This window comes from Grus americana, chromosome 10, assembly GCF_028858705.1.
Source record: "Grus americana isolate bGruAme1 chromosome 10, bGruAme1.mat, whole genome shotgun sequence".
NCBI lineage: Eukaryota > Metazoa > Chordata > Aves > Gruiformes > Gruidae > Grus > Grus americana.
The window spans coordinates 24,125,409-24,382,851 of record NC_072861.1 but is presented as its reverse complement, the minus strand read 5'-3'; the positions used below and the strand labels follow the sequence as shown (position 1 = coordinate 24,382,851).

At 65.9% G+C, this 257,443-nt stretch overlaps 32 protein-coding genes across 60 annotated transcripts in view; 17 read left to right on the top strand and 15 right to left on the bottom strand.

Moving 5' to 3' along the window:
- The window catches only part of PPIP5K1 (diphosphoinositol pentakisphosphate kinase 1), a 54,079-nt gene extending 52,737 nt beyond the window's left edge, over positions 1-1,342 (bottom strand). For 2 of the 5 annotated variants that reach the window (XM_054836808.1, XM_054836809.1), the window contains exon 1: positions 1,298-1,342. The gene's annotated coding sequence lies outside the window, so the exon portion shown is untranslated. Of the gene's footprint in view, positions 966-1,297 lie in introns of those variants that run through there. The other 3 variants (XM_054836811.1, XM_054836812.1, XM_054836807.1) reach the window with 2 other exon arrangements.
- An 891-nt stretch (positions 1,343-2,233) lies between these two features.
- On the top strand, positions 2,234-12,369 carry CKMT1A (creatine kinase, mitochondrial 1A). The gene is made up of 9 exons (XM_054836806.1): positions 2,234-2,552; positions 8,250-8,448; positions 8,881-8,976; positions 9,095-9,316; positions 9,828-9,913; positions 10,960-11,083; positions 11,263-11,397; positions 11,765-11,890; positions 12,120-12,369. The coding sequence occupies exons 1-9, from the start codon at positions 2,404-2,406 to the stop codon at positions 12,234-12,236; spliced, it is 1,254 nt and encodes a 417-aa protein (XP_054692781.1). The 5' UTR covers positions 2,234-2,403; the 3' UTR covers positions 12,237-12,369.
- Positions 12,370-12,708: 339 nt separating this feature from the next.
- STRC (stereocilin) lies at positions 12,709-14,819 on the bottom strand. Its single transcript, XM_054837171.1, has 6 exons — positions 14,725-14,819; positions 14,279-14,573; positions 14,072-14,214; positions 13,830-13,978; positions 13,275-13,422; positions 12,709-12,817 (listed from the first exon to the last, which is right to left on the bottom strand). Exons 1-6 carry the CDS (start codon positions 14,817-14,819, stop codon positions 12,790-12,792), a joined length of 858 nt encoding a protein of 285 aa, XP_054693146.1. The 3' UTR covers positions 12,709-12,789.
- Positions 14,820-14,927: 108 nt separating this feature from the next.
- Positions 14,928-18,400, bottom strand: LOC129210896 (stereocilin-like). Its single transcript, XM_054837247.1, has 4 exons — positions 18,275-18,400; positions 16,154-16,289; positions 15,877-16,076; positions 14,928-15,317 (listed from the first exon to the last, which is right to left on the bottom strand). The coding sequence occupies exons 2-4, from the start codon at positions 16,280-16,282 to the stop codon at positions 15,308-15,310; spliced, it is 339 nt and encodes a 112-aa protein (XP_054693222.1). The 5' UTR covers positions 16,283-16,289; positions 18,275-18,400; the 3' UTR covers positions 14,928-15,307.
- A 4,769-nt stretch (positions 18,401-23,169) lies between these two features.
- Positions 23,170-31,517, top strand: PDIA3 (protein disulfide isomerase family A member 3). Its single transcript, XM_054837013.1, has 13 exons — positions 23,170-23,431; positions 23,561-23,639; positions 24,509-24,626; positions 25,066-25,173; positions 26,094-26,223; positions 26,685-26,801; positions 26,945-27,070; positions 27,624-27,806; positions 28,346-28,454; positions 29,331-29,459; positions 30,172-30,251; positions 30,764-30,821; positions 31,109-31,517. The coding sequence occupies exons 1-13, from the start codon at positions 23,268-23,270 to the stop codon at positions 31,226-31,228; spliced, it is 1,521 nt and encodes a 506-aa protein (XP_054692988.1). The 5' UTR covers positions 23,170-23,267; the 3' UTR covers positions 31,229-31,517.
- Positions 31,518-33,538: 2,021 nt separating this feature from the next.
- Positions 33,539-37,634, bottom strand: ELL3 (elongation factor for RNA polymerase II 3). The gene is made up of 12 exons (XM_054837169.1): positions 37,500-37,634; positions 37,372-37,413; positions 36,938-37,056; positions 36,651-36,811; positions 36,019-36,245; positions 35,824-35,942; positions 35,501-35,603; positions 34,824-35,094; positions 34,305-34,359; positions 33,843-34,014; positions 33,720-33,764; positions 33,539-33,646 (listed from the first exon to the last, which is right to left on the bottom strand). The coding sequence occupies exons 1-12, from the start codon at positions 37,632-37,634 to the stop codon at positions 33,539-33,541; spliced, it is 1,557 nt and encodes a 518-aa protein (XP_054693144.1).
- Positions 37,635-37,727: 93 nt separating this feature from the next.
- On the top strand, positions 37,728-40,245 carry LOC129210721 (peptidyl-prolyl cis-trans isomerase FKBP8-like). Of its 2 annotated transcripts, XM_054836842.1 has the most exons (8): positions 37,728-38,208; positions 38,327-38,493; positions 38,577-38,665; positions 38,780-38,997; positions 39,082-39,254; positions 39,337-39,414; positions 39,534-39,637; positions 39,757-39,923. In XM_054836842.1, exons 1-8 carry the CDS (start codon positions 37,974-37,976, stop codon positions 39,791-39,793), a joined length of 1,101 nt encoding a protein of 366 aa, XP_054692817.1. In that variant the 5' UTR covers positions 37,728-37,973; the 3' UTR covers positions 39,794-39,923. The 2 variants fall into 2 exon arrangements, with proteins under 2 accessions (XP_054692817.1, XP_054692816.1); XM_054836841.1 differs by lacking the exon at positions 38,577-38,665 and having other exon boundaries at positions 39,757-40,245.
- On the top strand, positions 40,139-40,909 carry SERF2 (small EDRK-rich factor 2). Its single transcript, XM_054836843.1, has 3 exons — positions 40,139-40,270; positions 40,475-40,583; positions 40,691-40,909. The coding sequence occupies exons 1-3, from the start codon at positions 40,264-40,266 to the stop codon at positions 40,752-40,754; spliced, it is 180 nt and encodes a 59-aa protein (XP_054692818.1). The 5' UTR covers positions 40,139-40,263; the 3' UTR covers positions 40,755-40,909.
- Positions 40,910-46,265: 5,356 nt separating this feature from the next.
- SERINC4 (serine incorporator 4) lies at positions 46,266-50,702 on the bottom strand. The gene is made up of 13 exons (XM_054836982.1): positions 50,578-50,702; positions 50,365-50,448; positions 50,102-50,248; positions 49,505-49,683; positions 49,352-49,431; positions 49,162-49,255; positions 48,887-49,098; positions 48,507-48,602; positions 48,307-48,433; positions 47,942-48,014; positions 47,580-47,631; positions 47,324-47,480; positions 46,266-46,829 (listed from the first exon to the last, which is right to left on the bottom strand). Exons 2-13 carry the CDS (start codon positions 50,413-50,415, stop codon positions 46,613-46,615), a joined length of 1,485 nt encoding a protein of 494 aa, XP_054692957.1. The 5' UTR covers positions 50,416-50,448; positions 50,578-50,702; the 3' UTR covers positions 46,266-46,612.
- Positions 50,703-52,972: 2,270 nt separating this feature from the next.
- On the top strand, positions 52,973-54,179 carry HYPK (huntingtin interacting protein K). Its single transcript, XM_054836888.1, has 4 exons — positions 52,973-53,219; positions 53,385-53,440; positions 53,715-53,766; positions 53,991-54,179. Exons 1-4 carry the CDS (start codon positions 53,034-53,036, stop codon positions 54,084-54,086), a joined length of 390 nt encoding a protein of 129 aa, XP_054692863.1. The 5' UTR covers positions 52,973-53,033; the 3' UTR covers positions 54,087-54,179.
- Positions 54,180-54,906: 727 nt separating this feature from the next.
- Positions 54,907-59,306, bottom strand: MFAP1 (microfibril associated protein 1). Its single transcript, XM_054837456.1, has 9 exons — positions 59,135-59,306; positions 58,823-59,042; positions 58,361-58,490; positions 57,865-58,052; positions 57,086-57,194; positions 56,852-57,012; positions 56,460-56,619; positions 55,747-55,836; positions 54,907-55,621 (listed from the first exon to the last, which is right to left on the bottom strand). The coding sequence occupies exons 1-9, from the start codon at positions 59,211-59,213 to the stop codon at positions 55,439-55,441; spliced, it is 1,320 nt and encodes a 439-aa protein (XP_054693431.1). The 5' UTR covers positions 59,214-59,306; the 3' UTR covers positions 54,907-55,438.
- Positions 59,307-65,737: 6,431 nt separating this feature from the next.
- Positions 65,738-82,342, top strand: FURIN (furin, paired basic amino acid cleaving enzyme). Its single transcript, XM_054837011.1, has 16 exons — positions 65,738-66,037; positions 68,407-68,791; positions 73,516-73,614; positions 74,373-74,468; positions 75,050-75,178; positions 75,436-75,512; positions 75,882-75,970; positions 76,213-76,385; positions 77,397-77,609; positions 77,913-78,013; positions 78,148-78,251; positions 78,424-78,541; positions 79,452-79,631; positions 79,726-79,850; positions 80,263-80,379; positions 80,459-82,342. The coding sequence occupies exons 2-16, from the start codon at positions 68,612-68,614 to the stop codon at positions 81,025-81,027; spliced, it is 2,370 nt and encodes a 789-aa protein (XP_054692986.1). The 5' UTR covers positions 65,738-66,037; positions 68,407-68,611; the 3' UTR covers positions 81,028-82,342.
- A 1,270-nt stretch (positions 82,343-83,612) lies between these two features.
- On the top strand, positions 83,613-92,058 carry FES (FES proto-oncogene, tyrosine kinase). 2 transcript variants are annotated; one of them, XM_054837477.1, is made up of 20 exons: positions 83,613-83,728; positions 85,401-85,494; positions 86,231-86,482; positions 86,579-86,752; positions 86,826-86,922; positions 87,337-87,406; positions 87,837-87,974; positions 88,086-88,205; positions 88,288-88,410; positions 88,480-88,666; positions 88,765-88,842; positions 89,085-89,294; positions 89,644-89,766; positions 90,011-90,064; positions 90,234-90,352; positions 90,556-90,650; positions 90,766-90,889; positions 91,024-91,181; positions 91,395-91,517; positions 91,667-92,049. In XM_054837477.1, the coding sequence occupies exons 1-20, from the start codon at positions 83,673-83,675 to the stop codon at positions 91,807-91,809; spliced, it is 2,538 nt and encodes an 845-aa protein (XP_054693452.1). In that variant the 5' UTR covers positions 83,613-83,672; the 3' UTR covers positions 91,810-92,049. The 2 variants fall into 2 exon arrangements, with proteins under 2 accessions (XP_054693452.1, XP_054693451.1); XM_054837476.1 differs by having other exon boundaries at positions 83,614-83,728; positions 87,337-87,520; positions 91,667-92,058.
- A 342-nt stretch (positions 92,059-92,400) lies between these two features.
- On the top strand, positions 92,401-102,194 carry MAN2A2 (mannosidase alpha class 2A member 2). Of its 5 annotated transcripts, XM_054836570.1 has the most exons (24): positions 92,401-92,536; positions 93,130-93,284; positions 93,462-93,551; positions 93,669-93,716; positions 93,852-93,996; positions 94,114-94,285; positions 95,070-95,197; positions 95,347-95,520; positions 95,872-96,058; positions 96,151-96,328; positions 96,511-96,713; positions 97,078-97,260; positions 97,442-97,556; positions 97,788-97,855; positions 98,035-98,200; positions 98,504-98,740; positions 98,847-98,969; positions 99,069-99,183; positions 99,279-99,412; positions 99,537-99,678; positions 99,915-100,048; positions 100,685-100,879; positions 100,970-101,083; positions 101,531-102,194. In XM_054836570.1, exons 2-24 carry the CDS (start codon positions 93,153-93,155, stop codon positions 101,681-101,683), a joined length of 3,336 nt encoding a protein of 1,111 aa, XP_054692545.1. In that variant the 5' UTR covers positions 92,401-92,536; positions 93,130-93,152; the 3' UTR covers positions 101,684-102,194. The 5 variants fall into 5 exon arrangements, with proteins under 5 accessions (XP_054692545.1, XP_054692544.1, XP_054692543.1 ...); XM_054836569.1 differs by having other exon boundaries at positions 93,462-93,716; positions 100,973-101,083; XM_054836568.1 differs by having other exon boundaries at positions 93,462-93,716.
- Positions 102,195-103,785: 1,591 nt separating this feature from the next.
- LOC129210864 (protein shisa-like-1) lies at positions 103,786-105,286 on the top strand. The gene is made up of 3 exons (XM_054837168.1): positions 103,786-103,852; positions 104,599-104,812; positions 105,031-105,286. The coding sequence occupies exons 1-3, from the start codon at positions 103,786-103,788 to the stop codon at positions 105,284-105,286; spliced, it is 537 nt and encodes a 178-aa protein (XP_054693143.1).
- Positions 105,287-105,468: 182 nt separating this feature from the next.
- On the top strand, positions 105,469-112,468 carry UNC45A (unc-45 myosin chaperone A). Its single transcript, XM_054836571.1, has 20 exons — positions 105,469-105,559; positions 105,714-105,872; positions 106,530-106,566; positions 106,672-106,847; positions 106,954-107,046; positions 107,291-107,458; positions 107,736-107,904; positions 108,165-108,335; positions 108,467-108,638; positions 108,869-109,169; positions 109,334-109,428; positions 109,504-109,645; positions 109,821-109,961; positions 110,165-110,292; positions 110,506-110,572; positions 110,751-110,864; positions 111,058-111,173; positions 111,295-111,412; positions 111,504-111,659; positions 111,885-112,468. The coding sequence occupies exons 1-20, from the start codon at positions 105,548-105,550 to the stop codon at positions 112,143-112,145; spliced, it is 2,796 nt and encodes a 931-aa protein (XP_054692546.1). The 5' UTR covers positions 105,469-105,547; the 3' UTR covers positions 112,146-112,468.
- A 65-nt stretch (positions 112,469-112,533) lies between these two features.
- RCCD1 (RCC1 domain containing 1) lies at positions 112,534-120,153 on the top strand. Of its 2 annotated transcripts, none has more exons than XM_054836576.1 (7): positions 112,534-112,730; positions 113,521-113,875; positions 118,440-118,561; positions 118,767-118,865; positions 119,030-119,145; positions 119,357-119,386; positions 119,649-120,027. In XM_054836576.1, exons 1-7 carry the CDS (start codon positions 112,574-112,576, stop codon positions 119,895-119,897), a joined length of 1,128 nt encoding a protein of 375 aa, XP_054692551.1. In that variant the 5' UTR covers positions 112,534-112,573; the 3' UTR covers positions 119,898-120,027. The 2 variants fall into 2 exon arrangements, with proteins under 2 accessions (XP_054692551.1, XP_054692550.1); XM_054836575.1 differs by having other exon boundaries at positions 112,535-112,730; positions 119,030-119,182; positions 119,649-120,153.
- A 15-nt stretch (positions 120,154-120,168) lies between these two features.
- PRC1 (protein regulator of cytokinesis 1) lies at positions 120,169-127,820 on the bottom strand. Of its 3 annotated transcripts, none has more exons than XM_054836572.1 (14): positions 127,490-127,820; positions 127,218-127,350; positions 126,758-126,880; positions 126,162-126,395; positions 125,897-126,067; positions 125,486-125,635; positions 125,055-125,202; positions 124,787-124,923; positions 124,416-124,511; positions 124,107-124,253; positions 123,683-123,793; positions 123,287-123,397; positions 122,654-122,839; positions 120,169-121,370 (listed from the first exon to the last, which is right to left on the bottom strand). In XM_054836572.1, exons 1-14 carry the CDS (start codon positions 127,498-127,500, stop codon positions 121,296-121,298), a joined length of 1,833 nt encoding a protein of 610 aa, XP_054692547.1. In that variant the 5' UTR covers positions 127,501-127,820; the 3' UTR covers positions 120,169-121,295. The 3 variants fall into 3 exon arrangements, with proteins under 3 accessions (XP_054692547.1, XP_054692549.1, XP_054692548.1); XM_054836574.1 differs by having other exon boundaries at positions 122,731-122,839; XM_054836573.1 differs by having other exon boundaries at positions 123,692-123,793.
- Positions 127,821-127,951: 131 nt separating this feature from the next.
- VPS33B (VPS33B late endosome and lysosome associated) lies at positions 127,952-135,073 on the bottom strand. Its single transcript, XM_054836580.1, has 23 exons — positions 134,896-135,073; positions 134,657-134,737; positions 134,505-134,566; positions 134,250-134,299; positions 133,847-133,914; positions 133,595-133,640; positions 133,151-133,245; positions 132,619-132,723; positions 132,285-132,381; positions 131,994-132,071; positions 131,670-131,743; positions 131,207-131,293; positions 131,031-131,121; positions 130,719-130,793; positions 130,341-130,405; positions 130,194-130,248; positions 130,062-130,108; positions 129,690-129,822; positions 129,328-129,401; positions 128,660-128,761; positions 128,435-128,510; positions 128,247-128,363; positions 127,952-128,086 (listed from the first exon to the last, which is right to left on the bottom strand). Exons 1-23 carry the CDS (start codon positions 134,989-134,991, stop codon positions 128,007-128,009), a joined length of 1,854 nt encoding a protein of 617 aa, XP_054692555.1. The 5' UTR covers positions 134,992-135,073; the 3' UTR covers positions 127,952-128,006.
- Positions 135,074-135,173: 100 nt separating this feature from the next.
- On the bottom strand, positions 135,174-147,550 carry TTLL13 (tubulin tyrosine ligase like 13). Of its 2 annotated transcripts, none has more exons than XM_054836577.1 (16): positions 147,432-147,550; positions 146,756-146,886; positions 144,981-145,137; positions 144,547-144,697; positions 142,998-143,449; positions 142,292-142,476; positions 141,053-141,343; positions 140,503-140,686; positions 139,988-140,185; positions 138,207-138,576; positions 137,327-138,090; positions 137,147-137,257; positions 136,651-137,068; positions 136,022-136,077; positions 135,706-135,946; positions 135,174-135,325 (listed from the first exon to the last, which is right to left on the bottom strand). In XM_054836577.1, exons 1-16 carry the CDS (start codon positions 147,450-147,452, stop codon positions 135,195-135,197), a joined length of 3,861 nt encoding a protein of 1,286 aa, XP_054692552.1. In that variant the 5' UTR covers positions 147,453-147,550; the 3' UTR covers positions 135,174-135,194. The 2 variants fall into 2 exon arrangements, with proteins under 2 accessions (XP_054692552.1, XP_054692553.1); XM_054836578.1 differs by having other exon boundaries at positions 135,706-136,077; positions 141,155-141,343; positions 142,998-143,223; positions 143,362-143,447; positions 144,554-144,697.
- A 1,907-nt stretch (positions 147,551-149,457) lies between these two features.
- GDPGP1 (GDP-D-glucose phosphorylase 1) lies at positions 149,458-150,780 on the bottom strand. Its single transcript, XM_054836582.1, has one exon. The coding sequence runs from the start codon at positions 150,729-150,731 to the stop codon at positions 149,634-149,636; it is 1,098 nt and encodes a 365-aa protein (XP_054692557.1). The 5' UTR covers positions 150,732-150,780; the 3' UTR covers positions 149,458-149,633.
- Positions 150,714-154,354, top strand: CIB1 (calcium and integrin binding 1). Its single transcript, XM_054836581.1, has 7 exons — positions 150,714-150,956; positions 151,303-151,337; positions 151,880-151,982; positions 152,321-152,474; positions 152,751-152,869; positions 152,950-153,038; positions 153,323-154,354. Exons 1-7 carry the CDS (start codon positions 150,906-150,908, stop codon positions 153,342-153,344), a joined length of 573 nt encoding a protein of 190 aa, XP_054692556.1. The 5' UTR covers positions 150,714-150,905; the 3' UTR covers positions 153,345-154,354.
- A 1,562-nt stretch (positions 154,355-155,916) lies between these two features.
- Positions 155,917-168,988, bottom strand: SEMA4B (semaphorin 4B). 2 transcript variants are annotated; one of them, XM_054837480.1, is made up of 15 exons: positions 168,844-168,988; positions 163,915-164,108; positions 160,972-161,132; positions 160,586-160,648; positions 160,377-160,475; positions 160,119-160,230; positions 159,848-159,964; positions 159,575-159,732; positions 158,908-159,089; positions 158,583-158,733; positions 158,231-158,441; positions 158,029-158,144; positions 157,702-157,865; positions 157,535-157,626; positions 155,917-157,366 (listed from the first exon to the last, which is right to left on the bottom strand). In XM_054837480.1, the coding sequence occupies exons 2-15, from the start codon at positions 164,015-164,017 to the stop codon at positions 156,591-156,593; spliced, it is 2,505 nt and encodes an 834-aa protein (XP_054693455.1). In that variant the 5' UTR covers positions 164,018-164,108; positions 168,844-168,988; the 3' UTR covers positions 155,917-156,590. The 2 variants fall into 2 exon arrangements, with proteins under 2 accessions (XP_054693455.1, XP_054693454.1); XM_054837479.1 differs by lacking the exon at positions 168,844-168,988 and adding an exon at positions 164,257-164,276 and having other exon boundaries at positions 155,923-157,366.
- A 3,162-nt stretch (positions 168,989-172,150) lies between these two features.
- Positions 172,151-176,804, top strand: IDH2 (isocitrate dehydrogenase (NADP(+)) 2). The gene is made up of 11 exons (XM_054836409.1): positions 172,151-172,336; positions 173,457-173,548; positions 173,936-174,101; positions 174,512-174,672; positions 174,759-174,902; positions 175,004-175,140; positions 175,286-175,437; positions 175,611-175,723; positions 175,815-175,912; positions 176,062-176,154; positions 176,457-176,804. Exons 1-11 carry the CDS (start codon positions 172,246-172,248, stop codon positions 176,542-176,544), a joined length of 1,335 nt encoding a protein of 444 aa, XP_054692384.1. The 5' UTR covers positions 172,151-172,245; the 3' UTR covers positions 176,545-176,804.
- A 1,135-nt stretch (positions 176,805-177,939) lies between these two features.
- Positions 177,940-210,925, bottom strand: ZNF710 (zinc finger protein 710). Of its 6 annotated transcripts, XM_054836404.1 has the most exons (6): positions 210,781-210,910; positions 193,694-193,761; positions 181,820-183,272; positions 180,576-180,767; positions 179,883-180,057; positions 177,940-179,123 (listed from the first exon to the last, which is right to left on the bottom strand). In XM_054836404.1, the coding sequence occupies exons 3-6, from the start codon at positions 183,242-183,244 to the stop codon at positions 178,951-178,953; spliced, it is 1,965 nt and encodes a 654-aa protein (XP_054692379.1). In that variant the 5' UTR covers positions 183,245-183,272; positions 193,694-193,761; positions 210,781-210,910; the 3' UTR covers positions 177,940-178,950. The 6 variants fall into 6 exon arrangements, with proteins under 6 accessions (XP_054692379.1, XP_054692378.1, XP_054692381.1 ...); XM_054836403.1 differs by lacking the exon at positions 193,694-193,761 and having other exon boundaries at positions 210,781-210,925; XM_054836406.1 differs by lacking the exons at positions 193,694-193,761; positions 210,781-210,910 and adding an exon at positions 210,654-210,774.
- ANPEP (alanyl aminopeptidase, membrane) lies at positions 185,524-233,685 on the top strand. 2 transcript variants are annotated; one of them, XM_054836401.1, is made up of 22 exons: positions 185,524-185,529; positions 225,069-225,182; positions 227,380-228,036; positions 228,291-228,436; positions 228,520-228,656; positions 228,739-228,865; positions 228,976-229,130; positions 229,204-229,317; positions 229,805-229,948; positions 230,067-230,132; positions 230,276-230,341; positions 230,535-230,707; positions 230,797-230,873; positions 231,007-231,140; positions 231,250-231,305; positions 231,422-231,569; positions 231,733-231,824; positions 232,004-232,114; positions 232,198-232,365; positions 232,439-232,579; positions 232,763-232,844; positions 233,120-233,685. In XM_054836401.1, exons 3-22 carry the CDS (start codon positions 227,450-227,452, stop codon positions 233,276-233,278), a joined length of 2,883 nt encoding a protein of 960 aa, XP_054692376.1. In that variant the 5' UTR covers positions 185,524-185,529; positions 225,069-225,182; positions 227,380-227,449; the 3' UTR covers positions 233,279-233,685. The 2 variants fall into 2 exon arrangements, with proteins under 2 accessions (XP_054692376.1, XP_054692375.1); XM_054836400.1 differs by lacking the exons at positions 185,524-185,529; positions 225,069-225,182 and adding an exon at positions 224,290-224,390.
- AP3S2 (adaptor related protein complex 3 subunit sigma 2) lies at positions 213,650-222,166 on the top strand. 2 transcript variants are annotated; one of them, XM_054836410.1, is made up of 6 exons: positions 213,650-214,301; positions 214,624-214,715; positions 214,806-214,917; positions 216,587-216,658; positions 220,695-220,802; positions 221,358-222,166. In XM_054836410.1, exons 1-6 carry the CDS (start codon positions 214,233-214,235, stop codon positions 221,487-221,489), a joined length of 585 nt encoding a protein of 194 aa, XP_054692385.1. In that variant the 5' UTR covers positions 213,650-214,232; the 3' UTR covers positions 221,490-222,166. The 2 variants fall into 2 exon arrangements, with proteins under 2 accessions (XP_054692385.1, XP_054692386.1); XM_054836411.1 differs by having other exon boundaries at positions 213,659-214,301; positions 221,361-222,166.
- A 1,516-nt stretch (positions 233,686-235,201) lies between the features above and the next one.
- Positions 235,202-235,789, bottom strand: LOC129210863 (mesoderm posterior protein 1-like; the record flags this gene model as incomplete). Its single annotated transcript, XM_054837167.1, has 1 exon — positions 235,202-235,789. A coding segment is annotated over exon 1 (588 nt), but the record flags the coding sequence as incomplete, so codon positions are not given.
- A 3,862-nt stretch (positions 235,790-239,651) lies between these two features.
- On the top strand, positions 239,652-241,466 carry LOC129210742 (mesoderm posterior protein 1-like). Its single transcript, XM_054836893.1, has 2 exons — positions 239,652-240,852; positions 241,219-241,466. The coding sequence occupies exons 1-2, from the start codon at positions 239,953-239,955 to the stop codon at positions 241,279-241,281; spliced, it is 963 nt and encodes a 320-aa protein (XP_054692868.1). The 5' UTR covers positions 239,652-239,952; the 3' UTR covers positions 241,282-241,466.
- Positions 241,467-242,833: 1,367 nt separating this feature from the next.
- LOC129210944 (gonadotropin-releasing hormone II receptor-like) lies at positions 242,834-245,136 on the top strand. The gene is made up of 4 exons (XM_054837353.1): positions 242,834-242,876; positions 243,325-243,869; positions 244,286-244,490; positions 244,682-245,136. Exons 1-4 carry the CDS (start codon positions 242,834-242,836, stop codon positions 245,134-245,136), a joined length of 1,248 nt encoding a protein of 415 aa, XP_054693328.1.
- A 1,128-nt stretch (positions 245,137-246,264) lies between these two features.
- On the bottom strand, positions 246,265-249,298 carry TMED3 (transmembrane p24 trafficking protein 3). Its single transcript, XM_054837354.1, has 3 exons — positions 249,005-249,298; positions 248,208-248,456; positions 246,265-247,630 (listed from the first exon to the last, which is right to left on the bottom strand). Exons 1-3 carry the CDS (start codon positions 249,179-249,181, stop codon positions 247,394-247,396), a joined length of 663 nt encoding a protein of 220 aa, XP_054693329.1. The 5' UTR covers positions 249,182-249,298; the 3' UTR covers positions 246,265-247,393.
- A 1,858-nt stretch (positions 249,299-251,156) lies between these two features.
- ANKRD34C (ankyrin repeat domain 34C) lies at positions 251,157-255,169 on the bottom strand. Of its 7 annotated transcripts, none has more exons than XM_054837346.1 (4): positions 254,928-255,169; positions 254,674-254,794; positions 253,467-254,172; positions 251,157-252,811 (listed from the first exon to the last, which is right to left on the bottom strand). In XM_054837346.1, exon 4 carries the CDS (start codon positions 252,761-252,763, stop codon positions 251,168-251,170), a length of 1,596 nt encoding a protein of 531 aa, XP_054693321.1. In that variant the 5' UTR covers positions 252,764-252,811; positions 253,467-254,172; positions 254,674-254,794; positions 254,928-255,169; the 3' UTR covers positions 251,157-251,167. The 7 variants fall into 7 exon arrangements, with proteins under 7 accessions (XP_054693321.1, XP_054693322.1, XP_054693324.1 ...); XM_054837347.1 differs by having other exon boundaries at positions 255,015-255,169; XM_054837349.1 differs by having other exon boundaries at positions 253,467-253,844; positions 255,015-255,169.
- Positions 255,170-257,443: the final 2,274 nt, after the last annotated feature.

Sequence of the window (257,443 nt, the reverse complement as noted above, 5' to 3'; positions counted from 1 at the left end):
GCTGAAGTCAAGCTTCTAAACGTACAGTTCTGCCTGTTCGAGCAGCACTTTTGGTAACTCCAAATCTATCAACATCTTCAAACCCAGACAGAGCACAGCAACGGTGGAAACATTTCACGTTTCCTGACCAGGAGCTCCTTCTGCTAGATAACGCCGTTTGCAAATTTAGTAAAAAAACTCCTGGCTTATCACTTCCACCTCTGAGCAAGTGTTATGTTGCTCCCATAGCAACTGCAGCAGTAAGATCAATTCTCGTCTGAGAAGATTTTTTTAATGAGATCTTGTTAGGAGATTGTTCAGTGCGAAACTTCACAGCACCAGAATTTCTCTGAGACTGTAACTGTTAATAAAGGTTTATTAACAAACAGAAGTATAAAACAATACTTTCTAACGTTTTTAAAATGACACTACAAACGAGTTCAAATACGCCTTCAATTTTAAAAGGCAAATTCACGACGTTCGTTCGTTTTGGTCTGTCAGCAGGCAGGCTGCAGCCTGCGGGCCCGTTAGCACCGGCGTTTGCCCCGCGCAGGCTGCGGCGCCGGCAGCTCCCGGGCAGCGCGGCTCCACCCCGCCCTCACACCCCGGGGGCGACGCAGACGCAAACCCCAGCCCGTCGGGCTCCGGAAGGCTTCCAGCCGGGAGCGCCGGCTCCTCCTCCGGGGCAGCTACCGGGGCCCGGCCCGGGCAGAGCGGCGCGGCCGCAAGCACCCGCGCACCCGGCGAGCCGCACCGGCGCCGCTAGGCCGGGCAGCACCGACACGGACACGAGCAGCCCAACCCGCGGCAGCCCGGCCGCCGCCCGCTCCCCGCGAGACCCCGCGGCGGGCGGGAGGGGCTGCGGGGCCCGCTCCACCGTGGCAGGGTCGGGCCACGGCCCCGCCCGCCGCCCCGCCGGCCCTCCCGGGCAGAGCCCGGCGCAGCGCCGCGCACAGCGCCCGGCCCAGGTGGCGGGGAGCAGGCGGGCCGGCCCGGCCGCGGTAGTCCCGCGGGGGGGGGGGGGGAGGCAGGGCGGCAGGCCCTCGCCTCGCCAGGGGGCCGCCGCTGCCACCTACCCGGCGCTCCCCAGCACCCGCCGACGCGCCGGGCCCAGCAGCGGCACGGCCGGCCGCCCCCCCCCCCCCCCTTCCAGTCGCGTCGCTTCGCTTCCCTTCCCTGGCCCGGCGCCGCCTGCCCCCTGCCCCCCCGCCCCGGCCCCGGCCCCAGGCTCGGGCCTCGGCGCACGGAGGGCGCCCCGGCAACCCGCCGGCGGCAGCAGGGGGCGCCACGCCGGACGCCGCCATTTCCCTCCTCTCACCTGCGGCCTCCGAGCGCACCCTGCGCTGCCGGCGCTGCCGGTGGCCAATCACGGCCTGCTGACGGCCGCAGCCAGCCACTCGCCAGCCAATCGCCGGAGAGGGAGGCGGGCCGGCGGGGCGGGGCGGCCCCTGGCGGCGGCGGCAGGGAGCGCTGCGCGCACGTGGGGCGCGGGCCCAGCGCCGGGCACCGGCAGCGCCGCCAGGTCCCGCGTTACCGCGGCAACCGCGCCACGCGGGCCGCCGGGGCGCGGCCGGTTCCCGGGATGCCAGGCCGCAGCCGGCGACCTTGGGGCCGCGCTCTCGGGCGCCGATGCGTCCCCCGCCGTTACGGTGCGGTCAAGCCGGGGCGGGCAGCTCCCGCCCCGAGGGACCCAGCGCAGGAGGCGCGACTGTGCCGGGCGACCGCTCCCGACGCGCCGGAAGAGCCGGGCAGCGCGCCCCGGGCAGCGCCCACCGCCGCTCCTGTCCCGCGGGGTCTGCGGCGGCAGAACACGGAGCGGCTCGCGGCGCGCTCCCCGCCCCGCCGGTGCCGCGGGCACGGCGCGCGCTGGCCAACCGCCCTGTCCCGGCGTTCGGGGGCTGCGGAGGGGACGCCCGGCGCCGGGCACGGGCGCGGAGCGCGGCGGAAGGGCCTGTGACAGCCGCCCTCGCCAGGCCGGGACGCCGAGAACCGCCCGCCCGCCCCGCGACCCATCCCGGGCCGCATCCCGTGCGCGGCTCCGGGCCGTCGGGGAGCCGCGTCCGCCGCTCCCGGCTCCAGGTGCGCGGACTTTGCCCCGGCCGCACCCTCGCCGCCGCGGGCTGCGCCGTGCCGTGCCGTGCCCGCCCGCAGCCGGGGCGGGGGTTCGGGGGTTCGGGGCGGGGGCCCGGCCCGGGCGCGGCCGCCCCTCCGGCGCTGTCCGGAGCGCGGTGCTGAAGGCGGGCGGGGCGGGGCGGGGCGGCCGAGCAGGTGGCGGTGCCGTTGCGGCCCCCCCGTGCCCGGCCGGCTCCCCGCCCCCCGCGCACCCTCCCGCCGCCGCCGTTCCCATTCCCATTCCCGTTCCCATTCCCATCACGTCCGCCTCCCGGCCCCGCCGCGCTCGCTCCGCCGCGCCGCCGCTCCGCGATGGCCAGCACCTTCGCCCGCGCCCTCTCCGCCCGCCGCTCCGCCGGCCTCCTGGCCATGGTGGGCGCCGGCTCCCTCGCCGCCGGTTTCCTGCTCGCCCGGGACACGGTCAGCGCGGGGGACCGGCAGCGGCGGCGCTACCCGCCCAGGTACCGGGCGCGGGCGGCGGGGGCGCACGTGCGGGGGGGCGGCGGGCGAGGGCCGGTCCCCCCGGCACCGGGGAGGGCGCGGGGCTGCCCCCCGAGCTCGAGCCGGGGCCCCGGAGCGGCTCACGGGGGCGGCGGGGCGGACGCTGTTCGTCCGCGGGCGGGGGGGGGGGTGACCGGGACGCCCGGGAACCGAGATCGCGCCGGCCCCGGGGCGGCGGCGGGGAGCGGGCGGTGCGGCGGCGCGAGCTCGGCCGTGTTGGACGCAACCGCCCCGCCTCGGGCCGCCGGCCCCCGCCGCCGCGGGCTGCACCGTCCGCGCACCCAAGGGCACCGGCGCCGCTGCGGCGGGGCCTCCGCGCCCTGCCCGGCCTCCGGCACCGACCGCCTCGCCTCGCCGGGGCGCTGGGCTGTGCCCTCCCGGGCCGGCCGGGCTGCCACGGGGCCCCGCCACGGGACCCACGCTGAGCCGGGGCCCTGCGGTCTGCAGGGGTCCCCGGGGGCATCCCCGTGCCCGGGGGCTGGCTCCAAGTGGCAGCGCGGGCTGGGACCCCCGGGACTGCCGGCGGACCCTAAGCAGTTGCGGAGCACCGGGACAAGACGCTGCGCCGCCAGCCCGGGGCAGGCAGGAGCGGGAGGGGGACAAGCGCTTGCCAGCAGGGCTGGGGGCTGGGGGGACTTTCCGGGGCTGCGGGGGAGATGGGTCAGCATGGTGGGGCAGCGCTGGCGGGACAGCGAGCGCGGGCGAGGACGTACCCCCGGCTCGGCCCCGTGGCCGCAGGAGTCAGGGGAGACTTGCCAGCGTCCTGGTGGGAACAGGATGGAGCAAAAGGGTTCATTTTCTCTTCTCCTGGTGAAACACCCAGGAGCTCCATTTGCAAGAGCTGGTGTCAAAGCAGAGACAGAGGCTGCACCGCAGCCCCCGGGGCTGGCGGCAGCTCCTGGCCCAACCCCATCTGGCCGTACCAGCCTTCCCACGCGCCTGCCTTTGGGACAGGCACTTCTCTATTTAAAAGAAAAGGTTTCTTGGCAGGGCCTCGCTCTTCCATCTCAGGGGCAGTTTTTAAAGAGAGAACTGGAGGGGCTCGCAGGTGCTCAGCAGGCAGCCCCCAGCCTGCAGGCAAATTTTGCATGAAGACGAGCCCTGAGATGTGCAATCAGGACTCCTGGGAGGCGGGCATGGGGCCAAGCCAGGCCAGCCAGGCGCGTGCACGGCTGTGGTCTGGCTTAGGGGTGCTTTGGGGGTAATGCTGGCTATGCAAGAGCCAGTGGCCCTATTTGCACAACCCGTGCCTGATCCCTTAAGCCAGATAAGTGTCACAACTGCAGAGCAGTGCTAAGGTTCAAGCTCAAGCACAGAAGGTCTCGTGTCACTCCCCCTTTGAACTGCTCTCTGCCAGGGGGAGCCCTGGGGAGCCCAGCCGGGCCCCAGGAGGGCCAGGCACTTCACTGCCGCAGGTAGAGGTGTCACAGCTGCTCTGCTCACCGCTGCCTGCTGCAGCAATAAAGAAGCAGGAGCCCTGAAGCCAGGAGAGGTGGGGGCAGGTCCTGCCTGGTGCCCACGCTGCCTGGCCCCAAGGAGCGTGGAGGGCTAAGGCACAAGATGGGGGCTGGAGGCAGGAGCTGCCTGTGCCCCACAAGGACCGCACAGGGTAGGGACAGGGCCAGAAGGGGAGAGGGACATGGCGGCCACCGTACGGTCCTTCCGCCTTGCACTGGCACCGGCTGCTCGGCCTGGCACAGCTCAGAGGCAGGTCAGGAAAGCCAGGAGCAGGTTTTCCTCCCCACTGCGCACCACGAAGGAGCAGAGCAGGGAAGGAGGCAGCACGTTACTGCTCCAAACACACGCGGCTGCTGTGATCCCTGCACCACAGTGCAGTTAGAAAGCGGCGCTGCGCTGCATTGCAGGCTGAGAGCCCTGCTCGTGCAGAAAGCTGTGTGCCGAGAGCCAGCGCTGGGGCTTAGACATGCTGGGTCGGGCCACAGAAACAAGGGGACAGAAACGGAGTGAGTTCAAAGAATGATGAAGGCTGGATGTTACTGTTTATTCACCTCCCAAGAGGGCTGTATTTTCAAGCTTTCTGAGCTACTGCAGGGCCACAGACATCAGGTCTTCACTGAGCAAGGATGGTGAGGGAAAAACATCGGGACCTGTGAGACCCGCTGGCTGGCTTGAGAAAGGCAGGCACTCCGCCTGTGTCCTGCTCCTGTGGGCAAGGGTACCAGGGCCTGTCCCCACTAAACCTGGACACGCAAGTGTGCCCTTGAGCACACAGAACACCAGTGGTATCTTTGTTGTGGCTGGGGGCAGGGGCCGAGCTGGCCGTGCTTGTGGCAAGATCAGTGGGCTGGGGAAAACCAGCAGGTCAGAGCGTTGATGCTGAAAACAAGGACAGGGCTGCAGGAACAGAGAGGCACCATCTGAGAGGGAAGAAGGGGGCTGAGCTGGAGGAGGGGATGAAATCAAGGTAGGGGATGTGGTTGGAAAGCTCTAAAATAAGCTTCCTGGGAGGGTCTGTTTGTCCTGGAACGGTTTTGTGTCGGTGCTGACGCTTGAAAAGAGCCTGGACAGAGCCCCAGGGATGAGTCGCAGCATCCCACTCTGCAGGGCCGAGTCAACCCACCTGAGCATTTTGCTCCTCTAGTCTTTAAGTTAAATAATGAGACATGTTGGCAACAGCCTTCAGGGACCGAGCGGCACCCCACGGCTGCTCGTCAGAGGTGCCGCAGTGCAAATGGCCATGCTGGGGGGGGCACGGGCACCCCCCCCCCCCCCAGAGGAGACACGGGCACAGATGTGCCTGCTGCCGGGCAGGGTCCTGCACAAGGCACAGCATCACATTTGGACGGTCACACTGGGGCTCCCCGCCAAAGCGTCTCCACACAAAGCCCGAGCCCCCTCCTCCCTGCGTAAACAAGCCGCATGCTCCGCTGCCTGCAGCAACCCGCCAGCACTCGGCTCCTCCCGTCCGCCGCCACCACACAGAGTCCGCGCCGCTCGCCCCACGCACCCCCACACCTCTCCAGAGGCCACGTGTGGCAGGGGCTGCCATCAGCATGGGCACCCACAGAGCCAGTGATGCTAGGAAGGGCGCTGGAGGCCACTGGATTAGCGGTGAAGAGCCGCGGGGAGATGCAGGGGGCTGCTGCTTCCGGAGAGGCTGCCCAGTCAGGAGACGGACTAATAATACCTGCTGAGCACTTAGCAGGGCTCCTCTCCGGTGAAGCACCTCCTCACACAAGGGCAGAGAGGGCAGTTGCTGCAGGCAGCTGCACCATGAGGCTGCAGGTGTGGGTGGTAGCAAAGCACCTGCCCCCAGTCATGCTCCTGGCAGATGTCCGCCTTCTGCTGAAGACGCTTCCAGCCTTCGTGGTTGGGAGCTGCGGGGGGAGCCCACCCTATTGCTCGGCTGCATGGCACTGGGAGAAAAGGATGGTGCTGAAAGGGTCATAATTCAAAAACCAGTTTTGGGGACAAAACCCAAGGGGCCAAGGCAGCCCCAGTAAGGCCAAGTGCAGTGTTGCCTTCATGCTTGTGGTGGAGGATGCTTGGACACCCAGGAGAGCATGGTGGGAGCATGGCGCCCGCTCCCCGAGCCCTCCCACACCAGCCCCGGGACGCAGCCCAGGCTGCAGGGATGGGCAGTCTCCCCTGCGGCTCTGTGGGGCACCGCTTGCGAGCACAGCACGGGGCGTTCGGCTCCTTCATCCCTGCATTGCCCAGCTGATCCTGGCACCGTCCAGCTTAGTTCGGGTGCTCTGGAAAGGCTGAAGAGAGATCCCCCAGATTTGCTGGCTGTGATTCAGGGCTGTTCTGGGGGAGGGTGTGTTCGGGCCAGGAGCTCAATCGGCACTGCAGCAGGCACAGACCCTGCAGGCAGGGGCTGGAGTCCCTCAAGGTTTTGGACTCTCTGAACACTTCAGTGAAGGTATAGACTGACCATAGCAGGCAGCATGCTTAAACCTATAGCAATCTTCTGCTTACTGGAAGTGAGCTTGCTTCCCTTAGCAACCTTTGCTGGCTCTCTGGATGCAGTCCGCTGTTGCCAGGGTGGAAAGCACAGCAGGCAGGCTGTGGTCCTGGCATGCCAGGTGGCACTGGCCATGCTGGGGGCCAGGGAGGAACTCGTTGAAGTGTCCCATTCTGATCAACAAATGTTTTTTAGCAGAGTGTCTCTTCCTGAGGAGACATGGGTCAGTACCCCACTGCTGGCAGGGGCAGGAACAGTGGGGGAGGCTGGGGCAGGCTGCATCCCATATACAACGAATCAGCCTCTGAACTGGAGCATCTCAGCACAACGCAGATATGTGTGTGGGCTGGGGTGCAGCCCTCAGCCTGCACGGCCTGGGACAAGTTCCCGCCTGGAGCAAACGCCTCCTTGCACTGGTCTAGGCTGAAGCCTAGCGCTTCCCTACGCAGAGCAGATAATGGAAGCCCTACCTCCTTTTCTTTCTGCAAAGTGCAGGAAGCCACAAGCAGTAGCCAAGCTGCAGGCGAAGGGCCAACGCACATTCCTTGGCCTGCAGACACAGGAGGAGGCGGTGGCAGTGGCAGCACTCTGCATTGCAGCAAGGGGGCCGGGCGCTGGCAGCCAGACCCAGCGTCCTGTGCGGACATTCAGCCCAGGAACAGGACCTGGGTGCTGGGAAGGTGCCAGGACTTGCTGCTGGTGATGGTGGCCGGCTGTTGCTCCCACTGACCTGGACCTGCACTAGCTGCAGCTACACACAAAGCAGTCCTCCTCCTGGGAGATGAGAAAGGTGTAGCCAGGGCTGCAGGACCCCTCCAGCCACCAGCCAGGTCCCCTGGGCTGACAAGGGCCAGTCCTGTCCCACTGAGGCAAACGGAGGCAGGAGGGATTTGGCCACGTAGAGCACTGTCGGGGTCCTGCCCTGCCAATCCCCCCATGAGCACAGAACAAGCACAAAGCCAGGCTAAAGTGGGAATGAGGTCAGGGGACGGCCTCCCGCTAAGCTGATTAGAGGAAAGCATCCCCCTAATACAATAAACTGCACCAGAGCAGTGCGGTTCCCACCAGCTGCAGATCGGGGTCAACCAATCTCCCGCCCCACGGCATCTGGGGGGCACAGGGACAGGGGGTCGTGGCGCCCAGCTGGGGCCCAGGGGCCAGACACGCCAGGGCCTCGGCAGGCTGCGTGCCCTGCCTCCCTCCCTCGCTGCGCAGGCAGCCCCTGGTGCTGGGCAGAAGGGGCAACGGGAGCAGCCACCCTCTGTTTGGGCTGGCAGCAGGGCAGCCCCAGGAACGAGAAGGGGAGTGAGGCCCCCGCTCTGCAGACCGGCTGCGCTGGCAGCTCAGCACACAGGCTCCCGCCAGCTGCCCATGCCCCAGCACGGAGCTGCAGCTGACGTGGCCGCTGCTGCTCACCCAGCAAGCTCTCCCGACCCCGGGGCCCTGGTACGCAGCTGATAAGGAGCCGCACCCTAACAACCGGTCCAGATTTGCTCGTGGACTGTTGTCCTTGTGGCAATGTCAGCGCTCAGCACTGCCCTTGCTGTGCGATGCCAGTGCCTGCCTTCCCACTCCCGGCTGGCCTTTGCTGGTGTGGACAAGCAGAGCAGCTCGACCTCCCTTCCCACAGCTCCCCTGCCCACACCTGCCCTGCGGGTCTCTGTGGGGCAAGGGCATGGGCGCTGGGGTCCCCTGGCTCCAAAGGACTCATTGGTCTCTCCTCCCACAGCGCTGAGTACCCTGACCTGCGGAAGCACAACAACTGCATGGCCAGCAACCTGACGCCAGCCATCTACGCCAGGCTCTGTGACAAAGCAACCCCAAATGGCTGGACCTTGGACCAGTGCATCCAGACAGGTGTCGACAATCCTGGCCACCCCTTCATCAAGACTGTGGGCATGGTAGCTGGCGATGAAGAAACCTACGAGGTGAGTGGTGGACGGAGCCCTGCCATGCTCCAGACTGCCCTGGGTGCCTGCAGTAGCCAGCAGAGTCCCAGTATCTGTGGTACCTCCAGCAGCCTGGGATGTTACTGCCCACCTCCTCCTACTCAGCTTGGGCAGCTGGAAAGGCCCCTTCGCCAGCCCCAGCGTGTCGCTGTGGGACACAGGGCTCCCTCAGATCAGCTGTTCCTAGAACCCTGCAACCTCTTCCTCCTTGCCCCTGAGCCCCCCTTGCCCGGGCAGCATTGCCCCATGAATTGCCTTTGCATTGCAGGACCCACCGTGGCCCCAGCCAGCCTTTGCAGCCTCCCAGCTGCCATGTCCCCCCCACTGGCAGCAGGACTGTGCTGAGCTTGTGGCAGGGGCTTCATGGGGTGCTGGGTCTGCAGTGCTATACATCATCCTGCTTGCTTCCAGGTGTTTGCTGACCTGTTTGACCCCGTGATTCAGGAGCGGCACAACGGATACAACCCCCGCACCATGAAGCACGTCACAGACCTGGATGCTACCAAGGTGCACGAGCCGGGCAGCGGTGCTGTGCATGGGAGCTCTTCCCCGGGCCATGGGGGACAGAGGCCCTGCCAGCACCAGTGCTGCCCCTTAAGCGGCCCATGGCTTATGTCTGTTCCAGATAAAATTTGGCCACTTTGATGAACGCTATGTGCTCTCGTCCCGGGTCCGGACTGGGCGCAGCATCCGCGGGCTGAGCCTGCCACCAGCCTGCACCCGTGCTGAGCGGCGAGAGGTGGAGAAGGTGGCCGTGGAGGCACTGAATGGCCTCACCGGAGACCTGGCAGGCCGCTACTACCGCCTCGGCGAGATGACGGAGAAGGAGCAACAGCAGCTCATCGATGTGAGTTGATGCAGCTCCCTACCAGCATCCCTGGGTGCCCGCGGAGCAGGACCTCTTCTCTGGCATTGCCTCTCCAGGAGGCCGTATCCTCCTTTCCCAGCCCTGCTGCCCTGTGGGATCAGGACACCCTTCCCCGGTGAGACCATCCCGCAGCGCAGAGGGTGCTCGTGGGGCTGCTCAGCCCTCCCAAGCCAGGGGAGGATGGAGCTCGCTGAACACAGCCTCAGCAGCTCATGGCCCCCTCCGGCTCTCACCCCCTGTCCCTGCCCATACCCAGGGGCAGGCAGGCTCATGGCACACAGCTGGTGCGCTGCCAGCCCCTGGTACAGGGTGGGCTCTACACCAGCAGCCTTCTGCCTCCCTGGCCCACAGGCGTGGACTGCAGGCGAGCTTGCCCCGCCTGGGACAGCCATGGAGCGCTGCCTGCATGGCAGGCTAGAACCAGTGCGACAGGGTGCCCTGGCACCAGCTGTGCAGCCCCAGCAAGCCCTTGCATTCTGCCTCCCTCCAGGACCACTTCCTCTTCGACAAACCAGTGTCCCCGCTCCTGACGGCAGCAGGAATGGCCCGGGACTGGCCCGACGCACGAGGGATCTGGTGAGGATCTGCCGCAGCACCAGACAGTCAGCAGGGCAGAAAGGCGGGGGACACTGCTGCTCTGTCCAGCTGCCCCAGCTCCGCCACCTGCGTTCCTCATGCCCGCCAAACTGCAGACCCAGCACATGCGGCACCAGCACCCCTGGGCCACGCTCGCCCTACACTCCGTGGCCACACAGAGCTGGGCTCTCTCTGCTCATGCATGACCTGGGAGCACCTTGTGCACTGCAGCCAGCCGCTCCATACACAAGCCACAGTGTCCTCCTACAAAGTGGGACTTTGGAGCCAGCCCCTGCTGTCAGTCCTGTCCGCTCTCACCATCCTCCAGCACCGTGCACTCCAGGCTGCCAAAAATCTGTAATTGCCTTCTGCTCCCTGGGCAATCCCCAGCGCTCCTCCTGGCTCTCTGCACGCTCTACCTGCCCTCAAACTTACCCTGCCACAACTGCATCTTTCTGCTCCCTCCCAGCATTTCTGCACAGCCATGCAACATCCCACACAGCATCCCACACGCATGCAGAGTGACAGCCAGCACACGCACTCACCCACACCACCCTCACTGGCACAGCACCTTTACAGCAGCCTCATGGAAACCAGCTCCACAGCTTCAGCCGCCCCCTAACCCAGCATCCCAATGTGCACCCCACACCTCACAGCCCCCTCCCACTGCCTGCATGGTGCAGGAGCCAGGGTCCTGTCCCCAGTCCAGGCAGGGTCGCCATCACGCTTGCACCACACTGCTCCTCCCCAGAAGTGCTTGCCTGCACCCACGGCACCAGAGCCAGTACCCATCACCTGCAGTGGTGCGTGTGGGTGAACGCTGGCCGGTCTCCAGGAGCACCTCCTGGCTGTCTGCCTTGCTGCCAGGCTGTGCTCCGGCAACGCGCTCCCAGCCACGGGCGCAGGCAGAGCACCAGGACCCTGGGGCAGCACTGGCACCATTCTCACAGAGGCAGAAGGGGCATGGCCAGGGCTAGCAGAGGTGGTTGGGTGGGCACAGGGGCTCTGCTGGCTGCCAGCACAGCCAAACACAGCCCTGTCCCTAGGCACAACAATGAGAAGACCTTCCTGATCTGGATCAACGAGGAGGACCACACGCGTATCATCTCCATGGAGAAGGGTGGCAACATGAAGCGCGTCTTCGAGCGGTTCTGTCGGGGCCTGAAGGAGGTGAGCGCCCGCCAGCCCCTGCTGCGCCAGCCCTGTGGACAGGCAGATTGGCGGGTGGGCAAGCAGGGCTGCTGTGGGGCTGGCCCCCTGCACTCGGCCGAGGCGGGGTGGTGCTGCCATGCTGAGGCCTGGGCACCCCGCGGCCGGGGACTGAACGGCTGCTTGTGCCTCTAACCCAGGTGGAGCGGCTAATCCAGGAGCGAGGCTGGGAGTTCATGTGGAATGAGCGGCTGGGTTACATCCTGACCTGCCCCTCCAACCTGGGCACTGGGCTGCGAGCAGGCGTCCACATCAAGCTGCCACTGCTCAGCAAGGTATGACTGGGGCCAGATTAGTGGGGAGCCAGGCCAGGGCTGCAGGGAGCCCCAGCTGCTGGGGCACAGGGAGCCCAGCCACACGGGAGGTGCAGGACTGCATGGGACCTGACCCTGGACATCACTCGGGTTCCCCCAGGAAGCGGAGCGTATGGTTCAGCCCACGCCTGCATCCGTGGCTGAAGGGGCCAGGGACCCAGGTGTCAACCTGGGTCTGCTTGGGGCAGGGCTCCCCGTGGGGATTATGTGCCTACTGACGGGGGGTCCTGTGAGCAGCGGGAGGGCTGCCCCAGGGAGCAGTCGGCTGCAGAGCCCTGACTCCCTTGCTGATGGTCCCACTGAACACTGACATCTTCTCTGGGCACAGGATAGCCGCTTCCCTAAGATCCTGGAGAACCTCCGGCTACAGAAGCGTGGGACAGGTGGTGTGGACACTGCAGCTACTGGCAGCATCTTCGACATCTCCAACCTGGACCGGCTGGGGAAGTCAGAGGTGAGTGCTGGGCAGAGCTGCTTTCGGGGAGGGAGGTTCTCAAGTGTGTGTGCATGACAGGCCCGCGGCGCCCAAGCAGCTCCAGGGCCGTGTGCTGGGGCCAGCACATGGGGACCGGGGGTGGCGGGGTGGCAGCTCCTGCCCTTCACACGGTGGGGCCAGCTGGGTGCCTTGCTGGCGTGGCTCCCAGGACAGCCCCTGAGTCAGGACGTCTGTGCTCCTGGTGCAGGTGGAGCTGGTGCAGCTGGTGATAGACGGTGTGAACTACCTGATTGACTGTGAGCGGCGGCTGGAGAAGGGGCAGGACATCCGCATCCCCTCCCCGGTGCCACAGTTCCGGCACTGAGCTGGACCAAGGCAGCACCAGCCCTGTGGGGCCCAGCTCCCCCCCGTAGCTTACGCGATCTCTGTGCCCAGCATGTCGCTGCGTCCTGTTACCCGCAACGCGCCAGGCCAGACCCCATAAATGTGCGCTGCTGTAGCCATGGCTTGGTCTCCTCCTTACCGCAGCACACGCCTGCCCCAGCACCCTGTGCCCCTGCAGAGAGGCACCCACCCAGGTCTGGGTTTCCTGCACCCCCCCTGAGCAGCCCTCCCCAGGATTTCCCCGAGCCACTGCTGCCCTGGAGAACAGGCCGGGGGGGGCACTGGGGCTGCCCTACTCTGGCAGGCCACAAGGGACTGTGTGTGGGTAGGGAGCCAGGGCTGGGGGGCAGCTTGCTGCAGGGTGCCAGGAGCTGCAGGGACGGTCAGGGCTGGGCAGGAAAAGGTGATCTGGGGCCACATGTTGCTGCAGACAGGCAGGGAGCAGAGCTCATTGCTTGTGCCCATCACAAGTTTATTACTGGGATACTCGCAGAAGGCAGGAGGGCAGGCAGAGGAGGAGAGCCAAGGTGAAGTCAGACTGGGGCCCGGCTCCGCTCCTGCCTGCAAGAGAGAAAGCACCATCAGAGCTGAGCATGCCAGACCCAGCACGCTGTGGAGGGGCTCATGTCCCTGCCGCGAGCCCTCAGTGCTCGCACACATGCACACACGCGCGTGCACACACACAGAGCTCTGGGCAGGGACAGCGCAGTCTACTGCTGCCCCCAGAGCAGCTGTTCAGGACCTGGGTTTAGGGCAGGGGGCAGCAACAGGGAGGTCTCGTCTGGGCAGAGGTGGGATGGGACAGAGTCCAACAGGGAGCCTGAGCTGGGCAGGCAGCGGGGCCAGCCTCCCCGTGGGGCAGCACTGTGGGCACGGCCTGAGCCCTCCCGGCATCCTGGGGTGCCCGTGCTGAGCCTGGAGGTGCAGAGCAGGGATGAGGGGTGAGCGGGCAGGGGAGCTGCCCACCACAGGCAAGCTGGGGGCTGCGTGGGGACAGAAGCCGCCTGGCCGCTCTCACCTTGGCTGTCGTGTGCAGCTTCTCCCTCGTGCTGGGCGCTGGCCAGGGCCTTGCACAGGGCACTGCCGAGCCACCGGCGCTGCCTCAGGGTGACAGCCATGGCCTGGGCACTGGAGAGGGTGCGCAGCTGAGCTGGGCCAAACACCACCTGCGGGGAGAGGGCAGCCAGCCATGGCGAGGCCCTGCGCCTGCTCCACAGTGCAGCCAGGACATGTCCCACCCTCCATCTCTCAACATCCAACACGGGAGGCTGTCACCACGCTGGCCGAGCCGGGGATCCCCCCTCCCCTGTGTGCAGGGGTATAGTGCCACGCACACCCTGGACGAGTGTGCCAGTGGAGGACGCTGGGAACTCACTGCGAACTTGGGTGCCGGGACAGCAGCGATGGCCCGGGGAGTGAGCGCCCAGATCTGCTCGGGGACCAGTGCAGAGAGGACGATGTCGGGGAGCCCAGCTGGGGCACAGAGCACAGGATCAAGATGCCTTTCCCAGGCACGGAGGCCAGCAGGGCAGGCAGCAGTGACCACGGGGCATGGCACCATCGCAGCCCTCACCTGCCAATGTCCCAGCCTCTGTGAAGATTTCAGGTCCCCAGGCAGCAGCCGGGCCAAAAGCAGCACTGGAGGTGAGGTGTGCAGCCAGCACCTCTGCCTGCTGCTCTGTGCAGCGCAGGCTCAGAGAGCCCAGGAAAGGGGCAGCTTTGCTGCGGGGAGCAGGCAGTGTCAGGCAGCCACGTGCCGGGGACCAGCACCCCTGCCCTGCGCTCGGCCCGCGGTCCCCGTGGGCGCACACCTACCTGAGCTCCCAGCTGTCCAGGCCCCGCAGCTCGGCCACCGGCAGCCCACAGAGCAAGTGCCCCAGCGCCACCAGCTCGGGCAGCCCCAGGTCCCGGGCACTTGCCCCGTGCTGCCGCAGGAAGGCGGACACCACAGCCTGCATCTGGGGGAAAGCCCGTCACAGGGTCCAGTCACCCCCCCCGCCCCCCCAGTCCCCAGGGCCTCACCTGCTCTGGCAACCAGCCGTCCAGCTCCCCCAGGGTGGAGAGGGCCCCCCAGTCGGGGAGCTGCAGCTCCCGCAGCTCCAGCTCGCCCAGCTGGGTGGCCAGCCGGCCCAGGCATAGGGTCTGGGCTGGCTCCAGCACCCGGGTGCTGCCCCACAGCTGCAGCACCAGCAGCACCACGAGCTGCCGGCAGCCCCTGGCCCAGCACCACCGAGCAGCACCAGCACAGCCCCACACAGGCAGCCCCCCAAGGCCAGCACACACCCCCAAGGACAACCCCACCAAGGCCAGCACAGCCCTCCCACAGGCAGCCCCCCAAGGCCACCCCCCCCCAGTGAGCACAGCTCCCCACATTCAGCACCTCTCTGCCAGGGCCAGCACAGCCCACCCAGCCCAGCAAAGTGCCACCACCCCCACCAGCATGGGCCCCCGTGTCCTCCCTCACCCACCTGGCCTGGCTCAGAGCAGCCTGGAGCTGGTCGGGGCGCAGTGCTGGGTCCCGGCTGAGCAGCCCCAGGCAAGTCTCCAGCTGCTGGGGGCCCATGGCGGCCAGCTGGGCCACGCTCCATGCCGCAGGGAAGGTGGCACGCATGTCAGCACAGCTGGGCACGGGGGCTGCAGAGCCCGAGTGGACTGGCCCCAGCCCCAGGTCTGCAGGGTGCACAAGGGGGACACACCAGCCAGGGAAGAGATGGCGTGGGTGACACCGGGTGCTGGGGACACAGTGCCAGCCCAGAGAGGGGACAGCACGGGGGACACTGGACAGCAAGGGTACAAAGTGGGTGGGCAGGGCACGGGAGGGCGCCAGGGACAGGAGGTGCATGAGCTGGGACAGGGGCCATGCAGGACTCAGAGGGGGGAGTGCATGGTCTCACCTCAGTCCCCTGGCCCAGCAGCTGCCACCAGTGGGGCCACCAGTACTTCTTGTGGGCTGGGACCCTCACCCGGGGTGCTGGGGGGTTGGCAGAGGCGTCCCAGCTCACTGCTCCCAGTCCTGCTGGCTCTGCAGCAGCTGCTCCACCATGTCTCTGCTCAGCAAGTCCTGAGGCAGCACCAGGCAGACATGGAGAGAGGGGCTAGGGCAGACCCCACCGGCAGAGAGACCCAGGGGAGCAGCAAGGACAGCATGGCCACAGGGGCAAGAGTGCTGATGAGGTGGCACAGCCACGAGGATGGGGCACTGGCCAGGACAGCACAGCCACAAGGATGGGGCACTGGCAGGGACAGCACAGCCATGAGGACAGGACAACACTGGGGATGCCGTGGCCATGAGGATGGGGCACCAGTGGGGATGGCATGGCCACGAGGATGGGGCAGTGGTGGGGATGGCACAGCCATGGGGACGGGGCACTGGGAGGGTTGGCACAGCTGCAGCACCAGGTGCAGGGGCCAGGGCATGGCCAGCCATGGGGCAGCATGGCGGCAGTGGGACAGGACGTGGTGCTCGCCCGTGGGATGGCGCGCAGGCTCTCGAGGGGCAGCAGGAAGACCAGGCGCCCCAGCTGCTGCAGGGTGGGCAGGCGCCAGCCTGGGGGGGGCCTGCAGGAGTGGGCGTCAAGGTAGCGCTGGTGGGGCCCCGTGCCCCCCTGCCCGCCACCTACCCCAGCGCTTGCTCCGACAGCAGCAGCCGCCCCAGCTCAGTGGCTGCCTCCGCAGCCAGGCAGGTGTCTTGCAGGTCCCCCAGCCGTGGCAGCAGGCTCTCAGGCCGGACACAGGCCACACTCTCCTGGCCCAGGAACCCCACCAGTGGGCCCAGCCGGTCCAGGTCCTCCCCAGCCAGCTCCGTCCCTGCCGGTAGCCGCTGCAGCGGGGAGAGCAGAGGAGTGAGGATGGGCGACTGCATCTCCCCGCACCCTGTGTGGGGCTCCCTCCCCTTACCAGGGAGCGCAGGGCCCCGCGGGCCAGGGCTGCCCGGCGGGCGGCCGGCAGGGCCAGCAGGCTGCGGGGCTGGTGGGTCGCGTGGTCCAGCAGCAGTTGCATCACGGCGTCAGGCAGCATCTCCACCATCTTCACCCTGCGGGAGCCAGAGCACAGCTGGGCACTGCAGGGCAAGGGGCTGCTCTGCCTAGGGATGAATGGGGCACTGAGCCCCATCCTACAGACCCCTTCTCACAGCAGGGGTGCCCAGGCACTGGGCAGGGGCTGGTGCCAGGTCTGCCCTCAGGGATGGCCAGGAATGGGGGCTGGAGATGCCAGGTGGGCAGTGGTGCCTGCTGAGGGCTCCTGCCTCCAGTCCCCACTCCACATATGTGGGCAGCAGAGCAGGGGCTCACCAGCCCCTTGGAGACACAAGGAGGGTGATGAGCCCAAGGAGGGGGCTGTAGACCAGCAGGAAGTGCTTTTCCCCCCAGGGAAAGGGGGCAGTGGGAGCAGAAGGGGTGGCACACGTCCATGCATCCCAGGGCCAGCTGCTCCTGACACCTACGGTAACTCCATGAGAAACCGAGGTCCCAGCCATGCCAGCTCCTCCTCAGAGAGCACAGGACGCCTGAGCACCTCCTCCTGCACGCAGTGTCTCTGGGGACACCATGCTTTAAGTGTAGGACAGGGACAGGATGCCCACAAGCCACGGGGGTCGTGGAGCCTCCTCCTTACCAGGCTGGCAGGCAGGGAGTGGGGCTGCGTGTAGAGGGTCCGGAGAGCCGTGAGGAAATCCTCCCGACCTAGCTCCTGCAGCGCAATGCACACAACGTGCACACATGTGCGGACCCTGGTCTTTGGGACCTCCCCAGCTCCCTGCACAGCTCCGCAGCATGTCACCACCCAAGGCTACTACCCACATTTCCAGAGCTGGCGGGACGCAACCCCTCCATAGTTGGACCTTTGCCGGGGACCTGCCTGGCCCTCAACGCCCAGGTGTGCAGGGCAGCCCACACCCTGCCTCCGGAGCCATGTCCCGCTCCCGCACAGGGGGCAGGGGCTGAGAGAGCGGGACAGACCCTCGGGCATGGCTCCATCGTAGCAGGGTCTGCAGTCCCAGGGGGCCATGCTCACTCACCAGAGCTGGGGTCCTGCAGCAACGGAAGGAGCAGCATCCCAAAGCTGGGAAGGGAAGCAGCCATTCCTGCGTCCTGCGGCCAGCAGGAGTGAGAGATGGACGAGGCCCCGCACGGCCTGCACCGGCAGCTGCCGCGGGACTGCCCACGTAGCCTGGCTCCAGCCCCTGCCACTCTCGCACCCTCTGCGGCTCCCAACCCTCCTCCGACAGAAGCAGCCCTAAAGACCCACTGTCCCGCGGACCCCCGAGATGGAGCTGTACCGCAGCCCCCGCTGCCTGCCCAGCCCCTGCCCGCTCACGCCGCGCCTGCCGCCGGGGCTGGAAGCGCCTAGCGCGGCAGGGCTGTAACCCGAGGCTCTTGCATTATTGATGCCAGGAACCCCGCGGGGCACTGCCCGGCCCCAGGGCAGCCTGGCTGGCTGGGCCGGCTGCGGGAGCAGCTCCCGCGCTGGGTCTCCCCGGCACAAAGGCGGCGGGCCCTGCGGGGCTGACCGGAGCGGGACGGCACCCCCTGCCGGCCCCGGGGCGCGGAGTAACGGCGCAAGCGGCGAGCAGGCTCTGGGCTGGCGGTGCCCGTCTAACTGGAGGCGGCGGGCGGGGGGGGCTCTTCCCAGGCCGTGGCCCCGGTGCCGATCCCGAGCCGGTCCTGCAGCCGCGCCAGCGCCGGGCGTTGCGGGGAGCGGCGGGGCTGTCAGGGCCGGGCGGGGCGAGGCCCGCTCGGCGCCCGCCCGCGGGGCCGCCCCGCACTCCCCGGCCCGGGCCCGCAGCCCGCGGCGCTCCGCCAGGTTCTGCTGCAGCCGCTCCGGGTAGCGGGAGAGGGAGTCCCGGGGCCAGGCCGCCCGCGCCGCCGGCGGAGCAGCACTGCGTGTGCAGCGGGCTCATCGCTGACCGGAGCCGCCGGAGCCCGGCCGTGGGACTCGCAGGGCGGGGAGGGACCCCCACGCTGGTGCCAGCTCCGTCCCCTCGCGGCGCTGCCCTGGAGCTCGTCCAGGGCCCCTTACCACAAAGGTGACGATGCAAGCTGAAGACATTCCACGCGCTTTTCCAGCAGCCCCTGAAGCTGACCAGCCAGTTCAGTGCAATATCGATGACAAAAATGCCAGAAACGGCCCAGACGGCTGCCTCCGTGATTGTGGTGAACGCCTGGTGAATGTTGGTCCTGTTCTTCAGCTCTGGGGAGCACGGGGGACCAGCTGCTGAACCTCAGCGGTCAGCAAAAAGGACCAGGTTACAGGGTGAAGGCAGGTGCATGCCACCTAAAGGAGAAACGAATGGTGAGATGGAAACACTGGTACTGAATACTGTCCCCCAAAGTCCAGCTGAGCTGCCAGACTGGCTGTGATGGGAGGCAGCTCTCAGAGGCTGAGATTTAAGGGCAAAGGCTAGTTGGGGGCACAAGGTCCTGGGGAGGATGGGATGGGACACAGCAGGAGACAAGGCTGTTGCTCTGTGCTGGCTGTGGCCAGGAAAGGTGGCTATCTGAAATTAACCCTTGGCTTGAATTTGATCACTAGTCCTGGCTCTTGTGGGCACATCCTGCAAAACAACTGCACAGAGCGTCTCTTGTCAGCAGCCCTAAGCCTGCTGCCGTGATGTGTCGCCGGGCGCAGCAAGCCCTCCTGCACCGTCAGCGCCCAGCCCCGGGCAGATCCAGGCCTGGAGCGACAGTGGGGTCAGGCTGCCTCTGTGCAGCGGGGAGGGGAGACTGTTCATGCTTATCACTGTTGATCATCAAGATAAGGGCGTCCAGGATTACCAGGAAGAAGATGCTTTTTATGTACAGATTGGCTGAGTTTTGTCATTGAGAAAAACACAGGACACTGACTTATTGCCTGCCAAACGCCACGGGCAGATGCACTCACAAAGGGGACTCAGAACTGCACTGTGCCCTGTGCACACGCAGCTCTGTGGACCTCAGGTTTCAAGACAAGCTTGGTCCTTGTCTCAGTACACTGGCAACAGAGTTCTGCCTTTGGTGAGTGGCACCTAAAGCACTGGAAAAGTTGCGAAGTGGCCACCATGACAAGCTGTTGGGCAATAGCTACCCACCTGAGAAAGAAGTCCCAGGAGGGCTTGGGCCCTGGTGCTTCAGCCATTCTGCATTGATTTGTTCTTACAGTCCCTGCTCATCCCACCCTGGACAAAGACTATCCAGGCTGCCAGTACATGGAGCCTGTGTCCTGGCTGAAAGCCAGCCTGGACCACCCCATTCCCAGAGCTCAGCCTGTGGGAGCCTGTGTCCCACAGCCGGTGCTGCTGCTGCTGCGTGGCAGGTGCTCCCGCAAGCCTGCTGTCATCAGGCTGCCCGTGGAGGATACAGTGCAGGAACCAGGATATCGATGGGAGGAGGATAGGCCAGCAGCCCTTGCAGACCTCGATGCGGCCGTACAGGCATTTCTCTGAGGTGATGGAGGTCTTGCTGCAACTGATGTTGAAACAGGCCAAGTGATGATAAGTGAGCGTCACCTTCCTCTGCTTCCAGGGATCTGTGTAGAGATCAAGCAACTCCTGGGAGACTCTGCCTTCTCTGCCCGGCAGGGGTAGGAAGCCGTGCAGCTGGAGGACATTGAACAAGACCTGGCCAGGCAGCACCCTCCAAACAGAAGCAGATGGGGCGCTGCAGCATGAAGAGGGAAAAAGCCAACTTTGCTGGAGAGTTTAGGAGCTGTGCTCCAATTCCCTTAGCAGGGTATTGATGCTGAGCTAGCACAAGCAATGACACTCAGCTAGGATCAGGCTGGGCAAGCACAGACTGGGAGAGTATTTTGGAAGTGGACACTACTGCATCCTGCATACACTCCAGCTCCTCTGCCAAATTACTGGATGCAGGAGAATAGCCATGTCACCTCCTCCTGCTCTAGATGGGACCTGAGCAGAGAATGGGCACAGCTGCAAAAAACCTTCAGGCTGGGCTAACTTACCATCCTGCAGCAATCCAAGCAGAGCTGTGGGAGAGGATGGATTTTATTCTGTCCCTTTCACTCCCACCACAGAGAAGATGTAAAGCTGCTGCTGCGGGAGCTGAACATACCTGAAGGCCCCAAATGTCTAGATTATTGCCCAAAGCCCTGCTTCTTGAGGAGGAAATGGTGCTTGGGGTGAGGAGGGTCATCTCCGCACTCCTGGCAGCTGTTTGCTGACCACCTGCCCTACTCCTGTGCGGCCAAGCTCTCACACAACCTCTCCCCATGTTCTTGGGGAGTGATGTAGAGGCAGGCAGTGGGGTGGAAAGTGCTGCCCACTCACTGCCAGCCTGGCAGACAGGCAGCTGGTTACCCAGGAAATCTGTAATGCTGTCTTGAGGCATTGCTTGTCTCAGGTCCCAGAGGTGATCCCTCTGGCAGAAGGTCCAAACCCACTTGGAGCAAATGGCCTCAGCAAGGGGAAGAGCTTCCCGGGGGAGCATCCTCTGTCTCTGCCAGTGCTCTAAACCAGAGAGGAAAGGTGGCTGGGTGCAGCATGCCTCTGCCAGATGCACCCTGCAGAGCCTTACCCAAGGATTCATGGCCGGGGGTGCTTCTCCCTGCCGCTGCTGTGCACAGAGGTTCCTGGCTCAGTGACCAGATCAGGGTGACTTCATAGTCTGAAACAGAGGGAGCTGGGGGAGCCCCACTCCTCCCACCTGATCCGGGTCAGCGCAGAGGAACCCAGGCAGGCAGCGCTGCTGTGGGTGCGGTGCCAGCAATGCTGGTGCTCCCTGCTCCCCCGGCATGCTCGGGCCTGGCCCACGCACCGGAGAGCAGCAGGGCTGGGCAGGGGCTCAGCTGCACCCAGGGACTTGCTCTGCAGCAGCATTCATCCGTGCAGCTGCTTCACCTGAATTGGCCAATGATGGCCACATCCCAGTGGGCAGCTTCATTTCCCCATGCTTTCATGTCATACACCACCTCCCCAAAGCTCCCACGCTGTGTCCCCACGCCCCAGTGCCTGGGTCGGGGTGCTGTGGGTCTGTCAGTGCAGGTATTCTTGACCTTACGTTACTGAATTCAAACTCGGGAATTCCTGATTCCTCTGGCAGGAACTAGGTCATTCTCAAACCACTAACAGACAAAATCATGTGCGCAGGCTCTGTGCTGTGGTACTGATGGTGCTGTGAGTCCTGGCCTGTGCAGATCTGATGGGCCACCACTGGGCAGCTGTTCCCTTCCACGCCAGCAGCTCAGCTCCCCTGGCTCCTGCTTTGCCAGGAGGTGGCAGGGTGGGCATCTCCAATGAGATGGTGTCCCGGGGGTCCAGGTGTGGGAGTGCAACAATGCTCTTGTGAGGGGGAAGAAGGCAGCAAGAGCAGTTATGAAGGAGCAGTCTTCCCTCCATGGGCTGTGCTGGTTCGTCACCTGTGGGAGCTGCTCTTCCATCTCTTTCCTTTTCTGTAACTGGCTGGGTCATGCTGCAGGTCCTTTCCCACCCACTGCCAGCACCCCATCAGCTCCAGCGTCACTGCTGCGCATCCCTGCAGTGCTGTGTACGTGGCACCACTGTCCCTTTGTTTCCTGTCCTTCATTCCTAGATCACCCTCTGTGTTTCTCAGGCCACCACAAGCTCATCAAATACTTCCTACTGGATTCGTCTTTTCTTCACCTTCCTAAACTTTTGCTAGCATGGTCTGATTTTGGATCCTTTAGTAGCAATTTCTGTCAGGAAAAAAAAAAAAAACAAAACCAAAACAGGTGGTTATTTTGTTTCTGTAACAGGGAGGATCAGGTTTTTTCAGCCCCGCAGTTTGAAGTACCATCTCTAGAGTCTTCTCCCGTTCCTGGGGATGTTTGGGCAGCTGTAATTCCTCCTGTGCTTTTGGAGAAAGCATGTGTTAGCACGGATTTGGAACTGCTGTATGGTGAGCATCCCCACAAATGAGATTGTTAGCAGCTGGCAGATTTACGTGGCTCTTAAGTTGTATTCCTCGTAGAGGAACAGCACAGGATTGTGGTGCTATCAAGGCATGGTGGCAGTGCAGAGAAGCAGGATGTGCCGGCTCAGAGCTGGCCGGTGACGCCGAGCACTTCAGCGGGTATTCTGAACAGCGAAGAGAGTATTTCTGACCGTGCAGCCAAGCAGCAAAAGTCGCAAATGCAAACTGATGTGATTAAGTGGGAAAGATCTGATCTGGGGCTTAGCTAGGAGCACAGAAGTGCTGGAAGCCAGGGGAATGCCGGTCTCCTCCATAACGCAGGAGCAGTGCTCCTGCGGGAGCCTGTGGATCGGCATGCGTGGGTGAGCGTGCGAGCCGAGCTGCGGCACGTCCTACGGCCCTCGCCGGCGGACACGCTGGGTGCTGCTCTGCTGGACACCAGCCCACGCGGCGCTCCGGGCTGAAACAACGCCCTCACGGGCTTGCGTTACGTACAGACTAAGGGCGTGCTTTGCACGCACGACGGCCACGGCAGGGTTTTTAACAGACACGGTGACCAAATGAATGAAATCCCTTGGAAACTGACGTTACAGCAGCACGGAGCTCCCGGGGAGGCTGCGCCTCCACCACGGCACCCGGCAGGGGCAGGCCCCGCACTCGGCGGGACAGAGCCAGCCGCTGCGGCGGGACTCGGGGCTGGAGGCTGGGGCAGGGCCAGGCGGCGGGAGGGAGCCCAGGGCTACGCCGTGGCTCGGGGATGGGGCCGAGCCGAGCCGAGCCGAGCCGAGCCGAGCCGCCTCGGGAGCGGTCGGCGCCCGGCGCAGGGCCCAGCCACGGCGCGGCGGAGCCCGGGGAAGCCGCTCCCGCTGGCACCGAGCACCCCCACACCCCGCCGCGGCCCGAGCGGCGCCGAGACCCAGCGGCCGGGGAAGGGATAGGCGGGGGTCGCCGCAGCCGGCCCCGCCCACCGTCGTCGTCAGCCCATTGGCTGGAGCTGGCGTGACGCGCGGCACGGCGCCCAACGGAGAGCTGCCACACGGCAGATCCGGCTGGGGAGGCGGGACTTCCGGCCTGCGGCCCCCGGCGCCTGTTCAGCCGCCGCCGCCGCCGAGGAGGGAGCCCCGCGCCGCGCCGCCCCGCCCGCCATGTCCGCGCCCCGGCCGCGGCCGCTGCCCGCCGCGCTGCTGCTGCTCCCGCTCCTCGCCCTCGCCGCCCGCGCCTCCGACGTGGTGGAGCTCAGCGATGCCGACTTCGAGAGCGGCCTGGCCGAGCGCCCGGGGCTGGTGCTTGTGGAGTTCTTCGCGCCCTGGTGAGGGGCCGCCTGGGGCGGGCGAGAGCGGTGGAGCGGGGCTCGGTGGGGCGCCGGGCGGGAGGGCAGGGCCGGGGCGGGGGCGGGCCGGGGCGCTCCTCGCCGGACTAACTCCTCCGGTCCTCCCAGGTGCGGGCACTGCAAGCGGCTGGCGCCGGAGTACGAGTCGGCAGCGACCAGGCTGAAGGGGATCGTGCCACTCGTGAAGGTGAGGCCTTGCTGCATCGGCGCTTCCCGGGGGCGGCTTACAGAGAGACTTTGGTCAAATAAAAGCTTTCCTGTTGCAGTCCGCTAACGAGGCCTGCTAGTGTGCGCATCGGGCCTTTTCGAGGCTCCTCGGAGCTCTGGTGGGCTTCGTCTCTTTGAAGATTTAGGCGCCAGGAAACGATCTGGAAGCTGAACCCTGTGAGGGCTGCTGCCGCTCGGTTGGTGTGCGAAGCATAAAATGGGTGTGTACAAGTGCGTAAAAGAGGGCTCGCCCGAACTGGGAGGAAGAAGCCTTCTTTGAACTGTGTAATCTAGTCTGAGAGCTAGCGTAGTACTGTACTTCGTGGTGGTGTCACTTGACTTATAAAGTAAGGGTTGGTGTCCAAGGGCTTTCTTTTCCGCAGAAAACTTGTATGGTTTTCTCAAATCAGGGTCTTCCTCTTCCTTTGTGGGAAGTGGCATGGACTCTTGACACCATGGCCTCCTTGTCACTTGAGGTCAGCCTGTTTTCTTCAGGTGTTGTAGGAACTTCAGGACTGATGAGGTGCTGAGAGCAGTCCATTGCTCTTAAGCCTGTCATTGTTTACAAGAATCTACCCTTTCTATTATTTTGTGTGTGTGTGTAGTCTGGCCAAACTCGCCACTATTTCATTTTTCCAGTATTTCATGAAATATTTTTTTGGACATGTCATGACACCCATGCTACCTCCTTCCCCAGTGTTGACTTTCCAGCTTTTAGTCTTGTAGGTGCTTTGCAGATCCTTACACTTTATGTGAAAGGAATCCAGTCTTGGTTAAAGACACGCGAGAGCTTTCTTCTGGGTGTACGGGTGGCTAGGTCGCTGAGTAGCAATGTTTCTCTGCCTTTAGGTTGACTGTACAGCAAACTCAAACACCTGTAATAAGTATGGAGTCAGCGGATATCCCACCTTAAAGATTTTTCGAGATGGAGAAGAGGCAGGAACCTATGATGGGCCTAGGACAGCAGGTAAGAGCTCATTGGTAAGCATCTGGCTTGTCGACATGGTACTGGAAGGCAGGCCGGCCCACGTATAATAGACTTGTATCAGGGACGTTACGTGTGTGGAGGGATACAAAGAAGGTTCTCACCTACACACATCCCCCCCCTTGTCAGAACTCTTTGTTGCTGGCAGAGCCCTGGATGTTTAGTATCCCTTAAATCTCTCTTTTAAAGGTGAGGGTTTCCGCATTATCTTTAACTGCTAGTACCCTTGATGGGCAGTATCTGGAAAATGCTAGGAAGTTCCTATGTGAAGTTAGTGATCGCACTCCTTTAATTCACATCGTATTTAGTGTATGGGAGAGGTGTATGGATTCTGCAGAAACAACTTTTGCTTTGGGAAGCTTGAAGAATCTCTTGTATAACTTTCTATTGATCCCTTTAATTGCTTAACTTTTCTTTTAAGATGGGATTGTCAGTCATCTCAAGAAACAGGCAGGACCTGCTTCGGTGGCTCTCAGTTCCGTGGCCGATTTTGAGAAATTCATCGGCGATAAAGATGCTTCTGTAGTGGGTGAGTAGATTCAGTGCAGCGCTGAAATGGGTGGACACTCGGCTCTGGGACATGTCTTGGGGAATATACTGTGAAAGGATAAGAAGCAGTGTCACAAGCTCTAGCAAGAGAAAGTCCAGCTGGACATGAGCAAAAAAGTTTTTTCACAATGAGAATGATAAAGCACCGGAATGTGTGCCAAGAGGGATTTCGAAACATTCAGGTTTTCAAAACTCAGTTGGACAACACTTTGAGCAACCTGATCTGACTTTGAAGCTGGTCCTGCTTTGAGCCGGAGGTTGAACTTGATGACCTCTGGGGATTCCTTCCAACTTGTTTTTTTTTTTTTTTTCTTTTTTCCTGTGATTCTTTGACTGTCAGACCTCCTGGCACTGTAGTGTATCTTTTTTAAAGCTTGTTGCTCTTTTGGCTGGCTGACAACGCTGGCTTTGGATTGCTAGAAAGTACATTCAGGTGCTATCTTGTGACACCAGTAGGCTGTCACTGTCGCGTGACTTGATCACGGTTTACAAGTGACAATAGGAGCTTTCCTTTGTGCGGATCAGGTGCCATCTTACAAGTGTAACTGGATGAGTATTGGATCAGCATTCCCAAACTTATTAAGTATCGTTGGCAGTTGTTATCACTAGCAGTGTCACATGGTTACAAATGGATATCTTAGTGCTCGAAGGATGACTGTCTTTTGGCTGAATGACTAAACTGGGCAGACTCTTGAGTAACTTTCTGTTGGTGGAAGGGAGGAAATATGGAAAGGTCCCAATAAAAACGGGAGAGAAGCTGTCAAAGATGAAGGCCTGAACATGCATTGGATGACTTAATTCAGAAGTGATCTTTCAGAGCATTGTAGAGATAAATGATGAGGGCTGCACAGTGACTGCTGCTGAGTGGGTTTGGGGTCACCATCTGTCTTTCTGCCACAGGCTTCTTTGGAGATGCATCTGGTGATGCTTATTCAGAATTCATGAAAGCCGCCAACAACCTAAGAGATAACTACCGTTTTGCACACACCAGCGAGGACCAATTGGTGCAGAAGTATGAGGAAGATGGAGAGTAAGTTAACACAAGGATTTCTTGTTATTGAGACATCTGGAACAAATTCATGGATTCCAGTTGTTAACTGAATTCACTTTCTGAACATAGCTTAAGGTCTTGTTTCTTCCCCAACTGCCAGTGGCGTATCTCTTTTATCTATTTTGAATTGAGATAGAAAGGTACAAATGGCTACGTGCTCTGGAGGGTTAATGTCTGCCTCTGGGTGGGAAGTATCTCAGCAGAGGTGTTTTGCTTGTTACGGTGGGGTTTTTTTGTTTCTCATTGTGGCCTGTCTGAATAATGGAGAAGGCTCTGACAAGTAGATCTAATGCAGTAGTGCCACCAAGAAGCTGGGCAGTCTTGTGGAATCTATGAACAGTGAATGGAGATAGTCACTGGAGACTGGGTTCTTACCTCATCTAGCTGCCATCCTTGGAAACCAGGGGATACTTTAATTCATGATACCTGCTTCCCCTCAGGGGTATAATCTTATTCCGTCCTCCACGCCTGATGAACAAGTTTGAAGACGGCTCCATCAAGTACACAGAAGACAAAATCACTAGTGGAAAGATCAAGAAATTTATCCAGGAGAACATGTGAGTTCCTTAGATCTTACTGATCACTGGCATTTTAACATTCTTGGGTGGGAAACAAGAGTGTGCTGCATCAAGCACGTTCCTGGGAGATGATGGCTTCTGGGCAGTGAAATTGGAGCTGCTAACGTCTGTCTCGCTGATAGCTTTGGCATCTGCCCACACATGACTGAAGACAACAAAGACTTGATCCAGGGGAAGGACTTGTTGGTGGCATACTACGATGTGGACTATGAGAAGAATGCAAAGGGTTCCAACTACTGGCGCAACAGGTAGGCAGCAGTGGGGGTTAATTGGCCTCTCTTGTTCCCTGCAATGCTGGTCTTCTGTGGCTCGGTTTACAAAGTTTCTCCTGCTGTTCATATGTGAATTCTTCTCCCAGAAAGATTCCAGCTGAGTTTCTAATTGGAACTATTGGGGTGGCTGCTGCCTGCAGAGCCCAAAGCATGCAATATGTGTGTCCTCTGAAACCCCACCTGCTTGCTTTTGGATCCCTAGTCCCTAGACCTTAAATGTGAACTTTCTTACTGCTGTCGTGTGGGATTCTATCCTTTGTATTCCCCGCTGCCTGACCCTGGTGGTCATGCTGACAGGGGTGGTGGGTGAAAGCACACAACGTGCACAGGCCTCATTCATGTTCGACACAAGCTTACTCTCCGGCTTCTCAACACCATTTCTATAAGACTTGCCTATACACAACACGTCATGCCATTGAATTCCTTGTCCACTGAGAACTTCAACTTGAAGGGTGTTACATCATGTGGAAGGTAATATTCCAAGGAATCATGCTTTGTGTTTTGTGTTTTTTCGTTGTTTTCCCCTCAGAGTTATGATGATTGCAAAAAAGTTCTTGGATGCTGGCCACAAACTGTCTTTTGCCGTTGCTAGTCGGAAAACCTTTGGTCATGAACTTTCAGAGTTTGGTCTAGACAGCAGCGTGGGTGAGGCTCCGGTTGTTGCCATCAGAACTGCTAAAGGAGATAAATACGTCATGCAGGAAGAATTCTCGTAAGTTTTTGAACTTAGCAGTGTTGCCTCTTGCTTGATGGACTTTAGTCTGGTGGTCTGTAACCAGATCATGCTTCCTTAGCTTGAAGGAAACAGGAAAGCTGGATGTTCCAGCTGGAAGAAATGATTGCTGGGTCAAAATGCCTCCTACTTGTGTGTTTTCCTGCTCTCTAGAGATCTTGCAGCCCCTCCTGTTGTACAAAGGTAGAGAGTTTAATTCAAGATATTTAAGTGTCTGGTTAGGAACCAAGATGCATTAAAGGGCAGAGGAAATAGTTGTATCTTTCTTCTTGGGAAAAGAAACTTAAGGATGTTGGAAGGACTAAAACTTAGAATGGGGTGTGCATCCAGCCTCTTGTCAAAACTCTTAAGGGCATCTTTGTGCTTGTTCTGGGGTCTTCTAAGCCAGCCCCAGTCTGGTGCTCTGGGAGATGCAGGTGGCATCTGTTCTGTGGGTGGAAGGAGCTTAAATCAGCCTTGAAAGCTTTCCTCTCTCATCCTGTATGTGTGATGGCTGTAAAACGTCACTTCACTTTCAGCCGTGATGGAAAGGCTCTGGAGAGATTCCTGCAAGATTACTTTGATGGGAACTTGAAAAAGTACCTGAAATCGGAGCCTGTCCCCGAAAGCAATGATGGCCCTGTGAAGGTGAGTGCTGGTTCAAGCGTAGCAGCAGCTCCTACCAGTGGACGAAAAGATGCTGTTCAGCAGCAGCTTCTAGTCATACGTCAATATCCCGTGCTGCAAGCGCTGCATTGTGGCATCATGAGAAGCCTCTGCTGTGATCAGTGAAAGAAGAATTCATTCCCTTGTTGTATTGCAGTTTTCTGAGCCAAGGGAGAAATGCAGCTTGCAGTTTTGATTCCATTTGGTTCTCTCAGCATAGTAACTGCTGCTTGAGCACACTAGTGATGCGCTCTACAGGTGCGGGATCACCCAGACTTACAGGGATTATGCAGAGGCCTGCTGTCTTGGCTTCTACCTTGTGGCGTGGCTTTCAAGTTGGTCACGACTGCACTATTTCTAAGGAGCTATGTGTTCATCTCATCACTGGGGAGGTGGTCTAACTCCTACCTTTCATCCCTCCAAGTAAATTCTGCCCAGAATGAAAGCGTTCCATGGCTTGGCTGTATGATGAGGGCCTTGTAAGGGAGTGGAAGTCACTGCTTATTTATGTTTGGATGGCTTCAGCCAGTCTTGCTAAACTGATTCCTCAGCCTGGAACTTGCTGAGATTAAAAAGAAATTACTTTGTCCTCCTCCTGTGAGGATGCCAGGTGCAAACCTCACTTGCGGGTAGCGCTGGTACCTTATGACAGGCTTTCACCTGCAAGTCGAGGATGTTATAGCTTGGTGAGGAGTTGTGCGTTTGGTCGTTTTGCTGCTTGCTGTGTAGGTGCAGCATGAGTCCTACTGCTTACTGTGGGAGGGCCAGGCTTTCTTGGGCGGAGCGCATGGGGCATGTCATGTTACAGCCTCACTCTTCACTGAGGAGAAACTAACCTGTGTGATCAAATGTTATCAGGTGGTGGTTGCTGAGAACTTTGATGAAATTGTTAATGCAGAAGACAAAGATGTCCTGATAGAGTTTTATGCACCCTGGTGTGGCCATTGCAAGAATCTGGAGCCCAAATACAAAGAATTGGGGGAGAAGGTAGGTCTGGGACTCTGTTGCAAACACAAACTAGAATTTTGCAGCACTAAACAATCCTGCAGGTTCTGTCCAGCCTGTATGATAACGGGACATAATTGTGCCTTCCTGAGTACTATGAGTTTTGGCATCTCCTGTGAATGCAGAAGTACCTTAGCAGGATCTGGAGCATGGTAGCAACCACACTAGTAGGTTTAGCCTGCTCCCTTTGCTGTGGCACATAAACATTCCCTGATTCAGTGACTGGCCTCAACTGGCAGAGTTCCTTTTTGCATCTTTTCCCTCTGCACGATTATAGTCTCCCATCTGGTGAAGGATAACACTGCCCAACACACTTTCGCGACCGGAGTTCTGACCAGCCTTTTGCTATTTGGCCATCAGGCACCCCTCCTTCCTCAGCACTGCATATCCCACAGCTCACTTTCTAGGGTTGAAGGAAAGTAGTTGCTCTGGGGTAAACATTCTCCAGAAGTTACAGCAGACCGATTCAGCAGGTACTGCTGGGAGATGTGTGCTGCATACAGCTGCCTGAGAAGGGACTTTGTTCCCTGTGCCCCTGTTGAGGTGGAAGAAAACTGCTCAGAAGAAATTTGCTCACCTCTTAGCGTACTGTGTGTACTGTCCTCTGACGTCACTATCTTAGATGATGTTGGTCAGTGAGTTCCTGGTGTTAACTACTATGGATTGGTTACTAATAGGCTCTTTCTACCAACAGCTCAGTAAAGACCCCAATATCATCATTGCCAAAATGGATGCTACAGCCAATGACGTGCCTTCTCCATATGAAGTCAGAGGGTAGGTCTTACTATTGTTACACTGCTGTGTCAGTGGGTGAGTTAAGGCTTCTGTCTGACCAGCAACCACAACAGAAGAGCTGGGAGGATGGGGGGGGCGCGATTGGCATGCAATTGCTAGGCGTTTGCTCAGAGTGAACAAATCAAGAGTGAAAACAAAGGACATTCATCTGCCTTGTTTCTTGGGGATTCTGGTGTCCTGGCTGTGCCTGGAGGCCCATCTTGCTGCTTTTGGATCTGCTGTGATTCTATTCTTGGCAGTGTAAAAACAATGCTGGGCTTGCTTTTCTGAAAACAGTTTAGCCAGCAAGCTTGGGCGTAGTTGAGCTCAGCCAACTCTGCAGACATGGCTGGGCTTTTGAGGCCACACCTGCTGGCTTGAGAGCTGCTGAAGTTGCTGCCACCTTAAACCAGAGGAATGCAGGGTGCGAGTCCCTTCAGTGAGCGCTGGCCTGCTGGTCTGAAAGAAAACAGAGCACGTTAGCAGCTCAGATGTCTCTTCTCTCTCCCCAGCTTCCCCACCATCTATTTTGCTCCAGCTGGCAAGAAGCAGAGTCCAAAGAAGTATGAGGTGAGTCTTTTGCTGTTCTTGCTGCTTTGTAAAGAAGTGCAGCAGTATCCAGGTGTCCAAATAATGCCGAGCCTCTCTGGAGTTGTGGGTGGCACTCTGTCCTGTTAGTTACCCTGGGAACGCACCCGGTGGCACCTGCTGGGAATGTTCTGCTGTGTGCTGCGGGCCCACGGGGGAGAGCTCTGCTTGCACTCTGGTCTCCTGCCTGGTACCTGAACTCCCCCGCTAAGGAAGGGGACGCCCGCAGGGAGTACAGGCGCTGCCTCACTGTCTTGTGCTTTCTGCAGGGTGGCAGAGAAGTGAGTGACTTCATTAGCTACTTGAAGCGGGAGGCAACCAACACTCCTGTGCTGCAGGAGGAAGATAAAACCAAGAAATCCAAGAAGAAGGTGAAGGAGGATTTGTAAAGTACCTGCTCACCATCTGGTCAGGATGAGCTCTGTGTGAATTGGGGAAGCACTGGGCAGACTGGGGCCAGTTCTGGGTTGTGGAGAGCCAGTGACCATGTGGGCTGAGGGGACCCAGCTGCTGTATCTAGTTCTGTTTAATTTCCTGCCGTCTCTTAGCTGCACTGTTGTGGGGCTCCCCAGACTGGCTTGTTTTGTGGTTTGGGAGGGGGCGGGGGGTAGGGTTATTTTCTAATTTTTTTTGTACATTTGGAGAAGTGAAACAATAAAATGACCCCCTTAAGACCAAGTGTCCCTGTCCTGTGGAGACCTGTCAAGCCCAACACCGGGATCCTGCTCTTTGTGGACAGCAACTTCCTACCCTGAGCCTAGTTTCCCTCAGTGAGCCTTTACAAGTCTGTTTCTAGATCTTAAGCTCAGCCTTTAACCTTTTCTACATCAGCTAATGAGAGTCCTTCCAGACAGTAGTAGCAGCAACTGTTCTAATGTGCTGTGCTTCAGGTGCTACATTTATGTAGGTTTGGGGCTCAGGGACTCTGTTCACAAATGGTTGTGCTGTCTGCGTGCTGCCTGGTCGGGTAGTAGCACCGTTTCAGCGAGTTTAGGGGTACGTAGTACGTAATGGGACTGCTTGATCTAGACAAGTGCAGGCACACGGAGCAGTCTGGCAGAGGGCTTGCTCAGCAGCATACAAGCAGCAGCAATAAATTAGCTTTTAAGCTTGTGCAGAAGTAGGCTAGTACAGGGAAGGAGCACTACTAACTACCCAGACACGGGTAGGGCCAGAGCTGAGGGCGTTTCCCACATCCAGTGGGCTTGTCTGTGGCTTGCGTGTGGTATGGGGAGTTAAGACCAGTTAATTGCAAGATCATTACTTCTCTTGGTAGAAAGCAGGCTGGCAGCTGTGGCTTTCCCTTCAGGAGGGAGAGGAGTAGGATCCTGTGCTGCAGGTGGATGGTGTCGCCTGTGACCGACTGTCTCAGGGTACAGGCAGTCCTACCTTCCTGTGGCCCAGAATGTTTCGACTGGGAAGGTCAGGAGTGAGGTGGCGGGTGAACAGAGACAGGCTGTTGCCCTGAGTTTGTCGGGCTGCCTCTGAGCTGAAGCGAGGATCAGCAGACTCGTGAGGCACTGCTGCGTTGCAGCAGTTACCATGGTAAGAGCCAGTGTTTGCTTTCTCTGTGGATTCCTCCCCCGCAACTCCAAAGGCTGTGTACCAGTTATTTATTGCTGCTGGAATTCTCCAGGTACAGTAGATCATACAATGCCTAGCACGTGGTTCTCTGTCTGCAGCAGGTATCAGTTCTGAAATACAAGAATTTCTTCCCCAGCTACGTAGGTAGCTTAACCGCATCTACTGTGGGCTAGCAGGTGCTCCATCTCCCCAAAGAGACATCAAGGCACCTTGGCAGGGGGAGAATGTGTGTGACAGCGAGTGGTCCTTGCACCTCATGCTAGCAGGACCCCAGCCGCTACTTGTGACTGCTGATAACCACCTTCTGTAAGACCCAACTGGAGCACTGCTTCCCTGATGGACAGGCAAGGAAGAGCCAGGAGAAGCTTTTCTGATCCTCGCTTTGCTCCCTAGTCTGTGACTTCAGACCTGGTGGCACAAGTTAAGTTCTTCAGTGGGTTTGGCCCCAGAGCCCCTCTCCTAGCGAGCATCGGTGCCAGTGCCTGGAGCAGCACGGGTGAAGCAAGCAGAAGTTTGGTCAAAGCAGTGAAGCTTTCTGGCAAGAGGGACAAAGGACGTGAGAAAGGGTGTTGTGCTGGTGGCTGCCCAGCTACCCCTTACTGTGTGCTGCAATTAAACTGAAGCTAACGAGGCTTCAGTTGAAGAAAAACAGACATCTGAGGAAGGATTTGTAGGTTAACTCAGCAAACATGATTGACACAGGCCTTGCTTTCAGCAAGAGACCTGCATGGAAAGCTGGCCCAACGCTGTGAGAGGCCAGCCACTACCCAAAGGTTTAAGTAACATGTCCACCAGCGCTGGCTCAGGCCCCAGCAAGGGTCTCTGAGTGCCTGGCCCTGCCTCCTCTCTGCAGCCAAAGCCTGCTGCCCTCCTGCAGGGAGCAGAAAACCAGCTGGCCCCAGGAGATGCAGGGCAGCAGGCAGCTGGAGCAGCCCAGCAGCTCTCTTGTGCAGCAGCCGCACCTGGGCCGTGGGGCACTGGGGGAAGCACTGATGGCAGCAAGGCACTCCTGAACCTCATCCTTAATCTAATGCACCCTCAGGGATCTGCTTCCTCCACCACTTCAGGGACAGGTCTTGATAAGCAAGGGAAAAAAAATTGCAGCAGCAGTTTGCCTAGGAGCTCCCGCTTCCTTCATACTGTAGAATCAGAATTTTGATGTGAGACAGCTTCTGGTGGAGGTATTCACAGCGATTCTTCTCCTGCTGGTAGCTAGGATAAGTCTGGAGGAGGAAAAAAAAAAATATGGATCAGCTCCGGGAGGGAACCTGGTCCCTGACCTGTACCCAGCCTCACCTTCTTGAAGTGGCTGTACTCGTGCACAATTCTAGCTTCAAGTGCCTGAAACCCAAAAGCAGTGGGTGAGTGGAATTGGAGCGTGGCCATATCGTGCCATCATGCCCCAGGTTTCCCACTTGCCTTGCGTTCCTCTGTTCCTTCTTTCAACATCTTCATTTTGGCTCCCAGCTGAATGAATTTCCGTCTCACGTTACCAATGCGAGCATGCAGATCGCGGTACTCCGTGTAGTCTGCACTAAACGCTGCCTCATAAGCTCTGCGCTGCTCCACTGAGCAGATGGTGTGGTATTTCCTGCCATGACCACGAGAAGCTTATTCTCCCTGGGCCTGCAAGACCTCTGCAGCAGAGCAGAGCCCTTGCTCTTGGCGGGGCGGGGGGCTGCCGGCGTTATATCGCCTTGCTGGGGCCCTCGGCGTGAGGGGCAGTAAAGCAGGCAGGGCTGTGACCTGGCTGTGCCCAGGCCTGGTTTTGCAGCCCTTTTGCTGCTGCTGTTGGAGGCGAGGCAGGTAGCTCGTCTCACCCCGGGCAAATTACACTAAGCAATAGGGAGCCCCGTGGCAGTGAGTGCAAAGCTCTCTTACCGCAAGTAATCCGGGATGTCTGCTAAGGAGGAGCTGCCAGCCTGGGACCTGACATCTGGCAAGGAGCAGAAGATCACAAGGGTTAAAGCTCGCTGGAGCACCTCTCCTCCACCTCGGCCAGGACCTGTCCCGTGCCTGGGCTCGCTGGAAGGCCCCTTCTCCAAAGCCAAGCTTGCAGTCACATGGCTCTGGTAGGTACAGAGCCCCTGGCCCACCGGGGAGATCCCAGGGGCCTTTCAGGGAGCCCCAGGGGACAGTGGCACGCAGGGTGCAGGGGCTGCCCTGCTCAGCCATGCAGCTGCAGCCGAGATGGCCTCAGGCCACGAGGCTGGGTGGTTCACCCAGGCTTGCACTGTCCCTGTGTTTGCCCTGGCCTCCTGGCCAAAGCCTCTCTGCTTGCCAGGAGTCCTGTTTTGGGGCACCCACCTCCTCGCAGGCCACCCTGGGGTCTGGTCCAGCTTCTGCTGCATGAGCTGGCAGGGCCGTGTCCCTGGCTGCCTGCCCCAGGCAGCCCCTCGCCTCTAGGGGCAGGAAGATGCTGCTCCGGGCATGGGGCACTCTCCTCCCAGTCATCGCCTGCCTCCTCCTTGCTCTCTGGGCTCTCCAGCTCCCCAGCATGGCTGCTGGGGGGCAGAGACCCAGCTTGCTGCTGGCCCCGTGCTCCTGGGTGCCGCATGCTGAGTGTCTGTGGGCAGCTCCGGTGCCACTTTTGTGAGCCAGGGCTGGACACCGGGGCCTGGGGCCTCTTGCTGGCTCTGGGATCTGAGAAATCCAGCAGCGCCAGGCGCTTCTGAAAGACAAACTTGCTCTGCCACAGGTCTGTCCTGGACCCCCGTGCCAGGACCTGGTGCTGCAGGGTCCCCCACCAGCTCCAGCCCACACAGCCCAGAGCTGCTCCATCCCTTGCTTCATGTCAGTGCTCAGGTGTGCCCTGTCCTTTGGGCTGTACTGGGGGGGGGGTGTCACAGCAGGGCCAGCCCCCCTACTGTTGCACTGTGCCCAGATGTGGATGGGACACAAGGCAGGGGCAGAGTCCAGAGCCCCGGAGCATTTGGGCTGGGGGGTGAGGGGGGCTTTGCTAGGAAGGAGGTGCAGAGAGGAAGAAGCCTAATGCCTTCAGGAAGCAGCTACACCAAACTGGGCTCTCCGCACACACCCCCAAGGGCCTTCTGCTGCCAGAGCCCCCCAGGACTTACCACCCCCAGAAGGTTTCTGCCAGTGGCCTGAGGGGAGCCATGCTCCAGAGGCTGCTGCAGAGGCACCAAGAAGGTCGGGGCTGAGGGTCTGCGGTCCTGGTTCCTGGAGCATGAGAGACAGTGGGGACCAGAGACCAAGGCTGGGTAAAGCGTCTCCAAGTGCCAAGTGCCCAGGCAGCAGAGGGGTGGGTCCAGTCTTAGCCGAAGGATGCTGAGTACCCAGGAGTGAATGCAGTCTGCCCGTGGCCAGACCCCAGCAGTGATCAAGCACCCCCAGACCCCGCTCCTCTCACTGCTGGTTGCCTCAGGGCCCCCCCCTCTACCTGCACTGCAGCAGGGCAGCCTGCTGCCACTCCTGGGCTGTGTACCCTGTGCAGTCCTCCTGTGACCGGCCCACCAGGGTCCCCCTCACGTGGTAGCTGCAGGCAGCAGGATCCATGACCTGGGGGAAGCGCAGCAGGGTGGGCGTGCTGCAGCACTCCCGTGCCCGAGAAGGCGCCACAGCTCGCACCCCTCACCTCCTCCGGCGCCGCCAGCAGCTGTGTCCCGCTGGGCCTGCCTGCCGGCATCCCCCCCAGCCGCTGCAGGAGCTCGTGCTTGCAATGGGGCTGAACCAGGCTTTGAACAGAAGCCCTGGGGCTGGCTGCTGCAGGCCTGTGGTTCCTGCTCTCAGGGACATGGCAGGCAGAACCCTTCCCCAGCAGGCCGGTCATGCTGGCCTTCTCGGGAGCCGTGATGCCTTTGCCTGCAGGCACATCAGGACAGAATAGCGTCAGCCCCTGGGGAGAATCACATCGGGTTCTTCTTTCCTCCCCGTCAGTCCCGGCACACAGCCCCCTGAGCCCCTGTGCCCCCAGCCCGCCACGGTCGCCCCCCCCCACAGCTGACAGGACAGGGACATTGCACAGCTCTCCCAGTGCCGCGGGTGCCTCCTGCTCACTGGTGCAGCCCGAGACCCCCAGACATGCAGAGCTGGCCATGGCGAGATGAAGCTGCTGCATCCCAGGGCCAGCTGGTCCCGGAGGAGGCACCACTGTCATCCCAGGGGGACATCAGGGCCCCCACAGCCATCAAACCCCAGCCTGGCAGGGAGCAGAGGCTCAACGCCCACTGTCACTCGGGCCAGTGACACGCGTAGCACCCCACTAACCATAGCCAAGCACAGCCAGATCAGGCTCAACAACTGCTCTGCTGTGGGGCTCCTTCGCCGGGGACACACGCTCCCATAGCGGTGGGCAGCTGCTCTCCCAGGCACAGACTGTGATTTTCTGCTGGATGCTGCCCAGACTGTCCAGCCGGCCCTGACCTAACCTGGGAGAAGACAAGACCTCCCGCCAGCCGAGCCCAGCCTGCTCCCCCTGGCCCCATGCAATGCCCAGAGAAGGCCCTGCAAGGCGAGCACCCCGAGCAAGCAAGGGAGCAGGGAGCCTGTCTCACCGGGGCACCGCCAGCCGCACGCACTCGAAGCTGCTGTGCGGCTCGTCCTGGCTGCAGCGGGAGAGGGAGAAGGCGAAGAGCTGCGGGGGGGTCCCGGGGCCTCCCGGCACCGTCAGGCACTGCCGGCGGGAGGGGCCGTCAGGGCCGTGGCCCGCCCCGAGCCTCCCCGTCCCCCGGGACACGGCGGATCCACCCCGCGGCACCGCCCGCCGCCCCCTGCTCCCACCGGCAGGAGCACCGGAGCCACCGGCCCCGGCCCGCGGGGACCCGTCCGGTCCCTCCGATCTCTCCGGTCCCCTGATCCACTCACCCCGCCGCCCTGGGTTACCCGGCCCCCCCCCCCCGCCGTGACCACCCTGGGCTCCCCGGTACCTCCCGGTCCCCCCACTCCCCGGCCGCTCTGGGTTCTCCGGTCCGCCGTCCCCCCCACTCACCCCCTGGCTGCCCTGGAAGGCGATCACGGGCCCCGGCGCTCCCTGCAACAACAGCGGGCGCCGATGAGTCCCGCCTGCGCCCGGCTCCCCCGGCTCCCCCAGCCCAGCCCGGCCCGGTCCGGTCCCACCTGCCGCCGCCCGCAGCCGCGCAGCGCCCGCGCCGCCGCCGCCGAGAGCCGCACGTGCAGGAGGCTGAGGCGGGGACTCGGCCCGCAGCCCCGGTACCGGAGCCGTCCGCGCAGCTCCGCCCGCGGCCGCGGCATGGCCCGAAGTGCGGGACCACGGCGGGCGGGGCGGGCGGGCGGGGCCGGGCCGGTCCCGGGGGGCAGCGGCGGGGCGTGGCGGCGGGGCTCGGCCTGAGCCGGCTATTTTTGCCTCCCCTGAGGCTAATCCCCTGAGCCGCTTCCCGGCGTTAGGTAACGGCGCGGCGGGATGCACTCGGCGGCGGCCCCGGTCCGGGCGGCCCCGGGCAGTCGCGGCACGGCGGGACCGGCGGCGACGCGCCCGGTGCGGGCTGGGTGCCGCGGGCGCTCGTCGCCGAGCCCCGGGGTGGCCCGGACCGAGGCCGGCCGGTAGCGGCGGGCGGCGAAGCGGGACCGGGCATGCCGGGACCCTCGCCCGGCGGCTCCCCGGAGAGGGAGGCGGGGACCGGAGGGCGGCCGCGGGGGACCGGCCGGGGCAGGCGGGTGCGGTTCCGCCTGCCCCACACCGCCATCTCGCTGCCGTCGGTGCGCGAGGAGGAGCGGCTCTTCTACCGACGGCTGGAGGCACTGGCGGCCCCGGGCCCCGGCGGCTTCGGGCCGCTCTTCGCGGCCGACGGCTGGAGCGACCTGACGGGTGAGCGCCCGCGGGCGGCCCTGGGGAGAGCCGCGCCGGGTGTGCCGGGGACAATCGGGCCGGGGGTGCCGGGCCCCGGAGGTCCCGGGGCGACTCTCAGGGCCGTCCCCGCCCGCAGAGGACCGGCTGCTGCGGAAGCGCGTGGTGCGGGACGGGCAGGGCGGGCCGCGGCCGCGGCCGGGCCAGGAGGTGTCGGTGAAGGTGCTGGGCGCCCTGGAGGACGGCGGGCTGGTGGAGCGGGACCCGCGTCTCACCTTCGTGCCGGGCCACGGCGACGTCGTGCAGGTCAGCGCCGGCCGGGGCGCGGTGCGGGCTGAGCGCCGCCGGGTACCGCGCCCGGCCAGCCCCGCCATGCCCCGCGTTCGCAGGCCCTGGAGCTGGGCGTCCCCACCATGCAGCCCGGGGAGGTCTCCTTCTTCCTCGCCGCCTTCCCCTACGGCTACGGCCGCCCGGGCAGGTAGGGCAGGCGGGCAGCGGGACCCGGGCGGGCAGGGGGCCGGGGCGGGCAGGTGCCGGGGGACCCGGGCAGGCAGGGACCAGGCAGGGGGGGCATCCGGCGCTGTGCCCGCAGGGAGCCCGACGTGCCGCCCGAGGCGCCGCTGCTGTTCGAGGTGACGCTGCTGGAGGTGCGGGACGGCCCCGACCCGCAGCGGCTGCCGCCCGCCGCCCGCCTGCGCCTGGGCGCGCAGCGCAGGGAGCGGGGCAACTTCCACTTCGCGCGGGGCGACTTCGCGGCGGCGCTGCGCTCCTACCGCCTGGCCCTGCGCGCCCTCGACGGCCCCGCTGCCGGTGAGACCGGGGGACCGGGGGGGGGGGGCGGGAAGGGCCGGGGCTGCGGGGGGCCGGGGCGCTGAGGCCGCGCTCGCCCCGCAGCCCCGCCCGGGCCGCAGGAGGACGAGGAGCTGCGGGAGCAGCGCGTCAAGTGCCTCAACAACTGCGCGGCCGCCGAGCTGAAGCTGCAGCGGGCGGGAGAGGCGCTGGCGGCCTGCGAGGCAGCGCTACGCATCAGCCCGGACAACGGCCGGGCGCTGCTCCGGCGGGGGCAGGTGGGCTCCGCGCCGCTCCGTGCCCCCCCCCCCGGCCCGGCCCCGCCCGGCCACCCGCTACCGCCCGCTCCTCTCCCCGCAGCTGCTGGCGCAGCAGGGCCGGGACGCGGAGGCCGCGCTCGTCCTGAGGAGAGCCCTGGAGCTGGACCCGGCCAGCAAGGTCCGCCCGGACGGGGCGCGGCGGGGGGGGGTCCCGCAGGAGCCGGGCACCGGGAGTGCTGGGGGCAGGCGGGGCTCCCGCCGGAGCCCGTCCCGCCGCAGCCGTCCCGCCGCCCGCAGGTGATCCACGCCGAGCTCTCGCGGCTGGTGAAGCGCCGGAGCCCCCCGGCCCGCGCCGCCCCCCAGGAGCCCCTCCACGGCCCGATGCTGCCGCCGAGCCCCGGGTGTGTAGGCGCGCCGACGGACCGGGCTGCCCGGAGACGGGCCGTCGGGGCGGATGCCCGTCCGGGATGCGCTTGGCCCCGGCGGCGCGGGTGGCGCTCACGGCACTCCCTCCCCACAGAGCCCCGGCACCGCCCGCGCCGGAAGGAGCGGCCTGAGCGGCCCCGCGGTGCCCCGCAGCCCCCCCCGGAGGAGTCGACCCGCCGGAGGTGGAGGAGCGGCTGCGGAGTGCCCCGGCCCAGCCCGGGCGTCGCACCGAGGAGACGGAAAGCTCCCCCGCCCCTCCCCTCCCCCGCCCCCGCACGCCTCTCACGGCCACGCCCCCGGCGCGTCACGACGGGGCGTGGCCCCCGCCCTGCTCCGCCCCCTACGCGTGGGCGCGGCTCCGCGGCTCTGGCGCCTGCGCCGCAGCTTCCGGCTTTTTCGCCCCCGCCGGCAGAATGGCAACTGTAGCCCGCGGCCAATCAGGCGGGGCCTAGCCGGAGCGGCGCGCCAATAGGAGGGCGGCGGGGGCGGGCTCGGTACGGCGATTGGCCGTGCCGCGCCCTAAAAGAGCGGAGCGGGGCGGGGCGTGGGGGGGGCAGTGCGGGACGTGGCGGCGGAGCGGAGGGCGGGAGGGAGCGGCGCCATGACCCGTGAGTGCGGGCCGCGGCCGGGCCGGGGGGAGCGGTGCCGTGACCCGCCCTGCGGATTTGGGCTGGCCTGGGGGGCGGGGGGTGGTGGTGGTGCAGTGACCCGTGAGCGCGGGGCCGGGGCGCGGGCTGGGCCGCGGGGCCGGGGCTGGGTCTGGGCCCTGGAGCCGGGCCTCGGGCCGTTCTGAGGCGGCCGCGCCGTCACAGGCGGGAACCAGCGCGAACTGGCGCGGCAGAAGAACCTGAAGAAACAGAGCGACTCGGGCAAGGGCAAGCGGCGGGACGACGGGCTCTCGGCCGCCGCCCGCAAGCAGAGGTGAGCGCCGGGCCGGCTCCGCCGAGGCCCCCCCCACCCCGATCCCGGGTTCGGTCCCGGTGGTGGTGCCGGTACCGCTGCCAGCCCGGCGACGCGCTCTCCCGCAGGGACTCGGAGATCATGCAGCAGAAGCAGAAGAAGGCCGACGAGAAGAAGGAGGGCGCCAAGTAGCCCGCGGCTGGGCCGCCGCCGCCCCGGGGCCGGGCCGCCCGCCGGCAGGATGCCCATCGCAGCCCTGGGGCCGGACCGCCTCGCCGGGCACCCCGGCAGCGCCCAGCGCCCGCCTCGGGTCCGTCTCCTATTAAAGTAGCTTGTGGAGCCCTGCAGGCCCTGTCTCCTCACTCTGTGCGCCAGGGCAGGTGGGGGGCCGGGGCTGACTGGGGGGGGGGGGCCGCTGCGGCCACTGTGCCCCCCGGCCAGGAGGGAGCATTTGTGGCCGTGTTCTGTGCTGGTGAACAGGAGAGATGGACCGAGCACAGCTGTTGTGGTGTGGAGGAGCTGCATCTTCACGGTGAGGAACAAAGTGGGGCCTGGCCTGGGAGGTGTGCCCCGGCATCATCTGGGGGGGTCAGAGCAGTCAGTGGGACCCCGAGCGCAGCTGCAGGCGTGTGGGGAGCCTCGGAGGCAAGGTGTGGGCAGAGGGAGGTCGGGGAGTCCTGACCTGGGGGAGTCCTTCCCCTGAGGAGGACAGGACTGCTGGAAGCCCAGAGGAGTGAAACCAGGAAAGGGTTGTGCCGGAGAGGGGTGGGTTGTGGTGCGGATCGGAAGGAGGGCTGGGGGCTGCTCACAGGGAGGCGATGCCGGTCTGGGGCTGGGGAGGTGGTGGCTGGGCCTGCACACGGACTGAGCTGCTCCTGCAGCCGATGGGACAAGCAGGCGCAGGAGCTGAAGCCAGGGGAGCTGCCTGCTCCACAGCACCTCTGTGAGCACAGTCGGAGCAGGGCATTGTCCATAGAGAGGATTTGAAGCTGCAGCTGTCCCGCATCCTGCGCTAGGTCCAGCAGCAGTGTGGAGCTGCCCTTGGAGGGATGCTGAGGTCCAGCCCGGTGCTGTGGTCTTTGCTCTGGCCCACCGTCCTCTTCACTTCCCTGCAGGGCCGGGAGAAGCAACGTCAGCCAGTCCCACCGCCTCAGCAGGACAGAGCCAGGTGGCTGCTGTGGGCCCCGTGCAGCCCAGGGCTGGGTCCTGCAGCAGGCAGGGCTCCTCACCGGGCGAGGTGCAGCACAGCCTCCACCACGTTGGTGCCGTCCTTGGCGCTGGTCTCGCAGAACAGGGAGCTGTGGGCCTGGGGGAGCAACGGGTGTCAGTGGGGTCCCTGCTGCCCCAGGGCCCCCGAGGCGCTGTGGCTCACCATGGCCAGCTGCTGCCCGTGGGCTGTGCGGACCCCCGCTGCCTCTGGCAGGCCAGGCCGCAGGTCCATCTTGTTCCCCACCAGCATGAGTGGCAACGGCCTCTCGGTGGCCTGCGGGAGGGAAGGGCGGCTCAGGGCTTCGTGGGGCTGCAGCCTCCGGCTGCTGCTGTGGTCTCTGCCTGCTCTGGGAGCTGCAGAGCTCTGCTGCATGCACCAGCTGTTTCCTGCCGTGCCTGGGAGCAGAGCATGGTTCCAGACCTGACACAAACACCATGAAAAGGGAAAAGTGGGAGGAAGCATTCCCAGGGGCTTAGCAAGCAGCCCAGCTAGCTCCTGTCTCGTTCCTGCTCCCCCAGGACTGTGGGGCACGGCGCAGACCTGCCCTCCCTGGAGAAGCCCTGAGGTTCCTGCCCCTCTCCGTGGGGGCTGGGTGCTGTCAGACCCTTCCCGCTACCTTGATGTCCTCAATCCACTGGCGGACGCTGAGGAAGCTGCTTGGGGAGCTGATGTCGTAGAGGAGCAGCACGCCGTGGGCTTTGCGGAAGTAGGACTGGGCAATGCTCCGGTACCTGGGGCCAGGGGTGTCACTGCTGTGGGGCTGGGCCAGGCCCGCTGCTGGTGCGGTGATGGCCAGCCCGTGGGGCTGCTGCCAGAGCAGGACCTGGCCCAGCATGGCAGCAGGAGCCCCAGCCCCTGTGCTCTCACCGCTCCTGCCCGGCTGTGTCCCAGATCTGTAATGTGGTTTGCTCTCCATCCACCAGCAGCTGCTTTATCTGGAAGTCCACCCCTGCCGGGAGGGACACTCGGAGGCTGCTCCTGTGCCTCGGCCCCAGCGCAGGGGGGCACCGGGGGGAGGATACCGAGGGTGCTGGGGGAGAATACCGAGGGTGCTGGAGATGTCTCCTCTGAACTCGTTTGTGCAGAGGCGCAGCAGGAAGCTGGACTTCCCTGTGCCGCCGTCCCCTGCCAGCACCAGCCGGTACATGGGGCAGGGGGGCGCGGGCTCCTCTCTCCTCTCATGCTGCTGCGGTAGAAGTGACGGTGAGGGACGGGCACAGGGTACATGTGTGCCCGGGCTCCCCCCCAGCCTGGCCCTTTGCACCGGATGGGGAGTTGCTGGTTACCTCCGGTGTGAAGGCAGACAGCTTCCTCTTGCCAGAGTGCCCGGCAGAGCAGCAGGGTCCCTCTGCCTCGCCTGTTGGGGGGCTGGGGGCCTGCTGGGTGACAGATGCCATGGTGAGGGGCCCAGGAGCTGTGGGTGAGCAGCCCTGTGTCCCCTTCCCCAGCCCAGGGCGTGGGGGCCAGGGATGGGGGCCGGGGACAGGTCCCTCACCTCGGTGCCCGGGCTGGGGGGGGGCCCGTCCTCTGCGCTGTGGCTGCCCGTGTTGCTGAGCAAGGAGGCTGCGTCCATGCTGGGGGCCGAGCTCTGCTGCTGCCTGCGGCCGGCACCACTGTGGCCTGGGTCTCTGCCTGCCCAGGAGGCTGCGGTGGGGAGTGGGCGGTGTGGGGAGTCATCCCCCCAGCTGCTGTGCCAGAGGGCAGTGCTCAGGGAGGGGGTCTGCAGCCAGCGCTGCCCCTCCTCCCTCCATCACTCACCTGCTGCGGGTTCCCTCCGGGCGGGCGAGGGGGCTGCGGGGCCGGGGGGTGGGGGGCTGTGGGGGAGAAGGCATTTAGCATGGCAGCACCTGGGGGGGGAGTGCCTGTGGCCTCCAGCTCCAGCAGCTCATGCAGGCCCCGAAGTGCTGGCAGCAGCCCGTGTGCTGCGTCCCCCTGAGCCGGGGTGCCAGCAGGGCGAGCCAGGGCAGCCGAGCCAGCCTGCCCCTGCACCCTGTGGGGGTGGCCAGCACCCAGCATCCCTGCTGTGCCCCGCTGCCCGGGTGGGTGCCAGCCCTGGCCCTCCCCTCCCCTCCTGCGTGGGTGCCAGCCCCGCGCTCTGCAGCAGCTGCCAGGGCTCACCGCTCCGGGGTCTGCGTGCAAGCGGAGCAGCAGGGCTGAGCGCAGGCTGCTGTTGCTCTCACAGAGGCTCCTGTTCATTGTCCTGGCGGGAGGGAGCAGACTGAGGCCCGCAGGCAGCAGAGGCTGACCCAGGGGAGGGCTGTACCCACAGAAACAGCACCCCCCAGGCGGGAGCACATCCCCAGCCGCCCCTGTGGCTGCTCCCCACTGCTGCCCAGCCAGGCTTGGACGTACTGCAGCATCCTGACGTAGCCTGTGAACATCAGGTTCTCCTCCGCCATCTCCCGCAGGGCCAGCTGCTCCCTGCAGGGACACAGCATCCTCATGGCAGGCCTCCCCTGGGCACCTGCCCCCTCGGCTGGCACAGAGGCTCCACGGGGCCTTCCAGCCCCAACCCAGCAGGCACCTCGTGTCCAGGGAGGCAGAGGTGCCCGTGGAGGGGCTGGGACAGCCAGGGAGCCCCAAGGACACCCAGCGTCACAGGGCCTGCCAACAAGAGGCCTGGAGGGACGTGCCAGCAGCTCTGGGCAGGCTTCCCAGCTGCCTGTGCTCACAGCCGGGCCGAGCAGGGCGGCGTTTCCCCAACAGGCGCCTGGCCCTCCCCATGGCAGCAGGGCAGGCAGCCACGCACGGGGTCTGGCAGAGCCCTCCCGCCTGCAGCCAGGCTCAGCGGGGCACCCCATGGCAGTGCCGCCTGCTCGGCTGCTGGAGCAGCGCACGGGGCTGGCTCTGGGCCACATGCAAGCAGGGGTCTCCTGCAGAGCTGGGGCAGCCCCGCCATCCCCTTCCCCCCCCAAAGGCCACCTCTTGTGCTGCTGGGCCTGCTCAGAGAAGTCCTCCCGCAGCTGCTCCAGCTCCACCTGCAGCTGGGAGATGCCGCGCTCGGCCTCATGCAGGGTGCGACGCAGCCAATCGTTCTCCTGAGCAGGGCAAGACGGGTCCCTGCTGGGGCACAGCCTGGTGCACCAGGGAGCCCTTGGGTGCCCGGGGCTTCAGGGACCCCTGCCCAGCCCCCTCCTGGCCCTACCTCAGCGATGTCCCCAAGCTGGCGCTGCAGCCGCCCGATGCCTGTCCCTGAGCCCTGTGTGGGTCCCTCCATCGCCTGGGGAGGGAGAGGTGCGAGCCGCAGCCCCCAGGGCAGCCCTGAACCTGGCATCGGGCACCGCAGACCCCCCACCCCTGCTGCTCCCAGTGCAGCTGCCACCACTCCGGGCAGAGACCCCACAGTGGCTGCACTGCCGCAGCAGGACCAGGACCGGGCCAGACCCCAGTGCCACCCGCCCCACAGTGCCGCCCTCACCTCCTGCAGGGCCGTATCCTGCTGGCTGCAGCGGGCCAGTGGGCGCAGGGTCCCAGCCACAGGTGCCTGTCTAGCATGAGCTGCCACCGCCGCTGCGTGGGGCCCGTTGGGCGCAGTCGGTGCAGCAGCCCCGTGGTGCTGTTGGGCCCCGTGGAGCCGCCCCACTGTGTTTGCTCTGCGGGTGGGGCGGGGGCCTGGGGCCAGCCTGTGATCCTGCAGCAGCACCGGTGCAGCGCCCTCCTGGGCAGCTGGGCTGGGCCTCCTCCAAAACCCCGGCTCACTCCGGTACCTGCACTGGTACCCGCACCCAGTGCCTCCAGCTCCCCCCAGTCTCCCCTCCCACCAAGCCCGCTGAGGCGCTGAGTGCTGGGGGGTGCCGGGGGCTCCATCCATCTGTCCATCCATCCTCCCTGGGGCTTTTCTCAGCCACAGAGAGCAGAGAGGATGGGGGGAGGTTTGGGGGTGCTGTGACCACAGTCCCCAGGGAGAAGGGCAGCTGCTGTGGAGGGACAGGATGGGACGGGAGCAGCTGGATGGGGCTGGGCATGGTGCCCACAGGACCCCACAGCCTGACGTTGTCCCTGGCGTCCTGGGGCAGGCCCTTGGCCAAGCAGCTCAGGACAGTCCCTGCTGCCTGGGCAGGTGCTCATCTGGGGCTCAGTGCCCCGACTGCTCATGGGCACCTTTTGGGCTGCTACACCCAGCACCACGTTGTGCTGGAGCCATCCCTCTGTCCTGTGGGGGCTGGCTCCTCCAGAGGCTCAGCTGGGAGCGTGCTGGGGGGCACCGGCCATGGGCTGAACACCCTCCTGGAGCCCCAGATGCCAGGCCAGCGCTCCCTGCTCTGCTACCCCCCACACTTGTTCCCCCTCTCCAGCAGAGCTGCCCCAAAGGCCCTCGGCCACAACTGCTGCATGGACAGGCCGGTGCTGCAGGCACCTCTGTGCCCGGTTCCACAGCTGCTGCCTGTGCAGGGACAGATGGCACAGGCTCAGCTCAAAGTTTTATGTAAAAATGTATTCAAGGAGCTATTTACAATGAGCACACCGCTGGTGGGTGAGCTGAGACGCAGAGGTGGCCGGGGCAGAGCCCCACTCCCTCGGCAGGCCCCAGGCCAGGGCAACCCGTACCTGGCAGGAGCCGCCTCCCTGCTCGGGGGGAGCCCGGCAGCAGCCGGGGCCGATCGCCCGCCACCCGAGCTTGCTCCGGATGGCCCCTTGGGTGACCCCAGCTCAACGCAGGGCCGGTGTCCCCGGTAGCACCCACCTCCTCGGTCCCCCCCCAGTCTCTTGGATGCCGCCATCTCCGGGGGCAGGGGGCCAGGGGAGTCCAGTGGGAGGAGGGCACAGGCACAGGGCACGGCAGGGACCAGCCCCGGCTGCTGCCGCACACGTGGCCGGGCTCAGTCCATCCCAGCAGGGACTACGTGGAGACGCTGATGCGCTGTGGGGCGCGTCGTCGCCGCAGGACACGCAGGACTGGGCTGCTGCGCCGGTGCTGGGGGGAGCCGCGGAGGCAGAGGGGGCTCAGCAGCAGCCACAGGTAGAGCAGGATGCAGGCCCAGCACGAGGACACCTTCACCCAGAAGGTCGACCAGCTGCCGTGTGTGAAGGTGGTCTCCAGCACCGCATTCTCGTAGCTGATGGGAGAGGGCAGGCGTTGGGTGCCCGAGGGATGCCAACATGGGGGGGGGTCACAGCACCAGCTGCAGCCTCCAGGTCACCCCATATCCCAGCAGCCACGTGTCCCTGGGCACGTCCCAGCTGCCATGGAGCCCCCCAGCCCTGCTGACTCCAGCCCATCTCACTGCAGCGCCAGGCTGCAGTTGGCAGGGGTTTTTGGTTGAAGTGGTGCAGTCTGCAGGTGCAGAGCCGTGTGCTTCCCCAGCAGGCGCCAGCTCGGTGACGCCGGCACAGCTGGGAGCAGAGGGCGGTGCGAAGTGCAATGCTGCAGCCCGAGCCTGTGCGGGGAGCGAGCTGGAGCTGGCAGGGTGATGAATGATGCTGGGGGGGTGACGACACGGGGGGGGGGGTGACGATGCTGGCAGGGCTGCAGTCCCAGCTGGGCAGCTGCACTAGGAACAGGGAAAGGGAGCGAGAGCGAGGAGGGCTGAGCAGCAGCACGGGGCCCTACCTGAACCAGTTGGTGAGGGTCATCATGACGTAGAGTGAGGCGAGGAAGAAGACGAAGTGGAAGGCTGAGTAGCTGTAGACCACCCGGTCTCGCTCATCCTGAATGACGCACCGTCCCCCGGCGGTCTCCTCTGCTTGTTCACACGTCTGCTCGGCGCCTGGGAGAGCACAGGGGCACAGCAGCTCCTGCACCCCCTCCTTGCTGGCACCCCCAGGCTGGGACACAGGTTCCCAAGGGTGTGTGTTACTGCACCCACCTCTCAGCTCCTCCTCCATCTTCTCGGGGCAGCAGAAGCAACAGGAGGGTTTCTGCAGAGAGAGCAGCGCACTGGTAACTGCTGCTGGGGCAGGGCAGCCCAGCCCCACGGCCACCACTGCTGGGCTGAGCCCTGCTGCAGGATCCGGCCCTGCCTGGCACGGGGGCTGCCTGGCTCTGAGGAGCTGGTGCAGGCAGGGGTGCGCCATGGGAAGCCATGTGCTGTGCTTGGCTGGCCCAACCTGCCTTTGCCCCAGGCACAGGGCTGGGATGAGGGCTCAGGAGGGCTTGGGGCAGCGGGTCTGGGGTGCCCGTGGCAGGAGGACACAGGGCGCAGTTGTTGGGGACAGCATCTGTACTCACTTTAAACTCGAAGCTGTAGACTTTGACCATCCAGAGGGGCCCAAAGACCTCGGCGAGGTAGGAAGCTTCATTACTGTTCCCAGGAGAGAGGCAGAAAGCATAACACAGGCAACCACCACCCTGTGCCAGGCCCCCAGCCCGCCTCATGGATCTGACACGGCCGCAGGAGACCTGCCGTGCTGTGCCTGGGGTGACTGCGCTGCCCCTGCCCATCCGCAGATGGCATCCCCTGCCATCCCTCGGGACCCGCTGGCCGTGCCACAGGCTGGGTTTGTGGTCCCCGTGCGGTGCCTGTTGGACTGGCCGTGCCCGGAAGGGATGGCGCTGTGGGCACCCTGCCCGCCCCGCGCCGCAGGCACACGCACCATGCGAAGAGCACGCAGGCGTACATGATGGCAGCCCCCAGGACGGCAACAGTGGTGTCCTCAGTCTGCAGCTCGTCCTGCCGGACACCCGGGAAGCAGACGGTGAGGTTCTGCCCCTTGTAGAGCACTGCGGGGAGGCAGAGGTGAGACAGGCATGCACCCCGGCAGACGGGCTGCTGGCGGCAGGCAGGAGCACCCACCTCTCTCCGGGGGACGGCTGGACAGTGCGGAGAAGGTGAGGTACATCACGTAGCAGCTGATGATTGAGGACTGCAGCAGCCCTGACCGCGGCTGCTCTGCAAGGGTGGGGTCAGAGGCATCACCGGAGCCCCCAGAGTGCCACGAGCTGGCGGATGGGCTCCACGTGGGCCGCGGGCAGCCCCCTCCTGCCGCTCCCTGCCCAACACCCTGCGCCGAGGCACAGGACGGGGCCAGCAGGAGCCCTGGACAGCTGGGTCCTCCCCAGGTGCCCAAGTGCTTGCCCTGAGCTGGGAGCCCACAGCTGCCTCACCCCAGCCCCAGGACGCAGGCAGCCCTGACACGTGGTGGCCCGTGCCATGCTGTGCCGTGTGGTACTCACTGAGCCGCACACAGGGCGTGATGGAGAGGAAGGACATGATGCCGCAGAGGCTGCCATTGATGGTGAGCAGCGCCTTGTTGAGGTGGCAGGCGGCCGGGTGGGTGTAGAACTTGTACAGGAAGGAGAAGGCAGCGGAGGCAAGGGTGTAGAAGGCGGCCGTGGCCAGCAGCACGGCCAGGTACCAGCGCTTGTCCTGCGCTGCGCCCGTCAGCCTGCCGGGAGAGAGGGTGAGAGCCGGCAGCACACAGGTGCCCGCCCAGCGCCCCAGCACTCACCAGTTCTTGTTCCAGGTGTGCGCAAAGGCGGTGATCAGCACCAGCTGGATGAGGATGAAGGCGAAGCCCCCGCAGACACCCGTGTAGTGCCAGGCTGGGGGGAGAGGGCAGCGTGAGGCTGGCACAGGGGGCACGTGGGGGCCATGGGCCAGGCCCGGGGGTGCCAGCCCGGGTGGATTGAGGGATGCACCTTGGATGAAGCGGTCCTCAGGGATGAAGAAACTGGCGGCACAGAGTGCCACCAGCACCAGCAGCTTCAGGAGCCAGAACCTACGGGAGAGCGAGCGTCTGGAAGACAGGGCCCCCCGGCAGTCCGACCCAGCCCCACACCCCATCCCCATACCCGTTGTGGAGCTGAGCACGACAGTCGGTGCTGGAGCGCACGTTGAGGAGAAGAGCAGCCTGCACCAGGTGGAAGCAGGCAGTGCCGAAGCAGACCCGGTACACGGCCGAGGAGCCCACCAGCCGCTCGCAGTCCGTGCCCCCGGGCAGGTGTTCGCACAGCACCGCCGAGAAGGGCACCTGCAGGCACAGCGAGCGATGGGATGGGGCTGCTGGTGTGCCTAGCACCCCTTGGCACCCACAGCACCCAGCACCGCGGACTCCTGGCACCGCTAGCATTCCCAATACCTTCTCCATCCCCAGTACGCCTGGAAGCCCCAGCACCTCTGGCTGGGCAAGCCCTGGCTCTTCAGTACCCCTGGCACCCTTGGTGTCTCCAGCAACCTTGGCACTCCCAGCAGCCCCATTACTCCCAGTATCCCCAGCATCCCAGTACTCCTGGGTCCCCTGGCAATTCTGGCACCCCCAGTGCTCCCGGGGCCCTTAAGTGCCCCTGAGATGTCTGGCACCCCCGGGACCTCCAGTGCCCCTGCGACCTCCAGCACCCCCAGCACCCCTGGGACCCCAGCACCCCGGGCATCCCAGCTCCTGCTGTCACCTTCTCCCTGACGGCCTGGGCCACAGTGCGGGACAGCATGAGGCAGCACACGGCAGAGGCCAGGACATGCAGGAGCGTATAGAGGATCCGGGTGCATGTGGACACGCGGAGCCCACGGCAAGAAGTGCAGCCACAACCGCAGCAGAGCTGGGGGGAGCATGGTCAGCGGGGACCCCACCGGGCCAGAGCTGCTCCTGAGCCTGGCCTGACACCCCCACCCCAGTCCAGCCCCCCCCCAGCCTCGACAGGCCCCTCAGTCCCACCTGGCAGAGCAGCGAGTGCAGGAGGCGGCTGTGCGCCCGTGTGCCCGCCATGGCCCGGCTCAGCTCCGCTTGGCCCCTGCTGCCCTGATGGGATTAGGGGGATTGTCGGCTCGGCCCGCCCCACCATCTGCTTGCTGCCACCGCCGGGCAGCCACCATCGGGGTGCTCCATGGGGAGCCTGGCCAGGGTGACCCATGCCATGGTGACCCCTACCTGGGACCCTGGCCCCTCACCGGGCAGGATGAGGCCCTGGCAGCTGGCTTGGGCATCATGGACTGATGTGGGGGGGCACGTGGGGTCCGTGGGGTGCTGTCACCTGTGTGGTGACGGCTGGTCCCAGCATGGTGCCGTGGTGTGGCTGGGTGGTGTGAGGGTCCCACAGGGCTGGAGGGATGCAAAGGCACCTGCAGGCACAGAGGTACCGAGGGTGGTGTGTGGGCACAACAGCAGCAGCACATCTGGCTGGGGAGCGGGATCTCCCCAGTGCAGGCAGGAGCTGGGGACAAGCTGGAAGGATGGCAGGGGGGCGGGGGGGACGACTGCTGCCCCAGAGCCCTTGTGCTGGGGCTGGTGTCACCCTCCTTCAGCTCCTCGGGAGCTGTTCTGGCTTTGTGCTGGTGGTGGGGCTGCCGCTGCGCCCGGCTCACCCGGCATCAAGGCTCTCCCTTCCTCCCACTCTCCCCCACCGCGAGGAGGCCGGGGTGGGCAGGGGCCCGGGAGGGGACAGAGCTGGGACAGCCGACCCCAGCAGCCAAAGGGATGGTCCCTGACACAGCGTCATCCTGGCAGTGAGACTGGAAGTGGAGGAAGAGGAAGGGTTTTGGCTCCCAGCGTGGCTGCTGCTTGGAGACTGGCTGGGCATCCGACTGCTGGTGGCAACTGCCTTTACAGCACTGGGGTTTGGTTTATTTTTCCTCTTTCCTTCACAGGTTAAAGTGTCTTCACCTCAACTCACGAGTTTTTCTGCTTTTGCTCTTCCTATTCTTTCCCTGTCCTGCTGCGGGGGGGGGGGGGGGTAGCGAATGGCTGTGTGGGTGCTCAGCTGCTGGCTGGGGTCAGCCCACCACAGCCCCTGGGATCCTGCCGGACATCTCGGGCTGGTTTGTCCCCACCCACACGTCCCTGCGCTAGGAGCGGCAGGAGGCCAGGAGGGAAAGGGTCCAAAAGGCTGCCACAGAGGTGGGTGCAGCATGTGGTACAGCGGGTGCAGGAGACAGAGGAGCTGGCACAGGACCGACAGACACAGGTCCAAGTCCGGTAACAGGAGGCTGCTCTCGGGGCAGGTTTGTTTGACTCCCTGGTAGGTTTGCCAGGCCAGCGTGACATGGCCAGATGCAGCCCCAGGCGCCGTGGGGACAGGGTGGGAGCTGCCATGGGGCCGGTGCCACAGGCAGAGCCCAGCGCTGTCCTCCAGGTTCATCAGAGAGGGGCTGGAGCAGAGCGTCACGCCATCCTGGTCAGCAGCACCAGGCTGTTGTAAAGATCCCCTGGGCTCAGCACACTGCGAGGGCAAAGCAATGCGGGGGCTGAGGCCAGAGCCAGGGCGGCTGCTCTGCCCAAGGGGGAGAAGGGGTGGCTGCAGCCCCACGGGGACACTGTGGATCAGGGCAGGGGCTGGGGAGCGCTGTGCCTGCAGCACTTCCCCGGGGTCTGCAGGCCCCACATCTCCCCACTGCTCCGGCCTGGGCACCCAGCCCTGCCGAGCGGCCATGGAGCCGCTGCCACGGTTTGTCCCCCCAGCACCACAGGCCCACGGCAGCGTCCGGATGGCACCGGGCTGGCTGGCTGCAGGGAGGAGCGCTCCTGGCACCGGCAGCCCTGCGTGGCCGTGCACAGCAGGGACCCCGGGGCCCATCTGAGCGCCCACCTGAGCAAACCACCCCTGGCAGGAACACATCCTGGGCCTGCCTGCGCTTGCACCTTCAGGTGCCAACGCCTTTGCTGCCCCGGGAGCCGAGACAGCCGCTCAGAGCGGCGCGGGGGCCTGGTGGGAAGGGCTCCCTGCCCCGCACGGTGCGGAGTGTCCCCGTCAGGCCGTGGTGGGAGACGCCGGGTGCGGGGGGGGCGGGTAAGCGGCGGTGGCGGACCCCGCTCTCCCCGGCCTGAGCCCCGCTGCAGCCAGACGCCGTCCCCGCTGCACGTACGGCCTCCGCCGGCCCGGCGCCAGGGCACAGCGAGGGCACGGCCCCAGCCCGGCCGTCTCCGGCTCCCAGGCAGCGCTGCGGCGGCGCGGGGCCAGTCCCGTCCTTCCATCGCGTGTGATGGCGGCGGGAGCCAAATCGGGACCCCTAACCCTCTTACCCGGCTTAGCGCCCGCTCGGCCGGCGGGCAGCCCGGGGGCGGGCACCGCCGCGGGACCGCGCCTCGGCAGCCGCAGCGCCCGGGAGCCGCCGGTACCGAGCCCTCCCCCCGCTCCCAGGGGGGGCAGCGCCCGCGGAGGACCCTCCCCACCCGCTCGGCCTGCCCGGCTCCGCAGCGCCCGCCGGCGGCGGGACGGGGCCGCTGCCTGGAAAGCGGGCGCGGAGGAGCCGCCGGGCGCGGAGGAGCCGCCGGGCTCAAGCTCCCCGCAGGGGCCGGGCCGGGCCGTGGCCGCCGCTCTGGCCCGCCGGCGCGCGCCCCTCGTTGGTTCCGGCGGCGGCACGTGACCGGAAGTGGCGCGCGGCGGCGGGATGGCGGCGGAGGGAGACGTGGAGCTGGAGCTGGAGACGGAGCCCAACGGCTCCGGCGGCGGCGGCGATGGGGCGAGCGGACGCGCGGCCGAGAAGCCGCGGAAACACGACAGCGGCGCGGCGGACCTGGAGCGTGTCACGGACTACGCGGAGGAGAAGGAGATTCAGAGCTCCAACCTGGAGACGGTGCGGCGGGCGGGCCGGGGCCGGGGCCGGGCGGGGGGGGGCTGAGCCGGGCCCCGAGCACCGCGCCTGCACGGCCAGCACGGTGCCCGTCCCGGTGCCCGTCCCGGTGCCCGTCCCGCCGGGGCGCGGCGCTGACCCACCCGGTGACCGCGCTCGTCCTGGCAGGCCATGTCGGTGATCGGAGACCGGAGGTCCCGGGAGCAGAAAGCGAAGCAGGAGAGGTAACGGCCCGCGCTCGCTCGGGGCCCTGGGGAGCGGCCGGGCCCGGTCCGGGCCCGTCCCGCACCGTCCCGCCCCCTCGAAACACGGCCCGGGCCCACGGCCCACGGCTTCCCTGCCTGATTCCCAGCCCTTCCCCGGGAGCCGGGGCGGGCGCCCGGCCTCCTCCCGCAGCACACCCCGCGCTGCTGCGAGGGGTCGCTGCCGCCCCGCGGTACAGCCCAACGAGCCGGGGGGGCCGTCGGTCACCGGAGGTTTGTCTGTTTCTTGCCGTAGGGAGAAGGAACTGGCAAAAGTGACCATCAGGAAGGAGGACCTGGAGCTGATTGTGAGTAGGGGCGCGATGCCGGGCGGGCCATGGCGTGTCCCAAAGCTTGGTGCAGCCAGCGCCTGGCTGCTGAAACTGTGCCAAAAGCTGAGGCCGGTGCACGCCTGCCCACAGTGCTGGAGCCGGGCAGGTGCGCAGCTGGGTGGCCCCCGCTGCCGACCCCTCAGCCCGCCCGTGACCCCGTTCTGCGGCCACTGTATGGGGCTGCGGCTGTTTCCCTGCAGATGACCGAGATGGAGATCTCGCGGGCAGCCGCGGAGCGCAGCCTGCGGGAGCACATGGGGAACGTGGTGGAGGCGCTCATCACCCTCACCAACTGAGCGCCGGGCCTGCCGGACGAGTGCTCCCTCGCTGGACGCAGGGTTGGTTGGAGATGGGGTGTGTTACCGTACCCAATAAAGGCACTGGTGGGAGTGGGCTGTCGCTGTGGTCTGCACGGCGCCGGGCACCTGCCCCTTCCCAGCGTTGCTGACAACCAGGGCCTGGCCTCCGGGAAGATGTGCGGCATCATGCTGGCAGCGCCGGGCACGCCCGCAGCCAGAGCGGGACGAGGTGACCTGCCTGAGCACCAAGCTTTTAAACACACACACACACCCCCCCCACCGTTCTGGAGTGGCTCTCCCTGGGGTGGCAGCTCCTGTCCCACCGTTGTCCCTGCTCACGTACTGGCAGGGCCCAGTACAGACCCGATGTCTGAGGGGGCAGCCGCGCTGGCCCTTCCCACCTTGGTGAGTTCAGCTGCCTGGGCAAGGCGGCCCCAGCGCAAGGTGACCAGCCCGAACCTGCGGCTGCCCGCACCCCCCCACCCCGAGTAGCGTGAGCAGTGGGTTCCTGGCAACGCCAGGAGTTTCGCTAATGGCACCCATGGGACGGCACTGCCTCCCAGGAGCCACAGCAGGAACCTCCCATCCTAGCGCAGCTTGTGCGGGGGGAGGGGGGGAGCTGCAGCCGCAGGCATGAGGGAGCGGTGGTGAGCCAGGCGCAGCGACAAGCCAGACGTGGTGGTGAGCCGTGCGTGCTGACAGCCACCCTCACGCACCCTGCCTGGGCTGGCACCTCCTGGGCTGCACCAGCCAGTCCTGGCTCCCAGGAGGGTGCAGAACAGGACGGCCACGTTCCACAGAGAGCACAGCCAGAATGTGTAAGAAAACAACCACTTTAATCAAAATGATCCCCCCTGCCACACGGGTAGAAAAGCCAAGCCCTGCAGAAACAGGGTGAGGAGACAGCGTCCCCAACCTGACAATAGGGAAAGTACAAGCGACAGGGAGATGCCGTGGACCAGACGGGTATAAAAGTCCATTAACTCCTCCAAAAGTGGGTGTGCTGGAGCCGGGGGCATTGCTGCGCTCCCGCACGGCCCTGCCGCGTGCTGCCGAGGCTCCAGGGGCAGCTGCTGGTGGGACAGCGGTGTGGCCGCAGGCCTGGCCAGCATGGACAGGCAGTCGTCCTCCACGGCACCCGGGCAGGGAGCCCACTGGGTCTCTGCAGCGCAGGGAGCAGACACTGCATCAGCAGGGCATGGTGCAGGGGCACAGAGGAAGGGCTTGTCACCACATGAGTCCCGGCACAGCGCTGTGTCCGTTCTGTCCCTGCCCGGGCTCCTGGCAGCGGGCAGAGAAGGGCCCTCCCGCCCAGCCGTCAGCCATGCCTCACCCTCCTGCCCGCTCCCTTAAGTGGTTTTTCGCTTCTTGGCTGAGGGTCTCTCAAAGACGTCCCGTACGCCCGCTGCTTTCTGCTTAAAGAACTTGGTGTTCTGCGCGCTCTCCTGGCCCCAGGCAGAGTCAAAGGAGGTGGTGTCCTGGTCAACCAAGTGCGTGTACTTCGTCCGCCCTGAGCGCCCGAAGTTCTTGACCTGGGGAGCAGAAGAGCTCGTGAGCAGTGTCCAGGGAAGATGCGGGGACCCGCTGCTCCCCCCACCCAGCGCGCGAGCTCCTGCCCCTGCTGAGGAACCGCGACCCCTCCGTCTGGCACACCCACCTGCATGACTTTGGGCAGGATGGTCTTGTTGAAGTGGTCCTCGAGGGTCGGGGCGCTGAAGTCCCTCTTGTACACCTCCTCGTCCTCATCCTGCAGAAGGACACGTCTGCTCAGCCCCCAAGTTTCCAGCAAGCACCAGCAGCAGGTGGAAGTGGGGGAGAGCTGCCAGAAGCTCGTATCGCTGCTCTGCCAGGGGCTGCCACAGTATTCGCAGTCCTGTTAACCTACTGCCGAAGGTGGGGGACACGAGCGTTGTCCCCCAGGCCTGGCCCTGGCAGCCACCCTTGCGTCCCCTCAGGCCACTTCTCCAGAGCCCAGGCCGCAGCCCATGGCTCGGTTCTGACAGGGTCCATCAGCCCAAACAGCAGCACGGGGACGGCTCTGCTGCTTCGGCCTGGTATCAACCAGGAACCCTCAACCATACGTGCTCTGGTAAGGCAGCACAGGCCAGCTCCAGGCAGAACTGCGCCCGTCCCGCCATGGCGTCACCGCTCACCCACTCCTGACTGCGTTGGTGTTGCAGCTCACCCTCTGCCAGAAGAGCTGGCAGAGTTCGGATCACCTCGGTCACTGCAGCCCCATGCTGCCTCCAAGGGCCAGCTCTCATCCCAGGGCACCCCCAGCTCCCCGCAGGGAGAAGTCAGCCCGTGGCCTCGCACAGCCCTGCCAGTGTGCAGGCCCAGCTGCGCCCAGGCCCTCACAGCACCACTCACCATGAAGAAGGCGCCGCGGTGGTAGTACTTCTGCAGGAACTTGTATTTGCCCTTCACCGCCTTGTTGGTGATGACCTTGCCATTGGCCCGAAGCTCAGCGCGGCGCTCCTCCTCTGTCAGGTTCCGCATGCGCTCGATCTCCGCCTTCTCCTTCTCCATGCTGGGCAGGAGAGAAACCCCTGAGACCTCTCAGCACCGTCGCAGGACAGCTGCTGTCACCAGCCGCTCTCCAAGGGATTACATTTACTGACTGGGGGGGGGCAAAGGCGCCCTGAGGGCGGGCAGGGGAGGCTTTGGGCGCTTGCTGCCAAAGGGAAGCCTGAGGAAGAGATGCCTCAACTGCCCGGGGGCCTGTGGGCTCTCAGCCTCGCATCTACGCAGATGATACTTACGCTTCTCGTTCTTCGCGGTCCCGTTTGATACGCTTCAGCTCACGTACTTTCCAGGCCTCGTACTCCTCCTCGTCGTTCTCATCGTCTGTATCGAGCGCATCCAGCGCTGCCAGCGAGCGCTTGTTCTCCTCCAGCTCCTTCTTTGCTTCCTCTTCTACGATCTGCAGCAAGGAGCAAGCTAAGCGTGCTGCGGTGACTGCCCCCCCGCGCAACCCCCCGCCTGACCCTTGGCACCTTGAGCGTGTACTTGCGCCTCTCTTCTGCCAGCCTCTTTGCCTCCTGCTCCAGCTCCTTCTGCTTCAAGGCTTCTGCTTCTCGCTCCTGAACTGTGATCCGGTCCTTCCTGCAGGCAGGGACCACAACAGCCATCAGTCCTTCCGTGAGCCAGCGCAGCCACTCATCTCCTCGCAGACCTCTCCCCCTCCTGCACCACAGCTGCTTTCAGCCTTCGGCCTCTACAAGAATGGGCCGTGTCCCAGGGACCTCCCCCTTCCGGCGTTGCCCTCAACCATACGTGCTCTGGTGAGGCAGCACGGGCCAGCTCCAGGCAGAACTGCACCCATCCCACCATGGCGTCGCCGCTTACCCGCTCCTGACTGCGTTGGTGTCACCACTCACCCTCTGCCAGAAGAGGCCAGGGCTACCGCGCCATTCCCCTACAGCTGCAGGCGCGCACACAAGCAACAGGAGGCCGAGCCACTGGCTGTTGGGCAGGGCCCGCTGACGGATCGCCTTTGCCACCGTACGGCACTTGCCCGAGGGCTCCGGTTGGACCCTGCTGCCACTTTGACCCACAGTGACCCGAAGCAGCTGACAAGGGGCTGTCGGTGCAGGGGTCACCCCTCAGTCCCCAGCAATGCCCTGCCAGGCTGTGACCGTCGCTGCCCCCCAGGGAGGCAAACCACCGCCCCATGGCGAGGAAGAGGAGACCACAGCAGCGGCATCTGCTCGGCCCCCAGCTCCTGACTCCCGTGTCCTCAGCCAGGGCTGACCCGCGCAACTACATCACCCACTTGCGGATGAAGACAGGTTTGAGACGCGGCTCCATTTCATCCTCGCTGTCCGTGTACTCCTCGTACTCGGACTCTGACTCGGACTCTTCTCCGGATCGACCCTCGTCTTCCAACTCCATCACCTCCATCTCCTCAGTTTTCCTCTCCTGTGCTCGCTGACGCATCATCCCACGCCGACGCTCGATCTCCTAACGGAGACAAACACAGAGTCATCAGACGACCAGCCCCGCTACTGCTTCCCTCTCATTCTTCTGTCCAAAACGTGCGATGTCTGGAGTGTCGGTTGCGAGACGATACGTCCGTCCCTCTGGTCGCAGGGTGGCCTCTCCTGGTGGCCCATCCCGCACAAGAGAACAGTAACCCACGAGTTAAGTCACGGCCACCTGTGACACTTGTCCAGATCCGCCAGACAGCCCACATGTCCATGCAAAAGGCAGTTTCACCCTGTGCCGTTCAGGGGCTTCCCTAGGCCCGTTATTTGGCTCTGCAAGCACACCTCATCATCGATCTCTTCCTCCTCCTCTTCGCTGGTGTCCTCCCGCTCCAGGCGCCAAGCTTCCCCCTCCACCTCTGAATCGCTTTCTCCCACCACTTCAGGCTCCACGATTTTACGGTGTCTTGCCAGCCTGCAATAGACTCCAATTAAACGACAGCACTTTGAACATAAAGAGGCTGCAAGAAGTTGACTATTCATGAATTGTTCCTAACGAGGCCATGGTAAACGCTGGAACTGCCGAGCGTGGCAGGGCTGCTTGCGGCAGGGCCGGAGCCCGAGGCACGGTGCAGCACAGATGTGAGAAGAGCCAGACGCTCTCCTGCGCTGCCCGGTGTTCCTGCAATTCCTCACTACAGCGCGGCAGAGCGGGGTCTGGACTCCCCAGCCCCTTACAAGGGAAACCTGCAGGGAAGCGCGGCGGGGCGGGTGGAGGCGCAGCTCCACGCTGACCCCAGCACTCACCGCTCCTCCACATCTTCAGCGATGCGGTTCTGGAGGCGCCGGAGCCGGGGGTCGTTGGCGAGCTCCTCCTCCTGCTCCTCGGGCTCCACCTCCTGCTCCTTCGCCTTCTTGATGAACTGGAACTCCTCGTCCTCCTCCTCCGAGGACTCCATGGGCGCGTAGTCGGGCCGCTTCCCCGACACGTACCGCTTCACCTTCACCTTCTCCATGGAGAGCTCGCCTGCGGGCGCCCGGGCCGTCACCAGGGGCCCCGGGCCCGCATCCCCCTGCCGCCACGGCTGGGCCGGCCCCGGCCGCGGTCCCCCCACTCACCCTTCTCGTTGCGGACGGGCACGGCGCCCGCCGTGGACTGGATCGGCGGCTGCTTCATGAGGGCGCTGGGGACCGACATGGTGGCGGCGGGGCCGGGGCCGGGACAGGCCGGGCCGGGGTCGAGCAGCGACGGCTGAGAACGGCTCCTCGCAGAGGCTCACCCGGAACTGGAACTGCGCCCCCCACTTCCGCCGGAAGCGGAACCTACCAGCGGCCTGCGGCGAGCGACCGGAAGTGGCCCTCGACGTCAGGGTCGCGGGGCTGCGAGGGGCGGTCTGCGCGGTGCTCCGGGCGGGGGCGGGGTCTGGTGCGGGCCGGGCCGAGCCGAGCCGAGCCGTGCCGTGCCGTGCCGTGCCGTGCCGAGCCGTACCGTACCGTACCGTGCCGTGCCGAGCCGTGCCGTGCCGTGCCGAGCGGTGCCGTGCCGTGCCGAGCGGTGCCGAGCCGGCGCTCTGCCCGCATCCCCCGCGGTTGGGCGGCTGGCTCGGGACCCGCCGGCGGGGCAGGGCCGGGCAGCACCGCGGCAGGGGTCCCGCTGACCGGCCGGAGGAGCCTGGCCGCAGCCCCGGCCGCCCTGTGGGGTGCCACTCGCTGGGGTCCTCCGGCCGCGTCCGACCGGTGCCCTGGCGGCCGGGACACCGGGTTTAGGGCCCCCGCCACCGCCGGTTGCTGCGCCCTCGGGTGTGGAAGCGTCTACCCCGGGCGCCGGGGGGGGAGCGAGCCCCCGAGGGTCGCGGTGCCCCCCGGCTGACCCGCGGGCAGGGAGGGGACGGTCCCCCGCCGCCACCCCTGCGCCTTGCCCCTTCGCACGGGGCCGGGGTGGGGGTGACAAACGACGGGGGCTGAGCCGGTCAGCGCTGGTACGGCCGCCTGGCACCGAGTGCTGTAATTCTGTAATTCCCGCGGAGCCTTGCCGGGCCGCGGGCCGTGTCCTGCGCTTGGCGGGGCTGCCGAATTCCTCCTGGCACCACCTGGCAAAACCTCTGCTCCCTCGGTGCCCGGTGGGGCCCGGTGGCAGAGCCGCCGGGGGGTTTGCGCTGTGCCGGCTGCCGGCGTAGCTGCTCAGGCAGAGAAGGAGCTGGGCAGACGTGGCCGCTGCCTGTGCCAGCCAGAGCCGAGCCCCGGCTCTCCTGTTCGGTCTGCTGACAGCCGGCCCCGCCAAGCCCCAGCGCTGCCGCCTGGGTCCCCATCTCTGTCACCGCAGAACCTCGGCACGGCTGGCAGTGGGAGGCAGGGCTGCTTCTGGTGCAGCAGAACCCTTGTGCCGTGCTGCAGTGCAGGGCTGGGGGAGCCCCTGGGCTTTCCCGGGGGCACCGGTGGCGGCATCTGTGTTGGGAAGGGCCGGGGCTGCTTTGTGGCAGGCATGAGGGGTTTCCCGTAATCGGCCGGTTGCTGCCTGTGTCAGCACACGTCACAGCCTCTGAGGGGGTACGAAGTTTCGCAGAGGCAAGTCGAGGGCAGAGCTGGGAGCGATCGGCTTGCATGAGTTGCCCCTGCGCAGCATCCAGCCGCAGAAGATAAGACTTCTTTTGAAGTTGGGCAAAACGCTACCAAAAACCACAAACCACCGCAGCCACCTCTGCCATCCTGTGCCGCCTTCTCGAAAGAAAGGAAGAGGTTTTGTGTTCCGGGAACTACCTGCTGCACCCTGCAGCAGGGGGATTTGGGAAGCAGAGGGGGCAGAGCCGTGCTTCAACCACACGCTGCTGGGTGCCTGCCCTGTGCTCACCGGAGCGGGTGCCCTCGGGGCCGTGCAGTGGAGGCTGCGTGGGGCAAGGCCAGCGCCAGAGGTGGCAACCAGGAAACCCAAAAGCAAGCGTGCTTTTCCAGTTGGTGGGTCAGCGCTGGAGCACGATCCCGAAGGAAGTGCGGGGAATTCTCTTCCTTTCGGCACCCTTGGTTCCAGGCTGGGAGATGTCCTCCTGGCAGGATCTCATTCAGCCGGTCTCGGGAAGAGCAGACCCGATTCTTGGCAGTGGCACTGGTCCCGGTCTGGACCCAGCTCTGCGGGGGTGGAGGGTCCCCGTGGTGGCTGCAGAGGTCCTGAGGCTGGCACAAAGGTGGGCTCTCTCCTGGGGGACTCTGCTCTCACCCCAGCACCTCTCTGCTGGGGCCGGGCAGATCCAGTTGGGTAACCGGCTGCCCTGGGCTCAGTTCTTGCTGCGGCGCTGGGTGAAGGCTCTCCCTGCGGCACCCTCCGGGAGCTGTCTCGGACAACCCTGTTTCTGCTGCTGAGCCCCAGGCAGAGCTGTGGGCTCTGCAGGCCCCCACTGCTTCAGCACGTCCTCGCAGCGGCTGGAGGAGCTGGGACAGCCCTGCTAGAGCTGGCAGGGAGCTGGCAGGGGTGGGGTGCACGGCAGGACCCCGGTGCCGCAGGCCTGCCTTCGTGCCCTGTAGCTTCTGGTTTGCCTTTGCAGCCCGGGCATTAGTAGCTTTATAGTCCTACAGCAACTGATGATCCTCCCCAGCCTTGCCCAGGTGTAAGCAAGAGCTCGTTCGGGTGTTTCTGGTCTTTACACCTAGGTGACAATTAGAGCTCCCGCTCTGTGTTTGATCATCTGATGAGATATTAATCTTGAGGGTTATCACAGTGTGTTCCCACCTAACGAGTCCTGTGCCACCATGGCAAGGAGTGAGCTTCAACATATGACTCAGTGAAACAATTAGACACCAGTTTAAGGGAAGCTTGGGAGTTGCACACAAAGCACATAATGTCCCGTTCAGGTGAAGCAAAACTAAAGACCTTGGCAAACAGGGAAATACTTTCACAGCCTGGCTCAGTTCTGTGACTCCAGGCGTTGGAGGCCGTGGCGAGACGTGGCCCTCAGCCTGCGACATGTCTTCACTGCCCCGCGTCCCCTCGAGAGGCACAGCCAAACTGGAGACACCAAATGCCGGCATTGCCCGAGCTGGTGCGGCAGGAGCCGTGGGGGGACCCAGCCCCGAGGCCTCCCCAGGCAGGGCCCTGCGGCGCCCGTTGTGGTGCGGGGCGCACGGGGGTGTCGTGGCTCTGCACCTGCCCTTACCGGCTCTTCTGGGGACGTGGCACAGGGGCTGCCAAGAGCTGGTGCGGCTGAGGGCAGCCCCAGCCCCCTCTCCTCGGCACAGCGGCTGCTGGCGTGTCGGCCCTGCAGCGCCTTGGCAGCTGGCAGCTGGGCTGCGGCAGGGATGGGGGGTGCTTCGTGGGGCTAAGGCCCCCGTTCCTGGGGTGGTGCGAGGCCACGAGGCTGGCAGCCGCTGGTGGGGGTGAGCCCAGAGCACGGCCAGTGCCCGGCACGGGCCCGTCTGCTCCTCGGTGCTTTGCCAGCTTGCCGGAAAAAACCTGCGCCTGCCAGGCTCTGGGCTGGATTCATGTGCCCGTACCTGTAAGCATCCCCTTCCCCAGCCCACGGGCAAACAGGGCTCCTGCTGAAGGGCCACGGGTGGGCTCTCTGCCCTGGTGTTTTCTGCACGTGTGTGTTTGTGTTCCTGTGCGTGTCATTTGTGTGGAGCCCCACGAGTGCCGCAGGCACCTAAAGGTGCTCGGGCCGGGCAAGGATGTCCCTGCAGCTGCAGTTTGTAGCGGGAGAGGCAATGGTGGGGTGCGATGCACCGCAGCCCAGGCAGTGCTATGGCAGGCTGTGGGTCGATACCTTGGCAGCAATAGAGCTGCTGACAACAAAGTCGGAGGCAGATAAAGTTACAGAACCACCCTGAGCCGCTGTTTGTGTCTGCAGCTGCACCGCAGGGCAAGGTCAGGGTGTTCGGGCCGGGCCTCAAGTCTTCCGCGTGTGACCACAGCGAGATGTTGTGTCTGGGAGCGTGGCTATGAATAGAGCCTCTCGAGCCGGCGGGACCCTGCGGAGCGCAGCTCCCAGCTGGGCCACGGCAGTCCCAGCTCCGGGGGTACCGGGGCCTTCCTGGGAGCCTGCCGGTAGCATCCAGCAGTGAGGGGAGGAGAAGGGAGGGGAGGGGACAAGAGGGGCCGGGGAGACTCCAGGGAAAGGGGACTGCAGCCTGAGCTCCGGGAGAGTGTGCAGGAGGGGGGGCTGGGGAAATGCGATGGCAGCACAGCAGCGGGGCTGCAGGCTCGCCCCTGCACCAGCACAGGCATGGGGGCAGAGCGGGTTGCTGTGCTCCAGGTAAACATTTAGTTATTGATTTGGTCCCTCTGGACGTCCTCTGCCCGCCGTTGCTGCCCGTTACTTGGTTTTCTCCGCTGTTTGTGAGTGCCCTCTGCCCTTCGCCCCTGGTTCCCCACTCACCAGTGTGTCCTCGAGCTCCCCCCAGGATGGGGGTGCCTGTGGGTAGGGGTGCAGCCCTGTCGCTGCTCTGCCTCCCAGAAAGCTCAGCAGATGAGCAGTTGCATCACTGTTGGAGCTTGTGCAATCTCTGCAACCCAAAAGCCAAAACTTGACCTGATTTTTGCATGAAAGGAGGTTTCTATTGATTGTTGTGGGCTACCGGGCTACGACACGTAGCGTGCTTGGTGCGGAGCAGCACGGGGGGGTGTCTCCCCCCGGCCCCAGTGAGCAGTTTGGCCCCTGTGCCTACAGTGTGGGCTCCAGGGGATGCCGCGGGCCATCGCCTGGCAGGGCAGACCTCGCAGGGAGCTGCTGGCTGGCTCGCGGTAGCGCGCTGCCGGCGTGACGGTGTGCCGGGAGTCACCGTGCGGAGCAGCCTGCTCCTGGCCACCTCCTGGAGCGCACCAATGGCTCCAAGCAATGGCCCCCAAGACAGTTAAATGTCCAAGAGGAGGGTTCGTGGTCCTGGCAGACGTGGCTGCGGTAGCTGCCTCACCCCTGCTGCCGAGCAAAGGGATGCCGAGCAGCCATTCAGATCCAGCCTGGCGACCCTGCTCTCTGCTCCATCCGCAGCCGTCCCCAGCCCCGAGGGGTGCTGGGGAAGCAGATCCCGCTCACGTTCGTGGCTTCACCCCGCAGCCAGCTGCTCCCAGTTGCAGGCATTGTCTTTGGCAGGAGTGCGGGGTCAGCGTGCGGGTCCAAAGCCAGTATTTTACGTAAGAGAGAGGTGCTTCCTGCCTGCCTGCCCTGTGGCGCACAGATAAGCCCTGTGGTGACAAGGGCCCTTTGTCAGCTCCTCTCCCCAGCGTGACGTGTCACAGGGGCCAGGTGCAACAGCTCGTCCCCTGCCCGGGCACGGCCGCCAGCGCCTAAACGAGGCATCTGAAGACAAAACGGGGGGTGGGGGGAGGCAGCCCGCCTACTGCCCTCCCTCCCACCCCTGGGCCAGGGTCGGGCTCAGGACCTGCCCCCAGCACACGTATCCCCCATATATCTCCACGGGGCACTCCCGGCTCGGCTGCGCATCCAGGGGCTGGGCGGTTGGCCTGGACTCACCGGCCGCCAGGGACAACTCCCGACGAGGCTGCGGTGGCACAGGGTGAGTGCCGCGTGTCCGTGGGGTGCCGGGGACCCCCAGGCTGCGCGGTGAGACCGTGGCCCCAGAGGGTGGACCTGCGGTACCTCAGCCCCCGTGGCCAGTGGTCGCTGGCAGCAGCTCCTGGGGCTGGACGCCAGCGTCGGCACAGCCAGAGTCGCTGCCCCTGGGGCGACGCTGCAGCCAGGTGCCTGCCCTGCAAAACTGACCCAGTTTAGCAGAGAAACCTGCCCTGTGCCAGATTTTCTGGGCTGTTCTCAGCATCTCAGTTACCAAGGTGACTGTTTCCTGTGCGATTGCTAATGCTTCGTGATCTCGATCATGATATCTGAGTGACTTCCTTTTCTCTGTAAGGAGCTGTAGGACCCGCTCCTACCCAGACCCCTTCTGAGGTGAGGAGGATTCAGGTCAGTTTGGGTTCTGCTGCTTTTGCTTTTTGCTCTTGACCCAGCTTTTGCGTTGCTCTTCACACGGTCCCGTGTGCGCGAGGGACAAGAGTGTATTGGTTTTTACGAACGACCGAAGCCGAGATGAGCCGCAATTCACTTCTCACCTTTTCTCCTTGGTGGAAGTCTCTCTCCTGAAACCTGAAACTGGGCTGATGGATTTTCCGTGTGTTGCTGCCTTCCAGACAGCTTCTCCGTCAGGCTGCTGCATGCTGGCTGGGGCTGCAGCCTCCCCCATACCGACTTCGCTGGAAGTCTGGTGCCGCTCCTGTCGGCCCTGGTTGAGGAACCCCCCGCTCCCAGACGGGCTGGTCTGGGTAGGCTTGTGTCCTGCCACCCCTGCCGCAGAGTGACCCGCCATCTGCCGCGCCGGGCGCGGGGGGACGCGAGACGAGGCGTCCCCTGGGTGCCCTTCTCTGCGGGCGCCCTCACACCCCCGGTCGTGCCCGGGGCCCGTGGGGGGGGGGTCAGGGCTCTCACGGGGCAGATCCGCGTCTCCCGCTCGGGCGGGCACGAGCAGCCCCGGTGGCCACGTGCCGGGACGGGGCAGAGGCCGTGCCCGGTGTCGGCGGAGGGAGGGTGTCCCCAGGCCGGGGCGAGGGGCAGCGGCCCCGGTTCTTGCGGTGCCCCCGGGGGGAAGGGGGACGCCTGGGGGGGGGGTGTGGATGTCCGGGGGGAGCCGGGCGCTGCGGCGGGGCGCGGAGCGCTCGGCGGCGCCGGTGCGGCGGCGGCGGCGGCGGGGCGGGCGGGGCGGGCGGCGGTGACGGCATCCGGCGGCGCCCGGCGGAGCGGCGGCCGTGCCGCGCCGTGCCGGGCCGGGCCGCGCCGGGCCGAGCGGAGCCGGGCAGGGCCGAGCGGGGCCGGTCGGTCGGTGCGTGGCCGGTCGGCGCGGGGCGGGGCGGCGGGCGGCGCTGACAGCTGCTCGGCGTAAACAAGCGGCCCCGTCGGCCGCCCCGGCCGCCCCTGCCTGGGCCGGGCCCGGCTCCGGGGCGGGCGCTCCGGGCGCCCCGCGGCGTGACGCGGCGCCGCCGACAGACGGGCCCGACCGCCGGCGGGACGGGAGCGGGCAGGCCGCGAGGTAAGGGCGCGGGGACGCGGCCGGGGACGGTGCTCGACCCGCCGGCGCCGGCGGTTTGACAGCTGGGGCGGCCCCGGCCGGGCGGGACCCCGGGCGGCGGGGCCGGGCCGGGCGGGGGCGGCCGGTGGCGCCGCGGCCGTTGGGCAGCTGCTGGCGGGGACGTGCGCGGCCCGGCGACCCCTGGGCGGGCGTTCCCCGGCGCCGCGGGCTGGGCCGGCCCTGCGCGGCGAAGTCTGCGTGCCCGGGGGCGCGGGGCTGCGGCGGGGAGCGGGCTGGGGGCTGCGGGCTGGGGGCCGGCCCGGCCCGGCCGTGCTCAGGGGCTGGCGGTGGGGACGGCCAGAGCAGCCGCTGCGGGAAGCCGAGGGCGAGGAGGGAGCCAGGCCTCGTCCCGTCGCGCCCACGGGGCCGGCCCCGGCCCGGCCGCCCTCGCAGCCACCCGTGGCTGGGCCGCAGGAGTGGGGACGCAGCGCTGCGGGTGCCGGACGGCCGGTGGCTCCGGCCGTTGCTGCGGGGCCGGTGCTACGGCCTCGGGAGTGCCGTGTCGGTGCCGTGTGGCGGCGGGGCTCAGCCCGTGGGGAAGTGCTGGTATCCATCAGTATTGGGACGGATCCCAGCCGGTTGCTGCCCTGTGCGTGCCGGGTGCGATGGGCAGCGTGCCGCTCGTGGGGCTGCAGGTGTGGAGCAGAGAGCGGCCCGTCAGCTGGCCGGGACTCGTGTCCCCGCTGGCCTGCAGCAGCCCGGGGCTGTCCCTCTGCCTCTCCTTCCTGCTCCCAGCGCACGAGGCCAGAAGTTTGCAGGCAGGGCCGGGGCGTGCGGCGGACCCGCTGGGGTCTAGCGGGGAGGGAGCCAGCCCGGGCTGCGCTGGGGCAGCAGGCGTGGAGTGCCGGGGCTGAGGAGGGCTGGGCTCTGCTCCCTGTGGCGGAGGCCCACTGCAGCGTTGTCCCCACGTCGAGCAGTCATCGCTGGGGAGCGGGGTGGCTGCTGGCTCTGGGACCAGCAAAGCGGAGGAGACTGCCCAGCTCAGGGCCCTGTGGAGGGGGCGAGGTGTTGGCACAGAGACTGCCCGTGGCCAACAGTGTCCCCTTGTGCTGTGCTTGCTGCTCTCTCCACTTGCGCGGTAGCTTTTTTCCTTCCCTGGGGGTCCGGGAGCCTTTCCCCACTGGAAACTGTGATTTGGGCCCTGGCATGATCTGGGACCCAGGGCTCTGGTCCAGCCTCCGGTGGGTGCTTGCGGCTCCGGGTGCCTCGGCAGGGTGTCTGAGCCAGCAGCCAGCCAAGGTCTGGTCGCTGAGGGGGAGCCGCAGCGTGCCTGAATCGCGGCACTGTCTGTGCTGCAGCCTGTGGCGGGGTCTCAGGCGGCTGCCAGGAGCTGCTCTCCTCCCCTGGCAGCGCTGCAGGCTCCCTGCTCGCTGGGGCTGCTGCTTGCCAGGGGGGGATGGGGCTCCTCTGGGCACTGCTGGTTCTCACCTTTATCGCTGTCTCTGAAACACAACCAGATATTTCAGGGGCCCTGTGGACCTCCGTGAGTGGAGCTCGCACCAGCGCTGTCGTGTTGCGGGCTCCTTTGCGTTGGGTGGTTCAGTCCCTGCTCTGCTCCCCACCTGCTTTCTGACACGGTGTGACCTGTTCCCAGGCATTCCTGCGTGCAGGTCCCTGGGTGCACACTGGAGGTGACGGCGTTCCCCTTTTCCTGGTCCCTGTGCCGGTTTCCTGTCTGTTCTGGAGATGAGTCACACCGGTGTCACCATGTTGTGCTCCAGAGGAAGGGCAGAGCTGAGCTGCTGATGGTGACAGGCAGCACAGCGCTCAGCACTGCTACCAGGCACTGCCTGGTCGGTCGCTGATTGTGGAGGTGCTGGGGCCTGGGGCTCTGCTCTCCCTGGCTTTCATCCTTCCAGCAGTCTCTCGTTCAGCTAGGGTCTCCCCCTTAGTCTGGGGGCATCTCCTCCTGTCTCCCCTTAGGACTGGAAAGGCAGGCTTCACATCCTGGTTGCTCCCAGCTCCGTGCCCAGATAGGCCCATTTTGGGGAAGGGAGCTCCTGTCCTGTGGCGGTGGGAGGCACAGCTTCCCTTGCCTTGCCTTTCCCCTCCTTCGGTGCCCTTCTCCCCTCCCGGTTCATCTCCTGTGTTTGTAAGCACAGAGCGTAAGTACACATTGGGCAATAGGCAAGGTAAACAGCAGTTCTGCCGTGGCTCCTCGGGGCCCCAGGTCCTGTGCGGCTGTCCGTGAGCTGTGGTGGACAGTGGGTGCTGTGTGCCAAGGCTCCCTTGCCCGGTGCTGGAGCTGCGGTTTGGTCTGGCGGAGCCTGCCCTCCCTGGGTTTGAGGAGAGGCACCGCGGGGCCTGACCACTCTTCCATCTCTCTGCAGATCGTGCTGCTGTCCTGGACAGTCTGCTCCTGCTGCCGCCCTTCAGCCCGGCTGTCACGGGCTCGTCCCCATGCTCTCTTGGGCTGAGCGGGGATCAGCGGGGCAAAGAGGCCAGTGTGCCTCGGGGCGCTGACGCAGGGAGGCTGCTGGACCTGCCGCTCCCGGGACCCTCCTGCTCCCCAGCTAGAGGAACCCCGATACTCTGATGGATCTGAGGCCCTGCTCGCTGCTCCTGCTCTGGACTCTGGTGGTTGCCCTCGCTCTCCTGGCCCAGGAGGTGCTGGCCCAGCGTATTTACACCAACACCTGGGCTGTGCTCGTCCCCGCAGGGCCCCAGGAGGCTGACAGGCTGGCCAGGAAGCATGGATTCCTCAACCTGGGCCCGGTAAGTCCCCTGCTGTCCTCTCCCTGTGGAAGCGGTGTCCTCCGCTGGCTCTGTCACAGTCTGTGCAGGCGCCGGGCTTGGCCCTGGAGCTGGCTTGGGGGCTGCTCTTTCTGGCAGCAGGGCCGCTGCATTTGTGCCTGTTCCCTGCAGCCTTTCAGCATCTGCTGCGTTGACTCAAGGGTGGTAATTAGCTGTATGGAGCCGGGGCCTCCCCCCGCCAGCGGAGCGGTCTGGTGGCACGGCTCGGTGTGGCACACTCTGCCTGCTGGAGGGGGCTGCTCATCCCAGCATGAGAAAACTGGGAGTGTTGTGTGTTGGTGGAGGAAGGGAGGGTTCCCGGTTTCTGGTGGTGCTCCCCGCAGTGAGCTGCCCCAGTGCCGCACGGCCTCAGCTCAGCTGGGGCAGCAGCAGCACCTCCTGGGTGTCCCCGGAGCAGGCAGTCTGACAGCAGCCACGTGTCCTTGGCCCGAAACTGCCCTTCGCAGGAGGTGTGTCAGCAGGTCCTCGCTGCTCCCTCAGCCCATGGAGGGACCAGGCAGCTCACGTGGCTGTGCTGAGCCAGTGCTGCCATCACCCCCCTGGCAGCAGAGTGACAGCGAAGGAACCGGGGCCCTTTGTGTCCCCTGCGGTCCCAGCTGCTCCTGGCCTTGTCCCCAGCGTGAGGAGCTCTGCGGCGCTCTCCTCCCAGCAGCCTTGGCAGGGCCCAGCTCCCCTGGGGTGAAATCCCAGAGGAAATTGCACAACTCGTGGCTGCGGTGTCAGGACCTCGCTGGGAGCAGCTGCTGCGGCGGGTGGGAAAGGTGGCTGGGGAAGGTGGCTGCTGCTGGAGCCAGTGGGTGCCTGGTCCTGCCACCCGAAAGGAGCCCTGCGTGGGGCGGTGGGTACGCAGGGCTCTGAGGACAGGGACCTCCCAGTCCTCTGGGGCTCGTGCTGGAGGAGGGAGCTTTGTGGGGGCCAGGGCCAGGCTCCACCAAGGGCATCTGTGCTGTGGGGACAATGGGGCAGCTTCACGCAGGTGCCGTCTGCGTGGAAGTGTCTTAGAGCCAACATCAAGGCAAAGGACGTGTCAGGCCAGGGCTGCTGCTGTGCAGAGGACCAGGAGAGCGGCCTAGGGCATGTCCCACTGGGCCAGGTCTCTGCTGAGACCCCTGGGAGTGGGGGATGGCATCAGCCTGCTGCCGGCAGTGTTTCCCATCACACTGCGGTGCCAGGTCCCAGGGGCACCGGGGCTCTGTGGCCATGTCTCCACTGGCCCAGGGTTGCCTGTCAGGCCCTGGGCTGCAGTGCAGAGCCGTGCAGGGCCCCATGGCTTGGCAGGGAGCCCAGGCCTTTTTGGGGTCCCTCCCCGTGAGCCATGGGGGTTCCATGCCAGCTCTGCCTGGCAGCGCCCAACTTCTCCCTGCACCATTCGCTCTGCGGCCAGAGGCTGGCACCTCCCAGCTCTCCCGGCCCGTGGAGCAGCAGCAAGGCAGCACCTGCAGGCAAAGCCCTGTGGGCTGTGGCAGCTCAGGCTGCGGCAGGAGCTGCTGGTCAGAGCTGCTGGTTTTGCCCGTCCTGGTGTCTGTGCTGCGGGACGAAGCTTGGCTGGCCTGGGCAACCCACTCTGGCAGAGAGGCCGTGGTGGCCGGGTGGGAAAAGCGGGGCTGGAAAGAGCTAGGCTTTCCCTCCCAGGAGGTTTCTGGGCTGCTGTTCCTGGGGGGGGTGTGCCGCTGGGACAGGATGTGGCAGCCAGGCTGGAAGGGGGGGGACCGGGTGCTTCTGGCAGTGCCCCAGTAAGAGGCCCCCAGGGTCCTTATCTGAGAGGATCCTGGCCTCAGCGTGGGGTCTGGACACTGTCCTCAGAGGCATGCTGTCCTGGCGTACTCCCTGCTCCACTGCTGCCTGCAGGGCTGGGGCAGGCGGGCAGCCCCCTGCCCAGCGGTGCCTCCATCAGAGAGGTGCCAGGACCAGTGTCTGGTGCCAGTGGCCTTGAAGGGGATCCAAGGGACAGTGTGTGTGTGTGGGGATCAGAGGAGAGGGATGGATGAGGCAGTGAGGTGGGAGCATGGTGGTTTGTGCCACTGGGGCTGGCGCAGAGGAGGGGGTGCAGGTGCTGCCAGCCCCGGCTGGGGTTGGGGAGCACCGGGGAAGGGCCCAGCTGCTGGTGCTGGCCTTGGCTGCACTGGCAGGACACTGGGACCGAGCGGCCCCAGCAGCACCAGCCCAGGGAGGAGTGCTCTTACCTCACATACTGCTGGGCCGCAGGTCCCCACTGCCGCCCAGCACATCGCTCTGCTCCCAGGGACGCAGGCGGGAGGGCAGCAGCCCCCTGGCCCCAGGACTAACTGAGGTGGTGTGAGCCATGGTGGAGGTTGGGCAGGAGCGGTGAGCTGGCACCGCTCTCTCTGGGATCAGCACTGCCCGCCCCATGGACGCATAGGGCTGGGGGGGTGGCTCTGCCCTTGCTGAGGACAGGGACTGTGGGATTAGGGTGGAAGTGTGTGGGCTGGCCGGCTCCCGGCTGCCACCGCAGTGTCTGTGCAGACCTAATCCAGCCGGATGACCAGGCAGAGCTGCGATCTCCTTGCAGGAACAATCAGGGCTCTGTCCTTACCCCCAGAGGGGGTGAGGGGTTGCTGGGGGAGGGCAGCTCGCCTGCAGCTCGCTTTCCCCTCTGCCAGCCCGGTGCAGAGGCTTTTCTACCTCGGCACCTCCCCAAATGCTCTGAGCTGCCAGGTGTCCCAGGCTGTACTGGGGGGACACGGTGTGCCGTGGGGAACAAGCCTGGGTCTGTCCCCAGTGACTGGCGGTGCCAGAGGTGCGATGCTGCCCCTGCCCGTGCCCCACTGGGAAGGGGTGTGGAGCTGCAGGCTGAGTCCTGGCCTTTCCTCTGCCAGCCCAGGGCAGGAGCAGCGCCCAGCTGTGAGCAGCGCCCAGCTGTCACCAGCACAGGGGAGCACAGCCCCACGTCATGAGCACCACATCTCAGGGAGACGGCATGGTTTGCGGCTTCCTTGGATAACACCAGCTGGCGTGGTGTGGGTTGATTTGCACGCTGCATTGTGCCCTGCTGTTAGCTTGCTCCTCACCACGGCCCCAGCTGTGGGACACACATATACAGAGGGGAGCGGGGTCCTGAGCTGGCAGCCGGGGGTTTTGCCTGCCCCTTGCCTGGGGACTGATGTGTGCCGGCATGCTGCGAGCACCAGGCTCCCCTGGTGATGGAGTTGTGGACGCAAGTCCTGACCTCTGTGTTTGGCTCCTGCCGTTCTGTGCTGCTGGTGCTGGGCTGCCACAAATCGAGTCCGTTCCCTTTCCTGCCCACGGAGCAGCTGGTGCCCGGGGGGCTGTGCCATTGGGGAAGCCCTGCGGAGCGGAGCAATTCCCCTTTGGCAAGTGGGGGCTTGGCCTGCTGGCATGTGGTTTCCCCTAAGCAGGGGTGGTGCAGCCTGGCTCCAGGCGCCTGGATGTGTTTCCCTCGCCCTGTGGAGCATGGAGGGGCTTCGGATTGAAGAGCAGGACTTCGAGAGCCACAGCCCAGATCTGCTGCCCCGAGGCTGAGGGTGCTGCTCGCCTGGGTGCACCTTTCCTCCCCTGCTCAGCGCCGGCTGGCTGTGTGACTGGCCAGCGTGGCAGCACATCTGCAGAGCTCTGATAAGCTTGGGGGGGGGGGGGGTGTTGTTAACTGCAACCAAACTGGTTTGTCACAGTTTGAGGTGGCGGAGGGCGAGACGTCCTCTCCCTTGTGTTCCCACAGCCCAGCCCCGCAGGCAATGGCACAGCTTGGGCAGCCAGATCCAACATGCGGCCACTGCCCAGGCTTCCTGGCTTCCAGCGGGGCAGGGTGGGCGCTCGGCTCCCTTCTCCCCAGTCCAGGCAGGCTGCTGGGCGGCAGGGGTGGGGCCGCCGCAGCCAGGCCGGCCTCCGGGATGTGCAGGAGGGGATAAGGAAATGACAGCACTGGAAAGGGTTTGGGGTTTAAAAATAACTGGCTGAGTGGCTGCATGGCCTCCTGGCCCAGCTGGGCTGTGCTGGAGTCCCGGCCGTGGCCCAGCCCCGGCTGGGCCGTCCCCATGTGCGTGGGAGCTGAGCTGGGATTAGCGCAGCACGGCTCCCCGGCTGGGGCTGGACGCCTGCGTGCCCCCCTCGCTTTGCTCCACTGTGGCTGGCTGTGCCCCGAGGTGGAGACCGGCACTGGATGCTCCAGTGGGGCGCTGGCCTGGGGCGTATGGGGAGATGGGCTTGGCGAGCAGCCTGCCCCAAGGAGCAGAGGCTGGCTCAGACCCTCCCTGCCCTGGCTGGGGCCACTGGGCAGAGGGGTCTGGAGCCCTTCCGGAACCCCCTTACCACTAGCAGGGGGTGCTGGTTGGCTCTGGCAGAGGAGCGTTGGTTTTGTCTCCTGAGGTACCTCTTCCAGGCTAGCTCTGAAAGGCCTGTCCCTCTCTGGTGCTGCTTGCCTGGATCCTCCCTGCCAGGGCAGCAGCTTTGTTTGACAATTAGGGATTTACTGCCGTGCGGGGATGCGCAGGAGGGTGAGGTGGGCAGAGGCCGTGTCACCCCCCAGCTGCCTTGTCACCAGCTGCCGCAGCCTCTCACGGGAGGTCCTGCACCGTGTGCCACCAGCCGCTCTGGAGTGGGTGGCCCAGCCTGCCCGTGGCAGCCCCAGGGCGTGGGATTGCAGGTGGGGGACAGGGAATTGGGGAAACTGGGCTGTCGTGTCAATCCTGCTCCTTTCTCTATTGCAGATCTTTGGTGACTATTACCACTTCCGGCACAGCGGCGTGGTGAAGCGTTCCCTCTCACCCCACCAGCCCTGGCACAGCCGTTTGGCCAGGGAACCGCAGGTACACGCGGCGGGGGGACCCTGCCTGTCATCTGCGACGGCCTGGCTTTGGTCCTGGGCACTTCGCACTGGCATGTGAGCCAGCACTGGGCACAGGATGGGGCTGAGCTGCCTTGAACCGTCCCCTGGCGTTGAGGCCCATGGCAGAGCTGGGTGCGAGCCCAGCACGTGGCTGGCAAGTGCAGGGGGTCGGCAGAACCAGCATCGCTGGCCTGTGGGCTGCGGTGGTCCCAGGGCACGGGGCAGCCTCGGCTCCCTGGAGGGCTCTCCGTCGTCGTACGCGGGGCAAGGTGTGCAGGGCAGTGCCGGCAGTGCCAGATCCCAGCACGGCAGCGTGGCGGGGCTGCCATGATCCCCGTCCCCTGGCTCTGGTCCAGGGGCCTGGCACTCTGGCAGCGCAGCGGGGCGTGCAGCGCGTCACGGCGGCTGGCAGGCTCTCGGCAGCCCGCTGCTCGGCAGAGCTCTGCGCTCTGACCTGCCCGCTCCGCTGGAGCGGAGCCTGTTGCAGGACGCCCGGCACTGCCGCCTCGGCACAGCCGGTCAGGGGAGGCCAGGAGGGGCAGTCTGGGAGCTGCAGTAGCTCTGGTGGGGTCAGATGCTCTGCCAGCCCAGGGCTGACTGCGAGCTCCCCCGGGGAGAGCCCCTCTGGGAGGCTGCTGGCTGGGGGGCAGGGGGTCCAGGGAGCTGCCGACACAGGCGCGAGCTGCCGAGGGGGCAGGCAGGGGCAGCAGGGGAGCCCCATGCCCTCTCTGCCCCCAGGTGCAGTGGCTGGAGCAGCAGGTGGCAAAGCGCAGGACCAAGCGAGACATTTTCATGGAGCCCACGGACCCCAAGTTCCCGCAGCAGTGGTACCTGGTGAGTGCCGGGCAGGGGCTGCACGGTGCCGGGCAAGGAGGGGAGCTGCCCAGCCGTGGTGCAGCTGGTGCGAGTTCTGGGGACGCAGACGTGGCACCCAAGGGATGGTTGTCCAGCGGCTGCTGCTGCCAGGCTGGTGTGGAGGAGGAAGGCCCGAGGCAGCTGCCTGGTGCCGTGTGTCCGGGGACGCCCCAGGAAAGAGGCTGTGCTCACGGAGCTGCGGCTGCCTGCCAGGGCGCTGGCAGGGCTGGGAAGAGCCCGCGGAGCAGCCCTTTGCCTGGCCCAGGAATGGGCCCGTGCCCGTGCCTGTCTGCATCATCAAACTCGGGCACAAGCCTGATCTCTGCGAAGGGAGCCATGTTGATGGGGCTCAGTCTCCTTTCAGAGTGGCCTTCCTCGTGCAGCTGTGCCCAGCCCTCTGTGCCCGGGTCCCCCGGGGTTTCCTCATCCCCACGCCACAGCAGAGCAGGGTGAAAGCCGCCTCTTGCCTCTAACAGCCGGGCCTGGGAGGGGTCCGGGCACACCCTGCTGCGGTACCAGCGACTGGGCGCAGCTCCTATTGCCAGGGCTTCTCTCGGCAGTACAACACAAACCAGCGGGACCTGAATGTGCGTCAGGCCTGGGAGCAGGGCTACACAGGCAAGGGCATCGTGGTTTCCATCCTGGATGATGGCATTGAGAAGAACCACCCTGACCTGGAGGGCAACTACGTAAGTGTGGGGCGATGCCGCAGGGCAGTGTGCCACAGGAGCCTGTCCGGGTGGCTGCGTCCACTCGCTGCAGCCCTGGAGCTGCTTGGCACAGGGCTTGTGCCTGCCGTGGTGGGACATGGAGGAAAGCGATGGAGCTGGGACTGGAGCCTGCCCCCCCTGCTCAGCCCAGCCTCAGGGATGTGGAACAAGGTCCCAGGGCAGTGGGGCTCGGTGGCCGAGATAGACTGTCTCTAACTGCCAGATCTGTCTTCCAGGATCCAGGGGCGAGCTTTGATGTCAATGACCAGGACCCAGACCCGCAGCCCCGTTACACACAGATGAACGACAACAGGTGAGGCAGGAGGCAGAGGTGAGGGCAGCAGAGCCCAGCCACGGCGGGGACTCAGTGGCAGCACCAGTCGTCACAGACTGCAGGAGGGTGCAGGGGTGGCAGCACGCTTCTGCCCCACAGAGAAACCTCCTGCTTCCCTTTCTGATGTGAGCAGCATCCTTTGGGGCTGCCCAGCGCCAGTGCAGGCCGTTCAGACCCCCTGCTCTAGAGCAGGAGGGTAACAGAGGAGCGCTCTGGGGCCTTTGTCGGCCTCCCTGTCTGGGAGGGACGGGAGGCAGCCTGGGTGCTGGTCCCTCTGGCTGTGGCTGGTGCTCAGCCCTGTGCTCCCCATGCCCCATCTGAGCACTCTTGGTCTTGTTTCAACTGCAGACATGGCACACGCTGCGCCGGGGAAGTTGCTGCCGTAGCAAACAACGGGATCTGTGGTGTCGGCGTGGCTTACAACGCCAGGATCGGAGGTGGGTGCCATCCTGCCCTGCGCCGAGAGCAAAGCCCGCACTGTGCTCCGCAGGTGCCTCACGACCAGAGGAGCGGGCTGTGCCGGGGATCTTGGCACTGCTGTCCAGGGCAGCCCTGTGACAGCCCATGGCACGGGGTGGCAGCAGTGGACAGAGGGCTCTCACCAGCGGCACCACTGCTGTGCGGCACGCGGCCGCCCTGCCCTGCCCGGTCGCCTGTGACGTCTGCTCTCTGGCCCTAGGCGTGCGCATGCTGGATGGGGAGGTGACTGATGCTGTGGAGGCCCATTCCCTGGGCCTCAATCCCAACCACATCCACATCTACAGTGCCAGCTGGGGCCCCGAGGATGATGGCAAGACTGTGGACGGCCCGGCCCGGCTGGCGGAGGAGGCTTTCTTCCGAGGGGTCAGCCAGGTGAGCAGGAGAGTTTGCCGGGGCAGCGCCGGCTGAGCTCCTGCCTCTTCCCCCAGGTCTCCCTTGCTCTGCCTGCCCCAGTCGTTGTCCTGGCCCTTCTGGGATGAGCTGTCTTCAGCCCATCTCCAGGATCAGGCTCTGTTGGTTTTTCCTGTTCTTCCTGTGTGATGGCTCAGAGTCAGGGCTCCTCCCATGCAGGGTGCTCATCTCCCCTTTCTGAGCAGCCCTGTCCTGCCCGCTCCGAGGGCTCCCACGCAGCCCAACACTGAGACCGTCTCTCCCCACTCTCCGAAGCTCTGTGCTGGTACCTGCATGGTTTCATGCCAGCCACTCGCCCTCGTTTCCTCTGCCTGTCCTCCCCTCGTGATCCCCGTGCGCTGTCAGTGCAGCCTGTGCCTTGGCATGACCGTGGTGCAGCCTGCGTGGTTCAGCTGTGCCCCATGTCCTCCTGGGATTCCCGGCACAGAAAGACACGTGTGCTGTGCAAGGCGTGCTGCAAACCCACCCTGCTGTGCCACGCCAGCAGCGTCACACATGCTGTGTGCTGTGAGTGGAACTCTGGCTTTTGGGTGCTGAGCTGCTGGTTGGGACTGCTCTGCCGAGCTCCCGCAGTGCTGCCAGGCAGCTGCAAATCCCACACAGGCAGAGTCAGCCTGGGTGATCTCCAAGCAGAAAAAGACATCAGTTCTTGGAAGCCCCTCTTTGGCAGGACCTCCTGCCACCCAGCGCCTTACCTCTTGGGGCAGCCCCTGCAGAGCTGCCTCAGCACCCTCCGTAGGCATGGCAGTGGTGAGGGATGGCGGTGCCAGGCGTCCAGGCCGGCAGCCTGTGACTGATGGCGTCCCGCTGTCCCCTGGTGTCCCAGCTGCGTCTGCTCGGTCTTTCCTGCTCAGGCTGCAGGCTCCCTGGGGCTGGCACCGTCCCCTTGTCCCCAGCTCCGGCCTGGGGCTTCCTGCCCTGCGGCAGCGCGAGTGATGCCAGTGCTGGCCCTCACCCTGCCTCTGTTGCTAGGGCCGAGGGGGGCTGGGCTCCATCTTCGTCTGGGCGTCCGGGAACGGGGGCCGCGAGCACGACAGCTGCAACTGTGACGGTTACACCAACAGCATCTACACACTGTCCATCAGCAGCACCACGCAGTACGGTAACGTGCCCTGGTACAGCGAGGCCTGCTCCTCCACCCTTGCCACCACCTACAGCAGCGGCAACCAGAACGAGAAGCAGATCGTGAGTTGGGGCTGTCGGTGTCTGCGGGCTGTGGGCTGATGGGGGTGGGATGCGCTGTAGGCATCCTTCGGGGAGCCAGGTGGGCCATGGTGCTGGGAGCAGGGCTGGCCCCGCTCTGCCACGCTGCCGCCCGATATGTTGCTCCCGGGGCTTGACCTCGTGAGTTAAGGACTTCTGGGGGGAAGCTTGTGAGCCGCCCCAGGAGCGGTGGCTTTGCCTCGCCTCTTGCAGCCCTTGTGGGGACCCGGGACCCAAGCCAGCTCCTGCCCGCAGCACCTCCTACCCCAGCACTCTTCCTTGCAGGTGACGACTGACCTCAGACAGAAATGCACCGAATCGCACACAGGGACATCGGCCTCGGCACCCCTGGCCGCCGGCATCATCGCCCTCACCCTGGAAGCCAAGTAAGGGCAGGCACAGAGTGGGGCTGGGCTGGGGTGGCCGTGCAAGCCCCGCGAGGCAGCGGCACCCAGACACGGACCTGCTGGGGGCCAGGAGGAACTGGGTGCTGGTGCCTGAGCCCCGTGTCTCCCTGCAGCAAGAATCTGACCTGGCGGGACATGCAGCACCTGGTGGTGCAGACGTCGAAGCCGGCCCACCTCAACGCCAACGACTGGGTCACCAACGGCGTTGGCCGCAAAGGTACTGAGGTGTCGGGGGTGGACCAGGGGCTCCCGTTCCTGCAAGCATCACTAGCCCAGGGATGCTGGGGCAGGGCAGCCCAGCAGCCCTGAGGGGTGAAGGAGGCAGCAGGCCCCGGTGAGCCACACAGCGCCGGCCCCAGGAGCAGTGCTGAGCCCCTCTCTGTCCACAGTCAGCCACTCCTACGGCTATGGCCTGCTGGATGCCGGGGCCATGGTGAGCCTGGCCAAGAACTGGACCACAGTGGGACCTCAGAGGAAGTGCGTCATCGATGTCCTCACGGAGCCGAAGTAAGGACTGGTGAGCCCAGGAGGGCATCGCCCAGCGTCTGCCCCGTGCACGGCCCTGCGCCTCCAGCGCCGATGTTGACCGCTGAACCTGGCCGCTCCTGCTGGGGCCGGGCTGGGCGCGGCGGGGGTGCGGGCAGGCTGGGGCACTGCGGTTTGGGAGCAGCCAGGGCGAGTCATCCCCAGACAGAGGGGCTTTTCAGGGGTCGGACAGAAGCTCCTTTTACTCCTGCTTGGCCGCCGCTGCCACAGCGCAGCATGTGCTGAGTCTCGTGTGCAGCTGGGACGCTCCCTGGGGGCTCTCGGGTCGGGGGGAGGAATGCATCCCTGGGCACGGAGGGAGCCAGAGGTGGGCCCTGCCTCTGCCTGCTGCCCTGCCCGGGTCCCCTGGGACCCAGCCCTGCCTGTCCAGAGCGGGGACTCCTTGTGACCAGCATCCTGCACTGGCACCAGGGCCGGCACCGCAGGCAGCTGCAGAGGGGACAGCCACACACGAGCAGTGGCATGGGGCCGGCGGTGCCCGTCCCATCCCTGGCTGTGCCGTGCAGGGTGGAGCCGGCACCGCGGCAGGCAAAGAAAGGGCCCATTCAGGGCTGGCACGGAGTGGCGGCTGGGGAGGCGGCACCGGGCAGTGTGTGCTCGGCAGAGCAAACCCTGCCACGCCTGGGAGCTGGAACAGGCCCGTCGGCTGCCTGCGCCCTGGAACAGGCCCGTCGGCTGCCTGCGCCCTGTCTGGGGATGGAGAGGAGGCACTGCCAGTCGCTGCAGGATTGCCTCCTGCTCCAGCCATCCCCTGGGCACAGCACCTGGTTCTCGGGGCAGCCGCGAAGCCCCGCAGCAGGAGTGGGGGCCAGAGCGTCCCGTTACCTGTCTCTGGGCTGGGACTGGGCTCACTCTTGCCTGTCCTCGGCAGGGACATCGGGAAGCGCCTTGAGGTGCGGCGGAAGGTGGACGCCTGCCTGGGGAAAGCTAACTACATCAGCCGGCTGGAGCACGCGCAGGCCAGGCTGACGCTGTCCTACAACCGGCGGGGGGACCTGGCCATCCACCTTGTCAGTCCCATGGGCACCCGCTCCACCCTCCTGGCCTCCAGGTAAGTGCCAGGGTGCCCTGGGGCGGCCCCGGGCCGGGGCTGGCATGAGTGGGTTTGCAGGACGCTGGCACCAACCTCTCTGCCCCTCACCCAGGCCCCATGACTTCTCGGCTGACGGCTTCAACGACTGGGCCTTCATGACAACGCACTCGTGGGACGAGGACCCCTCCGGGGAATGGGTGCTGGAGATCGAGAACACCAGCGATGCCAACAACTACGGTAGGGCTGGGCCAGCCTCCCCCCACCGCCGCTGCCCTCCGAGCCCAGGGTGGAACTAGAGCAGCACAGGCGCCCGGCGCCCCCGCAGCGCCCCTGAGCAGAGGGGCCAGCGTCGCCTCGGATGCTTTGCAGTGACCTGGCTGGGGAGAGGCTGGAGCTGGGCACATGGGGAGGGGATATGGCTGCTCCAGGATGGCAAGGGTCTGGGGCAGCAGCTGGCCTGGCCCCCGCCCTGCGGCAGCCCTGTGCAGGGCCGTGGTCCCACGCTGGGCACCCTTCCAGGTGGCGGGCACAGCCCTGCCGTCCACCCACAGCCCACGGTGGGGACCAGTGGACACCCCCTCCTGCTGCCTGTCCCAAGTGCGGATGATCCCATGGGCGCGTTGGTGGTCCTCACCCCGTGTCATTGCAGGCACGCTGACCAAGTTCACGCTCGTGCTGTACGGGACAGCCACTGATTCCCCCAGCCTCTCCAACCAGCTGGAGAGCAGCGGCTGCAAGACCCTGACCCCCAGCCAGACCTGCGTGGGTGAGTGTGGGGCCAGCGGGGGTGGGGATGTGGGGTGCAGGCAGCCCCCCCTCGTGCGCTGACCCTGCCTTTCCTGCAGTCTGCGAGGAGGGGTACTACCTGCACCAGAAGAGCTGCCTGAAGCGCTGCCCTCCTGGCTTCGCACCCGGCATCCAGAACACGCACTACAACCTGGAGAACAGCGTGGAGCCCATCGCGCCCCACCTCTGCCTGCCCTGCCACCCCTCCTGCGCCACCTGCATGGGGCCCGGCCCCAACCAGTGCCTGACCTGCCCCGCGCACTCCCACTTCAGCAGCCTGGACCTCTCCTGCTCCCACCAGACGCAGAGCAGCCGTGCGTCCCCTGCCCTGGCAGATAGTGAGGGGCTGGCCGAGGCCGCCCCTCCAGCCAACCTGCCCGTCCTCATTGCCAGCCTCAGCTGCGTCCTCATCGTTGTCATATTCGTCACCATCTTCCTGGTGCTGCAGGCGCGCTCAGGCTTCAGTCTGCGGGGCGTGAAGGTATACGCCCTGGACAGCAGGATCATCTCCTACAAGGGGCTCCCCTCCGACATCTGGCAGGAGGAGGGCCCCTCCGAGTCGGACGGTGAGGAGTACGAGGCCCACAGCGAGAGGACTGCCTTCATCAGAGACCAAAGTGCCCTTTGATGAGCCCTCCTGCCCCTCCCTCCTCCCTGCCCAGCACTGTGGGGCCGGGGCAGGTGAGGCCGAGGGGCCCCGGACTCTGCCCTCGTCCCCCTCCCGCACCACAGCAGCCCGGGGCTCCCCACCTGCCAGCACCATCCCTCGGCCCCAGCCTGGGTTGCCAGGCTCGGCCTCGCCGGCACCATCCCCAGCTTGGCACCGTCCCAGTCTTGCACCATTTCTCTTGACCCCACGTCCATATGTCCATCCTGTACCCCACGCCGGGGTGTTTGATGGCGGTGGGGCCCCTGGTGCTCACTGGCCCTGCGCTGGCAGCCGTGTCCCCCGCTCCAGGCGGGCGGCTGCTGCTGGGGGTCACGTGCGTCCCCCAGGGTGGACAGCCTGTGGGGTCCCTGGGTTGTTGTTGCTCGGGCTGAGCTGCCCGAGACGTGCTCTGCCCCACCAGGCTAAGCCCAGCCCGTGGCATGGTGTCCCTTCGCCCCTACCACCCTTGGCACCGGCCGGGCCTCAGCCTGTGTCCCTGGCTCAGCACGCTGCGTCCCGGCTCCCTGCTGCCTCCCGACGGCCTGTCTGCCTCCACCCGTGCCCTTCAACAGCAATAATGGCCAGGCCTCAGCCTCTGCTGCCTGCTTGCCCGCTGCCTGCCCATCCCATCACAGCTGCGGCTGTCTGCAGTGTGGACAGGAGCCCCCCCGCACCAGACAGCGTGGAGCAGGGCAGCGCCTTTCCTTGTGCCCGAGGCTCAGCCCCCCAGCGCGGGCAGGGACCCCCTCGCACAGACCCTGCTCTGTGGGGCTGCCCCAGGCCCCCTCCTGTTTTGCCCCTGGGCAGGGCTGCGCGCGCTGCTGGCTGGGGCAGTCGGGCAGCGCCGGTGCCTGCGCTGCCCCGGCTCTGCCTGCACCCTGCCTGTGCTGGGCAGAGCCCGGCGTCCCCACGGCCCCAGCACGCCCCTGCCCCCTGACGTGCCTTGCCCCCACTTGGTGACAATCCGTTCCCTCCCGGCGCCGCCTGCCCTTGCTGCCCCTTCCCCACGGGCTGGGGGCCGGTGCCGTGAGCCCCTTCGCCGTCCGCTGCTGCACACCGGGGCTGCGACACAGGCTCCCACCTGCCCCGCGCCAGCGCCAGCCCCAGCCTGCCGTGGATGGAGCCGCTGGCTGGGGGCCACAGGACTATTTTTCTATAATAACTTTTTGGTGCACAGTAATTTTTTCTTGTAATTTAATCAGCCGGGAGCTGCCTCCTGAGCCTGTTTTTAATTTAATGGATGTGGATATAACGCTAGAGAGACTGAGTTATTAAATGTTCAGAACTATGCAAACCAGCTCCGCTGCCTGTGCTCTGTGTGCTGCAGCTGCGGGTGGCCCTGGCTGGGACGCCTGTCCCCGGAGGCAGGAGGGCGCAGGGCCGGGGGCTGTCATCCTGCACCAGCTGCAGGAGGGGGCCTGGGGCCCTGCCTGCGGCCCTGCCTGTAGCTGGGGTGGGTGCACCTTGCTGGGTGTGCACCTTGCTGGGTGTGCACCTTGCTGGGTGTGCTCCTGCTGTGCCCCAGCTGCTGCGCTGCCTGTCCTAGTGTAGCTGCAGGACCTGCAGCGCCGGGTCCCCCGCAGCCCCGGGCCAGGACAGAGGAGCCCCCCAGGAGGTAAAGAGCCCCCCCAGAGCCAAGGGCTGCCCTGCCTGGGCTGCAGGCAGGAGCCAGTGCGGGGCAGGGGCTGCTGTTTGGGGACATGGTGGGGACTCGGCACCCAGGCAGGGTCTGGCCCCCTCACCTGAGCAATGAGAAGCAGCAGCTGCTTATAGAGAACCTGCAGAGAGGGGAGCTAATTCAGGAACCGGCTGCGGTCGGGGGGGGGGGGGGTCAAAAGCCTGGAGGAACTTGCGCTCCTTTCCCACAGCGTGTGGGCTGAGCCCCTCCACTGCAGCCTGGGGACTAGCTGAGCTCGCGTGCTACACCCCCCGTGTCCAGCACAACCCGCAGCCAGAGCACGATGCCCACAGGGCAGCCCTGAGGTAGGGATGGCCAGGCCAGACCCGGGACCCGCTCATGCCATGGGCAGGCCCCAGGCAGAGCCTGCCTCAGCCCCACTGAGCCCATCGGCAGGGTCCCAGCCCTCCAGGAGGGTCTGTCGGAGCTGCGCTCACTCGCAGAGGCAGCTCCTCTCTGCAGAGCCTTTCAGCCTTGCTACACTCATGGCCATGGTGGCTTCCTGTGGTTGGGAGCAAGTTCCCTGTGGTGTGCAGGCGACTGCAGGAGCTCCTCAGCCGACTCTTCCCTTTCTCACGCGGCTGGGCCAGGGACAGGGCCCTGTCATCCCTCGGCTGAGGGCTGCGTGGGCCCGAGCCGGCAGCTTGCAAGCCGGGGGCGGCTGGGTACCCGGCAGGCTGTGGCCATCGGGTGCTGCAGCAACGGTTCCTGCCAGGGGAGCAGGCAGAGGCTGCAGCCCCACCGGGCTCTGCAGGCTGCGGGAGGGCAGATGGAGGATGTGAAACTGGGTGAGCTGTGGTTTGGCCCACAGCAACCTTCCTGCTGCACACAGCAGTTGGGACTTCCAGGGAAGGAGAGCTGCACTTGCCGGCACACCCGGAGCCTCGCAGCACAGTCCCGACCGGCCTCACGCTGCCAGGGGGTGGCCCCCACCCCTCAGGCTCAGATGCCTCCCACCAGAGGTGCTTGGTGTCTGTCCCTGGTGCAGCCCAATGCAGGCAGGTAGGGCTCCTGCACTGTCTGGGAGATGCCAGGGGATGCTGCAGGGATGCTGGGGGTGGAGAGAAGCAGCCTCTCAGCCTGGCTTGCAAAACACTTGCTAAGCTTGTGACAACGCTGCGAGTGTCTCTGGAGCCATTGGGGGGTGTGGACACTGCCGGAGGGACCCACAGCTCAGGCAGAAAATAAAACTACTCCTGGGCAGGCTCTGGGGCCGGGGCAGAGAGGGTCGGAAGCAGGTTGGTGTGTGCCATAGGACAGGGCAGATGCAGCGCTGGTGCTAGTGGAGCTGCTCTGACCCCCAAATGTGCTGTGAAAATCACTGTTTCCAGGGATCCTGGCACTGGTGGTGCCAGGGAGTGTCAGCAGCACTGAGTGCTCTGGGTGGCTGAATGGGGCACAGGGAAAGTGGAGTCCCCCAGCAGGCAGGATTCTGTGGGGACGGGCAGGCAGGGCATCTCGGCAGGCAGCACCTCTTGGGGACCAGGGCCAGTTACAGGGTCACTGGTGGGCAACTGGAGACCCTGGCAGCACGTGGCAGCTCTTGAACTGCTCAACTGGGCAGGCAGCAAATGGGTTCCTCTTGCCCCAGGGAAGGTGCAGTGACTCTGGGTGGGGATTTCTGTTGCTCAGCACAGAAACCTCCTGCGCTCGCTGGAGTGCTGCTTGGGGTCTGCGCCCGGGGCACTGTGGCAGCCCCTGGCTGTGTTGTGCCGGGCTGTGCCATGCTGTGCCGTGCTACGCCATTGTGCTGCTCCTTGGCGTGACCATCTGGGCATCGCTCAACTGTGGGAAAGCGAGTCAGCAAAACTCCCATCTGACACATTTTTTTCCCCCAACTTCCTCTAAAAGTGGACTCAGCTTGGCTGTGTCCTGCAGGTGACCATGACGTCCCTCTGGGGCCACAGTCTCCCTGCCAGGCACAGGACGGGGGGGGCTCAGCACAAACCACCCGGGAAACGGTTGGGCTGAGCTGAGCAGAGCCGAGCTGGGCTGCGCCACGACGGGGATGCGTACAGTGGTGCTTGCCGAAGGCGGTGGCAGCTCCCCCTGCGATGCGGCTGCCAGGACTGAGCGGTCCCACCATGGCACCAGTGAAGCACTCTGACGGGGGAAGCACCTGGCGCTGCCGCAGGGAGTGGGGTGCTGGGTGCTGGCTGTGCAGGCGCAGCCTGGTGCCGAGGGCTGGGGCGCGACTCCATGGGTGCCTGCGTGGTGGATGCTCTGTCCCTTGATGGTCATGAGGCCCAGGCTCGGGGGTGGTGACGGGATGGCCCCCTTTCAGCAGGGCTGCACAGAGCCCCAGAGACCCCCCTGGGTACCCCCCAGTCCCTGCGGCCTCTCGGGGAAGCAGGGGCATGAAGAGGGGCTGGTCGACAGACAGGACCGGGCACGGCTGAAGGGGCTTTGCTGGGTGAAACCCCTGGGGGGGGCCGGGGCTGCGGACCACAGCTGGGGCGAGGAAGAGCCCTGGGCTCCTGCGGGGCCAGATCCTGCCAATGCCGGCCTTGGTGCAAGGCAGCCAGGAGGGGCGGTGGGGCTGGGGGCTGCCCAACTACGGTGGAGCCGTGTGCCCGTGTCAGCCCTGGGCACGGGAACTGGCAGGGAGGGGACAAAGCACAGGAAATCTCGCAATGGCTGTATGGTCAGCACCGGGTTTCCTGTTCCTCCCCAGGAGCCAGAGCTGCACCAGCCCCAGACTGCGCTGGCCCCGGCCCCGGGAGGACACCAGCACCAGCCCCACGGCGAGGACCTCGTGGCGCAGGCAGGTCAGAGGGGCTGTGCCCCAGCGGGGCGCAGGCAGGGGCAGGGGACCCCTTCGTGGGGCTGGGGGGGCTGTCTCAGCCCTGGCCCTCTGCAGGGTCATGGGCTGTGCCGGGGACATCCTGCCCTGCGCAGAGGCGTGCTCCGGCACCCTCCTGCCCCTGCTGCACCCTTGCTGTGGGGCAGAGCACCCTGGGACTGCAGCTGGGACCAGTTCAGCTCCCAGTGGCTGTGCCAGAGTCCTGGGGGCTGGGACACGTCCGGGCTCGGCACCTTCCTCTGGGGCTCGGCGTGCCATCCCCCTCCTGCCGGCTTCCCACCCGTGCCCTGGAAGCTACTCTGTCCCGGCATGCCCAGCTGCCCCCACCGTGGGCGCAGGGGTGACCGTGCCGAGAGGCAGGACGGGGCTGGAGCTGCTGCACTGTGTGGGGCCGGTGCTGCGGCCAGGGCATGCCCTTGGGGAGCAGCCCTGCGCGCACGACAGGGTTTTGACCCCACACTTCCTCCTCCTCGGCACCGTCCCCACAGGCCCCAGCTGCCGCGGGGCTTGGGGCGTGCTCAGCCCTCCCGCCTGCTTTGAATGCACTTTGCAAGGCAGATTGCCACCTGGCCCGGGTACCACGTCCTGCTGAGGGGCGATGGGGCAGGAGGGTATGAGATGCAAAGCGCCCCGGCCACCGGCAAACGCGGTGCAGGGTGCGGGGTGGCAGCTGTGGCTCAGGCTCTCCCACCACTCCACAGCCTCCTCCCGCCCAGGACAGCGGTGCCATGGGCTTCGGGCCAGAGCTGTGGTGCCCGCAGGGGCACAGCGCACTGCTGCGGCTGCAGGACAGTGAGCTGCGCCTCCTGGAGCTGATGAAGAAGTGGATGTTGCAGCGCGCCAAGAGCGACCGGGAGTACGCGGGGATGCTGCACCACATGTTCTCCCAGCTGGAGAAACAGGAGGGCCCTGGGCAGCTCCGCACCGGTGACCATGGCAGCCAGATTGGGGAGGTAGGAACACCCCGGTGCAGGAGCGCACCCCACAGAGCCCAGCACAGTGTGATGCAGTGCCAGAGGGCGGCCGTCCCTGACGCCCCATCCCTGCAGTCGTGGTGGGTGGTGGCGAGCCGGACAGAGGCGCTGAGCCAGATCCTGCGGCGGCACGCGGAGGAGCTGACGACGGGGCCGCTGGCCAAGCTGAGCCTGCTCATCCGCGACAAGCAGCAGCTCCGCAAGGCCTTCAGCGAGCAGTGGCAGCAGCTCAACCAGGAGTACACCCGGGTACGTGGGTCCCAGCAGGGGGGGAGCGGGGTCCTGGCCCTGCCCTGCTCCCCTGACGGCGTCTCCCCTCCAGACCACGCAGCAGGAGATGGAGAAGCTGAAGGCGCAGTATCGCAGCCTGGTGCGCGACAGCGCCCAGGCCAAGCGCAAGTACCAGGAGGCCAGCAAAGGTGCCTGCCAGCCCGGCCCCTGCCCCAGCCCCAGCCCCATCCTGCCGTGTCCCCTCCCGGCTCCCCTCGGCCCCCAGCAGGTCAGGGATGGCCTCAGCCTGGACCGGGTGAGGGCTCTGGGGCTGGGCAGCACGGGGAGAGCCCAGCCTGGCCCCTAGGGAGCCGGGCAAAATGCCCAGTGGCCTTGGGACACCGTGCTGTGTGTCGGGAGCATCCCTGTGCATGGGGAGGTTGTGGTGTGGCCACCCCAGCCCTGGCCTCCCTGCCTGCCCTGGGACCCCCTCCCTGCCCCGTCACCCCCCCGGCCCCTGCCTCACCCCGCGCCCCTCGCTGGCTGCTCAGGGGGGGATGTGCCGCAGCGCTGGGGCCGGCGGCGCGGTGGCAGCGGGTGTTTTCCACGGCCTCTCCCCCCAGAGAAGGAGCGGGACAAGGCGAAGGAGAAGTACGTGCGCAGCCTCTGGAAGCTCTACGCCCTGCACAACCAGTACGTGCTGGCCGTGCAGGCGGCCGCGCTCCACCACCACCACCACTACCAGCGGGCTCTGCCCAGCCTCCACCAGTCCCTCTACAGCCTGCAGCAGGAGATGGTCCTTGTCCTGTAAGAGCCCTACCTGCCCCATGTCCCGCTGCCTGCCCCGCGCTCCGCTGCCCGTCCCTGGGCACCCCCACGGCCCCTAGAACCGGCAGTGCTCCCTCCTCCTGCCAGAGCCCCGCCGGCCACGTGTACTTTCCCATCACAGCGATGCCCCGCAGCACCGCGCGAGATGCGGGGGCTGAGGGTGCGAGCCAGCGGGATGCAGGAACCGGCCAGCCCGGGCGGCAGTGCCGGGGCAGGGGTGGTGGCGCCTGGCTGGAGGGGCCCTGGGCTGGGGGGCACAGGAGCCCGGCAGCCCCCAGCACCCACGTCCCCACAGGAAGGAGATCCTCAGGGAGTACTACAGCATCAGCAGCCTGGTGCAGGAGGACGTGCTGGCCGTGCACAAGGAAATCGCCGGAGCTATCCATGCCATCGAGCCGGCCACCGAGTACAGCGGCTTCATCCAGAGCCACGGGTACGGCCCCGCGTGGCTGCAGCCCCTCTGCCGGACACAGCCCTGCCAGCTGTGGGTGCCAGTGTCTGGCACGGGGCAGGTGGGAGGCAGAGCCACGCTGGGTGCCCGCAGGTACAGCTCCGAGGTGCCGCCAGCCGTGTCCTTCGACGAGAGCTTGCTGGAGGAGACGGAGAGCCTGGCCCCGGGGGAGCTGCAGCTGAACGAACTGACCGTCGAGAGCGTCCAGCACACGTGAGCGGGGCCGGGCCACGGGCGGGGGCTGCCGCCGCCAGCAGCATGGCTCGGCACCGTCTGGCACCTGTGTCTCTTGCAGCCTGACATCAGTTGAGGAGGAGCTGGTGGCCTCCACAGAGGCCGTGAGCAGCAAGGAGCAGCGGGTGCGGGAGCTGCAGGCGGAGATCCGGAGCGAGGAGCAGGGCCGAAGCCCCGGGGAGCGGTGAGGTGTGGTGGGCGGGGGGCGAGGGGCTGGGGGCAGCGGTGGCTGACCGCCCTGTCCCGTCCCCAGGGTGCACTTGCTGGGCAAGCGGCAGGGGCTGCAGGAGGCGCAGCAGCAGCTCGAGGGCTGCCTCTGTGCCCAGGCCAAGCTGCAGGCGCAGCGGGACCTGCTGGCCGGGAAGCTGGCGGAGCTGGCTGCTGGGGAGCCCCTGCCCGCCCTGCCTCTGCAGGAGGACCGGCAGTCGGTGTCCTCCGTGGTGAGTCCTGCCCCGCCGCGCCCCGGGAGCCACAGGGCTGGGGCATGCTGGGTTCGGGTCGCCCCCCGCCCAGCTCACCGCTCATGTGTCCCCCCCAGGAGCAGGAGCGGAGCGGACCCACTGCGCTGGAGACCCTCAAGAACCACATCTCGGGCATCTTCAGCCCCAAGTACTCGGTGAGTCCCTGGGCACCTCCAGCCACCCCCCTCCCACCCAGCTGCCTTGCCGAGCCTCCCGGCCCCCTGGCACCCCCTTTCCTCTCCTGTCTGGCCCCACAGCCCCCTCATCTCTGTGCTCCAGCCCCTGCTCCCCCTGCCTGCTGCACCCTGTCCGGGGCACGGCTTCCAAGCACTGCTGCTGCCCCCACCTCGGGCATGACCCGGGGACACGGCTGGGCTCACCCCCCGTCTCCATCCAGTTGCCGCCCCCCGTGCCCCTGATCCCGGAGGTGCAGAAGCCGCTGTGCCAGCAGGTCTGGTACCATGGGGCCATCCCGCGCTCCGAGGTCCAGGAGCTGCTGAACTGCAGCGGGGACTTCCTGGTGCGGGAGAGCCAGGGCAAGCAGGAGTACGTGCTCAGCGTGCTGTGGGACGGGCAGCCCCGGCACTTCATCATCCAGGCTGCCGACGTGAGTGACCACAGGCGGGGAGAGACGGCCGGGGGTGGCCCTGCACAGGCAGGCGGGGGTTCCTGCCTGGGCACAGCCAGTGGTGTGAGTGCACAGGGCACGTGCGTACAGTGCGAGCTGTGTGCACCCAACCTCGCACGGGCCAAGTGTGGAGCGCAGGGTGTGAGCCCTGTGTCATGCATGTGAACGCCCAGTTGCGCATGTTTGCCCTGCCTGGTGTGCATGCATGTCCTGCGCTGTGTGTGTGCGTGTGCACACTAACCTGTGAGTGCACACCCGTGCACCTCAGCCCTCATGAGCACACCCATGCATACGTGCAGGAAAACCCCTCAGCCTCCCCTCCCCACAGAACATGTACCGGCTGGAGGGGGAAGGCTTCCCCACCATCCCGCTGCTCATCGAGCACCTCCTGCAGAGCCAGCAGCCCATCACCCGGAAGAGTGGGATCATCCTGGCCAGGGCTGTGCCCAAGGTGACAGCAGGCAGTGGGGAGGGGGACGAGTCCCCTGTGCATGGGGCAGCCCTGCCTGGCCCCTTCTGCTGCCCACGGCTGGGCTGGGAGCCCCAAGCACGCTACTCCAGCCCTGGGGTGGGGGGGCTGGGAGCTGGGGACCTCCCTCCGGGGCCATGTGAGAGGGGGCTGCAGGGGCGGGGGGGATGTGGGCATGGGGCAGGCCGAAGGACGGCTCACTACCTTTGGTGTCTGCTCAATGCAGGACAAATGGGTGCTCAACCACGAGGACGTGCTGCTGGGGGAGCGCATCGGCCGGGTGAGTCAGGGTGCTCTGGTCCATGCCTGCGCGGGGTCTGTGGGAGGACAGGGCTGTCCCTGGGGGTCTGTGGGAGGACAGGGCTGTGCCCAGGGGTCTGCTGGAGGACAGGGGTTGCCTCAGGCTACGCCGCGGCAAGCTGGGCCAGTGCACTTGTGTCTCTCTGCAGGGTAACTTTGGGGAGGTGTTCAGCGGCCGCCTGCGTGCTGACAACACCCCCGTGGCTGTGAAATCCTGCCGGGAAACCCTCCCGCCGGAGCTCAAGGCCAAGTTCCTGCAGGAAGCCAGGTCTATGCAGCCATCTCTCGTCCCAGCCTGCCTGTCCTCGGGACTTGGGGCTGTTCGAACGCTGCTGGCACTGCAGCATCCTTGTGCTGAGGGCTGTGCCCCTGGGCTGGCTGGGCACAGCGTCCTGGGGACAGGATAGAGGTGGCCCTGTGCCCGGGGCATTGGGCCCTGCGTGTTCATGATGCCTTTCCTTGTCCCCGCAGGATCCTCAAGCAGTACAACCACCCGAACATTGTCCGTCTCATCGGCGTCTGCACCCAGAAGCAGCCAATTTACATTGTCATGGAGCTGGTGCAGGGTGAGCAGCCCTGTCCTGCGGCCCCAGCGCTGCCAGGGCAGCTGGTGCATGCGTGTGCAAGCTTGCCATGGCGTGCCAGGGCAGCCGTCTGCCAGCTCCACAATCCTGGGTGCAGGGGGGGACTTCCTGAGCTTCCTGCGCAGTGAGGGGCCTCACCTGCGGGTGAAGGAGCTGATCAAGATGACGGAGAACGCTGCCGCTGGCATGGAGTACTTGGAGAGCAAGCACTGCATCCACAGGTGGGCTCCAGTGGCATGGGCGGGCGCTGGGCAGGGCAGGGTGAACCCCGGAGCCCTCGCTGCCCGGGTCCCGTGCCAGGCAGAGGCCCCTGGGGACGGCCAGGCACATGGCTGAGAGCTATGGACCATCCCAGGGACCTGGCCGCTCGCAACTGCCTGGTGACAGAGAAGAATACCCTGAAGATCAGCGACTTCGGGATGTCACGGGAGGAGGAGGGTGGCATCTATGCCTCCACGGGGGGGATGAAGCAGATCCCTGTCAAGTGGACTGCCCCTGAAGCACTCAATTATGGTAAAGGACAGAGCTTGGCATGGCCTGGTGGCCCCACGGCACAGCTGGGAGCCAGGATTCTGGGGCACACTGTCCCACTCCTATGTGCCTGGTCCTGGGGAGGGAGGCAGAGAGACCCTGGGTACCCCAGCCCTTGTGAGCGTGGGTGCAGCCAGGGCAGCGGTGCCATGAGCATCCCCAGCCGCCAGCATCCGTCCTGCTCCATGTCCCCAGGCCGATACAGCTCCGAGAGCGATGTCTGGAGCTTTGGGATCCTGCTATGGGAAGCCTTCAGCCTGGGTGCCGTCCCCTACGCCAACCTCAGCAACCAGCAGACGCGAGAGGCGGTGGAGCAGGGTAAGGGACGTGGCCGGGGTCCGGCTCTCGAGGGCCCAGCACTGTGGGTCTGCCGTGGAGCCGTGCCCGTGGGATGGGCAGGACGGGGCTGGGGGGGGTGAGGGGCCAGTGGCCTGGGCTGCCATGTCCCCATCCTTGCCGCCCCCCAGGTGTGCGGCTGGATCCCCCTGAGCAATGCCCCGAGGAGGTGTACCGGCTGATGCAGCGGTGCTGGGAGTACGACCCCCGCAAGCGGCCCAGCTTCAGCACCATCCACCAGGACCTCATCAGCATCCGCAAGAGGCACCGGTGAGGGGGAGCACCGGAGAAGGGAGCGCCCCGCCGGCCCCACTCAGGACAGTACCGTGTGCCACCGATCCATCCCACCGGCAGCGTCCGTCCCTCAGGCAGGGCCTGCCCGGGCAGCGGGTGCTGCGGGGCAGCCGGGCACGGCCGTGCCCCCTCCCTGGCCCAGGGCAGCGGGCTCCCGCACGCCCCGGGGACACAGCACCCACAGCTCCTGCCGGGCTTGATCCTGTGTAATAAACAAACGGGCTCTGCAGCACTGCGTCTGTGGGGACTCGGGGGGGCAGGCCCCGGGGGAGCCAGCGGGGCCACGCACCTGTGCTGCATCCCGGACAGGGCGCACCGGGATGGCACACCAGCACCTCGGCCTGCCCCGGGGCTGGGGGGGATGTCCGGGTGCGTCCCCAGGGCTGCCGGGGGGATGTCCGGCTGCATCCCGGGGCTGTGGGGGGGACGCCTGGGCCTGTCTTCCGAGCTGTGGGGGTCCCCGCCGGGTCAGTTCCCGGCGCTGCGGTGGGGCTCGGGGGTCCCGGCCGGGTCGGTCCCGCCCCAGCGGCCGCCCCGTTGCGCTGCCCGGCGGAGCCGCCTCCCGGCGGGGCGGGCGGACGGCGGGGCCGGGCCCGGGGCTGGGCGAGCGGGGCGGCGGGCGGGGCCTGGCCCATCCCGGCCGCGGCAGCTGGCGAGCCCGGGGCGGGCGATGTGAGGAGCCGGGACGAGCCGCGGAGCCGCCCAGGGTAAGAGCGGAGCGGCCGCGCCCCCACCCCCGCAGCCGTCCCGCGGTGGGCGGCCCCAGCCCTCCCCAGCCCGGCCCGCTCCCTCCCTCCCCAGCCCGGCCCGCTCCCTCCCTCCCCGCACCGGGCCGCGGCGCAGAGGTCCCGGGCTGCCCGGCTCGGCGGGTCCGCCGCGGCCGGCCCCGGCCCCGGCCCCGGCCCTACTCCACCGGCCCCGGCCCCGTTCCACCGGCCCCGGCCCCGTTCCACCGGCCTAGCCCCGCGGCGGGCCGGGCCTGCGGCGCCCCTGGGCCCGTGCAGCTGGAGCCCGGGCTATAAATACCCGGCGCCGGATTAAGCGAAGTAGGACGCGGGGGGGCAGGGGAGGAGGGGGGTGGCGGTGGGCAAGGGGTGGGCAGGGCACGGCACGGAGCACCGGCCCGGGCTGCCGGCCCCAGGCCCCCCGGCATGGCTCAGCCCAGGGTGAGGGCAGGAGGCACCATCCCCTCCGGTGTCCCCCCCATCCCCTCTGGTGTCCCCTGGCACCCCGTCCTGCGCCCGTCCCGTTCTCAGCCCCGTGGCTGGGCTTGCAGCAGCACCTCTCTGCCCCGGTGCAGGTCTGTCCCTGCGGCCCTCCGGGATGAAGCTGAAGAAGCAGGTGACAGTGTGTGGAGCTGCCATCTTCTGCGTGGCCGTCTTCTCCCTCTACCTGATGCTGGACCGAGTGCAGCACGACCCCACGCGCCACCAGAGCGGGGGCAACTTCCCCAGGGTGAGCGGCAGGGCTGTGGGGATGGAGAGTGGGCAAGGGCTGGCGGGGGCCAGCCAGCACAGCCGGAGGCAGTTCGGGTGCCAGGGCTTGTTCCCTGCTGCTATCAGTGCACGCAGGGGCCGGGACCCGCCTGGCAAAGGTTGCCGGAGGCTCTCACCACGGTGTCTGTGTCCCCAGAGTCAGATCTCGGTGCTGCAGAACCGCATTGAGCAGCTGGAGCAGCTGCTGGAGGAGAACCACGAGATCATCAGCCACATCAAGGACTCGGTGCTGGAGCTGACGGCCCACACAGAAGGGCAGCCAGCGCTGCCCCACCACACTCCCAATGGCTCCTGGGTGCTGCCCCCTGAGAGTCGCCCGAGCTTCCTCTCCGTCTCCCCACAGGACTGCCAGTTCGCCCTGGGGGGAAGGGGCCAGAGCCCAGACCTGCAGGTGAGGGGCCGGTGTCTCAGCCTAGTGTGTCAGGGCCCATCTCTGCTAGTGCAAGGGGGTCCCTTCCCAGCCCTGCTCTGTTGGGGGTCTCTCAGTCCGGTGTCTGCCCTCTGAGTCCTGTCTCCCACCCGGCAGATGCTGGCAGTGTATTCCCTGCTGCCCTTTGACAACCAGGATGGCGGCGTGTGGAAGCAGGGCTTCGATATCACCTATGAGCCTAATGAGTGGGACACTGAGCCCCTGCAGGTGTTTGTGGTGCCGCACTCCCACAATGACCCGGGTGAGCCACGGGCGAAGGTGGGCAGGGGAGGGGAAGGGCTATCCCAGCCCCTGCCACCCCACACCGCTGGCGGGGAAGGGCTTGGCCCTGTGTAGCGACCCCCACATGTGCTGGCAGGCTGGATCAAGACCTTCGACAAGTACTACTACGACCAGACGCAGCACATCCTCAACAGCATGGTGCTGAAGATGCAGGAGGACCCGCGCCGGCGCTTCATCTGGTCCGAGATCTCCTTCTTTTCCAAGTGGTGGGACAACATCAGTGCCCAGAAGCGGGCTGCAGTGCGGAGGTAGGGCCGCCTGCCTGGCCCCGCTTCTTGGCACGGTCCCTGCCCGGAGGCAGGGTGCTGCGGGAGGCACCGGCTGTGAGCACGGGGTGCGTGAGGGAAGGGTCCTGAGGAGACAAAGGCTGCCCTGGCTGCAGTGCGAAGTCCGTGGGTTCTGCACTGCTCACTGTGGGGTGCCCTGGCACTGCCAGAGACCCCTCAGTGCCATGAGATGTGAAAACCACAGCAATGTGGGTTAGATCTGAGGTGCTGCCAGCACCAGGGCCTCCACAGCGGGGGCCTGAGAGGCTGGGGGAGGCAGGTTTCACCCTGCGCCACTCCCTGTGCTCTCGGAGCTGGGAATCTCCCTCTTTTCACTGTAACCCGAGGCACTGCCACAGAACCAGGGCAGTGCCAGTGCCTTGCAAAGCCCAAGGCACCCTCAGCGGGGTGGGAGACCTGGAGAGCCAGACTGTGTGGTGGGAGAGGTCCCCCTTGTCAGCCCCCCACCCCCAGGAGGGCTGGGGGTGAAGGACAGAGGGAGCATGGGCTGCAGGACACGGTGGAGGGCATTGCCCTGTGTGGGGATGGGCTCTGGTTGGGGCCTCAGCCAGCGTGGTGCTGTGGAGGGATGTCTGTCCCTGTGGGGGACAGTGTGGGCTGCGGGGCACAGCAACGGGTGGTTGTGGAGGCTGCGGGTGGGACCCAGGTGGCCCCAAGGCAGGTGGAGGCTCTGCCACAGACACGCAGCTCGCCACAGGGCTCTGCCTGGAGCTGATCGATCGCATCTTGCACGTCCCCCTTGCAGGCTGGTTGGCAACGGGCAGCTGGAGATGGTGACGGGCGGCTGGGTGATGCCTGACGAGGCCAATTCCCACTACTTTGCCATGATCGACCAGCTGATCGAGGGGCACCAGTGGCTGGAGAAGAACATCGGTGAGAGCTGGGCAGGATGCCGAGCAGGAGGGGCAGGGTGCTGGCTGGGTGCCTGCTTGATGTACCGGCAGGCACCTCCATCCCTGGCAGGAGCTCGTGGGAGGTGCTGCCGGGCCCAGTGTGGGGCTGATGGGTCTCTGTGCCCCCAGGCGTGACGCCCCGGTCAGGCTGGGCCGTCGACCCCTTTGGGCACAGCTCCACCATGCCCTACCTGCTGAAGCGTTCCAACCTGACGGGCATGCTCATCCAGCGCGTGCACTACGCCATCAAGAAACACTTTGCTGCCACCCAGAACCTGGAGTTCATGTGGAGACAGACGTGGGGTGAGGGGCTGCTGGAGAGGTGATTGCAGAGGGGGCCCTGCCGGGGTGGGTGGCAGCAGGGAACAGCTACTGACCGCTTTCCTGTGTGGATGGCGAGCTGAGCACCAGGAGGCCACGGCTCTGCCCTGCAGTGTTTTTGCCCTGTGGGACAGGCCCAGGCTGACTCCCCGACCACCCCCAGCACACTGGGGGAGGCTGCTGCTCTCTCTGGGCTCCAAGCGGGTCAGCCTGCGTGCCAGGTCTGCTCTGCCCCAGCAGCTGTCCCTGCACCCACGTGCCCATGGGCCCCCCTGCTCGGGGAACAGCAAAGGAGAGCCATTGCTGATGCTCATGATGTCCTTGGTCCCACAGATCCGGAAGCCAGCACCGACATCTTCTGCCACATGATGCCCTTCTACAGCTACGATGTGCCCCACACCTGTGGGCCAGACCCCAAGATCTGCTGCCAGTTTGACTTCAAGCGCCTGCCGGGTGGCCGGATCAACTGCCCGTGGAAGGTGCCTCCCCGAGCCATCACCGATGCCAACGTGGCGGAGCGGTGAGTGCCGCAGGGGCAAGCGGCTCTGAGCCCCATGCCCTGCCTTCGGGAGCCAGGCTCACGCCCTGGCCCTTCCTGGCCCCCCACGGCAGAGCCCAGCTGCTGCTGGACCAGTATCGCAAGAAGTCCAAGCTGTACCGCAGCAAGGTGCTGCTGGTGCCCCTGGGAGACGATTTCCGCTACGACAAGCCGCAGGAGTGGGATGCCCAGTTCCTCAACTACCAGCGCATCTTCGATTTCCTCAACTCCCAACCCAACCTCCATGTCCAGGTACATGCAGGGAGGGCCGGGGGGGCCGGGGGAAGCAGGGCCCCACACGCCGAGGTTGTGGGGAGGCCGCAGGCAGAGCCCGGTTGGAGGGTGGGCAGTGCCAGGAGGGGTGGCGGGACCCCCGGCTGCGGGAGCCACAGCAGCTCCCCGTCACGCTCAGGGCTGTGCGTGCTGTCCCGCAGGCACAGTTTGGGACGCTCTCCGACTACTTTGACGCCCTGTACAAGAAGGTGGGCATTGTGCCGGGGATGAAGCCGCCTGGGTTCCCAGTGCTGAGCGGGGATTTCTTCTCCTACGCGGACCGGGAGGATCACTACTGGACAGGCTACTACACCTCCCGGCCTTTCTACAAGAGCCTGGACCGGGTGCTGGAGGCCCACCTCCGGTGAGGGGAAGCGGGCTGGGCCCCAGGGCAGGGCTTGTGGGCAGGGGGCACGGGCAAGGGGTGGCCGGGCAGCACCTGGGGAGCCCGGCAGCCCCCCGGCTTGCACCCAGCTGCCAATGCGCTGGGGGTGGCGCAGGCACGGCCCAGGCAGTGCCAAACCCTCGCCCAGCCCCCAGGCAGCGTGTCCCCCCCACCTGCCCCTCCCTGAGGCCAGGGCCCTGTGCATGGAGAGCGTATGGGCTGGGCGCTGTTGGCACGAGGGCAGGCTGGGCTGGCTGCTGCTCTGCCCTCTGTCCTGGCGCTGCTCGGCCCAGAGCACTGGGGTGCTGGGGCAAGGGCCCTTGGTGACCCTGTCCCTGCGCAGGGGAGCGGAGATCCTGTACAGCCTGGCGCTCGCCCACGCCCGCCGCGCTGGTGCCGATGGCAGGTACCCGCTCACTGACTACGCCCTGCTAAGCAACGCCCGCCGCAACCTGGGCCTCTTCCAGCACCACGACGCAATCACCGGCACCGCCAAGGAGGCCGTGGCGGTTGACTATGGAGCCCGGTGCGTGCAGGGGGCCGGGGTGCAGCCCTGGGGCGCCTTGTCTCGGATGGGGGTTGGTGAGCATGAGGCTGGGAGCGTGGTTGGGTGTGGGGGTCCTGTGCAGCCCCTCTCCCGGGGGGATGTTGGGGAGACACTGGGGCAGAGGGTCAGTCCCGGGTGGCTCACTCTGCCTGTGCCCCAGGCTGCTCCACTCCCTCACGAACCTCAAGCGCGTCATCATCAACGCTGCACATTACCTCGTGCTGGGGGACAAGGACACCTACCGCCATGACCCCGCTGCACCCTTCCTCAGCACGGTGAGCAGCACCCTGCCCCGTGGCTCCCCACGCCCCAGCACGCAGAGCCATGCTGGGGCAGCTGTCCCCGTGCCCCCAGGGAGCACAGCCCTGCCTGCCTGCTCGGTGCTGGGCGGGAGCCTGGGGAGAGGGTCCCAGCCTGGGGAGAGGGTCCCAGCCTGTGCCTGTGTCCCTGGGCCTGGCTGGCGGGGGGGGTGGGCACACCATGGCTCTGACCGCTCCTCTCTCCAGGACGACGCGCGCCCCAACCAGGACTCCCTCCCGGAGAGAACAGTGGTCAAACTGGATGCCTCTCCTCGGTAGGGGCTGCCTGCCCTGCTCTCAGGGCTTGGAGGCCGGGGGGGGACAGTGTGAGGGGGGTACCCAGGGCTCTGTGAAGCAGTGGGTGGGTGTACGGGACCCATGGGTGGTGTGGGGCACGGGGCACCCGGGATGCCGTGGGGCTGGGGTGGCCATCCCTGTGTGACCCCACCTGCAGGTTCCTGGTGGTGTTCAACCCACTGGAGCAGGAGCGCCTGTGCGTTGTGCCGGTCCTGGTGGACTCCCCGCATGTTCGTGTGCTCTCCGAGGAGGGGCAGCCCCTGCCTTCCCAGCTCAGTGCGCACTGGGGCGCTGCCACCAGCATGGTGCCTGACGTCTACCAGGTAGGGGGTGCCCCGGTGCCTGCTCCCGTCCTCCGCCTGCACAGGGGGCAGCCTGTGATCCTCACCCACTGTTCCCACAGCTGGGACACCACCCCATGAGCCCTCCTCTCTGGAACCAAGTGTCCCCACATCCCAGTACAAGCTCTCACTGCTTGCGAACCCCCAGGCCCCTGTGCTCGTACCCCCTCAGCAGTTCCCCAGAAGCGCTGAGCCAGGGTCTTTGTCCTGCTGACAGCCAGCGGGTCCCCACGCGCGGGCTGCCCTCCCGTGGAGGGGCTGGTCAGGTCTCTGTGCTGCCCGCAGGTGTCTGTCCTGGCCCGCCTGCCTGCGCTGGGGCTGCGTGTGCTGCAGCTGCACAAGTCCTTCGACGGCCATGCCACGCTGAAGTCCTCTGTGCGCCTGTACCTGCACGGACGGGACTTGCCCGTGCACAAGCAGGAGGCCGTACCCGTGAACGTCTTCCCGGCCACCGCCGATGACTTCTGCCTGGAGAACCAGCACCTGCAGGCCTGCTTCTCAGGACGCTCAGGCCTGCTGCAGGTGAGTGTGGGGTCTGACGGGTGGCGTGGGGGTGAAGGAGGGGAGGGGGACACAGCACTGCGTCCTGCGAGGTGTGCTTACTGCTGTGCCGGCACGCACCCCACAGAGCATCCGCCGAGCTGGGGAGGAGCGGGAGCACAGGGTGAGCAGTGAGTTCCTTGTCTACGGCACCAGGACCTCCAAGGACAAAAGCGGAGCCTATCTCTTTCTGCCTGACGGCGAGGCCAAGGTACAGGGACTGTCTCCGAGAGGCAGCTGGCGGCCGTGCCCGCGGCCACGCGACAGTCCTGCAGGCAGCAGCCTCAGCACGGCCCTCCTTCCCCCACAGCCCTACGCCCCCAAGGACCTCCCAGTAGTGCGGGTGACAGAGGGACCCCTCTTCTCAGAGGTCGCTAGCTACTACCAGCATGTCCAGACCGTGGTGCGGCTTTACAACGTGCCAGGTGAGACAACGTGGAGCTGTTGCAGGGAGGTCGCTGGCCCGGGGCTGCTGGGCGATGCTGCTGGTGGGGTGCAGCCCCTCACTGCCCGCCCGCAGGGGTGGAGGGCCTGTCCCTGGATGTGTCTTGCCTGGTCGACATCCGTGATCACATCAACAAGGAGCTGTCCCTGCGCTTCAGCACCGATATTGAGAGCGACAACACCTTCTTCACAGACCTCAATGGTTTCCAGGTATCCGGCAGCCTGGGGAGGGGCTGCCCTCGGGGGGGGACAGTGCCCTGGTACCCAGCACCGGGCCCCACAGGAGCCACCTCCAGCCAGAGGTGGAGGTCAGTGGACTTCTGTCCCTCGGCAGATCCAGCCCCGCAGGTACCAGCAGAAGCTGCCGCTGCAGGCCAACTTCTACCCCATGCCCACCATGGCCTACATCCAGGACACGCAGAGCCGCCTGACGCTGCACACAGCCCAGGCCCTGGGGGTCTCCAGCCTCAGCAGCGGTGAGCCGGCCCTGATGGGGCCGTGGGGCTGTGCCTCAGGGGGCTGCCTTTGGCAGGGGGGTGCTGGGGAGGAGAGTGCTGCGGGCTGGGTGCAGGGTGCCCCGGTCCTGCTGTCTCTGGGGGCTCCTCGGCTGCCCCCAGCCCTGTGGGAGTGTTTCCGTGCGTGGCAGCAGAGGGGCTGTGCCGGGCAGCTGGCTCCCGTTAAAGCCCAGGGCACTGCGACCCGCTCTCTGCAGGCCAGCTGGAGGTGATCCTGGACCGGCGCCTCATGCAGGATGACAACCGGGGCCTGGGCCAAGGGCTGAAGGACAACAAGCGGACCTGCAACCGGTTCCGTCTCCTCCTGGAGCGCCGCACCACTGCCAACAAGGTGTGTGGTCTGTGAGGCTGCAGGGCTGGAGTCAAGCACGATGCCGCTTGCCTCGAGAGTCCAGCCCTTCCCTGGGACGGAGCAGGGTGGAGGCATCTGCAGAACGCCACGCATGTGACTGGGAGCAGGGAGTGTGGGGAGAGTGGGACCGTGCAGTGGGGTATGTCCCTGCGGAGCCACGCCGCCCTCGTAATCACGGTGTTCTTGTCCCATTGCCTCGCTGCTCTCTATGCATGCACCATGTCACCCATTCAGAGCTCCAGCTTCTTTTCCAAACTGGCCTCCACGTTTAAAGCCTTGGGCTTCCCCGGCGCCAGGACTGGCAGCCCAGAGGTAACGGCCGGCCTGGCCCCACTGTCTCTCCCTGTCTCGTGCACTAGCTGCTAGCGACTAGCCTAGCCAGGCCCCGTAGCAGGCCCCTAGTCTGACCATCTAGCCGAGGTCTGTGCAGGCAGCCGCCCTCCCTGTTTGGGCACTGGGGAGGGGGGGTCACGCCTGGGCGAGGGCGGCTCTGGGTGCCCTGTGCTGCAGGTGCCTGTTCTCCGAGCGCTGCTGGAGAGGCTGCAAGGAGCGGGAGTCCCGCGGGCCCCGTCCAGCCTCTGCCAGGCCTGTGCTAACCCGTGTGCTCTTTGGCAGGTGCAGGACGGCCGCCCGATCAGCTTCCCCTCCCTGCTGAGCCACATCACCTCCATGCACCTGAACGCCGAGGCCCTGGTCATGCCCGTGGCCCAGGAGCAGCCAGCCCCACCAGCTCTGCGCTCCTTCATGCCCCTTTCCACCACCCTCCCCTGCGACTTTCACATCCTTAACCTGCGGATGCTGCAGGCAGAGGTGAGCTGTGCCCCACGAGTGAGGCAGCAGGACTCGGGGGGGTCTGGCACCCACTGCCCCCAGCATTGCCCTCACACCCCGGCTCCCCAGCAGGATGACTCGCTACCCTCGGCCGAGGCAGCCCTGATCCTGCACCGCAAAGGCTTTGACTGCAGCCTGGAGGCCAAGAACCTGGGGTTTAACTGCACCACCAGCCAGGGCAAGGTAGGACCAGGCTGCCGCCTCCTCCCACCGCTGGGTCAGAGCCAGGCTGGGGCCCCCAGCACGTCTGGCGCCAGGCCTGCCTCCTGTGCTCATGCCAAGCCAGGATGGAGGCTGGAGGGGGCCCCCAGGTCCTCCAGCACCAGCATCCCGGAAACGGGGGCTGGTCAAGAGTCCCACAGTGCAGCACGCAGCCCTGCTCTGCCCCTTGCCCAGGCAAAGCTGGAGGATGTTGGTTTCTCACAAAGCAGGTCTGGACCTTTGCACAAACCCTGCATCCTCCAGCGAGGAAGGGCAGAGCCTGGGCTGGGTCAGTGTGGTGCCTCACGTGCTGTGGGGGGCCTGCGAACCGGCTGCTGGCACAGTGTATGTGGGGCTGCCCCGTGCACGGTGCTGCGCTGCCAGGCGCCACGTCCCCCTCACCCACCCTTCTCCCTCCTCTCTCCCTAGCTGGCCCTGGGCAGCCTGTTCCGGGGGCTGGAGCTGGGCTCCCTGCAGCCCACCTCGCTGACTTTGATGTACCCACTGGCCGCAGCCTCCAACAGCACCAACATCCGCCTGGACCCCATGGAAATTGCCACTTTCCGCATCCACCTGGGGTAGCATCTCCCGGAGCGGGAGAGGAGCAGACTGGCTGGGCAGCGTGGGAGCAGCCGCTGAGCCCAGCGGCACCAGCACGGCCCAGGAGAGGCTGGGCCAGCAGGCCCGTGGCAGGCAGGCGGGCGCTGGGCAGGAGGTGCCGGACTTGCAAAGGCTGCTGCCTTCTAATTTATTAGTCCTGTGTTCTCAGATAGATTTCAGAAGTGAACTGCAGAGGCTGCTGGACACTGCCTGGGCATAGAGGGCACAGGCCGGGCACTGCTCCGAGCAGAGCACGGCTGGTGTGGGCAGCATGATGGGCACAGCTGCCCTGCTGCATTTGCTCGGCTGTCCCAGGAGGGTCCCCATCCCAGCAAATTGGGGCAGGGGCCCGTGCTGGGCTCCCCTCGACCCACAGGGCAGCACAGGGGCTGCCAGGAGCCTGGTGGGGCTGGGGCAGCTGGCCGGGGAGGTGCTGTGGACTGGAGACAGAGCTCGCCTGGAGCTTGTCGGAAACATGAGGCTGTTTCCAAGGGTCCTGGTCTGCGTCTGGTTTGTGGTTCTCACACTGGTCATGCAGTGGAGCAGGAACGTTGCTTCGTGGGTGGAAGGGGCAGGACCCCGAGGCAGCGGGGAGGCAGGCTCAGAGCCTTGGCCAGGGCCAGTCTGGGTGTGCTGGGCAGGCTGCTGGGGCTGTGCCGTGCTCTGCTCCATGGAGTCCCTGCCCTGCTGCTGCTCCTAGGGCTGAGCCGGGTGTAGGGCCCTGGGCACGTGTGAGGGGCTGTTGGCACAGCCAGGCCCAGCCATGCTCGGGAGCAGGCAGCGCCTGGCGCTGGCAGGAGCAAAGGGGGACAGGGTGCAGACCGAAGTTAGGCAGCTACACGTGGGTTAAGTGTGGGAGAGGCTGCTCCCAAATTCAGTGCCTTTAGCTCCTTTTCTGTGTGAGCCTGGCAGCCTGGTCTCTGCTGAGCTCTGACTCCTGGCGACCGAGGGGCAGGTGCTGACAGTTGCTGGGGACCCCCCCAAGAAGGGGGCCCGTCCCCCTGCAGCACCCACACACGCACCCCTGCACTGCTGGGGTGAGTGCCTGGCGCGGCAGCCTCCCAGGGCTGGGGGGTGCCGGCTGCAGCTGCTGGGCGAGCTGGACCCTGCTCCTGTGCACAGGGCTGTGGGGCAGTGCTGGGGGGTGCTGCCGGCCATGCCCAGCTGTCCAGAGCAGGCTGAGACAGAGTGGTGCAAAGCCCCCCGCCAGCAGCGATGCTCTGGCACCCGAGGAGCCCAGCCCACGGTCGCCAGGAGCATCCTCCCGGTTGCTGTGGGGACCACAGGGGCTGCCACTCCCCTGGTCCCCCTGGGGCTAATTACTGCGAATGGGTGCCAGCAGAGAGGGCCGCAGGGAGGGCTGGTGGGGAGGTGGTGCTGGCTGAACTCTGTCGTGGTTTCCCACACAGCCTCCAGCGCAGCCCCCAGGCTTGGCCATGGCCCCGAGAACAGGCAGAGCGTGTGGAGCCGGCAAGGAACAGCCCTGGCAGCACTGCCCCGGGGCCGGCCTGGCATGGGGCAGTGCTGCAGGGCAGGACCCCAGGCGTGGTGTACGGCGGGGGGTGTGAGAACACCGCGGGGCTGTGCCGGGAAGCGGGGAACCAGAGTGCTGCGCTGGCACAGCATGCCACCGGCGGCTCTGCCGAAGCCTGGCTAATGGCATGGCTGGCAGGGGGCCAGGCTGCTGGCACAGGGCTCGCTGCCCGCCGGGGCTGGGCTGCTGGGGGGCTGGGGCACAGCCTGCCTGCCCACGGCCAGCCTGGCCTGCGGTCCTCACCCTGATGCCGGGATCCCCGGACGGGCTGGGATGCCCAACCAGGGCCCACGGACACAGCAGCTGGTGCCCCGCTGCAGGGTGGGGAAGGCGCCTCCCGGCCCGCACTCGGCCCCCGAGAAGCTCATTAGTGATGCTCCCGCCTCCCGCCCCGGTCCCTGCGGAGCGGGCAGCAAGTGCAGGAGGCTCTAATGGCTCCAAGCGGCTCTTGATGGGCCGTGATGGAGGCGGGCGCAGGAGGGGCTGTGGTTTCTGCCTCTGCCGGAGCCAGAGCTGCCAGAGCTGCCTCTGCCCAGGGTCAGCTGGGAAGATGCTGGGTGGGCTCCTGCTCCGGCTGCTCCTCACCACGGCGCTGTGCCCTGGCCTCGTCGGGACAGGTACAGCCCCGCTCCCACCCCTCCTGCTCCCTGAGCCTGTCCTCCCTGTCCCCGCTGGGGCCTCGTCCCTTGTGGGCTGCTCCCCCGTGGCCCGTGATGGAGGCTGGGGGGGGCTTGTGCCAGGAGGCAGTGGTCCGCGCTGGGGATGGTGGCCCAGGCGTGGTGGTACTGGGGCTGGTGCCACTGCAGCACGTCTGTGGGGTGAGAAGTGCTGTCTCTGTGGGGTGGTGGGAACAGGGAAGGGGTTCAGCACGGGGACATTGGGGCTTTCCCCTCCCCTCTGCTGCCATCACGCTCCTCACCCGTGTTTGCCCTTGACGGGGTGATGGTGTGTGCTGGAGGTCACAGCACAGATGGGGCCAGGGCCGGCAGCGTGGGGTGGGGGCTGTGCTCGGCAGCCGGTGCTGCCCATCGGGCTGGAGCCCAGCCGTGACCTGAGCCCACCCTGAGGGCCGAGCCGGGGGCTCCTGTGCCGTGGTGGCGAGGTCCCACGGGGCCGAGGTGCTCCCAGCCCGGCCCATCCCTGCTGAGGCTGGGGAAAGCTCCGCTCCGCAGCATCCCTGCAAGGGCCACCTTGCTGGAGCTGTCAGCCCATCCCACCAGCACTGCACCGGCTGCCGCCACACTGACTTGCTGTGACACAGGGGTGAAGCCAACGCGTGCCCCATCCACGGGCTTTGCGGTACCCTGCAGCGGGGCTGAGCCCCCACGCTCACCAAGTGCCCGCTCCTTGCTCATCGCTGCAGTCTTGGTGCAGAACCTGCACCTCTGCGAGGGCTATGTGGGCCCCGACGGCCGCTACCACCCCGGCTTCTACTGCCCGCGGCTGACCGACCCAGCTGGCCACCGCTACTGCTGCCGCCCCAGCCCGCATGCCCTCAAGTCCTGCTGCTCCCAGCTGGCCCTGGAGGCCCTCACCGGCGTGAACCTGTCCAGCCTGGCTGGCCCGGGCCTCCTCCGGTGAGCAGGGCAGCAGCCCGGCCGCGGTGCTGGGGCTCGGGCCTGGGGGTGGTTCTGGGCTCCTGGCACGGCCCCAGGGGCTGGCAGCACTGGGGGCTTCCTGCAGGGTCACCCCAGAGCCCAAAGCCGGCCTGGGCTGGGCCCTCCCCGCGCAGGGGTGCTGTTGTGCTGGTGGGGGACCATGGCCGCCCTGTGCTGAGGTGCCCCCCCCCCCGCAGGAACCCGCTGGCCCTGCCCTTCGTGGGGCTCTATGGGCTCCTCGTCCTCCTCCTCATGGCCGTCGACCTCTTCCACTTCTACCGGACCCAGCGCTGCCGCCTCAGCCACCTCCTGCCCCGTGTCCGCTGCCCACCCTCTGGCCCCCCGGGGGGACACCAGCCCCGCTCCCGGCCGCCCCGCAGCTCCCGTGCCCCCCGGGGGCTCCTGCCGCCCTGCCGCACCCCCGGCCCGATGCCCCCGGGCCGGCTGTGCTGAGGGGGGTCGCGGGCGGGGGGGGGGGGGGGGCGGGGGGGTTGGGCCGCGTCTCCCTGCCCGGGGGGGGGGGGGGCACGCGGGGCACACACGAGGTCGCACGTGGCCGGTGCCGGCACCGCCAGGCCACAGGGCGGCGCTAGAGGCTCTCGCTCGCCTCGCCCCGCCCCTTCCGCCACCGCCCCTGTCACGTGACACGGGCGGCGGCGTCCGGGTTCCCCTGGCGATCGGCGGTGACGTCAGGGGCGCGGCGAGAGAGGCGCGATGGAGGAGGCGGTGAGCGGGCGCCGGCCGGGCCGGGGCCGGGGGCTGGGGCCCGGGGCCCAGTGTGATGGGGGCCGGGGGGGTCCCATCCCAGGGGCCCTGTCCTGGGGGGCTCCGGGCCCTGCCCTTCCCCGGCGCGCGTGTCCCAGCCGGTGTCCGTCGGCAGGTGACGGCGGCGCAGCTGCGCGAGCGGGGCAACGCGCTCTTCCAGGCGGGGGACCACGCCGCGGCCCTCGCTGCCTACACGCAGGCGCTGAGCCTCTGCGAGGCCGGGCCGGAGCGAGCCGTGCTGCACCGCAACCGGGCCGCCTGCTACCTGAAGCTGGTGAGTGGGGCGGGTGCGTCACCGCGGGCCGGCAGGAACCTGCCCGGCCGCCCCGGCCTGCTGGGGCTGCGCTGCTCCCGGCAACCCCGGCCGCTCCGCCTTCGGCAGCTGCGCGCCTGCGCCGGGAGGCCTCTCGCTCCCCGGGCAGGACGGTCTCGGTCCCCGGGCAGGACGCTGCCTGGGGTTTCCTCCTCTCGCCCAGGCCCTGCCCGCTGTGCCGAGCTGCCCCGCGTCCCGGGTGGGCTGTGAGGGCCCGGGCAGGGCACTCCCGTCCGTGTCTAGGCTGTGCGAATGCTCTGGGGCTGTTCCCCTGGCAGTCGCGAGGTCTCTGATCTCCCCCTGTGGAACTGTCTGTGAGCGAGGGGGAACACCAGGTGCTTCAGGGCTCGGGCAGACCGGGAGCACTTGAAAAGCATCGGGGCCCTAGGGCTCCTCAGAGACCCCACGAGGGTTGTGTTCTGGGAAGGACAGGCTGTCCTGCTGGGCTGGCTCACTGTCTTCACTGATGCTGTTCCCATTCTCAAACCCTGCAGTCCTTTCCCTGCTCTCCTCTCTAAAGTGGCAGGTTTTGCCTCACCTGCAGTAGGCTGGGATGAGCGGGGTCTGCACAGGCAGCGCATCAGGCATTTCCCTCTCACCAACTCTCTCTCTCCGCAGGAGGACTACACCAAGGCAGAGGCTGATGCATCTAAAGGTACTGTCAGTGGTGGCTAGCAGGGGACCGGCCTCTGCGCGCTGCCCATCCGGGCAGACTGGAGCAGTCCAGGGGCTTTGCGATAGATCCCCTGCTCATCCACAGCCATTGAAGCCGATGGCCGGGACATGAAGGCGCTGTTCCGCCGGAGCCAGGCGCTGCAGAAGCTGGGCCGCCTGGACCAGGCAGTCAGTGACCTGCAGCGGTGCGTGAGCCTGGAGCCCAAGAACAAGGCTTTCCAGGAGGCCCTACGCGCCCTGGGGAGCAGCATGCACGAGAAGGTGAGCAGGGAGGCAGCCTGTGGGGCGGGGGCTGCTGTGGGCCCCCGTGGGTGTGGTGGGCTCAGGAAAGGGGTGAGGGCTGAGCTCTCTTTCTGCTCTGTCTCAGATGAAGACCATGTCCTGCACAGACTCAAAGGTGCAGCAGATGTTCCAGATCTTGCTGGATCCTGAGGAAAAGGATGCAGACAAGAAGCAAAAGGTCTGAGCTCTGGGGAGCGGCAGGCAATGAGGCTTGGCTGGAAGGCAAGGTGGGGAGGAATGGTCAGCACTGCTGGCTGAACGGTGCTGCCCGGGGGAGGCCGGGCTTCCTGCCAGCAGAACGTGCTCTCCGCAGATCGGGGGCAGAAGCCTGTGGATGCGCCGGCTGCCCAGCTGGCTCCCACTGCACACGGTGGGCTGCATTCTGGTGGGCAGGTGACCCAGACGCAATTCTCCGTTCCCAGGCTGCGCAGAACCTGATTGTGCTGGCACGAGAGGAGGCCGGAGCAGAAAAAATCTTCCAAAGCGATGGTGTGCGGCTGCTGATGCAGCTGCTCGACACGGCCAAGGCTGACCTGATGCTGGCGGCCCTGCGCACCCTGGTGGGGCTGTGCTCCGGGCACCGCTCCCGGGTAGGTCCCCCCATAGCCCAGTTCTTGCGCGTGACAGGGCCTGGCCCAGGAGAAATCGATGTTGGGGAGGCTATGAAGCCTTGTCGGGCAGGGGAGCATCGCTGGCCTCTGCCTGCAGCTGGCTGCAGCCTTGCTGAGCAGAGTTGCTCTGAGCTGTCACCTGCTAGGCCTGAGTTTGTGAGAGCCTTGTCGTGACAGGGAACCATCCTGATGAGGCACTGGGAAGAGCCAAAGCTTCCCTGAAGTCTCCAGCAGACAGTTGTGCTTGTACCTGCAGACCACGGCCATCCTGGCAGAGCTGGGGGCCCCTCGACTCTCAGCAGTGCTGGGCGTGGACCACGAGCAGGTTTCCCTGGCTGCCTGCAACCTCCTGCACGTGATGTTCGATTCCCTGAAGGAGGGGCTGCAGAAGGACTTCCGTGGCAAGGAGGATGCGGTGGTGCTGGGTGAGTGCCTGCCGCCCCGGCTGGTTGCCGTGGGGTGGGCAGAGCGCCCTGAGGAAGTGCTGAGCTGCAGCAGGTTCTCCCACTGCCTGCCCTGTCGCTGCTGCCTGCCGCAGAGCCAGGGCTCCGGCCCAGGGTTAATACGAGGTTGAGCGGGGAGGCAGGAACCCCTGGTCATGGCAGCGTCTCCTGCCAGCCTTACCACGGCGGGGGCGAGGCCTTTGGCTGGGGTGCTGACCGCTGGGCGTCATCTCTTCTGGAAGATTCCTCCAAGGACCTGAAACTGCTGATCAAGCACCTCCTGGAGCTGCTAGCGCTGGAGGGGGCCTCTGCGCACGGCCGTGACAACGCCCTCAACCTGCTCATCAAGGTGGTGCCCAGGAAGTCGCCGAAGGAGACTAACAACAGCATGAGCCTCTGGGTGATTGACCAGGGTGAGCCAAATAGCCCAAACAGCCTGCGGCGTCCCGCTGGGGCATCACACCCCTCTGCCCGGGGTGCCACGCGCCTTGGCTCCGCCTGCGCACCCTCCTTTGCTCCTCGCTGGATGTCTGTGTCTTGCTAGGCCTGAAGAAGATCCTGGAGGTGGGAAGTACGGTGTGCGGTGCCCCGGGCAGCCTGCCCGTGACGGAGAATAGCCGGATGAGCGCCTCGGTTCTGCTGAGCAAGCTTTACGACGACCTGAAATGCGATGCTGAGAGGGAGAACTTCCACCACTTGTGTGAGGACTACGTGAGGTGAGCCTGGGCGTCCCTGAGAGCGGAGGGGGGGTTCAGCCTCGTACAGCCAGCAGCCTTCTGGGGAGGTAGCACCACCCCTGTCCCCAGACCTTTTTGCTCTTAGTGACAAAAGCAGATTGCAGACCCTCCAGAGACCTGCTGTGCTGGGGTTCAGCAGGCAGGGCTGTGCGTGGCTGCAGGCAGTGGGTGGGATCAGCCTTACCCTTCCTGGTGGTCTTCCCTTGCAGGAGCTGGTTCGAGGGGCACGAGCTGGCTGGGAAGCTGCGGGCCATCCAGGCGGTGTCATGCCTGCTGCAGGGCCCCTCGGACGCTGGGAACAGGGTGCTGGAGCTGGAGGGGATCATGGACAGCGTGCTGTCCCTCTGTGCCTCCGTCTGCGAGGCCCACCAGCTGGTAGCAGTGGAGGCGCTGATCCACGCTGCCGACAAGGCCAAGCGCGCGTCCTTCATCACCACCAACGGCGTCAGCCTGCTCAAGGAGATCTACAAGCACAGCGAGAGGGACAGCATCCGCATCCGGGCGCTGGTGGTGAGTGCACCGGGATGGGAGGAACAGATGCGCCGAGCCCTTGGGTGGTGCTGGGTGGGCTGTGGCCGCAGGGCCCGCAGGTGCCCTCCCTGCTGGGGGGCTCTCGGAGGCGCATTGGGGTGACCATGCCCATCCCTGCTCTGACGCTCTGCTCCTGGCTGCAGGGGCTCTGCAAGCTGGGGTCCGCTGGAGGCACTGACTTCAGCATGAAGCAGTTTGCCGAGGGCTCCACGATGAAATTGGCCAAGCAGTGCCGCAAGTGAGTGCTGCCGCGTGTGGGGCGGGGGGACGGGCAGGGAGCCCCCAGCCTGGGCTCATGGGGCCCCTCTCCTAGGTGGCTTTGCAACGAGACGATCGACGCGGGCACGCGGCGCTGGGCGGTGGAGGGCCTGGCCTACCTCACCTTCGATGCAGATGTCAAGGAGGAGTTTGTGGAGGACAAGGCAGCGATGCAGGCCATGTTCCACCTGGCCAAGGTGCGTGCTGAGCGCTGTGGCAGGGGCCTGGGTGCTGGGGAAAGGTGCCGGAGGGGGTCGCGGGGCTCACACTGCGGGGCTGGGGTGTGTGCGAGGAGCCCAGTGCCGCTGGGTGGGCTCGAGCCCTGGCCTGTCCTCTCTGTCATGAGCATGATGGATCCCATTATTGCTGCAGTCAGAGGACAGGAGCGTGCTCTATGCGGTCGCCTCCACACTAGTGAACTGCACCAACAGCTACGACCACGAGGAGCCGGACCCCCAGATGCTGGAGCTGGCCAAGTACGCCAAGCAGCACATTCCGGAGCAGCACCCCAAGGTGAGCAGGGCACGGCCGTTCTCGGGAGCTGCTGGGAGCCCTGGCCCTGGAAGAGAGCACATGGGTGGGCAGAGCCCGGGGTCCTGAGTGGGGACAGGGTGTCCTCGAGGCCTTCAGGGGCGAGGTCGGAGGCCGTGCAGCGGGTGGCAGCAGGCAGTAGGCTGGGGCCACTGAGCCGAGCGGTGACCCTGCCTCTGGCACAGGACAAGCCAGACTTTGTGAAGCGCCGGGTGCGGAAGCTGCTGACGGCTGGTGTGGTGTCAGCTCTGGCCTGCATGGTGAAGAGCGAGAACCCAGCGCTCACCAACTCCTGCCGGGAGCTGATCTCCAGGTACGCGTGTGCAGGGGGGGTGGCAGAGAGGGAGCTGGGTTCTGAGGCTGCCGGTGTCCTGCTGGTGTCCTGCCGTGATGAATGCAAGCTCCAAAGAGGAGAAGGGGGGTGTCTGGGAGTCTGGCGTAGCCTGGGCCCACTGCGGGCGTCTGGGCGCTGTTGGGACCCACTGCGGCAGGTCCCTGACTCCAGCGGCTCCCGCTTTGTCCCCAGGGTGTTCCTGGCGCTGGTGGAGGAGGCGGAGGACCGGGGCAGCGTGGTTGCGCAGGGAGGAGGCAAGGTGAGGGGACGGGCCCCGCTGTGCTGCTGGCCTGCGCCACGCAGTGGGGCTCTGGGGAGGGCTGGGGCTCGGGGAGGTGGCTGTCGTTTGGCAGGGGACCCTACTGGCTCCCTCCCACGTGAGCCTTGGGGCCGCTGGGGCCTGGCTGCAGGACTGGCTGCTGTGTCTCTGCCTGCAGGCTCTCATCCCGCTGTCCCTGGAGGGCACCGAGGTGGGGCAGACCAAGGCAGCTCAGGCCCTGGCAAAGATCACCATCACCTCCAACCCAGAGATGGCGTTCCCTGGAGAGCGGGTGAATGTTGCCGCTGTGGGGATGGGTCTGCCGCGCAGGGGCCCTGTGTGGGCAGTTGGGGCTGTGCAGGGGTTCACGTGGGAGCAGCAGTGGGGATGGAGACGCGGCAGGGACTCGCCACCCTGCGTGCGCCACGGGGTGCAGAGTCCCTGCCCCTTGCTCAGGGTTCGAGCCCTGCACCGCTGCCCCACAGGTCTACGAGGTGGTCCGGCCCCTGGTAAGCCTTCTGCACCTTCAGCGCACAGGCCTGGAGAACTTCGAGGGGCTGATGGCGTTAACCAACCTGGCTGGCATCAGCGAGAGGCTGCGGTAGGGACGCTGGGGCCAGCGCAGAGCTGGGCTGGGCTGGGGGGAGAGAGGGGGCCCATCCTTGCCTGGCCTGGAGGTGTGCAGCCCTGGGCAGTGAGCGCTAACGCACATCCTGCCACAGGCAGAAGATCCTGAAGGAAAAGGCTGTGCCTATGATCGAGGGGTACATGTTTGAGGAGCACGAGCTGATCCGGCTGGCTGCGACAGAGTGCATGTGCAACATGGCCATGAGCAAGGAGGTGAGGGGGGGGGGCTGGGGCGGGCTAGGCGTCTGCGCTGGGCTCCTGGCCCCCCACACTCCCCCACCTGCACCCTCCTCCTCCTCTGCAGGTGCAGGAGCTGTTCCTGGCCGAGGGCAGCGACCGTCTGAAGCTGATGGTCCTGTACAGCGGGGAGGAAGATGAGAAGCTGCGGCGGGCAGCCTCGGGGACCCTGGCCATGCTGACCGCCCTGCACCCCCCCATCTGCAAGCGGATCCCCCAGGTGGTGAGTGCCCAGCTGTCGGGCGGGGGCATCTGGGACCCCCTGGGACAGCGCCCAGTGTCCCCTATTCCCTCCCCTGGTGTCCTGGAGCTGTGTCCCGGTGCTGGCCCCAGGAGATGGAGCGATCTGTCCTGACCTTAGCCTGACTGAGCCAGGGCTGGGGGTGTCGGGGGCCATCAGGGCCACAGGGAGCTGGCCCCCCTCTCACGGGCCCCACTCCCCGCACAGACGGTGCATTGGCTGGAGATCCTGCAGGCCTTGCTGCTGAGCCCCAGCGCCGAGCTGCAGCATCGCGGGGCCGTGGTGGTGATGAACATGATGGCGGCCGAGCGGGAGGTGGCGGAGCAGCTCATCGCCAGTGAGATGCTGGAGATCCTCTCGGTGCTCGCCAAGGACAAGGACAAGCCGCGTGTGGCACAGGCGGCCAAGGAGAGCCTGGCGCAGGCCGTGGCTTACGGCCTCATCAAGCCCAACCCCGGCCAGGAGTGATGGCGGGGCCGGGGGCTGCCCGCACACGCTGCTCCAGGCTGGCGCTCACTCGCTGCTCCGGGACGGCCGCCCCTGGCCGGGGTCCCGGCCGCCCGTGGGGGCTGGCACGCTGCTGCCCTGGGGCCATGGCTGCGCTCAGGGCACCTGCCCGGTGCCCCGGGGCGAGGGGGAGGACGGGGCTCGCCGCCGCCTCTGCCACCGTCTGCCTTAACCGGGAGGGCCGGCCCGGGGCCCTGCACGGCTGGGGTCCGGTACGGCGGCGGGCCCGCCCGGTGACACCGCACTAAAGCTGCTCTTGGACCACGGTCCCGCCTCTGTCCGTCCCTCCGTGCGCCGCGCCGCCCCCCTCCCAAGCACCGCCCGTCCCGTCCCGCCCGGTGCTCGCTCCTCCCGCCGGGGCCGCCCGCCCCGCCCCGCCCCGCCCCGCCATGGCGGCCCCGCGCCGCGCCTGGCTCGTCTTCGGCTTCAGCCCCGAGGAGGCGGCGGGGGAGCCGGGGCCGGGCCCGGGCCCGCGGCGGCTGGAGTCGGGCCCCGAGGGGATCCGCCGCGTGTGGCCCGCCTGGAGCTACGTGGTCGTGGAGACCGGTGAGCGCCCCCGGTGCTCGGTGCCCCGGGTCCCTGTCCCTCCCCCTCCCGAGGTGCCGGCGCTGCCCTTTGCCGGCCTGGTGCCCGGTTCCCCCCGCCGCTCCCCCGGGACGGCGGGCCCCCGTTCCTCCCGTTGCCCCCCAGCCCCCCGGTCTGTCTCGCGCGCCCCGTCCCCTGACTCCAGACCCCCGGGCTCGACACCCCCCCCCCCCCCGGCGCCGGTTCCCCCGGGATGTCCCCTTCTCTCCCCACCCCCGGCGGTGCTGGTCCTCCCGGGATGTCCCCGTCTTCCGGGATGCTCCGTCATCCCCTTCCCCAGTCCGGTCCCCTGGATGCTCCGCCCCCCCCCCGCGGTGCCGATTCCCCCGGGATGGCCCCGTGTCCCCTGCCAGCCCCCGCCCCCCGGGACGTCCCCGTCCCCTTCCCAGTCGCGTGTGTGTGTCCCCCTCCCCGCCAGTCTCCCCGGGATGTCCCCGTTCCCCCGGGATGCTCGTGTTCCCCCAGCGGTGCCGGTTCCCCCGGGATGTCCCCGTCCCCCCACCCAGTGCCGGTCTCCCCGGGATCCCCCCGTCCCCCCCCCAGTGCCGGTTCCCCCGGGATGTCCCCGTCCCCCCCCCCCCCCTCCAGTGCCGGTTCCCCCGGGATGTCCCCGTCCCCCCCCCCCCTCCAGTGCCGGTCTCCCCGGGATCCCCCCGTCCCCCCCCCCCCGGTGCCGGTCTCCCCGGGATCCCCCCCAGCCCCGGGATGCTCCCTTCCCCGCGGCCGGGCGCTGACGGTCCCGGTGCGGCAGGCGCGGGGCTGGAGGTGCGGAGCGCGGGGCTGCGGCGGGGGCTGCCGGGCTGGGCCGAGGCGCTGCCCTCGGAGACGCACCTGGTGCTGCGGGGGGCGGCGGCGGCCCGGGCCTGGCCGCGGGCGGCGGCGTTGCGGGGAGCGCTGCGGGACGGGCCCGCCTGGAGCCGGGACCTGCCGCCGGGACCCCGCCGCCCCCCGCCGCTGCCGCTGCTGCCCGGCGGCTTCGCCACGCCGCGGCCGCCGTTCTTCGCCGCGCTGCCCGGGGGGGTGCGGGCCCGCGGGCTGGCCCTGGGCTACGAGCACGTCCTGGTGCTGGGCGCCGCCGGGGAGACCTACGCCTGGGGCGGCGGCAGGTGAGGCCGGGGGGGCGAGGGGGGCGTGGGGTGCGGGGCCGTGGGGTGCCCGCCCCGCAAAAGGGCAAAGGTGGGGGGGGGGGCGCGGGGAGGTGGTGTGTACGATGGGGATGGGGGGTGTGGGGGCGCAGGAGGAGGGTGGCAGGAGGGCTGCGGACACGGACGTGGCGCAGGGACGGGTGCCAAATGTGCCAGGGGGATGTGGAGGGAATGATGGGGAGGGGGGGCAAAAAGGATGCTGGGGAGGATGTGGGGATGCAGGAGGGACTGCTGGGGATGCCAATGAGAGGATGTCGGGGTGTGGGGTCACCTCCGGGTCCGAGCCCCCCCATTAGCCTGCAGGCTTAAGAGAAACTGGTTCAAGTCTTTGTAGCATTGATTGATTAGTCAACACAGTAAAACAATCTAATAAAGTGATTACACAATCAGTGAACTAATTGACTAGTAAACACACCGCTCATTACTTCATGATCCTGTTATTCTTCATGCTGTTGCACATAATTATCGAGCTACAATTAATAACTCTTAAGTAATCTTGATTACATACAACTGCTGTTGAGTTACAGCCGCCTTTCCCTCCGTGCTCCTGCACTGCCTGGAGTTAGGGTGCAAGTCTGTCCCTCCTTACCTTGCCACACTGCCTGGTGCTAGGGGTGGGGGTGTGGGGGCACGGGGTCTCAGGGAAGGGTATGGGGGTGCAGCAGGGACAGAGGTATTGGGGTGCAAGCCCATCCCTCCTTACCCTCCTGCATCACTTGGCATTCGGGTGCGACTCCGTCCCTCTCGGCTCCCCCGCACTGCGTCTTCAGGCCACCCGTGTGATGGAGGGGCCAGCGGGTCATCCCCGATGCTGTTCCCTATTGGTCCCAGTTTGGCTACTCGTACCCAAATTTGGCATTTCTCGCACTATCACTGAGCGATCCCGGCCTCGTACGTTATTGCTGATGTACCCAGTGTGCTCGCCCTGACAGGCGCTCCCAGCCCCCCTGGTGCCTGTCTCCCCCGCTGACGGGATCGGGGTGAGTCTGTTGCAGTTCTCAGGGTACCCGGGCGCATAACTCCTGTCCTGCTGCGCTGCTCCTGTGGCACCCGGCCCTGTACGTGCAGGATGATAAAGTTCAGTTGTTGCAGCACTGTCAATACAACCGCAGGACACAGTATCAAGCACAACACAGCCGTAGGTTTTGGGGACTGTCCCATGCACCCGTCACACCAGTGATGCGCTATTGGCAGGTCACGCAGTCCCCAGTTACAAGGTTTTTAGTCTCTAATGCACTCGCCAGGCCTGTCGGCTTCCCGGGCTCTCAGCTTCTCTCCGGGTGCGGCGGCGATGCCAGGATGATGCCAGGATGTGTCACCCCGTTGGGCCGGCCAGGTGCCCGGCTGAGGTTGTTGGTCCATCAGCTCAGCACAAACCTCTCCTTCCCGCGGGCGCGTGATGGCTGGGCACCGCGTCTGTGCCCTGCCTCATCCTTCACCCGGCTGCTTCACAGCAGTGCAAGGTTCAGCTGCAAGAGCAGCGGTTCCTGCTCCTCCATAACACCACAAAAGCACCAACCTGGCACCAAAGAGCAGTTTGTTTCTCAGACGGGTCAGTACCATCTGTCAACGCTGCAGTACAAGATCCCTCTGCTACAGCTCTGTAGGAGAGGAGTTAACCCCTTGGGAGATGTATCTAACGCCTCACTCATTTCGTTTGCCAGCAGTTGTACTTGGGTGCAATAAATACCAGCGGCATCATTCAGTTTAATCTCTTAAAGGTGTTTTATGTTAGTTCGGGAATTGCTTTAGCATGCAGTGCCCTGGCTGCCCCACAGCCTGTACTGGTTTTCCCAGAAGACTGCTGAGGGCACGGCTCCAGGCTGTCCCTCTCCAGGTCGTGTAATTTCTACTGGTGCCTGCCAAGGGATTCCTGCTTCTCCCTTTGCTCCAAGGCCAAGGCGTGGTTACACATTTGCCAGCACAAGGTGCTGGTTCCTACCCGTGCTGCCGTCTGCATCGCTCGTACGCAGCGTTGCTGCCCTACAGCTGTGGCTGCTCCGGGTTCCTGCCCTGTCCAGAGCCATCGATGGGCGAAATCCCCCGGGGCCTCGGTACGTAGCGATGCGGCCTCCCAGTCCCAGCAAAGCTGTGCTGGAGGCCATGGGTCTCTAAAGCCCCGTTTGCCACAGAGTTCGTTTCTGGATGTAGCTGAGGCACCGCTGGGTCTTGTCGTGCTCCGATGCCTGGTAAATCTGTCGGGTTGTGGCCGAACATCCCCAGCACCACCGACAGATGTGCACGGGCGCTGGTCAAACCCGACCACAGTAACTATCAGTTGTTAGTATCTGTGGAGTAGAAGGGATTACATGGTCCTCTTTGCTACAAAAGACAAAACCGCCAAAGGCTGTCGGTCGTAGCCAGCAGAGCTGTGTGACCTGGCCCATCGCTCCCTCCGCATTTCTGAGCTGCCCAGGAGTGTTTTGTTCCTTCTCTGGTGTCTCGGCCAGCCGTTCCTGATAGCAAACATAAGACAATTTAAATCTGCACTTGTTGTATTTGCAGACATGGCATTAGCTTGTCTTTTTTTTTTTTTTTTTTTTTTTGGCTATCCATTCAGCAGAAATGTTGCCACACTTGTGAACATGTATTTTAGGATTAACCTTTTGGAAAGAGAGTCCAGCGAAGAGCTACGAGGATGTTTAGGGGACTGGAGCATCTCTCATGAAGAAAGGCTGAGAGAACTGGGTCTGTTTAGCCTGGAGAAGAGAAGATTGAGAGGGGACCTGATCAATACTTATAAATAAAGGGCGAGTGTCAAGAGGATGGGGCCAGACTCTTTTCAGTGGTGCCCAGTGACAGGACAAGGGGCAACGGGCACAAACTGGAACACAGAAAGTTCCATCTCAATATGAGGAAAAACATCTTTGCTCTGCGGGTGACCGAGCACTGGAACAGGCTGCCCAGAGAGGTTGTGGAGTCTCCTCCTCTGGAGATACTCAAAACCCGCCTGGATGCAATCCAGTGCAGCCTCCTCTGGGTGAACCTGCTTTAGCAGGGGGGTTGGACTAGATGATCTCCAGAGGGCCCTTCCAACCCTTACCGTTCTGTGACGCTGTGAAAAACTAAATGCCGTGATTAAGCTTTGGTTATTCAACACGGCTGAGATGCCGGTAACATCCCAGTGCCTCGTCCAGCAGTGTCACAACTCTTCTGCTAATGGCTGGGCGTCAGTCACTGGCCCCGCTGAAGGCTTTGTAGCCCCTTTCTTACCACAGCCTGCAGCCCCTTTCCCCGCTGCTCTGACCCCTTCCCTGCCTGTTGGCTCTCCCAGCCGCTGCTCAGCACCCGCAGCCGTGCTTGGGGCCAGCTGGGACCCAGCCCCACACTCAGCCCCGCCGGGTGCGTCTCTCCTCCGTGGGCGTCTGTGGGTGACCCTGTGAAGGAAAGCAAAGGCTTTGCAGTGGCGTTGCCTTAGTGCAGTTTCTGGCATTTGTTTGGACACTTTGACAATCCCCAGGACTCATCTGCTCCGTGCGGCTGAGCTGTTTATTTTAAAGGCCCTTCCAGCTCTTTCTGCTTCTGCAACAGCTTTGACAATTAAAGCCACTGGTGCTTTATATTCCACTTGTTGACCACCATTGTCCCCGTCCGTCTGTGTCGTGTCCCCCCCCCCCGCAGTGTGTAACAGCCGTCGGGATTATGGGTCTGTGCGCAGGCTGCCCTGCGCTGGGCATGGTCTTCCCACGGCCGCTCGGCTTTTCCCTGTTTCTGGACAGCTCTCCCTCTCAGCGGCGGCTTTTCCTTCAGCAGCTCGGGCTCAGCTGGCCTGACCGGTGCTGGGGGCTGCTCGTGACGCTGCTGGCAGCACCCACGGAGGCACAGCTCACCCACGCAGGGAGGATTTCACACCCCTCAGTGTGTGGGTCCGGATCCTGCCCCGCGTAGCCCACGCAGGCCGACCCTTTCGCGTCTGCCATGTGAAACGCTCGTTGTGTCAGCCCTGGGATGAGCCCCAGCTTGTCCCCTCACGGGCTCCCCACTTTCGCTTTCAGGCTTGGGGCCAAACTGATTGCCAGCACGGCGCTGTTGATTGCTAGCTCAGCAATTAGTTAGAAGATCAATGGATTAACTCGTAAACAAATACATTTATTAATTCAGAGGTGTGTCATTCGCCGTACCATTGCACAGTGATTGCACGACATCACAGATTCTTGTCTCACGCATTGTGCGGGTGCTACCGAATTACCACCCTGCGTGCCGCAACCGCCCGCCCAGCCCGCGGGGCACCAAGGGCCCCGAGCCCCTCCCCGCCCCCCAGCCTCCCACGCGGGCTGGCACCAGGCCAGGGGCACCCCCTTCCCTGGGGCTGGGCCCTGTGGCCCCACCGCACCCCCCGCTGTTGAGACGCAGCCCTGACGGGGGGGTCCTGGGTCGGCGTGGGCACGGGCAGCAGCACGGGCAGCAGCAGGCAGGAGGGGCTCAGTCAGGACCGAGGGCTCATGGCGGGACAGAGAGGCGCGGGAGGGCAGCGTGGCACGGGAGGTGTCTGTCTGTCTGTCTGTCCGTGTGTGTCTCCCCGCAGGCACGGGCAGCTCGGCCACGGGACCCTGGAGTCGGAGCTGCAGCCGCGGTTGGTGGAGGCGTTGGCCGGCGTGCCGATGCAGGCGGTGGCGGCTGGCGGGTGGCATTCGGCCAGCGTTAGCGGTGAGGGGCCGTGACGGGTGCAGGTGGCCGGTGGCAGCGTACGGTTGTCCCACATCCCTGGTGCCGGGGGTGCCTGGTGCACGCACGGCAATGTGCCGTACACGGCTGGTGCTGGTGTCCCCAGGGCACGCAGCCGCTGCTGCCGCCGGGGGTTCAGGGCTGAGCTCCGCTCGGGGGCCAGCCCTGATGTCGTTGCCCCCCCCAGAGGCAGGAGACCTCTACGTGTGGGGCTGGAACGAGTCAGGCCAGCTGGCTCTGCCCTCCAAAGCGCTGGCGGAAGAGCGGGCACAGGACGAGGACGCAGGTGCGGATGCCGCTGGTCAGGCCGGGGGTGGTGGATGGTGCCAGGTCCCTGCACAGCCACAGGCAGCGCCGGCAGCTCGGTGCGGGGCCGGTGCGGTTCGAGCCCGTGGATGGTGCTGGCAGGGCCCGGTCGCACCCGGTCGCTGAGGGTCAGCCCTTCCCCAGGGCACGCTGAGCTGACGCCCCGCCGGGAGCAGCCGGCTGCCGAGGATGCTGCGTTCATTTCCATCCAGGCGTTCCCGGCATTGCTGGATCTGCCGCAGGACCTGGAGGTCAGCAAGGTCAGCTGCGGGTCCCGGCACACCGCTGTTGTCACACGTGAGTGCCTGGCTCTCACTGGGGGGTGGGTGGGGGGTGGGCAGCACCCCAGCTTTCGGTGGGGCTGGGGTGGCTGACGGGGGCTGCGGCTCACCGGGACCATGCGGGGCAGAGGCCGGCAGCCCCCCACGCTGCAGTGTGGGCGCTGGCTGAGGGGTGCCGTTCCCTTTGCAGGAGGCGGCGAGCTCTACACCTGGGGCTGGGGTAAGTGACGGCTCTGGGACAGTGCAACACCCCCAGGAGCAGGTTTTGATTTCTGCTTCCTTACCCCTGGCTGTCGTGTGTAATGAGTTGCTTTATCACCATGGGGTTTCATAGCAGAGTACTGCCCCGGGTTCCTGGCTGGGGCTGTTTGTGGGGGGTGCTCTCACATTCCCTCTGTTCCCCCCCCAATGCCTGGGGAGCCGTCGCCCTGCGAGGGCAGAGGCCCCAGAGCCGCATCACGTCACAGCTGTGGTGTCTGCAGGTAAATACGGGCAGCTGGGACACGAGGACAACGCCAGCTCCGACCAGCCATGCCGCGTCGAGTACCTGGCGGCTGAGGGGCTGCGGGCGGAGGAGGTGGTGTGCGGGCCCTGGACCACCTACGTCTGCGTGCTGGAGCCCCAGAGCCCCCCCCCCGCCACAGCTGCCTACGCTGAGGAAGACACAGGCCCCACTCTGCCGGGGGAGATGGGGCAGGCAGCCCCCCAGGACAGGATCCCTCCGGGTTTAGCCACGGTGAACGCAGGGGCTGCAGCTGGGCTGGTGCCTGACCCTGCCCCGGCTGCAGCTACGCAAGTGCTAAAGCCACCGAGGGAAGAGCCAAACATGTTAATTACAGCTGCTTTTCCATAACGGCTGCGGTGCTGCTTTGTGTTGCGTACAAAGGATGTTCCCAGGTTCCCCAGCCCCAGCTTAAAGCCGTGCCAGACCCTCGTCCCTGCCCAGCCGAGGGCAGCCATCGGTCACCCCACAGACACACACACAGCGGCGGCTATGTACACATATAGGTATTATTCCCATGAACAGTATATACAGAGTTACAGAGCAAGGGGACAGAACCTGGAGAATAAATAACAGCAAGTGGGGGACTGTAGTGATAACAAGGTGCAAATTAGTCACAACCAGGGACAGACACAGACAGAGCTTTGTGAACAAAGGTGCAAACGGGCCCCCCGAGCCATGCCCAGGGCTGTGTTGTACCGCTGAAGCACGGGGCTCGCTGTCCTCTGCCAGGCAGCGGGCAGTGCTGGATGGTGTGGAGCAGGTCCTGGGGGGTAGGAGAAGCTGCCCCCTTCCCCATGGCAGGGAAGAGCACCTCGTCCTCATCCCACTGTAGCTCGCTTCCTTGTTAGTAACGCGCGCTCGGGCCCTCCCTGCCGCAGGCTCTGTCGCCCCGGGGCTCGGGGACAGGGCAGAGGGAGCAGTAGGGTACCGGTCCTACGGCCAGCGGGGCTCCAGGAGGATAAAGTCAGGCTTGCCTCCTGCTGCATCCCCCCTGCTCCCCCCTCCCCGGGGACCCCAGCCCCTCTGCTGCCTCACGGGTGGTGTGGGAGAGACAAAGACCCCCAGCGCTGTGCCCAGCCCGTGGCAGGGATGGGGCAAAGCCTGCTCAGGGAACCTCAGCTAAAGGAAGTGCTCACTAAAGCAAGCCTGCTGTGATGTTGGGAAAGGAAGATGCTGGTGGGCAACAGCTACAGAAATATGGAGGGGAAAGAAGCCGGTGACAAAGGCACCGAGGCCAGCTCTCTGAAATTGGTCCTGTCTGTCCCAGAGCATGCTCAGCAAGGCAGAGCCCCTGCAACTGAACACCAACGCTCAACCCCAGGCAGCCGGGCTGTAGCAGAAGCCAGCACCCACCGCTGCGCTACCCCAACATGACCGCGGACTTAAAATCTTTAATCACAAACATTTGCAAAAATTCCCCAAATAAAAGCAAGTTTTTAAAAGCGTCCCTTTCATACCCTACCTGGCAGGCAGGACCCCCCCGCCCCGCAGACAGCCAGGCTGGGACCCAGGTAAAAGTTAACCCTATGGCAAGGGAGGCTTTGGGCATGGGGGGAGCTGCATAACCCTGCCTGAGCAGCGACTCACTACGACTACGAGCAGCTGGAGCCCGGCAGGCAGCACTTCAGCAGAAGGTAGTGGTGGTGGAGTTCAGGACGCGGGAGCTACTGTCAGACCTGGAAGCCTTTGAAAGTTCGCGCTGTGGAAACAAGAAGCAGGAGATGGGGATGAGGGGACGGGGGCAGCTGTGCAGAGGGCAACGGCAACAGAGCTGTGGCTTTGTGGGAAAGCAGGAACAGCTCCGGGGCAGCGAGGAGGGCAGGCCAGGCTGCTCCTGCTTGTTTGCTTGGGCTCCCCACCCCCTCTTGCTTCAGAAGGGGGCAGGAAAGCGTTGGCACCAGTATCAGAGAGAGAACCGGGAGCCCTCAGCCTCCCAGAAGCAGGAGTAGCTGTTGCCCAACCAGCCCCGGGCTGGGAGCCACATCCCTCACTCCTGCAGCAGGCCGGCTGTCCTGGGAAGCGGGAGGACAGGGACAGCCGCACCCAGCTGCTGCAGGACAGGAACACACAGGAACACCCAGCGGGAACCTGCCCCAATAACAAACCCGCACCCCCGCTGCCCCGAGGCTGTGCGCCAGCCTGGGATCACAGGGAAACCCTCAGCACAGCCCCGGGGGCACGCAGGGCCCTGCGCACGCCAGCTTAGCTGCCACGAGGAAGAGATGCGCCGGGCTTTTGGGCGTCAGAAGGGCAGGGGCTGCTACGGACCTCCCCACCAGCCAGAGCACGGCCCTGTCCATCGGCAGCTGGGGCAGCTCCCCAGCCCCTGCTCACCCAGCCAGAAAGGTGGGACAGATGCCGGGGTCCCTTAGCAGGCTCGGCCCGGGGGGACACAGCAAGCAGCATCCTGCGTGAGCGTGTGCCTGATGAGTCCACGCAGGCAGCAGGAAAAGGCTTCCCCCCACCCGGGGGGTCAGGAGACCCTCCCTCCCCTCTCCCACTGACCAGGTTTGGACAGCGACAGAGCGCTGCTGCTGCCAGGCCACCGAGCTGCAGCCCCTCGGAGAGGCTGGGGGGCATCATCACCCCAGAACACGCTGCAACAAGTGACTTGGACCTGCAGAGCAGGGCTGAGGCTTCGCTGAAGCCACTGGAGACAGACACCCCCCACCCCAGGAGAGCAGCTGCATCACCACAGCAGGGCCGTTCCGGGGGCCTGGCCCCCAACATCAGCGTTCCTTGTGTGTTTGTGTCAGGGCCCCTGCATGACATCAGCAGTGCTTGGCCTCAGCCAGCAAACCTCAATTTTAAGTTCTCAGTGTAGAACCAACCGATCTGCTGCCACGGGCACTGGCAGGAACAGCCGCTCTGCGCGGGGACACGGGGGGCTGTGCAGAGCTGAGCCCCTTGGGGGGCTCTGGGGGGGAGCACACCCCCTGCACTGCCCAGCAAGGGGAGGTGGGTTTAGAAGAGGTGAATTACCGCAAACTCAGAATAGGTGCTGGCAACAGAATTAACGCTGTGGTTACGCTGGGCAGGGGCTGTGGGGGTGCACCCACCGCTCAGGGTGGTTCCGTTCAGCTGGGACATGTTCTCCTTGTTCCGCTCCCTGTGTCCAGGACGGGAGGGCTTCGCAGCCGTGCGGCTGGGGGTCCGAGCCTGGCCAAACTGCGGGAAGAAACAACAGTTAGATGGGACACAAGAGTCAAGTAGAGCTGTGCTAGCTTCAGTGCCTGTCGCTCTGTGGTGCCAGAGCCATTTCAAGCTCCAGGAGCCCTCCCTGGTCTAGGGCTCAGTTCTGATCCCAGAACCATACAGCAGCACACCCACGTTTTCAAGGTCCCCCAAGCTGCAGGCTCAGCAGAACAGAGGCATGCTACAGCACTGGGCTGGAGAAAGATTTCCTGAATGCTGCTACAACCCTCCTCCTCCTCCCTCAGGTTCCAGAAATAACCCACCAGGATACAGCAGCCCAACACAGCAGGCTATGGACAAACAGAGGCTCTGCACCGCAGGAGCTTGGCAGGGGGGGCAGCGATGCACAGCGTGACACAGAGCTCACCCATCTCCTCCCCAGCCCGCCCTGCTGGGCAGGAACTCTGGAAAGCTCCTCACCTTCCCTCCGGAAGGCGGCAACCGGGACGTCGGCGAGTGGTAGATGGTTCCCCCAAAAGCTGAACGAACGGTGCTGTTGGGTGTGGCGCTGGAGATGGAAGTGCCATTGAGCTGAGGGGACAGCAGAGCACACATCACACGGGGAGGAAGCCGGCAGCTGCACAGAGCCTTCTGCGAGCCTTCTGCCTCCAGAGCAGGGCAACAGGCTTGATCGTCCCCAGGGAGAGCAAAGATGCCCACGGCCTGAGCCCTTTCCCTGCTTCCACCACGTTGCTGCAGCACCCCCGCGTGGGACCGCGGCCAGCCCCAGGCAAGGCAGGGCCTTCGCCTCACGACAGCGCTCAGCTCCCAGCAGGGTCCCAAGCACACCTACGCTGCTTTGCACAGACAGTTTACCTTCCTTACTTTGCCAGGCGTGTGGGGGCCGAGCACCCGCCGCTTGATGGGTGTCCGCGGGGTGCTTCCGTACATCATCTCCGTCTCAATCTGGCGGCTTTTCTTCAGGTGCTGCGTGAGAAATCTGCACTTACCAACCCGAGAGGAGGAGCAGCGCAGAGCCGGCCGCACAGAGCTGCGGAGCACCCGCTCGCCACTCGCTGCTGGGAACGGCAGCCTTGTACCAGCAGGCAATACCCCGCGGGCAGCCTGTGGCACAGCCAAGCAGCAGGCATCCCAGCAAAGATTTACAGGTATCCAGAACCAAGCTGCAGTTCTGGCACAGCCAGAGCCCTGGGCAGCGGCTGGGGCAGCTCCCCCCACCCCTTCAATGCAGCGGAGGCTCCTCCAGGCCAGGAGGCCGCACGCTCAGCTTCGCACTCACCCGCTCCTGTTTTTCCTTCTCTTTCTCCAGGCGGTACAGCTGCCACTGCTCCGTCACGTACTCCATGAACTGCTGCCCCTTCACCAGGAAAGCCCCTTCGTGCTCCTGCTCCCAGGCCTGGACCCTGCTCTCCAGCTCCTCCTGCAGCTGGTGAGGACACAAAGGCAGCGTAGAGAGGCTGCCCTGCTCAACGTGGGCACCTCCGTGCCCAGAGATGTCCTTGGCTGGCTCCAAGTGCTGCGCTTGTCCTCGGTCAGCGCTACACAGGCCTGCCTGGGACTACTGCTGCTTCTCCAGGGCTGAACCTACCTTGGAAAGCGTCTTCTGCAGCTTTGCTCGCTGCTTCTCTTCTTTCAGCAGGTTCCCCCCACGGTTGGCGAAGCGACTTGGGTCGGTCGCTTTCCTCTAGTGCGGAAGGGAGATCAGGAGACACCGAAACACGCCCCAACACCCTCCCTAGGACACAGGCCCTGGAGGAAACCATCCCTGCTGCGCAGCCCCCCCATCACAAACCATACCAGTGCTCCCGATACAGCACCCCATCCCCTCACCGACCCCCTGTGCTTTCCTAGTGCCTCCCTGGTCTTTCCCGACCGCACTCTGCAGATGGGAGCGGAGGCGTGCGCTGCTCGGTGACCCAGCACTGCGCCAGGCAGAGCACGTTCCTGCCCGGACAATACCTCCAGCTCCAGGAACAGCTTCCAGTTCTCCTCCCATTTCTGGACAGCCTCAAACAGATCTTTGTGTGTTTCATAGTAGCTCTTCATCTTCCCCACCTCAGCATCGTGGAGCTCGAGCAGGGTCTCTGTATAGTCCTCTGGAGAGGATACAGCAGCACATTCAGGAGGCAACTGGGATCCCCACACCTCTGCGAGCTGAGGGCAGCCCTTCCCGGCAGCCTGCAGCTCCCACGGGGGGAGTCAATCAGTAGGAAGAGCCAGCACCCACCATCGTAATAGGGGCTGAAGCCTTCCCTCTGCTGCTGACTGTAGAAGCACTTGTCCCAGTAGTCAGCCAGCTCTGCCCGGATTGCCTGAATCACAGATTTCATGTTCTGCAGCTTCAGCTCCTCCAGACGGTCCACTTCCAACTGCAGCTGCAGACAAGACAAGAGCACAAACACAGAGAAGACAGCGTGAGAAGAAGAGAAACAGAGAAACAGAAGAGGATTTATCCCCTGCATAAACCGCTTTCTAAGATGAGGCAGCTGCCAGCACCAACTCCCAGCTCCTCCACCCGCAAGGGCAGGATCTGGCCTGCTCACCTCGCACTTGACTGCTGGAAGCAGCTCCTCCGCTCTGTCCGAGTGGATGGGAGCGTGAGACCCAGAGCTGCTGCTCCCCAGCCCTCCCCCTCCATGGGCACGGGAGGGTACTTACAGCTTTCCTGGTTTTGGCTCTGCACCCAGCCACATGCACCGCAGAACACTCTCTCTCCTCCCCAGGAATCTGCAGCCTTTCCCAAAGCGCAACGATTCTGGAGCGCAGCTCTGCGCACACGGCTTCGTTCAGGGATCGCCGGGCTTCCAGCTACAGGAGAGCAGAGGGTCAGTGCCAGTGCAGCCTGGCCCCGAAGGGCACAAGCAGGCTGTACCACACCTAGCAAAGCCACCCGCTCGTCTCCTGAGATTGCCTCGCAAAAGCTCCTGAAAAGACGTTCTAACACGCAGGCTCGCTGGAAACCGAGTGGTCGCTCTTCACGTTGCGAGCCAACTGCTGCCAGGACCCATCAACAGCCTCTGCAGCCCCATAAGTGACAGCAAGCAGCACTGCCTCAGCGTGCCAACATACCTGCTGCAGCAGGTCGTGGAGGGCAGCAATGTTGTCCTCGGACAAACAGAAGGCTTCCTCGTCCTCGCACACCACGTCCTGCTCAAAGCTCGTGTCCGGAGTGTGGTCCAGCTCCTCCATGAGGAGGATGATTTGCCGCTTGCTGCTGACAAACTCTTCTCGCCTTTGCTCCTAGAGGTGACGAGCAGCGTTAGACACCAGCGAGCGTGTGGTGTGCCACCCTCAGCGAGATTCTCGCCCCGATCCTCACCCCATCTCTGCTCACCTTCTTGGCAGTCAGGGAGGCCAAGTGGCGCCTGTAGCGATCCAGGTCCTCCAGGCTGGGCACAGCGTTGCTGTCGATGCAGAACGGGGTTGTGCAGAGGATGTCGCACAAGTCCCGATCTTGTTCTTGCAGGGTTTTCAGCTCCTGCTTCCTGTCCCTTTTCTGCTTTAACATCACTTCCACGCGGGTGCGCAAATTCTTCTCCATCTGCAGGATGGTACTTTCTTCCTCTGCCTAGAAGAGTCCAGAAATCAGCTCTCTTCTCCACAACCCTCACAGACCTGACTCTCATATTTAAGGCTTCTTAAACAAAGGCCTGGGACACAAGCCCTGGTTCTGGGCAAGACGTTCCCCGGGAAGGTACAAACGCAGCAGCAAGACACAAAACGAGATGCTGCGAAACACCCGGCCTCCTCGCAACTGTCTCCTGATCTGTGAGAACCCACAAAGCCTTCAGCTCTACCAAGTGTCAGGAAAAGTGGGTTTGAGCAGGCATTTGCCTTGCGAGCTCTGACCTCACCGAGATGCTGGGGCAGAGGCCAGGCAGCAGAAGACTGTTGCCAGCGGGATCCTAGGAGCGAAACGCAATACCTTACCTGAAAGGGGTCCAGCTGGAGCTCCCTGCAGAGAGTGTCAAGCTCCTTCCGACACAAGGCAATGCTCTTCAAGAGACGCTCCTTCAGGCTCTCCTCCTCCGCAACCATCATGTCCAGGAGACTCTGCAGCACAGGTGTGGTTAGAGAGGCAGGCAGGGAGACCGGGCAGGCCCGTGAGACACAGCTAGAGAACTGCCGCTGGGGCCAAGCAGAGAACGGGCCAGGGAAAGGGCAGGGGCGCAGCGATATCCCCGAGGGCTCCCGACCCAAGCAGAGACCTCCGGGTGCTCCCGCCACACCTGGCCCGGTACGCGCAGCCTGGCCGGGCCCCGAGAGCGCTTCTGGGCGAGCTGACACCGAGCTGCCCGGGCCCGGGGGGGTGCTCGCTGCAGCCACAGGCCCAGCGGTGACCGAGCGCGGGGCCCGACAGCGGGCCCGGGGCCCCCCGGCCGCTCCTCACCTTGATGTGCTTCTTGACGACGTCGGTGCGCTCCAGGCGCTGCTCCTCGGGGATGCCGATCTCCTCCCAGATGTCCCGCAGCGCCGCCATGGCTCGGTTCAGGCACGACACGGCCTCGGCCGCCAGCACCTCACTGAGGGCACCGGGGCCCGCCGGCCGTCAGCAGCCGCCACCGCCGGGCCGAGGCCGCCCGCCTGCCCCCGCACCCCGGCCCGCGGCCCCCGCCTTCGCCCCGCACCCCCCGTCCCGCCGGTGCCCCCGTCCCCCCGCACCTCTTCCTCATGGCGACCGCTCCGCTCTGCGCCCACCGCCCGCTCCGCCGATTCAAACTCGCCTCCCGGACGCGCTCATTGGCTGCCGCAAGCGACCGCGGGCCCCACCCACAACCGCCGCTCGGGCCGCGCCCTACTCTGCCGGCCTTCTCTTCCTACCCGCCGCTGTCGCGGCCGGTCCCGCCCCAAGCTCGCCGCCAGCCAATAGCAGCGAAAAGCCTTCGGGGCTTGTAACCAATCGCAAGCGAGACCGGCACCGCCGTGTCGTCACACGTAACGGCACTCCGCCGCGAGGCGGTGGGCGCGCGCTCGGCATTTGACAGCAACCACGTGACATCGCGCGGGAGCGCCCACCCCCCACCCCGGGCGGTGTCTGAGCGCCACCGCGCATGCGCCGCCCCCCCCCCCGGGTCCCATTGCCCCCCCCCCCCTCCCGGTCCCCCGGTCAGCGCCAGAGCCAGATCCGTGCCGGGAGAGGTGTTTATTGGCGCGGAGGGCGGCAGGGCCGGGCCGGGCCTCACGCCTTGGCCTCGATCATGGCCTCCATCAGGCGGGCGCTGTTGGTGATGGCCGTGGTCAGGAAGATGAACTTGAACCCTGGGGGAGAGGCCCCGCCAGTGCCCCGCCAGCGCCCGGCCCCAGCCGAGAGCAGGGCTGTGCCCCGGGAGAGCCCACAACCTCCCCCCCGCCCTGCCCGGGGCCTTCAGCCACCGCTGGCACCACACCCGGGCAGGCAGCACCCCCCCGGGGCTCCTACCTCTCTCCTTGCCCAGGAACCGAAGGGCAGCGATTTCGGAGAAGCTGCAGCCCCCCAGGAAGACGGCGAGGACGACGCGCTGGGACTCCCAGGCAGGATTGTCCTCCGCGGCGCTGTCTGGAGGGGCAGAGCGCTGTGGGACACACCGGCCCCAGGAACACCCACCCCCAGCCCGGCGCTGGCGCTACCTGAGACCGAAAACTCGTTGCCGTTGAGCAGCCGCACGACCTCCTCCAGGCCCAGCCAGCCCCGGCGCTCCAGCACCTGAGGGACGGGGCGGGTGTCAGGCTCAGGCCCAGCGGGAGGGAGGCACCGACCAGCAGACAAACGCTGCCCCACGCAGAGGGACCCCCGCAGCGAGGCCGGGGCTCGGGGACACACGCGTGGTGCTCCCCCATGGCAGGCGGCCTCACCTGCTCGATGATCTTGCAGCTCAGGGGGATGTAGGCCCCGCTGAAAACGTAAGCCATGTCCCGAGGCATTTTCAGGTCGTACTCTCCATCTGCCCGGGGGATCTGCAGAGACGTGCGACACTCGGGGTACGGGACAGCCTGCTCGGGGCTTCACCGACCCCCACAGAGGTGTGGGCAGATGAGGAGGGACAGATGCTCAGAGCAAGGCTCTGCCCCACCGCCCCAGGGCTGGCAAACACACGGCCCGGGCAGTCTGTGCATCGGAGGGCCGGGGAGGGAAGCGTCGCTTCTCCTTCACCCCAGGACGGAGGCCACAGAGCTGCCCCCCCAGTGCCAGGCAGCTGCACGCAGCCAGCGCCGCTGCTGGAGCGGGGCCGGAGCGTTCGCAGGGGGCAAGACGAGCCCCGGCGTGGCCAGAGCACCCGGCCCGCCACCGTGCCAACAGGGCCCAGTCAGGGCAGACTGGGAAGCCCGCAGTGACCCCCCCGTCCAGGGGAGAAGCCCCTGTGCTGTCTGGAGTGGCAGCAGTGGCTCTGGCCCCGTGCAGTGTGTGTCCCTGGGGGTGCTGAGCCTGGAGAGCTGGGCACAGGCACAGACTGACCAGAGCTCTTCTGGCAACAGCGGGCACCTGGGCAGCGTGGCAGGCCAGCAGCCCCACGAGGACATACCAACCCCAACTTCTTGCTTATGGCTCGAAAATTGCTCTTCCTGGCCAAAGAATTGAACGCATCCGTGATCTTTCCTGGAAAAGATGATGAGGAACAGCTCAGACCCTCTGGATTGACCGCAGCTGCAGGCTGGGCAGAGGGATGTGCAGAGCTGCCAGCTCTAGGAGAGACCTGGCAGGGGTGCCTGCCAGCCCTGCTGCCCGCGCAGGCAGAGCCCACGGCCCTGTCTGTAGCACCATCTCTGGGGACACGCTCTGTGCCCGCAGTGTCCGCATTTGCCACGTGCTCCCGACGGGGCAGGTCTCCGTGCCAGGGCTCCCCACAGCCCAGGCTCCCAGGGGACTCGCGGGGCCGGCGCTCACCTGCAGCTCGGTCCGTCACCAGCTTGCTGACTTTGCTCTCCACAGCAGTCAGGGTCTCCCCAGCCGACTGCTCGGTCAGCAGCCCGATGCGCTTGAGGTTGTGGAAGGTCAGCAAGTGCTCAGGCCCGTAGCTCTGGGGAGGGGGGCAGCCGGATCAGCGCAGAGCCCCAGCTGCGAGCACGGGAAGGCGGCAGGGTGCCACCTCTGTGGGGAGGCTGCTTAGGGCAACCCAGCAGGGAAAGGGCAGGGGCAGGCAGAGCTCAGGGCTCGTGCGGAGCCCGTGGAGGCAGGAGCTGTCCTGCAGAGACAGCCCGAGCCTCGTGGGGAGCGGCAGGCAGGGAGGGGAAGCCCTGTCCAGCGCAGCGCACTCACCTGCAGGTACTGGGTTTTCAGGGAGCGGTAGTCTTTAGGGATGAGACCTGCGGGGAGCACCACAGTGAGCTCTGCCCAAGGCTGGGGGGCCCCAGTCAGTCCCTCCCTGCCCGGCGCAGACAGACGCCTCACCGTTCTCTGTGATGGACAGGAGGCACATCAGGCGCAGGCTCTCGATGGGGGACACCTGCATGGGAGCAGGCGGTGAGCTGCCCGCAGCCCCGCAGCGGGACAGGGTGGCCGGAGCAGCCAGCCCCCCAGGCTTGGCGCGGGTCTCACCTGCCGGTCAATGTGCTCCTCTATGAAGCTGGTGCTCTCACGGATGTCGAAGCCCTCCAGCAGAGCTATGGCGGGGAAGGGGTGGCGTGACTTCACCACCCCAGGGCTCTTGCCAGCTAACCGAGATGGGCTCAGCCTCCCTCCATAAGCCCCAGGAACGGGGCAGGCTCGTGACGCTGGGCCTCCCACCCCACCACCCACCAGCCCTCTGAGGACACGGCCTGACCCTACGTGGGGCCTCGAGATCCAGTGCAGTACAGAGGGTCTGGGAGGACTGTGGTCATGCACGGGGCACCCACATGTGAGGCTGCCCGGGACAGGACGGGGGCGAGGACTGGGACAGGGGTAGCAACAGTTGGGACAAGGAACAGCACTCACAGTGTTCAGCCTTGATCATCTCCTGGAAGTCCTGCTTGGTTTTCTTTTTCATGATGGACTCGCAGGCACCAATATCTGCAGAGCCAAGAGAGACGCCGCTGTGGAGGAGTAACAGGCTCTGCGGATCGCTTGTCCCCCAGCCCCACTACGGCCACCTGCACGTACTGACAGCCTCTGCTACCCTGCTCCGCTCAGATCCTCTGCCCTCCCGGGGACTAGCAGGGCCCTTCGCCCCCCACTTTCCCCAGGAACCCAGGCAGCCGCTGCACAGCCGAGGGCCCCTCCCTCCCTCCCCGCCGGCCCGGCCCCTACGCAGGCTCAGCAGGCGATGCTCTTGCTTTAGTCCCTTCAGTTCCTGGGAGACAAAGTTCTTCATTTGCTTGATGTCCATGCCACGGCGGCGCTGCAGAAGAAAGAGCAGGCGGGGAGGTGACCCGGCTGCGGAGGGACGGCACCGCGTGCATCCCGCACACTGGGGCGATACGCACGTCGTACTGTGCCTGCAGGTTACGCGACTTCTGGCTCAGGAAGCCGAACACGCTGGAGAAGTGCTCGTTCCGAATCTGGCTGAAGACCTGCAGAGAGCACCGCAGCAGTGAGCGCCCTGCGCTCCCGCGTCAGCACGGCGCCCGCCCAGCGACAGCCCCCAGCACCGCAGCACCCGGAGCTGCCGCTTGCCAGTGGCCTCAACAGCGAGACGAGGCGGTATCCCTGCCAGGGTGGTCAGTGCCCCAAAACACCAACTGCCCAGCATGACGTGCCCCTGCGCACAGGGACTCTGCCCCTTACAGAAGCCGAGCTGCGTCTGCAAGACCACGTTTCTCTGGTCTCTGTGCCCCAACTCATCCCAGCCTGCGCTCTGAGGCCCAGTAGCACCCGGCCGCTCTCTGCTCAGCTCCTTCCGCAGCATGGGGGGACCCGCTTCCCCCGAGGCATGCGAGCAGGACTCACTTTATCCTGGGCGTTGAGCAGCACCTTAATACTCTTGTCAGAAGAGGTGACGTCTGGCCCAAAATCCACGCTCCCTGCAGAGAAGGATGAAGAGCTGTTTTGCCCCAGCAGTAGCAACATCCCTGCACATGCTGGTGCTGCTGCTGCAAAAGGCAGCGGAGACAGGCGATGCCCACCCAACCACTCAGTCAGACCGAGGGCTGTCCTCGTGGACAGCCTCCAGCAGCACCCCGCACCAGGATGGTCCCCACGTCGCACCCTTCAGCTGCAGCACGCAGGGCACAAACCCTGGAGACTCTTGCTACGCCGCCCCCGGCGACCTACCGCACTTGATGCGGAAAGTGTCATCCACCAGCCCCTCGTACACCACCTGGGAGCACAGTGCCGTCACGTAGTCCGTGTCTGCAAGGAGAGATGGTGCCCAGGCTGCCCTCCCGCTCCTCGTGCCTCCCCTGCCCATCCTCACGGCCAGCCACCCCGTGCCTCCTGCTGCTCCCTGCAGCCGGCACAGGCTCTCCCTGCCCCATTCGCCAGATTCTTCTCCAGGCGAGCTGCCGGCCCAAACTGCTCCTCCTCAGCCGTCCCTTGCCCACTGTCCGCCTCGCTCTAGCCTACCTCTGTCCATGAGGAAGACGTTGCCAATCTCGGGCTTCCTGCCCTGGCCGTCACCCTCGCTCTCCTCCTCCAGCTCCCGCCACAGCTCGTAGCTCATCTGTGACGGGCAGAGCGTGCCAGGGCCCGGGGAGCCGCCCCAGGCTCCCTCCGAGGCCCGCAGCCTGCCCCAGCACCAGCCCCTCGCGTGCTGCTGCGGCGTGCCAGCCGAGGTGGCCCACAGGGGCGACCCGATGCCCCACGGCTCATGGGGTTTGATTCCCTGCAAGCTGTACCCCTTATGGGGACCAGAGAGACTTCCCCGCACGCTGGCCAAGCCCGGCACCATGGGCCATACCTTGGCACACCTGCCAATCCCATAGGCCTTGCCGAAAGGTCCGTACAGGGAGTTCAGTAACTGCAGGGCTCGAGCCACGGAGTTGATCCAGCGGTGATCTCCCTCCTGCAGGGACCAGGAGACGTCAGGGAGCGAGCCTGGGCAGGCTGGCTGGGAAACAACTGCTGCGCCAGAGGACTCGGCTAGAGATGGGCTGGGGATGGAGAGGGCCCTGGGCTTGGCATTTCCAGGGGGAATGTGCACGGGAACGTGCTGGGATGCCCTGAAGCTGCTCGGGAGGGAGCAGAGGAGAGGCCAGCACAGGGGGCTGCCTGCAGAGGAGGGGAGGCATCACGGCCTGTCGGAGCAGCTGCCCCTGGTAAAAGCCACCCTGGGACAGCAGACAAGGGCCTGCGGCAGGGGCTGAGGGCACTGAGCAGGATGTCACACATCAGCTCTCTGAAGAAAGCTCTTCTGTCATGGGCCCAACAGACAAACGAGGGAAAGGCCGCCACCCTGCAGGGCAGCGTCCCGGCAGCAGCGTCCCACTGACCAAGAAGTAGTCGCGAAAGAACTCGGGCAGCTCCATGCTGATGATGTCTTCGTCCAGGGGGAGCAGGTAGAAGGACCATTCATCGCAGGTGACATCTGAGTTCGGGACAGGGAAAGGCGACAGTTACCTGGCCCTTGGCAGAAACGACCCCAAGGGTCACAACAGCCCCGCAGACGGGTGTGGGGAGCAGAGGTGGGGCCTTTCCACAGGGATTCACGGTGGGACCCTCCCTGCTCCCAGAAGACAGAGGAGAGGTGCCGGTGCTGCGGCACGCACATGGCTGCCTGCAGCCAGGCTGTGGGAAACTGCAGTTCCTGCCCACGCTCCCGTCCCTGCCGGCGCAGGGATCTCAGTACGGGGATTCAACTGGGATTCTGCGGCATCAGAGCTACCGCGAGCCAGCCCCTGGGAAGGGGAAGGGGCAGGCAGCACAGCCCCACTCACCACCAAAGACTCCCTCTTCCTCCAGCACCATCTCACAAGCGTAGAACTGGAAGAGAAGGAGAGATGTGCAGGCACAGATCTGGCGGTGGAGGGGACCAGCTCATTCCCAGGCATCGCAACATTGGATTTTAGTTAAACATTTCTGGGTCAGAAATGAAGAACTTTTGGTGTCCGTAGAAGGGGTGGAAGGCACGAAGGCTGGGCAGATACAGAGTGATGGGGGAACTGGCAGCAGAGCGTGGTCAGACTGACCTTTTGGGGGCTGAAAATAATCTTGTACTTTCTGCTCCTCCCTGACATCTTGTCAGCGTTGATAATATCTGCGGATGAGAAACGTGCAGACTCTGCCAAGGCTGCCTGCCCCCAAACCAGCACAGCTCCTCTTGCAGGACGAGGCCCAGGGTCCCACGTCTCCTGGGACCCGAAATACCTTGGGCAGAAGGCAAAACCTGGGCACGGGGCCCATCTGCCAAGGCTGTGGCCTCACCATAAAGCCCTTCTCAAACCCACCCGACACCCGCAGCCCAGAGCACTGGCCTCAGCCCGCGCAGCACACAACCCTCCCCGCAACACTGCTGCACCCCGAGCCTCAGCGCAGAGCCGAGGACTCACCCGCTGACTGACAACCAACGGCCCCTCGGCCGCCTGCACTCACCAGCGATGTACCTCATCGTCTTGATCCGCGGGCGGACGAGAAAGCAGAACCTGCCATCACACAGAGCAATGGAGGGAGTCAGAGGCCCCTGTGCCCGGCCCTGCCCTGGGACCCGTCCGCTCCAGCGCGGACAAACTCTGAGCAGGCAGCTGGAAGTGGCACCTGCCCCCCTGCCCGGTGCTGCCCGCTCCGCCAATGCCTCTGGCCTGGCTTGGGTACGGGGCAGCCCCTGTGCCGCGGTGCCGGGGGACTCACTGGTCGCTGGCGCTGAGAGCCGGCCGGCTCTCCACCTTGTACAGCTTGTCCACCTCGTGCTGCTGCAGGGAGAGAGGCCGGGGCGTGAGCGGGCAGGGCAGGGCAGCGCAGCGCGGGCAGCAGGTGGCCACCCGCCCCAGCCCCAGCGGTACCTTCAGGATGGAGACGTTGGCGATACGGTCCAGGGGGCTCATCAGGTCGGCCTCGATGAACAGGTCCTTCTTCCCGGGGAGCTGGGGGCAGCGGGACGTGGGCCCGATCCCCCTCCCTTGCCGGTACCGGGCGCCTCCCGGGCCGACCCCGACCCCTCCCCGCCCCCAGTGCGGGATCCCTCCGGGGCCCGGGCCCGGCCTCCCCCCCTCCCGGGCCGACCCTGCCCCCGGGCCCGGACCTGCTCCAGCAGGTAGATGAGCTGGTCCCGCGCCAGCCGCTTCAGGATACCGAAGTCGGGCGCCTCGGGCACGTCGCGGCGGCCGGCGAAGGCCATGGCGGGGCGGCGGGGAGCGGCGCGGAGCCCGGAACGCCCAAACGCGCCCGCGGCCCCGCCGGAACCCCGCGACGGAACCCAACGGCGGAAGTGCCCGGCGCCATGGCAACGCGCGGAGGCGGGACACTCGGCTTTGCGCACGTTTATTGGCCACCGCGTTCCCCCCCCCCCCCCGCGGTCCCCGGCCGTGGCGGTTCCGGCGGTCACAGGGCCAGGCCCCGCTCCTCGAAGAGCCGCTGCAGCGCCTCCTCCAGCGGCGGGCTCGTCCCGCGCAGACCGGCCACCACCTGCGCCGCCCACCGGAAGTACTCCTGCACGCGCTCCGACGACCACCCTGCGGGGAACACGTGCGGCGCGCGTCACGTCCGGCCGTGGGTCCGCGCCCCCCCCCCGCCGGCTGGAAACCGCTGCGCTCCCCGAACCCTGCCCGGGCTGGGCGGAGCGGGGCCGGGCGCCCGCCGGGGTTCGGGGTCCTGCTCCTCCGGCACAGCCGGCCCCTCCAGTTACCCCACCACCACCACCCCCCCCCCCGCCTGCAGCCGGGCCCGGCTCGGAGCAGCTTCGGTCGGGACCGAGGGCCCGTCGGTCCGTCAGCCTCAGGTGCCCGCGGGCGGAGCGGCGGCCTCTGCCTGCACCCCGGGCATCCCCCACCGTGGCTCCCGGGGGCGGGCAGGGCCCTCGCCGCGGTGCCGGCGGGCCCGGTGGGTGCTCTACCTTCCGGGGTGCAGCGGTTCAGGTCCCGCAGGTTGTACAGCTTGTCGGCCAGCTTGACCAGCTTGGCGCGGGGGCTGCTGCCGGGCGCGTGTTCGACCTGCAGGCGCTTCCGCTCCATCTTGGGCAGCGTCTTGTCATCCGTCACCTCCTCCACGACGCGTCTCACCTCCTCCCCGAACCGCTCCTCGATCTCCGAGAAGGTGGTGTCCGTGTCCTCCACCGTGTCGTGCAGGAGGGCGGCCTGGGATGAGGAGGGGACGGTCGGGGGTCCGGGGCCAGGCCCGTGCCGCAGCGGCAGGGGTGGGCAGGGCGTTACCTGCAGCACCACGATGTCCGTCACGCCGGCCTCGTGGGCCAAGATCCTGGCGACGCCTGCGACGCAGAGCAGAGAGGTGGGAGGGGGACACGGGGGGAGCGGGCAGCTCCGGGCCAGGGCAGCGAGGGGTCCCCCAAAACCCGCCCTGGGTGGGCAGGGGGGACCCCACGGGCACGTCCTGCGGGGTGAAGGGCTGGGGCAGGCAGGGAGGCCCCGGGGGCCGGCACCTGCGGGGTGGGCGCTGTCCCCAGCCCGGGCAGGTGGGGGGCTGTGGGGACAGGGGCCCCGGGCCGGGCAGCAGCTCCCGTGGGCACCGTCCCGGGCAGGGGGGTAGCGGGGGGGGAGCCCCCAGGGCCAAGCACGGGGCTGGGGCGGGAGGTGGGGGGCAGTGCCCGGGGGTTTCTCCCCCGGTCGGGCAGCAGGGCCGCGGCACAGGAGGGGACCTGGCTCTCTCTGGGGGCCGGCTGGAGGGCTCGGGGGGGCGGGCGGCGCTCCGGGGCAGGAGGGGGGTCCCGGGGGCTCCTTCCCAGGGACGGGCTCTCCGGGGCAGGAGGGGTCCCGGTGTCCCCCGGGAGCGGGACGCGGGGCTCTCCCGGGGCGGGGGCGCCGGTGCCGGCGGGGCTCCGCACCGATGGGGTGGTTGATGAAGGGGGTGCCCTCGGGGTCCTTCCGCCGCTGCTCCTTGTGCTTCCTGGCCGCGAAGTCCGCCGCCTCCAGCAGCAGCGCCGCCTCGGAGCCCATGGCCGGCGCGGCGGAAGCAGCGCGGGCGGAGGCGGGTCCCCTCCAGCCGTTTATTGCGCGCCGGGCCCCGGCCCGCCCCAGCCCCGCGGCAGCCGGTACAGCAGCGTGCCGTCGGGGGCGCGCACCTCGCGGCCGGGGGCCGGGGCCGGTGCGGCGCTCAGCGCCCTCTCGTCCTGCCGCTGGCGGCGGCGCGGCGGGGGGCAGCCCCGGCCCCGCAGCACCCGCCGCACCACGTCGGGGCTGACGCCGAAGCCCTGGGCCAGGCGCTCCAGCGGCCACTCCTCGGGCAGCTCCTGCCACAGGAACCTGCGGGCACGGGCACGGTCACCGGGGCACGGTCACCGGGGCACGGCCCCTCCCGCCCGCCCCGGCCCCGCCGCTCACCGCATCTGCTCCATCGCCTGCCAGGTCAGGGTGCGCTCGGGGGCGCCGCGCCCCCCGCCCAGCTCCCGCCGCAGCCGCTGCTCCCGCGCCGCCGCCCGCCGCCGCCGCGCCCTGCGGGGGGGGAGACGTGAGCGGCCCGGCCCCGGGCCCGGCCCCGACCCCGGCCCGGCCGCCCCGCACCTCTCGGCCTCCTCCAGCGCCGGGTCCGGCGGCTCCGGGTCCCCGGGCCACGCCGCCGCCGCCCGCCGCGGGATCCCGGCCAGGAGCGCGGCCGCCCGCAGCCCGCGCAGCAGCAGCGCCGCCATGGCCGGGAACCGGGAACCGGGCGGGGCCGGCAGCGGGGCGGGCCCGGCGGGGGAGGTGCGGGGGCGGCCCGGGGGGGGTCTCGGCCCCGCGCCGCGGGGATGCCCGGCACGGCCGCCGCGGGTGTCCCGGTCCCGGGCAGGCGGTCGGGGGACGAGGGGCCGGGGGCGACCGCGGCGGGCAGGGAGCGGGGCGGCCTCTCGGTGGCAGGGCCGCTGCCCAGGGGTGCGGGCAGGGGTGCGGGCAGCAGCCTGCGGCCTGGCTGAGGCAGAGCTGCCTGCGGCGGGGCGGCCGTGCTGCACTGGAGCCCGGACTCCAGTCAGGGGGTGCAGCGACCGGCCCCGGGCCTGGCCACGGCAACCCTCCCCGGCCAGCAGCCATGGGTCTTGGGCAAGCGCCCGCGGGAGGAAGGCTGAGCGTGGGTGTCCCCTCTGCTGCGTTACCTGTGCTCTTCACGCTGCAGGTGTGCGAGGCACCGGCACCGTGCGAGGTGCGTGTGTGCTGCATGTGGGCCGTGGAGGAGACGGGGAGTTCCAGCACTGCAGCGCAACTGAAGGTGCCATCGCCTGCCGCTTTCCCCACGCTGGCTGGGGACCCCGGGTGACAGCTGCCCGTCTGGAAGGACGGCCTGCCAGCTTCACCTGCAAGAGCACAGGCAGATATGGGGGGCAGGCAGACACCGGCAGCTCTCTGGCTCACCGACTTGAGCCTCCACGGTGCGGCCGCTCGGAGCCAAAGGAAGGAAACGTATACTCACAGCCTTCAGCCTTGTTTCTGGTGCCGGGGAGCCGCTGGCCTCTCACCTGCAGCCCCTTGAGTTCGGCGCAGGGCTGGGTAACCGCTGCCGTCCGTGCTGCCTGGCCCCGCAGCCAGCCCCCGTCCTGCGCCCGGAGGCCCTGCCGCACCTTGTGCTGCTCACGGTAACGGATGCTCTGGCCTCGAACGGAGAGGGTGCCCGTAGCAGCGGGGTCCGAGCCCGGTCCAGCTGGCAGCTCAGCGTTGGCTCTGGGGTTGGGTACGAACGGCTGTCCCGAACACCGGACTGAACTTCCCGGGAGTGAGAGTGGGATGAGCATCGCTAAGTGGTGGGTGTCCTGGCCCCCAAGCGCATCCCAGAGAAGCTGCGGCTGGAAGGAAAGAAAGCAGCCGCAGCTCAGCTCTACAGGCCTTGGCATGAGATGGGAAGGAAAAGTCTTGTCTGGTCATCCGCAAGTGCTCGCTAAAGCATCGCCCCGCGCCTTCTCCCCAGGCACGCCACAGTCACTGTCCTCAATTCTAATCACCTAAGGGGTCACGGCAGCTGCCTGCCTGATCTGCCTGCAGCAGCACTGACTCCCACCCTCTGCCCGTAACGCTGGGCTGAGCTGGAGCAGGGTTTGTGGAGAGAAACGCCAGAGCAGGCTGGGAAGACTCAGCCATGAAGGATCTGACCCACCCCCAGATAATCCTTTGCTGCTGAAAAAATTACCCTGATTTTAGGCAGAGTTTGGGTTTCAGGTTCTGTTCCACTTTGTCTGGTAGAGGAAAAGGCAGCTACCATCAGTTCTTACAGATCAAATCCCATCTTAGACTTCTGTTGTTAAATTAAATGGATTATTTCCAATTTCTTGTAAGGTACTAGGAGCCTCCTCGATCCTGAACAATTCCTACAACTCTGGTGCCTAATGGGGCCCACAGACAATGGACTATGGGCTTCCTCCTCGCCTGGTTTTAGACCAGCAGCGCTGGTAGCCTGGTTTGGGAATCAGTGTAGTAGCTGAGATTCAGTTTGAGACAACCAAGCAGATCTCCCTTAACTCCAGGTCCAACCCCGGTTCCCCTGGTGCGAAGCCCAGCTTTCTTCAGCTGTGCACCTCGAGCCGGCCTGGGATGGCAGCAGCAACGCCGAGGTTTACACTGCAGCGTGCTCTTGCAGAGCGAGGGTGACTGAAGGGAGAGCCCCAGACCAAGGGCCGAGCCCTGCGGGGCTTTCGGCACACGCGCTGACTTTGCATCAGAATGTGTACGGTGGACTCGTCACCTTCCCCGTGCGGGGAACAGCGTAATGTAGAAGGCAAGACACTTAGGGAGCGCAGAGTTCACCTAGAGACCTTTTTTGTTTGTTTTTAGGCATCCCCAGGCTTCCCTTCAGTCCCTCTTTGCTATGTGCACTCCTTTACCGTGCTCCTAGCAGGCTGGTGCTCCTAGCCTGGCCTGCCCTGGAATTAATTAGTGCTCCTAGCCTACCCCAGAAGCAGCAGCTCACACTAAGCTGCGTGCTGGGGACAGCAATGTCCAAAAGGCAGTATCGTTGTGATCTGTTCTTCGGAATACTGGGGAGTGGTATTCTGGGGCAGCAGAAGGCAGCATGCACGGTTGGAAAGGGACACAGTCACATAATTGGATGAAAACCCACAGACCCAGACGTTACGTCGGATCTCATTTAACTGAGCCACACCAGGCATGCTCAATGCCCACGGTTCATTCCTCATGATCCTCCTGCGAGTGGCTGTCTCCTGTGTCGGTCTTGCAGGGTGGATCTGGGCAATCTTCAGTTACCTGGCTTTTGGGGATAACGGTGCAGGATCTCTGGGTGTCAGCTGGCCTGTTGGTTGTGGGGAGCAGCTGGGAGAGCCGATCTATGATGCCCAGGCCTCGGATAAGGTTCTCGCGCTGCAGAAGAGCATTTACTCTTCTCTTCTCCTCATCTTCCACAATATCCTGGGGCTGCATAGAGTCATACTGCATGGGCTGTACCTTAGGGAAGAAAGACCTGAGTTCCAGCAAAGGTGAAGCTGTAGTAATGTGCAAGAGAGAGACAAAGCCGCACGCTGCTCCGAGCCCTAAGGAGAACTGCAGACTTCGGGGCAGAGTGGGAGCCACAACAGGGAAAGGACAACACTGGTGCTTGCAAGTCCGTCCCAGCACAGGCTGTCAGCTCTCTGGATGTCGTGAAGGGGAGTCAAACCTGGTAGTTCTGTTCCTTGGGAGGCACCCACGGCCCAGCCCTGTTCCCAGAGCCACCTTACTGCCTTTGAGAGCCCCATGGACAGCCACTGACACGAGCAAGGTACCTTCCTGTCCCACATCCTGGTGCGTCTGTAGGTGAGGCGGGTTGTAGGAGCTGTGGTTTTATTACGGATCTGGGATTTGTCCCCAGCTGACTCTCCATGCAGGTCTTCTTTCCTCTCCATTTTCTTCTTCCTGGTAAGAGCTTCCAACTTTTCTTTTTTCAGGCGAATTTCCTCCAGTTGCTGCCTGCCATAGAACAGTAGTCTTAGTCACAGGTTCAATAAGAGCCACAATAGCAAAAGGCTATTATGAAGCCTTCAATCCGAGGACGTTTTACTGCAGTCGGAAGTTCTATAGTGAATAGACCATAATAGAAGCGTGACAAGAAATGGGCCAGGAGTGCTTTTAAAAGAGATTCTCACTACTGTAAGAACTGCCCTTGGATTAGGCTGTGCGTGCCAGAAGGGTGGAGGACACCTGCAACATGGCGCAGGTCCAAAAGTCAATGGGATATGGCATTTGCCATACGTGCGATACGTGCGAAAGGAAGTTGCTTTGCTATGGTTGCACAGCATGTGGAGACTCCTTCCCTTCCAGCTCTCACCAGCTTACTTGCATCGGTTGAGCAGCAGAGTTGCTCCCAAGAAGGGGTCAGAAGCGAGTGGTCTCTGTGCCACCCCTGTGAGGAGGGGGTTCTCCGCAGGAGCAGCGTACCTGGCACACTCCTCTCGTGCTTTGGATGACACCGTTTCCTGGAAGAGGGAGCCACTCTGCTTGAAAAATGGCTCGTATTTCTCTGTTCCACATGCTGGATAAATGCGCTGGAAACCGCCCAGGTGTGAGTTCTCGTACTTCTCTGCCTGAGACAGCCAGGCAGCCTGGCTGCTCTCTAACTCCTCGCGTCTGCAAACCAGGAGAAAGCACAGGCAGGGAGCTGCGAGGAGGCCCCAGGTGCTGTCCTGGCTGAGGGACAAGGGCCTAGCTAGCACTTTTCCCCGTCTTTCCCCGTTTGGGAGCCTGTTTCACATGGGTGCGCTGCAGGGAACCAACACAACCTGCACTTCTTCATCCTCTACCTGCAGAGTGCTGGTGAAGCATTTCCACATCTCTCCCCTGCTGCCCAGGCTCATACCCTGCCCCTCAGCCTCTTCACCCAACTAACCCACCTGTTACAAGAGAAGTTTGGTTTAAAAGTGCCTATTCAAGGCATATCTGCCACCCCGCACGCTGCTGGGAGCTTTCCTCGTGAGCAGGGATCGGAGCAGCTGAGGCCACTGGGGCAGGCAGAGCACAGGGCTAACACGCTCAGCGTCTCCAGCCCGGAGTTATCTCGGGTCTCCTGATTGAAATGGGAGCTGGAGGGAGTTCCTGCCTCGCCCTGCACAGCAGGAAGAGCCCGGGCAGCAGGCCATCTAACGTGGCCTCGTGAAAGGATGTGCAGGCAGAGAAGGGGAAACCGTCAGCCCTGGGAAAGGAACCCTGCTCTGGAGAAGGGCCCCGTGCCTCTGGGTGCTCTTGGTCCCTGGGGCAGTGCTGCAGTCACTGCGAGCCCAGGGTGCTGGCGCTGCCCGTCGGCACTGAAGGACGTGACAAGCAGATGCAGCTCGATGGGGATAGCTCTGTAGAGGACCCAGAGCACCAGGCGTCTCAGATCTCCTAGTGCCCTGAGACGAGCCCTGGCTCTTTGTGGGATGCGGGTGGCTGGGGAGATCCCTTCTCAGAGGCTGTATAAGTGCCATGGCCTCTGGGAGCTTGCTCCATTTGGAGACAGCCAGCCTTGGTTCTATCCTGCTCTGCCATGCCCCGTCTTTTCTCATTGGGGATCTGCAGCATGATGGGGAAGAGCAATACCTGGATGCACGGAGAGTCTGATGGGTCTGGAGGAGCCGTTCCTTTGCCCGCTGTTTGTCTTCCTCCAGCACCTTCCTTTTGTTACAGGCATGCACATTTATCAGGTTGATGGTATCACAGAGAAGAGCATCCTTCACCTCACGGTCTAGGCGAGAGTCCGTGGTGAAGCTGGGAGAGTGGTTCACCTGCCAAAACAAGCAGGTAATCTAACCCGGCAACTCCCAGGGAGCACGCCAGTAGCCAGCCCTCGCCCCACTCTGCCCCACCGCACACTTTCCATGGAGGTTCTTCCCTGTAACAGCGACAGAAAGCAGGAGGCTGCACGCAGTGGCCGGTTCAGTCCTTCTGCAGTGTAATGCCTGTCCCCACTGCAGGTCATTCAGATCCCACACCCCGCAGGATTACGGGTGTGGGGCTGCTATCGTGAATTCTGGATGCTGTCACAGGTCAAGGAGGCCTGAGGTTCAGGGAACTCCCCGCTGTTAGAGAGGGCGTACAGGGAACGGGCCCTTAGATCCCGCTCAGCCTGCAGCAGGTCACTTGGCTAGTAGCCTCTTTCATTTTGTGAATGAGGTGGCCCTTTTTAATCAAATGAGTTCTGTTCATCCCACCGCCCCTTGTTCCGGAGCCTCTCCCAGACGAGCCAGCTCTCGGCTATCTGCTCCTTCCAGAGTTGCTTCAACCCAGCAGGAGATTCCTTCCTCACCTCTAACAGCCACGGCTTCAATTTTCTGTCTAGCAAAATATCGAACCCCAGTATCTCAAAGCAGGCACAGCCGGTAGTGTGGTTTGGAAAGCAGCTTTGGTAATTGTGCTTCACAACAGGGTGAGCTGAAATAAGAGTCTTTATAACAATATCTTCAATGTCTTCCCAGAGTTTTGTTGTGTTGTAGTTGTTATCCATCATCCAGGCATTCAGGGTGGACAGTTTCCTGCGTGGACAGGAGATGGTAAGAGCTGACCTGTGATACCGCATTTGCCCCAAGAAAGACGGAAGTAAGCCAGTGTCCCAAGCGCAGCTTTCCAGCAGGATGTGCACCGGGCATCGCGGTACGTGCACAAGACAATACCTCTTACTGCCCATCGTGTCATCCTGGACGAAGTTTTCATTACGTTTGTTGATAGCGTAATTGGTCAAATGCATGCAGATATCATCCTGAGAGAGGAACCACAAGAGACTTTCATTTACTCTCAGCCACAGAGCATAAACAGAAACAGCCCCATTAGCACTAATCCAGCCCCAACTTCACCCGCTTCTGTCTCTCCTCTCTGGCGGTGACCTGCAGCGAGGAGTTAAGCATGCTGGTGACTCCCTGTCTAGCCAGAAGTTAGGGCTAACAGAGCTCTACCCTCTCCACACCTCTGTCCTCTTGGGGGGAAGAGCTCCTCAAATGCCATTCCAGCCGTGGCCTCACCAATAAACCAGGGACTCCTCAGGACAGAAGCTGCAGCAAGTTTCTGCAGATTCGTCCTCTGCCTTTATCCACCCAAAGCAGAAGACCTCTCCAAGACACACGCGTACCGGAGGGAGGGCATATACATGTGCAGCTCTGGAGAAGCGGGCAGATAGCCAGAAGCCCGGGGTGTGTCAGGGCAGCCACGACTGTAGCACAGCAATCCAACACTACAGTCCATCTCCTGCTGGGATTTCACAGGTTGCAGACCCCTGCCTGGAGATGGGCACAGCCGTGCTCTGCACCTTGCTTTCCCAGCTCCCCTCCTGTCTCTCCTGGGCTGTTCCACTACCACCAGATACTCCCCAGGTCCCCCTTTTCTGCCTGAAGCACAGGCAGACAAGGAACAGTGCGGTCTTGAGAACACTCATAAAAGCAAGAAGCAGTAGGAGTGTTGCCCAGAAATGCCGTGGGGTCTCTGTCCTTGCAGGTTCTCAACACCTGGCCGGGTGAAACCCCAAGAAACCAGATCTGAATGTATTGTTGACCCAGTTTTGAGCAAGAGGTCAGACTTGAGACCTTCCAAGGTTCCTTCCAAACAAAACAACTTCATGATTCTGTGATAATGCCAGTAGACAGCCCAAATGTGGGGCCTGGGAGGAGATCTACTTCAGACACTCCTGAAATACCTTCTGTGAGGAGGAGGAGGAGGAGGTACAGAGGGAGGGAAGAACAGGAAAGAAGAAAGCTGGATCCCATGAAACCCACCAGTCCCCGTCTTTTTGAGGTCTGGGAACACCCCTAGGACAAATTAGGAACTAACACCTACAGATACTATGCAAGTTTTTTTGAAACTTCCCTTTTTTACCAGGTTGCTGCTGCTGGGATCGATGTACCTCGTGGTGGCAAACCGGGCCAGACCCTCCTTGTAGAGAAAAATCCTCAGTGGGTCACAAGATGTGACCAGCACATAGACACGCATGTCAAATTTAAAGCCATCAATAAGGAAAGGCTGTGAGAAAAAAGGCAGGAACAAGCATGAGATAAACATTGCTAGGTGTGCTGCCAGCTCCTGGAGGCTGGCTGCTCTGTCTGCACTGCTTGGGCCGCTCCTTGGCAGCTCAGCAGCGAGGAGGAAGGCAAGCTTTCGCCTTGCCTCTGCTGTGCTGCAGCCACCTCGGTGCCCCTGGCAGATCCAGGAAGACGCAGGGCAGAGGGCACAAGGAGGATGCGGGATGCTGGAGGAGCTAGGAGGTTGCAATCCTCCACCTGCATTTTGAGATTGTCCCCGTTACCTTAGAGATATACTGCTGACAGATCATACGCTCTCCATGTTTGATCTCCTCTGGATTACGTGTTATGAAGATACCTCTCCCTTGGCAGCCACTGTCTGGCTTGCAGATGAATGTTCTGGTTTTCCTTGCACGTCTGTAGGCCTGGAAATCCCCATAGCTATAGAAGGAAGGGGTGACTGTTAAAAGCTGCCAAAACCCCAGCCCCTGAGCTCTCCTGTAACAGGGACTCAAACTATGGTGCTGCAGGCCAGTACAGACCAAACTTCTGCAGCAGAGGAACCGTACGGCTCTTCCTGATCTACATCAGATACAGATTGGTCCTTGTGGGACCTGACAAAGCTCTCCTGGTTCCACCTTTGACTTGCACACATCTCCACCTCTGCCCGGAGGCTCATAGAAGTGGTCACCACCGTGCATGCAGAAGCCAGTAAGATTTCGGCTCTGCTGCTGCAGAGAGAGCAGGAGAGAATAAACAAGCCCTGGCTACAGAGGAGGAGGAGGTCACAAGTCTCTACGTCCCCTTTTAGGCCAGCTCATCAGGCAGGCGGGAGGCCACGGCCAGCTCCCAGATCACGTTACGTGGCTGATCTTCAGAGGCAGCTCCAGCGGGAGTACGGTGCTTTGAAGAGTCAAGCCCATATGCCAGTTAATTATTTTGCTGTAGATGGAGGAGCACAATCTCTATAGAGGGCACCACATTTAGGGAAAGGGAGAGGCAAACAGGACAAATCCCAGAGAACAGTGCCAAGAGCAATCAGAGGCCAGGAAATGCAGCCTGGCAAGAGAGACGAGAGAACTAGGTCCAGCTTCTGCAAAAATGGGAAGACTGAGAGGACACAGCCTTCCTGGACATGACACACCATTAGCAAAACACAGCAAACCACTGTTCTCCAAGGCCAGTGCAAACGAGAGAAGAGCTGGTATTTCAGCAAAGATGCTTTAGGTCAGGTATTAAGAAAATCATTCTAACCGTGAGGAGAGTTCAGCTACAGAGCAGGAGATGGGAGCCCTGCTTTGAAGTTTTCAGGAAATGGTAAGAATAAAATCTAAGAATGGGTATCTTGTCCCCTTACAACCACCCAAAAATTGAGTGCTCTTTGGTCGCTTTCAGCTGTTTCTATCATTGCTTGCCTGTACGTGATCAGAGAAGCCAGGCCTTCTGCCCCAAAGCTTGAGTAATTTGGTGATGGTTTACATCTAACTGTGTATGCATTCTGCTTCGCGTAGCACCCCGCGCTCTCCCGCTGTCCTCCGCCATCAGGATGCTCTGCAGCAGCGGACGGCAGAGGTGCCGGGGCTGTGAAGACAGCCCTTGCTGTCGGTGGGGTGGAACCACCTCGTGCCCCTGCCCGTGCCCTTCCTGGGCAGCGATGGACACCGACCCAGCCGGCGGGGGAAGAGCGTTTGCCACACTGCTCCACCGCTGCCTCTCCTGTTCACTTCGAGCTGCAGAGTCCTTCCACCAAAACACTGATTTACACTTCTCACTCGCCCACCGCCCTTTGGCTCCCCGGGTGGGTCCCTCTGCCCAGATTTAGCCCTTTGGCACGCGGTCTGCAGGGCACACATCGTGGAGGACGCCACTCCACGGGCTAATTCAGTCTCAGGAATTAAAGACATGTGAAACCAGAAACGTGTCTCAACGCCCCGTTCAGTCACAGGGAAGGTTCTGCAGCCTGAGAGAGGCCCCCCCCATCCCGGCCCTGCCTGTCAAGCACTTCCCACTTCCTAATTTCATACCCCTGTTCTCAGCTGCATTAATGCGTATCACTCACTCAGCTGGCAGGCACCAAGTGCGGGGAAATATATTGTACTCCTTGGGGAAGAGCCTGAGCATGCGGTTTAGGTTGCGAGCCAACAAGTCCTTACGGCAGATCTCTATCATGCCTGGAAAATGGTTGATTTTCTGAAAGAGGTGCAGATGAAAAAGAGAATCAGCAAAGGAACAGCAGGGATCCTCCTCGAGACGTGAGGAATGCTGGTGCATGGAGAAAGCAGCGTGCAGAACGGGAAGCTGGGCTCGCGGTGGCCTTGAATGTCTGCTGAGGGACATTACACTACAACTGCTTTATCTGAACTTCACCAGCGTGATTTATCTGCTCGTTCCATCTCAGCCCTGAAGCTCTCCCTCCCTAGAGTATCACAGCTTCAGGAAGGCAGCCGTTTGTCATCAAGAACCATTTATTTCACCCTACATTAAAGGGGTTGGCAGCTCTCCAATCCACGCTACTGACTGCCGAAGTGTTGCTGATGGCACCATACCAGCGACACAACAGAAGTAAAGGCTCATGAACCCGTGCCCTCTGGAACCGATGCAGAGAGGGGGGGCACGGGTGCTGGTTTGGATGCTTCTGTTTCATTCTGCAACACGTTCCACTACCAGCCCCCGTCTCCCTCCCCTTCCTGAGCACTTCCCGCTGCTCAGACTTTGCACGGGGGGGGGGTATTTACCTGAAACCGCTTCATTTCCATGACGCGCTCCAGGGAGACAGAGTAGTCCGTCCAATACACTGTCCACTCCTCGTTTTCTCCCGCTTCTTTCAGCCCGCAGCACCGTGCTGCCCGCCGCACTGTACCAAAGCAAGCAGATGACAAGGGGCCAGGCAGAGAACACAAGTACCAGGGACTGTTAAATCCCCAAAGTAACCAGGGATGGAGCATGGAACAAACTTCTCCCGGCTGCAAGGTACTGGCGGGAGCCTTCAGGAGGTGACAAACACAAGCCTTACCCGGCTAAACTCACCCACCCTCTGGCTGCAGGTGTGCTGGGACCTACCAGCCCCCTAAGTCCACATGCCTTGGGGTCCCAGAGCACCTCCTGAGCCACAGCAGGCTTGAATCTGCTGTGGGTCTGACACCGCACGGGCAGATACCATCCTTCAGAAGGTCGCTGCTGGGATGGTTCGTGTTAGCGCCAGTTCTGGATTTGGCCTCTCACAGAGCTGGGGAGGTGACGAAGGTCGATGCATGCTAGGAACCATTGCAAAACGGTTCTGGGTCCTATGGCATCTGCGCTGTCACACCACCTCCTGCTGCGGGTTCCCTTCCGCCTCCCGTCACCAAACTGCCCCAGCATGGCCCGGGGCAAAACGTGCAGCGCCTGTTCGTCTGCACAAAAAACATTCCTTACACAGCTGACCAGGCCGTGACCCTCAGCTACACCAATGTGGTTGCACTGTGAGAATAGTCATTAGCAAACTGGCTAATAACGTCCATCAAATGCTAAGAGTCTGTTCTTTTAAGAAACAGCTTGTGGCAGCAGAGCAAGACGGAGGGTGGACCAGCTCCCTGGAGCACGTCACTGGAGATGGACACAAGGGGAGAGGTTCTGGGTACCGGCTGCTGCCTGTTCCATTACCGGCTTTACGTGAAACAGTCGAGAGCTCTCACGTCACTTCCCCAGGCACGAGTACCAGTCTTGCATTGTAACTGCCCCCAACTAAACCCTCCTCACCAATTTTAGCAGGCATATGGCAAATGCAGACATACGGTGGGGCCGAGGGCTCGCACCGCTGTCGCACATTTTATGTCTCTCTAAACCAGAGGGCACCTCAGGCCACGTGTGAAAAACTTCCTACTGCTACGACGGCCCAACTTGTTTGCAATCGCTAAACACAAGCTGAAAGCGGCCGTGCTGTGGAAGTTCGGCGCCAGCTGAGCAGGCATCCAAAGGGCTGGCAGTCGGTGGGCTGATCCGAAGGGACACCCTGCAGCACCGCGGACTTACCGCTCTCGTACTTGCAGCTGGCCAGATTGATGGAGGGAACACTGGAATTGAAAGAGACGATAGAACAGCCGCTCAGTGGGGAACCGGGGCCCCGGGCTAACGGGCAAATCTGATCTGGAGCCAACACGGGCTCGGCAAGGCGTGAGGTGACGTGGCAAAGAGCGGCCTGAACATGGGGCCTTCCTTGGACACGTCACGCTTGGGATTATTGGGACAACTTCGGGGAAAGAGCATTTATTGTCCGATTCAGAAAGGGCCCGGAAAGCGGCTCTGGGGCTGAGGCCCAGCGGGGCCGGGCCGAGCGATGCCCCTCGGTGATGTGCAGGGCTGGGCCCTGGCCCGGGAGCGAACGCGAGCCAGGCGGTGCGCACGGCAGGGAGGCCTTTACGGGGTCCGGCACCGCCCCACGCTAACGAGACAGACCGACAGGCGGACAGAGCCCCCGAGATCCCGGCGGAACAGGGGCACAACGGCCCGGGGACGGGCCCTGCGGGGGGGCTGCGGCCTGCTCGGCCGCCTCCCGCCCACCGCACTCGCCTGCACTTCCTCCGCCTCCTCCGCGGCTCGGGGGGACCCACCGGGGGCCACACAGCGGCCGTCTCCCCGCCCGGGGGGGCTCCCGGGGCCGGTCCCCCCCCGCCGCCGCCGCCCGCCTCCATGGCGCCCGCTCTCGGGAGCCGCCCGGTTCCCATGGCGACAGCGGGCGGGGCCCGCAGGGGGCGGGGCCACGGCGGCCCCACCCCCACATGCCATAGAGACTCCGGCGCCGGCAGCCAGAGCGGCCCTAGGAGGTCACGTTGGCAGCGGCCTCGCACCCACGCCGCCGCACGGCGCCCCCTGGCGGGCGGGAGGCGCTAGTCCCGGTGCGGAGGCAGCCGCGCCAGTTCCGGTGCGGGCCCCGATCCCGATCCCGGCCCCGGCCCCGCTCAGCCCGCCAGCAGCCGCGTCAGGTCCTCGCCGAGGCGCAGCAGCTCCGGCTCCGGCAGGAGGTGCTCGCGGATGGCGCGCAGGGCCTCGGCCTCGGTGATGTCCCGGAAGACCGCGGCCGCCGGCAGCGGCAGGTACCCGGCCAGCTCGCAGAGCGCCACGTTGAAGGCCGCGCCCGCCTTGGCGCCGAAGCTGGGCCTGCGCGCCCACAGCAGCACCCGCAGCCCCCGGCCGCCCCCGGCCCCCGCCGCCCCCCCCGGCGGGTCGCCCCGCGTGGCGAAGACGTTGTAGGCCAGGCCGGTGTCCGCCAGGTGCTCCGCCGCCCGGCACACGTCCCGGGCCAGCGCCTCCAGGCCGGCGGGGCCCGCGGCGTAGAAGAGGAAGGCGGGCGCCGGGACGTCCCGCAGGAAGCCGAGGCCGCGCCGCGGGCAGAGGGGCTGGGCGGGCGCCGACTCCACCAGCAGCGGCCGGCCCAGGTAGAAGCCGTGCAGGTGCAGGTGGTTCACGGAGGCGCAGGCCCCCAGGCCGTTGAAGCCCACGCGGAATCCCGGGTGGGCGCTGAGCAGCGCCGCCTCCAGCCCGCCGCGCAGCAGCGGGGCGGTCAGGGCCTGCGGCAGCCCCCGCGCCGGCTCCGGCAGCAGCAGGACGTGGCCCCGCTCCAGCGGGCTGACGTTGATCGCCACCAGCAGCGGGTCGGGGGCCGCCGGGCCGCCCCCCGCCCTGCGCAGGCGGAGCAGCACCTCGTCGGGGCGGATCCGGGTGAAGTTGAAGGCCCGGGGGTCGAAGGGCTGCCGGAGGCTGCGGACGGCCTGCGGCGGGCGGCGCTCGGTGCCGCGCTGGACGTTGAGCTGGGCCACCAGGCGCATGGGGCCAGGCAGGACGCGGGTGGGCAGCGGCCCCAGCCGGTACCGGAACAAGCCCCGCTCCATCCTGTCGCTCCAGCCCTCCAGCAGCGCCCGGTCGAAGCGGGACGGCGCGGAGCCCGGCTCGTCCCCCGGCTCGCCCCCCCAGCCGGCTCCCTGCAGGACGAAGTCCTCCTCCCCGTAGACGAAGTCCTCGGGGCTCGGGTCGCCCGGCTCCTCGCCCGCCGCCGCCATGCCGGGGGCCTGACCGGGCGGAGCGGAGCGCTCGGGGCCCAGCGGGGCGGGGGACGGACCGGCGCCCCGGACGGTGCTGCCCGGCGCTGGGGGCGGGGCTACGTGCCGCAGGGGGCGGGGCGTTGCCATGGGAGCGGCGGAGTGACGTGCGAGGCGGAAGCGGCGCGGGCCGCCATGGGGGTCTCGTCCAGCCTGCTGCCGCGGGAGGTGCTGGGCGAGTACCAGGTGCGGGGGCGGCACCGGCACCGGGGGGTCCTGCGGGGGTGGGGGAGCCGGACCGGGACCGGGACGGGGGGGGGCGGGATCGGGGGGGAGTCCCGCGGGGGGGGGGGGGGAACCGGCACCGGGAGCAGGGAGGGGAGTCCTGCGGGGGAGAGGGGCACCGGGACCGGGGCGGGGGGGCACAGCGGCACCGGGCGGGGTGTGTGGGGGAGCGAGTCCCGCGGGGCTGGAAGCAGCACCGGGACCGGGGGTGAGTCGCGCGGGGGGTGCCCCGAGGCCAAAGGCCGCCGCCGCTGGGGTGTCCCGGGCCGGGCCCGGTGGCCGGTGCTGACCCGTGCTCTCCCCGCAGGAGCTGACGTTCCTGAGCAAGCAGGAGATCCTGCTGTAAGTGCTGCCGCGGGCAGGGAGGGGGGCACCGGCCCTGCCGGGAGGGGGGTGCCGGGCCCGGGCCCCACGACGGGGGGTTGCCTCCTCCCCGGCCCTGCTGCGGGGCTTCCCTTCCGCCAAGGGGGGACGGGGACCGGGACCGGGACGGGAGGTGCCGCTCCTGGGCTGGGCCGTTCCCCGCCAGCCGGGCCGTAGGGGCGAAGGTCTGTGGGTGCTGCCGGTGACACCCTGCAGAGCGGGTGCTGGCTTTGGGGAGCTGGCTGCGGGGTGCTGGCCCAGAGGCGGCTCTTTCCCCTCTGAAGTCCCAGCCGCCTGGGCCGGCTCCTCTCCCCCGCTGGCCCTGGGGTCCCGGGCACGCAGGCACTGCCCTTTCGGGGCCACCCGGGCCGGCCCTGCGCGCAGCTGGCAGGGAGCTGTGGGAAACGGGCCCTCCGCTTCCGTGCGGCGCTGGGAAGAGCCGCCTGCGCTGCCCGTGCCCAGAGGGGCTGCCTCCCGCGCCGCTCACGCCACAGAGCGTCTCTTGTTCTTGCCTCTTCAAGTGCCTACAAGAGGTTCGGTGAACTGCTGCCAAAGGAGGAGAGGGTGAATGCCTGCTCCGCACGGGTTCCCAAGAGCAAAATCCTGACGCTGCCGGAGCTGCGGGTACGGTGCCTGGCGGGCAGCGGGACTCGCTGCTCCCTGGGTGCGGGTGTGTTTGGGCAGGGCCCTGTTTACCCACCGCCGTGCCGGTGCTCTGCCCCTGACGTGCTGCTCCAACAGTCGCCTGGGGAAGCTGTTCGCGTACCGCACATCAGTTGTGCCAGCAAACAGCATCCTTGTCCCCGCTGTGCTGCGGTGGATCCTGGAGATCCCTGCTGTCCTGGGCAGGCACGGCACAGGGATGGTCATGCTGTGTGCGACAGACCGGCGTACCTGCTCAGGTGCACGGGGTCGGTACCTGCCACTGCCCGGCCCTGCCCTGAGCTGTTCTGTGTTGGCAGGCAAACCCCTTCCAGCACCGCATCTGCCAGGTGTTCTCCACCTCGGAAGACAGGGACGACAGCATGTCCTTCGAAGACTTCCTCGATATGCTGAGCGCCTTCAGCGACTCTGCTACCTTGGACATCAAATCTTTCTACGCCTTCCGCATCTTTGGTAAGGCTGGCGGCAGATGCCGTGTCCGGGGGGGGGCAGGGATGAATCCTTATTCGCGAGGGCTGGCAGTGTACTCAGAGAGCACACGGGGATGGTGGCTTTAGGACCTCCCTGTGGGAACTGCGGGTTTGGTGCAATGGCGTGCACCGAGAGGAGCCGTGTGGAGCCTGCTGTGTCCTTGGGTCGCCCAGGCCCTCTCCTCGCCAAGTGTGGGTGCTTGTGCCTCTCTGGGGTCACTGAGGCCCTGCCGAAATGTGACTTTCCTCTTCCCTAAAGATTTTAATGATGATGGGATTCTGGACAGAAAGGACCTGGAGAAACTGGTGAACTGTCTGACGGGGCAGGGTGAGGAGTCCCCCCTGAGCGATGCCGAGATGGAGCAGCTCATCCGAAATGTGAGGACCATCAGGCTGGGCACAGGCCGCTGCGCGGTGCTGGCCACAGAGCTCACCGCTCACCTTTCCCTCCCTTCCAGATCCTGGAGGAGTCCGACATCGATAAGGATGGCACCATCAACCTCTCCGAGTTCCAGCACGTCGTCTCCCGCTCCCCGGACTTCGTCAGGTATTGTGGTCTCCAGTGACACAGCTTGTCCCAGGGGGGCTGTCTGGGGGGGTTTGCCTGCCCCAGTCGCTGTGCTGGCCTTGGGGCAGAGCTCTCGGTGGCAGTAAGGCAGGGCTACCCTGTACGAGGTCTGCTGTAGAAGCAGAAGGAACTGCATCCTGTGCTAACTGTGTGGGGAGCCTCTCCCGCGCAGGGTACCGCTGCCTCCCTGTACCACTGGGTGCTCACAAACCACTTGCGTGCGACCCAGCGAGGAGGTGCAGAACCTGTTGTGTTTCTTGCAGCTCCTTCAAGATCGTCCTGTGAGCCCTGCGGCTCTCCAGCAGAACCACTCCTCCGGCCGTTGCAGCTCTTCGTGGTCTCAGACATTTCCTCTTTTAGCGAGCGGAGCGGCAGAGGCCCCCCGCTCCTCACCAGCCCAGCAGTGCCTTAGGCAGGACACCCTCCTGCTCCCCTTTCACGCCTGAGATGACCTGGGGCCCTGGGAAGCTGCTTTGCCTGCAGCCGTTCTGCTCTCCCAGGATCGGATTTTAACTCTTTATGCAAACCGAGGGCAGCTCTGTGGGCGGGGGGGGGGGGGGGGGCACGCAGAGGTGCTCCTGGCTGGGGGCCGTGCTGCACCAAACACAGCCCCTCTCTGCCCTCGGTACCAATCTGTGCCTTCCACTGGCAGGCAGGGAGCTGCCTGCCCCCACCAAGCCCCTGCGCGGCTCTCCCGTCTTCCTGGGAGCCTCCCTGCTGCAATGAGGATCCCTTTGAGCAATAACCCAGCAATAACCCAAAGGCGGATCCCTTTCTCTGAGCAATAACCCAGCAATAACCCAAAGGAGGATCCCTTTCTCTGAGCAATAACCCAAAGGCGGATCCCTTTCTCTGAGCAATAACCCAAAGGCGGATCCCTTTCTCTGAGCAATAACCCAAAGGCGGATCCCTTTCTCTGAGCAATAACCCAAAGGAGGATCCCTTTCTCTGAGCAATAACCCAAAGGAGGATCCCTTTCTCTGAGCAATAACCCAAAGGCGGATCCCTTTCTCTGAGCAATAACCCAGCAATAACCCAAAGGCGGATCTCTCTGAGCAATAACCCAAAGGAGGATCCCTTTCTCTGAGCAGTAACCCAAGTATCGATGTGCCATCCCAGCATTAGAGCCGCCCTCCTCCCCCGTGCTGCCTCGGCGCTGACCGCGCGTGGGGCCTCCTCTCCTTTTCCTCTCCCCCCTCCTCTGGCTCAAGCTCAGCAGCTGCTCTGCCTGCCCTGGCCTCTTCCTCCCTCTGCTCCTGTGAGGACACAAATAAAGGGCTCTGGTTTCACCCTCCGCTCTGTGCCGCCTTTGTCTGGCTGCGGGGACGGCGGAGGGGGCTGCTCCGGCAGCGCCGTGGGACTGGTGCCACGAGGGGTGCTGGGGACACGGGCTCCTGCCAGGCCCCTCCGCCTGCGTGCCAGCCGCAGCTCCGGGGGACAGGTCCCACGTCCTGCTCGGTGACAGTCCTTTCCGTGGGCCACCTCCCTGCCCTAAACCCGGGGACTGTTCTCAGCAGGCGCCACACAAAGAGCTCGGCTCTCCAGCAAGAGGCACAAAGGGAAATCCAGGGCAGGCGAGCAGCTACCTTTGCTGTGGGCAGCGCCGGAGCCCTTTGTGTCTGTTCATCCATCAGGCTTTGCCCTGGCCCACCGCCAGCCGCAGGCAACGGCCCTGCCTGCGCTTCGCAGCAAAACCCGGCCAGCCCCGGCAGCGCTCCCACCATGCCGGCAAACCTCCTCGCCAGAGCCACTCCGCAACGCAAGGTCCGGGCTGTGGCACCCCGTGCTGGTGCCGGTCTAGCGCCCGGGGTCCACTCGCCCCGTGGGAGCACCCGCGCCAGGGTGGAGCGGCTGGCGGCTGTCTCGGGGCGTCGGTGCGGCCGTTTCTCACGTACCTCCTCGCTCCCGGCGGTGCTGGCCCTTCCAGCTCGGTGCCCCGTGGTGCTGATGGTATCTGCCCGCCGCCCGGGGGCTGTGTCTGCTGGCACGGCACCAGCCAACGCCTCCGGTTGCTTTTTTGATGTCCCAGAACAGGCTGGGCAGGAAGTTTGGTGCACTGGTCCAGCCGGGAGCGAAGCAGTGCTGGTCCCCGGCGGGGCAGGGGGGGGGGAGCCTGCCCCAACACGCCAGCTCGGTGTGCAGCTCACCGCTCCCTCCAGCCCCGTGCTCACGCTGCCGGCACTTCCCAGGCACAAGGGTTCACGAGCAGCACCGCACCGCAGGTCCTGGTCCCGGCTGTTGGCCGTCACGGAGTCGGGGCCTGCTGGCTGAGAGCTGGGTCTGCCTGCGGCTGCGTGGGACAGGGACAAGGACCTGGCTGCGCCCTGGGCTGGCAGTGGGGTCCTACGTGCAGCACGACACCGTGGTCCTGGGGAAGGGGCTGCCGCAGCCCCTCTCCTGCTGGAGGCTGCCCCGCTCCCAGCCCCAGGCACCGGCTTTTCTTCCTCCTGGTCACCTCTGCCTTCCCCCGCTTCTCGCGGTGCTGGGACGGCATCACCCCATCGCACGCAGCTCTGCCCCTGCCATGCTGCCCAACACAGCACGCGCCTCCACGCACAGCTCCAAAACAGCCGAGCGCTGCCCACGCTCGCTGCCCTGGATGCACCCCTGACAGCGGGGTCACAGGGACCCTCTGGGCAGCATCACCAGCCCCTGTGCCCCGGCCCAACGCTCAGCCCAGCACGTGGGGACGTTGCAGACGGGCCAGGGGCAGGCTTCCCCCCGACCGCAGCGTGAGCCGGACACGGTTCCTCTCCGCAGGGCTGCCCGGATGGTCCTGGCTGCAGCCAGCCCTGGGAAGGTGCCCAGCCCCACTGGCTGCACGGGCACAGCAGCACACATGCGTCCAAAGGAGACACGTGGACTTTATATAAAAAACACAGACGTTTCTGCACACGCACGTGGGGATGCGGGGGGTGACTCCCAGCCCAGCACGGGGCAAGCGCTGCTCCCTGCTCCCTCTCTGGGACACAATTCACATTTTCAACGTATTAAAAACGAACCAAGCACAGACACACAGCACATGCCACGGGGTCGCTGCGCCGGCACCGCCCGGCCGCACGTGTGGCTCCGGGTCCCACACCGGGATGTCACAGTGAGTTGGGGCGCGAGGGGGCTGCGGCCGCCCCCTCCTGCCCTCTGCATAGAGGGGGCCGGGGCCCGGTGGAGCTGGCAGAGCCGGGGCCATGCCAGCAGCCTGAGCCGGGCACCGCATCCATCCCTGCGGTGGGGACACCAGGCTGGGGGAAAGGTCCGGCACGTCTCTGGAAGGCACGCACCACCCCTCACCGCCAGCTCCGTCCCGAGGAGCGCGGCTGGAGCTGCCGAGGCGATGCCCAGGGAGCTCCCTGGGAAGCCAAGCCCCAATGGGGCGATGTGGGGCCGGCCCTGCCAGCTGGGTGGGTGCCGCAGCAGCGCACGGGCTCCGGGCATGCACACACAGACAACACGGACCCCGGCCGCGGCGCCGCGGTCCGGCGAGGCTCAGCAGAGCAGAGGCGGTCGTGGGTGAGGGCTCGGCTCTCGTCCCCGTCACACCACCGAGTCCTGGATCTCGGAGCCCAGGCGCACCCGGGGTCTTTGGCAGGCGGGAGACACCTCCACAAAGCTGTCCCGGACGTGGAGGGGCCTCTTCTCCGATTCGGAGAAGGCGCGCGGGGGGCCCGGGGGCTCGTGCACGGGAGTGCTGACGATGTAGTTGTCCTGCAGGGCCTGGTAGCCCTTGTGCTCGGGTGCCGTGCTGGGCAGGCTGCTGCCATTCAGGGGCAGGCTCTCCACCGGCTTGCGGGGCGGCTTCTGGTGCCGGCTGGGGTCGCCGGGCTCCAGCAAGGTTTTCATGCCGTCACGGTGCCGGTGCACGACGAAGATGGCCAGGGCAAGGACGGCAGCAGCGAAGAGCACGCACATCACCATGAACTCAGTCCAGTAGGTCTTGCCCTCCAGCTGGGCCGCGGCGCTGCCCACTACAGAGGTGCTCCGGGACGTGCTGACGGTCTGAAGGGCATCCCGGCCAGCGGCCCCCTTTCTGCCAGGGTCCAGTGGCCCGTGGCCCGGCTCCTGCACGCCCACACAGTAGCTGGCCATCAGCTTGCGGAAGCCCTCCTCCAGCGACCAGCACTCGTAGGTGCCCGCCCGCTCGGGGCTGCCCACCAGGATGAGGGCTCCGTCGGGCAGCACCAGGTAGGAGGCGTTGACGGGCGCCCCGTTGTGCAGCCAGCGCCGCGAGGCCAGGTTGGAGAGCAGCCGGCACGGCAGCGGCTGCACCGCGTTGGGCAGCAGCTGCACCCGCTGGCACGGGGCACCCGAGGCTGTGGGGAGACAACCCATGGGGACGTCAGCGAGGCCGTGGGGACCCTGGCGGTGGGCGCGAGGGCGATGGGGGGTGCCGAGCGAGAGCCTGGGGTGCGTGGGAGCCCCCGGGACCCCTGGGGCCAGCAGCGGCCCCAGCCCCAGGGGCAGAACCCGCAGGAGCTCACCTGGGGGCAGGAAGATGCGGGGTCGGGGCTGGGAGGTGTTGGCCCGGCAGAGCCGCTCCGTGTCAGCGTCCTTGATGTCCTGCGCCCAGAGCCTGGGGACAGAGGGGGGGTCAGGGCAGTGGGGTGCCGCGGGGTGCAGGGGGATGGAGACGGGGTGCAGCACTTACTGGGGGTGTGCCGGGGTGTGCAGGGCGGCCCTGCGGCAGGCGCCCCGGCTCCACGCGCAGAAGGGGTCCCGCGCCAGCACGCACTCCCCGCAGCTGCGGTACAGGCTGCAGTTGGCAAAGGGCACCTGAGCCACCGCCGTGTAGGTGGCTGCGTAGACCAGGCCCTGCGGGAAGGGGCACGGCGGTGTCAGTGGCACGGCCCTGGCCCCAGAGCCGTGCAGCGGGGTTGGCTCCTGCACACCCAGCCCACGAGCAGGACCGGCCCCACACGGGCTGAGCCCATAGCTTCCCCCCCTCGCCCCAGCCCCGGCGCGCCCGTGGTCCTGCCTGGTTCTGGTCAAGCAGCAGCTGGAGAACGGGCTGGCCTGCAGGGAAGAGGCGGATCTCCTCGATGATGTGCACCCCGTGGTTCAGGCACACGGCCTTGTGCAACCGGCCGTCGTCTGCAAACACAAGGGCCGTGGTGAGTGGGGCTGGGGACGCACGGCTCGCTGGCACCCACCCATCAGCGGCCCGTGGCTGCACCCACCCGTGCCCAGGAAGAGGACGTCGTAGGTGCCATGGAGGCCCTGCACACGGTGGACACCGATCTGCTGGTAGCGTACGCGGCTCTGCAGCAGCAGCGGCTGGCTGCGCACGGGGCTGTCCATCAGGAAGTGGTCCTTGATGAAGTTCAGCACCCGGTCCGGCATCTGGAGGGACGAGTTGATCTTCAGGTGCCGTGTGTGGCTGGTGATGCACTGGGGAGAGAGGAGGGAGCTTGGCCGGGGCACAGGGTAGCGGGTGGGCAAGCGGCCATGCCGTGGTGGCCACCAGGACCGGGAGAGCGCGAGGGGCTGCCCCGCATCCTGCACCCAAGCATGTGCCGAGGAGGCACATACCGTGCCCGGTCGGGGCTCCGGCACGGGGCCGGTGTCCGTGTACCACTGCTGCGTCTCGCGGTTCACCTCCTTGTAGAGCCCACCGAAGGCTTCCTGCACTTTGCGCATGGGGAAGGCGCACACGGCCGAGCTGCCCAGGCCGCCCTTGTTCCTGGAAGGGGAGAGGCAAAGCCCGTGGCAGGATCAGGCACGACGGCTCTGCCGACCCCCCCGTGCCGCCCTAGGAACCCGAGCGTGGCCAGCGCCAACACGCACCTCCCCGACCGCCCCGTGGTGCTGCGGGCAGCGGTCCCGGGGCCCCCGACAGTCCCTGCCCGCCGCTCACCACTGCGAGGTGAAGACCCCAAAGAAGAGCGTCTCCCTCCAGCGCAGCTCCCCCGGGGTGAGCACAAAGACGTCCTGCAGCACGTTGAAGGGGAAGCCGTCCTCGGGGTGCGAGCAGAGCAGCTGCGCCTTCAGGAAGGTCGTCCACCGCCGCTGCAGCACGCGCTCCCCGCCCTGGTCCCCCTGCATGGCACAGTGGGTCAGGGCACGATGCCACAGCCGCCCGGCAGCGGGGAGCCCCACGGGGCTGGGCGAGCAGAGCAGGGGTCTGGTGTCCACGCAGCGGCGCCGAGGCCGCGGTGGGGCAGCCCCAGTGTCGGGGAAGCACAAGCAAAGCAGCGTCTGAAGTGCCCAGGGGAAGGGAAACACGACCCAAGAGGAGGACGGGGCTTGTGTCCCCTCTGGGGAGGGAGCAGAGGAGATGGGGAAGGGTCGCTGCCACCAACGGGGCCAGTGGGAGCAGCGGATTTGAGCCACAACCCTGGGCTGGGCACTACGGAGCCATAACTGCCCTGGAGGGATTTCCCGTGGGTGCTGGTCCCCTCCTGGAGTGTCCAGGAACCAGGGGATGGAGATGAGCAAGGTGGTCCCACGTCCCCTCCCCACCCCGGGGGTGAGTGACATCCTGGGCACAGACCCCATGCACACCCCCGCTGCCCTGTGCCCACCTTGCACACGCGCGCGATCCGGGAGACGATGGTGTTCTCAAAGTAGTCAAATTCCTTGCCGGTCTCGCTGAAGAAGAAGTAGACCTTGTCATCGTCGCCCTCAGGGTTGCCAGCGGGCAGGCTCTCCCGCAGGTAGGCTGAGCCCACGAAGACCGGGTCTGGGGACACAGGCACCCTCAGCATCGCCCCGGCGCCGGGGCCAGCCCCATCCCCACGCCTCCCCCGTCGCTGGGGATGGAGACCCCGACCCGCTGTGCCGTCCCCAGCTCTCACCCTGCAGCCAGTTGAGGGAGTTCTCCGTCTTGAGGGCGATGCGGCTCTCCTGGCTGCGGTAGATGGTCGGCTCGTTGCCCTGGAAGTTGCTGACGGTCCCAGCATAGAGCTCGCCGTCTGCCAAAAAGATGTTCCCGCTGGGACCCGGCACGTGCCGTGCGGCGCAGCCCTGCTCCCGCGGCGGCGTCCGTGCTGGCCCAGCCCCGGTGCAGCCCGGCTGAGCAGCCGGGCACTGCAGAGAGGGTGAGGGTCCCGGGGCGGCGTGCCTTACCGACCATGACGGCTGTGGACCGGTACTCGGGGTCAAAGGGGCAGCGACCCTTCCCGTCCTCCAGCAGCACCTTCCCCGACGTGTCCCGCTCCAGGCTGAAGTGCTGCACGTTCTGCAACAGGACTGCGCTGTGAGCCGGCAGCACTGCCAGCACCCGCCCCAGCGCCCGGGACCCCCGTTGCAGGACCCCGACAGCAGAGGGGGGCGACCTCACCCACAGCGGGACCCGCGTCCCCCAGCCCCGCTCCCCGTGCTCACGATGTAGGCGCAGGCCGGGCTGAAGGCACAGGTCCCACAGGTGTAGAGGTGGGTGCTGTTCAGCTGCAGCAGCATCTTGATGTAGTTGTGACAGTCCCTCTGCAGGGGCGAGAGGACCCGGCTCACCCCTCCTGCCCGCACGCAGCCCGGCACGGGGCACTGCCCGCTCCCACCGCAGCCCCCAGACGCCCACCAGCAGTGGGGCTCACCTGGGGGTCCTTGCCCTTGAACACGCACTGCCTCTTCTTCTCCTCATCTGCGCTCCACAGCAGCTGCAGAGCGTGGACAGTCACTGGGACCCCCGTCACCGGCTGGTCCCCACACACCACCCCGCTTGGGCTGGCAGAGCTCGCCCCCAGCACCAATGTCCTCCCCACCTCAATGGCACTGGCTGGAGCTGAGCACCCCCAGCCCGGGATGGCCAGGGCAGCTGCCTCCGCACTGTCCCGACTGCCTCCCGAACGCAGAGCGGCTTGCACAGACCCCAACCACTGCCAGGGAGGGGACCCCTGCACCGGAGCTGGCTCGGTGCCCCCCATCCCGCCCTGAGGACTCGTGGTCCTGCGCGGGGCTCAGCCCCCGTCCGTGGGCTCACCCTGCGAGCTGGTGCCCCAGGCCCGAAGCGGCTGGTGTTGACGGCGACGAGCAGCTCGCGCGCCCCCAGGTAGAGGGTGCCGCCGTCCGGGCTCAGCAGCAGGGCCGTATAGTTGGACACGCCGGGCACCTCGAACCGCTGCACGACCCGCTCGGTGGAGTCTGGGGAGGGAGAGCGACGGGCATCAGCCTCACGCAGCCCGTGCGGGGCAGCACCCGGCCCCCCAGGGCCCCCGTGCCACAGCTCGCTCCTGGCACCTCTGCTCAGCACCTCTGCCCCGGCCTTGCACGGAGCTGCCACGGCCAGATCCGTCTCTCCTCACGCGGTCAGACGCGCACGGCAGCGCACCGCAGTGAACCGTTCATGGCCGCGATAGCGCCCAAGGGCAGCATCCGCACTGCTGCAAGCACGAGCTGCTGCCCTGTGGCGGCCCCGAGGACAGCCCCAGGGCACGCCGCAGCAGCCCTGCCGGCACTGGGCAGCGCAGCCAGGTCTGCGCTCACCTGGCCGCACGCAGCCCCCGGGGCTCGGCCCTGCGGTGCGGGTGGCTCAGCCCTGCGGGGACCCCGAGCTCGCGGCAGGCAGGGACAGGTGCCGGGACCGGCTGCCCTTGCCAGACACCGGGGCAGAGGCTGCCGGCTGAGTCATGGAGCACCGGTGCGCCCGTCCCGCGTGGGTGGCCTGGCCCCGGAAGCCTTTCCTCTCCTGCAGCCGCTCTGAATCAGACAGGCCTGGCTGTGTCAGCGGGACACGTCGGGCTGACTCATGCTGCCAACTCCCTCACCCCTGACCCCCCACGCCCCAGGGACGCCTCGACCTTCCCCGACACCCTGCCTGCTTCCCGATCCCTGCCAGGACGGCCCTGGGGCTCCTGCAAGCCCCTGCTCGGTGCAAGCCACCACGAGGGCTCGAGGCGCTGCGGTGCCGGCAGTGCTGCCAGACCCTGCTCCTCTCCCCCTCCCCTGCTGCTCCGCGAGCCCCGGCTGCTGCCGGACGGGGCGGCATCTTCCCTGTCCCCGGGGGCTCAGCTGGCCCCTGGCCCAGCACCCGCCCCGGCTCTCCTGCAGCAGCGCAGACCGAGGGATGCCGAACTCCCCCAGGGCATCCTCCCGCAAGGGGTCCCGCGCCCCAGCGCCAGGGTGATGCTGCCCATGATGAGTATGGCTCAGTGCAGGCAGCGGAGGGGCAGCGGGGGGCCCCTGCGTCCCGCAGAGCTGTCCTGGCCCGGGGAGCTGCGGGGCCCGTGCCGGCTGCCAGGGGACCTGTTAGGACAAGACCTGCTTCTTCCAGACAAACCTGCTGGAGGCACATCCAGCGCTTCCAGGGGAGCAGCTCTCCAGCTCCTCCCTCCCGCCAACCGCAAGCCCCATGCGGCCACGCTCCCCAGCTCCATGGGAGCCACCGCCGGGCACACGCTGCTGCTGGCAGAGCTCCCGGCCCGCGCCCCCCACCCAGCTCCCCCTGGCAGCGCTGGGGGTCCAGGTCAGGGACCCCGGGTACTGCCCGTGAGCTGCAACCTCTGCAGCCAAAGCAGCCTCTGCAGGTGGGCAGAGCTCGGCCAGAACCGGTCTGTGCAGGCAGGGCCGGGCAGCGCAGCTCGACGCGGTGTGGCACAGCATGGCACGACGCCGAGCTGGGCTGTCCCGCTGGCTCCTGGGGCTCCCATCCAGCTCAGCGGGTCCCAGATCTGCTGGTGCCACCACAACTGTGGCCAGCGGTCACGGGAGCACGTGGCGGGGCCATGTCCACGCCGAAGAACCGCAGCATGCTGAGCCAGGGAGCGCTCCCAGCTGCCTGCACCTCGCTGCCAGGGCCGGCCCGGCCCAAACCACTGCACCCTCCCAGGCTGCCCAGCCAGCAGCCAGCACGGGACGGGCTCCGCTGGCCGGCAACAGCTGGATTTAGCCACCGTCTGGCAGCGCAGCCAGCCCAGACACACGTGGGCAGCCCCCACCACGCCACAGCCCCAGCACCGGACTATCAAGCCCAAGCTGCCTGTGGAGCATGCCCTGCTGCTCACCCACCCCACGCCAGATGCTGGGGGTGTGTGCGTGTCTCTGCAGGGTGAGAGCAGTCTGCAGGCCAGGTCCCCCCCACTTGTGAGGGGCTCTGCCTGGCCAAGCAGCCTCCTGGCTGTCCCTTCCCGGCCCCTGTCCCAGTGCAGCCCGAGCCCTGCCGGGACCACGCTGCTGATGGGGACTGCAGTGGGTCCCGGGGCAGCCTGAGGCCGGGCACGGCATAGCAAGGGGCTGTGCAGAGCCCCAGGGACACAGCTGAGCGGGGAGACAGCCCGCAGGCACTTGGCTGCCCAAACGAGGATGAAACTGCACGGCAGAGCTGGCAGAGCCCCCATGGCTGGCTCACCCCATCCCGTGCTCACACAGGATGTGGCTGCCGCGGCTGCCACTGCTGCCCTGCGTGCGGGGACACGAGCACCCCTGGGTGCCCCAGACCGCTCACACCCTCGGTGTGGGTCCTGACGTGGGGAGGCATGCCTCTTTGCTCCCCAACTGCCCTGTGTGCAGCCCCGGGGCTGTGCCCTGTCCGAGCAGCACGGCCCCAGCCCCTGCACCCCACTGCCGGGGGGGACCCTGCTGCCCCGCATCCCCCCGCGTCCCCGGGGAGCGCGGCCGCCCCAGCCCCACGGCAGGACACGAGCCCCGGCTTGCCAGGCTGGCTGGGAGGGTGTTGTGCAGCCTCAGCACCGCCGGTTGTCACAAGGCGTTTCCACGCGGGGCGGCGGGGCCACCCTGTCCCGCGGCGTGGGGTGCCCGCGGGGGGGCCGGGTGGGGCCCCGGGAGCTGGGCGGGATGCTCAGCCGCCCCGGGGGGGGCCGACCCGCCGGAGCCCCCCCGAGCCCCGCGGGGCTGACACTCACGGCGGGCAGGCGGACACTCACCGTAGGGCAGGCGGACACTCACCGTAGGGCAGGCGGACACTCACCGTAGGGCAGGCTGACCCGCGGGACGGGCTCCTGCGCCGCCGAGAGCAGCAGCGCCGCCAGCACCGAGTGCGCCAGGACGGGCAGCGCCGGCCGCGCCGCCATCCCGAGCCGAGCCGAGCCGGGCCGGGCCGGGCCAGGCCGGGCCGGGCCGGGCCTCCGCCGCCTCCCGCGAAGCCGCCCGGGCGCTGCAGACCTGCGGGGAGAGAGGGGCTCAGCGGCTCGGCTCGGCTCGGCCCCGCCGCCCGCCCGGCGCCGCCCCCGCCCGCCCCGGCCCCGGGGCTTCCCGCCCGCCCGCTCGGGCACCGGGGCGGGGCAAGGCGCGGAGCCCAGCCCAGCCGTACCGAGCCGTGCCGCACCGAGCCGTGCCGGTGCCCCGGGCGGGGCGGCAGCTCGGAAGAGGCGGCGGCCGGTTCCCCGTCGGGACCGCCCCCGCCACGCCCCGGCGGGACCCCCTGCCGGGACACCGCGGCCCCGAGGGGCACCCGGTGCTGCGAGCTTCTCCGCAGCGCCCTGCCCGGGGCACCGGCCGTCCCTGCCCCTGCGGCCCGGTCCAGCGAGCAGCAGCCGGTCAGGGTGCAGAGGGGACGGCGCTTTGTCCCATGCACCAGCAGCAGCCGCGGGCCCTGGCAGCCGGGGGCTCCTGCGCACCCACACTTCTCTCCTCGCAGCAGGGAGAACGGGCTGGCCTGGGATCCCGGGGATGTCTGTCCCGGGGATGTCTGTCCGGGGGATGTCTGTCCGGGGGATGTCTGTCCCGGGGATGTCTGTCCGGGGGATGTCTGTCCGGGGGATGTCTGTCCCGGGGATGTCTGTCCCGGGGATGTCTGTCCCAGGGATGTCTGTCCCGGGGATGTCTGTCCCGGGGATGTCTGTCCGGGGGATGTCTGTCCCGGGGATGTCTGTCCCAGGGATGTCTGTCCCGGGGATGTCTGTCCGGGGGACAGCTCGGCCCCGAGGCTGCTGCCAGAGCCTGTGGCTGTGCGGGGAGCGCTGCTGCTCCCACTCCCCTCAGCTCAAGCTTTGCTCCATCTCCGCTCTCTGCAGAGGGTTTCCCCGGCCGCCCTGCGTGCAGCGGGCCGTGGTGGTCTCTGGTGGCGGCCATGGCCCCTGCCCCAGCACAGCCCAGCGCTCCCTGCCCTCCCTCGGGCAACGATGGGCTCCCACGGGGCACAGCACAGCCAGGCAGCGGGATGCCCGTGCCAGCCCACGGGGCAAAGCTTGCCGGCAGCAGTGTCCACACAGGGCAGTGTGCAGTGGCATGGGACACGGTCCTTGTCTGCCCCAACGGCCCATCCCCAGGGATCTGGGATGAGCATGGTCCCGGCAGGGCCACAGTGTGGGCAGGGTGGTGTGGGCATCCGTCGAGCAGGCAGTGCTGGGCAGGACCCTCCACCTGGGCCCATGGTGGGCTCTTGCACCCTGACCAGGGTGTGGGAAGGGCTCGTGGCCCCCCTGCAGAAGCACATGAAGACCCCAGAGAACAGCCCGCTCGTCCAGCAGTCTCCATGGCAACTCGTTATTAATGACAGCTGCTTATTTTGCCATGGCAACGGGGGGAAAGGGTCTCTCCTCACAGCAGGCAGCTCTCCTGGGGTGGGGGCTGCCCCACCACTGCCCTTCCCACGCAGGGTAGAGCTCCACACCACCCTGCTCAGCCAGCCCTGGCACCCCGAGCCATCGTCACCCCACCGGCTGGGCCCCCCGAGAGCCCCCCGCCTGGGAGAAGCACTCCCCGCATTCCTGGGATGGCTGTGCCCACACTCCCGCGCTCTGCCTGCTCGGCACTGCCGGATGGTGCCCGCTCCCTGGGCCGTACCTGGCACCCAGGGTCTGGGGCTGCCGGTGGTGCCCCTTCCTCCCTCCTCGGCTCGGCTCCCTTCCTGCTCCCGCTGCACTCGCTGGCGGCCGATGTCCCTCCCTGGGCTGGGAACAGCCCCACCAGCTCTACCTCACCTGCTTATCAGAAAGCACCCTTTGCCCAGGGAACTACCCAGATATGAGCCAGGCACACCACCCTGCGTGGGGTGGGAGCAGACACTCACTCCCACAGCCGTGGTCCCCACGGCACCCGGGGGTCCCTGGGGGGGCTCTGGGGACCCGGCCATTGCCTGCTCGTGACCGTGGGAGCGCCGTGCCAACACCCTGGTGTGATGGCATGCAGCGATGGGAACCCCCCGCGGGGAGACCAGCTGCTCTCAAGGCAGGCAGGGAGGGCAGGCAGGGAGGGCAGGCAGGGAGGGCAGGCTGCCCTGGCCCAGGCTGGGCAGTGAGCAGGCAGCGGAGCGAGGCCAGAGCCTGCGCCTTTAAGTGCGGGCCGCGAGGCGCTCCCCACCGCTGCTGGCAGCCAGGCCTGTTTACGACAAACTCCCATTTATCTCCTCCGCCTGCCCACGCAGCCTGCCAGCGCGGGGCAGCGCCGGGGGCACCCTGCAGCACCCTGCCCTGCTCGCGCACCCGCGCAGGCGCAGCTCCCGGATGGGCCGGCATGTGCGTGCCCTGCGCGGCTCTGCAGGTACCTGCACGCATGAGTGTGGCGGCCGCGCCGTCGTCCCAGCCTGCCCTCTGCCCGCAACAGCGGTTGGCGATGGGGAAACTGCTGGGGGTGCCAGGCCCGGGCAGCACCAAAACCTGTGGCCTGGGGTCACCAGGCAGGCGGGGCGGTGGTTTCTGCACCGAATTCCCACGCCAGCGCCCTCCACCCTGTCCCCGCGGGCGGCGGGTGCCTGGGAAGTCAGCTGTGGAGCTGGCTGCTGCTGCCTGCGAGGAGCAGGACCGGGGCTGCATGTGCCCCGCTGCTGCTGCTGCCGCCGCTGCCTGCGTTCTCACGCCTTGCTTCTGCAGCCTGCCCCAGCAAAGGCAGCAGCGCAGGCAGCAGCGCAGGCAGCAGCGCAGGCACGTCCCCTACTCAGAGACCTGCACCCGGCTTGCACACAGCCTACGCGTCCGGGCCCTTCCTCCCGACCCACATCTCCTGGGGCTCACACGCACGCCCCCGGCTCGGCTCTCTCCTGGAGACTGCCAGACAACACCAGGCGGTCCCCCCGAGCCCTCCTCCCACCCGCAACCTCCACTCGGCCACGCACACGCGCAGAGCGTGAGCGCGCTTGCACGCACACCTGCAGCCGCGCAGGCTCCAGGGCCATGCTGATTCACGCACAGATGCTCCCAGACCCAGCTGCTCAGCGCCAGCAGCTCGGAGAACGCCGCGCGTCCCGCTGGAGCCGGGCTCCTCTGACGGCAGCGTGGCAGGGAGGAGAGCGGCGCAGGCATGCCGGCTCTGCTTCGCTGCACCCCAGCAGCCGGTGGCCCCAGGGGAGAGGCCCTGCTCAGGATGAGGGGAAGGAGCAGGGGCTGGGGTGGCCTCTAGCCCACGGTGCAGGAGGGCAAAGCCGGTGCTGGCCCCGGTGCGAGGCCTGCAGGACATGGCCAGCCGGGCAGGGCACCACCAGGCCCCGGAGCATCCTCCCCGTCCCGTGGGCGCTGGCTGTGCCACCCTGCCCGAGCCAAGGGCCTCCACAGGGCCGCAGCCCTGCTCTCTGCCCCTCCAGCAGCCACACAAAGCGTGGCTGCCCCGTGCCCCCCAGCCAGCTCCGACCCACCACCAGGACGTCCCTGCCGGGGTGCCGGTGCCTGTCCGACCCTGGGCCCAGCTCGGCAGGCACCGCACAAAACGCACCCGTCCCATCACGACGACGCCCCACGCTCCTGCACGACATCGGGCTCCGCTCCGAGGACTACGGGGTATCGCCACGGTCCAGCTCCCCCCCTCAGTGCCAGCGCCTGCCTGTACCCACACACACGCTGCCTGCACCCACGCGCTGCCTGCCCAGGAGGCTGCAGGACATGCGGGGTGCTGCCCTGGGCTGCTGCTGCTTGTCAGGCACCCCCGGCACTGGGCAAAACAGAGACAGCGGCACCCCGGGGTGCACGGACGTGGTGGGCTCTGAGCTCGGGCACTTCTGCACCCCGGGTTGCAGAAACTGGGGGGTCCTGGCTCAGGGATGGGTGACCCCTTCCCAGCCATTCCTGGCCCCACAGAGCCCAAACCAGTGCTGGTCTCCTTGGCCCCGCTCAGCCCCGGCACAGTGGCACCCTCGCTGCGGTGCTGCCTGGGGGAGGAGGGGGTGCCAGACCCCAAAAGCAGCCACAGCAGCAGCTGAGGCAGACACGGGGGACAGCCAGGAGACCCCACAACTCTCTGTGTGTCCATCAGCCCAAGGGCTGCTTTGGCACCTAACACCATCGTCAGGCGCAGTGGCCGCACGCCTGGAACACGCATGTGTGCAGCCTGCGAGTGCCCGGGGCACATCCACACACGTGGGACATGCCACGCACACGCGTGCCCCATACCCGAGTGTGCACACTCACTTCCTTACCAGCAACCCATAACACACGTGCCCCTCAGCCAAGCACAGTGCGTAACGCACACCCGTCACATGTAAACACACGCAGGGAGGCTACGGGCTGTACACACCCTGGACGGCAAACACACACCTGGAAACACCCCCGCGGGGAACAGCCCCGTGCTGCCAGGCGGGCTGCCAGCCACGAACGCGCCTGCACCCTGCAAGTGCACACACACACCCCCCCCACACACACACACACGCACCCCCCACCCCCCCCGGGCCCTCCGCCACCCCAAGCCCCGCGCACCCCCTGCACAGACCATCCACCCCCCCCCCGCACCCGTCCCTTGGGGAGCCCCGTGCACGTGCACAGACAGACCCTCGCACAGCCCCTGTGCACGCACACACGCTGCACACCCTTGCACACCCCACCCGCACAAGACTCCTCGCAGGAACCGTGCACACACACATGCCCCCCCCCCCGCACGCAGCCGCCCGTGCACACCCCCTTGCACACAAACACGCACACGCACACCCCCCCCGTGCCCGGTTCCCCCCCCACCCCGCCCGCCTGCTGCTCACCGGCTCGGCAGCGGGTGCGGCGGGACCCGCCGGCAGCGGGGGCGGCTCCGGGGTCCCCGCCCGCGGCGGGGCGCGGGGCGGCTCCGGGCGGCTCCGGTGCTCCGCCCGCCTCTCGCAACAAAGGGCCGCCCCGCCCGGCCGCTCCGGCTCCGCCACCGGCACCCGCACCGCTCCCGCGTCCCGCCCGCCGGCTCCGCCCGCTGGGGGTCGGGGGGCCGGAGCCCGGGGGGGGGGCGGTTGCTCCTGGCTCGGGGGCGTCGGTGCCAGTTCTGGGGTGCGGGAGCTGGGGGGGGGGCGGCCCTGGCTCAGCGTCGGGGGAGGGAGAGTCCCGGCGTGGGGCCGGCAGGGCTCTCCCCCACTCGGGGCTGCCCGGGCTGGTGCTGCCCGTCCACGGGAGGACGCTGGTGCCCCCGAGCGAGACCGGCCGCGTGCTGCCTGCCACCCTCAGCGCCCTGGGGCCGGCAGGGAACGTGGGTTCGGGGGGGCAGCAGCGTGTGCCCTGCTGGGGACCCTTCCCGGGTGAAAGTCCGCGGGGGGGGCGGGGGGGCAGCCCCCGGAGCAGAGGTGTCGGTGCTGCACAGCAGCTGCGGGGACACCCCGTGCGTGTGCACATGGCTCCAGGCGTCGCTGTGAGGTCCTCGTGGCGACACCCGGCCCCAGGCGTTTTGGGGTAACTCATGGCTCCAGGCATCTTGCGGTGACGGCTCCCTGTGTTTTGGGGTAGCCCACGGCTCCGGGTGTCCCCACGGTGACACGCTCGGAGCTGGAGGCTGCTGGCCGGGTGTCAGCAGTGCGCAGCGCTGCCTGGGTCTGCAGAGAGCCCGGGCGGGTGCACCGCTCTCCTGGGGTGTGGGGGGAGCCAGGCCCCAGGAGCCGATGGCCGTGGCGGGGGCTGGCCCATGCTCCAGCCCGGGTGGGAGGCAGCCGTGCCCTGCGCACAAGAGGGGTGAGCGGAGCAGGGGGCTGTGCCATGAGGGGGTGATGGGGGAGCCGGGCAGGACACACAGCTGTGCTCCAGTGTGGGGGTCCAGCAGGAAGAGCCCCCCCAGCCCTGGAGCAGAGCTGCCAGCACAGCTGTAGCAGCAGTGCCAGCCCTCCCCGGGGTCAGTGTCAGGCACCGACCTGCCGGTGCTGGGCCGGGCAGGGGTCCCAGGAAGGGGTCCCAGGGCCAGCTGTGGCCCCTAACCCCCCTTCCAGAGTGTCCGTCCAGCCTGGCTGTGTGGCGTGCCGTTTCCATCCCTCCTTCCGGCCCTGAGCGCTGCCATCTGCCTGCCTGGGCCAGCGAGCCCCTCGGCAGCCCGGCTGCTCTGCCTGACGTCGCACCGTGTCCCCAGAGCAGCCGTGTCACCTCGCCCCATGCAGCACAGGCAGCACTTGGCTGTGCCGCTGGCACGTGCAGAGGCTCTGCCGCAGGCAGCTGCCTGCTCTGTGCACCCCTGGGCCCGGGGGCGGCATGAGGAGGGGGCGCAGTGTGGTGTTGCTGGTGGTGGCTGTGTCCCTGCCCCACGGTCTGCGTCACCCCTGGCCCACGCCGCTGCCCTGCAGCCCTTGGGGGAGGCAGATTGCTGCCGAAGCCCCCAAGCCCCCACCCCCCAGCCTGCCGCTCAGAGCAGTGCCAGTGAGGGGGGCCCGTGTTTGGGGGCAGCACCGCTTGCACAAGGAAACACTGTGCGTTGCCCCGCCGGGCACGCACTCCCTTCAGCCCCCTGGGCGCCCCCCCACCCCTGGCCAGACACGAGGCTGCCTGCAGGCAGCGGTGCACGTGTGGACAGACATCCCCCTCCAGGTCCTTACTCTTCCTCTGGCTGGGCTCTCGGTGCCCCCAACCCACTGGAGACGGAGCCCACCCAGGACACGTTGCTCCCAGAGCTCGGACCCAGCCCTCCGCAGCCAGCCCTGCCAGCCCCCGGGGACCCTCCCGGGGCCAGCCGCACTCGGGGGAAGCTGGTTTGGCAGCAGCCTGGGGCGTGTGGATTGGGCTCCGGCCAGGGATGGACTCCTTTGTCTGAAGGCAGCCCTTTCCTGGGACGGTGCCACATGGCTGCTCTCGTCAGCGCCAGCGGAGCCTGCGCTCCACGGGGGGACGGCTGCCGCGCTGGCGTGACCTCGTCCCTGCAAGAGCCGCGGTCACTGGGTGGCTCTGACCGCGGGGCCAGGGCGAGGGCAGCTGGGGAGGCAAGCGCTGTGGCTGGACGCAGCTGGGCAGCCCCCCGGGCCTTGTGCTGGGGTGTGGGGGGGCAACACCGCCCACTGTCCCACCGCAGGGCAGCCCCAGCAGCTGCTGGCGGGACAGGGTGTCACGGGGAGGGCAGTGGGAGCAGGGATGCCCGAGACCCCAGCATTGCCCTGAAGCAGGGGTGCCAGCCCCCCCGTGGCCAGCAGTCGTGTCCCCCCCCCCCATCTTTTGCTCTGGTTAATGTTAAAGCCAGGCAGACGTCAGTGCGCCCGGCCCTGCCTCCCCCCAGCCCCTCTGCCTGCGGCGGCAGCTCCAGCAGGACTGTTTTTCCTCCCGGAGCGGGATCTGCCTGTCCCCTGTGGCTAAAAAAAGCCTTTGGCTTGGCCCGTGCAAAGGGACAGCAAACCTCCCGGGCTGAGCAGCCTCCTAGCCGCCCCGGCACACCGCCTGCCTCCCCCGCGCGTCCTCGGGGTACCCCTGAGGTGCACGTTCTTGGGGTGCCCCAGGGACAGGCGAGGCGAAGGTCTCCCCAGGGAAATGGCAGCAGCCGCCCGTCCCGCTGGGTCCAGCTGCCCCGAGTCACGCGCTGGCGACACGTTGGATCACTCGCTTCTATGTAGGGAAAGCCTGAACCGGCTCCAAGCCCCGGGCCCAACGGGCACCGTGTCCCCGACCCAGATGTGCCCGGGGAAGGAGGGGGGAGCCACATCCCTTTGCTCGGAACGGGGACCACCGCAAACCCTCCTGCTCCTCGCGCCCCACACCGAGCAGAGCCGTGCGCGTGTGTGCGATGCACGCAGCAGTGGCAGACACCATGCCTTGCACGCCCGCCCTTGCCATCTCGTCCCAAGGACCCCGGTGAAAGCTGATCCCGGGGCTCGCCGGTCACCTTGTGCTTTGGCACCGCTTGCACCCAGCAAGTGGCATCTCCCCCCCCACCCCCCCCTCCCGGCGGGGGGGGGGGCGGTACTCTCTTGCCTCGTGGGACACCCCAGGAGGGCATCCCCCCCACCCGTGGGTGTTTTGCAGATGGGGTGCGCTGTGTGATGGGGGGAATGGGCCGGCCCCCCCCCCCCCGTGGGACCCCGCGCGGGCCCCGCAGGGGCCCGCGCGGGGCCCCACGGGGGGGGGGGGGGGGCCGGCCACGCACCGCCCCGGGGCGGAGCGAACCGCGTCCCCGCTCCGCCGCCGCCGCCCCCGTCGTGTCCTCCCCGTCGCGCCCCGCCATGGCCGCCCGCTACCTCCGCGCCGCCCCGGCGTTGAGCCGCCTGGTCCGCTGCCCCCTCCCCGCCACGTCCGTGGGGCAGCGCCGACACTGTGAGTGTGTGTGTGTGTGGGGGGTGATCTTGGGGTTTGGGGCGGGGGGGGGGGGGAGGAAGCCCCCGTGTCCTTGGGGCTGCTCCACCCTGAGTGGGGTTTGCACCAGTTCCGGCACACGGAGGGGTTTGCACGCTGGGCCGGGGCGGATTTTTTGGGGTTTTTTTTTTTGGGGGGGAGGTGTTCAACTAGATCCGTACCTCCCTCCCCCCTCTTGCAGCTGGTCCCGTGCGGGTTTGCTACCGGTCACGGACCCACGCGGGGTTTTTCACGCGGGTCTGGTACTGGAGGGGTTTGCTACCAGTCTCGGTCCCACGTGGGGTTTTGCAGCCAGGTCGGGCCCCCAGAAGGGTTTGCTCCTGGGCCCGGTTCCACGTGGGGTTTTGCACCTCAGCTCGTACCCGCTTTGACCCTGGAGGAGTTTGTTCCTGGTCCAGGTCCCACACGGGGTTTTGCTGCCCGATCCGCAGCCGGGATTGGCTCCCAGAGGCGTTTGTTCCTGGTTCTGGTCCACGCGGCGTTTTGCAGCCTAGCTTGCACCCAGGTCCCGCCCCGAGAGGGGCTTCCACCCGGTCCTGGCCCCACGCGGAGTTTTGTAGTCCAACCTGCAGCCCGGCTTGTCCCCCCGAACGGTTTGCTCCTGGTCCCGGTCCCAGCCCCGCACGGGGTTCTGTACCCCGACCTGCAGCCAGGCTGGGTGTCTGGAGGGGTTTACTCCCTGTCCAGGTCCCCATGCAGAGATTTGCACCCCAGCTTGCACCCGAGAGGGCTTTGCTCCCGGTCCCGTGCAGGGTTTTGCACTCCAGCTTGTGCCTGGGTCTGGCCCCGAGGGGTTTGCACCCGGTCCTGGTCCTGGGCTCACGTGGGGCTTTGCAGCCCCAGCTGCACCCGGGTCCTGCCCAGGGAGGGGGGGTGCGCCCGGGCCCAGTCCTGCTCCCACCTGGGGTTCTGCACCCTGACCCGCACCCAGCCCTGAGCAGGGGGGGCACCCCACACCCTGCCAATGGGGGCTCGCGGTCCCTGCGGGACACATCCTGGTCCCACACCGTGGTGCAGAGCTGTGGGGCCGGTGCCAGTGGGGCTGGGCCTGCGCCCCTAACACCCCGCTGCCGCTCCCCAGATGCCAACAAGCGGATCAAGGTGGCCAACCCGGTGGTGGAGATGGACGGAGACGAGATGACGCGGATCATCTGGTCCTTCATCAAGGAGAAGGTAAGGGGGTCCTGTCTGGGGAACAGGCGGGGGTCGCGCAAGTGGAGCTGGCGGGTGCTGTACAGGGGCACGGGTGGCGGTTGTACAGGGGACGGGCAGTCCCTGTGCGCTGCCCTCCCCGTCCCTCCGTCCTCCGTCTGTCCGTCCATCTGCAGGAAGCAGGTGGTGAGATCAGCACAGCTTCCGGCAGGACCTGGAAGTGAGGAGGTGCTGGGAAGGGGGGGGACAGTCCCAGGCGGGGGGGGACCATCCTGGGCAGGGGGCACCGTCCCAGGCGGGCAGCCGCGGCTGGGCTGGGGCGGGGGCTGAGGCTGGCCATGCCGCAGTGCCGATGCTGCTCCCTCGGCACCCCACGCCGTTCCCCCCTGACACTCTCCCCCACCCCAGCTCATCCTGCCCAATGTGGACGTCCAGCTGAAGTATTTTGACCTGGGCCTGCCGCACCGGGACAAGACGGATGACCAGGTCACCATCGACTCGGCACTGGCCACCCAGAAGTACAGCGTGGCCGTGAAGTGTGCCACCATCACGCCGGACGAAGCCAGGGTGGAAGGTGGGCAGGGGCTGAGGGGGGGTGGTGCCGGCAGCCCCATGGGGAGCTGAGCCCCCCACGTGTCCCAGCCCCTCTGGGCCAGCCAGCGCCTCCCCCCGCCGCCTCAGGTTTCTATGGGTCGGGGGCTGCGCCACTGCCTGGGCTGGGGGCCCGGTGCTCAGTACTGTGCCCCCCCCCCCGGGTGCTGCGGGGACCCGAGGGCACGGGGCTGGGGACACACCGGCCTCTGCCCAGTGCCGGTCACGAGCCCGTGCTGGCCGTCCCTCTCCTTGGCTGGCCGGCAGCAGGGCTCTGGCAGCAGCCCACGGCATGGAGGAGCGGGGGGGGGGGCTGGCAGGGGCCACGGTGACGGCTGGGGCTGTGCCTGGGGGGCGGGGGGTGCCTCGGGGCCTCACCTCTGCGCGCCCCAGAGTTCAAGCTGAAGAAGATGTGGAAGAGCCCCAACGGCACCATCCGAAACATCCTGGGGGGGACGGTCTTCCGGGAGCCCATCATCTGCAAGAACATCCCCCGCCTGGTGCCCGGCTGGACCAAGCCCATCACCATCGGCAGGCATGCCCATGGCGACCAGGTGAGCCCCGCGCGGTGCTGCCTGCGGCACGGGGCGGCTGGCAGCTCCTCCGGACCTTGCCCGACGCTCCGCCCTGCCCTTTGCAGTACAAAGCCACCGACTTCGTGGTGGGCAAGTCCGGGACGTTCAAGATGGTCTTCACGCCGAAGGATGGCAGCGGGGCCAAGGAGTGGGAGGTGTACAACTTCCCCGGCGGCGGCGTGGGCATGGGCATGTACAACACGGATGAGGTAACGGGGTGGGCTGGGGGCAGCAGGAGGGGGTCCCATGGTGGGTCCAGCCAGGCCGGCGGGATGGGGGTCCCACGGGGGTCCGTGCGCTTTCCTTGCAGTCCATCTCGGGCTTCGCTCACAGCTGCTTCCAGTACGCCATCCAGAAGAAGTGGCCTCTCTACATGAGCACCAAGAACACCATCCTCAAGGCCTACGACGGGCGCTTCAAAGACATCTTCCAGGAGATCTTTGATAAGTACGGGCTTGGAGGAGCTCGGGCTCCTGGGGGGGGTGGCTGCCTTCCTGGGGAGGGAGGGAGGGGGCTGTCGCCCGGGGTTGCTGTGGGACCCTGCCTGGGTGGGCACGGCCAGGCACGGCTGATGCCCGCCCTGGGCTCGCAGGCACTACAAGACAGAGTTTGACAAGCTGAAGATCTGGTACGAGCACCGGCTCATCGACGACATGGTCGCCCAGGTGCTGAAGTCCTCCGGCGGCTTCGTCTGGGCGTGCAAGAACTACGATGGGGACGTCCAGTCAGACATCCTGGCCCAAGGTGGGGTGGTGGGAGAGGGCGGTGTGGGGCAGGTTGGGGTGGTGGGAGGTGGTGTGGGGCAGTGGGAGGTGGTGTAGGGTGCGTTGGGGCGGTGTGGGGTGCGTTGGGGCGGTGTGGGGTGGGCTGCACGCGGTCACCCTCCCAGGGCTGCCCTGACCCCCGTCCCGCCGCAGGCTTTGGCTCCCTGGGGCTGATGACCTCTGTCCTGGTGTGTCCGGATGGGAAGACCATCGAGGCCGAGGCGGCCCACGGCACCGTCACCCGCCACTACCGGGAGCACCAGAAGGTGGGTGCGCTCTGTGCGCGGTGAGCTGCCTGCACCGGGTTGCCCGTGGCGTGCTGCCCGCGCCGGGCGGCTGAGCGCTCTCGCCTTGCAGGGGCGACCCACCAGCACGAACCCCATCGCCAGCATCTTCGCCTGGACGCGGGGCCTGGAGCACCGCGGCAAGCTGGACAGTAACCCGGACCTGATCAAGTGAGCAGGCTGGGGCAGGGGCACCCTGGGGTGGGGGATGCTGCCAGCAGCCGCCCCCGGCGCCGACCACCCCGCTCCCAGCCACGGTGGGGTCTGCGGCACAGAGGTGCCGGCTTTGCTGGAGCCGCGCGTGATGCCGCCGTCCCCAGGTTTGCTCAGACGCTGGAGAAGGTCTGCGTCGAAACGGTGGAGAGCGGGACGATGACGAAGGACCTCGCCGGCTGCATCCACGGCCTCGCCAAGTACGTGTGTGGCTGACGGGGCAGAGCGGTGTGGGGCAGCTGCCTGCCACGAAGGCAGGCTGGCGGCATGGGGGGGCGGCCGCTGGCCTCCGGACGGTCCCTGGGGACTCAGGGCGCCTGTTTACAGCCGGCGGGGTCAGACCGTGCCTGCGGCTGGGCAGGGGCCACGTCCCACGCCCAGGGCTGCGCTGCCGGCCCCGGCTCTGCCCCCCCGGCTGGGCTGGCTGCTGCCTGTGGTGGGGGGCGGGCAGGGACCCCCCAGGCGCGGGACCCCCCCCCAGCCCCTCTCTGTACCCCTGCAGCGTGAAGCTGAACGAGCACTTTGTGAACACCACTGACTTCCTGGACGCCATCAAGAACAACCTGGACAAGGCTCTGGGCAAGCAGTAGGGGGGTGGGGGGGGCCACCCGGCCCCCACCCCACTGTCACCTGGATGGACAGGGGCCCAGCGCCGCCTCCAACTCACCAACACGGCTCAGGAACAGTTGAATAATTTTTATAAGCAGTTTTCTTACGAGTGTTTTTAAAGCCTTTCTAGCAGGGATGCGTAGGACCGGGGGGGCCCCGGGGGGAGCCCGTCCTGCACTGACTCACGTACCCCCCCACCTCGCAGCGCCAGCAGCCATTAAACCCCTCACCGGCCCACGGCGCGTGGTGGTAGCTCGTCTGTCGCGGCACGGGGCGGGTGTTGGCCGCAGGAGGCAGCCAGCAGCTAAAGAATACGCATTTATTAGAATTATCACTAAACAGCTCTTCAAAGTGAGGAGATAAAAAATAACCAAAACACAGTAGGGTTTTGCACGAGGGGCGGCTGAACGCCCGGCGTATGCGAGGGGGGGACGCCAGGGAGCCGTTTGGCTACTGGCAGCTGCTGTGCCACCGGTATGAGACCCCCCACCCGCCTCGTCCCGCGGGGCAGAGCCTGGTGCCGCAGCGAAGACCCCCTCAGCTCGGCCTTGCCAGCCCGTCCTCACCCGGCCCGGGGTGGGGGAATGCACATCGCAGCTTTTTGGTTACAGGACTGAGGTAGTGGGGGGGGGGGGGGCTCTGGGGAGGGAGGGGGTCCGGGCTGCTGAACGCTGTGGCCATCTCCATCCTGCCCCAAGGCTGGAGGAAGTTACTGCCCGGGGGGGGGGGAAGCAGAAGGCGATGGCAAGGCTGGGGGCACAAGGCTGGGGGCACAAGGCTGGGGGCACAAGGCTGGGGGCACGCTGCCTCGCTGGACGCCAGGAGCCCAGAGGGCTGAGTGGTGCCACCCCCCAGAGCCAGCCTGGGGTTTTCGGGGATGGGGCAGAGGGTGCCCTGCCCCAGGGAGCGTGGTGGGGCTGGTGCCTGCAGCGTGTGCGGGGAGGTTAGCTCGGGGGTCCCGGACCTTGTGCCAGCACCCCGGCTGTGGCCACCCAGGAGGTACCGGTGCCTGCGCAGCCCGTGGGGGGGGAGCGATGCTCTCGGTGCTGCCTGGCTCCCTGCCCCCCAGGAGGGAAGGGGGGGAAGCCAGGATGGTGGTCCCAGCCCCAGCCCCCTTCTCCCCCCTCCCCAGCACCAGGGAGCGCAGGAGGCAAACCTGCACCCCAAGGGCTGCGCTGCCCCAGGAAAAGCCTTTTCCTGAGCCCCGGAGCAGCTCAGGGGGCGAGGAGGGGGTGCAGGCAGCGTGGAGAGGGCTGCGGTTCGTTAGCAGGGCCCCGCTGGTGGTGGGACCCCGCTCTGGTCCTTGCCCCCCCCTCCCCCCGAGCACCACGGCAGCCCCCCCACCCCCCGCGCACAGACCACACACGTTACACAGGTTTACAAAGCACATTGGTTGAAGGAAACTGAACTCAGTGAAAAGATAAATCCAACCACGCGGCACGTCTGAAAAAAATAAATTACTTTCAAAATACCATCATTTGCTCAAGTTGAACAGGGTTTGCCTTCCTTTAAATACACCGCTCGCTACAGCTGCTCCATACTCAGAGCCGCTGCTTCCTCTGAGCTTTGCCATTAGTTTGTAAGAAAATATTCTGTTTTGTATGTGCCCTGTGGCCTCGCGCAGGTTGCCACAGCTTTGCCCGTGCCAGCACGCAGCCGGTGCCAGAGCAAGCAGGACGGCTCTTGCCTGCCCGGGAGACGGGGAAGAGCAAGAAACGCAAACCCACCGCTTCGCACGGGCAGAGGGGCTTCCGCCCCACGGGGCACTCGAGGGGGAGCAGGGGCCGGCCGGGCTGCAGCCCCAGCACAGCCGTGGGGAGGGTCCAGGAGGTAGAATAATTAGTAATGCTCATCATCTTCTGGGACGTGCCTTCCCCTGCCCACAGCTTCAATTACGCTTGACGCTGGCAAGGGTAAAGAGAGGCAGGGTCCTGGCTCGCCCCCGCGCCGTGGGGCAGGCAGGCAGGCAGGCAGGAGCAGAGCGAGGTGAGGTCAGTGCCGGGCAGGAGAGCTGCAGGCAGCCGGCGCGCAGCTCAGCGCTCCCTCTCTGGGGGGGTGGGAGGGAGGGAAGGAAGGACCCCAGCGATGGCGAGAGCTCTGCAAGGGTCTGACAGCAGCTTGGAGCCGAGCCCTCGCGGCACCAGCTCGGCGTGCCCGTGGCAGGCAGCAACCACTGCCCTGTGCCGCCTCCAGCCTCCGCTCCTGCGCCTTTGCCCTGGCAAAGGTTTGTGGATATCCCTGTTTTCTCCTTCACCGAGCCCAGCCGGAGCCCCCCCCCCCTCCAGGGGCGGTGGTGCAGGTCTGGCTGGGTGCCGCAGCCCGCCGGCTGCAGCTCCTCTTACCACGCAAAGTCCGCGCAGGCCCCCGGCAGCCTCCTCCAGCCTCGGCTACAACATGTTGTAGTACGCCATCTCCTTCATGGCCTGCTCGGTCAGGGCGTGCTCATCCGGAGGGTTGCCCACCCCCCCGTAGCCGTAAGAGTTCTCCTCCTCAAAGTCGTCCATCTCCTGCTGCCCGTCCAGCTCGGCGTGCTCAGCCCCGGCCAGGTCCATCATGGGATCTAGGATTCAGCACACGGACACCCGACGTTGGACCTGCCTTCCGCAGTGCTGAAGGTCCACAGCCAACAGCACCCCTCCCGCCCGGGCACCTTGGGTTTAGAGCCCAGAGCTCCCCCAGGAGCCATAGCTCTGCTCGAGCTGGGCAACTCCCAGCCCAGAGGGTCCCCAGCCACGTGCCGTGGCAAGGATCGGTCACCGGCAGAGCGCTGCCGGAGCGGAACGCTGGCGTGTGTGTGCTCGCCCCTGACCGGCAAGGGATGTGCCACACGCGGGGGTCTGCAGCACCCGTCCCACCGTGGGGGCCGGGGAGGCGAGGAGAGGACGGCAGCACAGGAAAGGCATCCTCCCAGCGCCACCCCCGGCTCGCACCCCCCGCCTGCGCCGCGGTGCTGGGCACCGGCTGAGGCTGGGCTGGGAGGCGGGGAGGAAGAGGGCAGGAATGGGGGATCCTGCTGGGTCTCCCCAGGATGCACTCGAGGTGGGCATCAGGCTGCTGGGGAAGTCGAGGGGGATGAAACAGCCAGAGCTCACATCCGGCTCCGTCCATAAGAAGCAGGGGTGGTCCTGCCGCAAGACCGCTGATGGAGCATCCGCCCTCAGGTGACAGGACCGGAGCTCACTGAAAGGCGCTCGCCGGAGCTGCTGCAGCGGCACAGCCCAGCTCCTGAAGCCATCGGCCGAGAGCCGGGTGCTCCCAGGACTGGCCGCAGTGGGGAAGAGCACAGCACCCAGTCCGCGATGCCACAGCCCGCACCCACCTTGGCTGTCCAGGCTGATGTCCATCACCCCATGCTTGACCTTCATGTGCCGGCTCAGGTTGCCCTTCAGGTTGAACTTGCTGGAGCAGTAGGGACACTTGAAGGGCTTGCTCCCCGCGTGCAGGTGCATGTGGCCCAGCAGGTTGTACATGCGGTTGAAGGACTTCCCGCAGACCTACGGCGGCGTTCCCAGCGTCAGCGAGGGCTCTCCCGCTGCCAGCCCCGGTAAGGGGGTCAGCAGCACACGCTCACCCGCGACAGCCAGTGCTGCCGCAGGGACGCGGGCTTTTCAGAGCGAACCTCACCCCTGGGGTCCCCGATTGCTCCCACCAACTTCCAAGAGCAGTGGGGCTGCTTCCTTCCTCCCTGCGGTGGGAGGCCCCAGCGATGCTGTGCTGGTACTGCTGGGAGCTCCAGCACATCTAGCGCTGGTCAGAGCGCCGTACTAATTGTCCTTCTCCGTTAGCGGTGCCCACGCCCTGCCCGCAGCAGCGGCTCCCCGCTGCACAGCTCTGAGCGGACGCATCAGGACGAGCTGTTTGCCCGAGCGAACAGAGGGAGGCATCACAAAACTGCTTTCCTGCGACTGAGGACTCAACCCAGCCTGGCTGGGTTTCTCCAGGAGCACCGTGCACCAGGGCCCGTGCTAACCCACCCTGGATTCGCTACCCGCCGCCGGACCCCCGCCGGTACCTTGCATTTGAATGGCTTCACCGGTGAGTGCACAATCATGTGGGTCTTGAGCGTCTGCTTCTGCACAAAGGTCTTGAAGCAGATGTGGCACTGGTAGGGACGGACGCTGGTGTGGATCAGCATGTGCCGCTTCATGTTGGCCTGCAGCGTGAACTCCCGCCCGCACACCTCGCACTTGAACTCCTTCACGCCCTGCAAGGGGTTCGGAGAGCTGTGGGCACGGGGCAGAGCCGAACCCTGGGCAGAGCAGCAGCGCTGCGGGGGTGGCTGGGGGGGTCTCTGGGGGCACGCGAGCAGAGCCGGCACGGTGCAGAGCAGGGACCTGCGCTCCCCAAGGGGGGCAGGACAGCGTCCTCATGCTAAGCTGAACTTTGGGGACTGTCAGCAGGTTGGACCACAGGAACTGGGAGGGAGATTTATCCTCATCAGCTCATCTGCACCGTCCCCAGAGCATCTCCTGCTCCCCCCTCCCTGCCCCTTCTGCAAGCACAGAGCGGGCACTACCGGGAGCCTGGGGCCGTCCCCGCACTGCCCCGGGGTGTAATTCCCGCTGCAGCGGGCAGGATCCTGCTTCCCGCCTCACCCCAGATACCAGCATCTCACCCGTGCTGGAAACGCATTGGCAGCACTTGGAAAACCCAGTATTAGGCTGGTGCCCCTGGAGCGAGAGCAGCTCCGCAAAGCGGTGCCCACGGGAAGGAGCTGGCTGGGGAGCGCGGCTGCCGTACAGCAGCCGACCAGGCACGGGGCGCGTTCGAGAGCCCTGCCTAAGCCTGGCAGCGTGCAGGTGGGCTGCGGGGAGCGTGGCTGGACGGGCGCTTTACAGCCCTGCTCTCTGGCTCAGGCCAACTGCTCGCCCCTGGAAGAGCCCCTGGAAAAGCACAACCCCCCTCGCTCACAGCCCACCGGGAAGGGCTGCGGCAGTGCGTGGCCAGGGTCCCCCGGGTCACCGTGCCGCAGCACCCGCAGTAGGTCTGAACCCCCCTTCCCCAAGGATGGAGACCCCCAGGAAGAAAGGAGGCTGGGCGGCCCCAGGGCCCCTGCCCATAGCGATGCCCTTTCACTGCTAATCAGTGACCCCTAACGAACGCCAGCCACGGGCACCTCTGCCCACCCGTCTCCCAGGGCTGACCAGGACTGCGGGGCACGGGGACACCCCTCTCCCCCAGCACCCACATCCAGAGTCGGCACATCTCCTCTGGGCACGGCAAGGAGAGCACCCCCCGGGTGCCTGACGCCCCTACCTTGTGCGTGAGGGAGTGCTGCTTGAGGTGGTGGATCTGGCTGAACTCCATCCCGCACTCGGTGCAGACAAAGGGACGGACGTTCTGGTGCTTCAGCATGTGGTTCTGCAGCTGGCTGCGGTAGTGGAAGGACTTGCTGCACTCCAGGCACTGGTACAGCGTGGGGCCCTGGTGCGTGGAGAGGTGCCGCTTCAGCTGGGTGAGCGTGGAGAAGTCCAGCCCGCACTCCACGCAGACGTGGCAGCGGCCGCTCTCGTGCTTCACCTCGTGCGCCTTCAGCTCGCTGGGGTAGGCGAAGCCCCGGCCGCAGAAGCGGCAGCTGTAGGGCTTGATGTCGGTGTGCAGCAGCATGTGCCGCTTCAGGTGGCTGGTCTGGGTGAAAGCCTTGCTGCACACCTCGCACTTGTGGGGCCGCGTGCCCTGGTGGGTCAGCAGGTGGGTCTGCAGGTGGCTGGGCTGCTTGAAGAGCTTGTTGCAGTGCGGGCAGGAGTGGGGCTTGATGCCGTTGTGGCCCAGGATGTGGGTCACCAGGTTGTACTTGGACGTGTAGGACTTCTCGCACATGCGGCACTGCCAGCGCTTCTGGCGGTCCCCTGCCTCCACCAGGTACGAGTCGTCGATCTGCACATTGATGTCCAGCCGGTCCAGCTGCGCCTTCTTGTTGCGCTCGCTGGTGGCACCCGTCGCCTCCGCCTCCAGCTCCCCCGGCTCCTGCCAGGTGAAGCCCTGCTCGCTCTTCACCTGCTCGGGGGACGCCGGCACGGGGGTCTCCACCTCGCCGGGGGACGGGGCGCCCGCCTCGAAGGCGCACTCGGTCCGCAGGGCCCCTGCGGTGCCGCCCTCGGCCGGGTCGGTGCCCCCGAGGCGGCTCTCAGTGCCCTCCAGCTCCTGGCGCGCGTGCCGGCGCAGGTGCCGCAGGCGCCGGGGCTTCCTGCCGAAGGCGCCGAGGTCGATCATCTTCATGGCGCTGCTCTGCACCGTCTGCTCCTGGCCGGCGTCCTGGAGGGGCGGCGGGTGGCTGCGCTGCTGCTCGCCCTCCTCGTCCCCGGGGACGGACACTTCGTAGAGCACCTCGTCCTCTGCCTCCGCCTTCTCGCACTTGACCTTGGGCACCAGCCTCACGGGAGGCCGCTTCCTCCTCCGGGCGTGCTTCTCCAGGGAGGACTCTGCCTCCAAGGCGTCATCCTCCTGCCCGTCCCCTGGCGCCTGCCCCTCGCCCTCCAGCTGGCACTCGCCCTCCGGCTCCCCGGGCTCCACCGCGGCGGCATCCGGCAGCTCCCCTCCCGGTCCCGGGAAGAAGCTGGCGGGGCTGACGGTGGCCCCGAGCAGCTCATTCTCAGACACCAAGCCCAAAACCGCAGCCTGTGCCAGGGACAGCACCACCACCGCGTCCGTCTGGGTCCCGCACTCGGTGAAGCGATCCATCTCTTGCCACCTGCCTACGCTGTCATGGCTGGGGAGGGAAAGAGACGCCCGTTAGCCCTCCCGGCACCCCTGCCGCCGTGCAACCGGCGGGGACGCCGCTCCGCGAGGGGTTTGTTCCAGCCATCACCCCTTTCCCCATCACCGTCCCCAGCAAACCCCAGACCGACGCAGGTGTTGCCAGGCACCATGCGTCCCAGGACACAGGGGTGGCACGGTTCTGGGGGTCTTGGCTGCAGGAGGGGACTGGAGAGCCAGGCTGTGGAGGGGAAGCTTGACTCCGTGTCCGCCTTTCTGGCCGGGCTATCAAACCCCAAGGCTGAGGTCTGGCTCCTCACATGCCCCAGAGCTCCCCGCAGCGACTCCTGGGGACCGGCGCCTGTGCAGCTTGGGGACCGGCCAAGAAAGCCGAACGTGCCGCTCTGCTCTGGGCTCCTTGCAGGGGTGAGGAGCGGCCGCAAAGGGCACAGGGAGCCCGAGGAACCAGAGCCCAATCCCTCCTCACTGGGAACATCAAACCGCCAGGCTGGCAAGCCTGAGTGAAGCACATGGCAGAGGCTCCGCTCGGTGCTGGTGCCTTTGCACGCTCACCGGTGGGGTCCGAGCATGGCCGCAGCACGGGGTCGGGGAGCGCTGGCTGCGCTGGTCCCTGTGAGCCCCCTCGGCGCTCTGCCCTGCCCCACGACAGCCGGGCTCCAGCTTCGCCTTCCCTGCCCATCCCTCTGCAGCCCCTCTCATCGCCACGGCGAGCGCCTCTTCTGCCCTTCGCTTTTATTAACGCCTTGCAGCAGCGCTGTTTTGTCCCAGTGATAAGCACGCCAGGTTCCAGCAGGATTTCTCCAGGTTTTAAGTGGTTTGTTTCCATTTTTCCTGCCTCCCTACCAACCCGCACAGCCTCCTTACAGAGTTACGAAGCCACTTGTAAGAAGAGGGCTACAGAATTCGCTAAAAATCCCTGTAAAAGCCACAATTCTCCAGGGCCCCAGTGCAAACACAACAGAGCAGCAGCCAATCCCCCTCCCAGGCTGGAAAGGTTTAAGAGTCCTCTCCCTCCCCCCCCACCTCCCCGAGGTGCCCCCCCCCCAAGCGTTTGTGCCCACGTCAGCTCCAGGGCGGCGGGCACCACGCGTTACACAGGGAAGAGGACACGGACGGGGACAGAGCAGGACTGACCCAACACCAACGGCACCCTGGGGCACACAGCGAACGGACCACAACTGGTTTACCCCCCCTCAGACTCTTGGGACCCAGAGACACGTCCTGGGAGGGCCTGCAACGGGATCCTGCAGGATTCCAGTCTTGACCTTGTGCTATTTACCTATCCCACCTATTTTCAGGAAGAAAGTCAGATAACTGCTCATGGAGGACATGCAAGAGGAGCTGCTCCAGCGCTGCTGTTTGCTGCATCCGTGCCGGTGACGGCCGGGGGAAAGGCGACGGCGGAGCTCACATGGAGCAGTGCACGGTGCCAGCCAGTTTGGGAAACACAGACTTGGAAGGTCAGGGAGACACCAACCAGCTTCGACTACAAGGACAAGTGGCCTTTGGCGGAGAAGTGAGGAGCGGTAAGCAAGCACGGGGAGGGCACCAGGAGATCACGGCGACGCCACGGTATCGCCACCGGGTATACGCGGGAGCACAGCAAACTCACAGGGCCGCAGTTTTGGCGGCAAAAGCCTAAAGGCAAAGCAGAAAACCCCACATTCATCTCATGCCTACAGGTGGTCGCTGCCGGGCCACCGGTGCTGGCTCTGTGGCAGCGCCAGGAGTGGAGCACCCGGGGATGGCAGCTCCGCTCCTGAGCCTGGGACAAGCCCAGAGCTCCCCGTGCTCTGGTGGTCTCTGGGGAGCCACCAGCCCGGAGAGCACAGCACGGGGCGCGTTCCCACCGAAATAGTGTGACTGGCGTGGGAATGGCCGCAGGGAGGGACGAGGCCCTTCTGAAGAGCCGGCGTTCCTCACCAGGCGCACGGAGCCCGCACCCGCCCCACCAGCGCCAGCCCTTTCTGGAGAGCTGAGAGGCAGCTGGCCAGCAATTCCTCGAATTGCTGCCATAAACAACCCGGGAATCTGGGATAGCAAAGCGCGGAGGAGCTGCTGCACCGAGGAGAGCAGGGCAGACAGCACCGCGCCTCGGGGATGCTGTTTCGCCACCCGTCCCCAGATCCCTCCGGTTGGCAGCCGCAGGTTCCTTGGTGATTCAGGCTGGGAAACAGGGAGGGGAGACCATCAGACAAAGCAAAACAGAGCGAAACGAGAAGCCGGGGAGATGTAAAGGCGCAGGCAGGTCTGCCAGCGGAGCAGCTCGCCCGTAGGCTGGGGGAAGACACACGGGCTGCCAAAACACTCCCTTCAGCTGGAGGGTAGTTTATACATTTTGGTTTAGGATTAAAACAACACTTTGAGAACATGCTTACACTCGGTTCGCTCATGCCCAGGGGCCCGACAGCCCCGTATCCGCCCCAGAGAGGATGGGGCAGGGTCCTGGAGAGATGCTGCAGCTTCCCGCAGAGCCCAGAGCGGCGGTGCCCACCGCCCCGGCCGAGCCAGCCCAGGACCCCCCCATCGATGGGATACGGCACGGGGCCCCCCACAGCCCTGGGCAACCGGCGAGGACGGGCAGGGAGGCGCTTGGAGAGCGGCCGACAGATGAAAGCGAGGAGGCCGCCGCTTCCTCCTGCAGTGAAGAATGTTCTCCTAAATATAATTATTTCTGCAGCTACAACAAAGAGAAATCCTATGGGGGAGGTAAAACAGGAATAAACTCTAAACCAGATTATGCCGCAGTCCCAGGAGCACCTGCACGGTGCGAGAGGCAATCCCGGGCCAAACAACCGCTCTCCTCTCCGAGGGAGAAGCCCCGCTTCATCAGGTTATCGTGCCCGCGGCTCCCACCATGGCACCCAGCGGCCCCCACGCCGCGTCCCACCAGCCGGGCCAGCGAGGGGCTGCAGGGACGAGGAGCGCCGGCCCGAGCACTTCGGCCTCCCCACGGCAAACACACCACCGCAGGCAGCTGCCTGCTCTTGCCAGTTCCTGCACAGCGCTGGTGAGCGCGGCCCGCGCGGCCTCTCACGCCGGCTCTGCGCCCACCACAGCGCGCACATCCCTTGGGAAGGGAAAAAATCCCGCGTGGAAACGGGAAGGGCCGGAGAAGGGGGACAGACACCGACTGCGCGGGGTCTGCTGGCACCGGGGGTACCGGGTCCTTCACCGCAAGTGTGCCCCCGCTGTGCGCAGCACGGGCTGCTCAGCCCCGCTGACAGGATCGGGCCCTGCCTGGCTGCCGGTCAGAAATGAGGGGGGGGGGGGACGCGGGGGGTGGCTTCAGCCCCTCGCACCTCCAGCCCCCGGCACGGAGCTGGGGAGAAACCCCGCGGAACCGGGCAGGGAGGAGGAAGAGGATGGGGGGAAGGAGGAGGGGAAAGGAGGAAGAGGATGGGGGGAAGGAGGGGGAGTGCGGAGGCAGCTAAACAAAGCGAGGAGCGGGGGAGGGCGGCGGCAGGAGGGGGAGGAGGGGGGGAGGAAGGATGGGGAGGAAGACGAGGAGGGAGCAGCCGGGAAGGCGCTGCCGGTGCGCACAGCCCGGCCCCTGGGCCGTCCCTCGCCGGCCGGGACCCCCCCGCACCGGGACCCCCCCGGGGACCCCGGGCTGACCGACCCCGCGGCCCATCGCCCATCGCCCGGGCAGCCGCGGAGCAAGGGCGGGTTGTTGTTGTTGTCATCATCATCATCCTCCTCCTCCTCCCCCCCCCGGGGGGAGCCCTGCCGGAGCAAGGCCGGGGGCGATGCCCGGTGCCCCCCGCTCCTCACGGAGCATCCATCCCTGCGGGGAGCCAGGGCAACGTGCCCCCACACCGCCATCCCTGCCGGCTTGCGAGGGCCCCCCTCATTTCCCCAACCCGCCTGTGGCCCCTGAGCCCCCCCTGCCCTGACCCCCCCCCCCCCCCATCCTGAGCCGGGTCCCCAGCAGACGCCAGCCGGGGCCTTGGGTGACAGGCAGAGCAAAGCCAGGGCTCCGGGGTGGCCAGCGGCGAGCAGCAGTTTCCCAGGAGGAGGAAGGAGCATGCGAGGGGAGCCGCTGCCCTCGGGGAGCCGCTCACGTAATTCTTGCTGGAACTGGGGAAGCCGCAATCCAGAGCCCGCTCCCCAGGGTCTCAGCCCAGACAGCGAAGCTGGGGTCCCTCTGCTCTGCCCTGGCAAGAGGAGCTGGAAGAGGCTGGGAAGCAAGGAAGACCTTCTGATTTGGTCTTGGGTTTTGTTTTCCTCTTTGGTTCGGGGCAGAGTTTCTATTTCCACGTACACTGGATGTCTCTTCCAGCCCGGTTAAGATCCTGCTTTTCCCAAGGATTTCTCCACAGCCACTTATCACACAGGACGATAAACACCCACACGCCTCCTCCTGCAGCGGCGTGTTGTTACCCCAGCTCCCGCTGCAATGGGGGGCACCGCCGGATCCCGCTCCCCGCTGCAGGTGCCGGTAAGCGCCGTGCAAGGGCAACACAACCTGGGCAGCCCCGCAGCCAGCTGGCAGCCCCAGGACGGGAGAGAGAAGGGACACAAGATGGGACCCAGCTGTTCTCCCCACATCTGCAGCACTGCGGAGGGGTGAGCCGGACCCCCCAGCACAGCTCTGCATCTCTGCCTCCGAGCCCGAGCACCACAAGACAAGGAAGCTGAAAGAATGACACGCTCGCACACACTCCCGAGGCCAGCACTGATCTGTTTTGAGAACAGCAACCCTAAACCAGAGGTTTTTAGAAGACAGTAAATGCTGGATTCCTACTTCAGGGCACTCGGAGAAAGGGGACGAGCTCCGCTCCTCTGGGCCCTCAGTACGAAAACGAAAGCCTTGTGTTACACAAAAGACTCTTTGCACTTTTCTCCATCGACTACGCAAGCCCTGGTACATGAGAAATGGAGCTTTGCTGTTCGAGAGAGCGAGGCCGCACCAGCTCGCAGGGCTGCAGCTGCACAAACACCACAGGGAGAGAAGTGGGGAACGGGACAGACGCTTTTGTTTCACTTCTCGCTCTCACTTCCCTGTTCAGCCTTCTCGGGTCTTGCAGAGCGGGCTGGAAACGCTGTTTCCCAACACACTGGCAAGTAAGGTCAGGTCACGTATTTAAACTCCCCCGGGAAACACCCTGACAGCCCCCGGGATGCAGAACACCGCCTAAACTTCTGCTCTTTAGGGAGCCACTTCCAATCTTGCTCAAGAAGCCAAAGCAGCGGCCTCGGGGGGGCTCAGGTCCAGCGCCGCAGCTGAGCACAGACCTGCCACAACCAGTCCCACATGAAGCAACCGCTCCGAGTGAAGCAAGGTGACGCGAGCCCGGGGCCGGAGCACGCAGAGCGCCCAGACGCTGGGCAGAGGCTCACGCAGCGCCTGCACCAAAACCCAGGCAGAGATCTCCTCCTCCTGAGAGGTCCCAGAGGGATCCCTGGGCAGGAGCCGTCCACACCCCTGGCACAGCAGCGCCGGGCTGCTGGGGGACCACGGGCTGGGGTCCGCCGCTGCTTCCCCCCCCCCCCCGTGCGGCCGGGGCAGCGCGGCAGAGGGAACTGGCTCTGCAGCACCCGCTCAGCCCCGACCCACCTCAGCTGCACGAGAAGGGGCAGGGGATGGAAAATAAGCACAAACACATTGTTCCTCCTGGTGCTGACAAAATACCACCAGCTGAGGTGTGACAAAGACTCATCCCTCAAGGCTGGGGACTCGAGAGACGCAGCACCGGGCACACCGGGAAGACCACGAGCAGCAGAGCACGGACAGGAGAGGATTCTGCCAGTCCATCCTGGCAAAGCAACGGTCCCAGCGCCGCTCCAGTGCCCGAGTGCCAGGCAGGGTCTCCAGGAGCTGTAAGGATGCTCTAACAATCAAACTCCATCCCTCTGCGGAAGAGACTCTTACAAGCTTTACGAAGGGCCACACTGCCACGATAATGCCCCCAATAAATAAGTAAGCTCTGGCCAGCGAGCGGAGGTGCCCGTTCCTCTGCTCGCCGGGGACGTGCAGGCTGAGGGGAAGGTGGGCTGCGGGCACGCAGCCGAGAGCCAAGCTGGCAGGCTGGGGGCAAGAGGAGGAGCTGGGCAAATCCCACTCTCCGCATCCTCCACCCCATGAAGAACAAAGGATGCCAGGCTGAAGCCCAAACTGAACTCCCCCTCACTTCCCACCCCAGTCCTGCAAACATCTCCCCTTCTCCTGCCTCCGTGCCCACCATCCCACACGCTCCTTCACTGGTCTCCCCCATCTGCACTCGAGCTTCTTGTGCAATCCAAGATCTGCCTTTCTTTTCCATACCCACAAATTGAACTTTTCAGTAGCTATTAATCATTCCGCAGTTTGATTCGGTGCAGAGCTCTGCGCCGTGCTGGCTGGCAGCGTCCTGCTCCCGTCGGACGGGCGGGAGGCACGCGTGCAGGAGTCGTGCTGTGACTTCTCGTAGTGACCCCATTATTTCTCCCTCCCATCATTCGGCTCTGCACCAGGCGTGAGCCGCTCGCCTCCTAAGCCCTTTCTCATCCCATCTCTCCTTGGTTGCCAACAAACAACTGCACCAGCAATGACGAATTTCATCACCCCGGTTTTCAAATTCACAACTTTTCAGGGAAAAAAATTCTATGCAAAATCTGCTACTACACCGATTTCCTCAAATCTCTTCTCAGAGCACACCCGTGCCTTGCCGACACCCAGCAGCGCTGGAGCCGCTCCAGCAAGGCACTTTGTGCTCCTCAGCTCACCCCGTCCTGCCCTTCGGCTGTCCCGTCTCTCGGGGCAAAGTCCGTATCTATTTCGTTATCTCCGATGCTGAGAGCCACTTTTGAGGAAGAGTTGCAAGCACTACTGTAAAAAGGCCCGTGCACAGGAGCGCTGTGGGCCGGCGTCCCAGCTCTGCCGCGGGTACTGATATTTGAAATATTCCTGGTTTTGCAGCATCACACCATTTCTGCAGCTTCCTGCCCCCGGTCCGAGGGGACGGGCCCTTCTGCCAGGGGCCGTGTCTGGGGAGGGGGTCTGCTCCTCCGCCACCCTCACACCTCTCCACGCTGACTTCCCAACCCCCTTTTCCAACTGCTGGTTTGGGTGCTCAGCTCACCCCTCTCCCACCTCCCAGATCAGAAAAAACAGAAAATAAATTAAACACGTCTTAGTAATGATCTCAGTAGCAACGGAAGAGCAACTCCTCTTCCTCCCCAGCTCGAGTCTCCAGATCCTTCCCATGGCTGCACCTGGCAGGTTTTCGCTCAAACTCAGCCGTCCCTGCCCACGTACCGTAGCTGGGAACCGAACGCTCCTCTGGGCTTAAATCAAAACCTTCAGTGGGGGGTTAGGTGCTCTCCAGCTCGTTTGCCGACGGAGACGCTCGCCCGCCCACCCCTTTCCCGCGCGTGGCGTTACACAGACGCGCTTGCCGGCGTCCCCTCCGAAAGCCGCGCGTGCCGTGCTCCCGGCGCCCCTCAGCCGCGTCTCCCCGGCCGCCGCTCTCCCTTCTCCGAGGCTCGTGGGAAGGACGTGCCCGGGGCCGGTGGCTGCGGCTCTCGCCCCTGCTCCTCTGGGGGTTGTGAAATTCGGTTTTCTTTCAGCATTTCTCCTCCCACTCCTGGGAGGTTTTTGTCTCGGTGCAATCTCTCTTCTCCTCCTGCCTTTCTCCAGACAGCTGGGAAGAGTCAGGCTCTGCCCCGGCACATCCCTGCAGCTCCTGCCCGCCCCGGCACCGGCCACCTCCTCAGAGCCACCACCAGCTCCTCACTCACCTCCCAGGCTGTAGGCACTTAAAATAAGGGTTTTTTACAGAGCTCTCACTTCCTTATGTAATTTTACTTCTCTCTACCTCTCTTGCTTCGTCTTTAACCGCCCAAACACCTAACCCTCACCTGGGGCCTCTTACACCACAGAGGTCCCCTCCTGCGGCAGCATTTTGCCCAGCAGCCTCTTCAGCCCCCAGCGTGTTTCCTGCCAGATTCCAGATTTTCCAGCCGCTGCACCAGACTAAGAGCCATCCATCTCCGGACACTTTTCCCTTCCCTGGTTTAACTCCCTCGGTTTCACCCAGCCGCTCCACCGCCTTGCCCCACCGCCCCACCAGCGCCCGGTGCAGCTGAGCCACAGACACCAACAGAACCGCTCTGACAACGGGACTCCTGGTCATCCAGAATTCAGTAGCCTAAAACCCAGTGCCTGGTTCATGAGCCCCCCCCATGCACACATACGAGGTTTGCCTGCAACATCCCAGCTCTGATGGGGGGAACCAGGACCACGTGGTCCCAGAGCTGCCACCCTGGCTGAAGCCCCATGGAAGGTGTTCTGCAACTGAGCACCTCCGCTGAGGTACAAATTATCGCAGAGAGCCTTGCTTAGGCTCCTTTTCCTCATCAAACACCCTTCTCTTGGCTACTCTGGGCATCAGCCCGAGGGCTACAAACACCAAACCTCACCCAGCCCTCCCTGCAGGAAAGGGAGCCGAGGGCACCCACCACCCAAGGGGTTTGAGATTTACCTTTCGCAGCCTCCCCGGGGAGCAGCGACCCCACTCAGCCAGGCACACAGGAACCCCCCTCACTGCCGGCTGCCGCCCCGTGTTATCTCTGCCCCATCAGCAGGTAAGTGCAGGCACCTGAGCGGGTGCCAGGGCTCCCCAGCCGGTACCAGCAGCAGCTTGTCTCCTCTCACCACCCCCACACCTGCATTCGGTGCGACCGGCCGATGACCAACCCATCAGCGAGCCGGGAGGACCTTTAGGACTTGTTCCCTGCTGGAAGAAAATCCGCGGTGCACCCCGAGCAATGCAGCCAGGCTGCCCGGGGGGGGAAGAGCACCTCCCTCAAAGCTCCTCTGCCCCAAACCTGCTCAGGGGAAAGAAAGTCCCCGGGGCTGCGGGACCCCAACCCGTGTCCCTGCGCTGGCCGTCTGAGGGGCGCACGCAGCCCCCACGCCTTAACTCCGGTGGGCTCCCACCCCACGGCAGGCGCCGTCAGCTGCCAGACCCTTTTGCTGGAGCCTTTGCGGGACCCCCATAGCGGGACCCCCATAGCGGGACCCCCATTGCAGGACCCCCATTGTGGGATCCCCATTGTGGGATCCCCATTGCGGGACCCCCATTGCGGGACCCTCTGCGGAGCCCCCCTGCCGCAGGTGCCCCTGGGGGGGTCGCAGCTGCCCCGCAGCGCTCGGTGTGTGGGGCGGACACGGCAGGGTGAAGTTGGGCACGTGGGGGTGATCTTGTAGGGGGAAGAGGAGTTAAAACTTTTCAACAATTTTTAATGGAAAATGGCTGATCGACAGATCTGTATTTGTGAGAATACCTTTGATTTTATTTTTTCTTCCTTTCTTAAAAGAAGCTTTCATTTAAATTTAATAAAGGAAAAATCAGCCTTTCATCTTTTTTGTGGTTTTCACATAAAGCCACTCAAAGCACCCACAAAAATTCCGAACAAAAAAATATTTTTGTCCTGAAAATCACAACAACTAAAATTATTCATAAAACCAATCTGGAGCATTTGTCCTGTACCAGGCCTGATGATTTACGAGTTCATCTCGGTTTCACTAAACGCTGAGCTGGGGCTGAGCGAGGGAAGGATGGGGGGGGGGTGTCTCCCGTGCCCTGCCGGGGCCACGAAACCTCTCCCACACGGGACGCCGCGTCCGACGCCGCGGGAAGGGCACGCTGCAGCCGGGCTGGAACACCGGGGACGGCCGAGCCCAAACGCCGCTCTCGCTGCACAAGCCCCATCCCCGGGGCCGGTCGAGGCCAGGAGCTGCGGGACCGGGGGGGCACACACCTGACCCCAGCCCCGCGCCGGCAGCAGCAGCGCCGGCAGCGCGTGCCGCAGGGCTGCAGGCACGGAGCGGCCGCCGGCCACCGGTACCCAGCCCGCCCGGCTCAGCCTGCGGCAGAACCGAAACCACCGCTTCCCGCCGCACCGCTGGCACCCGGCGCAGATGAACCGGGCTGTAACGAGCCAAAGCTCTGAGAAATGGGGAAGGGGACGTGCGGTGCCGGGCGCTGCTACCACATAAACCCTGCATTTTGAAAGAAATCAAAACAATTTCTACATCTCCACATTAGATACTATCTAACTCCGTTTTTTAAGGAAAACTTGTGTTAATGACTTCTCTAGAAAAACAGCAAGACCTCCTTATTGCAAGTTGATTAGGAAGCAGAGCTGCAGCCTTCAGCCTCGGACGTGCTTTCTGACAAGGAGAGATGTAAATGAAATCATGTGTATCATGTGAAGGAATTGTCATCTTCGGGGGCTTTGGGTTAAAAAAAAAAAAGGACAGAACCTGCAGTTTGCAGCATGATACAGATAACCTTTCTTAGTAAGATTAGGTGGAAAATGATGACTTCAGGCCCTGTGACAGACAACGTCTCGGGAAAGGAGCGGCACCCGCTTTGTCAGAGCACGTTAAATCGATCCCTTGACGTTTCTTTTAGTGATTCTTACCCCAACCGTTACGTTCATCGGTGAGAAGTAACTATTTATGTTTGTAGCCACCAGGTTGTTGGCAAACTCTGGAAGGGAAAAAGAAACGTGTTTCAAGGAACTGGAGATCACCATTTCTGCAGAATTAGTGTGCACGGAGCACGAAGCCGCCCGGCCCCCGTCGCCAGCCCAGGGATGCGGGAGCAGCCGGCGCCTTCCCAGAACCAGCACGACCCTCTCTCCGGGCTTTGCAGCGGCACCCGCGGTGTCGCGGGAGGAGGGGTCCTGCTTTGCGGCACCCCGCTCACGAGCGAAGCTTCACCGTCACCGCGGGGCGGGTGTTCAAGCAAGTGTTTTCTTCTCCCAGCCCCGGCCCCACGGCTCTGCCCGGCAGCCCCCGCTCCGGCTGCCTGCGTCCGCAATAAATTACACCGGGATTGATCCCGACCCGGCGCTCGGTTTCTGCTGGGGAACCTTCGCTCCACGGGGCGGGAATCGGCCACCGCTCTGCTCAGCGAGGGGGGTGGCGGCGCTGGGAAGCCACCGTCCTGCCGCCGGCGAGGCAGGGGGACGCTCGGCCGCCCCTGCGCACCGAGCACCGGCCAGGGCAGGCACACGTGGCGGCCGGGCTGGCACCGGCGCAGGCGGCACCAGCCGAGCTCTGGCGCTGCCCTCCCCGCCGGCACGGCGTGCTCGGCGCCGCGGCGCCCGTCCTCCCCTGCGAGCAGGTCGCTGCTCTGCCCTCCCGGCCTCCCCGTCACGCACGACGTTTTTATCGTTGAGATGCAGCAGCTGCATCTGGAAGTGGAATATAAATATGGAGGCCGGGACAAGGCAAGGGCTCTCCCTCCCAGGTCGGATCCTCTCCCACCTCCCGCCAGCCCTCCGGAAGATCCACGTGCCTGGCTAGGTACGGGCGCAGCGTGGCGTCCTGTTTCTGAGGAAAGCCTCCCTGCGGCGGGCAAGAAACGTTTCAGCCGATGGAAACTCGGGGTGAGCGGGGTCAGCCTGCGAGCAGCAGCGGGTGCCGCAGCCGCTCACCGCAGAGAGACGGAGCCGCGATCCCAAATGCTGCCACGGCTGCCCAGCAGACAGGCACCCACGCCGACCCGGGACATCCCGCTCCCGCTTGCCTTTCTGCCGAGAACCCGCTTTCCTCCTCCACCCGAGACCGAGCCTCCATCCCTCCATCATCGCTCCCCGCCCCCAGCATCCTCCGCTCCTCCATCCCTCCGTCGCTCCCTCATTCTTCCCGTTTCCCTGGCAACGCCCATCTCGCGCTGGAGATCTGTCCCCTCTCTCCCTCTTATCTTTCTCCTTTCTCTTTCATCTATCTCCTAATCTCCCTCTCTATTCCAAACCTCTGTCCTTTGCTTCCTTTCTTTCTCTCTCCCTTTTCATCTCCTCCAATGTCTTCTCTATCTCGGGGTTACAATTATTTGAATCTCACTTTAAAAAAAATAATCTACTTCATTAACCGCCGTGCCACTGGCTCCACTCCCACTCCTGCAGCCCACCCGCACGGCCCCGGACCCCTGCCCACGCCTGAGCCCCAGCGTGCCCCGCTGCCAGAGGACGATAAAGTTACCGTGCTTTGGCAAGGCCCTTCCAACCTTGCTCCAAAGCCCTTCGAACAAAGGGGAAGCAGAATTCTCCCCCCGCACCACGAGACGTTCGGGCTCGCGTGACCAGGTCCCCGTCCCGAGCTGCCCGCAGGGCTCCCCTGCCCGCGTTCCGCCGTCGGGGCTGCGGTGCGAGGAGTCCTCGCTTTGCTGTATTTTCCGTGCATACGCTATTCACCCAGAACCGCTGTTTTAGCAGGAGAGGAGCAGCCCCGGGCACACGCCCGCGCTCTCTGCCTCGCTTTCCGCAGCGGGAGCCGGTCCTGAGCCCCGTCCTCCGGCCCCTCTCTAACAGCCAGTGGGTCCAGTCCAACGCCTGTCCGTGTGTCTTGGATCAGCCCTCAACTTTACTTCAAAGCAACCAGGGGAGACTAAGATTAATGGGGAAAAGACGCTTTCTGCAAATCAGAGTCCTAACTGCATCAGTTTGGCCACGGGGGTGGTGGCAGGACGAGGGCTGCCCGGGGAGGACGCGCTCCTCCGGGGTCTGGGGGACACAGGAAGGAGCAGGGGAGGGCTGGGGCTGACTTGGCAGCACGGGGCCACTTCCAGGGGACCCCGTTTTGCGGTGCACAGCACAGCGGGGAGCCCGTCGGAGCAGGTTTGTTACCACGAGCGCTTCGCACAGACCGACCCTGCCAAAGCAAACGCCGGAGCCAGCTCTTCACTTCCGCCAAGGGCTGGCGAAACCTTTGCTCCATGAGCAGCCAAAGCCGCACCAAAACCTGCTGACGGTTAGTGCCCCGACCAGCACTCGGGGAGGGGGATGCTCGCCGCCCCCCAGAGCCGCCTTCCTCGAGGAACTCCTGTCGCTTTGCATCTCAGCACACCACCACCTCTTCCTGAGCAGAGCAAACTGATCAGGCTTTAAGCCTGACTTATCAGCCCTTCTGCCGAGGCAGCTCTTCTCGAAGCAAGATGTCGGAGCTGCTAGGAGCTGCTGACGGCACCAAACTGCGCCGCGGGGACCAGCCCCGTCCTACTGAGCGAGGACGTGTCCCTTAGACCCGGCTGGAATCGCTGGGGTCTTACGGACGGGTACGAGACCCTTCCTGCTCTTCTGCCGTGAAAGGGCCCGAACCTGCGGGAACCCCGGCGCCCCGCAGCCCCGCGTCCATCAGACCTGAGCGCGGTGACTCTCCGTGGCCAACGGCCACCCCTGCCCCGGGCACCCGGCACAGCGCTCCGGCAGAGACCTGGGGTCGGCAAGCACCACGCTCCCCCTCCAACATGGCGCGACACGGCCCCTCCATCCCCATCCACCTCCTCCCAACGCCGCGCAGGGACGCGCGCCGCAGCAGAGAGCTCTCGGGATCTTACTTTCAGAGCTCGTTGTCACGTCATGTCTTAAACGCTCCCGTTCACTAGCGCGGGAGCACCAGCAACAGAAATAGCGATGGAATACAAGTAACTGGCGCCCGAAGGCGCGGGGCAAGCCGTGGCCGGGGGCAAGCCCTGCCGGAGCCGAGGGAGAGGGGCTGCTCCTGCCCAGACCCCTGTCTGCGGCACGAGCACCCGCGCCGCAGGTGAAGCAGCGCCGGCCCCGCAGACCTGCCCGTGCCGCACAGGGCTCCGGGCGATTGTCAGCGCTCTGGGACCGACGGTGTTCGTGGTGTGGCGAGGGGCCGGGAGAAATCCCACCCTGGCCAGCCCCGCCGCCGTCCCAGCCTCGCTTCAAAGGCTCCGCACCGCAACCCCGCGCTCCCTTGGAAAACAATTTTTGCTTTTAAGTGAAATAAACAGGGAAAGAAAGACTTTCAAGTTCCTCCTTGCTGCAACGACTTCTCTTCGACATAGTCCCTTTCCTCTCCGAAAATAGAAGAGCTATTCAAAAAAGATGCGAGGAGAAAAAAGGAACTGAATAGAGGAAAGAGGAAAGAAAAAATGGAGCCCCAAGGGGGTGGAGAAAAACAGAATGAAAAGACAGCAAAAGTAAAGAAAAGGGATGAAAAATAAAGGAGGGGGAAGAGAGAGACAGACAGAGAAGCTTTGAAAAGAAAGAATGCTCCCAGCCTGAATACAGTGTGCATGAAAAAAAGAGCGCTTGAAAAGAAACAGCCAGATGAAATGACCTCTCATTCACAGCCTGTGCCAATCACCACCACAATGTAAATCCTTTCTTCTTTTCTGCATTCTCTCTCTTTCCAGCGGGGGCAGAGGGAAGAGGGAGAAAGGGGAGTTAATTCTCAGCATAGCAGAAAATAAATCTGCTCTTTGCTAACTCCCTGAAAGAGACGCCGAGCTACTTTTAAAAATACCTCTCCCAGTAATCACACATGCAGATATGTAAAACCAGTAAATGGAATTCTGCGCTGAGCGGCTCTGGGAAGGACTGTCCTCACGCAGAAGGTCCCCCACACAAAAAGCCACCTCGCTGTCCCTAGGAAAAACCACGGAGCGAATACCCGGAGAAAACAAAACTGCAGAAACAAGCGCGGCCATGAAAAGCAACCGGCGGCAGAGATTTAGGTCAAACCCCAAACCTCGGGAAGGAGGATGAGGGATGGCTGTGACGGACACAAAACCGGGGGCCTGACGCCGGGCCAGGCGTTGCGGGTGCCGGCGGGGGGGGCGAAGGGCGGGCGGGTGCCCAGTGCAGCCCCCCTCACCCTGCAGCCCCCAGACCCCTCAGCAGACGAAAGCAACGGCAGACACCCTGCTAGGAGAGGCCACGGGGCTTTTACCGGGGGTCTGCAGACCCCAGCGCCGGCCCATTCTGTTCCGCGTCTTCAGCAGAGGGGGGGCTAACAGACCCTCTCGTGTGAAGACGAACCAAAAAGCGCAGGAAGGAGGGAGGCATTGTGACGTGGGACAAAGGGAGAGTGAAAACGCAGCGAGAACAAAATACTAAAGATGGAGCCCGGCAGGACAGCAGGGTCCCCCAGGGACAGAGGGAAACCGAGGACGAGGCGACAGGCGCCCCGGGTCCCTGCGGCAGCAGGGCTGGGCTGGGCCCGAACGGCAGCGCAGACCCGGGGGGCCGAGAGGCCGGAGCGGGCAGAAGTCGCCCTCCCCGCGCGTGAGCCCGCGGCTTCGCTCCTGCTCGGCGTCCCCCGGTGCCGGGGGTTAATGATAAACTGCGAGCACCTCAAAGCAGAGCAATAAAAGGGCCTTCAGGTCAGAGGAACCGATGCGCGAGCAGGAGCTCAAGCACCCTTGTACGTGTAACCCGGCGGGCTGGTGGTAAAAGGGAAAACCCACCACGACGGTATAAATGTGAGCTGTGTGCCGCCCCAAAGGGACAGGAGGGCAGACCCCCGCGGCGGGAAGACAGTCTCACTTCTGACATGGTTGCTGCCCTTATCTTTGGAAACTATTTTAATCTGTTTTTTATATTCCCCACACATGGAGCTTGCCCACACGCAGACAGTGCTGCCCGCAGGATGGCAGCTGTTGGGCCTGGCTGCCCCCGTACCCCCTCCCCCGTACCCCCTGGCTGCTCCCGTACCCCCCCCCGGCTGCCCCCGTACCCCCTGGATGCTCCCATACCCCTCCCCGGCTGCCCCCGTACCCCCCCACCCCGTACCCTCTGGCTGCTCCCGTACCCCCCCGGCTGCCCCTGTACCCCCCCCCGTACCCCCTGGCTGCTCCCGTACCCCCCTCCGGCTGCCCCTGTAACCCCCCCCCCCGTACCCCCCCGGCTGCCCCCATACCCCCTGGCTGCCCCCGTACCCCTCCCCGGCTGCCCCCGTACCCCCCCCCCCCGTACCCCCTGGCTGCTCCCGTACCCCCCCCCCCGGCTCCGTCCTGCGCCGGGCTGTGAGAATGGGGAAATGGGGACTCAGGGAGTGCCCGGGCCCATTCGCGGAGCCAGGAATTTCCAATCAGAGAGTTAAAGGCCGGGAGGAAGGTGAACGCTCTGGACCGCACATGATTTTGCTGACAGGTTCAATCTCCCCTCGTGCTGAACAGCGGCTGGGGAACGCTCCCCCCGAGCCCCCGCGCCGTTACCCCTTCTCACTGCTGAGCGGGGAAGGGGGACGAGAGCGACGACGGCCCCGGGGCGAGCACGGGCAGGAGACGCGGCACAGCCGCCAGCGCGGTCACGCAAAACTCTCCTCTGCTTCTCGAACAGCCGCTCCCGGTGCTGGAGACAAGGGGGGTCCCGGAGCCTCCTCCCCTGCCCGCTGCCGCAGGGACGCTGCACCCACCACGGCCGGGCATCGGCCGAGCTCTGCCGCCACCGCCGCACCGCCGCGCGGCACAAGGACCGGCACCGGACGGGGCAGCAGCGCCGGCGGCTGCACCACGCGCCCAGGGTGCCGGGGCTGCTCCGTACCGCGTCTCCCACCGCATCCACCATCACCTCTGCTGGGCCAGGGAGTATGATAATCATAGCCAAGAGGGTCTAATTTGAGCGTGTTAATTAATACTCGACTGGATAATCTGTCACGTGTAGAACCTGCCAGAGCTTCTGAAGCCCGGCGTTGTCGGTAAGTGGAGCCAGGTCCTGCTGCCGGCACGGGGCTGCTCCGAGGAGAGGGTGAGGAGCTGCCGGGTGAGGGGACGGGGACGCCTCACTCTGTGCCTCCTCCGTGAACTTCAGGTTTTCAGGCTGTTCGGCTTTGGAGGAAGCTGCTACCAACCGCACCGGCCCCTGCGAGCCGGCAGCCCCGGGATGTCCCTGGGCACACCACCACTGGCCGCGCCGCGCTCTCAGGGAAGGAAAACATCCCCGGTAAACCTTTGCAAGGCGAAGTACGGCCAAAACAGCGCGGAGGAACACAGGCGCTCCCAGCTCAATGTCCCAAGGAATTACCTCCAACGCACGAAACCTCCCCTGCAGAGCTCAGAGGTGACACCAGCCGCGGGGGCAGAAACGTTAAATAACAAACGCGTGGAGTGCAAAGTGAAAGGAGGGAGAATCGGGGCTTTCCCGCAGCGGGTGGGCAGAGGTACGGGCAGGGGCTGGGCAGGGCAGCCCCCGGCCCCCCTCCCACCCACGCCAGGCACCAGGCAGCAGGCACGGCCCTCCGGGAATGTCCCACTTCTCATTTCTCTGGTAACAACACTATGGGACGTGTTGCACCACGTTAGGAGCAAACCCGACTGCTCAGCTGCAAACGCCACGTTACTTTCAGATCCGCAGGGAGAAAAGTGTTTCAGATCCTTCTCCGAGGAGCTGAGCAGCCAGGAAGATGAGTGTTCGGTGGTTCGGGGGCAGACGGAGCGGGAGGTACCAGGCGGAGGGTCCCGGCCGGTGGCAGTTTATGACATCTCAGCTCAGGACTGACCCGAGGAAGCGATCGTGCTAAGTCAGATATGGAAAACGCGGAATCCCCCGGCAGCGCTGGCCAGGCGGGGTGAATGACGGCCGCAGGCATCGGGGGGATCTGCCGACGGGGCACAGGCAGCGTGGTCGGATTTGTGGACACGGGGATGGCCACGCAGCCCGGGGGCCATGGGCTGCTCTGCCCAGCTCCAGGGCATTCCCTGCTCTGCCCCATATTGCTGCCCTCCTCCAGGGAGAGGTCCTGGCGTGGGCAGCCAGGGCACAGGCAGCGAGGGTGCGGGCAGCGAGGGTGCGGGCAGCCTGCCCTGCTCTGGGGCGGTGGGAGCGGGTGCCTCGTCTCGCCCAGGCTTTAGGGACGAACCAAAGCCGGCCGTGCCCGCTCCCCTCCCGTGGTCCTGTCGCTCTCTGCCAGCCACGGAGACCCACGGCCGTTGCACGGGCTGCGGGCTCCGCTCCTGCCTGTCCCCAGGTGCCTCTCCAGACCCTCCACTCCTCCTCTGAATTGCTCCACAAGGTGCAGACCCTGGGGGGGGCGGGGGGAAGAGGGGACTCAGCCGAATAAAGGGCACCCCCAGAGTGCCCCCCTGAGCCCCGCCGGCCCCAGCACCCACCCCGGCAGCTGTGGCTCCAGGCACCCTCGCCGCAGAGGGTCCCCGGTGACGCCCGAACCAGAGACAGGGCAAGGGGGGGAACAGGCACAGCCAGCCGTGGGACTCGGGCCGAGATCCTCGCCCAGCTCCATCCCAGCGCCAGGACGGCCACCACACGGTGACAGGCAACAGCCACGGCACGGCTGCCCGCCGGCCGCCAGCGCCGAGGGCTTCGGTAGCCAAAACCTCGTCCTGGCAAACAGGGCCATGGCAGCCGACGGCGCTGCCCCGCTCCGTCCCACCGGTACCCAGCAGCACGAGGACTCCACTCGCGTCCCGGCCGGAGCGAGGGGGATTCCGCCTCTAATGGTGTCTGTGTGCGCTGGGGGTTCAGTCGGGACCGCGGCCGATGCGCCACGGTGCTTCTGTTCCCGCAGAGCTCAGCAAAGAGGTTTCCACGCACGGGTGTGCGCACACCGGCCCTGTCCACAACCGCCCTCCGTACGCCCTGCCGGGGGCCAGGGACGGCCGTGTGTCCCGAATCCCCCAGCCCCGAGCAGCGGCGCCGCGGGAACACACGGAGTCTGGTTCAAAATACCAAACTTTGTCATTAAAGGAAAAAATCCTCTGGCACAGAGCCTGACCTGGCGCAGGTGAGAAGCCTGAAACAGCGACAGGTGAGATCCAAGCCGGTGAAGTCGGAGGGACCGGCGGGGAAAAGGCCCCTTCGAGCCAGGCGGCACTGCGCCTGCCCAGCGAAGGGTGACGAACGGCCGGCAGCTACAGGACGGGCGCTTCAGAAGATAAAGGCTGCGTATGTAATTTCCGACTATTTGAGAGTCTAGGAGAGAGCAAAGTTTGGGGATTTTTTTTTTTTTTTTTTTTTAAGCTGAGCTACTTCTTATTCCACTCCAGACGTGTCAGTGAGAACCCACCGGGGTGATCTCCGCAGAAGGGCTCCACATCTGCCGCCCCCACGGTCCCGGTGACTTCAGGGCAGCAGAAATTTAGATTTTGAAATCCGAGTGCTGAAACGCATCGGACAGGAGCAGCGCGAGCGGAGGGAAGAGCGATCCCCCGCGACAGCTCCGCTCTCCCCGAGCTCCCGGAGACGCGTCCGGCAGTCGGGTGTGCGGCTGCTGGGTGCAGCGCGCTGCACGTTCTCACGAGGACGGTGCGCGCAGCCCACGCGATTGGATTTCCGTGCTTGCCACCGGCCGCCTGCGAGCCACCAAAGCATTGGCCTTTCTGCAGGTGTCTCGTAAAGCCAGGGAGGACCACGGCTGCTCGAAGGTGGGGGGAGGCGAAGGCTCTCGCGGGTCTGGGGGGACGTTGCATTAACCGCGTGTGTCCGTAGGGCTGGCATGGCCAAGTTAGAAAGAAATTTCCGCTTACTGCGCTGATGTTTTTGTGTGTTACCGTGTCGTGAGAGTTCACCCAGCACTCCTAACTCCGAGTGGAGGCCGAAATTTTACACAAGAGCTGCGTATTTATTTATTGGTTTTTAAAAACGGAGTTCAAAGGAGAGTTTGGCACCGCCGTGCGCAGCGTGTCACACCGGCCGGACCGTCGGGCACGGACAGAGGCCTCAGCCCGGAGCTGCCCGCGCGATGCCCAGGGCCCGGCAGCCCCTGGAACCTGAGCGGATGCCGGGCAAACCTGGGCAGGGAGCTGCCACGGGCACGGGGGGATGAGACACCCACCCGGCGTGATGCGCTCGGAAAGAGCTTTTCGTCGAGTACAATGGAAAATGCCGTGGACAAACTGCTGGCCATGACTGAGGGGGGCGGGGACGTTTCTACTTTTTACTCGTCTTAATAAATATTTTATAATGTATCTACAAAGCTGCTTTTGTCTCTAGTTCTGCCTTTGCTTTGGCAGCACCAAGGGCCGGCTCGCACTCGGGTCTGCTCAAACCACCCCAGTCCCCATTTTCATCACAATCTGCATAATTGCTGTGTTTTGCACTCTTTCTTCTTACAGCAAGAAAGCCCTATAAATATACAGAATATTCAGCTGTTGAAATAATTTGCTTATATGCGTCCCTTGTTGATAATCATAAAATGAAACCAAACCACTGAGGCCCCCATAAATCAAGGCTTGCTCTCTGCAGACGAGTTCTGCAATTACCCTGACGGGCTTCACCAGCGCGTGCTGAACGGCCAAGGCATAAACCGGGGAAGGACGAGAAGAAATTCAGCAAAGGGGCTTGGCACCACCAACCGAAAACGCTCTTTCGGTTCTCTCTACACTTCTGGTTTCCAGAAAGTCGTTTTTCTCCAGAGGGCACCTGCGCCAACCAAGCCAGGTGCCAGGTCTGCAGCGAGCCGCGGGGACCGGCGGGGGTGAGCCGCGTGCACGGCGAGCGTGAAACGGCCGTGGAGAAAATGCACCCGCACCTCTGGAGCAAAGTTGAGGGGCGACGGAAGGAGGGCGGGTGCATCGGTGCCTGAAAACGGTAACTCTCGGATGGCTCAAAAAAAAAAAAAAAAAAGATTGCAGTTGGCGCGGAGCATGGAGAAATTAAAGTTCAAATTTTGCGGTGCCCCTGTTTCGGATGGCTGAGGGGTCAGTACTCGAGAGCGGAGAGCCCTCTGCGAGGAAGGGGAGACTCACAGTCCCCGTGGACGTGCATCCCGGCCGGGACACAGCCGGCTCCCCGAACACCCGTCCTTACGACAGCAACTAACGCTTCCCGAGAGCGGCCGCCGGCCAGGCCGGTCCTGGACATCCCTGACCCGCTCAGCACCCCCGGCAGGGTGCGGGTGGGCGCCGGGACGAGCGCGGCTGGGCTGCCCGTGGCCAGGCACCCGCCTGCCTCCTCTGCCGGCCCCGCTCCGGGGGGCGAGTGACGGCCGAAGTGTCCGCTCAGGCTGCCCCGAGCGCTAAACCAGAGCCGCGGTCAGCGCCGGGGGAGCAGCAGCAGAGCCGGGGCGAGGCGTGATGCTGGCGTGCCGGCCAGGTGTGCCGGGAGGGAGAAACTCAGCCGGGGCAGAGAGACCGCGCGGAAGCGGCGGCAGGTCGGGGGGCTGCACCCATCACCTCCGCTTTGGGAGAGAGCGGCGTGTTCAGCGCGGAGCACGGGGAGCGTCTCCCCAAGGGAAAGCAGCCCAACACCGTCCTCCAGCCCGCGCCTTTATTGCTGAGCCCACGGGCACCGAGACCCCCCCGGCCCGGAGTTTAACAACCAGGGAGCACTTACAGAATTAAAAATTCGAAAGAAAAAGCAGGGACAGGAGAGAGAGCTCGTTAAAAGCTGGATAACGCGGACGAGCGATGAGACGTCAGAGAAAGGGCAGAGAGGGGAGAAGTGACCCAGCACCACAGAGCACGGACACGAGACAACGCTGCTACCGAGAAACAGGAAGGATAAATTTAGAGGCAGGCGGCGAGTGCTCTTCCTCCTGCAGCTCTGCCCGTCCTTCCTCCCCCCTCCTCTCCCTCGCCGGGTCACCCATGACCACGGGCAGGACACGGGCTCCAGCCCGGTCTGGCTTCTGCCCGCCACAGCCGCACGGTGCCACCGGCCAGTCCCGGCCGTGCCCGGGCCACAAACCCAGCTCTGCCGCGGTGCCGGCGGTGGGAAACGGCAGCACCTGGTAGGGAAGGATGGATAGCAAGCAGGAAGCCCTAAAGTTTTCATTTCTGCATCAACCGTTTGCGGCCTCAGCCTGCAATCCCCACGAAATTCCCCTTTCTGCCACGGCGGCTCCCACGCTGCCCAAAGTGCATCTGGGTGTACAACGCCGATGCAGAAATACGGTTTCACATACACAAGACGTGGAAGTAAAACAATGAACACGTCCACGTGCTGCTTCCTAGATAAAATACATTCTTCCCCAAACTGACGTGCTGAGATAAAGCCTTTAAAGGACTGACTGATATTTCCTTCTTAGTCAAAACCTCTTTGTGTCTGCCATTCGCTGGCTGCGCTGGAGATACTCCTGGTTTTGCATGCGAGAGGGAAGCGTGCTGTTTGTCAGGGCACAGGGGCCCGCAGAATGTGCTGAAGAGCAAGGGGGAACAGATGAAGAACAGAGTTGTGATGTTAACTAAATTCACTCATTTCGATCGCTCTGCGCCACAGCATCCATTCCAGACACGCTTGCACTGGAAGTCGCTTTTCCGGGTGCCGTACCGAAGCCGCCGTCCCCTGCGCCCGGCTGGGAACGGATCCGCCAGGCACCGCGGCAGCGCCCGCACCACCGACGTGCCCGGCCCCTGGGCGCTTCTGAGGTGCAGACACAGCACCCACGACCCCCACCTCACGACCTGCAGCAGTGGGGACCGCTGAGCGGTGCCGTTTTGAGGCCATTTTCGGGCAGAGCTGTGCCGTGTGTTTGGCATCAGTAACCCGTTCCCGGTCCCTTTCCAGCCCCCTGCAACGAGGGTGGGTCTCGGTGCTGCCCCCACCTCCAGCCCCGGGCAGGCACCCCCAGCCTTCCCCACCTGCCTGCACCCTCCAGCCTCGGCTGGGGGGTCCTCAACCCGCCGGAGCCACCTCCGAGCGCCGAAAGCCCAGCTTCGTGCCAGCGCCCACGGCTCCTCTTCGGCAGCTCCGACCTGAGGCAGGGCTCCTGTTCAGGCAGCGCAGACGGGACCTGCTCCGGTCATTGCCCCCGCTCCGCCATCCACCCACCCGCGACCCCTCCCAGACCCGTAAGGATTCCTGTTATTAAATGTCCTCCACCAAAATTTGGCTGCTTGCACGTCTGTCCTCACCAGCATTTTCCACAGCTCGTGCGCTGACCGAGCTGCGACGCTGTGTCGCACCCCCAGTACACCAGAAGGATTTTCATCACCGTGGCCCCAAACTGCCGCCACCTCCAGGGTGGGTTTGTCAGGACAGAACGGTGGAACCCTTCATAGAGTCACGGAACCGCAGAGTCACTTGGGTTGGAAAAGACCCTTAAGATTAACCGTTACCCCAGCACTGCCCAGCCCACCACTAAGCCCAAGCACCACATCTCCACGCCTTTCAAACTCCCCAGGGACGGGCACTCCACCACCTCCCTGGGCAGCCTGTCCCAGGGCTTGACAACCCTTTCCGTGAAGAAATTTTTCCCAACATCCAACACAAACCTCCCCTGGCACAACTTGAGGCCGTTTCCTCTTGTCCTATCGCTCGTTACTTGGGAGAAGAGACCGACCCCCACCTCACGACACCCTCCTTTCCGGTGGTTGTAGAGAGCCATCGGGTCTCCCCTCAGCCTCCTCTTCTCCAGACTGAACACCCCAGCTCCATCAGCCTTGTGCTCCAGCCCCCTCACCACTCCGGTGCCCTCCTTCAGACACGCTCCAGCACGGTTCCCCATCGCTCGGGCTGTGACCACCTCCACGCCAGCCTCTGCCTGAGAACTTCGTGGTATTGCCAGCGGCACCGTCCCTCCTGCTCTATCCAGGGAGCAGCACCCCAACCATCAGCACTTCCAGCCGTAGCTGCGTCCCAGAGCTCTTCACCTGAGCTGCTGGCAGCAACGCTCAGGTCCGATTTGTGGTTAATTCAGTTAATTTTTAACGTGGTAAGGTGAAGAACAATTACAAATTTTCCTCCTTTGTAGGTTACTGCTCAGCTCCCCACGCGAAATGCCACCATCACCGCACTCCACACCACGCCGCCCTTTCCCTCCTCTGAGCCACTCCTGGAAAGCAAGTGCGGCTTTTCAGGGTAAAACACGATTTCACTGATTTCCCACTCATCCCTCCCCATGTGATGTGCATTGCTGAGCCACGCAAGGGCCGGTGCGAAACCCCGGCACTTCTGCTCCTCACCGCACTGCGCCGGCAGCCGTCCGCCCCTCACCGAGCGGCTCCCCCCCCGGCCGCGGCTCCAGGACCTCCCCAAGCCCTCGCCAGCCTGAGCAACGATGCCCCGATCCTCCTTCATCCACCCCCCCCAACAAATCACAAGATCCCGCGCGTTGAGGGGGACCGCGCTCCGTGTCGGCCGGATCCTGCCGGCTCGGCACTGCCCTGGTGACCCGGGCGCGGGTCTGAACGTACACCGGTCCCTCAACTCGCCACCCCCGAGCGCAAGACCCCCGGGCTCCCGATTCCCCATCTCACTCCCACAGACCTGCACAAACCCAGCGTAACATTTTGGGCCCCCAGCCTTGAGGAGGGCATTGCCTGTTTCAAAGGAAAAAGAACGCGTCTTGGGTTTTTTAAATCCATTTGTGCAACTTCGATGCCCCTCAAACCTCCTGGACAGACCCCAGGGCCGCAGGATGCGCTGCGTTCCAATTCAGCATCCTGCCGCTGCACGGCCTCTGGTGCTCCCCCGTCTCCAAATTATCTTTTTTATCTCAGGAGCAAGTGCTGCGGAGTTTCACAGGGACTTTCTCTAAGTTTTCCCTTGCCCTACAGAAAAGAGCAATCCAGACACTGCCTGTCTCCCTCGTTTTCTCTGCTGTGAAATCAGAGGTGGCCAAGGAAGGAAGGAAGGAAGGAAGGAGGGAAGGGTGGGAGATGAGGCTTTTCTTCCCACTTGAGAAGGTTCGCAGCTCCCCCCCGCCGGTCACTTCTCACTAAAAAACCTACGACAGAGAACACTACAAATGTTCAGAGAAACGGGAGGACGGTGATGGCACAAGGGCCTCGTGGAAGCTACGTGCTTTACAAAGAGATTTTTACGCAGGATGCTTACATGTTGTTTCTATTTATTTTTGTCAGAAATACTTTACTGTCACTCAAGTGATGGACAGGCACTTGAGAGTCGACTTCGCGCGTGTCACTCCACTGCAGCACGCTTTGACAGAAATGGGTTTTTTAGGGAGAGCCGTGCCTGGACACGGGCGGGCAGAGCTGGGTCCCTCTCCCAGCACAAATGCCACCGCGACACGCTGCCGTTCGCGAGGACCGAAGGAGGAGGAGAGCTGCGCACGGGGCTGGAGGAGGGAAACGTGGGACAGCGGACAAAGGGAAAATGCTCATCACCGGATCGCGGCCCTCTGTCCCCAAGGTCAAGCCCTGCGGGAAGGGCTCAGGGATCTCAGCGGGGACCGAGACTCGTCCCGAGGGCTCCTGGCCACGGGCAGGCACAAAGGACAGGACGGTGGCGCTCCCAGCACGTCTCAGCCGTCTGGCAACACTCTGCCAGTCAAACCCGCGCCGCCTCCACGGCAAGCCAAGGTGTCTGGGACATTTCACGCGCTGCCCTCGGTGCCGGTGCAGCCCGCCGGGCAGGGTGGGCTCTGCAGGCAGGGGAGTCGTGCTCCTGCCTGCCAGCGCTCGCCGTTTCACAGGAGGAGCCGTAACCGGTCGAGGGAACCCAAAACCCGCGGTGGGCAGCGGGGGGAAAGGGCATCAACGGCGAGAAAACCAGCAGGAAACCCCCCGGTCCCGGCCTGTTGGGACGGCGCTCGCAGCTCTGCCCTCGCCTCTGCTCCAGCAGAACACCAAGGATGTGACCCGCTCTGCTGATATTAAGGACACCGTGAGCAGGCAGATGCTGACTTGGGGCCTGCTTCTTAACAAAGCACGAACGTAAGATAAATGTAAGGAGTGTAGGCAACGCTCTCACTCACAGGATTTATGCCGGCACGTTCCTTGCGGTGCAAAACCACCGTTTTGCCTATTCCTTAAGATTTCCAGCTGTACAGGAGAGCAGGAGGACACTTGCGCTCCTCCCTCTCTACACTGTTTCCTAAACTCGTTTATAAATGAAAAATCTTCTTTGCATTGCGGTCCAATAAACCCAACTAAACCCAGTTTCTCCGAGATTAAACCAAACCCTGCCAATGTCAAAAGGCACGAGAGGACACACGCCACTCGGGCACCGTGGGAGATGCTCCGGCTCCCTCCACCACGGGCATCCACCTCTGATCCTCCCTGACACCTCCCAAGTTTTGGCTGGAGATGTTTCTCGGTGCGTAGCAGAGCTCAAGTTATTGTGATCTAATTTACCACTTTAGAGGGATTTAACGTGATCGCTATTCACAGAGGGCATTAATGGGAGCCTACGCGCAGAAGAGGAGCCCGGCCGGGTCGTGATCTGGGCCCTGCCCGCGGCGGCTCTCGGTGAGGAGGATGCGCGTGGCTCCCACGGCTGCTCCCACGCGTGGGGAAGCTGTCGCCCAGGGGTGGGAGCGGGGGACGCCGGTCACGGGAGGCGTTTGCTGCCACAGCTCCCAGCTGGCGTTCAGGAGTCGGTGACCCCGGGGCCTCCAAAGGGGATGCCGAGACGAGTGCCCCTATTGCCACTTCCCAGGAGTCTCCCTGGGAGAGCCGTGGGTCTGGGGTCTCCCTCCGACCCCAGGTGCATTTGTTAAAATTCTGCGGCCGGCTCAGACTACCTGCACAAATCAGACCGAAACCGTGTTTGCTGGAACCGCTGAATATTCGGCTTCGTGAGGCTGGTTCCGGTCAGCGACACAAGAAGCCACCGAGCCGAGGTCGGGAGCGCGGTGCCGGAGCCTGGTGGAGTTCGTGGCGCTGCCGGGTCCGGAGCCGGGGGGAGGTCAGGCTCCGGGATGCCGCCTTCCACCCCCATCGCTCCCCCTCCTCTGCCCACACAGGCTGCTTACAAAGAAACTACTAATGATTGACTAATTAATTAACTATAACTAATTTAACCACCGCATCCCGTTGATTAACGGGGAGCTACCGAAGGGTTGCACAGACAGGGAGTCCCGGCGAGCCGCTGTCCCCAGCACGGAGCCGAAGACAAAGCGGCCCCCGGCAGCGGCGCGGTGCCCCCAGCCCCCCCCCGGTGCCATCGGGGGTCCCGACACCAGGAAACCCGGGGGCACCTCCGTGACGGGAAGCGGGACCCTCCCGGTGCGGGACGGGGCAGCCCGGGCCCCGCAGAGTGTCCCCCCCCCCCCGGTTCCGGGGCACGTTCCCCCCCGTTGCCGTAAATACGGGCAGCACACCCCGGGCCGCCGCCGGGCCGGTCCCCAGCGCCTGGGAACTGTCCCCAAACTCGGGGCGCGGCTCGCGCGGGGTCCCCCCGGCTTTGGCCCCGGCAGCGCCGTGAACCTGCCGGGCCGGCGGCCCCCCCCCCCCCCCCCGGCCGGCCGGAGGAGGTCGGCGGGCAGCGGCAGCCCCTCGCCGCGGGGCACCCCTGGGTGCTGCTGGGCGACCGCCCCGACCCCCCCCCCCCCCCGCCCCGCCCAGTGCCCCCCCCGGGCACCCCACCCACGCGCGAGGGCCCCCCCCCCCCCCCCGCTGAGCCGCGCTCGGTGCGGCGGAGCCCGGCCCGGGGCTGATGCTGCCTCGGGGGCCGCCGCGCCCGCTCCCTCCCTCCCTCCCTCAACCGGTAACGACCCCGCGGCCGGGCCGGGCCGGGCCACCCGCCCCGTAACTTTGTCGTCCCCGCGACCGCGGAGAAAGTTTGCGAGAGGCGACGGGGAAACTTGGCGGCGGGGGGCGGGGGGGGGGGGGGGGGGCGGCGGACCCACGTGCGGAGCGGGCACCGCCGTCCCGTGTCCCCCCCCCCCCCCCCCCCCCCGTCCCTCCCGCCTCCCTCCCGCCGCCATCGCTCCCGTCTCCGTCGCGGGGGGAAGGTGGAAGTGAAAGAGAAGACGGCGACATACCGGTGTCCCCGGCAGCGGACCGGCGGCGGCGGGGGGTGTGTGTGTGGGGGTGTCTGTGTGTGTGTGTGTGTGTGTGTGTGTGTCCCCGGAGGAGGGGTGCGGGGGGAGCCCGGCGGCGGGGACTCACCGTGCGCTCCCGCGGCGGCTCCGCAGGGCGCGGGGCGGCGGCGGCGGCGGCGGCTCCGGGCCCGGCGCTGGGTGCGCAGGAAGGAAGAAGGAGGGAATGAGGCAGGGCTGACGTGAAGGGATGCAAAACAGCTCCTCCTAACTCGGCCGCCGGCGGCCGCCCTTTATCTCCCCGCCGTGCCCCCGCGTCCCCCCCACCAAGTTTCCCGAGCACCGCAAATCTCATTTCCCCCCCCCCCCCGCCTCCGCCTCCCCATCCCGTTCATCCCCCGGAGCCGGGTCCGCCCTCGGTACCGGTTGCGGGGAACAAAGCTGCGGGGCGCGGCTCGTGTGATGGTAACGGGGATGGGGGCGTCCGATGGGGACCCCCAGCACACTGCGCGGGGACGGTGCGGGAGCGGGGTCGGGCTGGCCGCGACCGGTGGTCGCGGCCAGCCCGACCCCGCTCCCGCACCGTCCCCGCGCAGCATCTCCTCCACCACGGTGGCCACCCAGGCCCCCTGACCCCAGGGGTTATTTTATCCCGGGGATGAATAGCCCTTGTTTTTTTGGGGGGCTTATCACCCCATGGAGGGATGCTCAGGATCGGGGGGGAGGTTACGTGCTGCTGGGAGGAGCCGTGTCCGTAGGGATGGGTGATGGGACCCCGTTTTCCCGGTTGGTATCGCTCTCCTCCACAGTGAGGGGTATCACCCCCCTCCAGGGTGAGGGGTATCACCCCTCCTGGGGTGAAGATCATCTGCACCCCAGAAACCTTGCTGATGGCAAGGCCCTCCTCTCCCCAAAACAGAAAGGGATGAGTGGAATTTGGGATGTTCCAGAAATTTGAGGGTCTTGTAGTATGTGGGGGGTGCTGTTTATCCCCCCACACCCCCAGGGAGGCCACAGGCAGCGATGGAGGGAGAGGGCAAGGTCTGCCATGGTGTGGGGGGGGCAGGACGGGGCCGCGGTGGCAGGAGGTGGCAGGTCCCCGAAAGGGGGGACATGGCGAGGTAAGGGGAGCGGTCGGCCACTGCGGAGTGTCCTACAGCTGGGGACAGGGACGGAGCTCTGGGCCCCGTCGCGAGGAGGATACGGGGGGTCTCCTCTCTGTGGAGGGAGCAACGGAAGAAGGCGCCCGCGAAGGCAGCCGGGATTCGGCTGGTGCATCGGGAGGCGATGCTCATCTCCATGGAAGCAGGTGGAGCTGGACAGAGTAACCGCAGCAAAGAGTTTGTCTAAAAACGCAGTCCTTTGTCTGGCAGGCGCACTTCTCCTTTTCAGTGGGGTTTGGGGTTTTTTTTTGTGTGTTCCTGGGTGAAAACTGATCTCACCAGTCCGTCCGAGCCGCCGGCGCTGATGGCTCCCTACGCCCACCACGCGCGTTGGGGGGTGGCCAGCAGCCCCCGCCACGTTACGGCCGGCGCAGGTCAGGGCGCTCCCAGAGCCCGTCCCCGTCGGCCGAACGTTCACCTCAGCTGACGTTTCTCGCCTCACGTTCGCTCTCCTGCCTCGCCCTCCGCTGAGGACGAGTTTGCCTGCGCAAATATTTGCAAATCTTAAAGGATCATAAACGGGGCTGAAGGAGATTCGCCCTTTGCAGCTCCCGCGGACGCCCCGGCCGTTGGCGGCACCCGGGCACCAGGCGCACGCGGTGGGACCGGGCCTGGCCATGGCCGGAGCCAGCCGGGGCCGCAGGGGTGGGGAGCAGCCCCCGGCCCACCCGCTGCCGGGGAGCAGCCTGGGCCAATCGGGACGGGGAGACACGAGGCTGCAGCCACCTCAGCCAATCAGAATGCGGAGACATGAGGCTGCAGCCGCCTCAGCCAATCAGAATGCGGAGACATGAGGCTGCAGCTGCCTCAGCCAATCAGCATGCGGAGACATGAGGCTGCAGCCGCCTCAGCCAATCAGCACGCCAGGCCAGGAGTGCCCACAGCCTGTTGCAGTGGAGGAACACCAGGTGTCTGCAGAGGTCTCAGCCAATCAGGGGTGGTAGAAGTGAAGCTCAGCCAATCGGTGTCGCCCAGCGGAGGCCGCTGCCTCCCGCCCCTCCTGGAGGACAGCGGGTGTGAGGGCGGGGGGTGTGAGGACACCCGAGGGGTGTCCCTGTGGGGACAGCCTGCCCCGCGCCGGGGGTGCCCGTCCCTGCCGGGCGGCACTCACATCCTGCAGCAGCCCCCACGGTGGCTCCGGCGGTGGAGCCCGCGGCGCTCCACAGCCCCGCTCATGGCAGTACTTCTGTGCAGCACACCGGGTCCCCGTCTCGCCGCCCCCGACGCCCCTTGCTCCTCGTGACTCAGTCGTGCCGTGGCCCTTAGATCGTGCCCTGCCCGTGCGATCCCTGTACCCGAACCTGGGACCGCGTGCCCTTTGCCGCTTGCTTTGCCGTAAATACCGCTCGTCCCCACGAGCATCCCTGGCGGCTCGGCCCCGCAGAACGGTGACTCCCGCCGCAGGAGAGCCACCGGAGCAGCCGTGGCCCCGAGCAGCCCCTCACCCCGGGTAGCGCGGCCGGTCCCGGGGGCAGCTGAGTGTCCTCATGTAAAGCCCTCGGTGGTCCGGCCCGGCCTGGGTGGCGGCAGCTCCTGCCAGGGACGGGACAGGGGCTGGTGGGGCAGTGGGCAGCGGGCAGCAGGACAGCAGGCAGCGGGACAGCGGGACAGCGGGACAGAAGGACAGAAGGACAGCAGGCAGCATCCCCGCCGGGCCAGCCCAGGGTCCTCTCCGCCGCCCGCACCACCGGTGACCTCTGACCCCACCCCCGAGCCCCGCAGGCAGGGGCGTTGCCGCTTTAAGAGAGGGCGTGGTCTGACGCCGAGCCCCGCCCCGCCGAGCGGCCCCGCCCCCTGCCGCTCTCCGGCTCGCTCCGCCGCGGCGTGGCCCCGCGCGGCTCCCGTCGCTCTGTGGCTGGAGCGCCCCCTGGCGGCGCGGGCGGGGAGCGGGCGGTGGTCCCGGTGCGGTCCCGGTGGCAGCGGCAGCAGCAGTCCGGCTCTGGACCTGCCCGAGCCCTGACCCGTGCGGGCCGCGAGGAACGGCTGTCCCCTTCCCGCTCTGCGCCGGTGGCCATCGCTGTCCCGGAGAGGGCCGGGGCAGGCCCCGGTCCAGCAGCCCGGCCCCGGGGAGCCCCCGGCTGCCCCCGGCCTTTGCAGTGGGGGAGCGGCTACGCCTCCGCCCGGGCACCGCCGGGGAGGGGGCTCTGAGCGTCCCCCCTAAGCCCGGTCCACCGGTGTCCCCGGGCCGGTCCCCGAGCCCCGGCATCGCGTGTTGGGCCGAGGCCGGGCCCCGGCTCCTCCGGGGGCGCAGGGTCCCCGCGGGGCCGCCCGGGCTCAGCTCTACCGGGGGCCGGGCCGGAGCGCCGCCCCGCTGCCCGCCGCCGCGTTTCCGGGCGGGGCGAGGGGCTTCCTGCGGGGAGGCTGCGGCCGCCGCCGCGACCCCGGTTCTGCTGCCGGCCCGACCCGTCCAGCCGCCGGGATGATCAACGCCATCCTGGTGTTCAACAACCACGGCAAGCCGCGGCTCGTCCGCTTCTACCAGCACCTGGTGCGGGGGCGCGGGGCCGGGGCTGCCTGCGGGGCTGGCGGCAGCGGGTACTTGAGCCCGGTGCGGGGCTGGGGGGGGCCGGGTTGCGGGGCGATCGCTGTGGGGCTGGGGGCCCCGCCTGCCGCAGCCCTGCGCCCTGGCCCGGTCCCCTCGCGGTGCCCCGAGGCCCGGTCACCGGGGCTGCCCCCCGCGGCGGGGCTGGCGGGGAGCTGGGACCCGCCTCTCGCCCGGAGCTGCCAGCTCACGGCGTCCCACGGGAGAGCGGGGGACGTGGGCCCTCCTGGCCCTGCACCCACGGGTGCTCGCCCTCGTGTCCCTGCAGGCGGAGGAGGTCCAGCAGCAGATTATCCGCGAGACTTTCCACCTGGTGCTGAAGCGGGACGACCACATCTGCAACTTCCTGGAGTGCGGCAGGTGACCCCCTGCCCCTGCTGCGGGGCGTCCTGCCGGGCCCGGGCCGCGTGTGTCCCCCGAAGCCCTTCACCTCTCCTCCTGTCTCCGCAGCCTGTTTGGCGGCTCGGACTACAAGCTGATCTACCGCCACTATGCCACGCTGTACTTCGTCTTCTGCGTGGACTCCTCGGAGAGCGAGCTGGGCATCCTGGACCTCATCCAGGTGGGTGTCTGCCCAGCCCCGCGGCCGGCGGGTGCCTTCCTCCCCAGGCACAGTCCCCACCGGGCGGCCTGGCCCAAAACCCTCCGGGTGCAGTCCGTGTCTGTGGCGTCCCTGTGCCGGCGGCTGAGCAGCTGTTCAGGGGCTGCGATGGGCAGGGGAAGCTGCACGCGTTGGCTGATGCACAGCTCCTCCACATGGAAGCAGCGGGGGACGTCAATCCGACTGAATTTCTTTAAGAAATGGAATCATAGAATCATTTAGGTTGGAAAAGACCCTTAAGATCATCGAGTCCAACCGTTAATCACAGAATACCGGGTTGGAAGGGCCCTCAAGGATCATCTGGTCCAACCTTTCTTGGCAAAAGCACGGTCTGGACAAGATGGCCCAGCACCCCGTCCAGCCGAATTGTAAAAGTGCCCAGAGTTGGGGAATCCACCACTTCCGTGGGGAGGTTATTCCGATGGCTGATTGTTCTCATTGTGAAAAATTTTTTCACTTGTGTCCAATCGGAACCTCCCCGGGGGTAACTTGGTACCTATTACCCCTTGTCTTTTCCGTGTCACCCTGTGAAAAGGGAGTCTCCATCTTCTCTGTAGCCACCCTTTAAGAACTGGAACACAGTGATGAGGCCTCCCCTCAGCCTCCTTTTCTCCAGACTGAACAACCCCAGTTCCCTCAGCCGCTCCTTGTCAGACTTGTTCTTCACACCCTTCACCGCTTCGGTGCCCGTCTCTGGGCACGCTCCAGCACCTCGCTGTCTTTCAGGTAGCGAGGGGCCCAAAACTACAAGTGAGCTTTTAAAATTGCGTTCCAACACTGTGAACTTGTGAAGGGACCTTTGCTAAATCCAGCTGATGGCATGCGTGAGGGTGTCGGCACGGGAGGTGGCAGGAGCCACCCGCCCTGCTCGGTTCGCCCGCTCTCTGATCACACAGCTCCCGTAACTCGGCCCCTTGCAGGCTGTTCTGGTGGGCTGCAGCGCGGCCCCGGGCACGGTGACCAGCACTCGTCCCAGCGCTGCGGCGGATCAGGACATCGGCTCCTGGGGTTTCCCCCAGAACGGCCGAGTCCTGCGTATTCAGCGCCCTCGGCCTTGTGCCTTGGGCTGGGGTCGCATCCCCGCAACGAGAGGTTCCGGGTGTGCGGCCAGCACCGGCAGCGCCTGAAGGCAACAGCGAGGGGGTTCGGACCGCTGCCCCTCCACCCTGCCTGGGTCGGACCCGCTGTGCCGCCCCTTCGCAACCAGCCCGGCCAGGGCCAGGCTCTGCTGCCAGCCGCGGGCCCCTTGCTGAGCCAAGCTCTCACCCCAGCAGGTCTGGGCTTCTCCGTACGGTTTCCGTGGCGTAGCGAGGACTGGCACCGGTGCCTGCGTGGCGATCCCCCGGCGCCACGCTGCCTCCGCCTGCTGCTGCGGTGCAGGGGGTCCCGGGCAGCCCCCAGGGCTGGGGCTGCCTGTGTTTGCCCTGGGAACAGGCGTTTTGCTGCCATCGAAGGGAGATGGGAACTGCAGAGAGGGCTTTGTCCCTGCTCAGGTGACAGCCTGGGGCCCCGCGAGTGCTCTCAGATTCTGGTCGGGGCTGTGGCTTTTTTGCCTGCAGGCCCTGGGGCTGTGTGTGGGAAGCGTCTTGCGGTGGTCTTCTGTACTGACCTTCCTTTTCTGCCTCCTCAGGTGTTTGTGGAGACGCTGGACAAGTGCTTTGAGAATGTCTGCGAGCTGGACCTCATCTTCCACATGGACAAGGTGGGTCCTAGGCTCCGTGTGCTCCTCCAGGAGTCTTGTTAACATTTTAGTCGAGGTGCAGGAAAACAAAGGGAAGGAACAATGGGAGTGTTTGGAATACAAAGTGTTTGCCAAACTTTCGTTTGAGCCACAGCCTTTAATGCTTCCTCTTTATCTGGACGGAGTTTCTGGGTGGAAACCTATCCTCTTTGATCCTCTCGTAGATGGGGCTGAAGATAGCCAGGACTGTGCTTAGAGAAAGGAGAGGCTTAGCTGACGTGTGCTGGGCTTGTGTTGCCGTTGATAAGGGTTGTCGTGCTTTGTTGAAGACAAAACATGCCAACAAAAAAGAGGAATTGAAAAAAATCAATAAGGCTGTAAAATGCTCCCTTTCTGTTGGTGATTCCAGCTGATGAACTCTGGCAGGGAAACGGAGTTAGCAGATCTCAGAAGGCAATCTGGATCTGCTGAATGTACTAGTGACTGGTGAAGTAGGAATTTGATTTCATAATTTGCCCGGCTGTAAACTTTCAGAAATGTTACAACATTGATTATCTCGTCAGCAAAAGTGTTCTTATCAAAGCAAGCTGTGGTGGGCTGACCCTGGCTGGAGGCCAGGTGCCCCCCAAAGCCGCTCTGTCACCCCCCTCCTCAGCTGGGCAGGGAAGAGAAAATATAATGAAAGGCACGTGGGTTGAGATAAAGACGGGGAGAGATCACCCAGCAATTACTGCCATGGGCAAAACAGACTCGACTTGCGGAAATTAGTTTAATTTATTGCCAATCAAATCAGAGTAGGGTAATGAGAAATAAAACCAAATCCAATGTGAGTCCTTCCCACAGGCTGCAGTTCTTCACAAACTGCTCCAGCGTGGGGTCCCCCATGGGGTCACAAGTCCTGCCAGCAAACCTGCCCTGGCGTGGGCTCCCCTCTCCACAGGGCCACCGGTCCGGCCAGGAGCCTGCTCCAGCGTGGGCTTCCCACGGGCGACAGCCTCCATCGGGCATGCACCTGCTCTGGCGTGGGGTCCTCCACGGGCTGCGGGGGGATCTCTGCTCCCCACCATCCGCCATGGGCTGCAGGAGGACAGCCTGCCTCACCATGGTCTTCACCACGGGCTGCGGGGGGATCTCTGCTCCGGTGCCTGGAGCACCTCCTGCCCCTCCATCTGCACTGACCTTGGTGTCTGCAGAGTTGTTCCTCTCACATCTTCTCACTCCTCTCCCTGGCTGCAAAATGCTGCTAGGTTTTTGGGGTTTTGTTCGGTTTTTTTTCCTTCTTAACTCTGTTACCCCAGAGGCACTGCCACTGTCGCTGATGGGCTCGGCTGGTGTTGGCTCTGTCGGATATGGGGGAAGCTTCTGGCAGCTCCTCCTGTAGCCCCCCTGCTACCAAAACCTTGCCACACAAACCCAATATGCAAGCAAAAGGAGAGGAAGGAGGAGGTCAGAAGGAAGGAGGAGTACCTGCGGGAGAAGTGATGGCAGCCACCCAGATCACGTCTGGCCACATCTGAGGGAGGATGCGCTCTCAGTTATTTTGTGGCGTGACCAAGACCCGGCAGCTTTACACTCAGTCCGCAGCCCACAGGCAGAAGAGATTACCTTGTTGCTTGTCTGTTTTGCCAGCAGTAGCATGGATTGCCCTTCCTCTGAACTCTCCTGTCAAGCGAAGGGTTCAAAGGAGCCGGGAAGGTTTCTGATAGGGGAGGCCCTGCGCTCGGTCGCCCCGAGGCTCTCCCACCAGTCAGGCTTGTGTACTTCCTGTGCTCCCTCTGCTTCCCAGCCTTGACTTCAGTCCTTGGCCGCTATCACTTGGTGCTCTTGTCTCTCTTTCTATATTTGGCACGTATTTATTTCTCAGATGTGTTCGTGTTGAGTGCCCGTGCTTGGTTGTGGATGGGCGGCGTCAGGGGTGCTGGGGATACGCAGGAGCGTCCTGCTGGCGCCCGGGTCTTGCCCCTTGGATGTCTGTGGCGGGGATGCTGCCGCAAGCGCTCCCGTGGAGCCCTGCCTCCAGGACTTTGGTTAGTCAAGAGCTGTGCAGGGCACGGTGCTACCCTACGCTCTGCCAGATGGATTGCAGAGTTCAGGAGCTCCCAACCGCAACAGGAGAAATGGGGCCAATGTCAACAGGAAAGCACTGATTTGTCAAGCAGAGACTTTGGCTGTGAACATCCCTAACCCAGCGGGTTCTGGCTGGGATTTGGGTGCAGCCTTGTCTGGGTCCAGTGATTTTCTGTTTACTGCCGTAAGATACACCTTACACTCTGTGCAGCACAGGGACTGTGAAATGAGAGCTGCTGCGGGTTTCGGGTCCCTGCTCTTGCAGCGCACAGCTGGATGGGGCCGTTGGGTCTGTGGCTCTCGGGCACCGGTGCCACCAGTGCTTTTAGGCTGTCAGCTCTGGAAACAGCGACCTCAGAGCTGCAGGGATCCCTCTGTTGCAAGGGGAGGCTGGGGCCACGACACCGTGGGGAGGCTCAGAGGAGGCTCTTGCCCAGCCCCTGCTTGTGCTTCATACCTTGGAAGAGAACGTGAGTTTTGCTCAGCAGCTGTGAGGTCCTGGAGAGGACACGGTTTGTTCAGGAAACGCTGTGTTTCAGTTTGGAAAACAAAGCTTGCTTGGGATTTCTGCCCTGTTGGTTTTGGTCCAACTTGGGCTGAAGCCAGATCTTGAAGGAACAACATTTCCTGCAGCTCAGATGCTCTCCTGTTGCAGGGAGCTGCTAGCACCATCCAGTGCGGTGTGTGCCGGCTTGGGCTGAGCCGAGCCTATGCTGTGGGATTGCGATCCCTGTGCTGCGGCTGTCCCGGGAATGTGCTGTATCGCCCGTGGCTCACCCTGCGCGGTGCTGATCCCACACACCGTGCTGCTCCTGGTGCTGCTGGAGCAGGACGGGGCCTGCGGGGAGCCCTGCGGGGCATCGGGCTCACCGCTTGCACGAAGCTGGGTTGGCCCCTTCTAGCACATTCGCTAGCTTGCTTTATTTTTCACAGCATTGCCCTGGCAGTATTTGCCACACAGTGTTTACAAGTGCAACCTCATGAAGCCATAAAACGATATAACAACTTAACTATCTTCCAGTAATAGCCCATTTCATGGAAGTAACCAGAGACCCATAAATTCGTTATCTGTGCTGGGTGGTTGTTGGGAGCTGCTGACTTAGCAGCCTGTGCCATGCCGGGTGCTGGAGCCGAAGGTGTGTTGCTGCTGCCCAGTGCGGCCCGGCAGCCGCCCTGGAGTGGTTGGTGTTTTCGTGGGCTGCAAACCACGACGGGCCCCTTCTCCTGCAGTGGCCGTGGGGCATCGCCGGCCCTCTGTCCCCGGCGGGGGCTGGCGGGAGGGAGCAGCTCGCTGCCTTAGCCTGCTCTGTTTCAGCCTTGGACCGGGCAGACCCTGGGGAAAGGAGCGGACTCTCTTAGCAGTCTTGTGCTTTTTCTGCGCGTGTCTTGCAGTCTTGTCTTTCCTAAGAGAAAGCAAACAAGTTGGGTTCTGGCCTGGCTTTCTGGGTATTAGCAGCTGGTTTAGGGAGGAAGTGTCCTGCCTGGTGGCCCCGGGAGCCCTGGGGTCTCTGCTCCCTGGGGCTCCTCTCCAGCACCCTTTCTAGGCAGGGAGCTGTTCCCGCGTGTGCCCGGGCCCGGCAGGGATCAGACCTCAGACAAGGTGTTGGAGACGGCACAGCTGGGGTGTGCCAGTGGGCCGGGTCGGACCTGGCCTGGCCGGGGGCTGCCCTTTGCCCACTGGTCCCGTGGGCGACGTTTGCTCTGGCCTCTCTGGTTGGTGTCTTCTAGAGCAGAAGTGCAAGCAGTAGATGGGGCTGCCGGGCTCCCCCTGTGCTGGGGGCCGTGGTTGCCCTCTTGCTCTCTGGGCTGCCGGGGCTGTGCGGGCTGAGGGGAGGACTGGGATGGATTTGTGTCCCTCGGGGAAATGCCAGCCCCCGACGCTCCTGCACCAGCCTGCAGGCACTGTGCCCACTGCTGCTCCTGGGCTGTGAGCTGGGCTGGGAGTGCAGCCTTCCCTTCCCTTCCCTCCCTTCCCTTCCTTCCCTCGCAGGTTCACCACATCTTGCAGGAGGTGGTGATTGGTGGCATGGTGCTGGAGACCAACATGAACGAGATCGTGGCGCAGGTGGAGGCCCAGAGCAAGCTGGAGAAGGCGGAGGTGAGTGGTGATGCCACAGCTCTCCCCCACGCGAGGCCGATGAACTCCAGGCTGCGGGGCGGGGGGGGGCAGCCTGTGGGTGCATATGGGGCATCCCCAGTGTTCCCAGTGTCCCCAGTCTCTGCCTGCCGGAGCCCTCGGGGACGGCTGGGGTGTCCCTCCCCAGCTGTTCTCCGTGCTGTTCGGGAGTGTAGGGAGCAGCCCGAGCACGGCAGTGGCTGTTCCCATCACAGTTAATAACCTGAGGGAGGGAAAAGTTTATTGCCCCTGTTTGCGCTGAGCGTGCGGCTGCGCTCCGGTCGCAGGGCAGCACTGTGCCGCCGCTCCCCATCCCGTGCTGGTACTAGGATCGGGGTCCATCAGCGGGGAGGAAGGCGGCCGTGGGGGCTGCTCCCCGAGTGCATGGGGGGATGCGGGTGGGCCCTGGGCCTGGGGGAGGCAGGGCAGCGTGGGCAGGGCTCGGTTCGGGAATGCTCCTGCAGCAAAGCTGGGAGTGGCCTCGGGCCCCTGGCAGGGGTCTGCGGGGCCGAGGGGGTCACCGGTCCCTGCCCTCAGCAGGGAGGGCTCTCGGCTGCTCCTTCCCGCGCGGTCTCGGCCGTGAAGAACATCAACCTGCCAGAGATCCCTCGCAACATCAACATCGGAGACATCAACATCAAAGTGCCCAACCTGTCACAGTTCATGTGACCGTCCCGTGGCAGGGAGGGCTGCCCACGCACACGGGCCGTGGCCCGGGCTGGCTGGGGAGAGGAGCTGGGCGCCGTCGGGCTCCCCCTGCCCCTTCTGGGTCTCTGCCCGTGCGGCACACGGTGGGCCCGGTGTGCTGCCGGGGGTGCCTGGGCTGGCAGAGGCTGGGGAGCGGTGATGGGGCTCAGCGAGGATGGGGGAGTGCTGTCCGCCCATCCGTCACCTTGCACCTGGCCTCGGTTCTGCTCTCCCACCAACAAGGGTGGCCTTTCTCCCCCTGCCTCCCCGCCCCCCGTGGACGTGCACCCTCTCCCCTCGCTGTGGGGGAAGAGCCGGGTCCTGCCTCCCCCAGCGCTTCTTGGGATTCCCAGTTGTAAAGAATCACCTGTAGCTGACGGCTCCCGCGGGAGCTGTACCTTGTTGTCTCCTCCATCCTCCCGGGCTGGGCTGTCCCATGCCTGGCGTCCCCTGCGTCCTGCTCGCTGGGTCTGGGGCTGCTCCTCGGGGCTGCTGCGAGCTCTGGAGCTGGGGCCGGCGGGGGTGGTACCCGCTGGACCCGGGGAGTCGCAGTGAGGGGGGAAGGAGCTGCCTCTGCCCAGGCTGGCGGCTGGGTCGGGGCCAGGCTGGGCCCTCCTGGAGCACGTCCCCGTGTCCTAATAAACCCCCGTGTCAGCCTGTGTCCGTGTCTGCTGTGGGTGCTGCGGGTCTGGCCCCAGGGAAGCACCGGGAGGGGGCTGGGGGCCTCCGTGCAGCTCTTGTGGGGCAGCTGCAGCCCCGGGGAGCTCTTGGCTGCTGCGTGGGGGTGGGAAATGGGGCCCTGGACCCTACCTGGGAGGGCTGGGGCTGTTGCAGCGTGGGCTCCGGGCAGGGTCCCTGGCTGCACCCTGCCCTGCTCTCTGGAGCGGGAAGGGGGGGATGTGATGGCCCCGCTTGGGCTGTGACAGCGGCGTCCCCTGCTCTGGGCCTTTGGAGGGAGGGTCACCAGCCTGCCGCCGCCCCCCCGCCAGCTCCCCTGCCTTCCCTCTGCCACAGAGCATCCCTGGTCCACGCTCGGGGCAGCCGCGAGCCCCGTGCAGCTCCGTGGGGCGCGTGGCGGCTGTGGGGCTGAGGAAGCGTGTCCCTGGGGCTGGGGTAGCGTGTCCCCAGGCCTGGGGGAGCACGGCTGGGCCTGGGGGTCACGGTGAGTGTGGCTGCAGGGGACGGGCCAGGCAGCGGGGTCCCTGAGCAGCCGGGTGCCCCGTGCCCCCAGCTCTGCCATGGCTCCCTCTGGCCACCAGCCTCCGGGCTGGCGCGGGGCCCCTTCCTCTGCTTCCCCTCCGGCAGCCGGGCCAGCTGCGCTCCCTCGGCTCTGCCTCCACTTCCCCTGGCAGGGAAACCGTGACTCTGCCTGGAAGGAATTTTCCTGCTGTCTCCCCTCCCTGCAGCTTAACCCTTCCCCAGCTGGCCGTGGGCCACTGCCAAAGGCTCATGGAGGTCAAGGAGCAGGTAACCTACTTCCTCTTCTTTGCCAGCCCTCCTCCTCCTCCTCGTCCTCCCATCAGCTGCCAGAGCAGCGCAGTGGAGGGAGCAGGTGAGCAGTGCTCCCGCCTGTGTCCTGGGGCTGGGACACGGGGTCTGGCAGGCACTGGGATGGTCGGAGGGGAAAGCTCCGGCTTGCTCCATGGTGCGGTGCCCACGTTCCGCTCTGCTCCAGACCTGGGACACGGGGGTGCCTGGGGGGGTCGGGCTGGGGCAGTCGGCCCTGGCTGCGACAGGCCATGCCTGCGTCCAGCCCCACGCCGTGGCACAGCAGTCCCCGGTGCAGAACGTGTCTGGCCACACGTGCTTCATCTGTGGCAAGGAGATGTTTGTGCACAGCCGCCTCTGGTAACGGCTCCGGCCTCACAGCCCCTTCCCGCATCCTGCCGGAGCCTCGGCCCCGTGGGTCTGCGGGAGGCTGAGGACCGCGCTGGGGCAGGGCGAGTCCCTCGGCTGCTCCCTTTCCCCTCGCCCCTGTGAGGGTGCTTCATCCCGGGGTGAGCTGGGCCAAACCCCTGGGCCTCCATTTCCCCACCCAGGAGGGCTGCAGCCCCCGCCGGCCACGGGGCTGTACGGGAGCAGCCGAGGGACAGCGGCAGAGGGACAGCAGCGGCCCTGCAAGCCCTCGGGGCTGGCGTGCTGGCTGCCAGGGACCCCGGGGTGCTGCCCAGGGACGGGAGCCCCGAGCGACCCGGCAGAGCAGAGGGAGGAGGCCGTGCTGAATCTGATACCTGGCTCCTGCTGCAGGCAGCAGCGTTCCTGCCCAGGGCAGGGCTGTGAGACACCGGGCGCTGGCAATGAGCCCGTGTGCTCCAAAGGGCTGCGGCCAGGTCACCAGACCCCTCTTGTACCCTGAGGCGAGCTGGGGGGGGACGCAGCGTGTGCAGGGATGTGGCGGGCGGGGGCTGCCCAGGGGGGGCTCAGTGCTCTCCTGTCTGACCTGCCTGCGTGGTCCGGAGATGGGAGATGTGGCTGGGTCTTGTGCCCGGCTCCTGGCCCCACCACCCGGCCCCAGCCAGGCTGTGCTTTGGCACTGATGGGTGCTGGATTTTACTGAGCCCAGCTGGGGTTTGCTTGCCGAAGCATGTACCCCGACTCCAGGCCCCTGTTCCCAGTGGTGGGGCAGAGGGGAGCAGGCGATGGAGCCTGGCCCCGGCCCAGCCCCTCCGCAGGTACCTGCCGTACAGTAGGCAAATGTTTACCCTCGCCCTGCCAAGCATTGGGCAAGCCTGAGTCCCGGCCCCGTGCCCAGGCTGTGCTGGGTCACTCCCTGGCTGGGGAGACCCTGGGGCCCGGCTGCCTCGGGTGCTGCACCCAGCAAACCCGTCTGCGCCCCAACCGCAGCCCACAAGGACCCAGCGCTGCCGGGGCAGGGGGTGCCAGGTGGGGCTGGGGCCTGGGGTGCTGGGCTGGGGGGCTGAGCAGGGGGCTCCTCCCAAGCAGGGACACCATTCCTGGTGTGCCCGGATGCTCTGGGTGCTGCAAGGAGGGGGCACAGCCCGGCTTGGTTGCTGCTGGGCGATGGTTTGTCCCCTTTCCTGCCACCCCACCGGGATGAGCGTGCTGGCCAAGGCTGGCGTGAGGGAGGGGACCCCCAGCAGGACCCAGGGGGGCTCCGGGGTGTCGGGCCTGGGTGGGTGAGGGTGGTTCGTCCCCAGCAGCATGGCACCGCGGTCCCCAGGCCATATGCGGCTGCCCCCGGTGCGCATCCCCGACTGACGCCTCCCGGCTGGGGCGGTGGGGGGTCCCGCAGCCCTGGGGGGTCCTGCTCTGCCCGGGGCTGGAGGCGCCTGCCCCCAGCAGAGACCCCTCGCCCCGTCCCTGCGCCGAGGGAGCGGGAGCCCGACCTGGGGCCGGGACCCCCTGCGCCGGGCTGGGCTCTGCGCCCTGTGCCCCCCGCTGCCCCGGCCCCCACCCCGGGCCGTGCCCCGCCAGCCCCGGGCCGGCCAGCAGCCCAGGGGTTAAGGGGGCGAGGAGGTTCAGGTTACTTCCCTCGGAGCTTTAGAGGAAACTTTCCTCCCGCTGCAGCCGAGCAGTGGAGCCGAGACGCCCGAGAGCCGGGCGCAGGCAGGGCGCAGGCAGGGCGCAGGCAGGGCGCAGTCCTGGGTACCTCGATGGGGACGGGGCGGGCGGGAGCCCCGCTGCCCCTCGCTCCCCGCGGCTGAGCGCAGGAAGGTGAGTGGGGGGCGATGCCGCTGCCCGGACCCCCCGGGGGAGAGGAGCCCGAGCCCGGGGTCCTGGGGGTCCCCACCCTGGGGGAGCGTTGGCTTGGGCCGAGCGGGGAAAGGGGATGTGTGGGTGCATGCAGGGACCGGCATGGGGTGAGGGGTGTGGGGCTGTGGGCTTGCATGTTCGGGGCTGCGGGGCTCGTGTGCACGGGGGTTATAGAGCCCATATGGGGGGGGTCCATGGGGGTGCATGAAGTTACGGAGGGCTGTGGGATGTGCGTCCATGTGAGGTTATGGGGCACGCAGGCTCAAGGGAGCCGTGTGTCCACGTGGGTGACACCCTGCATCTCTGCCCTGGGTGTCTGCGTGTGGGACGTGGGACGTGCGTGTGCGCCGTCTGCAAGGGCTCCATGGAAGGTGGGCTTTGCAGTGGGGGGTGCAGGAGCCTGCGCGCGCCAGGGCTGGGGGGGCAGGGGGCTGCGGGCGGCATGGGGCGGTGCAGGCAGCCTGGGGAGGGGGATCAGGGAGGGGTGCAGGGGCTGGCTGGCGTTAACGAGAGAGAAGTGCGTGAGGGGCCAGCACGGGGCTGAGCCGGGGTGTGCCTGCATGCCGTGCCCGAGGGGGTCTGTGTGGGGAGGGCCAGTGCCAGGCAGGGTGCAGCGTGCCCGTCGGTGTGGGACGGAGGGCGTGTGGGGCGCCAGGCTGTGGCCCTGTCCCGGGGGAGCCATCCCAGCCATGATTTGGCGCTTGCTGTTTCCCAAACCCTGTGCCTTTGGCCAAAGCGAGGGCGGGGACCGGGGCAGACCGTGCCTGTGCTGCAGCCCCATGCGCCCCAGTGGCTGGCCAGGCCGTGGGGACCACCGGGCTCTGCAGGGCAGGGGGTGCCCGGGGACGCTGCAGCATCCTGGGGCTGCTCAGCCAGGCAGAGTGACGCCAGCGGGTGCAGCTGGGCGCTGTCAGGGACAGGGCACAGTTCCCTGAGGACACCTCTTGCCGGGCTTGCCCTGTGCCCCAGAGCCGCGGCTCCCAGCAGAACCTGCCCACATCACCCCGCTGGAGAGGCTGGATCTTGGGAAAAGGAGTTTCTTCCCAGGGCAAGATGCAGCACCTCCCTTCCCCACCCTGCCCTGCACAGGGACTTCGCTCTGTGGCTTTCTGCTGCGCAGGTCTGCTACCCAGCCTGGAAAAGCCTCTGGCAGAGTTCCCGGGGCAGACCCACATGGCCTGGGGGGCACAGGCTGCCCTCCCCTGCCAGAGCAGAGCTCTCACGGAGAAGCGTGTGCCCCTGCCCTGCACGCCAGCGCCCTGAGCCCCAACACGTTTGCTTGGCTCCAGCCAGGCCCCTGGCTGGGGGCTCCGTGCCGTGGGGCGCAGGTGAGGCTGTGCCCATGGGATCTGCTGTCTCCCAGCCGTGTGCCATGCCGGTTGGGACCCCCAGCTTGCCTGGGCTGTGGCTGGCAGGAGGACCGAGCGCATCCGTGGCACTTGCAGGCTGCTGGGTGCCCCGTGGCTAGCGGGCAGCAGGCACACGCCTGCTTGGGCTGGGTTCTCGGGGCCTGGAGTTTGACCTCCAGGTGAGAGCGGGGCGATGCAATCCTGGACTTTGAGAGGGCTGTGGGCAGGGCGGGCTTCTCCCCGGCACGGTCCTGGGCTCCACCTGCGCCGCTGTGGCTCCCCGGGGCTGCACCCCTCGCCCTCCCGCTTTTCCCCTGGTGCCTGGGCAGCTGGCAAGGAGTTCCCCCACCAGGGTGCAGGCGCTGGCCCCCACCCGCCGTGCCCTCAGCCCCAGCAGCAGGTCCCTTGCAGGCAGAGGGGCGGCCGGGACCCCCCGGCAGCGGCGCAGAGCCTGTCAGTCGAGGGCGCGCAGGGCGACACTGAGCCAGAGGCTGGGTTCAGGTGCTTGTGGCAAGGTGGGGATGTGGCCGCCGGCTGTGACCCCCCCAGCTCTGTCCCTCCGTTTGCAGGGCCAGGGAGGGATCCCAGGAGTCCTGGCCCACGGCCCGTGCTCGCTCCCACGCTGCCCATCCCTGGCGGTGCAATCCCGAGCTGCCGGTTTTACCCCCATTGCAGTGGCACCGGGTGTCAGTGCGCCTGCAAGGCCGGGAGGCGGGGGGGTGGAAAGCCCATCCCGGGGGCTGTCACCGCCCCGAGCTTCATGGTTGTTTAATACTTCACTCATTAACTTGGACTAATAAACCTCGTAGGAGCCAGAGGCTAAAAGCCGTGCCAGCTGGGCAGCGCCTCTTTCACAAGCAGCGGTCCTGCAGCCCCGCCATGGCGGCCGGCTTCTTCATCAGCAAGACCGTGGGCATTGTGGCCATCGTGCTGGGCCTGGGTGCCGTGGCCACCATCATCGCGCTTTCGGTGGTGTACGCCCAGGAGAAGAACAAGACAGATCCTGGCACTGCCAACACCACCACCGCCGCCCCCCCCACCACCGCCGCCCCCAACAATCCCTGGAACCGATGGAGGCTGCCGACGACGCTGATGCCGGAGTCCTACGAGGTGACCCTGCAGCCCTTCCTGACGCCCGATGACAACGGCATGTACATCTTCAAGGGCAACAGCAGCGTGGTCTTCGTCTGCGTGGAAGCCACCAACCTCATCCTCATCCACAGCAACAAGCTGAACTACACCCTGCAGGGGTCCTTCCACACCTCGCTGCAGGCGGTGGACGGCTCCAGCGTGCCCCGAATCTCCAATACCTGGCTGGAGACCCCCACCCAGTACCTGGTGGTGCAGCTGGACGGCCAGCTGCAGCAGGGCCAGCGCTACCGGCTCGTCAGCAGCTTCGTGGGGGAGCTGGCCGACGACCTGGCTGGCTTCTACCGCAGCGAATACGTGGATGACTTTGGCGACAAGTAGGTGGAGGGCAGGGGGCCAAGGCGGGGGTGCGGGGCTGGCCAGGGGATGGCGAAGGGCAGGGGCCGGGTTTGGGGCTCCTCTTCCGCTGGGACGGCGGGAGGGGTATGGGGGACCCTCCGTGCCCCCCTGTGTCCGCATGCCGCCCCAGCGAGGAGGGGACCGGGGAGCGGGCAGGGCGTGGGGCGAGCGGAGAGACCGGGGGGTGCCAGCCCTGCAGAGGCCGCCGGGCGCTGACGGGGTTTCCCTGCAGGAAGGTGGTGGCCACCACGCAGATGCAGGCGACCGACGCGCGGAAAGCCTTCCCCTGCTTCGACGAGCCGGCCATGAAAGCCAACTTCACGGTGACGCTGATCTACCCCCTCAACCACACCGCTATTTCCAACATGCCCGCCAAGAGTGAGTGGGGCGGGGGGGACCCCGGGGGGGGCTGGGGGCCTGGCAGGGCTGCGGGCTGACCCCCCTCCCTCCGCTCCCCGCAGACACCTGGCAGCAGGAGATCGACGGGAAGACCTGGAACGTCACCGAGTTCCAGACCACCCCCAAAATGTCCACCTACCTGCTGGCTTTCATCGTCAGCCAGTTCGACAACGTGCAAAACACCTCGGAGGAAGTGCTGGTAGGCTGGGGGTGGGGTGCACCCCCGAACCCCGGGGGTCTGAGCCCGGGCGGTGCCTGAGCCCCGCGTCTCTCCCCTCCAGATCCGCATCTGGGGCCGCCCCAAAGCCATCTCCGAGGGCCAGGGCGACTATGCGCTCCAGGTGACCGGCCCCATCCTCAACTTCTTCGAGAGGCACTACAACACGCCGTACCCGCTGCCCAAGTCCGGTGGGTGCCGCAGGGCTGCCGGGTCCCCGGGAGGAGCCGCCAGCTGCAGGGGGGGTGGGCAGTCCTGCGCCCCAGCAGCGGCGTGCCAACGGGACCCCTTCGTCCCCCAGACCAGGTCGGCCTCCCCGACTTCAACGCGGGCGCAATGGAGAACTGGGGGCTGGTGACCTACCGGGAGAACTCGCTGCTCTTCGACAAAGCCTACTCCTCCATCAGCAACAAGGAGCGGGTGGTGACCGTCATCGCCCACGAGTTGGCCCACCAGGTACCAGCCGGGCCCCCCGCCTGCCCTGCCAGCTGCCTGGGCCTGGCTGACGGGGTGCTGTGCCCCCCCACAGTGGTTCGGGAACCTGGTGACGCTGCAGTGGTGGAACGACCTGTGGCTGAACGAGGGTTTCGCCTCCTACGTGGAGTACCTGGGCGCCGACTCGGCAGAGCCCTCCTGGAACATCGTGAGTGCTGGGGCCAGCGGGCAGGGGGTGCGGGCAGGGGGTGCAGGCAGGGGGTGCAGGCAGGGGGTGCGGGCAGGGGGTACAGGCAGGGGGTGTGGGCGGGGGTGCAGGCAGGGGTGCGGGTGGGGGTGCGGGCAGGGGGTGCGGGCAGGGGTGCGGGTGGGGGTGCAGGCAGGGGGTGCAGGCAGGGGTGCGGGTGGGGGTGCAGGCAGGGGTGCAGGCAGGGGGTGTGGGTGTGGGTGCAGGCAGGGGGTGCAGGCAGGGGGTGCAGGCAGGGGTGCGGGCAGGGGGTGTGGGCGGGGGTGTGGGCGGGGGTGCGGGCAGGGGTGCGGGTGGGGGTGCGGGCAGGGGGTGCGGGCAGGGGGTGCGGGTGGGGGTGCAGGCAGGGGGTGCGGGCACTCTCTCCACCCTGCACCCCTGGGGGCAGCCCCCACTGCCAGGAGGGTGCAAGCGGGGCTGAGGCGGGTGCTGGCGCTCATCCCCGCAGAAAGACCTGATGGTGCTGAATGAGCTGTACACGGTGATGGCGACGGATGCCCTGACCACCTCCCACCCGCTTTCCTTCCGCGAGGACGAGATCAACACCCCGGCCCAGATCAGCGAGGTCTTTGACAGCATCGCCTACAGCAAGGTGGGCACGCGAGCCCTGTGCCCCAGGCACGCAGGGACCGGGCGCAGGGGTCCCGGGGCGGTGGGGTGGGCTGCGGGGTGCCCTGCGCCCTGGGGTCTCTCACCTGCCGTCTCCGCAGGGAGCGTCGGTGCTGCGGATGCTCTCCAACTTCCTCACCGAGAACGTGTTCAAGGACGGGCTGCAGGTGAGGCTCTGCCAGTGCCGGGGGGCACTGAGCCCCGGTGCGGGGTGGGTGGCCCACGGCAGGAGCCTCCCTGGGTGCTCTGCGGGTGTCCTGCACCTAGGACCTGCCGCTGCCCACCCGTCTCTCCTGGTGCTCTCCCACAGTCCTACCTCCACACCTTTGCCTACGGAAACACCGTCTACTTGGACCTCTGGTCTCATTTGCAAGAGGTAGGAGGGGGCTGGTTGCTCCCGGATGCTCCCCCTGCCCCAGCCCCTGCCCCAGCTCTGGCGGGCTGCCGGTGGGACGGGGTCCCGGCCACACAGCCGCCACATGCTGTGTGAGAGGTGCAGTGCCGGCCGAGCCCCGCGCCCCTCCCAGACCCCCCGGCACCGGTGACCGGCGGCGCTGCCCTCCCTGCAGGCTGTTGGGAGGAACAATGTCCAGCTGCCCGACTCCATCAGCAACATCATGGACCGCTGGACGCTGCAGATGGGCTTCCCCGTGGTGACCGTCAACACCCTCACCGGCACCATCAACCAGAGCCACTTCCTGCTGGACCCCACCTCCAAGGTGGAGAGACCCTCCACCTTCAAGTGAGTGGGGCGGGGGGCTGTCAGCGGCATGGGGGCCGGGGACCTGGGGGGCGAGGGATGGTCCCACTGCCTGCCTGTTCCCGGCACAGCTACACCTGGATCATCCCCATCACCTGGATGACAGACAAGAACTCTGTGGAGCAGTACTGGCTGACCAAAGTCTCAGGTACGGCGCACCCTGCCCGGGCTGGGAGCGGGGGTCTCGCTGCCACCTCCTCTGCCTTGGCAGAGATCGAGGTCCCCCAGGGGGGCACCGGTGGTGGGGGCTAGGCCTGCAGACCCTCCTCTCCCCCTCCCAGAAACCAATGACCAGTTCAAGGTGAACAGCCCCAGCTGGCTCCTGCTGAACCTGAACGTCAGCGGGTACTTCCGCGTCAACTACAACCAGGAGAACTGGGAGCAGCTCCTCAGCCAGCTCTCCAACGACCACGAGGTACGTGGGGCTGGCCAGGGCCGGGGTGCGTGTCCCCACCCCACGTACCCCCACACCCCATGCACCCCACTCAGGGCTGCCCTGAGACACCAACTCTGCCCCCTCCCAGGTCATCCCCATGATCAACCGTGCCCAGATCATCGATGACGCCTTTAACCTGGCCAGGTGAGCCGTGCCGGCTGCCCCGGGCGCCTGCCGGGGCGAGGGGGACCAGTGGGGTGGGTGCCCTGGGAGTGGGCAGTGCGGGGCCGGGGAGCTGACGCCCCTCTCACCCCTCGCAGGGCCAAGTATGTCAACGTGACCTTGGCCTTGAGCACGACGCGGTTCCTGAGCAATGAGACGGCGTACATGCCCTGGGAGGCGGCGCTCAACAACCTCAATTACTTCCAGCTGATGTTTGACCGCAGCGAGGTCTTCGGGGTGATGACGGTGAGTGGTGCCACCGCCGCCAACCCTGGCCCCGCAGTGGGTCCCGCCACTCGGCAGAGCCCCGTGCCGGGGGAACGGGGGCGAGGGGCTGGGTCTGCACCCAGAGCTGGGCAGGGGGCTGCTGCCGGTGCCGCCGGGCACTGACCGTCCTCCCGCCCCCCAGAAATACATACAGAAACAGGTGCTGCCCCTCTTCTACTACTACAAGAACATCACCAATGGCTGGGCCAACATCCCTGAGGGCCTGATGGACCAGTGAGTGCCGCAGCCCCAGTGCCGGGCTGGACCCCCAGGGTCTCCCCGACCGCACCGGGATGGTGACCCCAGCATGTGCCGGGGAGAGGCCATAGCCCCGCTTGCGGACTGGCACCGGCCAGTTGGTGCCTGGCTGCTGTGTGCTGGTCCCCAGCCCTGCGCGGCCCCTCTCTCCCCAGGTACAACGAGATCAATGCCATCAGCACAGCCTGCTCCTACGGCATCGCCGAGTGCCAGGACCTGTCCACCACCTACTTCCACCAGTGGCAGCTAAATGTCACCAACAACCCGTGAGTCCCCAGGGTGCCCCGGCGGGTGGCCGGGCTGGGCACGACCAGGGGCTCCCGGCTGAGACGGCTCTTCTCTCCCGCAGGATCCCCCCGAACCTGCGCTCCTCCATCTACTGCAGCATAGTGGCCACGGGCGGGGAGGAGGCCTGGGACTTCATCTGGGAGAGGTTCAAAGAGGCCACCATCGTGTCCGAGGCTGACAAGCTCCGCACGGCCCTTTCCTGCAGCACCCATCCCTGGATCCTCAACCGGTGGGTGCGGGGTCCCGGGCGGGCACTGCGGCTCTGCCCCTGCCGGCCCCTCACCCAGCGGTGTCCCCCCCAGGTACCTGCAGTACACCCTTGACCCCAACAAGATCCGGAAGCAGGATGCCACCGCCACCATCAACAGCATCGCCAGCAACGTGGTGGGACAGCCCTTGGCCTGGGACTTCATCCGCGGCAACTGGAGGATGCTCTTCACCCAGTGAGCACTGTGCGGGGGGCTGTGGGGGCCGGCTGGGGCAGGCAGCATCCCCCGTCTACCTGTGCCCCCCCCAAGGCGGGTGGCACCATCCCTTCCCCCCAGCTGTGCGGGGTCAGAGAAGCCTCGTCCCCAGGTGCTGCTCTGCCCGGGACCCCCAGCTCAGCCGTCCCTCTGCTCTCCCAGGTACGGGGGCGGTTCCTTCTCCTTCTCCCGGCTGATTTTATCGGTGACCCAGCGGTTTTCCACAGAGTTTGAGCTGCAGCAGGTGAGGCTGGACCCTGGCAGGGTCCGCGGGACCGGGCACCAGGGACCCCAGCCCCAGCAGGAGCAGGGCACGGCTCTGTGCTGCCAGCCTTTGCCAGCAAAGGGAGGGGGGGTCATGCCCCTGCCCCTGCTCCTCATCTGCACAGGGGTCCGGGCAGCTTCTGTCCCCGTCCCAGGCTGCCGGGGTGCTGCTGGGGGCTATCGGGGTGCTGCTGGGGGCTGCCGGGGTGCTGTCGGGGTGCCCCACGCCTGCTCCAGCCCCTCTTCTCCCCACAGCTGGAGCAGTTCAAGGAGGACAACCAGGACATCGGCTTCGGGTCGGGGACGCGGGCGCTGGAGCAGGCGCTGGAGAGGACCCGCACCAACATCAACTGGGTGAAGGAGAACCAGGACACGGTGCTCTCCTGGTTCAAGGCCGAGACTGAATCCAGCTAACCGTGCGGCCCCGGCTGCCACGCGCTCTCGTCCTGACGCGGCCATGGCGCCGGCTGGCACGGGTCGGGCTGGCGGGGGCCGAGCCCGAAGCTCCTGCAGCCCACCACCCCGCGGCCGGGCCGGACCCTCACGCGCTCCCCAGCTCTGGTCACTCCATGCCCTCCAGCCCCCAGCCCTAAACGCTCCCTCCCGCAGCCCCCACCCCGGGCCAGCCCGGCCGGGTCCTTCGCTGCTCGTGAGGGGCAGGGGCCGCTGCCCGGGGCAGGGCCTGGTGCCTGTATGATGGGCAGCAAGGCGGGCCGGGGGGGGCTTTGTGCTGGTGGGGGAGCCCCGCTGCCCTCGGCTGCCCTGGGCGGCACTGGGCTCTGCAGGCTGGTGCAATAAATGTAAATAAATTCTTGCACATCAGCTTTCACTAGCGGCCCGGGATGCTGGGGGGCACGGGGCGGCCCTGCGAGGCGGCCTGGGGGGCTGCGGGCAGGAAGTGCCCGGGACCCCGCGGTGGGCAGGGGGCGGGGGCCGGGGGCGCAGAACCCCCGGGGCCGTTAGGAGCCTGGTGCTAAGTGGCTCTGGGGGCTTTGCCGACGCCAGTCCCCCGGCCCCTCCGTCTGACGGCTGCGTGCGAGCCCTCCTGCTGGGCCCCGGCCCCACACCCTGCGCGGTGGCCACCGTGGCCGCTGCCTCCAGGCCCGGGATCCCTCCGCAGGGTCCCCCTCCGGGGCCGGCGCTGCGGGGTCTGGGCAGGAGGCAGCCATGGCTTCCCTGAGCTGCCCTGGAGGGGGGGTGCTGGCAGCTGGCCCCTCGGGGACCGTCCCCCCTGGGCTGCTCAGGTCCCCGAAGGGATGGAGCCGGATGGTTTGAGCACAGGGATGGGTCAGGACCTGACGGGCGGGTGGGAGCTGCCCTTCCAGCGGTCAGTGGGCCTGGGGAAGCCCCCCGGGTGGTGGGTCCCTCCGTCACCCCAGCTCTGGGGACGTCTCCGAGCTGTGGGGTGGGCTGGGAGGGGGCACCGAGCCCCTGGCCCAGAGGCAGAGCCTGGCTGTTTGGGAGGGGGTGCCAGCCTCTGGGGTGCCCCGGGCCAGGGGTGCAGCGAGCGGGGTCTCACAGTAACGAGTCGGGGTGCAGTGGTGCACGGCAGCTTTAATGAGGGACCCTTCCGCGGTGTCGATCCCGCGCGGCTCTGTGGCATGGCCACATCGCCATCCCCCACGCTGCGTCTCCGGCCAGGGGTGCAGGATCAGCTCCACCACCCCCAGTGCCATGCTGGGGTGCAGCTGGGCAGGACGGGGGCTGCACAGGGGGCCGGAGAGACAAGCCTGTCCGGGGCTGGTGGGCTGTCGAGCTGTGCGGAAAGCGCTGAGTCAGGCGAGCGGCCGTGGGGCGGTACTGTGCCCCCCACCCCGCACCCCGTGCCCCCCACCCAGGCTGGCTCTCCACCTCACCCCGTGTCCCCCGGCCCATGCACGCAGGTGGCTTTGCTGGTGCAGCCGTGCCCGCACCCTGAGGACCATCCACCCCCCCGTCCCCTTCCCACCCGTCCTCGGGCTCGCCCCCAGCCCCCCTGCCCGCGGGGGCGGTGGGTGCGGGACCAGGGGCTGGGGAGGGGGCCGTGCGTACCTGGTGGTGCACAGGCAACCGGGAGCCGTGCGCGGGGGTCCCGGGGGTCCCTGTGTCCATCAGTCCGATCCCGGGAGGCTGGGCGGGGGCTGAAGGCTCCAAGCAGCAGGAGGAAGCCATCCCGGTGCCCGTGGCTGTGGCACATCCCTGGGGGGTCTCCAGCGGGGTCACTGCTCCGAGGCTGTATGGCGGTGACAACCAGGACCCCGAGACGGATCCAGGGGTCCTGTGCAGCTCCGGGGGGGTCCCCGCAGCGGGGCCATAGCGGGGTGACCCCCAGGCCCCTGTCCCCGTTCCAGCAACCCCGTGCAGCTCCGGGGGGGTCCCCGCCACGGGAGGTGACCCCCAGCCCACAGTGCCAGGGGGCGAAGCATCCCGCGGGGGCGGCGGGCGCAGGCGGGGCTCCGGGGGCTGGCAGCACCCCAGGCCCTGGGGGCAGAGGGGGCAGTGCCGGGGGGCCGCCCCCCGCCGCCGGGCCAGCGCCTCCTCGCTGAGCCCCAGCAGGGCCGAGAGGTGGGCGATGTAGCGGATGGCGAGGCGCAGGGTCTCGATCTTGGTCAGGCTCTGCCCCGCGGGTGCCAGCGCGGGCGGCAGGTAGTGCCGCAGCCGCAGCAGAGCCTGCGCCAGCCGCCGCATCCGCAGCTTCTCCCGCTCGCTGGCGCTCTGCCGCGGGCCCCCCGGCCCCCCGCACCGCCCCGGCTCGCCCCTACTGCCCTGCTGCCCCCCGGACCCTGGCCGCCGGCCCCGTGGGGGACACGGGGATGTTCTGGGGGGCTTTGCAGAAGGGGTTGGGGAAACAGCATCGGCGAGGGCCCCAGCCCAGTCCTGGAGCAGAGCACGACCCGCCGGGGGCTGGAGGACCTGGGGCAGGAGCAGGGCTGGGGGTCCGGCCATGGCTGGGGTCTGCTCTGTCGCCCGCGTCTGGGGGTGCCCGGGCAGCCCCGGCTTTATGCGGGGCCGGGGTGCGAGGTGACACCTTTGTGACCGCCCGGAGGTGTCAAAACCTACAGAGCCGGGCTGGGGCTGGCCGGGAGCCTGGGAATGCCGGGCCCATTTGCAGAGGTGTCAGTTCTGACTCCTCCGGCCCTTAATTGGCGCCGCCCGAGGCTGGGAAGTGTGCAGGGACCAATTCACACGGCCATGAGAGATGCTAACGCGCCAACCAGCCCTGCCAGAGCCCGCACCATCCCGCACGGTGGCTCTGCCGGGCTGGCTGCGCTGCGGGGGGGCAGTGGGGACTTGACCTTCCCGTGCCGGGACCCTGAGCGGCCAACCCAACACCCAACGGTGTCCCCACACCTCCCCTGCCCTCTGCACAGCTCCCAGCCCAAGGGCCGGGGGTCCCGGGTGTGCTCCCAGCTCCAACCCACCGCCCTGAGGGGCAGGGGGATGCGGGGACGCGGCAGCCAGGCTGGTGCACTTTGGGGGATCTGGTTTGCTCCCTTCCCGGGCGATGTCCCTTCACCCAGCCGTGCTGCCTCCATCTCCCCGACCCTGTGGGATGCAGCCCCGGCTCTCTGAGCTCCTGCCGTTCTCTGGAGAAGCTGGAGGCACAGCCTGCGTGTTCGTGGGGACCCACCGGGCTGTGCCCGTCTGCATGGACCTGAGGCCCCCTGTGCTGCTTGTCCAGCTGCTGCAGACCCCAGACCTGGGGTCGGGGCCCGGAGGCAGCGGGCAGCACCGTGCTGGGGTGCTAAGGAGAGGCTCCGGGGCAGGGGATGCTGCCTGCGCACACGGGCTGGGGGACGCAGCAGAAGCCGGGAGGAGGCAGCCGCTCGCCCAGCTCTGGGGTAGGCAGCGCTCCCAGCTGCAGAGGGCCGTTTGCCGGGATGCTTTTGTGGTGCTCTGCCCCAGGCTGGGCACAGTCTCTGGGCACCATCCCTGCCAGCCGTCCCCGTCCCGGCTGGAGGTACAAGAGTGCACATCCGGGAGCCCTGTGGATGTCTGACCCGCGGGAGGGGCCGCAGCAGGGACGGCGGGTCCGAGGTGGGCAGCAAGGTGTCCTGGGGAGGGCCCCAGCAGTGCCCAGGGGGACCCCCTCAGTGGAGGGCTCTGAGCCAGGCACCGACTGCCTCGGGAGGGCTTTGGCCAGCTTTGAACAGAGGCACCGTCAGGAGGCCCTGCAGCTCTCCCAGTGCCCTCACCACGTCCACCCCACGGCCCTGTGCCCACCCTCCATCAACGCAGGCAGGAGGGATGTGGGGGGGGACTCCATCTCCCCCAAGGAGTGAGGGGGTGCGGGCTGTCCCCAGAGGGGCTCTGACCCCACGACCAGCGCTGTCACAGCCCAGCCGCGCTCCAGCACTTGTCTAAACACAGAGGGAGGTGGGAAGCGGCTGCCCAGCAGGGCCGCAGAACTCATTACCCAGGAGCTCATCAGCTAATGAGACCCAGGAGGGGGCCTGGGAAAGGGGGGGGAGCAGGGCCAGGGCAGCAGCAAGGGGTGCGTGGGGAAGGGGCCGTGCCCCAGACTGTGCTATCGGGTGCACAGCATCCCGCAGAGCACCCTGCTGCACTCCCAGGACCAGACTGCCACCGGACCCTCAGTGCAGCCCCCAGCCGCGGAGATGGGCTCTGGGACGGTGTCAGACGTCTGCGCACTTGGAGACGTACTGCGGGTCCGGGTTGGCACCAGCACCGTCAGACCTTGGATGAGGCAGTGGCACAGCACTTCCTCCAGTGAGAGGGCAGGGGAGATTAACAGCAATTAATCCTGGTGCTTTTGTGCCATGTCTGCAAGGTCAGCAGGAGATAATGCCAGTTTTGATGTCAGCATCCCCACGGTGCCTGGCAGGCGGTGTGGGTACCGAGAGCAGGGCTCGGCCGGGGGCTGGGCCGCAGGCATGACGCCTCGGGATGCACGTGGCTCTGAGCAGCACCGGGGCTGGGTGCCATGGCATGCTTGGTGGCAGGAAGGGACGGTGGCAGGGGAGCACCTGGTCCCCGCAGCCCCTGCACCGCTGGATGCCCGGGGCCCTGCGACACCCGCACAACGGGGCTTTGAAACGCCGGCGATGCCCCTGCCCAGGGTCCCCGCAGGGCCGAGCAGCACGCCCAGCTCCGGTGAGCGCGGTGAGGATGGCAGGCGCGCTCAGCCAGTGGTGAGCGATAAGCAGGATTTATCTCGTCACCTCTGTGTCACGGTACTGCCAAGGAAAACTGAGCAAGCTTCATGTGACCGCTGGGAAACACGAGCCCGTGAGCAATGAGGCGCCGGCTCACCCGCCCGTTGCCAGAAGCTCCCCCAGGGAGGGGGTGGGCCTGCGCCTGCTGCTGGCCTGTGCCCTGTGCCTGGCTCTGTGCCCCACTCCGGGCTCCGTGCCCCACAGCCAGCTCTGTGCCCCACTGCTGGCTCCGTGCCTCACTGCTGGCCTGTGCCCCACAGCTGGCTCTGTGCCCCATTGCTGGCTCCGTGCCCCACAGCTGGCTCTGTGCCCCATTGCTGGCTCCGTGCCCCACAGCTGGCCTGTTCCCCACAGCCGGCTCTGTGCCCCACTGCTGGCCTGTGCCTTGTGCCCGGCTCTGTGCCCCATTGCTGGCCTGTGCCCCACAGCCGGCCTGTGCCCTGTGCCTGACTCTTTGCCCCACAGCTGGCTCCGTGCCCCACAGCTGGCTCTGTGCCCCATTGCTGGCCTGTGCCCCACAGCCAGCTCTGTGCCCCACTGCTGGCTCTGTGCCCCACTGCTGGCCTGTGCCCCACAGCCGGCTCTGTGCCCCACAGCTGGCCTGTGCCCTGTGCCTGACTCTTTGCCCCACAGCTGGCTCCGTGCCCCACAGCCGGCTCTGTGCCCCACTGCTGGCCTGTGCCTTGTGCCCGGCTCTGTGCCCCATTGCTGGCCTGTGCCCCACAGCCGGCCTGTGCCCTGTGCCTGACTCTTTGCCCCACAGCTGGCTCCGTGCCCCACAGCTGGCTCTGTGCCCCATTGCTGGCCTGTGCCCCACAGCCGGCTCTGTGCCCCATTGCCGGCCTGTGCCCTGTGCCTGGCTCTTTGCCCCACAGCCGGCCTGGAGCTCTGTGTCCGATGCCTGGCAGCGCAGGGGGGGCTGCGCACACCCGGTACGGGGGGGTCCCGTGCCCAGTGCCGTACCCCCGGGGCTGCGCACACCCGGTACGGGGGGGTCATGTATCCCGAGGCACCGCGGGGCCGTGCTGCCGGGGGGGAGGCCATGCCGGTGCCCCGGCCCCCCCGCCCGCTCCCTGATGGGTTTTCCTTCCCGCGGCGGGGCCGGGTTTCCCTGGAAACCTTCGCACCCGTCGGCACCGACACCTGCGGGGCCTGGGAACGCGGCGGGGGGGCCCCTCCCAGCCCCGCCCCGCCCGGCCCCCCCGCGGGGTCACCGCGCCCGGGCCGCCTCTCCGCCGCACCCACCGGCACCGGGCTGCGGCCGCGGTTCCGCGCCGGGCTCAGCGGGCGGCCGGGCTCATTAGGGGCCGCGTGTGAAACGCCATTAGCGGGGGCTGCGGGGGACCTGCGGCGGGAGGGCGGGCCGTGCACCCCCCGACACCGGGCGCGGGGGCCGGTGCCCCGCACAGCCACGCTGGGCACCGGTGCTGTCCCAAAACAACCGGGGGTGCCCGGCTGGGGCCACGCTGCTGCCGGGATGGGGCCACGCGGCGTGGTGGGGGACGTGGACAGGCAGAGCTGGCGCTGCTGCGGCAGAGCCCACCCTGCGGCAGAGCCCACCCTGCGGCAGAGCCCACCCTGCGGCGGACCCCGATGAAGGCCCTGCTACAACCCCCACTGCCAGCCTCTTGGCAGCCCCCACGGCAGCCCCCGCTGCAGCCCCCGCGTGGGGCCCAAGCCGCGTCCTCAGGACGGTGCCGGGGGGTGGGGGGGGAGGTGAGGGCCGCCGGGGGGGGGGGGGGGTGGGCAGCACAGAGCAGCCTCGCACCGCTGGGGTAAAATTCGTCACCCGCCTGTTCAAAGCCGGCTGCCCTCGGCCCCCCCCGGCCTTTGAAGTGCTGCCGATGCCGGCCACGAAGGTGCCACTTCACACCTCCGGCCCCGCATAAAGCCGGGGCGGCCGCGGGACGCCGGCACAGAGCCCCCACAGCCATGGCCCGCTCGGCAGCCCCCGGCCTCCCGCTCCCCGCCACGGCCCTGCTGCAGGACTGGGGCCGCCGCGCACCCCCGGACCCCGAGGGCTACAGCAGCAGCTCGCCCGCAGCCTCGCCCGACTCCTGCGGCCTCTCGTCCCCCGCCGCCGCCCGGGGGCCCTGCCGCGGCCCCGCCGCCCCCCGCCTGCGGGGCGGCCCCGGGGGCAGGAAGGGGGCCCGGGGCTCGGGGGGCCCGCGGCAGAGCGCCAGCGAGCGGGAGAAGCTGCGGATGCGGCGGCTGGCGCAGGCTCTGCTGCGGCTGCGGCACTACCTGCCGCCTGCGCTGGCACCCGCGGGGCAGAGCCTGACCAAGATCGAGACCCTGCGCCTCGCCATCCGCTACATCGCCCACCTCTCGGCCCTGCTGGGGCTCAGCGAGGAGGCGCTGGCCCGGCGGCGGGGGGCGGCCCCCCGGCACTGCCCCCTCTGCCCCCAGGGCCTGGGGTGCTGCCAGCCCCCGGAGCCCCGCCTGCGCCCGCCGCCCCCGCGGGATGCTTCGCCCCCTGGCACTGTGGGCTGGGGGTCACCTCCCGTGGCGGGGACCCCCCCGGAGCTGCACGGGGTTGCTGGAACGGGGACAGGGGGCTGGGGGTCACCCCGCTATGGCCCCGCTGCGGGGACCCCCCCAGAGGTGCTTGGGGCTCCCGACGTGGGGACGGGGGCCTGGGAGTCGCCTCCCTACATCCCTGCAGCGGGGACCCCCCCGGAGCTGCACGGGGCTGTCGTCTCCAACGCGTCCTCCTGGCTGTCCCCCCCTCACTGCGCAGGGGCAGGGGCCCCCCCGGACCTCCCCGGCGACCCCCTCCTGGACGCGGGGCTGATGCTGCCGGAGTTCGTGGATGCAGGGACGGTCACCCAGGTACGTGCGCTGCCAGGGATCGGGGTGAGCCTAGGGGCCCCCAGCATGGGGCTGGCACGGGGCAGGGCTCAGCCCCCCCCCCAGTGCGCTCCAAAACCGCGGGGACTGGTGTTGGGGTAACAGCGGCCTTCCCTGGGGGTGGGAACGGAGAGGTGTACCCCCCCCCTCCGCCAGCGGGTGCATGTGGATCCCTCAGCTTGACTGTTGTTGGGGTCCCATCAGCCGGGCCAGGCCTGAGGCCACGGTCCTGCCTGTCCCTGCCCGGGACCGCTCCTGGCGGGTGGGCTCTGTCAGCCCCCGTTCCTGCTCCCCCCGAGCCCCCGGCCCTGGCCGGTCACCGTCTCACCCACCCTCTGCTTCCCGCAGGAACTCTCCGCGGACCTGCTCTCTCTCTTGGAGGCTCTGCTCCCGCCGCAGCCCCAGGACTGACCCGGACCAGCCCCCGCTGCCCGGCGGCCCCACCACGCACCGTCCGGACGCCGCAGCTCGGGGGACGCGTGTGTCCCCTCGGACGGCTGGGAGGAGGGAGGAGGGACGAGCCGCCCCTTGTGTGAGCCTGGAGCTGAGCTGGACGTGCTGGGGCGGCTGCGACTGTACATAAATAAACCCTTGCGTGTCCCGTCCCCCCCCCGCGTGTCACCGTGTGAAAGTCCCGCAGGCGTGGGCAGGAACCCCGGCCCGGTCCGCTGCAGGCGGCTGCAGGGCGGCGGGACAGCAGCTGGGAAAGCCATCGCTGGGAGGGATCGGGAGCGACACGGGCCGGGGACGGGTGGGGGTCACCAGCACCCTCCGGATGCGGCCCTGGGGCCATGCCGGGTGCCCGTGAGAGCCCCCACAGCGCGGGGTTAAACGTGGGCATTTGGGGTCCAGCAACAGGGCAAGGGCTCGGGTGCCCCCATCGGGCTGGAGACCCCGTGGGCGGAGGGGAGTGCGGGGGGGGGGGGGCTGCAGCTGGGGCCCCTCTGCCCCCGGCCGGGTCCGGAGAGGCCGTTACGGAGACGCTGGTGGGGCCTGACAGCCGGGTGCTAATGCGCCGGGGGCTCTGGGGCTGGGGCAATGCAGGGCTAATGAGCCCCACTTATCTGTGAAATGACTTGCTAATAACGTTAATTCCCTCTGCCGGGGAGACGAAGCCTTTGAGATGCAAAGCAGCCCCCCTGCCCCCCCCCCCCCCGGCTGCAGCTCCGGGGCTCAGGGGACTTGGGGACGCGCTCCGGCCGTGGGGACAGCCACGGCTCCGGGTGCACCCCGATGCCCAGCCCTGGCAGCAGCAGTGCCGGCCCCGGGAGGGCAGGCTGCAGCACCCACCCGGGCTGGGGGCTCGGGGCTGGGGGCTGGTGAGGGTCCCTCCCCCTTCTCCCTCCCCCGGCGGCGGGGCAGCTCCCTCTGCCCGGCTCCTCGCCCAGCTCCCTGGCCCCGCCGCCTCGGGCACCCACCGCCCTGCCCCGGGTGGGCGCTGACCCGGGCGGGTTTCCTGGGGCAGGAAGGTGCCGAGCGGGGCCCCTGCGCTGTCAGGATGGAATTTGGGATGAGGCTGCGCAGCGTGGGACAGAGCTGCCTGCCTGCGGGTGGGGGGTAGAGGGACTCAGATCTCAGGACAGAGCTGTGTGTGCACATGTACATGCATGTGTGCATCGACAGAAGTGTGCATTTGTGTGTGTGTGTGTGTGTGTGTGTGTGAGCGCCGTGCACGCTTACGTGTCTGTGTGGGTGGGTGGTGTGGGGTGAAGGACCAAGCCGTTCCAAGCGGGCTGGCTACGTCAAGGAGCAACCTGAGCTACCAAGGGCATCCCACCGCCCGCCTGCTGAGCGAGGCCCAGCGGCAGGCACGGAGCTGGCTGCAGGCGCCGGGGCGACAGTGGTACCTGCCCTGTGGCCAAGTGCTTTCGCTGGCCCCCGCCAGCTCGCTGCCACCGGGCACGGCGCGGATGCGGGAGCCCTCAGCACCGAGACGCAGCAGTGCGTGAACAGCAGCCCTGACATGGCCCGGCTGGGCGGTGCTGGGCAGGACACCCTGGCTGGAGGTGAGGTGGGTGGGGGGAGTGGGGCGCTTGGTCCCTCGGGAGCTCTGGCATCGGGCTGGGAGGGTCTCTGTCCCCGCGCAGGACCACAAGGGATGCTCTGGGGGGGGGATGGATGGGCAGCAGGAATGGCCTGGGATAGGCGGTGCGTTGGGGTCAGCTGAGATCGTCTCCTCCTGCCCTGCGTGGTGCCAAGGACCCCCGTAGCTCTGTGGGGGGTGGGGTGGGGGGCTCCGGGGGCTGCTGGGGGCTCTGGAAGAGCAGCGGGGATGCAGAGAGCAGCTGAAGGTGGGAACACAGTGAGCTGGGGTGGGGGTCCTGGCGCAGGCACCCCGGCCCTGGGCAGGGAGCAGGGCTCCAGGGGACGGGACCTCCTACGCTGTCCCCCCTGGAGCCCCCACCCCAGGGCCCCTCAGGGACGCTGCCGCTGCCTGTCTGCCTGTCGCGGCAGGAAGGGGCCAGCCAGACCCAGACCCTGCAGCAGGGAATGCCAGCGCCAGCAGCCTGCCCCCCCCCGAGCGGGGCTGTGCCTGGAGCCCCGGAGCTGAGGGCGATGAGGAGCCCCTCCGGCTGCCCACCTTCTCCCCCGCTGCCCAGGCCCGCGTGGCCGTCACCTTCACCCTCTTCGCCCTCTCTGCCGGCTGCAACCTGGCGGTGCTGCGGGCGGCGGGGGGCCGGCGGGGCGGCCGGCGCTCCCACATCCGCCTGCTGCTGCTGCACCTGGCCGCCGCTGACCTGCTGGTGACGGTGGCGGTGATGCCGCTGGATGCCGTCTGGAACATCACACTGCAGTGGCGGGCGGGTGACCTGGCCTGCCGCCTCCTCATGTACCTCCGGCTGCTGGCCATGTACGCCTCCGCCTTTGTCACCGTCGTCATCAGCCTGGACCGGCAGGCCGCCATCCTGCGCCCGCTGGCCATCACCCGTGCCCGGAGAAGGAACCGCATCATGCTCTACGTCGCCTGGCTCCTCAGCGCGGGGCTCTCGGTGCCGCAGGTACCCATCCCCGGGGCTCCTCTCCGGCCCCGTGCCCCATGGCAGATGCTCGCCCGGCCCCTGTGCCAGCTCCCAGGGTGCCTGGCTGTGCCGGCTGGGGATGCTCCCAGGGCTGGTGCTGCCACGAGCCCTGCGGGATGGGGATGGAGGGGGCTTGGGGAAGAGGCAGCTGAGCCGGGCAGCAAAGGAGGGGCTGTGGCAGCGTGCCCCCTCCACCCAGCTCTGCTCCCCCTCCCCACCGTGTGCCCCGGCCCCCCACGGGAGCGGAGCTGGTGCAGGGGAGACTGTGGGTCCCAGTCCCAGGGGCAGGGTCTGACCCTGTGGGTCCCGTGGTCCCTGCCTCGGGACCTTGGTGCCCTGCCTTCGGGAGGTGTGGAGCCCCTGTCACCCCGCTGCCCCCTCTGTTCTGCCTCTAGCTGTTCCTCTTCCACACGGTCACCCTCCGACCCCCGCACAACTTCACCCAGTGCACCACGCGGGGCAGCTTCCCCCAGCCCTGGCACGAGACCCTCTACAACATGCTCGGCTTCACCTGCCTCTTCCTGCTGCCGCTGCTCATCATGGTCTGCTGCTACACACGCATCCTCCTGGAGATCTCCCGGCGCATGGGCTCCAGCCTCTGTGAGTGCCTGGGCACTGCGCTGCCATGATCCCATGCCCAGGGGGCTTCGCAGGGACCCTGGGATGGAGGGTGCAGGGGGGAACCCTGGCTGGGGCTGTGCGGGGAGCCCCCAGCCCTCCCTCAGGGCATGGGGTCCCTGTCCCAGCCGGGCTGCTAAGCGTCCCCCACTCATGGGCCATGCCCCCCCCAGTCTCCTCCCGGGACGTGTCGCTGCGATGCTCCAGGAACAACATCCCGCGGGCACGGCTGCGCATGCTGAAGATGAGCCTGGTCATCGTCTCCTCCTTCATCCTCTGCTGGACCCCCTACTACCTGCTGGGGCTGTGGTACTGGTTCTGCCCGCGGGCCATGGAGAAGAGGGTCTCACCGGCCCTCACACACATCCTCTTCATCTTCGGCCTCTTCAACGCCTGCCTGGACCCCATCACCTACGGGCTCTTCACCATCCCCTTCCGGCGGGGCTGGGGCTGCCCCTGCAGGCAGCGCCCCAAGCCCCAGCCACCCTCCCCGGCCACCGGCTCCTTCCGCTGCTCGGCCTCCTCCCTGCCACCCAAACGGGGCATCCCGGGGGTGCGGGAGCAGCGGGTGCCTGCTGGGCCAGGGCTGCCCGCTGGGGCTGGGTCCCGCCAGAGCAGCTCCCTGTGAGCCGGGCATGGCCCCGCGCCCACGGGGACACCCTGGGGTGCTCAGCAGGCACCGAGGCTGTGGGCAGGAGGGGACCCGTGGCAGGACAGTGAGGGCAGGATGGGTCTGGCAGGGATGGGGTCACTACTGCTCTCTTCCCAGGCCCCAGAACGCCTCTGTGGGTGGCGGGGCTGGCATGGGTGCCCCCCGGTCCCCTCTTCCCCCTCTGCGCCTGTCAAGCTCTGTGCAGCTGCTGGAGCAGAGCCCAGCCCAGCAATAAAGCGTCCCACGGCCACCTCCTGTGCTGTGTCCCTGGCTGCAACCTGGGCCAGGGTCCCCAGAGCTGGGGACCAGGGATGGGCTGGGTGGGAGCCCTGACCCGCTGGCCCCTGGGGCGGCTGCTCCTGCCCCACCGTGGGTGCTCTCAGGGGCCCCAGGGCACCCCAGGCAGCTCCGAGGGCACCCCACAGGTTGGCCAGGGCAGGGTGCTGCCCTCTCTGCAGCAGCTGCTGGGGCTGTTTGTCCCCCGTGGGGCTCCCAGCCCCGGTGGGGCGCGGGGCTGGTCCCCGCTGGCGGCACCGAGCTGGCTGCAGTCCCAGGGTGCCGCGCTGCCTGCGGCAGCCTCGCACCCACCCGTGGCTCCGCTCGAAACAGGAGCTCTTGGCTCCTGCCGAAGGTCGTTGCGAGGCACGGGGCCCCGCTGCTCCCGGCTGCGTGGCAACTGCCCCAAGGCCAGCGCTGCCGCGGGAGCTGCAGCGGCCACGGGGGCCGGGAGAGGCTGGGGAGGGGGCTGCAGCCCCACACCTCGAGCAGGGGCTGGGGGTGCCTGGACCCCTCGCTCCCCCCGCGTCCCAGAGCAGCTGGTCTGAGCCCTGCCCGTGCACCGGGAGCAATGCCAGCGGGTGGCTGCCGGCAGCAGGGCAGGGCTGCGGTGAATGGCTGCACGCACCGAAACGTTTCCTCTTGGACAGTGCTCTGCTGAGGGCCGGGGGGAGCCCGGCATCACCCCGGCAGCGCCGAGCCTGTCTGCAGAGCAGTGGGGGGCCGAGTCCCCACGAGGCAGGAACAGGCAGGGCCTGTTGCAGGCAGGGCCAGCCAGCTCGGCCATGGCCACACCTGGGAGCGGTGCCCAATAACAGCAGCGCGAACCACGGTCGCAGGGGTTTATTACGAAGTGGCAAAGTAGAACACCAGTGGTGCTGCTCCGGCTCCAGAGGAGCGATCCCACGCCCGCTCAGGGGCTGGCGGCGGTGGCCGGCACGCTGGCCTCCCCAGGGCTCTCGCACAGGGTGGTCTCCCAGGGGTTCTTGGGGGGGGGTGGGTGTGTGTCTCTGTTTTGTGGGGCTCCAGGGAATGGGGCCACAGTCCCCCATGGGTGCGGGGGGTCCTCGCTGCTGCTGGGACAGGGATGGGGCTTCCTTGGTGCAGGTGGAGCAGAGCTGTGCTTGCTCCCGCTGTCTGCTGGGCACGGTGGGACACGTGGTGGGGCCAAGCCCCAGGCATGGGCTCGCACAAGTATGAAAACACCATCTTGTATGGGCACGCCGCTCGGTCCTGCGGCAGAGAAGGGCCTGGGAAATGCTTCGCTGTGAGGAGGGGGGGGCTTGCAAAGCAAAGGAAATCACCAAGCGAAAAGCCCCTGCTGAAACCTCGCCCCCATTTTTGAACCAGTGGCTCCTGGGATGCTGCTGCTGGCTTTGGCCCTGCTGCAGGGAGCACCCTGCCCGCTGCGGGGGAGCGTCCTGCCTGCCCCGGGGAACAAAGGGGCCCTGCACTTGGCTCGGTGCAGGAGTGCTCAGGAGGTGGGTGCTCGGTGGGTCAGCGTCGCCCCAGCCCCTCGGCAGCCTGGGCAGAGCTCGTGCCCTGCTGCGCGGGCAGCGCGTGGCCTTGCTGGATGCCGGGCTGCACCTTGCAGTCACATCGGGCTCTGAGGGTGCACCAGGCATCGGACAAGGGGCCAGAGCGTTGATGCCAAACCCCACCAGCATGCCCACCCGCTTCCCCAGTGGAGCTGGCAAGCGGGGATAGACCGGTTGGGTGAGGGGACGGGGCCGCAGGGCAGGCGAAGGCAAAGCGGGAGGTGATGCTGGGGGGACTGGCTGGGGGATGCCCGTGCTTGGGTGACCATTTTCCACCTGGCTCAGCAGCATCACGTCATCCCCTGCTCCCCCCCAGCCACCTCCCCACAGCGGCACCTGCAGAAAAGGGAGGCAGAGCGTGACCCAGAACGCCGCCGGCCCGCTCCCCCCCCCAGTTTGGCCATGGAGTGGCTGTGGCTCTAGGTGCCGGCCCCACCGCTGCCGGGTCTCTTCTCGGTGAAGAAGCTTTTGAGCAGCATCACCTGCCCAATGCTGACCACAAAGAGGATGAGGGTTTCCCCGACCGACCAGTACGAGACCCGGCTGTTGAGCTCCTCGGCCCTGCTCCGGTCCTGCGCTTCCCGCAGGCGGTAGTGAGTCTGGGAGTCGATCACTGCGTTCAGAGCCTCGTGGATGGTGACACAGGCGGACTCCATCTGGGGAGACAAGCGCGCTCCGTTGGTCCTGATGCAGCACAGCTCGGGCCCGGGGCTCGCGGCCGAGGGAGCTGAGGACCGTGCTGGGGGACCGGAGAGCAGGACAGCAGCGCCATGTGCTGCTGGGTCTCTGCCACCCCGACCCGAGAGCGGTTCTGCTCGAAGGGGCAACGCTGGAGACTGTTTGGTGGAGGGAGCCTGCTGTGAGCACCAGGGCACAACCGAGAGCCCCGCCGAGGTGCTGGGGGCCAAGGGCAGGGTCTGGGGGAGCAGCCACCCCTGTGGGCTCACGCCAAGGGGTGGAAAAGCCTTGCTGTGCTGCCCTTGTGCGGGATGGAAACGGGGTGCTGAGGCCGGGGAAGGTTCAGACCTGGAGCAACCCCCCTCACTCTCTGTCTGTGCCGCTGGAAGGAGGACGTGGCCTGCACGTGGCGGGGCGGTTGGCTGGTGGTTGGGACTTCTGCATTTAGCAGAGGGGAAGAGGGATGAGCTCCCAACCGCCATCCCATGTGGCCGTTTGGCCGCAAGTGGGGGCTGCAGCAGGACGTTCCTCCTGCACCAGCATGCGATGACCCACCTGCGTCAGGGCGGTGACGCGGTTGCTCATGTCGGGCAGGATCGGTGGCTCGTCGCCCACCTGGAAGTCGAAGTAGACCGTTTTGTGGGAGAAAGTGGAGAACTCATTGCTGAAGCAGAAGGTGTAGACGCCCTTGACTTCGGTGTGATGCGGGAAGCTGTCGTACTGCTTCTTGGTCTCCTTGTAGATTGTCCTGCCGTTGGGGTCCTCCACGTAGCAGTCCACATCATAGTGTCCCCCGGTGATCACCTGTGCAAGGACACCAAGGCAGCACCTGCCGAACCACGTGGCAAGAGCCTCCCGCCCCGGAGGGAGCAGCTCTGCCCGGCCCCATGCCTGTGTGCATGGCCGTGCCCTCAGCAAGCAGGCACCGTGCCCACGGCTGCCCGCCACGGGACGGGGGCCCAGGCTGGGGGAGCCCCGGGGGAAGCTGTGCCCCACAGTGCCTGCAGCTCAGGTGGGGTGCCCGGACAGGGGGACAGCCCAAGCCAGCTGCGATGGCCGGCTCAGGGGCTCCTGTGGCCACCACGGGCACATCCTGGTACCGGCTCCGAGGTGGGCGCTGCTGGGCACGGGGCCGGGGCTGGGAAGGGCTCCCAGGGCAGCACAGGGACAGCCGGGGGGGCACGGGAGAGGTGCGGCTGCAGCCCTGCCTGCTGCTCTGCGGGGCAGCGCAGGGGCACGGGCAGGGGGGACAGGCGAGGCACGGGTAGGGGAGCACGGGCAGGGGTGCGGGCAGAGGACGACGAGCACAAGCGTGGGCAGGGGTGCGGGCAGGGGCGCGGGCAGGGTGGTACCTGGTAGTCCAGCGTGAACTTGAGGCCGCGCTCCAGCTCCTGGTGGAAGCACTGCTTGTCGCTGTCGGGCAGCTCGAAGGTCAGCTCGGTGCCGCCGGCCCGCAGCGCGCACAGCAGCCCCGCCAGCGCCAGCGCCCGCATCCCTGCCCGCATCCCTGCCCGCGCTCCTGCCCGCATCCCGGCCCGCGTTCCGGGCCCCGGCCCGCCGCCCGCTCCCCGCCCCGCCCCGCCTGACGTGGCGCCCGCCCGGCACCGGCACCGGCAGCGCTTCCGCTGGGGGCGGCCCCGGGTTGCGGCACCTCCCGCCTGCGGGGCCGGGTCCCCGGGCGGCTGCAGCGGAGCCCGGCCGGTACCGCGGGACCCCGGCCGGTGGCTGTCGGGCCGACGCTGAGCTCTTTATTAACGCGGTGCCGACATAAGAGTCCGTGCTGTTACCTGACATCATCCTCCAGCACCTGCCTGCGTACACCTACACGCGCACGCACTTAAATAAATGCATTAAAACATTCCCGGAGAGAAGCGCTGCTCACGTTCCCCGGCCCAATGCGCCGAACGCAGGTGACCTGCGCTCTGCAGGCACCGCCGTCTCCGATCGCGGGCTGAAGGCGACAAATGTCGCTTAAAAAAAGGTAAATGCGAAATATCGGAATATTTAGAAATGAACAGAAAAGGTGAACTACAGGATTTAAAATTCCACGCTCTAAAATACAAACGCTCTATAACACAAACGTCATTGTTATAGGGAAAATATGCCCGAAATTCAATCTATAAGACATTTGGCCTACAGAAAGTATAAACTTTAAGGCTCTAAAAATATAAGCCCGCCTTTGCTCTAAATAGCATATTTAAATCTCAAATGCACTTTCAGAGAACGTTCCTGTGCAGTTAAAACCAAAACGCAGTACTGCTTTGTGCAGAAACCGTGCGAAATTTTCCATCAGCCTGAAAAAAAGATGGGTAATGCCCAGGCAAGGAACCGGCTGGTCACCAGCCGTTCCGGCAGGACGGACGGACGGAAGTGTGTGCTGGGCTGATCAAGGCAAGGGCAGAATCCGACACCAGCCCGGGGCGAGACTGCGGCCACTTGCTTGTCAAAGCGACGCTGCCCATGGAGCGGGCGTCAGGACACGTGAGATTCATTGAGTAAACCCACGGGAGTTGTTCTCGCTTGGGCTCAGACGAGTGGCACAACGTTCGGGGTAGGCTGCGGACCCGGAACGCTCGCCGAGTCAGCGGCACAGGGCCATGGGCCGGGTTTCCGTTGTAGCATCAGGGTCAGCAGGAGAGAGGTGTCCTGGCTGCGGTGCTGCGCCGGCAGCTTTCCCCTGCCGGGACCAACCCCTGACGCTCACCACGTGCCATCCTTGGCAACTTGGCATCCTTGCTCCCCATCCTTGGCAGAAGCTTCCCACGCAGACAAGCTGGGAGTGCTCCCTGCCCAGGAATTCAGCGCTTGCAGTTGCTCAGTGTGGTGGGAAATGCCCCTGAACCTTGGTCGCTTCAGAGACAGGGACAAACTGGTTCCCGATCTGGGCCCACCGAAGGCACTGGGTTGCAGCAGTAACGGGTTTAGCTCAGCCTCTGGAGTTTCAAAGCGCTCGGAAATCTCTGAGGTGGAGAATTGTCTCCCTCTCCAGCACAGTGAGGGTACCAATACATTCAATTCCTAGGGAGGGGTATTTCTGCTCTTCCAACCTCAGGCAGCGTTAAGGTCCTTTCCTTCCTGGTAGGCACTTCACGAACACATCAGCCCCATGGCGTGGGGCTCCAGACGGGTTTCTGTGTTGGAACGAGCGGGACGGAAGAAAAGTGGATTGTAAATAATGCAGAATGAGTGAACCACAGGCAGGAGCCTTTGTGCGAAGCCTGACGATCTCAGATGGTCTGGGATCGATCTCTCAGGTAGTCGCTCCTGGGGAGAAGTCCAGGAGTGAATGAAGACAACAAGAGAGACGTCAGCCGTTTGGGCTGGACGCCCGCGCTCTCCTTACAGCTCTGGCGAGTGGGAGCAGGAACCTCCCGATTCACCCCCTGGGCGCAGGTCTGACCCCGTGGCCACCAGCGCTTCCCCGGAGCCAGGTGACCGCTCTCTGCGGGAACTGTCACGTTTTTGCAGGGCCAGCACTGTTCGGTAACTTTCCTGGGAAAGAAACGGTGACACGGCTACTGGGCCACTATTTCCTCGAAATCGGAGAGCTGCCGCATCTGCTCCGCTTGCATGGAGTGTCTCCGGAGGAGCTTCCTTTTGGCTCTCAAGTCGCCCCGTCTGGGCGAGCTGGGAGCGATGGGTACCAGGGACTTCAAGCCAGCAGCAAGCAGGGAGGAGGTTTTGCTGGCGGAGCCAATGTCGGGGATCGGGGGGTTGGGGTTCACGTTCAGGGGGGGCAGATATCCCGGCCTTTTGTGGGAGATGTGGTCCAGCAGCAGGGTCCCAGACCCTCGCCTCTCCAGCAAACCGGGTGGTCGGCGCCGGACGGTCCCGGGCGATGTGCCGGCGATGCTGTCCAGGGACTCCCGCGAGCCGTCCAGCAAGGCCAGGTGGGACCCGCTGAGTTTCCTCCTCTCCGATGGCACCTTCCCCGCCTCGGCCGGGCTGGGGATGCCGGAGAGCTGGGGGTCGCAGTCGTAGTGCTCGGCGCCCAGCCTCTGCCAGTGCAGCGCATCCATCGCCGCAGCCGAGCCGGCGGCAGCGAAGCTGACGCTCTCCGGCACTTCGGGGACGGTGCTCCTTCGGGGCAGGCGCTGGTGGCCAGCCTGGCTCTTCTCGTAGGCCGCTTTTCTCGCCAGCAGCCCAGGGGCTGGCGGTGCCCGCAGAGCCTGCTCGTCTACCGGGGGGAAGAGAGAGGGGTCCCTGCTCTTGCTGCTGCTGCTCCGGGTGAGGGGAGCCTTTTTGGAGAGCGAGAGGTCGCCGATGCCCATGATCACCTCGTCATCCACGCAGACCCGCGTGTCGTCGCGGTACGTGGAGGCCGCCAGCACCGAGGGTGCGACCAGACCCCACGGCTCTGACCGCAGCCGCTTCAGCTGGGGCAGGCGGGCTCTCCTGGCCGCACCGGCTCTCTGGCCTGGGGAGGGGGGCTCGTCGGCAGATCTGGCAGAGGGGCTGTCCCCGGGGTGCGACGGGTGCGGGCTGAAGATGCCGCTCTCCTTCTCAGCGGGGGAAGGTGCTGAGATGGGTGTTTTCAGGTGTGCGCTGGAGGGTGCTGTGCACGCCTCGGGGGATGCCCTCTCCTTGAACTCCAGCGAGGGGGGAACGTTCAGGTACTGCTTGGTGGTCTTGGTGCCGGAGGCAGATTTGTCCATGGTGATAATGATCACCTCCTTCCCTTTGGCCTTGCAGGCGTTCAGGAGGTGCTGCAGCACGTCCTTGTCATCGGCGTTGATGGCGTGGACCAGAGCTGATGCTCCCGAGTGGTCCTCCAGGCTGGGGTCCGCCCCGTTCTCCAGCAGCAGGGTCACCACGTCTCCCCCGGCGCCGTGGATGCAGGCGTGCATGAGGGCTGTTTTCCCAGACTTGTCCTGGATGTTGGGGTCGGCTCTGTTGTCCAGCAGGTACTTCACCATCTTGGCCTTGTTAATGCTCTGCTGGTCGACGTGCTTGGTGATGCAGGCCACCATCAGGGCGGTCTCCCCTTTCTCGTTGCTCTCGTTGATGTAAGCCCCCCCTTCCAGCAGCAGCCGGGTCAGCCGGAGCCGGCCGAGCCACACTGCCTTCAGGAGGGAGTTTCCCCCCATCTCCAGCTCCGTCCCCTCATCCATGGCACTGGCTGGTGCTTACTGGTGGGCGAAGGCAGCGTCAGCTGGCGGCTGTGGAAGCAACCACAAAGGAGAGGTGAGGCTTCCTCCTCAGCCCTGGCTCTCGCCCCCGCCCTGCCTTCCCGAGGGTGTCACACTCGCCGCTGCTCCACGCCCCCCTCCCTCTCTGCCCGTGGCCACTCCTGCTGCCCGTGGGGGTGCCCGGGGTGCGAGGCAGGTGAGCGGCAGCGGGAGCAAAGGCTTGTTCTCCTCGGCGTCTCCTGGGGAGAAGGAGCTGATCTTTGTGCGCTGGGAGATGCCTCAGCCCTGCTGTGCCAGGCTGTACCATGCGTTTACTTTAGGGTATTGGCCCGCTCTCAATCATGGAATCACAGAATCATTTTGGTTGGAAAAGACCTTTAGGATCATCAAGTCCAACCGTTAAATCTTGCCTCGGGATGTACCGTATTTCTCTCTATCGGCCACGGAGCCTCTGGCCTTCCTCTGGTCTAGGCGTGCCAGAAGACATGTCAGGGCCCTGAGTGCACTGACCAGCCCCACCTGAACCCCCCACCTCTGCCCCTGGGCGGGGGCTCTATTTAGATGCTGCCCAGCTCCCCAGGCCTGGCTTAGCTATGAAGGTGGCTGAGGCTCCATCCAGCCCTGTCAGACCAGACTCGTTCACTGGACTTCCCCTGTTGACCTGGGACCCGAGTTGCCACCTTGCCTTGGTCTGATGATCGCTGTTGATGGGACCTGTCACTGACTCGTCCCTGCCCGGCTGACGAGGTCTTGTCCCAGCCTGTCACCCTCAGCTTACGGCTCGTCTCCCCTTGCAGAGCAGCTCTGCTCTTGCTGCTGCCTGGTGATATGTCTCAGTTCATCTTGCCTTCCTCTTCTCCAGCTCTGCTTCCCCAGAAGCCATGCTGACATTTGCCTGGATGCAGCTGATTTCCCCAAGTCCCAGAGAAATCAGAATGGTCCTGATGCCGAGATGGTTTCCACTGCATCTTCTAGATCCCTCGAGCTGTAACAGAGCCCGCTGGAGACAGTGTGAGCATCTCCCATGTCTTCTTGGGCTGGAGCCACGATCTTTGCTTCTTCACTGCTGAAGGAAATGTTAAGCAGCTGCGGTCATGCTGTCTGTAACCCCATGCTGCTTAATTGTGGTGTGAGCCACTTGTGTAGGAGAGTGCTGTAAGAGCAGCTTCCCCCACAGCAGTCTGCAGCAGGACTGGCTCAGGAGGATCAACAGGCATCGTCTCTGCTGGCAAGTGCTTCCCTGCCGCTGCCCGGCATGGGCTGGCTACGGGAAATTCAGCGGCGTAAGGCTCCTGTGCATCGCTCACAGCCACGCTACGCAACCCGAGTGCCTTGTGGTCCTACTGCCTGTGTCCTTGAGGAATGACACCCGTCCCCTGCAGCTCTGAGACCTGGTGGGCAGAGGTAGCAGCTCAGAGCTGCGCTGGGTGGACCAGCAGATGCCCAGCACCGCGGGAACATCGCAGAGGCACAGAAACAGACCTTGAGCCAGCGTGTCCAGGGGCCCTGCCCCCTGCTTGCCCCACGCTCTCCTTGCCCTTTGCTGCCTGTCCAGCTGTGAGCAGCAATTTTCACTCCTCAGCCCTCCCCTGGAGCACCCCCACCTGCGCGGGGCCTGTCTGAGCCTGCCCGGTTCGCTCCGGAGCAGCCTGTGCTCCCCAGGTCCCCCCAAAAGCCTCCCCCATGGTGCGCACAAGCTGCTCTGCCCTTCGTGCCCCGGAGCGCGCGTGGATCCTGCAGCTCTGGGACCCGCTCTAAGTGCTCGCACCGGGGGCATCGCCCCCAGCCCCCTCAAAGGCACAAGCGGTGTCACCCCCTCCCCGGAGCCGTGAGGACCCCACGGCCCCCTCCCCTCGGGCTCGCTTTCAAGTTGCTCCCCTGACGGCTCTCACCTCCATCTCCTCCCCGCTCCGCGGGGCCGCCGGCGGGTCCAGCCCCAGCGCCGCCTCGTCCCTTCCCGCTGCCCGCCGGGGCTCCGCGGGGTCCGGCGCCCGGGCACGCTCGGCCGCGGGGCTGTAGAGACACCGGGGGGAGAACGGGGACCCCGGGGGAGGTGCCACCCCCCCCCCCCCTCCGGGGCGGACCCGCTGCCGCCGGCCCCTGTCCGAGGTGCTGATGGGGGGGGCGCCCACCGCCCCGCCGTTACCTGCCTGCTGCCCGCTTCCCCGCGCCGGTGCCCGCTGGCGCTGCCCGCTTCCCCGCGCCCGGGTGCCGGTGCCCGCTGGCTCGTTACCCCTCCGGCCGCCCCGGCGCCCCCGCTCGCATCGTCCCTTCTGTGCGCTCCGGCGGCTGCGTCACCCGCCGCTGCTGCCCGCTGCTGCCCGGCGCTGCCCGCTGCTGCCCGCCCGGCCTCGCCGGGGCTGCGTGGGGAGGAGGGCGCGGGGGGGGGGGGGGAGGGCGGCGCGTCCGCCCCCGGGTGGGTGCGGGGAGCGGCGGGGCGGGGGTGTCGGTGTGCGGGGGGGGGGTGGGTGGGTGCGTGTCCCTGCCCGCCTGCGGGGGGGGGCGTGTGTCCGTGTGCGTGCCGGGCCGTGAGCGTGGGGTATGTGCGTGTGTGCGGGAGTGGGAGGTGTATGAGTGTCCGTGCCCACCCGTGCGTGGGTGTCTGTGTGCAGGGGTGTGGGTCGGGGGGGTGTGGTTGGGTGCGTGCCGGTGCTGGTGTCGGTGGTGGTGAGTGTGCGTGTGCAGGTGCTGGGTGCGGGGCTCTCTGTGTGCACATGTCTGTGTCCGCGCTGGTGTGCGGGGGAAGTGTGTCCCCGTGCATGTGCAAGGTGCTTGTCCATGTGCAGAGCTGTGCGTGTGCCTCCATGTGCACACAGTGGGGGTACACCGTGTGTGTGTCCCTTTGGGGGGCTGCATCCCCCCGTGTGCATCCATGTCCATATGTCTTTGCACATGTGCATGTGTGTCCACGTACAAGGGCGTGTCCACATGCGGGGCGTGTCTGCACAGGGGTGCCCACGTCCCTGGGGGTCTGCATGCCCATGTGTCAGGGGGAGCTGTGCCACGCGTGTTCCCCGGTGCCTGCGTGTGCCCAGGCACGGGGGGTGGATGTGCACCGGTACGCGTGTGCTGCCAGTGCCCCCATGCCCACGGTGGTGCCATGTGCCCGTGGGTGTTATGGTGCCCGGGTGTCACCGTGAGGACCACCCAGCACTGGCGTGACTCCCCGTGGAGGCTCCGCTGTCTCCATCCTTCCAGCCCCAGTGGGACCCAGCCGTGAGCAAACTGGTCTGAGCCCACAGCTGACCCCGCTTGGAGCAGGGGGTCAAACCAGAGACCCCTGAGGTCCCCTCCGATGTTACTGACCCTGCGGTCCGAGTGCACATCTGGGGTACCTGTGTGCTCTGTGCTGCGCGGGGGGAAGCTGAAGTCCCTGCGTGCTGCTCTCCAGGGCACAGAGTCCCCCTCAGCGTCGGTGGGACGTTACCGGGACCAGCGCCCTTCTGCTGTCCCTGAGCAGACCTCTGTGGTCCCCGGATCTCTCATCCAGGCTGAAACCCACTTTTCTGCCGACTCCAGCCCATTTTACCCCGTGGCTGCTGAGAAGACTGGCTCGTTAGGAGCAGTCCCAGCAGTAACAGGCGATTGGGTGGAAGGTGAGGAAATGGTCATAAATGCACAATAAACGCAATGGTACACATGGCTCTGTAATTTAGCAGACTACCGCTGCCTGTAACAATGCTTATCATAGCACTCCCTTAAATTAGATTAACATTAGGGGAAATTTCTCTTGTGATTACTAAAACATAATCTACAGTTGCAACCTTCTTTGCTAAAGATGATAATAACAATAATAATCAGAGCTAGCAGAGAAATGAAGTAGGTCTTATTACATTAGCAAGCATTTAGGAAAACCTTATGGCAGCTTCTTTGCTAACTCCAGGAATGCAGAGACTTCTCAGTAGCTTGCTAAACTGGCCATATAAGCCCTGAAAATGAGTTTGTCCGTTCATTTTCAGATGCATGCAAGCACACCAGATTATATGTAGAAACGCTCTACTTAAAAAAATGACAAATTTCGAGCCAGACGAGTTGCCTTGGCAGGATGAGCACAGGCTCTGCCCGGGAGCGGGGGTTTGTTCTCCAGCACCAGAGGAAGCCGCCACAGCATCCCAGCGTGAAGCGGATGTGCTTGTGCCCGGTCAAGGGGGGGATTTGCACACCTGCCCCGGGGCCTGGGGAGCCGAGGGATGGGGAAGAGACAGCCACCGCGAGGGAGGGAGCAGTGGGGGACAAGCGGAGATGTTGGGAGCGGGTGCTGGACCGGGCAGCCGTGCGTGCAGGGGCACTCGTGCCCACCCGGAGATACTTCTGGAGTGGAGCTGGTGCTCCTCCTGCCTCGCGGTGCTGCTTGTGGCTTCTCACCAAACGTACTTCTGTAATGTGGGATTACATAAATGATTGACACTTTATAAGTAATTTATGCAATACCAAAAAGCCGTCTATCTGCTCTGCCGTGCCTTTGGACTCGCAGCTGGGTCATCGGGGACAAAAGCTGCAGCCTCGGTACAGGCGGAGATGGCCGAAATGACCCCAGCCGGTGGAAACCAGCCCCTCGGTCGGGTGGCCGTGCTCAGGGGGCCATCTCCCATCCCTGGGTTCTCCCTGCAGTGCCTGGGCTGGCCACGTCCCGGAGGCCAGGAGACCTGCCAGCAGCTTCAT

Coding starts and splice junctions, on each gene's coding strand:
- UNC45A (XM_054836571.1), top strand. Junction 109,170..109,333: donor TCCGCATCCGGGCGCTGGTG/GTGAGTGCACCG, acceptor TCCTGGCTGCAG/GGGCTCTGCAAGCTGGGGTC. Junction 110,865..111,057: donor TGGCGTTCCCTGGAGAGCGG/GTGAATGTTGCC, acceptor GCTGCCCCACAG/GTCTACGAGGTGGTCCGGCC.
- LOC129210944 (XM_054837353.1), top strand. CDS start 242,834: ATGGCCCGGCTGGGCGGTGCTGGGCAGGACACCCTGGCTGGAG. Junction 243,870..244,285: donor CGGGGCTCTCGGTGCCGCAG/GTACCCATCCCC, acceptor TTCTGCCTCTAG/CTGTTCCTCTTCCACACGGT. Junction 244,491..244,681: donor GCGCATGGGCTCCAGCCTCT/GTGAGTGCCTGG, acceptor TGCCCCCCCCAG/TCTCCTCCCGGGACGTGTCG.
- LOC129210721 (XM_054836841.1), top strand. CDS start 37,974: ATGCCGGGACCCTCGCCCGGCGGCTCCCCGGAGAGGGAGGCGGGGACC. Junction 38,494..38,779: donor GCCACGGCGACGTCGTGCAG/GTCAGCGCCGGC, acceptor CTGTGCCCGCAG/GGAGCCCGACGTGCCGCCCG. Junction 38,998..39,081: donor CCTCGACGGCCCCGCTGCCG/GTGAGACCGGGG, acceptor CTCGCCCCGCAG/CCCCGCCCGGGCCGCAGGAG.
- PDIA3 (XM_054837013.1), top strand. CDS start 23,268: ATGTCCGCGCCCCGGCCGCGGCCGCTGCCCGCCGCGCTGCTGCTGCTC. Junction 25,174..26,093: donor TAAAGATGCTTCTGTAGTGG/GTGAGTAGATTC, acceptor TTTCTGCCACAG/GCTTCTTTGGAGATGCATCT. Junction 26,802..26,944: donor AAATTTATCCAGGAGAACAT/GTGAGTTCCTTA, acceptor TCTCGCTGATAG/CTTTGGCATCTGCCCACACA.
- FES (XM_054837476.1), top strand. CDS start 83,673: ATGCCTCCCACCAGAGGTGCTTGGTGTCTGTCCCTGGTGCAGCCCAAT. Junction 83,729..85,400: donor GTGCAGCCCAATGCAGGCAG/GTAGGGCTCCTG, acceptor GTTCCTCCCCAG/GAGCCAGAGCTGCACCAGCC. Junction 86,753..86,825: donor TCAACCAGGAGTACACCCGG/GTACGTGGGTCC, acceptor TCTCCCCTCCAG/ACCACGCAGCAGGAGATGGA.
- LOC129210864 (XM_054837168.1), top strand. CDS start 103,786: ATGCTGGGTGGGCTCCTGCTCCGGCTGCTCCTCACCACGGCGCTGTGC. Junction 103,853..104,598: donor CCCTGGCCTCGTCGGGACAG/GTACAGCCCCGC, acceptor TCATCGCTGCAG/TCTTGGTGCAGAACCTGCAC. Junction 104,813..105,030: donor GCTGGCCCGGGCCTCCTCCG/GTGAGCAGGGCA, acceptor CCCCCCCCGCAG/GAACCCGCTGGCCCTGCCCT.
- ANPEP (XM_054836401.1), top strand. CDS start 227,450: ATGGCGGCCGGCTTCTTCATCAGCAAGACCGTGGGCATTGTGGCCATC. Junction 230,342..230,534: donor TCTGGTCTCATTTGCAAGAG/GTAGGAGGGGGC, acceptor CCCTCCCTGCAG/GCTGTTGGGAGGAACAATGT. Junction 231,570..231,732: donor AGGTCTTCGGGGTGATGACG/GTGAGTGGTGCC, acceptor CCCGCCCCCCAG/AAATACATACAGAAACAGGT.
- MFAP1 (XM_054837456.1), bottom strand. CDS start 59,213: ATGTCGGTCCCCAGCGCCCTCATGAAGCAGCCGCCGATCCAGTCCACG. Junction 59,043..59,134: donor GCCCGTCCGCAACGAGAAGG/GTGAGTGGGGGG, acceptor GGGCGCCCGCAG/GCGAGCTCTCCATGGAGAAG. Junction 57,195..57,864: donor AAACCTGTCTTCATCCGCAA/GTGGGTGATGTA, acceptor CCCTGCCTGCAG/GAAGGACCGGATCACAGTTC.
- FURIN (XM_054837011.1), top strand. CDS start 68,612: ATGGATCTGAGGCCCTGCTCGCTGCTCCTGCTCTGGACTCTGGTGGTT. Junction 75,971..76,212: donor TTACAACGCCAGGATCGGAG/GTGGGTGCCATC, acceptor CTCTGGCCCTAG/GCGTGCGCATGCTGGATGGG. Junction 78,252..78,423: donor CAACGGCGTTGGCCGCAAAG/GTACTGAGGTGT, acceptor CTCTGTCCACAG/TCAGCCACTCCTACGGCTAT.
- LOC129210896 (XM_054837247.1), bottom strand. CDS start 16,282: ATGGTGGAGATGCTGCCTGACGCCGTGATGCAACTGCTGCTGGACCAC. Junction 16,077..16,153: donor GCGGGGCCCTGCGCTCCCTG/GTAAGGGGAGGG, acceptor TCCCCGCTGCAG/CGGCTACCGGCAGGGACGGA.
- RCCD1 (XM_054836575.1), top strand. CDS start 112,574: ATGGCGGCCCCGCGCCGCGCCTGGCTCGTCTTCGGCTTCAGCCCCGAG. Junction 119,183..119,356: donor GCACACCGCTGTTGTCACAC/GTGAGTGCCTGG, acceptor TTCCCTTTGCAG/GAGGCGGCGAGCTCTACACC. Junction 119,387..119,648: donor GCTCTACACCTGGGGCTGGG/GTAAGTGACGGC, acceptor TGGTGTCTGCAG/GTAAATACGGGCAGCTGGGA.
- ANKRD34C (XM_054837348.1), bottom strand. CDS start 252,763: ATGGATGAGGGGACGGAGCTGGAGATGGGGGGAAACTCCCTCCTGAAG.
- TMED3 (XM_054837354.1), bottom strand. CDS start 249,181: ATGCGGGCAGGAGCGCGGGCAGGGATGCGGGCAGGGATGCGGGCGCTG. Junction 248,457..249,004: donor AGTTCACGCTGGACTACCAG/GTACCACCCTGC, acceptor GTCCTTGCACAG/GTGATCACCGGGGGACACTA. Junction 247,631..248,207: donor GCGTCACCGCCCTGACGCAG/GTGGGTCATCGC, acceptor TTGTCTCCCCAG/ATGGAGTCCGCCTGTGTCAC.
- SERF2 (XM_054836843.1), top strand. Junction 40,584..40,690: donor GCCGCCGCCCGCAAGCAGAG/GTGAGCGCCGGG, acceptor GCTCTCCCGCAG/GGACTCGGAGATCATGCAGC.
- STRC (XM_054837171.1), bottom strand. CDS start 14,819: ATGGGCCCCCAGCAGCTGGAGACTTGCCTGGGGCTGCTCAGCCGGGAC. Junction 14,215..14,278: donor ACGGCTGGTTGCCAGAGCAG/GTGAGGCCCTGG, acceptor GCTTTCCCCCAG/ATGCAGGCTGTGGTGTCCGC. Junction 13,423..13,829: donor AGAGGCTGGGACATTGGCAG/GTGAGGGCTGCG, acceptor CTCTCCCCGCAG/GTGGTGTTTGGCCCAGCTCA.
- CIB1 (XM_054836581.1), top strand. CDS start 150,906: ATGGGGGTCTCGTCCAGCCTGCTGCCGCGGGAGGTGCTGGGCGAGTAC. Junction 151,983..152,320: donor TGACGCTGCCGGAGCTGCGG/GTACGGTGCCTG, acceptor CTGTGTTGGCAG/GCAAACCCCTTCCAGCACCG. Junction 152,475..152,750: donor CTACGCCTTCCGCATCTTTG/GTAAGGCTGGCG, acceptor TCTTCCCTAAAG/ATTTTAATGATGATGGGATT.
- GDPGP1 (XM_054836582.1), bottom strand. CDS start 150,731: ATGGCGGCGGCGGGCGAGGAGCCGGGCGACCCGAGCCCCGAGGACTTC.
- SERINC4 (XM_054836982.1), bottom strand. CDS start 50,415: ATGGCGGGCACACGGGCGCACAGCCGCCTCCTGCACTCGCTGCTCTGC. Junction 49,432..49,504: donor CGTGCTCAGCTCCACAACGG/GTATGGGGATGG, acceptor GCTCTCCCGTAG/GTTCTGGCTCCTGAAGCTGC. Junction 48,015..48,306: donor GCCTGCGTGCTCTTCGCATG/GTGCGTGTGCCT, acceptor TCCTGGGAACAG/TAATGAAGCTTCCTACCTCG.
- CKMT1A (XM_054836806.1), top strand. CDS start 2,404: ATGGCCAGCACCTTCGCCCGCGCCCTCTCCGCCCGCCGCTCCGCCGGC. Junction 8,977..9,094: donor CAGACCTGGATGCTACCAAG/GTGCACGAGCCG, acceptor TGTCTGTTCCAG/ATAAAATTTGGCCACTTTGA. Junction 11,891..12,119: donor ACCGGCTGGGGAAGTCAGAG/GTGAGTGCTGGG, acceptor CTCCTGGTGCAG/GTGGAGCTGGTGCAGCTGGT.
- ZNF710 (XM_054836402.1), bottom strand. Junction 180,058..180,575: donor TGAAGCCATTCAAATGCAAG/GTACCGGCGGGG, acceptor ACGCCGCCGTAG/GTCTGCGGGAAGTCCTTCAA. Junction 179,124..179,882: donor CATCAGCCTGGACAGCCAAG/GTGGGTGCGGGC, acceptor GCTGAATCCTAG/ATCCCATGATGGACCTGGCC.
- LOC129210742 (XM_054836893.1), top strand. CDS start 239,953: ATGGCCCGCTCGGCAGCCCCCGGCCTCCCGCTCCCCGCCACGGCCCTG. Junction 240,853..241,218: donor ATGCAGGGACGGTCACCCAG/GTACGTGCGCTG, acceptor TGCTTCCCGCAG/GAACTCTCCGCGGACCTGCT.
- PRC1 (XM_054836572.1), bottom strand. Junction 126,881..127,217: donor TCGTCAAGAAGCACATCAAG/GTGAGGAGCGGC, acceptor CCTGTGCTGCAG/AGTCTCCTGGACATGATGGT. Junction 124,512..124,786: donor AGCTGTTCCTGGAGCTGGAG/GTATTGTCCGGG, acceptor CTTCCGCACTAG/AGGAAAGCGACCGACCCAAG.
- IDH2 (XM_054836409.1), top strand. CDS start 172,246: ATGGCCGCCCGCTACCTCCGCGCCGCCCCGGCGTTGAGCCGCCTGGTC. Junction 174,102..174,511: donor GGACGAAGCCAGGGTGGAAG/GTGGGCAGGGGC, acceptor TGCGCGCCCCAG/AGTTCAAGCTGAAGAAGATG. Junction 174,903..175,003: donor GCATGTACAACACGGATGAG/GTAACGGGGTGG, acceptor CTTTCCTTGCAG/TCCATCTCGGGCTTCGCTCA.
- HYPK (XM_054836888.1), top strand. CDS start 53,034: ATGGCGGCGGAGGGAGACGTGGAGCTGGAGCTGGAGACGGAGCCCAAC. Junction 53,220..53,384: donor AGAGCTCCAACCTGGAGACG/GTGCGGCGGGCG, acceptor TCGTCCTGGCAG/GCCATGTCGGTGATCGGAGA. Junction 53,441..53,714: donor CAGAAAGCGAAGCAGGAGAG/GTAACGGCCCGC, acceptor TTCTTGCCGTAG/GGAGAAGGAACTGGCAAAAG.
- TTLL13 (XM_054836577.1), bottom strand. CDS start 147,452: ATGGAAATGAAGCGGTTTCAG. Junction 144,698..144,980: donor GTCAGCAGTATATCTCTAAG/GTAACGGGGACA, acceptor TTTTTCTCACAG/CCTTTCCTTATTGATGGCTT. Junction 140,186..140,502: donor CCAGGATGTGGGACAGGAAG/GTACCTTGCTCG, acceptor TTCTTCCCTAAG/GTACAGCCCATGCAGTATGA.
- VPS33B (XM_054836580.1), bottom strand. CDS start 134,991: ATGGCCTTCGCCGGCCGCCGCGACGTGCCCGAGGCGCCCGACTTCGGT. Junction 134,738..134,895: donor TCATCTACCTGCTGGAGCAG/GTCCGGGCCCGG, acceptor CGCTGCCCCCAG/CTCCCCGGGAAGAAGGACCT. Junction 128,511..128,659: donor GCTGCAAGATCATCGAGCAG/GTGAGGCCGCCT, acceptor CCCGTCCCTCAG/GTGCTGGAGCGCCGGGGCTG.
- SEMA4B (XM_054837480.1), bottom strand. CDS start 164,017: ATGGCGGCGCGGCCGGCGCTGCCCGTCCTGGCGCACTCGGTGCTGGCG. Junction 158,734..158,907: donor GGGGTCTTCACCTCGCAGTG/GTGAGCGGCGGG, acceptor CTCCCCTTCCAG/GAACAAGGGCGGCCTGGGCA. Junction 158,145..158,230: donor CGTCCTCTTCCTGGGCACGG/GTGGGTGCAGCC, acceptor TTGTGTTTGCAG/ACGACGGCCGGTTGCACAAG.
- ELL3 (XM_054837169.1), bottom strand. CDS start 37,634: ATGCCGCGGCCGCGGGCGGAGCTGCGCGGACGGCTCCGGTACCGGGGC. Junction 37,414..37,499: donor GCGGCTGCGGGCGGCGGCAG/GTGGGACCGGAC, acceptor CTGTTGTTGCAG/GGAGCGCCGGGGCCCGTGAT. Junction 33,647..33,719: donor AGTACAGCCACTTCAAGAAG/GTGAGGCTGGGT, acceptor TTCCTCCTCCAG/ACTTATCCTAGCTACCAGCA.
- MAN2A2 (XM_054836566.1), top strand. CDS start 93,153: ATGAAGCTGAAGAAGCAGGTGACAGTGTGTGGAGCTGCCATCTTCTGC. Junction 97,856..98,034: donor AAACTGGATGCCTCTCCTCG/GTAGGGGCTGCC, acceptor CCCCACCTGCAG/GTTCCTGGTGGTGTTCAACC. Junction 98,201..98,503: donor TGGTGCCTGACGTCTACCAG/GTAGGGGGTGCC, acceptor TGCTGCCCGCAG/GTGTCTGTCCTGGCCCGCCT.
- AP3S2 (XM_054836410.1), top strand. CDS start 214,233: ATGATCAACGCCATCCTGGTGTTCAACAACCACGGCAAGCCGCGGCTC. Junction 216,659..220,694: donor TCATCTTCCACATGGACAAG/GTGGGTCCTAGG, acceptor CTTCCCTCGCAG/GTTCACCACATCTTGCAGGA. Junction 220,803..221,357: donor GCAAGCTGGAGAAGGCGGAG/GTGAGTGGTGAT, acceptor CCCTGCCCTCAG/CAGGGAGGGCTCTCGGCTGC.